This window comes from Piliocolobus tephrosceles, chromosome 4 (assembly GCF_002776525.5).
Source record: "Piliocolobus tephrosceles isolate RC106 chromosome 4, ASM277652v3, whole genome shotgun sequence".
NCBI lineage: Eukaryota > Metazoa > Chordata > Mammalia > Primates > Cercopithecidae > Piliocolobus > Piliocolobus tephrosceles.
In genome coordinates this window covers 15,520,354-15,768,539 of record NC_045437.1, presented here as the reverse complement: position 1 = coordinate 15,768,539, position 248,186 = coordinate 15,520,354, and the positions used below count along the sequence as shown (strand labels likewise).

General features: G+C 40.0%; 1 protein-coding gene across 1 annotated transcript; it reads left to right on the top strand.

The window, feature by feature from the left end:
• The first annotated feature begins 29,318 nt into the window (after nt 1-29,318).
• On the top strand, nt 29,319-142,982 carry MARCHF11 (membrane associated ring-CH-type finger 11). Its single transcript, XM_023218257.1, has 4 exons — nt 29,319-30,050; nt 31,252-31,407; nt 118,891-119,083; nt 142,327-142,982. Exons 1-4 carry the CDS (start codon nt 29,514-29,516, stop codon nt 142,647-142,649), a joined length of 1,209 nt encoding a protein of 402 aa, XP_023074025.1. The 5' UTR covers nt 29,319-29,513; the 3' UTR covers nt 142,650-142,982.
• Nucleotides 142,983-248,186: the final 105,204 nt, after the last annotated feature.

Sequence of the window (248,186 nt, the reverse complement as noted above, 5' to 3'; positions counted from 1 at the left end):
ACCCAGGCTGGAGTGCAGTGGCGCCATCTTGGCTCACTGCAACCTCTGCCTCCTGGGTTCAAGTGATTCTCCTGCCTCAGCCTCCTGAGTAGCTGAGATTACAGGTGCACACCTCCACGCCTGGCTAATTTTTGTATTTTTAGTAGAGATGGGGTTTCACCATGTTGTTCAGGCTGGTGCAGTCTAATTTCTTACCCAGTCAGCAGCAGAAAGGCTCTCTGGGCTCTAGGTAAACACATGAAATTTATGAATATGTTGAAGTGTGGTTTCTGTGCTTCTGGAGTTGGCACAGTAGTGGCACCATTTGCTGTATCGACAATGGGGGACATAGACCAAAAACAGATTGACACCTCTGAAAGTGGTGTCTCTCTCTTTCTCTCTCTCTCTCTCTCGCCCAGCCTGGAGTGCAGTGCATGATTTCAGCTCACTGAAACCTCTACCTCCCAGGTTCAAGTAATTCTCCTGCCTCAGTCTCCCGAGTAGCTGGGATTACAGGTGTGTACCACCACACCTGGCTACTTTTTGTATTTTTAGTAGAGACAGAGTTTCACCATGTTGGCCAGGCTGGTTTTGAACTCCTGACCTCAAGTGATCTGCCCATGTCGGCTTCACAAAGTACTAGGATTACATGTGTGAGCGGCCACGCCTGGCCTCTTTTCCCATTCTTTCTAATATGACTTGGCAATCACTTTACATTAGAACAGCTAGAGTTATCTCATCTTAAATGTTGTGTAATGTTCTGTTGTATGAGGTACTAATTTATTTTATCTTTTAGTTATTTATTTATTGAGATGGAGTCTCACTCTGTTGCCCAGGCTGGAGTACAGTGGTGCAATCTTGGCTCACTGCAAGATCTGCCTCCTGGGTTCACGCCATTCTCCTGCCTCAGCCTCCCAAGTAGCTGGGACTACAGGCGCCAGCCACCACGCCCGACTCATTTTTTGTATTTTTAGTAGAGTTGGGATTTCACCGTGTTAGCCAGGATGGTCTCTATCTCCTGACCTCGTGATCCACCCGCCTCAGCCTCCCAAAGTGCTGGGATTACAGGCGTGAGCCACAGTGCTGGGTAATTTATTTTATCTTTCTCCTACTGATAGATATTTAGGCTGTTTTTAATCTTTTGCTATTATAGAAAGTGCTAGAATTAATAGTCTGGTACATTGTCTTTAAGGGTACATGTAAGGATATCTATAGGATAAAAGTCCTCAAGTGGAATTGCTGAGGCAAATGGTATACGCATTTTAAATTTTAATAGATAGTGACAACCCTGATAGAGGTTGTGTAAAAACTGCACCACCAATAGCAATGTGTGATGTCCCATTTCTCCAAACTCTTGCCCTCCCAGTGTGTTACACAATTTTGCCAATAAGATAGGTAAGGATTAGTATTTTATTATAGTTTTGGTTTGCAGTTCTCTTATTTTGAGGTTAATACTTTTCATAATAGATATCTTTTATATCTATACATATATCTATGTATAGATATATTTTAAATATTCATGTTACTTCTTTATATATAATATCTATCTATCTATCTATCTATCTATCTATCTATCTATCTATCTATCTATCTGTATTTTTTTGAGGCAAGATCTTTCTCCGTTGCCCAGGCTGGAGTGCAGTGGTGAAATCATGGCTCACTTCAGACTTAACTGATTCCTCCCACCTCAGTCTGCATAGTAGCTGAGACTACAGGTGTGAACCAACATGTTTGACCTATAACAAATATTTATATTTACTTTTCTGTGAACTACCTATTCATGACCTTTGCCCTCCTCTGTAAGATTATTGATTTATTCCTTATTGATGATTTACAATAAATCAATAATGTTTATCATAAGTGTAGGGAATGAAAAAATGTTTTCCTTTATCTATCTTAGATGCATTGGTTGAGGTCCTGTGAATTACACTAACAAAAGACAGATTAGCAAGAGAAAAACATACCAATTTATTTAACGTAAGTTTTATGTGACACAGGAGCCTTCATAAGGAAATAAAGATCTGAAGAAATGGTTAAACCTGGGTGTTTTCATACTAGGTTTGATGAGGAGTGGAAAGTCATTGAAAGATATGACAAGACAAAATGTTCAGAGCTGAGGGTGGTAAACCTGGGGAGACTTAGCAAGGCCTGATCTTTCAGATTCCTCTCATCACGGCTCATCCTTATTCAGAGATAAGGATGCTCCTTTCCCATGGGCCTAGGGAGACCCCCTTCCACATGAGGGTCTTATAACCTGCTTCAGGGGATGGTCAGAGAGTCCTTCCTTGTATGTGCCATTTCTTAAATTTGTTCCTCTTAAAATATCCCCTAGGCCAAGATGCCATACTAGTGAGTCCAGATCCCTATCATAAGCACTGTATATTCATGTAATTGAGGACATTAAGCTTCACGTGAACACTACCAGTTTTTTGTTTGTTTGGTTGGTTTGGTTTTGGCAGTTTGCTCTTTGTCAGTTGACTTTATTCATGTCACTGTAGAGTTCTTAAAATATGGTTCACCTATTTTATAAACAACCTATTCTACCTTTAAGTTACCTGTCTGGGAGTCAAAACTATAAAGGATATATTATATTTGTCCAGATAAATTAGAATTAATACACATTTAAAAAAATGTTTTCTAGGGGCTACACATACCAACATGTTTTCTAGGTTACATCTCAGAAGATTCTAGCAGCAATCAGATAGACAGTAAGTATTCTCAAGTAGAATTGAGCCTCAAAACAGTTGATCTTTGAAACAATTCTGCATCTTCTATGAGAAAGAGCATAGCACTACAGATATAAAAAGTCTACATTTAAAAATGTTTATATTGGAAAACAGGAAAATTGGGGGAAAGGTTTGCTTTCATGCTCAATAAAATTCAAGAGTAAGTGAATTCTATGAAATTATAGATTAATGATGTGGTGAAGATTACACGAATAGGCATACATCTGAGGGGTAAGAAATAAAATGATAACTAGATGAAATAAAAAAGATTAAAAACCATATGAAGATAAAGTTACAGAAGTCAGGTAGCCATTGAAAGACCAGTCGATACTGCAAAAAACTAAAACGTTAGGTGAAAGACTATCACAAATGTCTTCAAATGCATAGGAAAAGAGAAGAAATATGATAAGGATGAGAAAAAGAAAATGAAAACAGAAAACAGGGTGCAGAGATGGAGAGCTGCTGATCTTTAAAAAGACACTAGGGGAAAAATGGAGTTAACACAATAATGAGAACATTACAACATTCAAATTTCTTAGCTGCAAGCTACAGAAAACAACTCTGGCTAATTTAACCAGAAAAGGAATTTACTTGAAACCATTGGTTAGCTCACAGTGTCTCCAAGAAGATCCCAGAATCATGGTGTGGAGTCTAGGTTAGCAAGAACCAGGCAGATAATCGGGCAGAGGTATTCAATTAGGACCACAGGAACAACGAATGCAGAATCTGGAACATCTCCACTACGTTCTGGGGCTTGGATGTGGCTGCACCATGCTTCCTTCATCAGTGGCTTTCATTTCGGTCTGGGGTGGTATCTTCAAGTGGGCAAGTGTAGATTACATGACTGCATCCCAGCTGCTAGGCAGGCAACGAAAGGGTGCACCTGTCATTTCCATTTTCTCTAGAGGAATAAGAACTCTTCCTGGTTCAAAGGGGAAGCCGTCTGTCACAGAAAAAGCCTTGAGTGTGGGCTAGACCCGAGGACTCACTCCTAACAAACTGAATGCAGTAAAAGGGATGGGGCACCACTTCCAAGGTGAGGTCACTGAAGACTGGCTCCTTCCTGCTGCACTGTCTCTCTGGCTTTTCTCGCTTGCTGGGTGTATGAAGTGAGTTGCTGTGCTGATGAAGCATGTGGCAAGGAACTGAAGGCAGCCTCAGGCCAATACCCAGGGAGGAGCTGAGGCCCTCAGCCCAGGATTCTGAGGAAAGACTGAATCTTGTCAGCAACCACATGAGTAAACTTGGAAGTAAATCCATTCCCATTCGAATCTTGAGTGACTACAATGCAGACTATCACCTTTAACTGCAGCCTGAGAGACCCTGAGCCAGAAGTTCCCTGCCGAGCTGTGTCTAAATTCCTAACTCACAAAAACAGTGTGATAAAAAATAACATTTTATTCCACTAAGTTTTAGGGAATTTTCTAAACAGCAATAGAAAACTATTTTTTTAAAAAAGCCAACATACTTCAATGATTCTTAGCTCAAGATTTAAGCTAAACTAAAAGTATTGATTATTTAGCAAAAAAAAAAAAGCAATGAAAAAAATCATATATTAAAACCTAGAGGTGAGCTTTCACTTTTGATCTCAATGGAGTACTTTATAGCTGATCAATGCCTCAACGTGAACAACCAGAAAAGTTGCATACACTGGAAAATCCAGAAACTTCTGAGGCAGCTTACACTTGAGGGGCTAAGTTCCTAGAGAGAAATGAGCTTACTGAGCTGGATTTCTGCAAGGCTGGGAATTGAGGGGATGACATCCCAAAGCAAAGGAAGACGATGGAAGCTGGTAGGTAAAATATTCCCGTTCCTTTCCCTCCCTTCTCTCCTTGCCATGTACACCCACTCTGTAACAAGACCACCCTTAAAAGTGCAGTTCATACAGCTCCTCAGAGTGGGTCTCATGCACTGAACAAACCTGATGGAGGCAGCTATCCCCGTAGCCCACGCCCACACGTGTTCAGTGAGGCTCTGCCTTCTCCGCTCTCCCATCTCCTCTGTCTCCCTCACTCCCCCTGTGCCTCATTCCTGCTCCCTGGGATGGTAATTCCTAATAAAGAAATAGCTCATAAGCCCTCTGCCTGAGGCTTTTCTCAGTATTAAATGAAATTCAAAATAAATGAACAGAAACTAAAACATTTTTAAGACCTCAGCAATAGCTAATTAGGAAACATAATGAAAAAAGTGCCTCATAAGTTTTATCATGTCGCGTTTTCATTATCAGTTCAAAATATTTTCTAATTTCCATTGTGATTTCTCCATCTGAAGGATGCGTTAATATAGGTGAGATGCTTAAAAGGTAAATAGTAAGCACTATGTAAGTGCTAGCTTTTGTTATTGAAAAGCACAAAAATAAATATGCGCACACACACACACACACACACACACTTCTGTATCTCCACACTCATACACATATGGTATCACAAGTAAAGGACAACTTTTAAAATATTAAGGTTTAACAATACACGACACAAAATAATAACAGCTGGCATTTATGGAGTATCCTATACATGTCCTCTGTATGACAATTCTCGGGACTATGTACTACTGTCTACATTTTACAAATGAAGAAACTCAGGCACATTAATTTGTCCAGATCACACATTTGGAAAGTGATGGAGCCTCATTTTGGACCTAGGCAATCTTACTACATTAAGAGCTTTTAAATTCTGGTCAGTTTAAATAATGAAAAGCATGGTCATCACTTTCTCTCTTCAAGTCCTATTTAAATAAAATAAGAACTATCTAAGTAAATCTACAAGACATTGGAAGTCAGTGGGGTGCCAGTGGTGTAATAAAACAGCGATTCTGGAACATAGAAAGCAGTTGGATTGATAGCAAATGCTAACAGAGCTGAGAACCTACAACCTCACCACATTGTAACTTCAGCTCCAAAAAAAATGGTTTCTTCCTGAGAAATTCTGGAACCAGTGGCACTGGGAGAAAGCATGGACTATGGGGCCTGCCAGGTACTGAAGAGGAAATGGCTGAGGAAGAACTGTTTTTTCTCCAACCTCACCCTTAGAGAAAGCTGGCTCTAGAGTTAATTTCCAGGCTGTTGGTGAAAAGTGCCAGTTCTGACCCAGGAGGCCCTGAGAATGGGTCCTGGGCTGGAGATGCAAGGCTCACAAGTTCCCAGATGCCAGGCTCTGCCCTCTTCCCTCTCCCACACCTATCCAATACAGCTACCAAAGCCTGGCCCTGTGTGATCTGTGTGCAGGTAGCTCTTCTTCCCTGGGCTGCAAAGCAGTGTTGCCAAAGCTGTCCATCCAAATCTGCATCTCAGAGGGTGAACAGACAGCTAAGAACACCAGATATTTGAGTAACAGTATGTATTATTCTGTTCTCACACTGCTGTAAAGAATTACCTGAGACTGGGTAATTTCTGAAGAAAGAGGTTTAATTGAGTCACATTTCCACATGACTGGGGAAGTCTCAGGAAACTTACAATCATGGCGGAAGGCGGAGGGGAAGCAAAACACATCCTTACTGGTGGCAGGAGAGAGAGAGAGGGAAGGAAGCCACACACTTTTCACTCATCAGATCTCATGAGAACTCACTCACTATCACAAGAACAGCATGGGGGAAACTGCGCCCAAGATCCATTCACCTCCCTCCAGGACCCTCCCTCAACATGTGGGGATTACATTTAGATTACAATTCGAGATGAGATTTGGGTGGGGACACATAGCCAAACTATATCAGAGTGACAACATGGAAAGAAAAAATTAACAAACAAAAGCCATCCCAACCCAAATTCCTTCACGCAACAGAATTAGCTTAATAATAATAATACAATTTATATTAAATGATATATTATACATAAATATATTTATATCACATTATTGTTATTTTCATCTAGTTACTATTAATAAAATGCACATATAAACATATATATTCCACATATAATTATATAACTGATAATATTATTTTAAATTAATAACATACGTTAACTAAAATCTAAAATATAGATATAATAGTACTGATAAAATGAGCTTAATAATAAGAATTAGTCTGTTCAGTGAGATTCAATCTATAGCTAAATGAATAGAAATCCAACAGACTTATGGGGAGATTTTTATAGCTAACTTAAATATCAGCACGTCAAAACAGTATTTTTTAATGATTCAAAAATTTCCAAGAATGAAATGTTTAAGAAAATACCAGGTTGTCTAAAAAATCTTTCATATTTTGAAATATAGAAACTATGCTGGTTACGTTCTCTATGTGTATTTACATTTTAAAAAACAAACAAGCAACAAAATATAGGGTATTTTCTTAAACATTTCATCCTTGGAAATTTTTGAATCATTAAAAAATACTGTTTGAGTGAAAGAAAAAACCATAAAATTACATTCTAGTTAGAATTCAATGAAAATACTCATTGAGGTGCATCCAAAGTAGTACTCCAGAAATGATTTACACTTTAAAAAAAAGAACTAAATATATGCAAATTAAAATAAGAGCAATTAAATCAAAACTTCAATCTTTGAAAAGTGGCAAGTAAGGTAACACAAATAAAAAACATTAGGCTTGAGAAGAATATTTTTATAAATATTTTACTTTATTTTTTAATTTCTGACTTTTAAGTTCAGGGCTACATGTGTAGTAAGTGCAGGTTTGTTACATAGGTAAACATGTGCTATGGTGGTTTGCTGCACAGCTCATTCCGTTACCCAGGTATTAAGCCCAACATCCATTAGCTATTCTTCCTTATCCTCTCCCTTCTCCAACCCCTCACCCTCAGACAGGACCCAGTGTGTGCTGTTTCCCCCAAGGTATCCATGTGTTCTCATCATTTGGCTTCCACATATAAGTGAGAACATGCAGTATTTGGCTTTCTGTTTCTGCATTAGTTTGCTAAGTTATCCATGGATGGCCTCCAGCTCCATCTATGTCCCTGCAAAGGACACAATCTCATCCCCTTTTAGGGCTATGCATAGTATTCCATGTTGTATATATACCACATTTTCTTTATCCCAGTCTACAATTGATGGGCATTTAAGTTGATTGCATGTCTTTGCTATTGTAAATAGTGCTGCACTGAACATATGCATGCATATGTCTTTGTACTTGAATGATTTATATTCCTTTGGATATATGCCAAGTAATGGGATTGGTGGGTTGAATGGTATTTCTGCCTCTAGATGTTTGAGGAATTGCCATACTGTCATCCACAACGGTTGAACAAATTTACACTTCCACCAACAGAGTAGAAGCGTTCCTTTTTCTCCACAACCTTGCCAGCATCTGTTGCTTTTTGACTTTTTAGTAACAGTCATGCTGCCTGGTGTGAGATGGTATCTCATTGTGGTTTTGATTTCCATTTCTCTAATGTTCAGTGTTGTAGAGCTTTTTTTCATATGTTTATTGGCCATATGTATGTCTTCTTTTGAGAAGTGTTTGTTCATGTCCTTTGCCCACTTTTTATTGGGGTTATTTTTTTTTCTTGTAAATTTATTTAAGTTCCTTATAGATGCTGGATACTAGACCTTTGTCAGATGCATAGATTTCAAAAATTTTCTCCCATTCTGTAGATTGTCTGTTTACTCTGTTGATAGTTTCTTTTGCTGTGCAGAAGCTCTTTAGTTTAATTAAATCCCATTTGTCAATTTTCACTTTTGTTGCTATTACTTTTTGCATCTTCATCATAAAATCTTTGTCCATGCCTATGTCCTGAGTGATATTGCCTAGGTTTCCTTCCAGGGTTTTTACAGTTTTGGGTTTCACATTTAAGACTTTAATCCATCTTGAATTGATTTCTGTATATGGTGTAAGGAGGGATCCAGTTTCAATTTTCTGCATATGGCTTGCCTGTTCTCCTAACTCCATTTAGTACATAGGGAATATTTTCCCCATTGCTTGTTTTTGTAAAGTTTGTCTAAGATCAGATGGTTGTAGGTGTGCAGTCTTATTTTTGAGTCCTATATTCTATTCCATTGGTCTATGTGTCTGTTCTTCTACCAGTACCATGCTGTTTTGGTTATTGTAGGCCTGTTTTATAGTTTGAAGTCAGATAGTGTGATGCCTCTAGCTTTTTTCTTTTTGCTTAGGATTGCCTTGGCTATTCAGGCTCTTTTTTGGTTCATATGAATTTTAAATTAGTATTTTCTAATTCTGTGAAGAATGTCAATGGTAGTTTAATGGGAATAGCATTGAATCTATAAATTGCTTTGGGCAGGGTGGCCATTTTCACCGTATTGATTTTTCCTATTCATGAGCATGGAATGTTTTTCTATTTGTTTGTGTCATCTCTGACTTCTTTGAGCAGTGATTTGTAGTTCTCCCTGAAGAGCTCCTTCACTTCCCTTGTTAGCTGTATTCCTACGTATTTTATGCCTTTTCTGGCAATTATGACTGGGAGTTTGTGATTTAGCTCTCCACTGGCCTGTTGTTGATGTATAGGAATACTAGCGACTTTTGCACATTGATTTTGTATCCTGAGACTTTGCCAAAGTCGCTTATCAGCTTAAGAAGCTTTTGGGCTAAGATGATGGAGTTTTCTAGATATAAGATCATCTCATCTGCAAACAGATAGTTTGACTTCCTCTCTTCATATTGGAATACATTTTATTTTTTTCTCTTGCCTGATTGTCTTGGCCAGAACTTCCAATACTATGTTGAATAGGAGTGGTAAGAAAGGGCAACCTTGTCTTGTGCTGGTTTTCAAAGGGAATGCTTCCAGCTTTTGCCTATTCAGTATGATATTGGCTGTGGGTTTGTCATATATAGCTCTTATTATTTTGAGGTATGTTCCTTCAAACCTCGCTTATTGAGAGTTTTTAGTATGAAGGGATGTTCAATATTATTGAAGGCCTTTTTGCATCTATTGAGATAGTCATGTGGTTTTTGTCTTTAGCTCTGTTTATATGATGAATCATGCTTATTGATTTGCATGTGTTGAACCAAACTTACATGTCAAGGATAAAGCCTATTTGATCGTGGTGGATAAGCTTTTTGTTGTGCTGGTGGATTCAGTTTGCCAGTATTTTGTTAAGAACTTTTGCATAGATTTTCACCAAAAATATTGGTCTGAAGTTTTCTTTTCTTGTTGTTGTATCTCTGTCAGGTTTTAGTATCATGATGATGCTAGCCTCATAGAATGAGTTAGGGAGGAGTCCCTCCTCTTCAATTTTTTGGAATAGTTTCAGTAGGAATGATACCAGCTCCTCTTTGTACCTTTGGAAGAATTCAGCTGTGAATGCATCTGGTCCTGGGCTTTTTTTGGTTAGTAGGCTATTTATTATTGCCTCAATTTAAGAATTCATTATTGGTCATTCAGGGATTCAGTTTCTTCCTGGTTCAGCCTTGGGAGAGTGTAAGTATCCAGGAATTTATCCATTTCTTTTAGATCTTCTAGTTTTTGTGCATAGAGGTGTTTATAATATTCTCTGACGGTTGTTTGTATTTCTGTGGGGTCAATGGTAATATCCCCCTTATCATTTCTGAATATGTTTATTTAAATCTTCTCTCTTTTCCTCTTTATTAGTCTAGCTAGTGTTCTATTTTATTAGTTTTTTCAAAAATCCAACTTCTGGATTTGTTGATTTTTGGAAGGGTTTTTCATGTCTCTATCTCCTTCAATTCAGCTCTGACATAAGTTATTTCTTGTCTTCTGCTAGCTTTGGGGTTTGTTTGATCTTGGTTCTCTAGTTCTTATATTTGTGATTTTAGGTTGCTAACTTTACATCTTTCTAGCTTTTTGATATGGGCATTTAGTGCCATAAATTTTCCTTTTATCAGTTGTGTCCCAGAGACTCTGGTACCTTGTATGTTTCTTCTCATTGGTTTCAAAGAACTTAATGATTTCTGCCTTAATTTCTTTATGTACCCAAAAGTCTATCAGGAGCAGGTTGTTCAATTTTCATGTAGTTGTACGGTTTTGGGTGAATTTCTTAATCTCGAGTTCTAATTTGAGTGTGCTCTGGTCCAAGAGACTGTTTTTTTTTTTTGGTGATTTCAGTTCTTATAAATTTGCTGAGGAGTGTTTTACTTTTGACTATGTGATCAGTTTTTGAGCAAGTGCCATGTGGCAATGAGAATACTGTATATTCTGTTGTTTTTGGGTGAAGAGTTCTGTAGATATCTATCAGGTCCACTTGATCCAGAGCTGAGTTCAAGTCCTAAATGTTTTTTTTTAATTTTCTGTTTCAATGATCTGTCTAATATTTTCAATGGAGTGTTAAAATTTCCCACTATTACTGTGTGGGAGTCTAGGCCTCTTTGAAGGTCACTAAGAACTTGCTTTATGAATCTGGGTGCTCCTGTGTTAAGTGTATATATATTCAGGATAGTTGGCTCTCCTTGTTGAATTGAACCCTTTACCATTAAGTAATGCCCTCGTTTGTCTTTTTTCATTTTTGTTAAACTCTGTTTTCTCAGAAACTAGAATTATGACCCTTGCTTTTTCCTGTTTTTCATTTGCTTGGTAAATTTTCCTCCATCCCTTTATTTGAGTTCATGTGTGTCTTTGCATGAGAGATGGGTGTCTTGAAGATAACATACTGAAGGGTCTTGGTTCTTCATCCAGCTTGCCACTCTGTGTCTTTTAATTGGGGCATTTAGCCTATTTATATTTAAAGTTAGCATTGTTGTGTGTGGATTTGATCCTATCATCATGATGTAAGCTGGTTATTTCACAGAGTTATGTGGTTGCTTCATAGTATCCCTGGTCTGTGTACCTCAGTGTGTTTTTGTAGTGGCTGGTATCAGTTTTTCCTTTCCATATTCACTTCCATTTCCTGAAGTGCTTCCCTCAGGAGTTCTTGTAAGGCAGGTCTGACGGTAACAAGTTCCCTCAGCACTTGCTTGTCTGAAAAGGATCTTATTTCTCTTTTGCTTTTGAAGCTTAGTTTGACTGGATGTGAAATTCTGGGTCAGAATTTCTTTTATTTAAGAATGTTTAATATTGACCCCCAATCTCTTCTTGTAGAGTTTCCACTGAGATGTCTGCTGTTAGTCTGATGGCCTTTCCTTTGCTGGTGACCTGACCTTTCTTGCTGCCTGTTCTTAACATTTTTTCTTTCATTTCAACCTTGGATAATTTGATTATTATGTGTCTTGGGGATAATCTTCTCATGCAGTATCTTCCTGGGGTTCTCTGTATTTCCTGAATTTGAATGTTGGCCTGTCTAGCTAGGTTGGGAAAAATCTCCTGAATGATATCCTGAAATATGTTTTCCAAATTGGTTCCATTTTTCCCATTTCTTTCAGGTACCCCAATCAGTTGTAGGTTTGATCTCTTTATAAAATACCATGTTTCTAGGAGGTTTTGTTATTCCTTTTCATTCTTCTTTCTCTATTCTTGTCTGCCTGTCTTATTTCAGAAAGACAGTCTCCAAGCTCTGTGATTCTTTCCTCTGCTTCATCTATTCTATCAGCACTTGTGATTGCATTGTGAAATTCTTGCAGTGTGTTTTTCAGGTCTATTACGGCAGCTATGTTCCTCTCTATACTGGCTATTTTGGCTGTCAGCTTGATATGGTTGGGCTGTGTCCCCACCAAAACCTCATGTTGAATTCCCACAAGTTGTGGGAGGGACCACATGGGAGGTAATTGAATTGTGGGACTGGATATTTCCTGTTCTGTTCTCGTGATAGTGAATACGCCTCAAGAGATCTGATGGTTTTCAAATGGGAGTTCCCCTGCACAAGCTCTCTCTTTGCCTGCCACCATCCATGTAAAATGTAACTTGCTCCTCCTTGCCTTCCACCAAGATTGTGAGGCCTCCCCAGCTATGTGGAACTGTAAGTCCATTAAACCTATCTTCTTCCCAGTCTCTGGTATGTCTTTATCAGCAGCATGAAAATGGACTAATACAGTAAATTGGTGCCAGTAGAGTGGGGTGTTGCTGAAAAGATACCTGCAAATGTGGAAGTGACTTTGGAACTGGGTAACAGGCAGAGTTTGGAACAGTTTGGAGGGCTCAAAAGAAGACAGGAAAATATAAAAAGTTTGGAACTCCCTACAGACTTGTTGAATGGCTTTGACCAAAATGCTGATAATGATATGGACAATGAAATTCAGGCTGAGGTGGTCTCAGATGGAAATGAGGAACTTGCTGGGAACAGGAGCAAAGGTGACTCTTGTTATGTTTTAGCAAAGAGACTGGCTGCATTTTGCCCCTGCCATAGAGATTCGTGGAACTTTGAATTTGAAAGAAATGGTTTAGGGTATCTTGCAGAAGAAATTTCTAAGCAGCAAAGCATTCAAGAGGTGACTTGGGTGCTGTTAAAGGCATTCCATTTCGTAAAAGAAGCAGAGCATAAAAATTCAGAAAATTTGCAGACTGACAACGTGATAGAAAAGAAAATTCAATTTTCTGAGGAGAAATTCAAGCTGGCAGCAGAAATTTGCATAAGTAACAGGGAGCCGAATGTTAATCCCCAAGACAATGGGGAAGATGTCTCCAAGGCATGTCAGTTACCTTCACGGAAGCCACTTCCATCACAGGTCTGGAAGCCTAGGAGTAAAAAATGGTTTCATAGGCCAGGCCCAGGGTCCTCATGCTGTGTGTAGCCTAGGGACTTGGTTCCCTGAGTCCCAGCCACTCCAGTTATGGCTAAAAGGAGCCAAGGTACAGCTCTGGCTGTTGCTTCAGAGGGTGGAAGCCCCAAGCCTTGGCAGCTTCCACATGGTGTTGAGCCTGTGGGTGCACAGAAGTTAAGAATTAAGGTTTGGAAATCTCCGCCTAGATTTCAGAAGATGTATGGAAATGCCTGGATACCCAGAAAGAAGTTTGTTGCAGGGCTGGGGCCCTCCAAGAGAACTTCTGCCAGGGCAGTGCAGAAGGGACATGTGGGGCTGGAGCCCCCACACAAAGTCTCTACTGGGTCACAGCCTAGTGAAGCTGTAAGAAGAGGGCCACTGTCCTCCCGACCCCAGAATGGTAGATCCACTGACATCTTGCAGCATGCACCTGGAAAAGCCACAGACACTCAACACCAGGCCATGAAAGCAGCCAGGAAGGGGACTATACCTTGCAAATCCATAGAGGTGGAGCCACCCAAGGCCATGGGATCCCACCTCTTGCATCAGCGTGACCTGGATGTGAGACATGGAGTCAAAGGAGATCATTTTGGAGCTTTAAGATTTGACTGCCCTGCTGGATTTTGGACTTGCATGGGGCCTGTAGCCTGTTTGTTTTGGCCAATTTCTCCCATTCAGAGTGGATGTATTTACCCAATGCCTGTACCCCCATTGTATCTAGGAAGTAACTAGCTTGCCTTTGATTTTACAGGCTCATAGGTAGAAGGAACTTGTCTTGGATGAGACTTTGAACTGTAGACTTTTGAGTTAATGCTGAAATGAGTTAAGACTTGGGGGACTGTTGGGGAGACACGGTTGGTTTTGAAATGTGAGGGCATGAGATTTGGAGGGGCCAGGAGTGGAATGATATGGTTTGATTATGTCCCCATCCAAATCTCATCTTGAATTCCCACTTGATGTGGGAGGGGACTTGTGGGAGGTAATTGAATTATGGGGGTGATCTTTCCTGTGCTGTTCTCAGGATAGTGAATGAGTCTCATGAGATCTGATGGTTTTAACATGGGAGTTTCCCTGAACTCTCTTTGCCTGCCACCATCCATGTAAGATGTGATTTGCTCCTCCTTGCCTTCCACCATGATTGTGAGGTCTCCCCAGCCATGTGGAACTGTAAGTCCATTAAGCTTCTTCTTCCCAGTCTCTGGTATGTCTATCAGTAGCATGAAAACAGACTAATACACAGTTCCTATGTTGTTTTATCACAATTCTTAGCTTCCTTGCATTGGGTTACACCATGCTCCTTTAGCTTAGCCAAGTTTGTTTTCTTCACATTCTGAAGCCTCCTTCTGTCATTTCAGCCATCTCTGTCTTATCTCAGTTTTGAACCCTTGCTGGAGAGGTGTTGTGGTCATTTGTAGGAAAGCAAGCACTCTGAGTTTTTGAGTTTTCAGCATTTTTGTGCTGATTCTTTCTCATCTTTGTGGGTTTATCTACCTTTGATCTGTGAGGTTGCTGACCTTTCGATGGGGTTCTTGTTTTTTGTTTGTTTTTCAGTCTGGCCAGTCTTCCCTAGGTCTACTATGGTTTGCTGTGGGTAAACTCCACTCCTTAGTTGCCTTGGTTTTCCAGTTACCTGGAAGCATCACCAGTGAAGGCTGTGAAACAGCAAAGATGGTAGCCTGGCCCTACCTCTTGGAGCTCTGTCCCAAGGGAGTACTCACCTGTTGCTGGCCTGAACACACCTGTAGGTGGCTAGAGACCCTAGTTGTGGAGGGGTCTCACCCAGTCAGGAGGAATGGAATCAGAGTCCATCTTTAAAAAGCAGTCTGGCTGCATTTTGGTGGAGCAGCTGTGCTCTGTTGGAAATCCTTTCAGCCCTGATCAGTTTGGGCTCTCCAAGGCCCACGGGCTGGACTACCTGAGATGCCCAAAGAGCAAGGTGGCAGCCTGCCCCAGCCCCCGGGCACTCCGTCCAGGGAGAAATTAGGATCTGCCAAGTGAGGAGGAATTGATCGGGATCCCATTTAAAGAAGCAATCTGGCCACACCTTGACTGTGCCATGCTGTGCCATACTTGGAAACTGTGCCAAAACAGCTGTGCCATGCTTGGAAATTGCTCCTGTTCCAGTCAGCTTGGACCCTCCAAGGCCTGCAGTCTGGAATGGCTGAGTCACCCAAATGCAAAGATGGTGGCCCATCCGTCCCCCTGGGCACTCTGTCCCAGGGAGATATCAGAACTCTGTCTGTATAATACGGGTAAGGGTGGCTGGAGGCCCTAGCTGGGATGACCCACCCAGTAAGTAGGAATGGAGGGTCCCATTTAAAGAAGCCATCTGGCCACACCTCGACAAAACAGCCATGCCATGCTGGGAAACCACATTTGCCCCAGTCTGCTTGGACTCTCCAAACCCCGTGAGCTGGAACAAGTGATTCGTCCAAACAACAAAGATGGTAGCCCGACCCTCCCCCACCTGTGCCCACACTCCATCCCAGGGAACAATCAGAGATCTCTCCAAAGTATGTGGGCAGGTGGGGGTGGCTAGAGGCCCCTGCTGGGAGGTCTCACCCAGTGAGGAAGAATGGATAGGGATCCCACTTAAAGAAAACAGTCTGGCCAGGTTCTGACAAAGTCACTGTGCTGTGCTGGCGGGACCCTTCCTCATCTGGACCATTTGCACTTTCTAAAGCCTACAGGCTGGAATGGCTAAGTTGTCCAAACAACAAAGATGGTGGCCCACCCCTCTGCCCAGGGGCTCTGTTCCATCTCAGGAAGGCTCCACCCTGTTGCTAGTGGCTAACTGGGATTCTAAGCCAATAGGCCTTATCTTATGAGGTGCCATGGAAGTGGAGCCCATAGACTGATGCTGCTTGGCCCCCTGGATTTAGCCCCCTTCCTAAGGGTATGTACGGACCTCCCACCTTGCCTGAGTTGCAGTCACCTTTGTTAGGGCTCCCAGGGTTGAAGTATGTAAAGCTCCTGCGTCTCTGTGCATGCCTAAGCAGCTGCTCTGCTGAGACTCCACACAGCTCTATGTGTTAGACTCCAGACCCTGGTGGCATGGGCTCACGGGGAATCTCCTGATCAGACCATTGCAAAGATCTGTGGGAGAGGCGTGGTTTCCCAGGGCCGCACGTTCACTCACCACTTCCCTTGGCTGTGGGTAGGGGTCCCCTTGGCTCCATGTTGCTTCTGAGTGGGCCGTTGCCCCACCCTGCTTTTCTTAATTCTTCATGGGTGGAGTTGTTTTCCTGATCAGTCCCAATGCGTGTACTTGGATATTTCAGTTGAAGATGCTGTATTTACTCACCTCTTTTATACTTCTCATGAGTGCCACACACCTCAACTGCTTCTAATCAGTCCTCTTGGCCCCCTAGTATAAATATTTTAAAAACAAAATGTACAACTTTTAAAAAAATAAATTTTATTGTGCATATTTGAGCTTTGCAATGTGACGTCATGTGATACATATAGATAGTAAAAGGGTTACTTTAGTAAAGCGAGTGACCATATCTATCACTTCACATAGTTACTTTGTGTGTGACAAAAGCACGAGCATGGTGGTGCTTGCCTGTAGTCCCAGCTACTTGAGAGGCTGAGGCAGGAGGATCGATTGAGCCTGGGAGATAAAGGCTTCAGTGAACCTTGATCATGCCACTGCAATCTAGCCTGAGCAACAGAGTGAGACCCTATCTCAAAAAAAGAAAAGCAAACAAAAAGCCAACTTTCTAATGAAATACAAATAATCAGCATTAAATCAAGATGAGATGGAAACTGAAATAACTGAAATTATTTCACAAAGAGAGAGAGCAAAGCAATACTTACTATATAAGTAGCATTAAAGATTAGAATCCAACCTAGACAAAGCGCCCTGAAAAAATGTAAATAGGCTATTCATAGAAAAGGGAAAAAAATAAGTAACAAACAGATGGAAATGATGGGGTGCAGGAAGTGCTGCTCCAAATATGGCACCTTGGAAATTAAGAAAACAGCAGAGGCAGGAAGATAACTGCTATGGTCTGAATGTGTCCTCCCAAATTCACATGTTGAGATTTAATAGCCACTGTGACAGTATTAAGAGATGGAGCCTTTAGGAAGTGATTAAGTTGTGGGTGGAATTAGGGTTCTTATAAAAGGGCTTGAAGAAATGAGGTCACTCTCTTCTTCTCTTCCATCATGCATTCCCTTTCCATTTCTTCTGCCATGTGAGGGCACCTGGACAGGGCCATCTATGAGTTATAGGCCTTCACCAGACACTGAACCTGCTGGAGTCTTAACCTGGGACTTACCAGCCTCCAGAACTGTAAGAAAATACATTTCTGTTCTTTATAAATTACCTATTTTGTTATAGCAGCACAAATAAACTAAGACAGTCACCCTCTGACTTTCTCCCACCTTTCTCCCCTGAAAGCTGGCCAAAAAAGAATTCTCTGACCTTCTTCCACTGAAAATAAGTCATAAGACCCTGATTCTTGAGGGGGTTTTCTGCCCTATACTATAGGGAAGTGGAGATGCCAAATAGAATCTGAACAAATAGGCCTTGTTAAGTTTCCCATTTATTTCCATTCGACTTCCAATCATACTTCTGCACAACCGTCCAGAAAAATACACTTCCCCTGGGTCTTTAGGCCTTCATTTCTGAAAGCTCTCGTCACATAAAACTTTTATCAAATAAATTTGCTATGCTTTCCTCTTGTTTTTCTGTCTTTCGTTACAGAGGTTTCAGCCATGAGCCTCAAAATGGTTAGGAGAATATACAACTTTATCTCCCCTACAGAAAGTAGAAAACCTTACTGGTCATCAGAATGGCGCAAATTAAAACAAGAAGACCCTATTCGAATGCTTTCCCTGCCCACATTAGATTTTCAAAAATTCAAAAGATTGACTATACCCTGTTCTATTGAAAGTGGAGGAAAAAAAATTCTAGGTGAAAGACAAATTAATAAAAATGTTTGCAATGTAATTGACCAGCATCTATCACAATTTAAACCATATCACCCATCTTTTGCTTTAGATTTCTACTTCTAGAAACCTTTTGTATGAAAACAGCCACACTCAGATATATAAGTAGAAACATCCTGTAAGAAACAATGGACACAACCTAAATTATTTTGGATGTACCTAAATTAAGATACACTCATAATACGGACAACTTTGCAGCTTTAAAAAAGATGATACTCAGCTCAAAGAAGTGGCTCATGTCTATAATCCCAGCACTTTGGGAAGTGAAGGCAGGAGAATGACTTGAGGCCAGAAGTTTGAGACTGCATGGAATTATGATCACATCACTGCATTCCAGCCTGCAGAATGAAACCCTTTCTCAAAAAACGAAAACCAAACCCAAAAAACAGGATGATACCCAAGGTATTTTGAAGACATCTTGATTCTACGTTCCCTCTCACAAAATGCCCTGTGAAGCCATAGAAACTGCCCCTGCCACAGAGCAGGAGCTGCTACAGCCCAGGCCAAGACAAGGTGGGAGACAGAATCTGATATCGATGAATCAGTAGCAGAGTGGAAGGCACAGGACTCCACACAGTGAGCCCCACTGGCAGCAGCAACGAAAGCAGATGAAGAATCAGCTGAGAAAGTGAAGCAAGATGGAGTGGTAGACCATGTCCAAATTAGGTCATTGAGCCGTTATAGAGGTTACTACAATCACCATTAGGAAACCTAAAAATACCCTCTTTGTCATCCCAAGGCCAGATGTCTATAAGATCCCAGCTGCAGATACCTCCATTTTTGGGGGAAGCCAAGAGCAAGGATCCATCTCAGCAAGTACAGCTACCAGATGCTGAGAAATTTGAAGGTCAGGGTGAAGCCAACTGTAGCACATTAAAAAGCACAGACTCCAACAGTGCAAGAGGAGATGAAGTGATGGAGTGTCATGAAACAAATACGGAAGTTAAGGCCATAGAATTCGTTATGTCACAAACAAAGGGGTGAAGAGCAAAGACAGTCCAAGTCCTGAGGAACAATAGTAATGACATTGTAAACGCTATAATAGAATTAAAAAGGGAACCATCTGAAAAGGAGGACTCTCTTTTATTTATTTATTCACTTTGGTGTTTCAAAAGAGTAATTGCAGCTTGTTTTGAAATTTGACTGTTTCTATTTGTTAATACAGCTATAACTTCTTGGCAGTTTACTACTGCTTGGCCTTGGGAGAGGGTGGAAGCTGAGGAACCTCATCAGACATGGAAGTGATCAGATATTCAAAGCAGGTTCTCACTAAACTGACTTAGCAGGAGTTTTTTGTTAAAAACAGATTTTACAAGGAAGTGCACAGACGGGCATAGGAGAAGGTTCAGAAGCCTGATTAAAGTTTGGTCAAGCAAAGAATCTTTGTCAAGAATTACTATCCATGATCTTTTTGACTATTGGGAATTTCTTCTGCATGTGTTTTGGTTTTAAACTTTCTTGATTAGGATCACATTTTCCTATATAATTCACATTTGTTCTTTTCACCATCACCTCTCCTAAAAATGCAGGCACCATTCCCATCGCTATCATGAAAAGTTTTGCTTTTTTAATACATGAATTTCAGCATAAATTATTTATGCCTGTCCCTATATCCTAGGAGTTACTAAGTCTAAATGACTAGGGGTTCATAATGTTTAAAGTCTAATTTTTAGCTTCCATAAAGCTAGTTTCAAAACCAAAATATCCTTTAAAATCAGTGGGAAGTCTGTTCACAGAGCATTAAAGAAAATGAAAAATAAGCTGAAAGAAAATGACTGTCACCAGTTTGTGATGGCTTACCTCTTGCATATGCATTACTTTTAGCCTATTGCATATTAGTTAGCTTTTGCTATTATGTTCTTGTATTTATGCATAGCCTGTCCAATTAGTTTTGGGTGCTGTCCTTCCTTCTTAATTGTTTCTACTTCCATCAAGTTAAAAAATATTCAAATTCTCATTGCTATATTTTTTTTTTCACTTCTTCTGAAACTTTTCTTTTTCAGAATAATCTTCTTTGTGTAGTTTACCCTTTTAGTGGTATTTTTAAAAAATTTAACTATTTCTCCTATACTCATATCTTGGTAAGAGTTTTGCTATCATTCGGGGTGGAGTTTCTCTAGCTTGGGCTGTTTTCTGTGCATTTCAGGATGTTTAACAGCATCCCTGGCCTCACCCATCTCAGTGTCAGAAGAACCGTCCCACTGGTTATGACAACCAAAAATGTCCCTAGACATGGTGAAATGTCCCTTGGGAGTGATGGGGTAAAAGTGAGCAAAGCCACTACCATATAGGAAGCACAGAGTTTGGATGAGTTTTAGGTTATATCATTTTCCATCATTACTTATAAAAAATTATTGCCTTAAACATGAAGGTGAACAGGCCTTTTACAGTAGGATATTGTTTTCAGACAGTACACAGGTAAAAGCCTAGGAAATGTTACACCTTCTCAAGTCAGTGGCTCGCCTCTTCTGTTATTTCTCTCTGCCAGTGCCATCCAAAAGCAATGTTGAAAGGGTATAGCTATGATCCTTCACGCTATCAATCTCAAACGGTCAGGTATGGAACCCCTTCTCCCCCCCCCCCCCCCCCCTTCCATCCTAGCTCTTCCTGTTATTCAGGGGTAGAAAGGGGAAAACGTAGATGAAAGCCAAGTCGACCTCTGAAGCCTCCTTGACTTTCCTTCCCCTTTGGTTCTGGTCCTTCTCCTACCGCTTAGCTCTCTTGGGTCTTAATTGTATCTCCTTTTGCAAGGTTGGCTCAGAAATGGAATATTTTCCTTTTTGTGGCATGTTAATCCTCCTGAGTCTCAGAGTCCTCCTTTGTAACCTAGGGACACTAATATACATCTTGCAGGGCTGTTTAAAACAGGGGCCAGCAAACCTTTTCTGTAAAAAGCCAGATAGTAAGTATTTTACGCTTTGGAGACCACATACCGTCTCTGCTGCATATTCTTTTTTTTGTTGTTTCATCCCCTTCCCCAGGTCTTTTAAAATTTAGCATATTCTGGTTTAGAGGTTTTAGTACACTATTGTCATTGCCCCTTAGGTACTGGCATCCAATTACAGGGTCCTGTGTCTCAGTGCTCGAACCCTGGCTTCCCTCCTGGGTGAGCATGTGCAGGTGATAATACAGACTGACTGGGTTCAGGATACCCCACCTTGGCAATTCAGAAAACAGCAGAAGCAGGAAGGTCTCTGCCCTTCTCCCAGGGACCTTCTCCACAGAAGCAGCCCATAATTCTTAAGTTTTCTCTAAAGAAGGTCATAAGACTCTCATGTGAGAGGTGCTCTCCCTATACCCAGATGAAAGGAGCATCCTTATCTCTGAAGACCCAGGAAGGCAGAGGAGAATCTGAATAAACAGGCCTTGCTAAATTCCCTGAGTCTATTACCATTAGATCTATGCACTTTGTCCAATCATAGTTCTCCACAACGATCTACCTCTTCATCCAACCTAGGCATAAAACACAGTTTCCCATGTTTCTTTAGGCCTTTATTCTAAGGTTCCCATGCCATGTAAAACTTATGTTAAATACATTTGTATGTTTTTCTCTTGTTAACCTGTCTTTTGTTATAGGGGTCTTGGCCATGAACTTAGTCATGAGTGAGAAAGGAATGCTATTTTCCCCTACAAGACCCCATATCAACTTGGCTGTCTTCCAGAAAATTATTTATTTATTTTTTGTAAATGTAGCTGGCATGCAAGGCAAAAAAATGCCTGCAGAGTTCTAGGTATGGATTGTGATTAACACATCCATGTTTCACTCCCCATGAACACTAGGGCAGGGCTGGCGAGTTGTTTCCACCCTGGATGAAGACGTGGACAGGCCTCACAGTTTCTCTGCTTGTTTTCAGGTAATCGCCCTACAGTCATTTTTATTTGCACAGTCTTGGTTCAGGAAAATTCAAATGAGTATATAGAATTTAAATGAGTATATAGTATATAGAATTCAAATTCAAATGAGCATATAGAAAATTCAAACCCATTTAACCCAAGCTGTCCTCTACCCTCTTGAGTGGGTACACTTCCAACAGGAATTTTGCATGCGGAAGGGGAGGTGGGGTCCGCTGCATTCAGCCCTCTCTCTGCTCCCCTCTTCATCCATGACCCAGCTCTCTCATGACCCAGACGTTGCCCTGGGTCAAAGTGGGAGAGAAGACAGAAGAGGTGAGGAGCAAGCTCTCACTTGCTGAATGGGTTTGTCCTTCTAGGCCTGATGTGTGCTTAAAGCTGGGGGTACCCAGTGTGACTCATCTAAGCTGACTCCTTCCTACTTTTTTGAGTTCTCTGGAGGTTCTCTGATTGGCTGATTGCTCCCTTGAATTTTAGGTTGGACAGTTCCTTCTTAGCCTGTGGCCACTGGGTATTCCATGTCCACATTCTTTTGTTTTTTTTTTGAGACAAATTCTCACTCTGTTGCCCAGGCTGGGGTGCTGTGGTATGATCTTAGCTCACTGCAACCTCCAACTCCTGGGTTCAAGCGATTCTTCTGCCTCAGCCTCCCGAGTAGCTGGGACTACAGGCATGCGCCACGACGCCAGCTAATTTTTGTATTTTTTTTTTTTTTTTAAAGTAGAGACAGGGTTTCACCATGTTGGCCAGGCTGGTCTCGAACGCCTGTCCTCAAGTGATCCACCCGCCTCAGCCTCCCAAAGTGCTGGGATTGCAGGTGTGAGCTACCACGCCCCGCCCATGTCTTCATTCTGTTGGAGTTTACTTGCTGCAACAAAGGACCCAGCTGGGCGGCAGCCAAGAGGACACCTTGCTGACTCACTCTCCTGTGTGGCTCATGTTTGAGTGATGATCAATAGTCAGGATCCTTTGATGTGCAAACCGAAAGGGCAGGCAGATACAAGACAGCAGCGGGTTCTTGCCTCTAACCAATGCCTGTGGCCCTCAGGATTTCCTGGGCAGGAGTAGACCCAGTTCACCGTCTACCTCACATCTGTCAAGTGTCACTCAGTCACCAACTAGCCCTTGGTGTGTACAAATTGCCAAGAGGCTCACTGAATGGAGGGGTCCCCACAAAGCTCCACTGGTAAGGTTTGGGGCGGGAAAAGCAGCTTTCCTCCAAAGCAGGGAGTAGAGCAGACGCACATCCATGATTCCCTCCACACACATTTATTCAGCATCTGCTGTGTCTAGACGCTCCTGGTTGCAGGTGCTGGGAATACAAACCCCTACCTCACGATGGCTTCGTTTCTAGTGCCAACATCTCTGTATAAAGAAATCTTTCCTCTAATCCTGCTGTTCTAATGATGGGGAAGTGAGTTCCAGGGTTGCAGCATCAAGTCTAGGGGTGCTTTTTGGTAAATTCTGCATATCACTGGGAGTGGTCATTGGCTTCACACACACTCCAGAATTCAGGCAATCATATTGGTACTCAGGTGGAAAAGGAGGGAGGGTGAGCCCCACTGTAACACTTTCAACTTAAAAACCGGCTCTAATGCTGGGAACTTAGTTCTCATCTAAGGCAAATACAAGGAAGCTTCAGGAGGTGCCTAGGAACCCAGGCTCTGTGTGCTCCTCATATGACAGTCACTCACGCAGGGAGGGCCTGGATATAGCATTACAGAAATACACCCCAGGATTTATAAAGAAACTTTTTTATTGTGGTAAAATATACATAACATTAAAATGACCGTTGTAACTATTTTAAGTGCACAACTTAGTGGCATTACATACATTCACAACGTTGTGCAACCACTAAGTTTTTTTGTAAACTGGCGAAGCTGCATTGACGTTCTCAACCCCTTTTAGCAGCAATGAGTTGCATAGTTTCTTTTTTGGTCTTCTATGAATAATACAACACTGGAGGTATATGACAGAGTGGATAGGGCATGGGCTTGGGAGCCAGCCTGCCGGAGTGTGAAGGCTGCCTCTGTCATTTGCCGGCTGCCTGACTGGGCACAGCACATTGTCTGGGCCTCACTGTCCTCTTTGGTATAGGGAACATAGTAGTGCCTGCTTCATAGCACTGTGGTGAGGATTAAATCCACGTGTGAAACGCTTGGAACACTGCCTGACCTAGTAAATGATCAATCAATTTTTGTTTTCATTGGTAAGTGCAAAAGAATTGTTTGTGTAGTGGGAAGCTCATTCATTTTTAATATAAATCTTCTTTAAAAGTGTTACAATCACTTCATTTTCCTTTGTCCATTATATAAATCCTTTTTGAATACCCATTATGTGCCAAGGCATTTGTACTAAGCACTGGGGACAAACTATAAATGTTACATGAATATAAATGACTTGCCCTCAAGTGACTTACAGTCGGCTGGAGGAGGGTGGTGAGGGTGCATACTCACAGGGGCACTGTAAAGTCTAACAGGAGCACCCACCAAAGCTTGGAGGTGGAAGGAGGGGAGGTACGAGAAAACTTTTTAATCTGGTTATTTTACATGGGAAAAATGTGTAATTAACCACACTGAAAGGGAATCTCCTGAACAAGCCTCTCATCAGCCTTTACTATTCAATCAATCAGCTCTAAACATTTCTTGGAGACTCAAATGCATGATGAACAGTGCATCAAATGCACTGATGAACATCAGTGATTGTACAGGATATAGGGCAAAATAATGCCTCCAGTGGCTACTCAGCTGTGTATAGAGCTGTTTGTTCTTAAATGAATGCTTCCTGCTGAGGTTTTAAAATTATTGGGTCTGCTTTCTTTGGGGCAAGGGCAGGAATGTTAGCTGTTATTTCATAATGCTGATACTCTGCTTACATTTGCAGATTTGTTATTTGTAATTCTCTGTGGACAGGAAAATTAGGTGAGTGTATTTATTAGGATTATATTTAAAGTCAGATACAGCATATCTAGCGATCTCACTGGAAATTGGAAGCATTAGTAAGTGGATTTTTATGTGATTGTGTGGGGTGGGCTGTGGTGGTCTTTTAGAGGCCAGTTTGCTTATTTCTTGGTACTTCGGTGGCTCTAGGTTGCATTTCATGGAACAGTGACTTCTCAGTAATTATACGGACGAAATTCTTCTTGCAGTGATGCTTTTCCAGCAAAAGGTGCTTGTCTTCTATTATTTCAATACGTGGTAGGTTTGTCCTACTTATTACTTATACTTTTATGTCATTATCTCCTTTTTTTTTTTTTTTTTTTTTTGAGACAGGGTCTCGCTCTGTCACTTAGGCTGGAGTGCAGTGGTGCAATCACAGCTCAGTGCACACTCAACCTCCTGGGCTCAAGTCATCCTCCCACCTCAGCACCCCTAAGTAGCTGGGACCACAGGGGTGTGTCACCACCCATGGTTAAATTTTGTAGTTTTTGTAGAGATAGGGTCACTTTAACAACGACAGCAGTTTCTCTGTTCCTTTGATTTTGTTATTGCTGATATGAAGCACACCTGACATACTCCTATGTAGCCTTCAAATCCCAGCTCAAATGACCCACTCTGAGGAACTTTCTTATAATAAATCGTACTTCTTCTGCAGAACTCTTGTATCTCTGTACTTGTAATCTTTTAATCCTCTGACTAGAACTCAAGCGAAGTGACATGTTTATGTCTACGTCTCTTCCCAGTAAGGGAAGAGAGGGGACTGGCCGGCTGACTTAGATTTGGAAGTCCATATGAGTGGAAGAACCAGCAGGGACAGAAAACAATGAGAGAAGCAGGAGGCAAACCTAGAAAGATTGGCAGAAAGAATGGTACCGAACTTAAGGGTAGAACTGACAAATGTTGGAATTTCTGATGTCTTTGGTGAACATGAAATCAAGGTGATCCGAGACATTGACCTCACTTAGACATGGCAACAAATGACTAATTAACACCATTAGGCAAGCAAAATACACACAATATATCCATATATAATGTCGAGTAGTAAGGTGAGATGAAAAAACTGGGAAAATGAGAGTGGAAAATATCAGATGGAAAGGTTATGGAAGGCTTTTTTTTTTTTTTTTTTGAGATAAAGTCTTGCTCTTATCACCCAGGCTGGAGTGCAAAGGTGAGATCTCTGCTTACTGCAACGTCCATCTCCCAAGTTCAAGTGATTCTCCCACCTCAGCCTCCCTAGAAGCTGGGATTACAGGTGCCCACCACCACGCCCAGCTAATTTTTTGCATTTTTAGTAGAGATGGGGTTTCACAATGTTGGCCCATGTTGGCCAGGATGGTCTCGAACTTCTGACCTCAGATGATCCACCTGCCTCGGCCTCCCAGTGTTCTGGGATTACAGACATGAGCCACTGCACCCGGCCAGAAGGTGTTTTTTATGAAATGCAGAGATCTGCATGAAGTGAGGGAGTGAGCCATAATAACTGAAGATGGGCAGAGGGGGTATACTTGGGATATAGCAAGGATACCAGTGTAGCAGAAATGAGTAGCAGGGAGGGTAGGGTAGGGTGGTGGGGAGGGTATGGAGAGGTCTTTAGAGAGGCAGCCAGAGGTTACACTGGGGACTTGCAGGGGATGCTAAAATTTTCGGTATTACACTAAGTGTGATGAGAAGCCATTGGCAGGCACTGAGTAGACAGAGGACATGACTAGACTTAACACCTGAATCGGATCATCCTGGCTCGTGCAGGGTGTAAGCTCAAGAATGAGAAGCAGGGAGACAGGAAGTTGTTTTGACAGTTTCATGCATTATAATGGTGCTTTTAATTGGGATGGTGGGGATGGAGGTGAAAAGGTGTAGTGAAATTTGGTGAATATTTTGAAAGTACATTTGAAAGAAATTTTGGTACACTGAACGTATGATGTAAAGTCAAGGATGACACCTAGGATTTTGGCTTAAACAACTAAATGAATGAACAGCTCGTTTACTGGCATCTTGAAGATTTGATCATCCTTTCAGTATCTGCTCAAATTTAATAAACCTGTGTTTCCCCTCATTCATTTTCAGTTGGCAGATGCACCTTGCTACTGATGGCTGTCAGTGGCTGCCGGTGCACTGCTCTATCTGTGTCTCCATCTCTCTTCCACTTGGGTGCCAGCAGCTGAGAGGAATTCATCCTTTCTGTGTTCCATTATTTTATATTTTTATGACAGAGGATGTAATCAAAGTTAGAAAGGAGGTGTTTTGCCTGGATCCATTGAAAATTCATTGGGTTAACTGAAGATCATGAACAAGTTTCCCTTCTTTAGGGACCGGTCAGCTTTGGAGGTCATTGAAACTAGGAAAGAATCTCATGTGGCTACCCAACTTAGCAAGGAAACTTAATTTTTTTTATTTTTCAGAAACAATTAACTGAGAGGACACATCTAGCCTTGTGGCTTTTCCCCCCTTTATCCATGCCGCTTTGCTGTCTGAATTATTCTACACCGTTTATACAAAACCCATAGCTTTTATGCTGTCCTTCGAGTAATGATGCACTTTGTCACACCTGGTAGAAATTTACTAGTCATAAATGGAATTTTTGGGGGCATTCTGTGCAAATCTAGACACCCTTTAACTCCAGAACTTATGAAGAAGGTTTATGATGATCATAAGGCTTATGATTATCTTGACTGTGGCAATACACAAACTTGTGTTGTCATTCTGACAGGTGAAGACCAAAAATGAAAGCATATCTACAACCACATTTCTTCAACGTGATAAGTTCCTGGAGATTATTGTTTTAAAAATGTGCTTGCTGCCTGTCATTCTGCTACCAAAAATAGCCAGTCTGAAGGGGCTGTTAGAGGACATTCCTGGAAACTAGTTCATCAGAGGCCATTTGTGACAAAACATTCTTGAATTATTTTTCACAACCTTCTCTCTCTAGCAAATGAAACTAATTTCTATCAAAACAGGTAGGTCTTCTTTAAGAATCAAATATACTTTTTACTGCCAAAACGTGAAATAGAAAAATGGACTTAAGCTAGTAGTTTATCTCAGCCATTACAGAGTATCTAACTATTAATGGGAGTCAATGGCGCCAAACACACAATGTACTACAATACTATTTTAGGAGGCAGAAGAAAGGATTGGAAGAAAACATTATTGGCATTTGAACCAGAAAATCTGGAGTCAGGGAACACAGAAGTTCTTTGTTAATAGTTCTATAACCTTGAACAAGTTATTTTGCCTTTCTGATCCTGGGTCTTCGGCTATGAAACACGGCCAAAAATGACTGCTCTGTGTCGTTTGTGTCAAAGACTGAAAGCGTCACATCAGTGAAAATTCGGATAGACACATTGCCGCATACAAATCCGATGCTTTATGATCTCACACTGCACGGATTTGGAAACTACTGCATGTGCACGATTCTCCGCCTAGTTCCCTGCAGGTGGGGATTTTTTTTTTTTTTTCCCGGAAAGAAAACTGTAGCTCTGCCCTGAAGATGAGTCCCACAGAGGTTTTGCAGGGTGGAGTGATCGAGAAATTGACTTCGGGGTAAGTAAAACTAAGATCCGGGGAAGGCTGCAGCCACTTTTCCAGGGTAAGGGGCGGTGTCATTTGCTTCCTCATACGGCGAGGACGAAAGTGATTATAAGCCAGAGAACGTGGCGCCAGGGTTCACTACACTATAAACCATTTCAGGAGACGAAGCTCTGACCTCCCAGGCACCAAGATTTTTACCAACAACCCGGGATGCTCACTGCAGGAGGGAGCGGGTGAGGAGGACACAGGGATTCGAGGGCGGGACAGACAGGGACACAGGTTCCAGAGACTTCTGTTTTAGGGCTCGCGGGGATCCCTGCGAGTGCCCTTGAGGGCTCCAAGCGCGGGAAGCGAGCGCCGGGAAGCGGCGGTTACAGTCCTGAGTCCCGCGCCCTTTCCGCGCCACTGCTCAGCCGGTTCCGGCGCGCCCCCAAGCCCACGCGGGTCTCGGCTCAGACTGTCGCGCCCCCGCCGGTCCGCGCCACATCCCACCGGCCCATGCAGTAACGGTTTCTGGACCCGCGGCCTCTCCCCGCCCCCTCCTTCGCCGCTCACGAGAGCCGCAGCGCTGCGCCGTTTGGAGAGGGGTCATCCGCCCCGGAACCGACGGGAGCGGCCGCGGGTCCAGCCCGTGGAGGCGGCGGAGGGATCCCCCCCTCCCAGCCCGCCCCCTCGGAGCTGAACGCGGAGCTCCGTCCCGCCGAGCCGCGCCCCCCACCCACCCCGCGCCCGCGCCCCGCCGCCCCCGCCGCGCCGCTGCTCCCTCCCGCCCCCTCGCTTCCCCGGCCCCCCCCGCTCCGCGGCGCGGCTCTCACGCGCAGCCGAATTCGGCGCCGCCTCCATCAGAGCCGAGCCGGTGGCTCCACCGAACAGCCGCGCCTGCCGCCGCCGCCGGGCCTCCGCACCCCTTTCCCGTCCCGCCCCCCAGCCCCAGGCGCCCGGGTCTCCTCCCTCCTTTTCCCTCCCACCCCTCCGCGCTCGCTCTCCCGGCAGCCAGAGCCCGGCCCGCCAGCCGGGCCGGCAGGAGGGCGGCGGCGGCACAACCATGAGCGTTGAGGGCGGCCACGGCGGCAGTCGGTGTCGCGGGGCGGAGAGCCGGGACGCAGAGCCGCCCCCGCAACCTCCCCAGCCGCCGCCGCCGCCAGGAGAGCCGGCCCCGGTCCCCGCGGCCCCGCGCTACCTGCCGCCGCCGCCCGTGCCCCCTGCGCCCCCCGCGACCCCCGAGCGCGCCGCGGGGCCGAGCGAGCCGCCAGGGGAGGTGGCCCAGCGGCGCAGGGGTGCGGACGAGCTGCCGCCCCCGCCCCTGCCCCTGCAGCCCGCCGGCCAGGAAGTGGCGGCGGCCGGCGACTCCGGGGAAGGTCCGAGGCGCCTCCCGGAGGTGGCGGCCGCGAAAGGCGGCCCCGGGGAGTCTGAGGCCAGCGCGGGCGGCGAGGGCGAGCGGCGGGGCGCCGGAGACCGGCCCGAGACGCGCTCGGTGTGCAGCAGCCGCAGCAGCAGCAGTGGCGGCGGCGACCAGCGCTCTGGGCACCAGCACCAGCACCACCAGCCCATCTGCAAGATCTGCTTCCAGGGCGCGGAGCAGGTAAGGCCCGGCGGGATCCCCAGGCAGCCGGCGGCGGCTCCAGCTCGCAGCGGTCAAGCTTTCAGCACCACGGACAGCGCACGCCTCCCTCCCAGTTTGCCTGCAGACAAGCTCCTCTGGTTCTGCCCTGTGGGCGCTGGCTCCGGTGTGCGTTCCCCTTTCCCTTCCTGTGAAGGCAAATAAAAATGTCCCAGTGGCCAATACTGGGTTTAATTTCATCTACACTTTTTTTTTTCCTTCATGGCTTAGCAGGTACATGCTCCTCAGGTGCTTTAGTGATAATGCCAAAAGTACCTTTTGTGAATTACTCGATGAATTTTGGTTTATGCTTAGAAGCAAACCTATCAGATGTAAGATGAAGTCCGTTTTCTACAAATGTATCTTGAGACGGATGTCATATCACAACCAGAAAGGGCAGAGTCTTTCCTTACTGCAAATTTGGGCGACTTAATCTCATGGATATGAAAAGCATGTGATACTTTTTACAAGAGAAATAGGAATGGACTTTGAAAGAAAGGCAATTATGCCAACAATGTACGTTATATTTTGTCAGCAACACAATTCTAAAATTATGAACACCATTGTAGGTGCATGCAAACTTATGTGAGAGTAATCATGCAGAGGAAAGGTAGCATATGTCCCTTACAAATGTGTGGTCTGAGAAAACATTAGGTGTAATGTTTTTAAAAGTAAGGAAATTGCATAAGAATATACAGGCTTTCAAAAAGAAAAAAAAAAAAGAATATACAGGCTTTCAGGAATATAGTGCTCTAAGTCAATATTTATGATGCTACATTTAGAAAAATAAAAGCATAATGCCGCTTTCTGGGATGCCGTGCGTTTCTTCTTTAGCAATGATTAAGAATAACTGCAGAGGAAATGCATCTGACCATCCACTTAAAAGTTATTAAAGAGATTTAATAGTACAGCCTTCCCCCACGGGTATTGGGAGCTATATCTTGCAGACATTTTTTGTATGTTGGTAGAACATTTATGTCATAACTGTAAGTAATATCTTTGAAATAGTTTTAAGACTTTAGTTTCATTCCCATCAGAGGTATAAAATTTTAATTTCATTTCCTAGGATAGAGCCTGATGCTGTATCCTGAGTAAATGGCTTTGAAAGAAAAGAAAGGAAGCATTAGGTTTTTAAAATAGAGCCACAGACACAAATATTGACACTGAGCTGTTTTCTTTTTAGGGTGAGCTGCTGAATCCCTGCCGATGTGATGGGTCAGTTCGGTATACACATCAGCTGTGCCTGCTAAAGTGGATCAGTGAGAGAGGTTCCTGGACCTGTGAACTCTGCTGCTACAGATACCATGTTATAGCCATTAAAATGAAACAACCTTGCCAGGTAAGCAGTTTCAACATTTATTTTTCCTGAAATAATTTTGTTAACATGAATGCACTTAAGCTTCGTTATTACTAAGGATATTTACTTATGCTACTTAAAAACATTTTGTGCAAATTACAGTAAAACCAAGATTTAGAATTTGTAAACATGTGTTTTGAGAAAGCCATGACGTTTTATCTGAGAAACTCAAAAGACATTTTAATTAAATGGTTTCCTTCATTAATTTTTTACTTATTGATAAAATGATACCCATCTTTTTTCTAAAAAGGCAAGTTGGTAAAATGACTTATACCCCCACTTACATCAATTTTATTCATTAGAAATGTTACACAATTGATTTTATTAATATTTTGTTAACTTAAGCGTTTAAACTCTAGTGGGCTCCATTTATGGAGAACAGATACAAGTAAAGCAAAACTTTACTGGTATGAAAATTTTGGTTGAACCTATTAGTTCTAATCTGAATGCTCTTTCCACTTAACCAGGCTTTCTTTTTCATATGATGTTCTTTCACAGTTAAATTTTTGCTGATTTTCTTCTTTGCTGTGTTCAGCTACATAGTGGATGCAGAAGTAATCGCAACAGTTACTCTCAATAATATTACTGAAATAGTATTCTTACATATTCTTAAACTTTTTGTGTTAATCACATAGTAACACAATACACATAAATCTACAAATGCCCTGGAAAATAGGCCTAAAATTTATTGTGAAACAGATTCAGGTTCTTTGAACAGACAGGTAGAATATACAATATTAGGAATGCCATCTTAAGGAAAAGCAGAATAATGTGTAATTAATGTTATCTGTCAGGCTGAAGTTAAGTAGAAATAAAAGAATAGGGTTCAAAACAGAGGCAAAGGAATAATGGAAGGAAAAAGAATAAGGAATTGCGAAGTTGGGAGGGGAAAATGTAATAAACTCTCGTGTTCCTTGTTGCTGTCTAAATCACCCAGTTTGGTTTTTATTCAGCAATGTAATATAGGTGGAACTATTAGTGTTTGCGGAAGGAACCTGGAAGCTGAATTACCAGTGCATTAATAATTTAAATTTCATAGTTTAAAATTTTTGCATCCTTTATATAGTTTGCAATTAATTTGCGTCTCTGATAGTCTCCATTTAATGCATGATTAGCAAGCACAAAATGAGAATATGTATTTCTCAAGCTGACCTAGGGCTTATGAATAATTTGGAAAGAGAAAGCATAAATAATATGGATGAGTGATATTATCATGCTGAAGACAGGCACAAACCTGACACCTTTTCCCAGAACCTCTGATTGAACTTCTTGGATATCAATTTATGAATCCATGATAGTTGTCTTGAAAAATAGATGAAACCATTTTCAAAGACAGTATATAGGTAGTATAACTGGATCTACAACAGTTTTATCTATAGAAGGATGTGGGAAAATAAGAAATGAGAGAGTTTTGGGCTCTAGAGAAAAGTTCCATGAGAAGAGCTATGGTCAGACACTCATTGGCTGAAACAGAAGACTATTTCAAAAGCTTGAACTTACGGCAACTATATGTTAATTCATTTGGGATGATTAATTTTGAAGTAAATAGAGATAAGTACTTGGTGGACATTTTAAAATAGAGAAGAGATAAAGAGCTGGGGAAAAATAGTATTTACTAATTTTAATCCTATAGCAAAAGGAATTGGTTACTACTGTCTCTTGCTTCATTTAAAAAAGATTCCATAGTTATTTTTAAGAAGTAACTCCCCAAACTGAGCATATGATTTTCCTTTTCCCCAAACAGAACTAAAACCCAAAAACTAATCCAGTACTACTAGCATATTTAGGATTAATTTTATTATGACATCTGTAAATACTACTATTGTCTGTAACCTAATCTGATTGTTGTAGTGACCTACAAAATCATATGTAGAAACAAAGTTGATATGAATGTGATGATGATAGCTCAGAACATGCTGGAGATGAAATAACTTTCCAGGACTACATCAGATACGCTTGTATCTGTGTGAGGCCAGTCCCTTGTGAGCAGGTGATTTCTTGGATGTAGACCAGAACAGAGAACAAATAATAATATTCACAAATACTTTGCCACGCACTGTTCTAAACGTTTTACGTATATGGATACAGATATTTAATCTTCATGACAAATCTAAGAGGTGAGGAATGTTTCTATTTTACTCAAAGGGAAACTGAGGCACAGTAAAGTTAAGTAACTTCTACTAGGTACCTATCTAGTAAAAGGCAAAGCCAGGATTCAGACTTAGTCAGTCTCGCTCAGGGCCGCCCTGTTGGAAAGTGTGCATCTCAGTCCCATCCTAGCCACTTTCATGTTTCTGAATCTGTCATGACTTGTTCTGGAAAAGGCTGTAGCAAGCAGGAACTAGTTTCAACCTGGATCTCTAAGATGCTTTGGGAAGGTTTTGACTGTCTACTGTTGCATAATAAGCCACCTCAATACTTAGTGCTTTAAACAACAACTGTCATTTATGATCTGTTCAGAGTCTATGGGTTGATGGAGGTCAGCTGAGATGTCTTTCTCTGCATGCAACATCACCTGAAGCTATCATCATCCAGAGGCTTAACCGGATTGGAACATCCAACAAGGCTTGCCCATTTGACCTGGTTTTGGTGCCGGCTGTTGGCTGGAAGCTCAGTTGGGGCTGTCACCTGGTGTCTCAGTTCTCCCTCCATGTGACTGCTGCTTTTCCCTGTGATAACTGGGTTCCAAGAGCATGAAAGTGAAAATTACAAATCTCTTAAGTCGTGGCCTTGGAAGTGACGTGGTTCCCCATCTGCTGCATTCTTTTGTGTAAAGCTAGACAGAGGCCCAACTCAGATTCAAGAGAAGGGAGAATAGACTCCACTTCTGGAGTCTGGCCCTTCTTTTAAAGGGAGTGGCTATCTTTATCCACCATAGGTGTTAGCTTCTAAAATGGCCCTGCCTTCCTGACCTGTTCTCTGCGTTTGGTCCTCATGAAGTCCAGCTAGATCAGCACATATCACCATAACTTCCCTTCCAGGGCTCTGAACCAAAGGAGGTTAAAACAGTGTATGCAAGAACTTACCAGTGGTGCTTGATGTATATCCTCAAACACTTTCATGAGCGAGTATTACCATGTTGTATTTCCTTGTGCTCAGAGGAAGATGAGGACAGAGAAAGGCAAAGAGCAGTTATCAGGAAACAGGTGTGTGTGAGGAAAACATGCTGCAGTGAACCTAACACCTTAGTTACACTTGTTTTTCTCATTGAGATTTGAATTCTTTGAGAATTGGAGTCGAACCTCCCAATTTTATTGGATTTCAGTGATGCTTGGCAGTATGACCCAATAGAAATCTAGCAGATGTATCCTTTGCAACATAGTTAAACCTTAATTGCCATATCATTAGCAGTAGGAGTTAATTAAGACATTTGAGGTAATAAAAATGCATTTACCTTCCTATCTACTGGCAGAATCTATTTTATTTATTAACATATCCAAGATGATGCGTTAAGGACAATTTGAGAGTAAAGGCTAGTTCTGTTTTGAATCTGGCCCAAAATTAGTGAAATGCGTGGACTTATAAGATCAACTTTATTTTGAGATGTTGGGAGCATTATACATTAATTAAGCCATATTCCAGTTTATGAATGGCTTCAGTATTTTTTCCAGAGGCATGATGGATCTTTGAAGAGATAACATTTATGGGATAAGGTATTGTATGTGAAATTTTAAACTTTCTATAAAAGACAGACTGTACTGTCTAAACAAAGAAAAAGCTATGTAAATGGAAGGTAATATCTATGTTATTTTAGAAAAGCTACTTAAACTCTTTGTATCTCCATTGACTCATCTTCAAAAAGGAGATGACAATGGTACCTGTCTTATACCTTATTTTGAGAATTAGACACATTAATATGTGTGAAATGCTTAGAATGACACCTGGCCCATAGCAGATGCCATTTAAATGCTGACTGGATATTATGATCCGTTCAGTCAGCTTAGAGATGGGGACTTTCACTTGCTTACTTCCACAGGTCCTTCTTGTTTACTTCTCATTGTGTCTCAAAGTGAAGTTAATGGCTCCTCTTTCCATATCCTTCTTTACCCTTGGATTTTTATTCCCTGCTTTTTCTGGGATCCCACCTCAGTTTCTGACCAAATCATTGACATCCGTGATGAATGAATCAGCATTTTTAAAAGCAAGTGTAATGAGATATAATGATCTCAATGCGGTGAGCATATTTACTCTCCAGATGTCCCTCACTGTGGGTCTTATTTATGTCCTTATTGGAGTCTACTCATAATTGGAGCAATGAGATGCTCTTAAATGTGGCCAAGCACAGGGCAGCACTATTCAAGGTCAGGCAGCCATACTTTGTTTATGCTTTAGAACGGCCCCTGTCAGGTGGGGTGCATGTAACCTGTGAGTAGGTAGAAGGTCAGAGAAGTCTGAGATTTCTGGGGAACAATCACAGAAGAGGTAATGGCTGAGCATCAGTCACAGGGAATCGTGGTGGTCACCAACTTTCCTTCTTCCTCCTCCTTCATTGCTTAGAGCACCAGAGGAAAGGACCAGTGTTATCTGCCTGTCTTGCCTACTTGGGAAGGGTTAGAGACTTGCATGTGGTCCATAGACCTTTTCAGGGATTAGGCTTTGGCCATTGTTATTGGCCTATACTATTTTTTATTAGCCTTTTCCTTACTCCTTTTCCTTTAAAACTCTTCTAATATACCGTCAGAAGCAGATCTTCTTGTAGCAGTAAGAATGACTGGGAAATCTCTTAACAAAGAGAAGGACTTGAGACTATTTTTCATTTTTATCCATGTTCATAAAACCCTGGGATTCCTCATAATAGATTTGAATCAGAGGGGAATTAGCTAGCAGGTGGGTTTATTTGGCTATCCTTTTCAGGTACAGCTTCCAGACCTTCCTTCTTGTAAAACATATACATAGAACTTTAACTTTCTGAGGAACCCGTGGTCATTATTTTTCTAAATGGGACTCCATCATGAAAGGGGCATTTCCACCTTCAGAACTGATTGCTAGTAGGGTGTAGCTGATGTGCTAGGAGGAGCTGACAAATTATCATTGAAAACTGACTTTGGTTTTGAAAATGTATCAAGAAAACATCAGAGCATGAACTGTATCTGCATTGCATGCTGTCATTTGAAATCATTCAAGACATTTGCATTTCATGGCTTAAAAATGTCTGCATATGTGCAGTCTGTGACACAGTGAGCCACCCCTTTGACTTTTTCTCTAAGTGCTGCTCTTACTTCCATTCTCTGCAGATTTAATAACAAACAACAAGCTGAGAGGAGATTTTTTTTTATTACCATGACTGAATAACTAAAAAGCAATGCTGAGATGTAAGATTTAAATGTCTATCCTGGCATATTTTGTAGGTAACTAAAAATGTCAAAATGAACAGCACATCACGAGGCAATTTTCTCACCTTAGGAGTTATTTTTGTTTCATTTGCTTACTAATTTTTAAAACATAAGAATCTGTATTTTACTCCCTAGAAGAGGTGAATGATTTTCTGCTGAATAAAATATGTAAATTTTACTTTGTGTATTACTATGGCCATCTTATCTACTGTACAGACTACATGTACAGTGATTTTACAATTTCCCTAAGCCAGATGGTTCTGAGACAGTGGTAAAAGGAGCCAAAGGTCATTTAGGGCATTGTGCCCTGGTATTTGCTTCTAAGCTATTTAGAATGAGGCTTGGGGACAATGTGGACCCTATAGATGATACCCTTCAGGACTTCATCTCTGCACACCTTCTAATTTTCTACATTTTCCAGTCCTTTGAAGTGCATTTCCCTTTGGACACCTTCTTCTTCTGTGCTTTGTTTGCCCCCTCACCCAGCTTCCTGTAGAAGAAAGAACATCCTAGGCAGAAGTGGGTCGACTCATGGGTTAAAGCAAGTCAGGATGGCAAGAAGATTTGGCAGTGGTTGGGTAGAGGAGCCCTGTCATTGGCTCCAAACTGTCTTCACTTGATAACATTTGTATTACTGTTTGAATTAGTGGTTAGAAGACTTTTCCTCTGCAGGGTCAGACAGGAAATATTTTAGGCTAGGAGGGCCATTATAAGCTACTGTCCTAGTATGACAACTGCCATAGACACTGTATAAATAAATGAGCATGGCTGTGTTCCAGTAAAACTTTACTTATAGAGACTGAAATTTGAATTTCATATCATCTTAATGTGTCAAGAAAGAGTATTCTTTTTAGAAAAAATGTTTCCCCTGCCATGTAAAAATATAAAAACTCATGGGCCACACAAAAACAGGTGGCGAGCTGGGTTCACCCAGCTGCGTTTGGTAGTAATTTAAGCATATGGAGTATTGATTTGGACTTCGGTTTTTATGGCCTCTTAGAAAATTCAGTGGGTGGGATGTTTCTAAATTTCTATGTTTCTTTGTAATTTTGAGTGAACTTATTCTAAACTTACATTATTTAGAAAACGGTGGCATTTTAGCTCCATAATGAAATGCTATTAACTTCTCAGTATTAAATATTAAAACCATTGCTTCTTTGAAACAGTTTCTTGGTCATATCAGACTCAAATCCTGAATTCTGAGGAGTCACTTTGGTTAAGTCAGGAGTGGAAAGCAGGGGCATCTCAGAATAAGTGTCCTTGGACAGGCCACTGTCCTCCTCCTCTCTGAGTCCTGGAAGACATTTTAGACAATGCTCTTACCCCGCCCCAGGCTGTCTTCAGTCCAGTAAATATCCTTGGAATATTCCCTTCTGAATGTCTTGAAATGAGATTATTTTAATTTGTTTAGGTTTCTCATCTTTCATTCTGAGGGACAAGCATAGCAATGAGTGGGACAGGTTTTAGAGCACATTATATAACACAGCTCAATATTGCTGACATTCATTTTCTTGGCCACTTTGTGGGCATTCAATGAATATTTATGGTATGAATGAATAAATGAATGAATAGATGCATACCTGAGTGTTTTTGTCAGGTGGCCAGAACCATGGAGGTTATATTATTTCTGCAGTGAGAATATGACTTAGGGAAATGAAATTGCTTTCGTTACTCATACATGAGCCATCTAATAATTGTTAATTTTCAACTGGTATCTCAAGTTGATCTTCTAATAATGCTATTCTCAAGTTGCCTGGGCAAGTATGTTCAGATCTTCAGACCATAGGAAAAAAGCCCTGAGAGTAACACAGGGATCTGTCTTTTTAAACCTAGATTTTTTTTTTTTTTTATACAAGCTTCCAGTAAGACATATCTGCTCTTTTCAAAAAATAAAATGTCATGGAAAAAGACTGTGAATGTGGAATTACCCGTGTGTGACACCCTCGCTTTCTTGAGATTGTCACTGGTTGAAGGGTTTCTTCTAGCATTTGTTCAGGGAATTTGAATAATTTGTTGGAAATTTTACCGTATGATCATGGATATAGATGAGCTGCTAAGAGCATCTACTGGATATAAATTTTTGGTGTGAAATCTGCCACCTGGCTGAAAACAAGGTGACTTGTTTTGATGAGCAGTTTGCACAGTTGTAGCATAACTTCAAAAATGATTTTCCACCGGTGAGTATAATACTCAAACCTGGGGAGATGTAGCCAGAGAACAGGCTATTTCCTCCTCACTAATTTCCTGCTTTGCCTTGGCATGTAGCTGTGCTGTGATGTGACTGATATTTTGCTAAAGGGATTGGTATAAAGGAAACTCGGCTTCTTTCTATTTTGGGACCTTCTGAGAGTAGAAAGGGATGCCTCTGAGGGCAGAATGAGAGTCCTTCCGACCCTCCAGAATAGCAGGGAATGGACTGATGAGTAGATAATTATCTACAATTACAAATAAATGGATGGCAGACAGAGGAGTTGGCCAAGAAAAACTGCACTGTGGTTTGTGCTTTCTGTATCCTTGGATATCTGACAACATCTTCCCTATGAGCGTAACTCATAATTCAAAAGCTGTTCCACATGATTTAGCCAAATGAAGTCGATGCAAGAAGAGGTGGACTGGAACCTGTTATTTGGGAAGACATGACAAAAACCCGGAAACGTTTCTATATCGGCAAAGTCAATAAGGGAACTTACTGAGGACGCATTTCTTATTCCATCCTTCCCTTAGGAGTGGAATGCTTTGAAAACTACCGTCTAAAAAGATGCTTTCTCTCTAGTTTTTACCTCTTTGAGTTGGTTCATTTTGACCGATGACACCTGGACAGTGGATGTCCCTTCATTACAACGATAGAGTTCCATTATTGCCTTCATGTGCCTTTTAGTTTTACTTCGCTTTTTGGTATACTGATTTGGTGCGGGTGGCCAAGTGCTTAATTTGGACCTGGGGTGTTGGGGGTGGGGGGGATGCCACCCATAAGTATCCAGCTCTTATTCCAGGAACCCCCCCCAGGCACTCCGTTGTTTAATATGGTCTTGTGGTTGTACAAGATTCCATCTCCCTACTCCATTTGTGTCAGGACTCTGAGCTACAGAATCGTTCAAATGAATAAGGGATTGTTTCAGAACACTTACATAGGCTTGCCTTGGTTTGTTCAATCTGTTAGAAGAGACTTTTAAGAAGGAAGCCTCTTTCACACAGTGTGAGGGGATTTTTCTTATATTCTTATTCACCACTTTTCCAGAGCCCGCAGGAAATACTTTTGCCCTGTTCTCTTTCCCCCCAACTCTCTCCCTAGTATTAACTTGTTTCCTATGTTGTATTTGTAGATTTAAACAAAATAAATATGTATACAAGGGCCCTCTCTATTTTTTTTAAATAAAGGAAATACAAATCTTAGAGTAGTAAAGAGCACGAGATTTGCCAGGCCTGTATTGAGCATTCAGTAAATGTCTGTCTTATCCTTCTTCCATCTCTTTCTTCCTTTTCCTAACATCATCTGACTCTCATCTTTTGTGTGGGAATGAGTAGGTGGGAGGTTTCCAGTGAGACCTCCCGCCCCACGGAGAGAAGGGCACAGTGAATAGGGGGAAGGCTTTGCCTGCGTGGCATTCTCTAGGGCCAACCACGCCACGCTTTCTTCCCCTGGAAGCAGAAAGAAATTTTGAATGCAAAACCACCTTTCCATCTCCTCCTAAACAGTCTTTGCTTTCACAGTGGTCTCTCTCAGTCATACTATCATAGCTTCTGTTAAATTCATTTTCAAATCTAGACAAGGTTTTCAGCAATTTGAGAAGTAGTTGAAAGACATTAAAACATGCTAAGCCAACAAGATTACAACTAACTGTGCCAGAATTTTTTGGGTAGCTGTGGGTGACATGGTTCCTAGGCTATGGAATGAAAGATGCTTTGATATTGGGAAGATGTTGAGTGATTTGGTGAAACATATAAGGATGGGTGATGAATCTCCCTGCCTCCTGTTTACTTACTCCCCTCAAGCTGAATACCACTAAGACCGAAAATAATATCTGTTACAGAAAATAAAACTTGAAAAAGAAATATGCTTCTTTATTGTGGACATGATTAAACTCTACTACAGTAAGCTTCAAGGAAAAACACCAGCCATACCTTGAATTGCCGGTGGGGAAAATTCCAGTATGAAGTGATGATGGATCCATGATTATTCATATAACGTGACACAGTGACGGATCGGTGTGTGTTTGTTTATATTTTGGTCTGGAAGATGATTTTACTCATGTTCTAGAGGTAGCCTCAAAGTATTTTTTGTTGTTTTCTACTATGTTACCGATGGTAGAAATTGGTACGTTTAAATTGATAATTGGTACTTTTTTATTCTGTTTTCATTTATTCAATCATTTATTCAACACATAAACCACTACTACATAACAGACACTGTTCTAGGTCGTAGAGTTACAGAGTTGGTTAAAACAAGCAGGGCCTCTGCTTCTAGAACTTAAATTATCGATGGTAAGGAGCAGAAGGAAAACAAGGGAGCAAATAAATACAAAAAATAGCTAATTATAGATTGTGTTAATGATGCTAATGGAAATAAACTGGGTGTGAGAATTAATTTTATGTGTCCTGGGGAGCCCAGGTATTTGCTCAGACAGTATTCTGGGTATGTCTGCGAAGGTGTTTCTGGGCAGATGAACACTGAAGTTGGTAGACAGACAAAGCACACTTGAAAGCAGATGGCCTCCCTCGTGTGGGAGAGCTGCAGCCAGTCAGTTCAAAGCCCAACTAGAACAAAAAGGCTTTGTTCCCTTTGTCCCTTGACTGAGTCTTTGTCCCTTGACTGAGAGAGAACTCAGCTTACCTGTTTTCAAGCTGGAACATCATTGTTTTCTTTGGATTTCAACTGAAACACTGGATCTTTCTGGGTCTCGAATGTATCAGCCTTTGGACTAGTAGGCTCTCAGAGCTGTGCTTTCAGCCCTCTTGATTCTCATGCCTTTGGACTTGCACTAGAACCACAATCTTGGCTCTTTTGAGGTCCAGCTTCTGATTGCAGATCTTGGGACTTGTCAGCTTCCATAGTTGTGTGAGCCAGTTCCTTATAGTTACTCTCTTTACACACATGCATGCATACACACATGCGCACACACACACGTGTATATACAGACAGTTCGCAACTTACAATGGTTTGACTTACAATTTTTCAGTTTCATGATGGTGTGAAACTGATATGCATTCAGTATGCTCCTCAGCTTACAATGGAGTCATGTTAGAACATAAACTCTTCATAAGTAAATGAACATCGTTGTATGTTCCTCACACTCATATGTATACATACACACATACACACACACACACACGCACACACACACACACACCCTATTGGTTTTGCTTCTCTGGTGAAACCTGACGAATATACTGGATGATTAAAAAGAGTATGCTAAAATGGATCATGTGATACTTGATTAGAGTGGGGTACATTCTTATAAACTCGTGCTCCACTTAAGCATGAGTTTATATAAACTATACATTTGTAGCTATTTCTATATTGACTATGCATTGTAATCATTTCTATATTTCATATATATGTAGCCATTTCTATATGATTACATATAGAAATATATGTAACCAGATAGAGATTTACATATCTGTGAAATATATATAAAGGTTACATATATAAATTTCTATATGTGTTTGTAAATGTTTCTATATGTAACAATTTCTATGTTGATAGAAATGATTTTTATAGTTTATATAAACTCAGGCTTAAGCAAATCATGAGTTTATATCGATGTATTCCACTCTAATCAAGTATCACATGATCCATTTTGTCTCTCTTGATAGACATGGTTAAATATAGAAATATTTACACATATGTGCTTATACTTTGATTAGTATACATATATATGTTTTCTAGCTCTTATCTGTTGAGGGGGTTCAGTATTAGTGGCACCTGAGTGAGAATAAGCTCACCTGACACCAGACGTCAGTTTCTAACATCATTCTCCAATTAAAAAAATAGTCACATGCAATATGAGACTGGAGCTCCTTGTAGTGCCAGGTTGTAAAGAAGTGCTTAAAAAACAAAAGAAATGGGGATAAGTCATCAAAGGGACACAAGAGCCAACCTGGAAGAACCCCTAGTGACTAAAACTGGAAATATCTGAGCAACAATTTAGCTTGGATTGTAATGTGAACTATAATATAAAAATCTGTAGGTGAACACCAATGCCAATAAATCATCAAACAAATAAATAAATGGGAGAGAAAAGACAAGTCTCCCTTACAGAATTCCAAATAATTGCACTGGTGCTTCAATGGTAAAATTCTCGCCTCCCAAATAATTTATGTATATAATCTCCCCTCCAGGAGGTACTGCTCAATTCCCCCTATCCTTTGTACTTAGTGACTTGTTTCCAAAGAGTAGGTTGATAATAGAGTGGAAAGGATGTGGAAATACCTTTACAATTGAGAAGGCTTGCAAATTCTACGTAGCCAAGGTGATCAAGTTTAATATTATCAGTGATAACTGATAGCATTATCACTGGTAAGTCATGTTGATCGCATGTGCCTCTGGTATGATGTGATGAGATTATTTCACCTGTGGTCTTCCTCTCTAAAACCCGTAACTATGGTCTAACCATGAGAAAAACATCAGACAAAACCAAATTGGGGGCAATCTACAAAATAACTTGAGGAGTACTTCTCAAAGCTGAAGAATAAACAGGGTAAGTCTCAGAAACTGTCACGAACCAGAGACTAAGGAGATATGATGACTAAATGTAATGTGGTCTTCTGGATATAGGATCTTGGAAAGAAAAAGGTCATGAGACAGAACTAAGTATGGAGCTTAGTCAATAGTAATGTACCAGCGTTGGTTTATTAGTTGTGACAAATAAGACTGTAGCAATGTAAGATATTAACAGTAGGGGAATTGGGTTCAGGGTGTGTGGCAATTGTTTGTACAACTTTTGTAACTTTTATGTAAATAAAAAATTACTCTAAAATGAAGTTTGTTAAAACAAACAAACAAAAATAATGCAGGGTGATTTATAATCCTTTGGGTATATACCCAGTAATGGGATGGCTGGGTCAAGTGGTATATCTAGTTCTAGATCCTTGAAGAATTGCCACACTGTCTTCCACAATGGTTGAACTAGTTTACAGTCCCACCAACAGTGTAAAAGTGTTCCTATTTCTCCACATCCTCTCCAGCACCTGTCGTTTCCTGACTTTTTAATGATTGCCATTCTAACGGGTGTGAGATGGTATCTCATTGTGGTTTTTTGATTTACATTTCTCTGATGGCTAGTGATGATGAGCATTATAAAGACACATGCATACGTATGTTTATTGCGGCACTATTCACAATAGCAAAGACTTGGAACCAACCCAAATGTCCATCAGTGACAGACTGGATTAAGAAAATGTGGCACATATACACCATAGAATACTATGCAGCCATAAAAAAGGATGAGTTCACGTCCTATGTAGGGACATGGATGCAGCTGGAAATCATCATTCCCAGCAAACTATCACAAGAACAGAAAACCAAACACCGCATGTTCTCACTCATAGGTGGGAACTGAACAATGAGATCACTTGGACACAGGAAGGGGAACATCACACACTGGGGCCTGTTGTGGGGCAGGGGGAGGGGGGAGGGATAGCATTTGGAGATATATCTAATGTAATTGATGAGTTAATGGGTGCAGCACACCAACATGGCACATGTATACATATGTAACAAACCTGCATGTTGTGCACATGTACCCTAGAACATAAAGTATAATAAAAATATTAAAAAATAAATAATAATAATAAAATGCAGGGAAGGCCAAGACTAGATAGAAGGGGTAGGGAAAGTCTGAGGAGGTGACGTCTGAGATTAGACCTAAATGTTGATGACGATCCTACCTTTGAAAAACTATTATTTGAAGAGCATTCTAGAAGGGGAAGAGTGACACCAAAGACTCTAAGCAGGGAAGGACTGGGTGTTTGAGGGAATAAAAGGACCATGTGGCTGGACAGCTCTGAGTGAGGAGGCGTAGGAGCTGTCATGAGGAATTGGAGTTTCACTCAAGAGCGGTGGGAAGTTGTTGCAGAGTCTCAGGCAGAGAAATAACATAATAATAATGTAATAGATGCCTTCAGTTGCTTTGTGGAGACTGGACTGGAGAGAGGCAGGGCTAGAAGCATGGATGCTGTTAAAATGTTCCTTTGGTGAACAAAATGGTGACCTATGCTAGGATGATGGCAGGGATGAAGAAAAAGGGATACGTTTGAAAGATGCCTTTAAAGTAGAAGCAATAGGTTTTTAATTTTGTTTTACAATTTATTTTTGGCAAAAACGTGGACTTTAACTTCAAGTTATTTATAGTCTTTATTTCATTTATGGTCAATAGTTATTGTATATTTTGCTGTAGAAATATTGTGATTGGCTACAGGGTGCTCACCTAAATCCTGATGGTGGTGTGGATGTTGTATAATATACTGAAAATGCACCATATTATATTTTAAAAATCCAGACAGTTTGGAATCCTGAAACACGTATGGCCCAAAATGTTTTGGGTAAGAGACTTTGGCCTAACATACGACCTGTCCTAGAAAGTGAAGTGTTCTACAGATGCCTGTATGGTGCAGTTGATTTATAGTGTTAGGTGTGGTGGCTGATAGTGTTGTTCAAGACTTCTATTTCCTTGTTAATCTTCTGTCTATTGAAAGTGGGGTATCGAAGTTTACAACTATTACTGTTGAATTGTCTATTTCTCCATTCAATTATGTCCATTTTTTCTTCACATATTTTGAGACTCGGTTGTTAGCTGCAAATATATTTAAGTGTTACATCTTCCTGATGGATTGACCATTAGATTATTGCAGAATGTCCTTTGTTTCTATGTCATAGTTTGTTTGTGCTGTTACAACAAACTACACCAGGCTGGGTAATTTAATAAATAGCAGACATTCATTTTCACAGTTTTGGAGGCTGGCAGGCCAGGATCAAGCCACTAGCAGGTTTGGTGTCTGGTAAGGGCCCAGCTTTCACTTCCAAGTGGCATTTTGTTGCTGCATCCTCTGGAGGGGACAGACACTGGGTCCTCACTTAATGGAAGGGACCCAATGTCAAAAGGGGGATAAATGACATGTTATCACATGGCAAAGAACAGAAGAAAGCAAACCTACTCGCTCTAGCCCTCTTACAAAGGCCCTAATCCCGTCTATGAGAGCTTTACCCTCATCACTTAATTACCTCTTAAAGCTCCACCTCTTAATATTAGTACATTGATGACTAAGTTTTAACCTACAAATTTTAGAGGAACATGATCATTCAAACCATAACACTCTAATAACAAGCTTTGTCTTCGTGTCTGTTTTTCCTGATGTTAATATAGTTACTCAAGTTCTCTTTTATTTACTATTTGTATGATTTATTGTTTCATCCTTTTACTGTAAACCTGTTTGGTTTTCGCATATAAAGTGTGCCTCTTACAAAAAGCATATAGTTGGATTATAGGGTAATGGATTTTGGATCTGTATGATGTTATTCCTGGAATACAGCCTTATGAAAATCAAATATTGTAGGGATTGCTTTCTGATTGTGATGTTATCAATTTAGCACAGTCTAAGATTGCCTAATCATGGTGAGTATGTGCTGTCTGAGATTATGTTTTTTTAATCCCTAGATGGAATTGCTGTGAATATTCTGTTCACCTGTGGATTTATGCAATTGTCCTCTTCCATAACTTGTGAAGGAACAATTTTGTTTTTCCCTGTTTTCCCCTTCCGCCACCACCTGAGACCTGTTGTGAGCAACCGAGTTGTGGAAACCTGTTCTTTTCTAGTAAACAGGAAATTCTTATTGCCATTCATAGTTGGTTGCTTCTTCTGCACCTCCAGAGTGTCTTGATTACGAAGTTATGTTGACACAATTAGCTTTTGTAACTTAAGCACCCTACTGTTAAAAATTTGTTATACATCTTTTAGAAGAGTTGAGACAGTATGAGGATCAGTGTAATATAATGAAAAAAGCATGGACTTTGGCCATATGCAGACCAAATCCAGATTTCAGCTCAGCCACTTACTCAGCTGTATAAGCAACAATGCTACTCTATGTTGAATTTTTTTTTTTTTTTTTTTTGAGATGGAGTCTTGCTCTGTGGTCCAAGTTGGAGTGCAGTGGTGCCATCTCGGCTCACAGCAAGCTCTGCCTCCTGGGTTCGCGCCATTCTTCTGCCTCAGCCTCCCAAGTAGCTGGGACTACAGGCGCCTGCCACCATGGCCAGCTAATTTTTTTTTTTTTTTGTATTTTTAGTAGAGACGGGGTTTCACCGTGTTAGCCAGCATGGTCTCGATCTCCTGATCTCGTGATCTGCCCGTCTTGGCCTCCCAAAGTGCTGGGATTACAGGCTTGAGCCACCACGCCCGGCCTCTATGTTTAATTTCTTAATGTTAGAAGAATGAAATCAAATAACATTTTCAAAATGCCTGGCATTTGATGGTCTCTTATTGATTCTTGACTCCTAGTCTTATTAGAACAAGACTTGCAATACATAAAATTGTGTTATATTTTGGGTTTGCTGTGTATTCATTTATTCATCCATTTAATATTTCAACAAATATTTATTAATTACCTACTAGATGCCAGTATTCTAGGAACTGGGGATGAATAAAAGTAAACAAGCCGGGTGTGGTGGCTCAGGCCTATAATCCCAGCACTTTGGGAGGCCGAGGTGGGCGGATCACAAGGTCATGAGATCGAGACCATCCTGGCTAACATGGTGAAACCCCGTCTCTACTAAAAATACAAAAAACTAGCCGGGCATGGTGGCAGGTGCCTGTAGTCCCAGCTACTCGGGAGGCTGAGGCAGGAGAATGGCGTGGACCCGGGAGGCGGAGACTGCAGTGAGCCGAGATTGCGCCACTGCACTCCAGCCTGGACAACAGAGCAAGACTCTGTCTCAAAAAAAAAAAAAAAAGTAAACAAAAAAGACAAAATGTCAGTTAGACTCATACCTTGCAAACAGACTGATAATATATAAGTAGAAATTCCTTGTGAAAGAACTAATCATAAGGAAAAAGATTGGGCAATGAAGGGGGATATGAATTGTTGAGAGATAATTGTTAAAATTTTACATAGAATGGGCAGTGAAGGCTACCAATCCATGATCTTTGAATTCATTGACAGATTTTAAAAAATATATTGCCTTCTAGAAATAGGGTATGCTAGTGAATATTTACCATGGTTTGTTTTCCTTCTGAAGTATATTTTCCTCTGTGTTTTAGTTTTCCATGAGTTAACTGGAGAGGTTAATATTTGTAGGTTATAGTTTTATAGTTTATATCAGTATGTAAAAAACCTTGATAAAGCCTCAGTTTTCTCAATCTATTTTATATCTAGTATGTTATAGTGAGACGTTGGTGTTAGGGGCATGGAAAAAATGAGTACAATCAGACAGACATTAAGAGAAAAAGAATAGTGAAAATGGATTCTGGATTCTGAGAAACAGGTGGTCAATTTGCTCCTCCTGAGTTATTTAAAATATGTATGTTGCCATTTTAAGCATTTAATTTATAGAATTATCAAAGCGTTAGGATTTCAAAAACCTCTGTATATGATAAATTGGGTCTACCTGGGATTGCAATTATTTTTAATATTCATTTTATAAATACAGTGATAATACAACAATGAAAAATAATTTTAGACCTGTTTTCTCCTTGGACAAGCACAGTTTTTCTGTTAAAAGCCCACAGTTTCTGAGATGGATTATTTTAAAGAGAAGCTTCATCACATCATTGAATGCCCTCTAGGAACTTGGCTATTTGGAGAATGAATATTTGAGGCTGTAATTTTCAAGATAATATAATTGGGAGATATTGAAGTAGCTTGTACACGACTTGGCCACTGAAAAAGACACACAATGGCTTAAAGAGGGGAAATAACTTTTTATGTTGCTCCTGGAGCTACACAAATTGATATCTGGGCTTCCAGACTCCATTTGAAATAAATGGCTTCCATTTATCAGTGTGGTAAGATGCTGGGAAGCCCGTATTTTTTGAATCTTTGCCATTGACAGTGAATATGAATATAAAGGAGTTTTAAAGGGTGAAGATTCCTTCCTCTGCAAAACTTTTAACAATATGAAGACATTTTGTTTGAGCTTATGGTACTTAGTCAACCAAAATGGAATAATCCATTTCCCAAATAAGATGGGAAATGTCATCCATAACTTAAAACCTTTAACTCTCAGAATCCATAAGCATAAGTGGATTATTAGGAATCTTTTATTCAGGAGAAAAGCAATGGTCATTTCATGAGGAATAAGAGGTGCTATTTATGAACACATGCAGGAAGGAAGACAGATCATTTTTAGGATAAGTACTCTCCATGCAGCCCTTGTCTGGGTTTCCTGAATTTGGCTGATTGCTTTCATAGTGGACTGGTTTAGATCATCTGTTAAAGTTTAAACCCTTTCAAAATAAGCCAGTGTGTTCTGAGGGTTTACAGGAGCAAGCATCCTAGGTGTTGGTATCCATCTCCTCAGTCAGACGTCAGAAGGGCTTCACTGTGCAACTCTGCCCTCTAGTGTTTCACATAAACTACAGTCGTGTTCTTGGAATTTGACTCAGAGTGCACAGAGCTCCATTAGGTTAGAGACATTTCCATGTATTTTTTTCACCTTTTTGGAAAATAAATTTGGCCAAGCTTCCATTTACTTAAAAAGCTTTGCCATTTGTTATTGCTCACCTAATTTGTTTAAAACCAAGGTGTCTATTTCTCTATTTGATGAGATTTTGATTTAATCAATCATTTTCCATTTTCTTTATTCCACTTTGTAATCTGGGCATTTAAATGTTTACTTCTTAACTATCTTAAGAATATAAAGCGCGTGATCTCAGGCATAATATTAAACCCATTTAAAGTTGACACAGTGAGTACATTCAAATTTTGATTGTTCATTGTGTAGCTGGGTGCAACAAGTTTAAGTAAAAGATAATTATAACATCTAGTGGTCTCTGGCAAAATATTTGTAATATATTGATGATCAAATATTTTAGATATTTTTCTCAACTAAGAACAAATTCTTTAGAGGGTATCACTTATTTGGATTAATGTATCTAAAAGCAACCATTGACCAGTTATAGGGGAAGTTTTGTTATTTGAAAGAGAAACAGTGGTTGTGTTTTGGCTTCTTTTGTTTGGCTTTAGATTTTCAAAGATGGCGTTTTATTTTGCTTAGGGCAACATTTTTAAAGAGAATTAGATGAGAAATCATTTTCATGATGTAAAACTTATGAACTATATTTGAAAATGAGACTTTTAATTACTAAAGATTATTTTACTAATGGCAAGCCATCTTGCTGGAGGGAGACATTTTTTTTTCCAAGCAGTTTAAGTTCTTAGTTAACAACCAGAGAAACATTAATTAAGCAGTAACTATTGAGGCACCGACCATCTCCTGAGGATCAGTCGTTGATGGGAGGATGTAGGGAGAATGAGCCTCTCTGGCAGGTTGTGAATCCCTGAAAATGGCTCTGTACCCTGGAAATAACTGAAAATAAAAAAAGAAATAAAAGAAGAAAAAAGAAGAGCCAAATAATTTTCTTTTTCTAAATGGGAACTATAACTTTATTTCAGAGTTATAAAGCAATTCAAGAACATTAATAATGGGTATTAGACAAACATTATTTGTTTCGAAGCACATACGTATTCTTTCAGATCAATGAGGACAAAATTGCTCTTGGTTTGATGCACAGAGAATATGACCTATTAGTTACTGAAAATGAATGGTGTGGAAGTGGCTCTAAAGAACTTGGTTTGTTGTACTGTCTCTGCCTTATTGTCTAACTCATATACCAAGAACTATTTGAAAGTGTGGCAAAAGATAGAAGGAATGCTATTCTGTTTCAGGGAAAGCCGTTTTAACTGAAGGTTTCAAGGGTCTTTCAGGTGGAGCTGGGGCTTCTGGAACTGACTCTAGGAGCAGGAAGCTTCCGTTGTATGATGGTGTGTCCATAAAACTTATTAAACTTATTTTATTCATTTATATAATTTTTCAAGATAGATCATCAAATTTTAATGTTACTGAGTATGAGAAGATTGTCAATATGGTTTTATTTTCTTAATTACTTTAAATTGATGAATAGAAGTTGTATTTATTTGTTATGTACAACGTGATATTTTGAAATATGCATACATTGTAGAATGGCTAAATTGAGCTAGTTGGCATATCCATTACCTCGCATACTTATCATTTGTTGGGAGTGAGAACACTTAAAATCTACTCTCAGCAGTTTTCAAGAATGCAATACATTGTTGAGAACACATTGACACAGGGAAAAACACACACTGGGGCCTGTCGAGGGGTGCGAGGAGGAAGAGCATCAGGAAAAATAACTAATGCATGCTGGGCTTAATGCCTAGGTGATGGGTTCATAGGTGCAGCAAACCACCGTGGCACACTGTTACCAATGTAACAAACCTGTACATGTACCCCGAAACTTAAAATACAATTTAAGAATGCAATACATTGTTATTAACTATAGTCAACATGTTGCACAATAGATCTCCTGAGCTTATTTCTTCTATCTAACTCTTATTTTACATTCTGTGACAAACATCTTGTCACTTTCGGCCCTTGGTAACCACCATTCTACCCTCTGCTTCATTGTTTGACTTATAGATTCCATACACAGGTGAGATCATGTGGTATTTGTCTTTTTTTGTGCCTGGCTTGTTTCACTTAACATAGTGTCCCTCAGGTTCATACATGTTGTTGCAAATGAATAGTATTCCATTATGCATAGATGCCACATTTTCTTTATGTGTTCATCTGTTGATGAACACAGGTTGATTCTGTATTTGGCTATTGTGAATATTGCTGCAATGACTATGGGAGTGCAGGTATCTATGGATCATACAGTAGTTCTATTTTTAATTTTTGGGGTAACCATCATACTGTTTTACATAATGTCTGTGCTAATTTACATTCCCACTAACAGTGTGTGAGTGCTCCCTTTTTTCTACATCTTTGCCAACACTTGTCTTTCGTCTCTTTGCTAATAGCCATTCTAACAGGTGTGAGGTGATATGTCATTCTGGTTTTAATTTGCATTTTCCTAATGATTGAAAATGCTGGGCATTTTTTATATGCCTATGCCTGTTTCATATGTCTTCTTTTGAGAAATGTCTCTTTAAGCCCTGTGCCCACTTTTTGATTGGATTAGTTGTTTTCTTAGTATTGAGTTGTTTGAATGCCTTATATGTTTTGGATATTAACTCCTTATCAGATAGATGGTTTGGAAATATTTTCTCTCATTCTATAGGTTATCTCCTCACTCTGTTGTTTGTTTACTTTACTTTGCAGAGCTTTTTAGTTTGATGTAATTCCTGTCTATTTTTACTTTGTTGCTTGTGCTTTTGGTATCATATCCAAGAAATCATTGCCCAGATCAGTCTCATGGAGCTTTTCCTCTGTGTTTTTTTCTAGCAGGTTTATAGATTGAGTTCTTATGTTTAACTTGTAAACCATTTTGAGTTGATTTTTGTATACAGTGTGATCTAAGAATCTGACATCACTTTTTTGCATGCAGATACTCACTTTCCCCAAAACCATTTATTGAAGAGGCCATCCTTTCCCCATTGTGTGTTCTTGCACCTTTGTCAAAAACCAATTGATCATGAATATATTATTTCTGGTCTCTCTGTTCTGTCCCATTGATCTATGTGTCTGTTTTTATGCTAACACCATGCTGTTTTGATTACTGTAGCTTTGTATTATGTTTTGACATAAGGTAGTGTGCTGCCTCCAGCTTTGTCCTTGTTTCTCAGGATTGCTTTAGCTATTCAGGGTCTTTCATGGTTCCATACAAATTTTAGGATTTTTTTTTCTATTTAAATGAAGAATGACATTGGACTTTTGATAGGGTTTGCATTGAATTTGTAGATTACTTTGTCTAGTATGGACATTATGGACATTTCAACAGGATTCATTTTTCCAATCCACAAACACAGGATATCTTTTCGTTTACTTGTGTCTTCTTCAATGTCTTTTATCAATGTTTTATAGTTTTCAGTACACATTACCTCCCTGGTCAAATTTATTTCTAAGTTTTTTTTTGTAGCTATTGTAAATAGGATTGTTTTACTGATTTCTTTTCAAATAGTTCACTGCGTTTTGCATGGTCAATAACATGTTTTTAGCAGTTAAACGTTTAACAAAATGTAGAGCAAATTAATTTCTATGGCAATAAAATAATTATAGTATGCACTACCCAGCAAGCTTTCTATAAACAATGGACCACATAGACTATGGTGGTTCCATAAAATCATAATACTGTATTTTTACTGCAGCTTTTCTATTTTAGATACACAAATACCATTTTGTTCCCATTGCCTACAGTATTCAGTACAGTAATATATTGTATAGGCTTGTAGTTTAGGAACAATAGGCTATACCATATAACCTAGGTGTGTAGTAGACTATAGCATTTAGGTTTGTGTAAGTACACTCTGATGTTCATACAAGGGCGAAATCACTTAATGACACATTTTTCAGAAGATATCCTCATCATTAAGCAATTAATGACCATTTTATTATTAAATATTGCAGCAAAGGATTAGCACAAAACTGGGACAATATTCAATGAAACGGCATAAAGTGTCATTGAGAGTGAGGAAAGAAATGCTGTCATTAACATATCTGAATTGCCTGTTTGTATTAAAATACATTCATTGAATCGTTTCCTAGTAGTTCCTCACTGACAAAGGATTGGGATAGTTATAAAGAATTACGTGAATATTGGCACTATTAAAGGCAGTTTCAGTTTATATTTTGAAGACACAGTCCTAACTTAAAATAAGGTGCTAACTGTGTATGGGCGACAGTTCTATGATATGAAAAGTAGCACAGAATTTCTTATCAATTGTGAGTTAGAATTTGGCCAGTATGTTAGAAGTAAGAGAGCTCATTTCTCATATCACATCAGAGTCTAATAGTGGAATTTCTCTCAGATGTCTGATCAAAACCAAGCAATGTCAACAAAGTGATCTCACAGTGATTAAATTATACAGTTATTAAGTTTACAGTAAATGTATTCAGAACTCAGTACAAAGAATTTATTTCTTTACAGACTTACAGATATTCATGGATTAAAACTAACTTGATAGGATAGCAAACTGCAGTGGAAGATGATGTGGATTAGACAAGCATTTACTTTAAGCTAATCTCAACATGCTATTTGCAGGACTGAAACATTTATTAGGTATGTTTGAGAGCCGTCTGGAGTAGGAAGTTAGGAGTATGCTCGGGCATTTCTCCCTCAAAGTGCAGTTTCACAGGCTGACTACGGTTGAACTTTTGGTGAGCTCAGAAAAGAAGCACATTTATTATCGTTTGTGTTACAATTCAGTGACTACGTCTAGAAATACTTACTGAGAATAATAGCTGCCATTTATTGAGCTCTTACACATCAGGCTCCTTGCAAAGTGCTTAGTAGGAATGCCTGACTTAATTCGCAAAAATCGGGCAAGAGCAATCAGTTTAGGAAAATTGTATTTTACTTTTAGGTGCTTCGGTTTTACCAAGATTTACAAGATCAGTCAGACCTCTGAAATTCAGAAAAGTTTAAATCAGTTTAGGAAAATGGAAAGAATTCTGTCCAATCAGTTAGGGAGCCTGAATCCTATTTCATGCACCACCGCGTAATGCTGTGGGAGTTGGGGGTAAATATAATCATTTACTCAATTGTTTTAACTACATAAATAACTTAGGAAAGCATAATATTGTTAATATGTATTTAAAATTTAAATAATTCAGGTAATATAGATACCAATAGGGTAAAAATGGAAAATCCCTTCATTTATTTACCCCTCAGGCCCCACCCCAATTCACTTTGCCTCCTAGTGGTAATCGCCATGAAAAACAAAACAGTCTATGGCCTGCTAAGAGGTTTGAAAAATACATTTACATGTATATAAATATGTTTCTGTGTTTATAGTATTTCTTTTCCACCAAATGAGAAAATTCTACCTGCATTGTTCTATAGCGTCTTTCACTTAATAGTCTAGTAGTAAGTACGTATGACTCTCTACTTTTTTTAACCAATGCATTATATTCTTTAGAGTGAGTTTAACAGTTTATCTAACAGTTTTGCTAGTTAGGAACATTAGTTTCTCATTCTCCTCTGTAATAAAAATGACATGCCAAAGTCTACACACACATCAGTATATCACTGTAGGGTTGGGTCAGATGTGGTGGGAATGTTAGGTTTTGAATATGAGCCATTAAACTTCCAAATTGTCCGCCATCAGCAGTGTGCTGGTATGAAACTCCATCAGTACTGTAGGACAGCACTAATTCCTCATCCTCAGGAATACAGAAATTATGAATCCTTATTAATAAATTATGAATGTGGCATAAAATTATATGTTATTATTTTAAACTTGCATTTCCCTGATTACTGGTGAGGTTGAGCATTGTTTTCTGTTGGCTGACCATTTGCAGATCTGTGTATGTGTGAATTGTATGTTTATGTTATTTGCCTGGTTTTGATTGAAGTCAAACATTAATTTTTAAATGTATATTCACATCATTGCAAAGTTTCCCCCCATCTTTTTGGGAGGTGGCAGCTTGGTCTGTCAGTTGCTGCTACATAACTTACAATGTGATTGGGAGATAGACATGAACAGATCATCACACAGTTACTTTTTGAACATCTGAGGATTACCTTTGTATTATTAATTTCTAGCTTAATTCCCTTGTGATTAGAAAATAGAAAATATATTTGGCATGAATTTAGTCTTTCAGTATTTTCTGAGACTTGGATATTGGCCAAATATATGGATAATTTATGCAAATGTGTCCTGTGTGCTTGAAAAGAATGTGTTCCCTTCAGTGGTTGGATGCAGTTTTTTGAGTTTAATTGCATTGTCCAGTATGGCTCACATTACTCCTTGCAGAAATCTGTGAGTTCCCAAGGGGAACCTACAGATTTGCCAGACATGTAGCTACAGAAAACCCCTGGCGTCATTTCCCCAAAAATAGCAGATGGGATTTGGTTTAGATGCTAGTGGTGGAAATCCAAAATATCTGAAGCTCAGAAAAGGTCAGAATTTCTTTCATAACAGTATCAGGTAAGGTGCCCCATGGCTGTGAAGTGCTCTGTGCCGTCAAGTCCAGGCTCTCATTGTCCTGATACATGTGGCCTCCCTTCCTAAGTGTATCTGTCTGTCCAAGATGGCTGCTTTAGCTCCAGACATCACATCCACATTCCCCATGGTGTGAGGAAAAAGAGGGGAAGACACATCTTTTTAGAGATGTCTAGAAAAGTCTACAGGTCATTTCTTGGAAGTTGCACACAGCACTTTAGATTACATTGCATGGACCACAATCTAGTCATATGATCACATCAAACTATAAGGCAAGCTAGAAAATGTCATATTTATTCTAGTTAGCCTGTGAACTGTTTACTTTTAGGATTTTGTCGTTTGTTTTTACTAAGAAAAGGACAAATAGACATCGAGTCACAATTAGCATAGTCTGCTGTAACCAACTCTATCAAAATGTACATCCATCAATAAATAGTTGATTGAATACAAATGTCTCGCCATGTAAAGAATACGGCACTTAACTGCATGTGATCTTTGTTAAAATAATTAGAATTCCACCTTGTCTACATTCTAAAACAAAGCACTGAGCATGCTCTTTCTTTCTGAAGAGCTTCTTTGGCAGCTCCCAGTTACCCACGGTGACAGTCATGCTTCCTAGCATGGTAGTCAGGGTCTTCAGTTAGCCACATCTGAAGTTACTAGACATAAGCCCACTTGCTGTGCTTCCTGTAACTGTGATCCTGCCAAACCAGTTGTCCTTGTTTTCACAGCACAAACCAGACTCCCATTTTAATTCCTGTGCTGGAAGCACTTTTTTCTCATCTAGGAAAGCCTTTTCTCTATTTTCTACGTGGATAAATCTCCTCTTGCTTTTCATGACTAATCCAAAACCACTTGTCCTCCAAGCCATTTCTGATCACATCACATTACCTGTCTGTAATCTTCTCCCTCTTGGAACGTCCATGGCCCTTATCTTTTCTGTGCTTCTGCCATTGTGGACGCCTTTTATCTCTCTGCCACGTTGTGAAGCAGAGGGCAGGATCAGTGCCTGACGTCTGTTTCCATCCTCTGCGGTGCCTTGCAATGCGTGGAACATTGGACAAGGCATCAATAAGGGAAGTTGAAATAAATGATTTCTCGCTCTTAAAAAGAGCAATAATGTGTTTAGTGCCATAATATTTACTTTATACAATTTAAATTATCATATTCCATTAATGTAATTTATACTGTATGTGGTCCGGATGACATTATTGATGCTTAATCACAGTAATAAGTAGAGAGATACATTTAGTTCAAAGACAGCATAACTAGCTGCAGTTGGTGAGAGAACACGTGATACCACTTACTGGCATATCTTAATATTTTAATAGATTTATTCTTAGCCAAATAGAGGAAGCAGAATTTAGAAACAATGCCAATTCCTGCAGTTGGATTCATCAGGGGGCATTTTATTTTGTAAACTTTGGGGAGGGAGTGGTGAAACGTCTTGGGCTCCATTTGTGTCTCTAAATCAGGGTAAGAAATGGATGTCTGATTTTGCTGTGAAAACCATTTGGAGATAATCTTATCCTGTGCTCTACACATATTCTTCTTGTCTTGGGCTTTCTTTGCATCAGACTGGATCCTGACAAAATTTGGCTTAGATTCTTTAAGATGAATTAATTAACAGGATTTGATAGGGTTTGTAACATCGATATTGATAAGAGTTATTACTTTTATATTATAGATATACTTAGAACATGTGTTGTAACTATATTTTTGAGCCTTGTCCCAGAAACATGGAACAAATCTCAGCTTTAGAAATGGGAACAGTTCTTTAATAGGCAGATGGGTGAGCAGGTAGAAACTGTCTGGTTTATATGATACCCATCAGGAGTATACCAGTTACTGCGTATTTGTCTTGAGAGATACAAAAAAAATGCATTTGGGAAAAGTCATTTATTCATAACTGTGAGTAAAATAGAAATAAAATGTAAAGCTCAACTGAAAAATCTTTTCATTTTTTGCTATCCTCACTGTGATCTGAAATTGTTCTCAAAGTGCTAGCTCACGGAATTAGGAAAGAGAACAAAAAAAAATGGGTAGTTCTTTTTCCACACACTTGCATTGACAAAGAATATTACCTTTTGTCTTCATCCCCAAATGACAACAGCAACAAAACAACAACAAAACAAAACTAAAAAACTCATTATTTTATTTGCATTCCTTTGCTTATTGGGAGCTTGGATTTCTTTTCGAAGATTTTTTGACAATGTTAAGAGTAAGATATGAAATGTTTACTTGCAGCAATAACTGGAAATAGGGAAGGAAGAATTCTGATTGACATCAGCTTTCAATAGTTGCAGACACACTCATGCACACACACACACACGCACACATATGCACACACGCACTCACGCATGCACGCACACACAGACATGCTCCTGATGCCAAGATACAAGACTATAAGCTGTCAGGTTTTTGTCCTGCTAGGAGACAAAAAGAAAAAAGGATCAGCCTGAAAGTGTGGGATGTGGCAAAGGAATGGTTTCTGGAAAAAGGATTTGGGGCCTATGAGCTGATACTGTGTGTTTTTGGAGATGGTCTAGGAATGTTTGTGTGAGTATAAAATGTGCAACTTTTTGACTTGACAATGACACCTCAGGGGACTTATGCTAAGGATGTAATTATGCAAGTTTGAGGTAATGTATGCATGAAGATACTGATTTTAGTTTTGTTTGTGATAGAGAAATATTGGAAAAGACCTGAATGTTCATCCATAAAGGCTGGTGAATGACTATGTTAATTATGGCAGCCAAATACAATGGGTTACTGTGAAGCCAATCAAACTTACTGACTTGGATTTTTCACATCCTATTGTTCAGGGACAAAAGTCAGGTTATGGAACACTTATATGCTCTAACTTCTCTTAGTAGCTGAATAGATAGATAGCTGTTTATCTCTATATAGCTAAGCATTTCTGTGAATATAGAGCAATAGCTAGAAAAAGACATTTACTAGAATGTTGACATTAGCAATTAAAATTTAACTGGGAAGATCAAAGGAGGGTCTCATGCAGTGGGAAGCACTTGAGTTGATTCATTTATCATAGTTAGGATCTGAATGAGTGTAGAGGCAGGAACAGCATTTTAGGTACGGGAAATAGTATTTTTTTCCACAATGTTCTTTTGAAGCTGGTCCTCAGAATTAATATTAGTTATGGACTCAAGAAGTTTATAGAATAAAAGTTCATAAATTATAATCCAGTGTGGAAAATGCATCATGAAAGATGTGCCCAGGGTACTGTGGGAGTCCTGAAAATGGGAACTTGGCCGGGCGTGGTGGCTCAAGCCTGTAATCCTAGCACTTTGGGAGGCCGAGATGGGCGGATCACGAGGTCAGGAGATCGAGACCATCCTGGCTAACACGGTGAAACCCCATCTCTACTAAAAAATACAAAAAACTAGCCGGGCGAGGTGACGGGCGCCTGTAGTCCCAGCTACTCGGGAGGCTGAGGCAGGAGAATGGCGTAAACCCGGGAGGCGGAGCTTGCAGTGAGCTGAGATCCGGCCACTGCACTCCAGCCTGGGCGACAGAGCAAGACTCCGTCTCAAAAAACAAAAAAAAAAAAAAAAAAAGAAAATGGGAACTTATCTAAGCCTTGGGTATAGGGAATAGAGGTGGAGGGCATAGGGCTGTATGGAAAGAGGTGAGCATGAGAGGAAATTCAGAGGATGAGCTAGCTAGGGGAGAGTAAATAATACTGGAAAAAAACCATGAATGTACCGCAGACCTGACCATTACACTGATACAAAAGGCCACCTCCGACTCACTACTGGGTAATGAGTTAAACCTGTTTGTAGATCCCAATACTTTTCCCACTCACAGAGGCAATGCAGGGCTCTCAGGCTTGCCCATGGAGGCCGTTTAGCCTGCCTGTTCTGTAGAACCACATACTACGTTTCTAAGGTGGATTGATTTTTGGATTTACGTAGGCAGGAGCACGTTTATCCTCAACTCTGCTCTGCAGCTTTGTGACTGGCTACGAGGGCCTGGAAAGGCAAGACTCTCCCACTACATACTAGTTTTGAGCAGCACAGACTGCAGCAGGAATTGGCTCTCATAGCTCCCTGCTGTCCCTTCTAAACTCTAAGAATGATATAATCTATTTGTAGTGATGTACTTTTTCATTGAGGAATGACCCACAGAGGATAAAGTGCATAAATCTCAAGTATATAACTTGATAAATCTTTTACACATGTACACCTGTGTCACCACCACCCAGATCAAGACAGACGAAGTTTCAGTTCCCAGCAGGCTTCCTTGTATTCCCTCCCAATAGACAGCCCCACAGAGGTAAAGCCCATCAAAATGGGTTAGTTTTATCTGTTTATGGACTTTGTCTAAATGGAATCTCATGGTGTTTATCATCTTGTCTTGGACTCCTTTGGCTTAACATTATGTTTGGGAGCTTCATCTGCATGATTGAGTGCAGCAGTAGTTTGCTCTTTTTTATTGCTGTGTAGTATTCCATTGTATGGATGTACCACAGGGGCAGGTCACACTGATCAGCTATGCAGCTCTTACTTCTGGGACCAGTGGACTTCTTAGGACATGCTGTTCATAAGGAGATGGTTGAAGCACAAGAGAACATAACAAAGCAAGCAAGTACACATCTGCTAACATTTCACTGGTCAAAGCAATTTCCGTGGCTGGGTCCAAAGTCAATGGGCAGGGAAAAGCATTTCTTCAGTGGAGGTGGGAGAAACTGCAGGGTTTCATGGCCAAGGGCATGAATACAGGGTGAAGTGAAGAATTTGGGCCATTAAGCAATGAATGACAATGGGTCTTAGGGTATATGTATATATGGCTTTAGCAGATATTACCAAAGAGCTTCCCAAATGACTCTACCAGTTCATATTCCCACCAGCAATGTAAGTGAGCTTTAGTAGCTCTACATTCTCACCAACACTGAGTATTGAATTCTTACGATTTTTCATTCTAACCATAGCAGCCAGGAAACATCCATAATGTAAAAGGATTCCCTCTTCATCTCAACTTTCCATTACCCTTCCTCTTCATTTAATTCAGGCCCTAGGTCTTTAAAACAAAATGCAGTGGTGATTTTCTGAGAAGACCTCACATATCAAAGGAAGGCCTTGGAAGTTGAAGTTAGGGCTTCAGTGGGGAGTAGTGCCACACCAGGTAAGGAGGACACTGGACAAGGAAAAGAAAGGGGATTTAGCAGTGATTTTTAAATAAAGGGCTTTATAGTTTGAGCATAAAGTACTACGTACTGATTCTCAAGGTGTTCTTGGATCTCTGTACAGATTGACCAGTCAAAACCTGTTCTAATGTGGCTGTGTCCACCTCTAAACGCAGTCACCTCAAAGAAGGTATCTACTACAATATCAAATGAAAGATAGTTTTTCAAAATGTTCCTTTCTTTTGAGGAAATTTATCTGAGAACTATTGAGATACTTTCAGTATTTCCATCCTGGTAAACTTAAATGCAGTTAGCTGAGCATGCCTGTCTGTCCCTCTCTCTGTCTGTCTTTCTCTTTCTGTTAGTCTCTATCTCAGTCTCTTTAAGATTTTTAGTGCAAAATAGCTAAGCTGGGACTTCTGGTTATGCCTCTTGCTAGCTAGTCTCCTACAAAGCATTATCATGGAGGGCAAGAGTTGTTCTTGCTTAAGAAGTGTGGCTGCTACAACCTGTATGTCTGCTTCTGCACTAACTGGCTTGCCTGCAAACTGCTAACAGGTGGCTAACAGTTGGCTGGAGAAAGATCCATAGGTGGGGTGGGGACAGGCAATGAAAGGGTCGGATGCTTTTTCTTTCTTCCTCTGTCTTCATCACCAAACCTGTCATTCTGCACTTGCGTTTGGACAAGGATCAATACTGATTAGGTTTGGAAGTCGGTACCAGGGAAAGATTGCCAAATGTTAGTGGGTCTCTGTAGGCCGGTGAGGAAAGAAGGAAAGAGAAGAGGAAAATCCCATGTAGCCACTGAATTTGGTTAATTTCTAAGTAGCCATTCTTTTGTAAGGGGTATCTAAAAGTAGGATTATGAAAGATGTTCCATTTATGATGTCTATATGGTTTTGCCCATTATAGGTACTTTCATTCATAAATTTAATCCTACCAGCTAGTTTTCTTTTAACAAAAAGTAAATTCAGGCCCTCTGTTTCCTAGCAGTTTGCATACTTAACTCCTCCTCTGATCATTTATTAAATGGATATACTGTTGAAAGTTATAGATTGCACTCTACTTATTTTTTTTTTAATTTCCTGAAGTGCGTAATATAAACATGTGGCAGAAGATGAAGAAAAACATGCATTATGGAAATTCCCCCATGATGTGTTGGTGTCACGTAGCCTACTTGGTGGCATAGATATTTTCTGGAATATACAATTGTATGAACCATGAACCAGCAGTCTCTCCTTCATTCATTTCATTGGAAGTACACTCGTTGAATGCATATAATAGGTAAGGCAGTGGCTAGGCAGTGTGGAGGAGTACAATGATGAATTATGTTTTCTTTCTTGAGGAATATCTAGTAGTACATAGGCAATGGACCCAAATAACTGCAAACCAGTGTGCAGTGTATTAGGATTGCTATGTATGCTATATAGTATTTAGTTGCATAAACAGGTCCAGTAGATCCCACTGTCCAGGAATGACTCCTGTGGAATAACTGAGGACAGATTCATGGTCATTCAATATATCTGAGAAATCCCAATTTAAGATTTCTGTCGCAACATTCAAGATCATCTAGAACAAGTCTCTTTATTCAAAGAGAAGATAAGGTAGCCAAGCTCCTAGAGATAGCTAGTGCCCAGGCCGTGTCTAGAACTAGGACCTACTATTTCTTACAAGTGATTTCATAGTAGAGGGCATGATTTAATAAGCCCACAGATCAGGTTTCGAGTCTCTTTGCATTTGCTTGATTGGTAACCTTGGGCCAGTATTTTAACCTCTCAGTGTCCCAGTTTTTTCAGCTATTAAATGGAGATAATAATAGTAGTAACTGCGCCATAGGGTTTGGGGGAGATTAAATGAAATGCACATAATGCATTTAGCAGAGTGACACATGGAAGAAGCACTGAGTAAATGTCAGCTGGCTTTAGCAGTGATTTTTACATAAAGGGCTGTATGGTTTGAGCACAGAGACTGAGCACTCATTCTCAAGGTGTTCTTGGACTCTCTACAGACGCACCAGTCAAAACCTGTTCTATTGTGGCTGTGCCCACCTCTAAATGCAGTCACCTCAAATACGGCATCTACTGTAGTATCAAATACATGATAGTCTTTTGAAATATTCCTTTATTTTGATAAATTTATCTGAGAACTATCAAAATACTTCCAGTATTTTTATCCTGGTAAACTTAAATGCAGTTAGTTGAGCATGTTTCTCTATCTCTCTCTGTCTCTATCTCAGTCTCTTTAAGATTTTTAGCACAGGATAGCTAATCTAAGACCTCTGGTTATGCCTCTTGCTATCTCATCTCCCACAAAGTACCATTATAGAAGACAAGAGTTGTTCTTTCTTAAGAAATGTGGCTGCTACATCCTGTATGTCTGCTTCTGCACTAGCTGGCCTGCCTTCAAAGTGTGTCATTGTTGAAAGCTAAATTGAGATTGTTGATTGTCCTCCCAGTTTAACTACTGTGCCACAGACTTAAAAATTTGGAAACAACCTACTCCAAACAGATTATGTGGCTTCTCATAGCCTTTCAAATCAAAACTTTGAATTACTTTCAGGTCTTCAGTCCTTGGAGCTGCAAGTACCTTAGACCTCATGTACTCCAAACTCCCAAGGTCATAGAATTGGAGGAGTCAATGAGCCCTAGAGTCCTGGTCGCTGAGTCCCAGGGTCCTTCTACTGTTCTCCAAGTGGTGATGAATCAGAGAGAACTCTACACTTTTGAGTTGAGATCATCCTCAACATGAATACTCTTTCCAAAACCATCCGTGGAAAGGGAAGAAATAGAATGCTTTCAGCAAAGGAGAAAGGCTTTGCTTGACTGCACCTTGCTTTGCTAATTTTTGGTTTTAGTGGGCGCTAACTGATGAATAACAGGTGTTGACATCCATGTGTTTGAATGATTTGGTATAATATAAAGAAGGCCACTGCAAGACATTGTAGGGACACTACCTACTCCTTTATTTTAATAGAGCAGAAACAAAAAGCTTCCTGACATTTGGACAGGGAGATTCACAAGATAATCACCCACTCGTGATTGAAGAGGTTGACATTATGTCTCAATTATTTAGATTATTTACAAAGTCAAGAAATTTTCTTCTGTTCTTGAAAATTATTATGAGCTTTGGTTTAAGGTGTTCCCTAAATCAACGACACTGAATGGTACACTCCATTTATGGAATTTGTGAGTGTTGGGAGCAGTGTTTACATTGGCCGTAAGGGATTTGAAATGCTTTCACATAAAACCCTCTCAGAGGTTCAGTTCATTAAAAAGGTGAAGTTGTATCTAATTCTTTACTTTGTACAAATGTAGATAAATCTTACCTAGAAACATAAGGAAGTTTACTACCAGGACACCCATTTGAGGGCTGTGTGTCATGTCTATGTTGAGATATGGAGATGGTGATTCTGTGAAAAGTAGCACATCTTTTTGTATTTTTTTTTCATAAAATCTTGCACTGGAATGAGAAAAAAGGAACATTGTTTATATTTTCCAGAATCCACTTCTATCATTATTGAGACTGGTCTTTTCAACACATGTGTCATATTATATAGCATACATATGTTTGTCCCTTATTCTAAAAGGACTTTTTCTTCCATAAAGAACTGTTATTAGTCTGCTTGGATTGCTATAATAAAATACTGTAAACTTTTTTAAAGGAGGTTTAAACAATAGAAATGTATTTCTCACAGTTCTAGAGGCTGGGAAGTCCAAGATCAAGGCACTGTCAGGTTGGAGCCCAGTTTCTCTGATTCTAAAATGGTGACTTGGATGTTGTGTCCTCCAGAGGGGAGAAAGGTCCCCATATGGTAGAAGGATAAATGAGAGAGCAACTCCCCTCCTGAATGCCCGTTCTGTAGCAGTATTAACCAGTTCATGAGCACTCTCCCTTTCACCAGGCCGCGCCTACTGACCCTGCTGTGTTGGGAATTCAGTTTCTAACACGTGAATTTTGGGGGACACATTCAAACCATAGCATCTTGGCCGAGGTAGTGCTTGGCAGATTTCTCCACTGTAAAATTATTCCTTCCCTCCCACCTCTTTCCATAATCTGCTTTTTGAAATTATACAGTAAGTGCAGCCCACACCCAAAGGATGGAGGATCTTTGACTTTCAAAATGAATGTATTCAGCTCTGTGCTACTAACCTGTAATATCTAAGTGAGCCCCAATTCTATCCGTTATCCTAATCCTAATGAGAAGATTTTGTCTAATGATTTTCCCACAAGCTCCACCTACAACCTCTTTTTCTCATTTCTATCATCTGTCACTTTTCATTTTGCTGGTGTTCTATGGCATGCACATGGCATTTAAAACCCAGATTAAGACTGAGAAATCGAGTTAGCTATCCCCGTGTTTCTACTTAATTTAAATGTTTGCTTAACAGCCTAAAAATTCAGATAATGAACTGAAAGTTATGTTTTAATCACAGTGTTTGCATCGTGAAGTGATATACTTACCTTGGCACTATGACTTCCTCATTTGGCTAATACATTTTGGCATAATTTCACTGGGTGCGGAGCCATGTGACTCATATCTATACATTCCTCTGTGTGTTTTATACACAGATTTCATTCCTTGATTAAAAATCAGAATGCACACCTTAATGAAAAGTTAAAACCCGCAGATCCATCAAACCAGCTGATGAAGAGGGAAGATGATGGGATAGGAGACAGCGTCAGTGAGCACAGGTTGAATGGTTATTCCTAGAGATTAAAGAAAAGGAAGAATAGAAGTTCTGCAGAGCGAAGCTGTTAGAAAGAGAGGAGGGCGGCGAGGACCTGCTGATGGCTGAACACTGCGATGAGTAACACTCCGGGAGACTGTGCGTGGTCTGGGTATCAAGGAGCAATTTGTTAGAAAGTCTGTTTTCAAGGGTACTAACAGTTATCTTAATTAATATTTATAGGCTATTCAAGGACGTATTCTTGACTTTTATGTTTTCTAATGCTTCACAGCATTCATTCTGAGTTTCTCTGATAAATAATCATAAAGATTTTCTTACTGTTTTTCTGTTTATAAAGTGTCTTCATATGTGTTAACTCAATAACTCCTTATTTCAAAAAGCTGTGCTGTTAGTTTTATTATTAGTCCTATTTCAAAGATGGGTCCATTAAGGCTTAGGAAGGGTAAGCAGTTTATTCTGGATTACTTGATCAGAGATAAAAAACTAAGAAATTCAGCTGGCTTCAATGAAATTCAGTTGATTTTAACACAGATGGAGTGAGCATCGTCACTGCTAGGGACTGCTGGGCCTGTGGGATCTACTGACTACAGGCCTTAGGCTCTTAAGCATAATCCACTTAAATGAAACTACTTCTGAAGTCCCGCCAGTATTTGAAAGAGGTTTTGCTACAGGGCTGTCCAAGCAGAGTCTCTCTCTGGGGGTGTCACCCAAGCCCAGGCCAGGATTCTGGCTGTACCACTGCTCCATGCCACACTCCCCAGGACCCAGACAAAAATTTTTCAAATATCTGCCTTTTGCTCTTTGACCTTGCATAATTTTTCAGTTAGTCTCTCTAGTTTAGGCAGAAAGATGGAATCAGAGTTGAGGAAAAAATGCCTTTGTTCGTTGGAATGCAGGCCAGGGTCTAGCCCTTGCTTAGGACAGGTCTCCTCCAAAGGCACATTCCGGCTGAACAGTGTATTAGATTAGCTGTTACACTAATGGAACTCGAAAGAAATAGATTGAAAGGAGTTCCTGTTGGATGGGGAGAATATCGACATCCAGTGGCCTGGTGAACCAGCTCCTGGGACACAGTGAGGAGGAACGGGCCAGCCAGAGTAGGCCAGGGCAGCTGAATTGCCTTGGCCCAACGGGCCAGACCTAGCACTGTTAGAGGAACCAAGAATGACTGGCAAATAGGAAATGAGGCCAGGTCAAGACTTGTCTTTCTGTCAACTGTCCTTTCCCACAAGACTCTGCCTCCCTGACTCCAACATATCTGTGTGGGTCTCTGACTCTATACAAGGTTATTTTAGGAGTCAGAACTAGAGTCAGAGCAAAGGGGTCATGTACAAGGGCTTCAAACAGAATGAAGAGCCAAGGGCCAGTAAGGAAATGAAGGAACAGAAAAAGGAGAGGGAAGGAGAAATGGACCTAGGGTATTCTGCCCCGTTTAAGGTCTGATACTATTTGCTTTTATCCACTAAAAAGTAGAATATGGCCGGGCACAGTGGCTCACGCCTGTAATCCCAACACTTTGGGAGACTGAGGCAGGCGGATCACCTGAGGTCGGGAGTTTGAGACCAGCGTGACCAACATGGAGAAACCCTGTCTCTACTAAAAATACAAAAAAAAAAAAAAAAAAAAATAGCCAGGCATGGTGGCACGCATGTCTGTAATCTCAGCTACTCGGGAGGCTGACGCAGGAGAATCACTTGAACCTGGGAGGCAGAGGTTGCGGTGAGCTGAGATCATGTGATTGTACTCTAGCCTGGGCAACAAGAGTGAAATTCCATCTCAAAAAAAGAGAAGAAAAAGAAAAAAAAAAAAGTAAAATATTAAAAGTGTACACAGGGCTTTCCCTTTAGGTGGAGCTAACAAAAAAGAGGGAGGCCGGAGTACTGGAAGCCAGAACTGTGGGCATCCCCTGGTTCACCAGACTGCACAGCTCACCATACTCCTTCAAAACCTGCATCCAGAACACGCAGGCAGTTTGATTCCTTAGGGCAGAACCAGCCTGCATGGTAGTGCTCTAGAATATACTTTGTTATGTGTTTACCCTATGAGCTGTATACTTGGCTTAAGACACTATTGGTCTGAGAAGAAGGATTTTTGAAATCTGCCTCGATGGTCCTAGGGTGCCATTACTTCCAGTGTTGCTATTTTTACAATAAAGATGAACATGAGTGGAGGAGGTGAGGACATAGGTCCTAGGTGGAAGAGAAAACCATATCATGATTATGAGTTCTTGGATGCTTGTGCCTCTTAAAATCTTAACTTGGAAATGACTTGCCTCTAAAACATGATACGGTGCAATCTTCCCCCAATTTTAACCACTTGTTGATAACTATTTCGGTTTGGGAAATAGTGAAGCCAACACTTCAAGTGTTTTGTCATTTTGGCCTGAGTTGATACTCCATGTGACTAAGATAGAATCTGCTGGTTTTCCTCTTAAAAATGATCACAAGGCTGTCTTCTACATTTTTGGCAGGGACTCATGTGGAAACCATGGGTTGGCTCTGTTCTGCCCTTTAAAATCTTTGTTTGAAAAGTGATTTTCCAGAAAAATGGGAAGGAAATCCCATCACCAATCCAGCAATGTCCTGATGATTAAAGGCCTTGAGGGGGTCCTCATGCCATGAGGCAATGAATGTGAGGTACTTGGTTGGATACTGGAAAGTGCTTTGCACAAAATAGATGTTTTGGAGACTCAGGGTGAGCATACAGTGTTCTCATGGTTTTGTTTTGTTTTGTTTTGTTTTTTTCTCTTGAGTTTCAATTCACATTTTCAAGGTGAATGGAAGGTAGATTTTATTGAATTTGAAAAGCATCAATTTTCTTCAAAATATTACAGTGATCGTGCTGTGTAGACAAGGGTGTCCCAAGCTGTTTAGCTTCTAATGGCTTTGTTTCTCTCACATTTTTATTTGATGAGTTTCCAAGGACATCCTTCTTTTATTTTGCCAACAGACGATGGCTGAGCTTTTTGCAGTTTATCAGTTTCCAGGTGGCTTTCACATCCTTGTGGACACTGTGCACTCCTTGGGAAAGGGCCACAGTTTTGTTTTTATTCAGTGCCTGAAACTTTGGGAGTGTTGACTGCTGAAGAGGATTTGTGATGCTAAATGCCTCTTGCCTTTAGATTTAAGACCAGAAAGTAAAACAGATGAGGTCAGCTTCTCTCTACTGGTGTATATCCAGCACCTAGAGTAGTGTATGGCCCCCGGGAGACACTCAGTCAATATTCGCACCCTAAGTGAGTGTGCCTGCACCTTATGCATCAGACGTCAGTCATTAGATAAACCCTCTCCAATGCCTCCTGTCAAGAGGGTGGAAAGAAACAGGGATATGCTGTTAGAGGTTTGCTCCTCTGTTGGTCTGATGACTAGACAATTCTCCAACTCACAGAATAAATCCGGAGTCCCACAGCTCTGGCCCAGCCCCCACACCCTCTGCAGTTCCACTGCCATTGCTTGACCTCAGCATTACTTTAGGAAAAAAGAAATAACAATTTTTGAATAGGCACACATCCGCTTAGGATGCCAGGAACATAATAAGCACTATATAAATGTTAGTATTATGATATTAGTGATGTCTCCATGTTTTTCTATTTTATTAAGAAGTCTGAAAAATCAAGAATGTATAAACTTTACATTTTAATAAATTTTGTCAAATTCCTCCCCAGCATTAATGGAGAAAATATTTCCTCTCTTTGTACTTACTAGTATGAAGAATTATATGAACATATTTTAAAATGTTGAACAGTGTTACACAATTTGGTTTGCAGATTTAGTTTAAGATTTTTTGTGTTGAGAACCTAAGGGAAGTTTGTGGTTTCCTTGTGTGCATGTGCTGTCTTTGTAGGGGGCTGGTGTAGAGGTTATATTGATTTTGTAGAAAGGATCAAAACCATTCCTTCCTTTTCTATATGTATTGTAAATAGCACTGGAATGAGCTGTTTCTTTAAGAATTCATAGAATTCACTTGTGTGGAGTTGATTTTGTCTGGTGCATTTTGGGAGGGGTATTCTTTGACAACTGATTATGTTTCATTTGTGGTAATTGGCTATATATACAATTATCCATCATTCAGGTTTTTACACTTATTATAATATTTTTAAGCCAAGGAACTTTTATGATTTATATAGTCTGTGAATAATCTGTGGTTATTTCTATATTCTGACTTTTATATTTTTTTCTTTATTTGGGTCATTTAAGGATTTATCTCATTTATTGGCCTTACGTTTCTTGAATTGAATGTTTAGTTTCTAAAAAAAATATGCATTTTTTTCTTATTTAATAGTATAAGTAGTTTAGGCTGTGAATTTTCTACTCAGCCCATTATGACTGTATACAGAGACTCCAATGGAGGACATTCTATTTTCACTATTTTCTGCAAATACTGCATTCTTGGTTTTGATTTCATTTTTGACACAGTGTTTATTTTGGGGAACTAAAATTTTACAGATGGCAGGGTCTTTTGGTTTTCTGATTTGTTATCGATTTTTGTTACATTGTGAATAGAAATTATTGTCTATTTAATTTCTACTTTTGTAATTTATTGAGGTTTTGTTTTTCGATTGATAGTGAAAACATTCCATAAAAATTTGTAGAGAAGTTACGTTCCCTATTTTAAGACATGGAATTCCATTTATATGTCAGTTAGAATGGCTTGGTAATTTTATTCTTATTTCTTACTCACTTGATCATTCTTTGTCAGGAAAGAGATTAATTTCAACATTACTGTTTTTTTTATACTTTTGTAGTTCGGATAGGTTTTGCTATATAAATGTCAGTACCAAGTTTATAGTTGTTAGATGTTCATTGTGAATTATACTCTCTACAATTTTAAAGTAACTTTTTTTAATTAGATGATATTTGCTTTGAATTTAAAGTGCCTGATAATAATACTAAGATTCTTGATTTTTTTGTTGGTACTGGTCTGGTATGTTTTTGCCCAGGCTGTTATTTTCAATTTTTCTGAGTCACACTATTTTAGATGTTTCTTACATATAGCATATGTATTAGTCCATTTTAATAGTGCTACAAAGAAATACCCGAGACTGGGTAATTTATAAAGAAAAAGAGGTTTAATGGACTCGCAGTTTCACATGACTGAGGAGGTCTCACAATCATGGCTGAAGGCAAATGAAGAGCAAAGTCACATCTTACATGGTGGCCAGCAAGAAAGAGCTTGAGCAGGGGAACTCCCATTTATAAAATCATCAGATCTCATGAGACTTATTCACTATCATGAGAACAGCATGGGAAAAATCCACCCCCATGATTCAGTTACCTTCCACCAGGTCCCTGCCACAACATGGGGGGATTATGGAAGCTACAATTCAAGACAAGATTTGGGTGGGGACATAGACAGATCATATCATTCTACCTCTGGCCCTTCCCAAATCTCATGTCCTCCTGTTTCAAAACCAATCATTCCTTCCCAACAGCCCCCCACCAAAGTCTTAACTCATTTCAGCATTAACTCAAAAGTCTACAGTTCAAAGTCTCGTCTCTGACAAGGCAAGTCCATTCTGCCTATGAGCCTGTAAAATCAAAAGCAAGTTAGTTACTTCCTAGATACAATGGGGGTACAGGCATTGGGCAGATACACCTGTTCCAAATGGGAGAAACTGGCCAAAACAAAGAGGTTACAGGCCCCATGGAAGCCCCAAATCCAGCAGGGCAGTCAAATCTTAAAGCTCCAAAATGATCTCATTTGACTCCATGTCTCACATCCAGGTTACCCTGATGTAAGAGGTTGGCTCCCACGGCCTTGGGCAGCTCCACCCCTGTGGCTTTACAGGGTACAGCCCCTATCCTGGCTGTTTTCACAAGTTGGCATTTTCTGCAGCTTTTCTAGGCACGTGGTGCAAGCTGTCAATGGATCTACCATCCAGGGTTCTGGAGGACGGTGACCCACTTCTCACATCTCCACCAGGTGGCGCCACAGTGAGGAGTCTGTGTGGGGGCTCTGACCCCACATTTCCCTTCTGCATTGCCCTGGCAGAGGTTCTCCATGAGGGCTCCACCCCTGCAACAAAGTTTTGCTTGAACATCCAGGTATTTCCATACCTACTCTGAAATCTAGGGAGAAGTTCCCAAACCTCAATTCTTTACTTCTGTTCACTTGTGGGCACAACACCACTTGTAAGCCACCAAAGCTTGGGGCTTGCACCCTCTGAAGCAATGGACTGAGCTGTTTCTTGGCCCCTTTTAGCCACAGGTGGGATGCAGGGCACCAAGTCCCAAAACTGCACATAACAGGGATCCCTGAGCTTGGCTGATTAACAGTTTTTCCATCCTAGGCCTCCTGACTTGTGATGGGAGGGGCTGCTGTGGAGACCTCTGACATGCCCTGGAGACATTTTCCCCATTGTCTTGGTAATTAACATTTGGCTGCTTGTTGCTTATGTAAATATCTGCAGCTGGCTTGAATTGCTCCTCAGAAATGAGTTTTTCTTTTCTACTGCATCATCAGGCTGCAAATTTCCTGAATTTTTATGCTCTGCTTCCCCCTTAAACATAAGTTCCAATTCCAAGCCATATCTCCATGAATGAAGAAAACTGACAGCTTTTAAGAGCACCCAAGTCACATCATGAATGCTTTGCTGTTTAGAAATTTCTTCTGCCAGATACCCTAAATTATCTCTCTCAAGTTCAAAGTTCCACAGATCTCTAGGGCAGAGGCAAAATGCCACCAGTCTCTTTGCTAAAGCATAGCAAGAATCACATTTGCTCCAGTTCCCAATAAGTTCCTCATGTCCCTCTGAGACCACCTCAGCCTGGACTTTTTGGTCAAAACAATTCAGTAAGTCTCTAGAAAGTGCCAAACTTTCCCACATCTTCCTGTCTTCTTCTGAGCCCTCCAACCCATTTCAACCTCTGCCTGTTATCCAGTTCCAAAGTCGCTTCCACATTTTTGGGTATCTTAATAGCAATATCCCACTTTACCTGTACCAATTTCTGTATTAGTCAGTTTTAATACTGCTATGAAGAACAACCTGACTGAGTAATCTATAAAGAAAAAAGAGGTTTAATGGACTCACAGTTCCACATGGCAGGAGAGGCTGCATAATCATGGCAGAAGGCAAAGGAGGAGCAAAGGCATATTATACTTGGCAGCAGGCAAGAGAGCATGTGCAGGAGAACTGCCCTTTATAAAACCATCAGATGTCATGAGGGAACTACCATGGGAACAACATGGGAAAAACCTGTCCTTAAGATTCAGTTACCTCCCACTGGGTCCCTGCCATGACACATGGGGACGATGGGAGCTACAATTCAAGGTGAAATTTGGTTGGGGACACAGCCAAACCATATCAGTATACCAACTTTTCGCCCTTGGGGAGCCAATCTAGGGACCTTTTCTTCTGAGTTTTGAACATAATGGGGGCTTATTTACATAATAGATGTGTTTAGTTTTAATACCATAACCATATTTTATGTTATTCTTTGTTTTATTACTTAATTTTTATTACATGGTCTAGATTTGATTTTACATTTTTTCTTATTATTTAGAAAGGTCATGTAATGTTGTAACTCTTTTAGACTCGATAACTTTTGTAATTAGAGCTTCACAGATCTATTTAGTTCATTATGTTTCTTTAGATGCTACTTATACCTCTTAAGACCCATAAAGAAATAAGCATTTTTGCACATATTTCCACCTTCCATCCTTTCTTTCTAATTTTAGTTGATTATAGTATATATTTTTAGCTAGCTTATTTACTTTTATGTTTTTAATAAACTTAAATTTCTTTTCCTTTACCAGATTTAAATTTTATGTTTTACATTGGCTATAAAAGATGAGTCAATTAATGCACTTCATTCTCCACTTATCTTCCTGTGTAGCCCAGGTTTTGTTAGTTACCCCATTTCTACATTTGTCATAGCATAGCCCATTTCTATTCTATAACCATAGTTCTCACAGTTGCTTTGCTTTTCATTTTTTGTTTGAATGCATTCTGTAATCACTGCTAGTCATTTTGCTGTAGTTTCTCATTTGTGTCCTGACTTTCTTTGCCTGTGGACCTGGTACACCTCCTGTTATATCCTGATACTGGCTGTTGCTGCTGAGAAGCCCACAGTTGCTTATGTGTTTCCCTTCAAGATAGATTTATCTTTCTATCCTGTCTGGATGCCAGAAAGGTCTTTCTTTATCACTGAAGTCACTTACTTCATGTTTATTGTTACATATCAGTTTTTTTTTTTTTTCCTGATACCCAGTGTGCCCTTGAATCTTTTATTACTCAAACATTTTCTTGACTTACACTTTATGTGTTTATTTATTTAGTCCTATTTGCTCTGTTTTCTTTTTCTGGGACACCATTTACGCATATATAGAATCTCCTTATCTAACTACTGTCATTTTCTTCCTGAATTTTTAAGAGCATATTTAATTTATTATCTTCCTTGATTTGTAGATGAGAAACTGAGGCGTAGTAATAGACAGGGATGGCTAGGATTAAAGCCATCGTCTGCCTTCCCTCTTTTCAGAATGCCTTTGTTCCTGTTGAAGATCTTCCCACGTCGTTTTGCTCTTTCTTGCCCTCTGTGCTTCCTTCTTCTTTTTATTTCTTTCTCTTTCCCTCCCTTCCTTTGTTTTTAATCTCTTTGACTTACTCACTTCCCTCCTTCCTTTCTTTCCTGTGGTCTTTGATGTATTTTTCCACATCTTTGCATTGAGGAGAGTGTCCCAAACAAAAGGGTGGCTGTTCCAAATAAGTGTTCCAAATAAAACTATGTATATCTTACGTAGTATGATTTACTCATACTTTTTGGTATTTGCTCAGTAGACCTGGCGACCATCTGGCATTGCCATCTATGTAATGATTGCTTTTCATCTATATCAACACTTGAAAATTTTTGCAACATTGTTTTCTTCTTGAAAGACATGATCTCATTTCTTAATAGATACTATTGTTTATAATGTTTTTCTTTGAGCCTGTCTTTTTCAATTGTAGACCCCAAAACTGTAGGCAATATTCAGAAGAGACTGTAGATAGCCAGTAGGGTGGAGGGAATTAATCTCATGTTTAATTATTCAATTTTGGTTTTTTGGTTTTTTAAATTCTTTAATTCTTCAATTTTGGTTTCAATAATGTACTTAATTTTGTGCACCAGCTTTCCGATTCATGTCCAGTTTTGGCCCACTGACTCCTAGATCTGTGTCAGACACACCTGCAACTCATTCTCTACATTGTCTTGTGTAATTGGTTTATCCTCTGTAAATTACCCAGCAGGGGCCCCTTTTGAATCTCATCCTGTTTATTTCTGTTCACCTCAGCACTTAACAATGCCAATCTGAATTCATAAAGCCTCCTGGTTTGGTAACAGGCCCAAAGCTGTTGAGCTTGTATGTTCTGCCATTATGCAGTCACTGATGAAAAAGATTCTGAAATGAATCCTGGTCAGGAGCTGACCTCTAAGTTCACTCAAAACTGTGTGTGTGTGTGTGTGTGTGTGCACGTGTGTGTGTGTGTGTGAGAGAGAGAGAGAGAGACAGAAGTCACTCATAATCCTGCAGATATAGAGACTAGTTGGCATGATTTTGTGTTTCCTTCTAGATTTAAATATACATGCACACATATAATTTTATTGAATTGTACTCATGTTTTATACACCTAAAATTTTTTATCAAGTTTTTCTCTTTGTATTATGCTTTCTCATGTTGGTAAATATTCTTTATATATGGACTTTGTAACGGCCGCATAACTTTTAAATATAAGGATATGCCAGAATTCATTTAGTCATTTTCTTATCGTTGAAATTCTCATAGTGTCAAATTCTGTCCTTTTTAATAATGATTTCATTAAGATAGGATTTGACAAGTACAGTTAATAGGTGAAAGAGCATGAGAATTTTTTGGTGATAATTTCTTTTGTTTTATTTCAAAATACTGTATGTATAGCTATATAATATAAGCGTTATATAGATATATATAATACACATTTTGTGTATATAATATATATATTATAATACACTATATAATACACATTTTTTGCCTCTATAACAGAATACTACAGACTGGGTAATTTATAAAGATCAGAAAGTTATTGGCTCATGGTTCTGGAGGCTGGGAATTTCAAGATTGAAGAGCTGATCTGGCAGGGCCTTTCTTGCTGTGTCATCGCATGACAGCATGCAAAGAGCAGGCAACAAGAGTTCAGACTTGCAACCCATTGGGCCCCACGCCCCATTTCCAGCATATGCTTTTGAGGGTCACAATTATAATGGGAGATGGCTTGTGAGAGCGCCTGTGCCGTTTTACATTCCCACCAGTAGTATGGGTGACTGCCTTTCCATGTCAGTCTCAACACTGAGCCTCATGAGTTTTTAAATTTGTTTCTATTTCGTATAGGAACAATGGCACTCCATTGCTTTAACGATTGTTTCTTTTTATCAGTAGAGTTGACTAGTTTATGATGTTTATGAGTCACTTGTATTTATTCTGAAAATTTTCTGAACAGGTCCTTTGGCTAATTTTCTTTGTGGGTATTAGAGTTTTGATTATTTCCCTTAAGGACATTTTAAATTAACCTTGTACAACCCATGGCCCACAGGCCACATGTGGCCCAGCACAGCTTTGAATACAGCCCAAAACAAATATATAAACTTTCTTAAAACATTCTATGAGATTTTTTTAAGCTCATCAGCTGTCATTAGTGTTAGTGTATTTAATGTGTGGTCCAAGGCAATTCTTCTTCCATTGTCGCTCAGGGAAGCCAAAAGATTGGACACTTGGTTTTAAATATTTAAAGTTTTTTCATATTTTTGCAAATGTGTTGGTATGTGTGCATCTGTACGTGTGTTTATGCATGAGCATGTGCATGTAACATTTTTTGTTTCTATTTAGGTAAATTAGTTAGCTAGTGCTATGTAAGAAAAGATCCAAAACTCAGTGGCTTACAACAATAATTCTTTGTTACTGTTTGTCAGTTCTTATGTATCTATGTGGTCTTTTGGTCTTGTTGGATTCTCTCATGCCTCTGGTCAGATGTGGGGTGAAGAGATGTTTCTGCTGATCTTAGCTGAGATCTCTTGCATTTTGGGTATTCGCAGGCTGACTGATCTCTGATGGCCTAGACTAGGGCAGCTGGGCTCTCTCTCCTTCAGCAAGTAAGCTTAGCTTGTTCAAATGATGGGGTTTCAAGAAAGGTTTAGAACTTGTGCATAACTACTTCTGACACATTCTTTGGGGAAAAACAAATCAGAGATGAAGACCAAATTCCAGGGATGGGGAAATAGACTCTACTTCTCAGTGGGAGGAACTGCAAATTTTATATGTTACAAAGGGCATGGATGCAAGGAAGAATGAATAATTGGGGCCACTCTTTTTTCAATCTTCCGTAGTAGGCAACTTAAAAAAATCATCTTAGGATATCTCTTCATCCTTTTGGTTATTTTTTCTAGGATATGTCAAATAAACTTTTTAAAAATTAATTTTACTCTTTGATTAAGTACATGAAGATTTCCTTCACTACGTCTTTATTTTTTGCATCTATTCCTATTGTTCATGTTATGTCAGTTGCTTACTGCAGTGTGAATTTTGATTTGCCTATTATGTTTTCATATTTTCTTGCAATTATTTATCTTTATTTCTATTGCAGCCAATTGTGTTTTCCTCTGTTCCTACTAACTTTTCATCTGAAGAGTTGTCTCTCCTTGTTATTTTCTGTTCTTGTTTCTTGTAAAGCATAGCTTCCTTCATACTTTCTTATATTTCTAAGAAGTTTTCCAAAATGTCCTTGCGTTTTCTTTAATAAAACATTAGCTCTCTTATTCTTGGTGTCCAGGCCAACACTTCACCCTATTTTCTTCTCCCAGCACTTTGTATGTAAATCATCCATAGCCAAATACAACCCCTTATTTGCTTGTCAGTCAAATGTTTTTGCACTATCCTAGTAGTTTGCTTTTTAAAAAACATTTCTTCAACAAGTAGAGTTCCGTGTACAAACTCTGCATCATTTGTGCCAAGTCAGACACTGTAGAAAGGTCATGAGGTCCATGTTAAGGAGGAAGAAGCTAAAGACAAAAGTAAAGTGAAAACTTCTAGACCAAAAAGGATGGAACCCTGACACAGGTACTAAGTTGGACTATCGGGACTCACCTGGCTCTCCTGAAGGTTGATGAGATCAGATGAAAAGGAACGTAGCCAGCTGTCCCCTCATCATACCATGTCCCTTCTCCTTCTCAGCTGTATACTTATTTCCTCTTATTGTTGTTCTTAGGCCATTTAAACACCTGGAGAATAACTAATTTGGTACTTGGCTCTGAATATGGCAGTAAACCTGTTTGTAGGCTTGTACACATCCTGCATCTGCCTGCACCATCTGGACAGTCTCCACAGTCACAATTAGTAGATGCTCTGAGCCCGTGCCACGGGACTCTGGATCAGGGATGAAATGAATCCCCCATAGCCAGTCTCTGACACTCATGGATTGCAGTCAGTGGCTTGTTCACTGCTTTCCTTTTTCGTTCTTTCTATGTTGGTGAACTTTACCTTACCACAGAGCACCTGCTACTTAATTACTGTGTTTCCCTTTAAATGATGCCACATCACCACTACTTAATATCTGACATCAGACACCAGCAAAAGTTAGAACTGGGTAGGTGTTTAGAAAAACAGAAGGACACATATAGTCCAGTTCTTAAGCACAAAGTAGTGATCTTTCCATTTAAGCTGTCCATCATGAAATGGGAATATTCCCAGAATGTTTGAGCTGAAATGGATCTGGGAGACTACCAAGTTCAACTTTGTCATTATATCAGAGGAAACAGAGTCCCAGAGGGGTTGAGCGACTCATTCGTGATTCCAGAGTGGGTCACTGAAAGACAGATCTCATACCCAGGTCTCCTAAAACCTCTGCCTTTTTCTTCACCACCCCCACCCCCAACCAGTTCTTCTCAATGCTTTGCCGATAATATTACATTTTGTTTTAGGTTGTATTTTTTCTTTCCTTTCTAGTACCAGGGTCCACATGTTTTTTACTCTTCTTTTAGTATAATTACACATTTGTATATTTATTCTAGTTCAAATGGATTGAATAGATTTCCATAACTGATTTCTTGTTGTTGAGAACATTACAAGCTAGTTTATTAGGTAATTGTTTTCTACTCCCATTTCTCCATATAAGGTAATTCAAAGGGGATTATGTGACTGCTTACTGAACCAAACTGCATTGCTGCATGTTACTTCTTCATGATGGTTATTTGCTTTCTTCCTTAAACATTAATTAGGAGTCATTGCCATCAGAATCAGAATTTTGAACTTGTTTAAGGAATCACTTTGAACTGTTATAGCACTTTCCTTAATATTACATGTTGATTTGTGTTAATTTACCTTTCCCTTCTATCTATTATTCAGGCTATCCTCTACTGATTGAAATATTCAAGGTACTGCTGGCTTTCACGTGTATATTTAAAGGCATGTGTAAATATTCAACATTATCTTATCAAATTAAAGTGAAGAAGATATCAGATCATATTTGCCTGGTAAATTAACAGGAGCCTTCAGGCATATGCATTAAAATAATTTGTGTCAGATGGAAAAAGAGTTAGAAGGTGAACTAATTTCAATGAGATTGGAAAATGTGATGCCTAGTAAAAATGACATAAACATATTTGGGCTTAGACCGTCAGTTCATGGTTTGATCTCTGGCAGTAGTGCTAAGATTAACCTGTGATGGCATTTGTCTTCTACCTCCAAAACGACAATACAAACTAGAAGTGTATCGTGAGCATTTTTGACTCCATTCAGTGACACTTCTGGGTTGTTTACACTGATAAAATTGCTATTTTCATTTGTCCTTTTATGTCTGCTCCTTTCATGTAAGCCATCATCAAGAGAATTTTTACCACAACTAAGAAGTTTTCTTTTCCAAGAACAGTTTATCCTCTCTATTCAGTGGCACCCTGCAGTAATTATATTCTGTAACTGCCCAGCCAGAATCTTTACAGAAGTGTACAAAACAACAAAACTATATTCATAATGCCCACATATCACCAGCACATTTTAAATCACAATTTCCTAACTATTTAGCATAGCAATTGTGTTCAAGTTCAGGATCTGAATCTTTATTGAAGTGCTCATAATCTTTATTAGCTAGTAAGACAGAGTAAAGGTTAACAAAAAAGATGAACACATCTGTGTGTGTGTGTGTGTGTGTGTGTGTGTGTGTGTGTGTGTGTGTGTATGTACCTGGAATTTATGGTCTTTTAATCAGCACAAGAGTTACTATGAATTGTTAGCTGAGAAGTGGACCAGATTTCCAAAATGAATCTGGATATAATTATTAAATTTGTTAAAGTGAGATTTTACCTGTATTTACCCAATGAAGTTAGACAGAAGGTTAGTGGGCAATAAATAATTATCTCTCATTTCTCTGTAATTGTTAAAATAATTTGCCTCTATTGTTTTTCTTGAAAATGTTATCTTGAAATGTTAAAAATGGAAGAGATGGTAACTTTATCCATTTCAGATTTCATAGCATAAATTTGACTCCTTCCTCTTTTTAAAATTTTTTATTTATGTTTTTTGACCCTGATCTCATCAATAGGCTTTCCCCGCTCTGGTAACATATCTCTAGTGCCACTGAAGATAAAAGTAATTGGTCCAGATGTCATAAAATGGTTTCAAACAAAAGAATTTTGTAACTTACTGGAATAAATGTCAATTGGAAATCACTGTGTCTTATTGAAATACCTGAAAACAGACTCGAGAAGGGCATTGCAAATATCGTATTCCATTCTACAGTTAATTTTTACAAAGCCTTTTTAGAGTTGCTAAAACTCAATGTAGAAATAAAATATTGCTGAACCAACAAGTTGTTTGGAATATAATTTACTTAAGGCATAATGAGAATATAAAATAACTCTAAAATAAGTATTTTTATGTGAACATCTTTAAGTTAAATTAAATTTGGCATAGCTAGTTCAATATAAAACAATTGACTTAACAATGAAGAATTTGTTCCCACTGTAATGATGATTTTAAAAATGGTTTATTTTAATATACTGCTTGATAGAAAGAAATGAAAGACACACTTTATTCTGGAAAAAGCTTTCCTGAGCAATGTCAGTATAACCAAACACACACTGATAATCATGAGAAGATGACAGAAAACATTTCCAGCCATCCTACAATCTTACATACCTGTAAATATCTTTGGACAGTCCCAACTTACACTGTTAAATTTGTAAGACACCCGACTCCAGAGATGAAAGCAATATTGTGCTAAGGTATACAGCAGGGTGCCAGCTTATGTCAGTTTCATGCCAATGGCATGAACTATGGTGAACGATGCATAAGTTCTGATTGCCATGTAGAAGAACTGAACGATGCTGTTACAATTAGAGCCCCTCAAGCAGTAAGCTTGTCTTCTGATCAACCCTCACTAATGAAGGGTTAGTGGTACTTCTTTGCATAAAAATGTAAATGTTGAAAAGGGTGTGGCCATATGTACAAAATAAAAGACAGTTTTGAACATGGAAATAAGTACAACAGGGCAGAATAAGTAAATGTCTAAGGCTTAATCCATCTGCAATTGATGGTTTATGAATTACTGGCATGAACAGATGGCCAAGCTTGCTCACATTTTTCTTCTAAATTTTTGAATATTGAATACATTTTATTATGGACTTTGAATGACACATTTGAAATGATGTTTTCACACACACATGCATACACACACACAAACACGCAAGTTTGGCATATGAACAGTGAGCTAAAATCCACTCCAAAGAGGTTATTTCTTTTGTTAAGACACCTTCTATGTTCAATGATTTTTCCCATACCAGCTTCTTCTAAAGAGGATTATTTTTCAGGTCACACCAGCTTAGAATCACATAAGTGGTAATGAAGAACGTTAAATTCTATTGCCCTGGTTCTTGCCCTTCCTTCTTTTATTGGGACCCTGATCAACTTTAAACCCTTTCCCATCTATTTCTGGGGTTATCTCAGTGGCTTTGGGCATGCATTGGCAGTTGATAGCTCCTCAGCAATTTGCAAAGCTGTGCAGAAGTACTCAGCCACACTTGTGTGCCTGCATTCGAACAGCTTGCAGACAAACGTGATCCGTGCTGGGTCCTTTTACCTCCAGAGATATGAGTGTTATTCAGTCACTCACAAGTGCTTGTGTGTCTAGGAGCCTTCAAATAGCCAAGCTGCACTGAGTCTTGAGTCAGGGTAGGGAGGACATTTGCCTTTTCTTGTCTGGTCGTGCTTCACCTGATAAATAGTGCTACCTTGTGTTGTGAAATTTCAATAAAAATACAGGTAGCCTGCATCAGTCCTGTTAGGAAGCAGATGGAGCCTGCAGCAGGTTTTCTGGGTGATATGAGTAGGGTTAGAAGCAGCCACAAGACATGACAGGCTCCAGGGACTGCACCAGCACCTGGCAGGGGCAGGCACAGAGTTCCTGGAGGCTGCAGCTGTGAAAGAGGGGATGAGCGGTGTGTAGGGGAATGTAGCCACTGCCAAGTTCTTGTCCAGAAAAGGAAGAAGCAAGTGGAGCAGCTACCCCGACTTCACTCCACTTCCTCCCTGTGACCGTCTAAAATCTTCTCCATTGACCCCGTTCAACCAGAAGCCAGAGGGGAGGGCAGCTCCTGTGATTGAGAACAAAGCGGAGAAAGACAGACGTGAGGTCTGCAGGGCCAAATCAAAAGTGTTTGGCACATCTCTTCTCCCCGCTTCTCTCCTACAGCACACTAGGCTTGTGCCTTAAGAGCTGGATTGGAGTAGAAATCTGCAAAGCAGATGCCTCACTACAGTCGGGACGGTCCCTCCCTGCTGGGGAACAATAGCAGATTGTCATTGTGGTCCTTGATTCCTTATCCAGAGGTTATTTGAAGCTACAAATAAACTTCTGCTGTGTTGATCCAGGCGTTTCACCAGATCTGTTGAGATATGCCTTGTTAGGTGTGATCTGGGGCAAATCTCAAAGTCTCATTGGCTTACTCCAGTAAAAAGTTCCGTTTGCTCACATTGAAGCTCCATATGAGTCAAAGTCTTCCTCCATCTTGTAGATATCCCCCCTGGGACTTGGGGCCTCCAAGGTCACCATGTGGGAGACGATCACATAAGATGTTTTTTTATGGCCTGCCCTTGTGTGACCGACATCTGGTCACTTACATCTGACTGACCACTTAGTCACATTGCACCATCCTGACTGCAGGAAGAGGCAGGATGTTTGATGAGCATTGGCAGTCTCTGTTCTGTGCCTGAAACTCGGCAATGACTATAACATCTAGTGAGCCTGGCCTCCTTAACTCATGCTAATTGAGTATTCAAGCTCTGTGACTGCACATAGCCCTTAAGTCCTGTCATCCTAGGAATCTCCACCTTACCTTGTGAAACTTGAATATTTTATATTACTCTAAATATGCTACTTTAATTATCACCAGAACTCATTATTTGGACGAGCCATTGGGGAGATGCCTTTTTTTTCCAACTGAGCTAAGGTGATGTAAGCAGGTAGATTTATGTTGTTATTACAAATTTATGACCCCTTAAAAATATTCCCCCAAATTTTAATGCTTGAATCAAGTTGTTAATTTGACTTCTCCTAAAATGTTAATACCTAGTAAAGGTAGATGCTAACAAAAGCAGAGCTTTTGAAAATACCATTCCTTAAGGTTGGAACAAACAATGAACTTTATTACGGTGAGTAGTTCATAGGGTGAGCTGATTTCATGTCAGTACTCATTAGAATCTTAACCCTGTGTGTCCTATTGCATGAGAAACTTTGAAATATTTGAAATGCTGTACACAGGACCAAAGACTGGAGAAAGAATATACTATCTTTTAGCTTTTTTGCCCTAGGGAATTTAGAACCACCATATATACTCATAATTTTTCCCTACTATTATAAGCAGTCACTTCTTCTTCTATAAAATGTCTATTCAGTGCATAAAGAAGTAGCTGTTATAACAATGAGAAGTATTAAATAGGGGCTTTGCAGTTAAGACCTTAAGCTTAATTCCAGATGCAAAGTATTATAACTTGGAATAAAGTACAAAATAATTCATGTGTTAAAAATTAAAAATTAGTTTATCTGCCAACATTTTCTAGTAAATTATTTTGTTTTTAATTAGTGGCATTTATATGATACATTCTTGGCATGTTGCCTCTGGAATTGGAGAGCACCATGCTAATCAGAAAGTGATTTATCTTAATCCTCAATTCTCTTTCCTTTCTTTCTACATCAGATGATCCCTGCCCCTTTCACTCACTACCCCAACTTAAAACCATTTGTAGTTTATGTTGCAATGATGGATTCTTTATCCCTTCATTAACAGTGACTGCTTGACTGTGCTAAGTTACAATACTTAATTGTGGGCAGTAACTGTTGGCCAGAGTGATGTTATTTAAGAAACCAACACTAACAGCTCTAACAGTTAAGGGATTCGTCAGAATCCCTTACAGTGAACACTTATTCGAATTAGTCTCTTAAAGCTTGCAAGCAAGAAGTTATATTCACAAATCAGATTGAGGAAATTCTCATTCCATTGACTTAGTATCTACAGATTTCAGGCGAAACACTTCTTTGCTGTGCCTTTCTTATAGATAGAAGTAAACGTGCAGCTTACTTTGCACACCTACTGGTGTTTGTCAAGTTAACCCATAAGGGATTTGTATTACATTTCCTCTGCCTTTCTTATGTAGCTTCTCTTTCCTTCATAGAACAAAAGGAGTTGGACTTCCTCATAACTGGGCCACTTTTTCTTGGCTTGTTGACATGGGCCCCTTTGATATTGTAATAAAGCAGTGGTCAATATGAAGACACATACACACACACACACACATATATATACACGCATATATATACACACACATATATTTGTGTATATGTGTGTGTATATATATCTGTATCTATATACACACAGAGAGAGAGAGAGAGCAAGCGAGAGAGAGCACCAGGTTGCACCAGCTGAGACGTGACGATGAAGGAACCAGTCCTAAGGTCTTGACTGCCTTTAAAAGCTTCAAGTCCATTCCTGGGGACTAGGCTTGAGACTGAATTCCTCATGGCAGCCCCAAGCATTACTGGGAAGTTAATTCTATGCTTTAAAACCCACATGGCAGGGGGTCATTTTGGGGACTCTTTATAGCACAGAGAGCTCCAGGATAATGATGATAATAGGGATGTATTGAATATGAACTGTGAGATATCCCGGTTCCGGATAGTGACATGTATTATCCTCAATTCATACCACAGCAGCTTTACCAATGTTTAATGTACAGATTGGCTTTGGGTCCCAGTATTCAGTTCAAACATCAGATGGCCATCAATAAGCTATCAGCAGTGTCACCCTCATGTGTTACATTTCAGCCTAGCATGACATGTCACAGTTATCAGGGAGTTATTGAGTTGGAATTGCAAATTGCAATATACGGCTTAAACACCACTTTGCTGTCACACAACTGCCAAGAGTCCGAAAAATATTCTTGCAAAGAAACCTCAGATTGAAGGCAATTATAATAATACAAGCCTAATCAAACAATAAGAACTTGGTCAAGCCAACATTCCTGACACCAGTGCAGCCATGTTTCTAAAGAAAATAATGACAGTCTAATCAGATTGACAGAATGTCAGCCAAAAACTTAGAAGCGTTATTAAAATTATGGATTTACATATTCTGTTGCTAATTATGAATCTTGCCCCTAAGTGTGTTGTGTTCAAGATATAAACTAATGATACAAACTCAGATTTTATCTTGAGATTTTAATTGTCGTGAATTGGTGATTGAATGTCGAAGAATTCTTTCCGAAGGTATCACTGACATGAATGGAAGTAAAGTTGCTTGAGATAGCATCTTTTACCCTTCTCTGTGGGAAATAGAACATGCCTGTAGTTCTGACTCCATTTCTAGAAAACACTATTGTATTCTCTGCAAGTCTATTGAGCAGTCCCTTTCCCAGACCCATGTAGAACTTCATTGGCAGCTGTCTGCATCCTGACTGGTGGTTCTGTCTTCTCCTGGGGTAATGAAGAAAGGCCAATTTTTTTGTGGATTCCTGTGTCTTACTTTTGAGTTCAGGATGAACTAAACTCCCTGAAATCCTGTCCCCACTACATTCTAACAAGTGATACCCTTGAACCATTGTCTGGAACTGTGTGAACTTTTCTTCCTTTTCCGTAACAGAAATCAATTCCAAAAATTTATCCAACAACCCCGGTCATCCAGTCCTGCCTCATCCTTCATTCTAATGGTCGCGCCTGTGAGTCACTTTACATAGATGCTTCCTGGTGTTCAGAACCCTCAGGTTCTAGGTAGCAGTTCCTTATTTTCTTCTTCCGTCTTTTTTGCCTTACAACTTCTCATAAATTCTCTCCATTGTTCCCAGGCCATGCTGCTTCCTATCCTGGTCATTCCATGCTCAGAAGCTCTTAAAATGAACTTCCCAGGCCCGCAACGTCACTCTCATCTCCAGAATTCAAACATTAGCCCGTTTTAAAAATTTCAGCCTGATAACTTTGTAAACATATAAAACCTGATATGTTGCAATTCCTGTTTTGTTGTTTTTTTGTTTTTTTTTTTTGGAGGAAGGTACTATGCTGAACTTTCCCCACACAGTCCCGATTTAAATGTTCTATTCCATTGACCCATATGTATCTGTGCATTTTTCATGCCACATAGTGACTTGTAAAAGGTGGGTCTCTATACCTATTAATTAAAGAAGGCTGTGACTTATATTTAATATAGCAAGGCAGCACATGTTAAAAATAGTCTCTTGCAAATCCATCTTTCATTCTTCAAATTCTGCTGAACACTGACATTATGATGATGATGGGAGATGCTGCAGCAGGTAGGTCTATGAGGGAATATGTGAATACGTGGCTTTTGGCCTTATAGCTTGTCACAGAAATTAGCCCACACAGTTTAAATGATAACACAATTCACTGCAACACCGCTATGCAACCAAATCAAGCTAAAAAATAAAACTCTTAAGAGTTCAGTGACAAAGCCACACGGGACTATCTGAAAACCATGTATGGTGTATTAGTTTGTGTGGGCTACTGTAACAAAGTAGACCGAGCAGCTTAAACAACAGAAGTTTAGTGTTTCACACTTGTAGAGGCTAGAAATCAGAGATCAAGCTATCAGCAAGATTGTTTCCTTCTGAGGGCTGTGAAGGTCTGTTCAGGGCGTCTCTCCTTGGCTTGCACATGGCTGTCCTCCTGGGTTTTCATGAGGTCTTCCCTCTGTACCCACATCCTAATCTCCTCTTCTTATAATGAGGCCCATCATTTGAGATTAGGACCCACCAGAATGACCTCATTTCACATTAATCGATTTTGCAAACACCCTATCTCCAAATGCAGTCACATTCTAAAGTACTGGGGCTTAGGATTTCAACGTATAAGTATCTGAGAGGTCACATTTCAGCCCATATCATATTGTATGCAAGAAATAAATTGAAAAGACAAGAAGCAAAGGGTTCGGAAGAGGGAATGGGCTTGCACTGGAGGAATTGACTTCGAAGAGTAAGTAGTTTTTCAGTGGGAGGGACAAGGGCCAGCTCATGAGGAAATCCCACTGCATTTACAGCCTCACAGCATCAACACTGAAAGAAAGACTTGTCTGGGCAATACATGTGAAACTAACATGGTATGATCTAGCCTTTCTGGCTTAGCAAAGTGTGGCTCCTGGGGAGGTATCTTTTAAGGGAACATGGGCACAAGTGTAGGGTCTGATGGTTTTTAAACATCTCTGTGGCCCTCTCCTTTGATGATGTGCCTTTCACTCTGAAATGAAGCCAGCAAGCCTTCATCTCACCTGACTGCTCCTCACCTTCCTGCCAGGGAGGTTTAATCTGTAACAAGGAAGGAGTGGGTAGTGAGGCTGAGGGCCACTGCGGCATGTGTGGTGTTGGGACAGGAGGCTAGAGAAGAGGAAGGGAAAACCACAGGATTGCACAAGGGATCCGGATGGTGTGGAGCAGAACTGTTATGGGCATTATTTTGAGATAGAAAGGCAAGGTGGTCATTGGGCACGGAGACAAAAGCCATATTGTGAACTGTTAACATTTGTTGAATTCTTCTTGTCCTAAAAATATAAATATTACTTATTTCTGCTCGGCTTTAAGCGAGGAAACACAGAGACCACACATGTGATGAGCACTGGTGTTCCAGATTGCTGACCAAAGGAGGATCCTGGAACTTGCACAGTAGGTGGCATGGCAAGCCTGGCTCTCATAATGAAGACTGTGGAGAAGCATTTCATTTCTCTCCTTGAAGGAACTCCTTTTTCTGTCCAGACTCAGGCCCGGTGCATGCTTATATGTGTGCATGCTTTCCCAGGGAAAGTGTGATGCTTAGGGACCAAGGCCCAGAAGTTTCCTTCTGTCAAAGTTCTGAATAAGGCATTGGGTGATTGGTGTGGGTGATTGATGTGTGGGTGATTGATGTGAAGTCATGTACAGTGGGTGAGAAAGGGTAAGGGTGTCAGAGACAAATTGCCATGTATAAACCCAACCCTACTGCTTTTTAGCCATGCGCCTTTGGACAGAGTACCTAAATTCTCTGTCTTTTAGTTTCTAGGAGAATTAAAAAGAGTACCGGTGAGTACTCAAAAGAGCATCGTAATAGCACCAATGAGCTGAAGTCTGTTTTGTGCATAGACTAGTACCTGGCAGACTGCAGTTGCTCAAGAGTGTTAGCATTGTTATTATGGACAGCTGTGATAGTATTGCTGCAATAATGTTGACGGTAGGATTGATGGAGTGGTGAAGATAAAGTCTGCCCGCTTCAGGAGAGGTAAGCGTATTTTATTGAGCATAAACACATTAGCTTTGCTTTTTGGATCTATAAATGGAGACTGTTCACTGGGCCATTGCAGCACAGATACTGGCCATTGAGAACAGCAACACTGCTAGTGTGAGACTTAGTTGTACCTTGGACCTTCTGTAATTAGAAGAACTTGAGTTTATTCAGGTATTCACTCAAATGTCACCTCTTCAGTGATGCCTTCTGTCACTAACGAATCTCGACTAGGCTCTGGCTTCCTACTACCCATTCACTTTATTTTAAATCTCTCTATAATAGTTACTGCTATTTTATATTTTCTGATTTGCTTCATTATTTACTTGTTCATGTAACCAATATAGACTGTGTTCCTACCGTGTACCAATCACTGTGTTAGTTACTGGAGACATAGGGATGAATGAAACGAGAGAAAGTCCTGGCTCTCATGAGACTTACATTCTAACAGGCGAGGCATATTAAAAATGAATAAATAAGTTAATAGTAAATATAGTATGTCACATGGTGATAAACCTCAGGCAAAAAAAAACAAAGAAAGGCTTGGCTGGAGTGGGGTTTATACTTCTATATAATGAATGTATTGAGGGAAGGCCTCACTGATGGATTACAGTTGGGCAGAAATCTGAAGGGAGAGATACATGTTGGCTGTCTGTATGAGGGATGCTATTAAGTATCAGGAATAGCAAGCACAAAGTGCAAAATATACTTGTTGTATTTATTTAACAGTAAGGAAGTCAGTGTGGGGGGAACAAAATGAATAAAGAGGGATATATCAGTTAGCTTTTCCACATAACAAACCATCCCAAAGTTAATGGTTTAGAAAAACCACCATTTATTTAGCTCACTAACCTGTTAGCAAGTTGACTGGGCTCAGCTGGGGAGTTCTTCTTTTGGTCTTGACTGGGCTCATGCATATCTCTAGCAGCTGCCAGGACACTGAGTGCTGATTGGTCTTTGAGATCTCAAGTTGGGTGGCTTATCTCTGGTCCACACTGGTCTCTCATCCTCCGAGAGGTTATTTCATGCTTGTTGACATGGCAGGTAGCCTCTGCCACATTATATTGGTCAAAGCCAGTCTCAGAGCCAACCCTAGATTCAAGGGGTGGGGAAATAGACCCCAACTCTTGACAGGAGGAGCTGCCTCTCGTGTGGCCAGTTTTGTGGTCTACCCCAGGGAAAGTGACAGGATGTGAAGTCAGAGAGTAGTGGAGCCTTGTAAGGTGTGAATGTAAGTTTGCATTTTGTTCATAATGTCCATTGTAAATGTAAGTTGGAAAGCCATCTGAGCATTTGAAGCAGAGCTTTAGCAGGATATGACTTAATAATTGAAGAGCAACTCTGGCTGCCCTGTGGAGAAGAGACCCTGGAGGAGCCAAGTGGAAGTTGAATGAACAGGTAGAGGGGCCTATGGTAGCAATCTGAGTGAGACTTGTACAGGGGAGGTAGCCATGAAGGTGGTGAGAAGTTAACACTTGGCAGGCATGCATTGACTGCCCTTTTCTGTTGATTCACTCTTTCAGTCATCTTGAGTAGAAGCTCATTCTGGGCAAGGATTGTTGTATTATGCAGTGTTCTCAGCACTTAGAGCCACGGCTGGCACATGGTAGATATCCAATACATATTTGTTAAAGAAGGAGCAAATGATTTGTGAAGCTTTGCATTTCCAAGATTAACTTCCAGAAACCAGATAGAGCCCCATTCTCAGAAACTCTTTAGGAGACCCCTCTGGCTCCGGGTTGTTCCTGGCCTGCTGCACAGATGCAGGCCTCTGCTCATGTCCTTGGACCGTCTGCTGGGTGGGAGTGTCCTTGAGTTAAGCACTTAGCGGCATATGTACAGACATAAAGCCTACGGGAATTCATTTGTGAAGGGTTATTTAGTAATGCACTTTAAGCGTATTCATTTGACTTCATTGCATTCTGCCTTGTTTATTTAAATCTGTGGATTGAGTTTTTACTACTATAAATAGAAATAATAAAACACAGAGCCTTGGGGGTTTTTGCCTTAGAGGAATAATTGGTAGAATAAACTCAGAATTTGAGGGCTCTTAAATGGTATTGTCAGCAAATCAGTAAACATAATTGTTTTGTTAGCTGATAGGACCTCACATCCCAAAACATATAGTGTTCATGAATAGGCATTTTTTGGTTTAACATTTTAAAACCCATAAGGCTTCCAATTATCATGGCTCTGGAGATTTGGAAAAATTAAAATAATGCTTTTTCTTCCTGAAAGACCCCTTGTGGAGCATGTCAGGGCTGTGGTCCCTGGTTGATGTGTCTCCCAGAGAGGCATGTGGAGGTGCCAGATGAGGTACCAGAGAGGAAATGCCAGCCTCCTCAGGGTCCATCCTTCTGTTCCTGCTCCAGAGCTCAGCCCTATTGGAAGCTCAGAGCTTTTGTTCCTCAGTTGTTTCTTCCCTTCCTTGACTGTTTTTTTTTTTTTTTTTTAAATTGAGATGGAGTCTCACTCTGTTGCCCAGGCTGGAGTGCAGTGGTGCGATCTCGGCTCACTGTAACCTTGGCCTCCTGGGTTCAAGTGACTCTCTTGCCTCAGCTCCCGAGTAGCTGCAATTACAGGTGTGAGCCACCACACCTGGCTAATTTTTGTATTTTTAGTGGAGATGGGTTTTCACCATGTTGGCCAGGCTGGTCTCAAACTCCTGACCTCAAGTGATCCACCCACCTCGGCTTCCCAAAGTGCTGGGATTATAGGCGTGAGTGCCCTGTCACTGGTCCTTGACTCTTAAGTGTCTCTCGCTATTGGATTATTTCCAAGACTCATTATATAGAGTTATGTAGCCTCTCACCCCCTCACTCTAAGAAATAGAGCAGAAAAAGCAAGAACCTAACAGACAAACCTTCCCTTGACCCAGCCACTGCTGTAGTCTCCTTTCCCAGCCACTCTCCTTGAAAGTGTTATACACACTTCACTCCTTCCACCTCTTCACTGCCCTGTCCTTCAGTCTACTGCAAGCCGATGTATTACTCCAGTGCTTTCTCAAAACTTCCCTTGCCAAAGCCAATCATGACCTGGGAGAGAGAGATCCTAAGACGCCTCTGAACATGGTTTGTGGCATCCTCCTTTGTCCACTTACTTTCCTGATTCTTCTCTCTTGAGTTCCCTTTATCTCGCTGATGGCTTAGTGTAGTTTGGATTTCTTAAATCCTGATCCCTCCTCTATCATACGTGGCAATTACTTCATGCTCATATATCCCACTCCCTAGTTGACATTGTCTCATGCTTTTTAAATGAGAATTTCAAACTGAATATGTCCATGACAGAATTCTTGGTCTTTTTCTCGAAACCCCCTTCTCATTCTCTGATCTCCTCGTCTCAACGCATAGCACCCCTGTTCACTTGCCTTTGCAAGCCACCATGTGGTTCAAGTCATCCCCCTCCCCCCCGCCTCTTATTGGGACCAGTTGAATGGCCTTCTAAATGGATCCTCTACTTCCCCCTTGCTCACATGCAGTCTGCATTCAGCAGTGAAGGAGACATCACTTCTCGCCTTAAAACCCATTCATGGTTGGTTCCCCGATTAGCTTGGAAGAAAACTTCAAATCCCTTTGGAAGGACTCACAGGCTCTGCCTGACTCAGCCATGCTTACTGCTTCGAGCTCTTTTCATATAGCTCATCCTTTCCCCCCGCACATCCCATCTATGGTTCTGCATGTGCCCCAGGATTGCCACAGGTGCTTGGCACTCTTCCGTCTGCCAGGCACACCTGTCCCCGTTCTTCAGGTGAATTCTTACGCATCTTTTAGCTGTCAGAATAAAATGCCTTTTGATCAAAGAAGCCTCTCTCAATTCCCAAACCTAGTCGAGTTCTTCTATTTTCCCCCTTTTAGAGCAGCCTGTGCTTTCTCATAAAACTTGTCACTTTGTAGAGTAGCATGCGTACTCCCTGTTTGCCATTTGTGGTTTAACATCTGCATCTTCCAAGTACCACATGAGCAGGAACTTGCCTGTCTTTTCAGCAGCGTCTGAGCAGCATCAAGAACAAATTGAACCCTAAGTTACTATAGGATGAGGGAATAAACTTTATGTCGTAGGTTATTTTGGAAGACAGTTGAAGTGTTTTTGCCTTTTTTTGAGACTGGGTCTTGCTGTGTTGCCCAGGCTGGTCTCAATCTCCTGGGCTCAAGGCATCCTCCCACCTTGGCCTCCTGGGTAGCTGAGATTACAGGTGTGTGCCACCACACCCAGACGACAGGTGAGTTTAAAAGCAGTCACCACCTTCTCCTGGACCTGTTGCCTTCCTGTGAGGCCTTCCTGTAGCCTCAAGACCAAATGTTGCTTTGCAAATCGTTACCTACATGTATGCTGCTTTTCTCCAGAGATGTAAATGAAAGTCAGTTCAGGAGTGCAAAGAAGGAAGCTGGTCCTTAAACATGTCTACCCAAATGAATCAATTTAAGAAGTTTGCACCATTTTATCAGACGGCTGTAAAAGGTTAGTGAAAACATGCCGAATGGATAGATAAGAATGAATAATTCATAGCATCCTAAATGAACCCTATTCTAGCACAGCCAGTTCAGTCATATTTTATTTATCTCTGTATCAAAGAAAATCAATTTGAAAAATTTCCAGAGCCGTCCTGGTACTTAGCTAGACCCCCTCGTCTGTCTGTGGAGTTAGGTTGTTTTTCTCAGATAGAGCTACTGCAAAACTCATCTATTCTCTTGCTCTTCTTACTAATCGGTAAAATTTCTGCTGCAGTTACTACTGCAGTATTGGTGTATTTGTCTTTCCCAGTGTGTTTCTAACTTCTCACTTAAATAATTAATCTAAAATTATAATCTCCAGCGTGATTTATGTTAGTGTTAAATTCCCTCACATTATCTCTGTCCTTCTGAAATGTCTTATCTGGCCAGCGTTCACTCTTCTCTTTGAGTTTTTATTCCCTCTACCTGAAATAAGTCTTAGCACCTCCCACTCCTGACCATACAAGGGATGGAGGGACTGTTTCAGAGAAAGCAACTTCTATTATAAAGAAGCTGTTCATGCATTTTCCCCAAATCCCATTTCTTAAACATTCATTTGTAGGTTTAGATATTTTTGTGCAGCTGTTCATCATTGCATGATATATCTTTGCATTCTTTCCAAATATTCCAAAATGTAGTTCCATCATGCTTGGTAGGCAGATAGCAGCTTTTGCTTTTTTTTTTTTAATCCCAGTAGCCTAAGATTAATTTTTCTAAAGTCACTATGGCATCTTTTTACTCTGTCAAAGTAGACCGAGTGAAACCAGTAGCACAGCATTTCTTTTTTTAGAAGTTCGTATAATAGCAGAAACTATTTTCTAAATCACTTGTAATAACAATTCTCTGCAATTAAGGGGTGGGGGTAACACTGAACTAAGCTATTTGAGATATTCAGAGTTGTTTGATGAAATTGTAGGCATGGAAAACTGTGCCATCTCAACTCCTTGTTAGGTAGAGCATGGGATTGGAGGTAGTATAGTGGATGCTGTCTATTTCCTGGGGAGGGAGAATCCCTTGGGCCCTGGCACTGAAGTGTGGTCAGTTTGATTTCACAGAAATTGATTCAACTTTGTGGCTGTACAGAGTTAGACAGACAGACAGAAAGCTTTGTGTGATTGAAACGCTTCATTTGAGGACGGTATTAATAAGTTCAAGAATACTATTCATTGACTTGGTGATTTGGTAAACAAAAAGAGCATGATTTTCTTTGTTGCCGGCAGCGTATCTTCTGGTGGTCATAAATAAGTACATTCATGTTCCAAAAGCTAGAATCATGCCACTGAACGTTTGCCATCTCACTCCTAATGATTCTCTGCCTCACAAAATGCATACCAACCCAAAAGTCGCTTTCACTGAAACGTTCCCAGAGAAAGATATGAATGGGAAAAATCAAACAAGCAACCAGGCGCGGTGGCTCACTCCTGTAATCCTAGCACTTTGGGAAGCCAAGACAGGGGCATCACCTGAGGTCAGGAGTTTGAGACGAGCCTGGCCAACATGGTGGAACCCCATCGCTACTAAAAATACAAAATTAGCCAGGCATGGTGGCGTGTGCCTGTAATCCCAGCTACTTGGGAGGCTGAAGCAGGAGAATCTCTTGAACCTGGGAGGTGGAGGTTGCAGTGAGCCAAGATCGCACCACTGCACTCCAGCCTTGGCAACAAGAGTGAAATTCTATCCCCCCCCCCCCCAAAAAAAAAAAAAAAGGTAAACAAGCTCCAAGTTTCTATTTTTGTACATCTTTTTATTCCTTCCCTTTTACTCAATGTATTAAAAAGACTAGATGCTTGCTACCATGGAGGCTTTCTGAATATGCTACTCTAAAATAAAAATCCTCCTTGCGCACTGTTGCTTCTATCCTTTCTTCCACCTTCCAGGGCTCTTGAATGAGATTTATTGATGAGCTCATTCTTTTCTCATAAACTGATGAGGCTGTGATATCAAGCTCACTTGACAGTCATCCTCAGCCAAGAAGGAAGCCAGCATCCAAAATATGAGATTCACTGATGTACAGAAGTGGTGCTTAGTGCATATCTAGGGCAAGGGTTATAAAGGAAATTGATGGATTAAGGACCAAGAGGGCACTTATTACAAAATAATGGTTTAAATTAGACTCACAAATTTTGTCTTACGTAAATTGGCTCGATACTTCATCTTAAGTTATTCTTCTTGCAAAATACCCTTTACAAAGTCCCTCAGCTTCCGTTACAAATTATACTGCAGTCAAGATTCATGATTTAATTCCTGAACCTCACTGAAGGCAAGACATTTTTTTCACTGCAGAAAGATGAAATAATCATAGCAGCGTGACACACGATGTGCAGTTAAATGCTATAAGTAAATACCGTCAAGTAGAAGAACTTAGGTAAATGGTTTTTGATTCCACATCACAAGTTTGTAATTCTTAAACAACCATCCAAATAATCAAAGTAAATTTAATCCGTGGAAAAATACAAGAAACTAGATTATATTTCATTCTATATTAATAATTATGGTAGACATTTCTTCTTGATTATAAAAGTAAAACTTCTGACCAGGCATGATGGTTCCTGCCTGTAATTGCAGTGCTTTGGGAGGCCAAAGTGGGAGGATCATTTGAGCTCAGGAGTGTGAGACCAGCCTGGGCAACATAGTGAGACCTCATCTCTTAAAAAAAAGTAAAGCATCTAAGAATATCAACCCTTGTTAAACACAGGCAGTGGATCCTTTGATCCTGCTGGTTGGGCTATAGAGTGATTCTAGACAAAAAGGGAAGATTACCACTGTACCAAGGGTAGTGCTGCTTTCTGGGAGATAAACAAGCTGGAAGTAAGAAAAAAATAAAACAAAAACATTTAGGACATGTTGGCAATTTACCTGCAAACAAAATCTGTGCAAAAATGAAACTCAAAATTTCCGATTTTAGACTTCTGTATTTTTCTTTAGTTTTGTAATCTCCGTTTTCATCTTAAAGCCCAGATTTCTGTTACTTTAAATTGTTACATTATAAACTAGCTCTGTGAAAAGTAAGACCATTGCCTTCTTTTGAAAATAAAATACTCTGAATATAAAATATTAGAATTAAGAAGGAGGATTGTATTGACCGTTTCCCAAAGATATCCTGGTGTTGACAGTAGCCAAGATATGTAATCACCCTAAGTGTCTGTAAACAGATGAATAAAGACAGTGCAGAATGTTGTTCAGCCATAAAAAACAATGAAATCTTGTCATTTGCAGCAACATGGAAGGAACTGAAGGTTATTATGTTAAGTGATATAAGCCAGGCACAGAAAGACAAATATCACATTTTCACACTCATATGTGAGAGCTAAAAAAAAGTTGATCTCACAGAGGTAGAGAGTGGAATGGTAGATGCCAGAGGCTCAGAAAGGTGGGGAGGGGGTTGAAAAGAGGTGAGTTTCCTCCCAGAGAGATAGGTTTGGGTACAAACATACAGTTAGATAGAAGAAATAAGACGTAGTGTTCAATAGTGCAGTAGGGGGACTGTAGTTAACAGCAGTATATTGTATATTTCAAAATAGAAGATTAGAGAAGTTCCCAGAACAAAGAAGTGATAAATATTGGAGGTAATGGATATCCTAAATATGCTGATTTCTTCATTACACATTGTATGCATGTATCAAAAGTATATGCCCCATATATATCTGTAAATAGTATCTTTCAATAAAAATACTGTATTACATTTTTTTTAAAAGGCACTATAGTGTTGAGATTCTAAGAAGTGTCGTTTTTCAATTATGCTCCTTTAATAGCCTTATTCAAATATTAGCTTGGTGCAAAAGTCATTGTGGTTTTTGCTATGTATGCATGTTTCATTTAGAGAAGGTCACCTTTGATCGAATAAGACTATGTAAAATCCTAGTTTTTAAAGTCAAGAAATAATAACATTGAGTCTCTTCAGTATGTTCAGGAGTATTCTGCCAAATTTTGGTCATACTTTTCATGTGATCACTAGTCAATATTAATTACGGTTGTTATTGAACACTATTGAAATAGTAAACAAATCTGAGATATAGATTGCATCCTTTAGAATGGAAATATCCTCTACTCTCCCATGCTGAAAAAAAATCATAAGATATGTGGGGTATTGTCAATCCAATGTATACAGAGCTTTCTATAGGTCATGGCATCTAATGATTTTGAGGAAAAATAGTAGGTCTGCTGGAGCCAAGTTTATTTTGAATGTATCATGCATTTCTTAGTCTTCAGTCTACTAGTGGTGTTGGCCATGTATTAGCAATTTCCTATCATAAGTATCATAAAATTCATGCTTTCTGGTTATGTATTAGTCTGTTTTCACACTCCTGATAAAGACATACCTGAGATTGGGTAATTTATAAAGAAAAAGAGGTTTAATGGACTCACAGTTCCATGTGGCTGGGGAGGCAAGAGACAGAATGAGAAGCAAGCAAAAGGGGTTTCCCCTTATGAAACCATCAGATCCCATGAGACTTAGGGACTACCACAAGAACAGTATGGGGGAAACCACCTCCATGATTCAATTGTCTCCCACCAAGTCCCTCCCACAACATGTGAGGATTATGGGAGCTATAATTCAAGATGAGATTTAGGTGGAGACACAGCTAAATCAGATGATTCCACCACTGGCCCCTCCCAAATCTCATGCCCTCACATTTCAAAACCAATCGGGCCTTCCCAACAGTCCCCCAAAGTCTTAACTGATTTCAGCATTAAATCAAAAGTCCACAGTTCACAGTCTCATCTGAGACAAGGCAAGTCCATTCCACCTATGAGCCTTAAAATAAAAAACTAGTTATTTACTTCCTAGATACAATGAGGGTACAGGCATTGGGTAAATACAGCCATTCCAAATGGGAGAAATTGGCCAAAACAAAGGGACGACAAGCCCCATGCAAGTCCAAAATCCAATGGGGCAGTCAAATCTTGAAGCTCCAAAATGATGTCCTTTGACTCCATGTCTCACATCCAGGTCACACTGAGGCAAGAGGTGGGTTCTGATGGCCTTGGTTGGCTCTGCCCCTGCGGCTTTACAGGGTATAGCCTCACTCTTGGCTGCTTTCATGGACTGGTGTTGAGTTTCTGTGGCTTTTTCAGGTACACAGTGCAAGCTGTCAGTGGATTTACCATTCTGGGGTCTGGAGGATGTTGGCCCTCTTCTTCTCACAGCTCCACTAGGCAGTGCCCCAGTGGGGATTCCATGTGGGAGCTCACACCCCACATTTCCCTTCTGCACAGCCCTAGCAGAGTTTTCCATGAGGGCCCTGCTCCTGCAGCAAATTTCTGCCTGAACATCCAGGCATTTCCATACATCTTCTGAAGTCTATGTGGAGGTTCCCAAACCTCAATTCTTGATTTCTGTGCACCTGCAGGCCCAATGCCATGTGGAAGCTTCCAAAGCTTGGGGCTTGCACCCTCTGAAGCCACGGCCTAAGCTGTACCTTGGCTTCTTTTAGCCATAGCTAGGGTGGCTGGGACACAGGGCACCAAATCCCTAGACTGCACACATCATGGGGGCCTTGGACCGGGCCCAGGAAACCGTTTTTTCCTCCTAGGCTTCTAGGCCTATGATGGAAGGGTCTGCTCTGGAGTTTCTGACATGCCCTGGAGACGTTTTCCCTATTGTCTTGCTGATTGACATTTGGCTTCTCATTACTTATGCAACTTTCTGCAGCTGGCTTGAATTTCTCCTCAGAAAATGGGTTTTTCTTTTCTATTGCATTGTCAGGAGGCAAATTTTCTGAACTTTTATGCTCTGTTTCCCTTTTAAAACTGAATGCTTTTAACAGCACCCAGGTCACCTCTTGCATGCTTTGCTGCTTAGAAATTTCTTCCTCCAGGTATCCTAAATCATCTTCCTCAAGTTCAAAGTTCCATAAATTTCTAGGGCAGCAACAAAATGCCACCAGTCTCTTTGCTAAAACATAGCAAGAGTCACCTTTATCCCAGTTGCCAACAAGTTCCTCATCTCCATCTGAGACCGCCTCAGCCTGGATTTCATTGTCTATATCATTATTGGCATTTTAGTCAAAGCCATTCAACAAGTCTCTAGGAAGTTCCAAACTTTCCTGCCTTTTCCTGTTTTCTTCTGAGCCCTCCAAACTGTTCCAACCTCTGCCTGTTACCCAGTTCCAAAGTCACTTCCACATTTTGGGGTACCTTTACAGCAGCAACCCACTCTACTGGTACCAATGTACTGTATTAGTGTGTTTTCATGCTGCTGATAAAGACAAACCCAAGACTGGGTAATTTATAAAGAAAAAGAGGTTTAATGGACTCAAGGTTCCAATCATGGCAGAAGGTGAAAGGCAAGTCTTACACTGGCAGCAGGCAGGAGACAGAATGAGAACCAAGTGAAAGTAATTTCCTCTTATAAAACCATTAAATCTCATGAGACTTATTTACTACCACAAGAACAGTATGGGGAAACGACACCCATGATTCAGTTCTCTCTCACCAGGTCCCTCCCATAACACGTGGGGATTATGGGAGCTGCAATTCAAAGTGAGATTTGGGTGGGGACACAGCCAGACCATGTCAGGTAGTGTCATTTTTTAATTTGGTAGTTTTCGATATGATACAAATTATCTTGTTAGACTTGGAGGCTGGATATTAGAAATACTTCATAGGCTGGATATTATAAATATAAATCCACAATATTATCTGAATCTGCTATTGATAATGATAATGTAAAGGCCGATAATTTTTATTATGTTGGCCATTAGGTTTGTGACCTTGGGTAAATCATCTTACCTTTGTCCTCAGTTTCTCTAAAATAGGAGTTTAGACCAGATTATTTCTAAAAAACATATTTAAAAGAAACCTGTAATGGCCTGTAGTTCAAATAAATATCCATTTTTTCATGTTTTTGTTGTGTTGCATTGTGATCGTGCCCTTCATATATGAAGATGCTGCTCTTTGCTCGTGACTAGCAGCGTATAAGTCAGCAGTGCAAAAATGCAAAATACATGGACTGGTCAGTCTCCAGCATTGTATCCGGTCTCCTTTAATGATTTATTTGTGCAAAACAATTTTATGAATATAGACACTGCATGATGTCTCAGTGCCCTAACCCAAAACTCTTTGCATTATGATTTTTGTGATTTAAAGGGGACCTTTAAAATTGTATATATTATAAAATTTTCTAAATTAATTTTTAAAAATCTGAATATAATTTGCCCAGTTTTTCTAGAGAACCAAGAGAAAACATATTCCTTAAATGAGACTTCACTTACATGTTACGCTGATGGGCCTGGAGAAAAATGTGGCAGTTACAGTAGTTGCCTATTTGATAAAACATCACTGGGATTGTTTTCTATCAGAGCACAGTGGATGAATTTCTGGGAACTTGGCCCTCTTAACAATTAATAACTAGAAGCCATTCTTTGAGCACATATGTTCCAGAGATGGTGCTGCCTGTGTTATGAAAATTACCTCCTGTGGTGCTGAATTAGAAAAGTTAGTGCTGTTTCTTCTCTATACTCAACTGGCACTAGGCATGTGGGGGATTTTCCACAAGCAATTCTTCAATTCTGTGTGCACAACTCAATTCTGACACAGTTGACCTGGAGTCAGCATCAGATTCTACAGGTTGAGAGCTCAGTCCACCAAGACTGTCCCCACTTCAGACACTAGTCCCAAGTCCAGGTTGTCACCTCAGCTTCCAATGACTGGCTGTAAGTTGTTGGTTTCCATGTCTCGCCCCACCTGCCTTGGGTCCAGTCATTTGCTAGAATGGTTCCCAGAACTCAGAGAAACACTTTACTTATGTTTTCCCATTTGTTATAGAGGACAGGACTCAGGAACAGCCAAATGGAAAAGCTGTAAGGCAAGGAATGGGAGGAGCACATAGAGCTTGCATGCCCTGTCCGGGCACCATCCTGTGGTGTTCCATGTGTTCACCCACCTAGAAATTCTATGAACTCTGTCCTTTGGGGACTTTATGGAAGTTTCATTACATAGGCATGATTGATTACATCATTGGTCATTGGTGATGGACTCAACCTTTAGCTCCTCTTTTCTCCCTGGAGTTCAGGAAGTGGGGCTAAAAACATTAGCCCTCTAATCATGAGGTTGGTTCCCAGGCAACCAGCCGCCATCCTGAGGCCATCCAGGAGCCGTCAGTCATCTTATTAGTGTACAAAAGACATTTAGCACTTTGAAGATTCCAAGGGTTCTATGAGTTGTGTTCCAGGACATAGGGCAAAGACCAAACCTGTGTGTGTGTCTGTGTGTGTATTTCTTATGTCACAGGTGCTCCAAGCAATTCATAATTCCTGAAGTAGGTATTATTCTCCCTATGTTGCAGATAAGGAAACTGAGGATCTGAAAGTCAAGTGAATTTCCAAGACTATATAGGAAATGGCAGTTGAACCCTCGTCGAGGTTTTTCCATCTCAGGGTTATGACCCTGGCCATCATCACCAGCAGGGGAGAACATAGGCAGAGTCATGCTTGCATGCACTTTACAAATATTGTCTCCATAAAGCACTCCAAGCAGAGTTCTGCTTCTGTAGCTGCAGGAGAAAAACACCCTAGAGCACAACATCCTCAGGTAACTCAGCTACTTAGAGATAAACTGGCCTTGTTCTGTGTTGTCCACTCTCCCACCCTCCTGGCCTTATAATCTAAGGCCAGAGCAGCTTCCAAAGATCCTGGTGTGTGGCTTTGCAGCTTCCTCTTTCCTCTCTCTCCCCTACCCCAGGCCAGCTGGGGCGTCTGGAAGCAAACATGTCTGGTCCTCTGGGCCTCATCTTTTCTCTATGTGAGCCTAGGAGCAGTTCTGCCTCCCACAATCCCTTCCTCTCCCTGGCAGATGTCAAGACATGACCTTCCAAGTTCTGTACCCACCCCTGTGACCCATGCCTGCCCTCCCTTTCCTCTTTCTTAGCTTAAAAATGTCCAGATATAGGCTTATTTATTTTAATAAAGGGCATCTTTGAAATGAGAGAGTTCCCTGGCCCCCCCATCGCAGGACATGCGACAGGCGTGTGGCTCTCTATTTGGCTGTCTTGAGCTCAAATCCTTTATGGGAGGGGGAGCATGCAGACAGTCAGGTGTTAGAGCCTGGGTGAGTGCTTTGGGCTCCAGCCCTGCCCAGATCTGGTGGGCGAGCACTTTGGGCCCCAGCCCCATTCCAGCTCTGATTGTGTCTAGGGGTGGGTGCCTGTGACTCTCAAAGCCCAAGGAGGCATGTTACAGTGTGCTCTTTCAGCTTTGCCATCCGCGGATGGCTTGAGTGTTTAACCAGCTCAGTGAACCCTCTGCCTTTTCACAAGGGCAGAAGACCAGTATGACAGCTTTCTGTATCCTGAGCTCTTGTCCAGCGTCCTGGAAGATTCAGGTCACACATGAACTTGAAGGATGAATGTGGGGGTTTTACTGAGTGATGGAGATGGTTCTCCACAGGATAGATGGGGAGCCGGAAGGGGGATGGAGTGGGAAGACGATCTTCCCCTGGAGTGTGGCCATCCAGCAGCGGAGCTCCTCTCTAACCACCCCCAGCCAAACTCCTCTAGGCACTCAGGCACTGTTTCCCTTCTCTCTTTCTCTGCCATGCCATTCTGCCGTTTGTCTGCTTGTCTCCTCATCTCCTCATTTGCTCCTGGAGCCTGGGGTTCAGTATTTATATAGGTACAGGATAGTGGGGCGTGATGGGCCAAAAGGCAACTTTTTGGGCACAAAAACAGGAATGCCTGTTGTCATTTAGGGCTGAGGGTATCCAGGCTTGAGGCCGGGGCCTTTGCCGGGGAACCTTCCTCTTCTACCCAGTATTTCCCAGTCTCCTGTCTGTATCACATTTAATATTGTTGTAGCTCTTTAATAATTTATTAATTACTTGGGAGACATAAGCCACTTTAATTTACTATTTGCAAAACATGCTTAACTCCAGTACTCCCAATCACAAAACTTCTGTCAAAGAAATTTTTTGAAGAATAAATTATTCTTTAGTAGGGACATAACTGCCTAAAAAGCAATAATATAGTAATCTGATTTTCAAAAAAAAAAAATCAGTAGTGCTTCCATCAAGCCCCTCCTCTCTTTTCCAAACTACTTAGTTTATTTTTCACTCTAAGTAACTCTTGGGAGGGAGAAACTAGAAAATTTGCCTGCATATCTTGTATCAGATAAGCCCTGGTTCTAAGTAAAATTGCTTATAAGGTGGTTTAGCTGTTATGTGGATAGTGTCATCTTCATTTCTTCTACAATGTTTATTATTTTGGAATGTTTGTAGGGACAATTGGAAATGTTGTAAGAAGTACAGGTAGTACGGGTGCAGCTTTGTAACACACCTCACCTGCAGCCAGGGCCCAGTCACATCTGACGTTCATGAGGCTGGTGGTTTCTTCCATTTCCATGAGTAGTAGACCACCTCCCTCAAATGGGCAAGAAAGATTAAGAATGAGTAGGATTGAGAATCTATGACCCCAGAGAGAACCAGAACACCCACAATCCAAACACAGCACCTGTTTTCGTCTTTATGTCTGATAGACTGGAACAGGGTCTCTCAACCTCGGCACTATTGACAGTTTGGGTCAGAAGGGTTTTTAAAGTTGTAAGGTCTGTCCTGTCCATCATAGGATGTTTAGCACCATCCCTAGCCTCTACCCCCAGATGTCAATGGCACCATCTCCAGTAATGTCAACAAAAAATATCCTCAGATATTGTCAAATGTGTCCTGGTGATAGGGTAGGGTAGGGTAGGGCAAAATCACCCTTGATTGAGAATGACTGGACTAGAATTAGAAGCTACAGTGGCTTTTGGGATCTTTTCATGCTGTCACAACAAGTCAGTCATGTAAAGAAAGAAAACAAAACCACACTTCATGCGTGGGCCCAATGTGTCTTGTGTTCTGATGCTACCATGGCATTGGGCCAAATCACAGAACTCAGACATTCTGCCTGTAGAGAGCTCACAGTGTGGTCAGGGAAGCAGACGTGTCAAGGGACAATCATATTATAACAGGATTTACAGGGAGAAAATTGGTCATATTGGTGGATGTTATGTAGATAGAGCTATCAGATTGCCAACCACACTTTCTACTTTTCAAATGACCCCTCTGGGGGCACCCCTTGCTTATTCCCTCTTCGTGGAGCCTTGTTCAGGTTGCTCCTGCCTGAAAGGTCTCATCTCAGACTTTTTTGAGATCTATCTACCCAGCTCCCATTTTGAAACTCATAGTCTCTTCTACACAGTTTATGGCTCAATGGCATGCAGTGTTGTTTGGTTCCCTCATTTCCCATGCCTTGATCTTATCAAGTAGATTGTGAGCTCTTTGAAGATAAAAAATAGATGTTATACTGGATTATTCGCATAAAAGGGCAAAGCAAGTCACTCTTTGACTATTTGTCGTTGACTTGCAAAACCAGACATGGGATGGGAACTCAAAAGTATGGGGAAGGCAAGTGAAAGATAAAATGAAATTTAAAAAAACAGGAAGCCAGAGATCAAGAGGTGCTTGGCCTTCTGATGGGCACGTTCCTTTCTGCCTAATGAACTTCTACAGATGCTTCAAAACCCCAGAGTCCATGTTACCTTCTCTGTGCTTTCCGTGGCTTGGGGTGACTGGGGGATGCCCTGCAGCCATTGGTCAAGTGTCTCCTCCCTTCCTGGACTGTCAGGTGTTCTGGCCAGAGGCTGGGGTATCTTGATACATTTCTACCTGGCTTGGCAAATAGTGAGTTCTCAATCAAAATATGAATGACTGCCCTAAAGTTTAAGCAAGGGGAAGATCTCTTGAGTGAGGAAAAGCTTGTTCTTTATTAATACTGTAGTAAAACCCTTATTGAACGGAAAACTGAAGGACTGCGAGGAATTCTAGGAACTCACAGAAAGGCATTTGTTTATTTGTTACGTTAAAACATTGTTCAAAGTAAAGGATAAAATATGAGAAGGTATCATAGCTATCCCTCCCTTTCCCCATTCCTTACCGAGGATTAATGAGCTGCCAAATCTCACATAAGAGATTTACAGTTCTTTATGTCAGTGGAAAGAATTTCTTTGCACTTTAAGCAATGTGATATGCAAGCCACAGCAGGGTGTCAGGAAAGGAGACATGATTTGGAGTTTAACTGGGAGATGGGCCGGGCAGCAGTGCCCAGACACATTGGTGATTGTTCTTCCATCAGACTTCATCCAGAAGCCTCCAGAAGTGAAGGGCTAGGGGATTTGCTTTACTCAGAGAAGTTATCAGTCAGCGCTCTGTTACCTTTGAAGAAAAATTACAGCCATGTGAACACCCACTGTGTGCCTAGGCACTGTGGGATGTGGTGTGTGTGTGTGTGTGTTTCCTTTAGTCCTTACCATACCCTTATATAATAATTACTATTATACAATTTTAAAGGTGAGGAAAATAGGTTATTTTTGCTCAAAGCCATACAGCAAAGAGATGGAGTAACAGACTCTCCATTCAAACCTGACCTCAGAGTCCAAACTCATTAGTCAGCCTACAACCTTCCAGGAAGGAAAACAAAAACAAAAACAAAAAATGAGCCTTTTTTTTTTTTTTTAGGTAAATGTCCTTCTTTGGGGTTTCCTCTCTGTTGGATTGTGCCAGGAGCTAGATTTACTTTTAAAAATTAACTGTATTTCAAGTATTTCACAATTGAAGATAACACACACCAACCGGACAAATAATTGCCAAAAAGATTTTATTCATTTTGCTATTTTAAGGATTTTTTTCCCCAGGGCCTTAAAAATAGTTTTATTGAGATGTAATTTATATGCTATAAAATTCCCCCATTTTAAGTATACAATTCAATAATTTTTAGTAAATTTATAGACTTGTTCAACTTTTATAACCATATAGTTTTAGGATATTTTACCACCCCCAAAACATTTCTCATCCTTTAAAGGGCTTTTTTTTATAGAATTCCTACGGTAGTTGTGGGGAAAAGGAGATGGAGGAGGAGGGGTAAGGGGAAAAGGTGGGAAGGAAATAAAAGGTTGAATACTAAAGCGAAGTGAGTACTCTAGGGAATATAGAGCAGAAAGGGGCCTTAAAGATGACTTAATCAGTATCTTCATTTTAAAGACGAGGAAGAGAAAGGGTCAAGAAGTTGGGCAGCTCAGCTGAGTTGGTGATACACGAAGAGTCAGGTTTTCTGAATTTTAGCCTGTTTCTCCTGTGGTTACCATGATGCAAAGATATTTAGTGGTTTCAAACAACTATTTTCCTTTTGCTCACAATTTTATGGTCCAAAAGGGTTCTGCTGGGTGATTTGTCTGTAATCAATGTGGCATCTGCCTAGGATTCTTGGACAGGAGGATGCACTTCCATGAGAACTTTGCTTACATGCCTAGTGCCCCTGTGCCCCTTGGTCTCCCTCTCCACATGTCATCTCATCTGCCAGGGCCTCTCCCATGTGTCTTGAACTTCTCATGGCATGGTGGTTTCAGTATTTCTTATGTGGCATGACTTTTAAAAGAGGGGAAACAGAAGCTGCCAGGTCAGTGAAAATCTGTGTTTGGAATTGACATATGCTATTGGTCAGAGCATCCCCTATATTCTAGGGGGTGGAGAAATGGGCACAGATTCTTGATGGGGAATGACAAGAGCCACATAGCAAAAAAGCTCATGGACAGGATGTATTATTTTAACCGTCTTTGGAAAATACAGGAAGCAAGAACATGACTAGGCAGGTGAACATCTCTGCCACATCCTTCCATATTCAAACCTGGTTCTTTCTTGTGATTTTATAATCGTCATTGCCTTGTAGGATAAAATAGAAACGCCATAGTTAATCCTAGAAACCCCCTTCAAGCTTGCCCACATGGATTCTACTCTCTGGCAGTAATAAAACCTCACCATTTCCCAAGCACACCAGCTCTTGTGCACGTACTTCTCTTTGTCTGTCCGTCTCCCCAGGTCCTCGGCTGTCTCTCCACCTAGCCAACTCTTCTGACTCATCCTGTCAAACTCAGCTCAAGTGCTTCCTTGTTCTGGAAACCTCGCCTGATGACCAGAGCAGATGCAGTTTCTCCATTCATCAAGCACCATATTCACTTTTCTGTATGAGTGCATACCAAGCTGTATTGTGATTTTTAGACTTTCGTGGAGGTTTTCTTTTTTTATTCCCCACCCTGCTTGGGCAGTGATCTCATGGTGACTTTTGTAGGTTCTGGCATGTACCAGACATCTGATAAGTGCATTTTGAATGAATACATTTATACATATTAGATGCTTAAAGGGGTCAGAATTCCATATGTATTTTTATATCGGTGGTGTTGAGACAAGATAGTTCCCTTGACCCCTTCGCGGGACTTGGAAAAGGGTGGCTCACTTACTCAGCCAGCAATGCTCAAATCCCTTGCAAGACGGGGAGCATGCAGGTGAGTGGGTACAGGAGCCAGGGAAAGTGCCTTTGGGTCGTGGCAGGAGCAAACCCTGTACTGGCCCACAGCACCCGTTAAACAGCTCAGTGGAAAGTCAGTGTGACAGCCTCTTGACCCGCACCCAGGTCCTTGTCCAGTGCCCAAGAGGAATGAGGTCACACAGACTTGAAACATAGTGAATGTGGAGATTTTATTGAGCAGTGGAAGTGGTTCTCAGCAGGACAGGGAGCTGGAAATGGGTTGGAGTGGGAAGACAGTCTTGTAGCTTGGCTGTCTGTGGCTGAACTCTTCCTGGCCATAGTCTCTGATGTCCAGTTGCTGCTTCTCTAGACATTCAGACACTTCTCTCTTCTCTGTGTGTGTGTTGAGTCTGGAATCTGGGGTTCTTATGGGCAGAGGACAGAGGGCGTGGTAGACCAGAAGGCAACATTCAGGCAGGAAAACAGGGATGTGAAGTTCTCATTTAGGACGGCAGATCCAGGCGTGAGGGTAAAGCCCTCTCCAGGGACCCCACCCTCTTCTACCCAGTATTTCCCTGCCTCCTGTACTTATCAGTATCATCTTACAGCGTGACTTTAACCAAGAACTGAGGCAAAGCCCAGTTCCGTGTAGTAGCGGACACGGCACGTTCAGCTCAGCTTAATGGGCTGTGTTTTTTCTGTTACTGACTCAGCCACCTTATGATCTTATAGCCATTGTTTCATTCCTCAGAACCACAATTAAGGAAGAAGACCAATGCATGGAGGCATCAACACACAATTATTCTAAGATATACCAAATGTTATTTTATAAAGAAGAACATTGAGGTCCTTATGAGAAGAATTACCTGCTCGGTAGCAGTGCCAATTCACAGCTCTCTGTTTGTCCCAACATAGTATGCTGCCTCCCTGTAGCCAAGAGAAGCCACTTTGTAAAGGATTCTGCATAAATTTCATGCAAGGGCTAATCTGCCTCACACTATGGTCCCTAATTACTAACAGTGTTGTTCTGACTACCAGGACAAATTGCACTGGCCTACATGAACTGAAATATTTCAAGTGGGAAGGTCATTGCTTTCAATGAAAGTTCTGCTCCAAAAGCAAGGTTGAAAACAGCAATAGCCTGTTGAGAGTTTAAATAAGCTCCTTTAGCAAAGGTAGCTTTCAACTCCTCACGGAGAGAACAAGTAAATCTAGTTATGACCACCTACTAATTAGTTAGATAGGGCTCCCCTGGGGAGTGTGTGTTTAAACATAATTAATACTGAATATTGAGAGGAGTAATGAAATAAAAATGCATCATATGCAGACACACACTGTTAATTCATATGGGGCAAAATCTAGTTACTAAGCCTAATCGTATTAGACAGTTGACACTTGGGGAAGATTTCCCTGATTTGAAATAATAGCTAGCACCTGCTTTTGTTATGAGACACAATTAAAACTCAGAAGGAGAAGGCAGCATCAATTGAAAACCGAAGAGCTGAAATGCATTTTTTTTCTGAGATGGAGTCTCGCTCTGTCGCCTGGAGTGCAGTGGTGCGATCTCAGCTCACTGCAAGCCCTGCCTCCTGGATTCATGCCATTCTCCTGCCTCAGCCTCCCGAGTAGCTGGGACTACAGGCGCCTAAAATGCATTTTTATTTCAACTTTTAGACTGTTAAAGCTGGACTAATAAGCCTGTGACAAATATGCAGATCTACAGCAATCAAATAAGAGATAACATGGAGAGATGAGATATGGATGGTTCTGGAAGAATTAGAGAATGCAAATAAAGGAATAAATGTGCTTTTTTTTTTTTTTTTTGGTGAGATCCAGAATCTTTGATATTTCTTCTGTGGACTCTGTAGTTGCCCTGTAGTTGGCAAATTAATGCTTGTAAGTCAGTCCAAATAATTGTTGCTCCTGTTAACTTCTCAGTTAGACACAACCTTCCCTCTAAGCATCTTTATTCCTTCTAAGAAAACTTTTTACACCTTCTGCTGCTCTGATATACCCTCCTCCTGTGAATGGAGACAGACGGACAGGAGATTCTGGAAACAGGATTCAACTCCTGTTTCCAAAGACTTGGCACCTGGGTAAAGGGCAGCCTTTGATGGAAGGGTTTTCTTGGGTAGACGCTGCTTTGTAAGGCCTATCTCACTCGTGTTGTTGGTTTCCTGTCCACTGGCCACCTACAGCTCCCTCTGCCATTTAGAGTTTCTCTCCACTCCACATCACTGGGCTCTACTGGCCCTGATTCTCACTTGATAACCAAACCTTCACATCGTATTAATTTTCCTCCTCCTGGAATTGAATTTTGGAACTTTCCGGGCTTATCTGGTCACTCTGGCCCTGGCCTAATATTCCTTTTGCTGCCTCCATGGCCTTGAGCCAGTTTTACCTTTGTTCTGATTCATCCAGGACTTTATTCTCCTGGTCCTGGAGTTAAAGGGCAGCCTCGGCTACTCCTGTGTCCACTCCCCTTGAATCCAGTACCCCAAGGAAGGTGGGGAAGAATCTCCTTATCAGAGTGAAGTCTTGCTAGGCGCTGTCTCCTCCCAGGGCTGCTTCTGTGGGGAAAGAAAATTTCTCTCCTCCTTTGCAATTCTGGGACCCAGACACATGGTCCTGGACACTTATCCCGGGAACCCCCGGGGTAACACGTCCCTCAGGGTGCTTAATTTCTTCCTCCTGAGCAGCAAATCATACTGAGCACATTGCCATAGCCCTGGGTTGTGGCCCTTCAAACCTGCTGGGATTTCCAGGTTTCTGGAAGAAAATATTTATTGACATTCTAAATTCTGTACAATAACGTGAAATCCTGACAGCATTCCCAAGTACCCATGGGGAGCTCCCCACCCATCTCTCTGCTTTTTTGTTGGTTGCATGATTGAGTTCAAGGTATTTTAATGAACAAAATGATGATCTATGGTCAAGACACCATCCCTCAAAGGACGTGTGTTACCAATAGCTGAAGAAGTGGAGGAAAGATCTTTTCACACGAGAAAGTGAGTCTGGAGCATTTTGTCGTGCCAAATTCGTTTGGAAATAGCAACCAACAATTTTCTTTTTTGATTTCTATGAATTAAAATTACACTGATTAACTTCAAATGAGTGATCTCTTTTAAAAAACTTTTTAAAAAACCAAACAAAACAGGAAGCTTTTGTTTTTCTGACACAATTTTGTTTCTATTTTAACTTTCGAAGTTAAAATGCAGGAGAATGACAATTTGAACAATGGTGAGTCTTTTTAGCCACAACTGTAATTTATATGAGTCTTATTTATTTTTGGCATTTAAAAATGTTTTTAATGAAATTACACCAGTGAAAAATCAATAAAGTGATAGTTTGCATTATAATATGTAAGCAGTTGAGGAACCCTTTTTTTCCCTCTCTTTTTTGCGTTATATTAATTCTATAAATATTTGAAACACTAAATGTACCTCCACACAGTATCAAATTTCTACCATGTGGCTGATATGACAGGAGCTGATTCATAGTTGTCATAGCCCAAGTTCATATCTCTTAGAAATTAGAAATAAATGGGTCATATTTCTTGAAAATTCAATCATCCTTCTTGAAAAATCTTCGTTCGTAAACCCATTTCTAATAGGTGTGCATTCCTTGTTTAATGCTCACATCTATATTTTTCTTTTCTTTTCCTCTTTTTGCAAAGAAAGTGGCTTTTATTAAGCTAAAAAGCGTGTACATCAAAAGTGTAGAAACAAGGAAGAAGAGGTTTGGAGGATCATTTAACAAGAACACTCCAACTTTTTAAAAAATAAATCTTATATAGTTCTTTTTGAATTGTATCTAATAACAATTTGTAGATTATCTTTTAAAAAATTAGTCCTAAGTCATTTATTTTTGTTGTTTATGTAGTATTGTTTTTGTAATTTCACTTTTCAACTTTTTGCTCTTTATATTTAAATATAATTGATAATTGTTATCTCTTTTCTTTTTTCTTTTTTTTGAGATGGAGTCTCACCCTGCCTCTCAGGCTGGAGTGTTGTGGTGTGATCTCAACTCACTGCAACCTCTGCATCCTGGGTTCAAGCGATTCTCCTGCCTCAGCCTCCTGAGTAGCTGGGTTTACAGGGTACTGCCACCACAGCCGGCTAATTTTTGTATTTTTAGTAGAAACAGGGTTTCACCATGTTGGCCAGGTTGGTCTTGAACTCCTGACCTCAGGTGATCCACCTGCCTCTGCCTCCCCAAAGTGCTGGGATTACAGGTGTGAGTCACCACACCCTGCCTGTTATCTTGTATTTTGAGGCTTTGCTAAATTAATTTACTACTTCTATTAGGTTTTCTTATAAATTCCCTAGGATTTCTATGCAGATAATCATGCTATCTAGAAAGAGAGACAGTTTCATAGTTTTTCCTTCATAATTTTTATACTTTTCTCTTTTTGTTATTTAGTTCATTGCATTGAGTAGGACACCCAGTGCAAGGTTGAATAGAAGTAAAACGGGTGAAAATCTTTGCCTAGTTCCTGATCAGAGAAAAGATAGCCTTTCCCCTCCACACAATTAGATATGATCTTATCTGTAAGTGTTTTTTAGATGCCCTTTTCTTTCTCTTCCTAGTTTTCATCATGAATGGGGGTATACCAAATGACTTTCCCACATCTATTGAGAGGATATTTTTATTTCTAATATGGTCTGTTGCATTGATTGCTATTTGGATGTTATATTGACCTTGCATTTCTAGGATGAACCTCATTCACTCTTGCTGCACTGTTGTTTTTATATATTGCTGGATTCAATTTGCTAATATCTAGTAGAGGATTTCTTCTCATCCATGCTCTTAAAGAATACTGGCCTGAAATTTGTCTTTTCTTATAATGTTTTTGTCAGGTTTTAGTATCAGCGTTGTGTTGGCCTTGTAAAATGAGTTGGAAAATGTTCTGTCCTCCTCTGTTTTCTGAGAGAGAATATGTCAGATTGATAACATGTCGTCTTTAAGTGCTTTATCATATCTGGTGAAACTGGTCCTGGAGGTGTTTGTTGTCTTGTTTGTGGAAAGCTTTTGATGACAACTTCAGTTTCTATGTAGAATTATTCATACATTCCATTTCTTCTTGAGTCAGTTTTGGTAATTAAGTTTTCCAAGGAAATTACCTATTTCCTTCATGCTCTGGGATTAATGGGCATACAGTTATTTATAATATCTCCTTACTGCTCTCCATCTTTAGCATCAGTTATTATATCCCTCTTACATTTAAGTAATTGTTAACAGTTTTTCCAGAGAAATGATTCTATGTTTTCTAACGATTTTCTCTAGGTTGTTTAGATTTCCTCTTTCTTAGGCAAGGCAAATTCCTTTTGTCTAATCTTTATCTCAGCCCTGATAAATTTGTGAAAATGCTTTTCTGGCAGAAAAGACTCATACCAAATCATGAAAATCACTTTTAATATGCAGCCTATAAATACAGCTCTACAAAGAATGGGCATATAATTAACTGAATTTTGTATCTACATGTCAACTTGATTACACATTGAGATGTTTTCTGCCAGCATTTCAAATCCCAACTTTAGTGTTGCAGTTTGCACACCATCTAAAGATGATTGAATGTAAGTTTTAGCTAAATTCGTTTTCTGAAGAGGACACCTCTTAAGAGCAGGTGTTCTCTCCTGTGACACTGTTGAGTAATCCCACCTGTCATAGAGCACACAGTATAAATCATCATACTACAAATCTATTAACTTATGATTCATTCTGGCCTGCCTTGTAAAAACAGAGATGAAACAGTACCCGAGACCGAATGATTTAAGGCACCCCGAACAGATCTTCTCTCACTAGGAGTTCAGCCTCATTCCCTCTGAGCATGTGCTACTTTCTGAGAGGAAATTGGTTCCTAGATTGAGAAGGTTTATTAACTCTTTCAGACAACAGAAAGGCAGGTCCACCTTCTTCTAAATAGCTTCTCAGAGACCTGATGGAGTGTCTGTCTTTCTCAAGTGCTTAGCTTACTGGCTAGAAGGGCTTTGTACGGGAAGAGACTTGGAGTATCCTGTCATTTCCTTAAAGAAAATTCACAGCTTTTTCTTCCCTCCTTTATTCTCTGAAGGCAGTAATAAACCTCTATTAATTAGTCATACTTCATTGACAAGAACACAGTATTTGCCTGGTTTCATGGCAATCTGTGGAAATTATTGGAGTGCTTTTCTAATTTCTCATGGAGAATACTCCACTAACACAGAACCTCCCGCACAAAGATACCCAACTCTGGGCCATGTACGCTTTCAGAATCTTTGTAGGACTGGTGGACCCTATTGGTACATCTCTGGACAGTTACATGTAAGGAGAATATTACATGACATCCAATGTGAGTTATTTAATTTCTCCCAAAATTTCACTAAAATTAAAGAGATATAACTCCTTGAGCTTGTCTTCTTCGTGTTAAAATTAACAAACTGCAGCTTTCAGATTCAAGAAGTATTTGGAGATGCCATTTAGAAAGGTATGAGTCAGATTTTGGAACTTTGTTGGATTGTTTTCGCAGGTGTTGAACTTTTTCTATTCCCACAGCCACCTTTTAAACAGGTATGACTGTGTCCATGTTGTTTTTCCTTTCAGATATAGGATGTGTCAGTTTAAGTAGGGAATTAGGGGTGAGAGCAGAGAGAGTAGGCAGAGAGAAGGGCATTTTAGAAAGAACTGAAGCTTTGGAGACAGATCTGAGTTCTCCTTTCCTGACTAACTGGTGGCTTGGCCGGAGTGGGTCTTTATCCCGTAGGCACTGATGGGATGGATGTAGAGAGAATGCAAATCTGGCAGTCGGATAAGTGGTGGAAACTAAAGTCCGAATTCCGTGTATTTCCAGCATTTGCTGGGTGTGCTCAGCTCTGTGGTGCACAGGACGGGGCATGAGACTCAGCTTCTGCCACCGGGAAACCTGCAATCTGGGGACAATGGGGACGGATATGGCTATCTGGGATTCGAGTGTGAAGGAAGGAAGCCAGCTTTCCCCAGAAGTATAAATAGTGGACTGTGAGGCCCCAGATAGAATGATCCTGTTTAGGAGAGGAAGTGCATGAGAGGATGGGTTTTTAGAAGAAGTGGCATTAGTGCCAGGTATGGACGGATGGATCAGTTGAAAAAAGAGGAGACAGACGTTGCATGCTGAGGAAAGAGCGTGCTCAGAGGCACAGAGGGACCAAAGTAAAGAGTGCCTTTGATAGAATAAAAAGAAGTCATATGAAGTTGAATTGAGGGGTCTCCCTCCCTGTCTCCCTGTCTCCCTCCCTCCCTTCCCTCCTTCCTTCCCTTCCCTCCTTCCTTCCCTCCTTCCCTGCTCCTTTCCTCTCTTCCTCTTAATTGCCCTCCATCCCTTTTTGATCCTTCTGCCAGACGCTGAGGATATGTGCTGAACCAAACATTTAGCCCTCCTCGCTGAAGCTTAGAGGGGCAGCTCCCCTTGCGTTAGGAATGAACCCCGGGGAATTATGAGGAGGAGGAGCAGGGAATGACTCACAGCTTCAAGTTCAGCTAGAAAGTTCTTTCAGTAGCCTAGAGAAGACAGATTGGGAAGCTTCGTCAGGAGAATTGTCATGGCACTGCAGAGGTGGGGTGTATGCCATTAATTGTTATCAAAGCTCTCGGTGGAATTATTACGTAGTCTAGTATAAGTGGTAAAAGCATGAACCTGGAAGCCAGACTACCTGGGTTTGTACCTCAGCTCCAGTCCTCACTAGATGTGTAACCTTGGGCACATTGTTTAACTTCTTTCTGCCTCAGTTTACTTATCTGTAAAATGGAGATAACAATAGTAATTCCCTCACAGAGAAGTTGTGGGAATTAAATGACTTAATATAAATAAATAACCTCTTAGAAAAGTGCCTGGCATGTATCAGTCCTGTACACATATAAGCTATAATTATTAAATTATTAAATTTAGTAAATTTTTAAATTACTTCTTCTAGTGCACTAAATGAGGGTGAACTTTCAAAAGAGGTGCCACTTGTTCCCACTTTTGCTGGAAACAGTAGATGAAATTGTTTGCTTGTACAAGTAAACAGCTTTTCAGGAATGTGAAAGAATCACATATTCAACTATTACGAAAAGAAAGAAAGAAAGAAAGAAAGCAGTAGCAACTATTTAGAGCCATTCTGGCTGTTGTTATATTACTTTTCTTTCCAAATGTGGGAAGAAAGTTAAATGCAACACACATGCGCGCGCACTTGTACCACATGCACACGTACACACAGACACACACACTTCCATGTATCTCCTTAGAGGAGACGGTGTGTTTATCCATTGAAATATTTCACCGACAAGTTTTGGAAATAATCTCACAAACTTAAATCCTGGCCTTTGAATTATTTCCAAAACTTTTGGATATAACGTTGGGGTAGAGAGAGAAGTCCCATGAGACTTATTTTCTACTTTTATCATCGAAGCAAATGGCCCATTAACACAGCTCCTTCAGGCCGAGCCCATTAGATGATGCACGCCTTCCAAGGGCAAGGACACTGGGAGAGTGTTTTCTAGGAGTCAAGGGCAAAATTATTGCTTCTAGTGGAAGAATGAGAACAACCCTCCTTTTTGCACATAACGGTAGACATAAGAAAGCACCAAATATACTGGACAGAGAAATTAACAAGATGATAGCTGTCTTCAAAGGCAAATTCCTGTGTTTATAATCGAGGTTAGTAATTTTGGTTTCAGTAACGGTGTGTCCTCATTAACTATTCAGAAATGATGTTAAGGTTCATCAGTATATGAGGAATGTCTGTTTACTTTTAAACACATTTGCATATTTGCATTATTAGCAGGGTGTTATAAAACCAAAAAAAAATTTCAGGGAGCTCACTATAGATTTTGTATAATGTACCCTTCTTTAAAAAATAATCTTCAAAAATCCCAAATTACTTCTTATGTTTACAACAAAAATAATTTCTATGATGATAGTGAATAGTTAAGCTTCCCAGTGTACTGTAATCAAGGGTTGTTCTTTTTTTTCCTTGCCTCTGGACATAATCTTAAACACATTCATTCCAAACTACTAGGCATTTGAATTGTACACAAATTTAAATTTGCTGTCACCAAAACAAATGTGAAGCGTTCCTGTTTCTTGTTTCTGGTGAGCCTCTCCCTTCATTCATTCGCCCTCCTCACCTAGGAGCAGCCACACCCCGTGTGTCAGAAGTGTGCCACACAGAAAATGGAAGAGGCTGGCACCTCAGGGTCAGTGCTTGGCCATTCGATTTCCAGGGTCCCAGGAAATACTACAGCCAATGCATCCAATTGTCACCTCCGTCCTCCCAAATCCAAGCATTCAGTAGGGCCTGGCCACACTACATCTACAGACACCATGGTGAATTATCATGCAGGGAGGCTTGGATCAATTAATTAGTAGGTCTTATTGAAGCCAGATATAATTCATTACGCAGTTTCGAGCTATTCAAATTTAACTCCCCTAAGATTACATCATAGAATTATTGGCAAACAGAAAATAGATATCAGTAAAGTCTCTTCTTGGTGAATCCTTGTTACTCACCTTTGGTTACCTAGGACTCCTCCAATTCAGGCATACACATTTTGAACATGCAGCCCATTATATGAAAGTCAAACACACACACACACACACACACACACACACACACGCCTCATGGACTTAAAGGATGCTTTGTTTTCATCTATCTGATGTGATTAGTAAATTGCTAAAGGGTAAGGTAACGTGTATAGACATGGTAGCACCCATTTAGGATGGATGATAACTGTTTTCTTCGTTGCTCACCATGTTACAGTCAAAACAAATTTTAATGAGCATCAAAACTGAACAAGAGCAAGAGATACTGACATGTCACCTCTGTTTGGTGACACCAGATTTAAAATGGTTAAAGATATGAAGGCCTGGCAGTTTGGTATAAATGTACTTAAAATTATGACAGGAAACTGGAATAAAACAACTTCAGACACATCTTGGAATACAGCCTTGATTCCTTTGTAATGACAAAATAACACCAACTGGTTTAATTATTTTTTATTTTAATGTAAGTTCTGCAATACAGATGCACAACATGCAGGATTATTCCATAGGTATACATGTACCATGGTGGTTTGCTGCACCCATCAACCTGTCATCCAGGTTTTCAGCCCCACAGGCATTAGGCATTAGGTATTTGTCCTAATGCTCTCCCTCCCCTTTTTCCCCATCCCCTGACAGGCCCCGGTGTGATGTCCCCCTCCCTGTGTCCATGTGTTCTCATTGTTCAACTCCCACTTATGAAATAGTTTAATTATTATTCATTGAGAATTGTAAAAGCACAAACCATTTCTCGCTAAATTAATCTTTACATTAAAATGAATGGAGATCTCTTTCTTACGGTATTTCACCAAACTTTGTTGTTTGGTTCTGTTTTTTAAAAGAAAAATAAGGAAAATGACTTTAGAGAATGAAATATTTCAAACGTACATTGGTATTTCATCTTTAACAAATGTAGAATTTAATAGCGTCATGAATATGCAAGGTCACATACATACTTAACAATGTTACATGTAAATTATTTATTTATGGTATGTGTACGAGAGAGTGTGTGACAGAGAGACAGACAATGAGAGAGAGAGGATCAGTGTCATCAACTTACCGTTTGGAGATACATAAGTTCAGATTGAAGGTAAGTAAAGCATTTGACGAAATTTCAGATTCATCCAATGGACACTGATTGCTTAAGCTCATTTTTAAAAAGATTTAAAAAATTGTTTAAGAATTCTTCTGAGAAGCCATATATTGCCATAGCCAGAGATCTTCCATACAGGATGAGATTATACAGGTTGTTTGGAGTTTCATGGTTTACTGACAAACCTTAATAACAATTCTGGTTTCATTTCTGCTTCAATTATGCAAAAGTGAGGACATGACTAATTAATCCTCTCCAGTCAATAGCAGCCTTGAAGGATTTTTGGTCATTTGTACTGTAAATTTCTTTTGAATATTGATACTTAAGGCACCAAATTATTTGGCCCACTGAAGAGTACATGCTGAAAATGTTTGTGAGTTTCAAAGATACTTCATGTAGGTACAAATTCTAAATCTTGACAAAAATGCTTCGTGGCTTACCCATTAGATAATAAAAAGTCAGTAATATCTGAGTATATGGAATGTACCAATAATAGATAATGTACAATTTTATACTTCCCTTATGATTATCCCAGTGTGTTATCCTAAATGACTTTTTCACTGATGTTCTTATATAACTTATTTGCTTTTTACATTTTTTTTCTACAAAATCAAGAGACAGTTCCCTCTTTTTGCAGTAGCCAAATGTATTAAGAGCAAACTAAATTACCAGATAGAGAAGTTCTCACCATATATGGTCAGAGTGTATTTAATTTCATGCATGCGTGAAAGATAATTATGTGATTTCCAGGTACTAAATATTCCTTAGCCATTCACACTCAGTACTATTATCTGGAATCAAACTAGATTAAGCTTACAGAATGGTGAATTACTGAAAATAATGAAGTTAAGGCAATTCATTAATCTTTATCTGCTTGTCTTTTTTATAGCCTGGATGAAATGAAAAAATTCATTTGGGGGACTGATCAGATTTCAAAGGGTCTAACATTATGAAAAGAAACACTGAACTGAAAATGTTTTTTTTTTTTTCTTTTTTAATTACACACAGCACCTTTCTTACATGCCTCTGTTTTTCTTTTAGTGGCAGAGCATTTCTATAACACTGGTTGAGAAAGTTCAGATGATTGCTGTAATCCTAGGATCCCTGTTCTTAATAGCCAGTGTGACTTGGCTCCTCTGGTCAGCCTTCAGCCCCTATGCAGTGTGGCAGAGGAAGGACATCCTTTTTCAGATCTGCTATGGAATGTATGGTTTTATGGATCTAGTGTGCATAGGTAAGACCATGACCTTCAACGTTAACACACTGTCAGTAATCCATTTCTTTCAGCGATTACGTTTTCACCATTCGGATCTAATAGAGAATGTTGTGGATTGAGTTATCTCAGTTCTTCAGTTAATGAATTAGCTGCGGGTCACAATGGGGCTGCTTTTCTAAGAAAGCACAGATTCTATATTCCTGTGTAGTTTGAAAAAAAAAGTTAACAGGATAATGCCCACTTAAAGTGAGATATTGTGCAACTGAAAGAAAGGAGGAAGAGTTGAAGAAATTATTTGGAGTGAATGATCTAAGGATAGTCGTTTATTTCTAAGGAATAAGAGCGAACCAGTTGTCCTTTCCAAAGCTGGGGGTCCTGGCCGATGCAGACGGCGTTACTGTATTGTGCATTTGGGGAGAGGACAGATGTCTCCATGTGTTACGTCATGATGACTGTGCAGATTCTCTGAGGGCAGAAAGGGGCCCCTTGGAAGGTTAGGGACTTGCGGACAGTTTTCCTTACTGGCCTATGTCTCTTTGTTTTACTTAATAAGCTCAGTGACTTAGAAGATAAAAAGAATCAAACATTTTAGCTAAAATAAACCCTGGGAAAAGGTTACTTCTGTGTTTCATTTGACCCATCTGTTGTTCCCTAGTACTGTGAGAAAACGGAAGCCTATCATGCAGCGTTTACGTGGCATGTGTGAGGTACACCGGCATCGCGACGGTGACCAGTTGGTGAGGGGTAGAGCGGTGTGGGTGGCTGTAGGGAGGTACCACGGCATCCGGAGCATTTTCCTGCTCTGATGAGGCAGAAATGCACAGGCTCCACCCAGATCTACTGAATTAGGAACTTTAGGGGTGGGGCCCAGCCATCGGAGTGTTACAGCCCCTCCAGGGTTCTAATGCACGCTGAAGCTTGAGGACTACCAGCTTCAGGGCATGGATGCTAAGCTTGGGATCAAGAGACTTGGTTTCTAATCCTGGCCTCTGCTTGGGCAGGTCACCTTCATCCCTCCATACTTCTGTTTTCTCACCTATAAAAATGCAAAAGGATAATTCCAACCATGCAAGTCTAAATAAAGGAAATAATGATTATAAAATAATTATGTTATTAATTAGAAGTTATAGATTAAGTATATTTGATTAAATTGGAAATGTTGAATAACTTTGAGATCACTTAAATTTAATGCCTCTACTTACTAGAGCTTTAATTTGACTAGCAATTTTAGTATCTTCAGTCATTTTTTTCTAAAAGAACTCTATAAATGTTTAAAATATAATCGGCATGATTTTTTGTTTTTACTTTTTTCTTTCCTCCTTTCTCACTAGTACAAGTCTAATAAGAAAGAAAATGATCAAATTTCAGGCCAGAAAGAAAAAAAATAAAAGAGCGAATGTTTTGAATAATATATAAACTGACTAGATGTTGCCTGAATAAGTGAGCTAATCATGTATATGAACAATTTGCATGAAATGTGATAATGCATATGAAAGCATTTGGAAGTTCTAAATCTTTATTCAAATATAATCTCTAAGGCATTGCTCTAATAAAGAAGAATCACACAATTGATCCACAAATTGAATCCCTTAACACATTCAAACACAGGGTTTATTCTGTCTTTCAGCATGAATGATATAAAATGAAGTGTTCCATTGATATTAAAAGGGGAGATGCAAAATAAAAGAGCCAGTTAGTTCCCAAGCCAACCTGGAAAGGAAAAAAGTCCAGTTGACTTTCTTGCCCTCAGTATAAACACTCAAAGAGACCATGCATTTCCTGGTTAGGAAATGATTTTTTTTTTTTAATTTCACAACTTGCATTTAGTGCTGAGTTATTATATCTTAAATTCTGATGACTAATGTTAGTATTTTAGTCAAGATTATTGCAATTCTGCTTTCAAGAGCAAAGACATAGGAACAAATAATCTTTCAGTAATATATGACAATTTCAAGCTTCTCTTTTAAAATTTGAGCATTTGCCCATGTTATAAAATCAAATTTCTTAGAAATAAAAACAGTTGCCATTTCTCTGGAGATATTTTGGAGAATAAGTTTTTTTAAATATTTTAAAAATTATACTAGGGTACATGTGCACAACATGCAGGTTTGTTACATATGTATACATGTGCCATGTTGGCGTGCTGCACCCATTAACTTGTCATTTACATTAAGTATATCTCCTAATGCTATCCCTCCCCACTCCCCCCACCCCACAGTAGGCCCTGGGGAACATCACACACCGAAAATGGGTATTTTATCTGAGTCTTAAATATTGACAGTACGTTTCATTGTGTTTTGACTCATCAAATCCTAATTTTATCATTCCATGATCTATTTGTATATTTTGAAAAAAATTAAAGAATTCTGATTGAACATTGTTTATTTTACTTGGCAGTTTCACTAATTAGTCTGTTCTGGCCTGGAGAATATCTTAATTTTTTTCCCCAAGAAATTAAGAAACTATTATAGTAAGACAGCAAAATACTCGTAGTCTACCAATAGCCAATTGGATTGCAGCCAGGAAGAGCTCCTGCTAATATTTCAAATGAATTCAAATGTCTGCAGCTTAAATGCAGACAGTAACAAAGATTATATTGATTGTACCTTAAATACTCCTGACTGGAAGACTTAGAGTTAGTGTGAAAAGCAGGTTTACAACTTTGCATCCCATTTCCTCAGCTCAGTTTAATAAGTATTTCCTAGGAACTTTCTATGTGTTGAATAGTGCTAGGTTCTGCGAATAAAAATAAGAGTTGCCCACTTTCCTTCCCCCAAGGAGCTCATAAGGGGGACAGGCAGGTGAGTAAGTGATTAGAATACAGTGGGATGTGCACAGTTGCGGAAGTATGCACAGGAAGGGGTAGTTGGACAATACCAGGAGGAATGAACCTTGCGGTGCTGTGTGTAGGGAGGGGAAGGTTTCAGGCTGATTTCATGGGGAAGTGATAGCCAAGAGATGAACAGATACTTGGCAGATAGAGAGCTGGCCTCCTTCTTGCCATGGGAAGATGTGAGATTGGCTCCCCATTCAAAGAGTTTTAACGTAATTGGAGACATCCCTCTTTCCTGTCTGTCCAGGCTTTCCAAACTTGATTCTACCTAAGTAGAAGAAACAGGTTGGCTTATTCTGAAAATCCATAGAAGATTGTTCCAGGATCCAAAAATGTTATCATCCAGCCAGTCTATGTAATGCTTAGGAGAGTTGGATTGTTAAACAGAAGTTAAGATTTGGAGAACATTTGTTTACTTGGGGAAATTTATGTACTTATTCCTAGGCACAGTGAATTTGTTTGTTGCTTTCATTCGTAATTAATACATTTTCCTCTTTCCAAATATTTAGTTTTGTTTTTCTTGCTATTAACGTTTTGAGTTTGCTCAAGGGTCTAGCCACTATTATAGTTGAAGCATCTAGATCGGGGTTGTTCAAAATAACTTTCTGCAAGGATGAAAATATTCTGTATCTGTGGCATCCAATTCTATTGACACTAGCTAAATTTGGCTAGTGAGCACTTGAAGTGTGGCTAGTGAGACTGAGAAGTTAATTTTCAATTTAATTTAAATAGCCACATGTGGCTAGTGGCTATTACTTTAGACACAGATTCTACACGGTGGAATGGCAAGTGTGTAAGAACTTGAATAACAGGTTTCCCTTTGTCTGTATAAATGGGTTGCACTTGCTAAGTGATAAAGGAATTCTGTTCCAAGAGAGGTGAATAAAGTGGAAATGAGCTTGAGAATTAAGAGAAGGGTGTTAAAGTATGTGTGATTGCCAAGAGTTCGACAGTGATAAAGGAGAGACATGTTTGACAAATGACTCTTTTTGTTACTGGACTTTTTAAGAATACTTCTATGGATCAAGTGTGAATTTAAGTTTCAATCTGTACTTTTTATAAAATTCACATCTCTTTTAAGGAGATTAGAATGTAAAGAGATTATATTTGGGGAGCGTTTCTGCATGTTTAAATAGATGGCATGATTGTACACCAGGAAAACTAATAGAAAGGATTTAAGTCACTTTAGGATTTAAGCTAGTGGCAGTAATTTAGGGAGAAGTAACAGCCAGGGAAGCTCGTGTTGGCTCCCCGCTAAAAAAGATTTGCACAGTGGACAAAGGAAGATGAGCGAACCCAGAAATGAAGCCTACCTGCCCGGCAGAAGGCCTTGGGCAGAGAATTTGCTTCTTCACTCCACCCTGGACACTTTGAGAAAAAATAGAAGACCATCATTTCCACTGACCCTTTGATTGAAGGGAAGCTAGTGCCACAAGAAGAATATGTTTATTCATCACTAAAAGTTTGAGGGACCAGAAGAGGGCCATGTGATTACAGGAGTTACTAGATTAACTTGCATCTAAAAAGTGAGGGCAGTCACCAAGTCATTTTAGCGTCTGATAGAACCAGATGAGGTGAGTTCAAGTTCTTGTGAATAGAAGCAGCAAACCAAAACTCTGTTATCGTCAGTGATATTTGCAAAATAGAGACAGTAGTGCTTGTACCTCTAATCAACACTGTAAGTTAATGGCAAATCCAAGTCTGGAAATGTTTTGATCTTCCCTCAAACACTATGGGAAGAAACTGATTACGTTTATAACACTTAAAAACATGGATTGCTTTGGCCTCTTAAAATTTTTCCTAATTGTCCATGTAATATACACACACATAAAATTTGTGTTCATAATTGTGAAATCCATAAAGTTAAAAAAGACCACTTAACTCACATCCTCAATTCTGCTGTGCTACTCCCTTTGCAGAAATGTCCCCTCTCTGCATTTTGCAGTTTATCTTGCAGATTTTTTCATTAGGTTTACATGAGTTTAGGTACGTGGATACTTCTGCATTTTATTTATAAGTGAGATCATACCGTGCAAGGTGCTGAGAAAATAATCTTTTTCACTCAACGATATAATCTAGAGATCTTTCCCTGTTATAACAGATGCACAACAATGTATTTAAACTTTTTTCCACTGATGAATTTTTAGGTTGCTACCAATTTTTGCCATTAGGGACCATGCTATAAAGGACATCATTTTACATGAATATTTCTGTTAGCACAATTCTGAGAAGTGGAAAGTCTGGGTTGAGTAATAAGCTTATGTAAATTTTGGTAAGTCCTTTTATATTGCCACCTAAAAAGGCTTTATCAATTTATTTGCCCCCCCAATACATATGAGGTCCTGTTTCCTCATACCATGCCAACTATGGATATCATCACTTGTTTGACATTTTCATCAGTGGTTTTAACGTTTAACATCATTCGAGTAGTTTTCTTAAAATTAATTCCATAGCTATTTAGTTTGTGGGACAATTTTATCTAAAAAAAAAAAAAAAATGGCTCTACTAGGTCATGCCAATGTGCAGCACTTCCTGCCTGATGTTTTTTGGGATCTAAGGATGTGATATGCAGGGCCATCGACGAGCTCTAATCTGTAAACACTAAGAACTGATCAAGATCAGAGACCTTTGCCTCTCAAAAACCCTGCGTTCTCCAGCACACTTTAGGAGTCTTTGGGTCACATTTTTAAAAAAATCTATTATACTTTTAACACTGAGGGGATTTTAGTTCTCAGTCTGTCTCTTTTTAGTATAGAAAGTGCTCCCTGAAGTTGCTACAAGAAAAATAGCCCTCTCTGTGGCTAAAGTATTGATCCTGTTATTATTGCCTGTTCTTTTTTGTTTGTTTTTTGAGACGGAGCCTCCATTTATCGCCCAGGCTGGAGTGCAGTGGCGCGACTTGCAAGCTCCGCCTCCCGGGTTCACGCCATTCTCCTGCCTGAGTAGCTGGGACTACAGGCATCTGCCACCACGCCCAGCTCATTTTTTGTATTTTTAGTAGAGATGGGGTTTCACCATGTTAATCAGGATGGTCTTGATCTCCTGACCTTGTGATCCACCCACCTCGGCCTCCCAAAGTGCTGGGATTACAGGTGTGAGTCACCACGCCTGGCGCCTGTTCTTCATATTATTTTATTTTTCAAATTAAAGCACAAGCATGCACAATGGAGGACACACACACACACACACACACACTGTCACTGTGATCCCAGATTGATCCCTGATACACACCCACGAGGAGCCAAAAATATCTCTTTTGTGGCTCTTTTGAAGTAATGAATTAAAGTATAATGTAATTGTTTATGTTGTCTTTCTTTTGAAAGATATAGAGATTAGGGAATTTTAAAAAATAACCTGAGATATACCAGAATGAGGATCAGATCAAAATATCTTCTTATTGTACCAGTTATATTTACTACTAAAAAAAAATGCTACTTCTACAGAAAGTTCATGCTCTCCAACAAACTTTTATTTTCCTGTACTTTGAAATGAAATAATTTTTCTTTAAATCCATGTAAATTCTTTTTTTTTTTTTTGACACAGTCTTGCTCCATCACCCAGGCTGGAGTGCAGTGGTATGATCTTGGCCCACTGCAACCTCCATCTCCCAGGTTCAAGAGATTCTCCTTCCTCAGCCTCCTGAGTAGCTGGGATTACAGGCACACATCACCACACCTGGCTAATTTTTGTATTTTTAGTAGAGACGGGGTTTCACCATGTTGGCCAGGCTGGCCTTGAACTCCTGACCTCAAGTGATCCGCCTGCCTTGGCCTCCCAAAGTGCTGGGATTACAAGCATGAGCCATCTTGCCTGGCCTATGTAAATTCTCACAGTTATTATTATACCCTTTTTTAAAAATCTGTCTGTCCTGTTCGATAATACATCTAGCCAGAGCTACTTTGGCACACACAAGAAAACTACTTAGAGTTACCAGTTGGTAATACGTTCACATCTCATTATAGAATTTAAGAATGATAAATACCATGTATTACGATGGTCTTAGATTGATTATATTGGACATATATTTACATGTTTTAAAGTGAAGGTAATATTTTTCTCTTGCTTCACTTTGCTCCTTTTTTTTTTTTCCAGATAGAGCAGCTAAAAGTATCACATAATCTAACATTTTATTGACATGAAGCTTAAAATATACGTTTACTAACTCTGTGCTGTATGAATAAAGGTGAAGAATTTTGAAAACGAAATTCAGGATAATCAAACTCTGTGATCACAGATAAGTTTGCCACGTGGCAGATGGACTAGTCACTTGTCTGTTTAAAACCAGTATTGTTTCCCCCTAAAATGATGCCTTCAGGTCATCATCATCCAGCTTGTAGCTTGCTTTCTATGAATATAAACCAACTAGAATAAGGAAAGCATAACTAAGAAAATAAATCTACTGCTAAAGAAAAATATTATAATCCATTGCAAACAAAATATACATGACTTTTGGACTATCTCCTTTAAAAAGTTTTTCATGCCCTCTCATATCTCTCAGCATGATTCAGGAGTTGACAATGATTTCTTAAATTATTTTAGGTTAAAAACTTACTTACTGAAAGGAAAGAGAAAGAAATTAGCATTGGAAGTTGAAATATGCCATGATTTACAGCAGAAAAAAATGAGTTTGCCAAAGACGGCAGGAGAGCCTTAAGTTCGTTGCCACAGAGGTTCATCAACCATAGACGAGTGTGCTTGAAAGTGTAACTGTGGGTAAGACCTGCAAAATGTGCAGCCTCTGGATCATTGTTGATAGGTAGCAATTTCTTAAACTGTGAAATATTTGTGAATAAATGTGAAATTCATCAGGTAGTTTCAAGTGAAGAATGTAAAACTACCAAGAGAACAATCAAAATGTCCACTGAAGACTTTAGGGTCTGTGTGGTTTGGGGATGTCTGAGTAGACTAAGTTCTTTCCTCATCTCCCTGTGGAGAGCCAAGACCACCAGAATCCAGTGTGGTCTGATTCGGGGCCACTTGCACAGTGAAGATACTTTCTCTATGGGAAGTGGAGACCACAGCTGCCAACCACCAACACCCCCGTGCATCTCAGAGCTGTTCAAGCAGAGCAGCTGCACACCATTCAAAAGTGTCATCAATTTTGATCAACAGACTTTCATCACAAGACTGTTGGAGCGCAAATCCACCCATTCCATTACCACCCAACCACCGCCACCACTACCAAGCCTGGAATCTGAGATCCTGTGGTCACTGAGGATAGCCGAGCTTTGGAAGTCGACAGGTCAGCATTCACCCATGGAGTAGGGGTGCAGAGGCTGCTTACTACTGAGGCTGACAGTTTGGGTTACATGGCAGGCGAATTATAGGAGGTGGTGTTGCTGTGTCTATCTCATTTCAAGTTTCATGGGAAGTATTAACGTGGATGTGTCTGCATAAATCATAGGACATGTGAAGAATGAGGCTCACCTTAAACACTATTTAGCTTAATAACCAGGAGAGGTGATTAGCCTAGTATTTCCTTTTGGAGTCGTCATATAACTGCAGTTTTCCCTCCAGACAGAAGAAGTGTATCACCCACCTCTGCTGCAGGAAATGCTTCCATTTCCTGATTTATAATTTGATCTGGGAACTACATCTTCCCAAGCACCACAGTTTGACTACTAAGGAGACCTTTGCACAACTGCTTCTGCAGAAAAGACAGGAACATTCTTCTCCTCTTGCCCAAACCCCTGTGGGTTTTCCTTCAACTTTCATCCCAAGTGGAGGAGCCCTGGACTGTGAGGTTGGCCGTGCCGGGTGTCTGTTACTCACGCAGACTTGACTGTTGCGGGTTGGCATGTTCTGGTAGGTCATTAGGAATCATTTCTTAAATTGAGTAGAATTCCTTTACAAGCACAGATCATTATTTCCTGGCTTCAGACTATCTTAGCGTGCTTCGCGCCCCAGGAAATGCCTCAGCTTCATTTAGAGAGAGTCTGATTCAACGTGATGAGCCTGAAACACAAGCAGCAGTTCATCCTCCAACAGGAGTCTCTGCCTCGGATTCTTCATGCTTTGAGCACATACTGGGAAAGGCCCTGGAAAGCGGAGGCAGAGCAGCCCTTTGTAATGAGAAATTGTCAGAGGAGAAACAACGCTTTATCCTTCATATGCTTTGAGAAGTAGGCCATTATTTTTTCTCTTCTCTGGAGGTACAAATTATGGGCTTTTCTATGCCTTAATCATACTGATGTTTACCGATGTCTCTAAAGATTATTATCATAGTTGGTTATGAGTGATACTATTGCCTTTAAAATCCTGAGAAATAACACAGAAGGGAACTTGTTTTTGCTACTTGCTCCTTAGTGCTGTGCATGGAATAGTCTCTCAAGGCTAGTTAACCCTTTAAGGTCCCCTCAAGGAGGGAAAACACCCCAACCTAACACTTTGCTCTTATGTGACTCTGTAAAATTAAAGTTCTTATGGAGAAACATTAATATAATCAGCAGGACAGCAGACCAAATGTGTTATTGTGGAGTTTCGTCTCCTCCATAGAAGACAGTGTGACACTGTCAGCTGTCTCTTTCATTGGGGGCAGTCTAGCCAAAGCAGCATTAGTAATCTGTCGAGCCAACATTCATTGCGTATTTACTGTGTGCTGAGCCTGGCGTGTGGGATAGAGATATAAATAGAACAAGGCTTGGCAAATTGCAGCCCGAGGGCCAAATCCAGCCCACTCCCTGTGTTTGTACAGCCCGGGATCTAAGAATAGCTTTTACATTTTTAAATGGTTGAATACATTTTTAAAAATATTATTTCATGACATGTAGAAATTGTAGCGAATTTAAACTTTGGTGCCCTTGGATAAAGTTGTACCTGGATGCAGCCATGTCCGTGTATTTACATGCTGTTGATGAGAAGTTGTGACAGTGAATGAAAGGTTAGCACGGCCTGAAAGATTTACTATCTGGCCCTTTTCCGAAAAGGTTTGTGGAACCCTGGAATATAACAATTCCCTACTTTCCACCTGAGGAGGAGGAGACAGCCAGGGAAATAAGCAATTATAGCCTGGAAGTGCCTGGAGAGAAATGTGTTTGAGAGCTAATGGGGGGAGGTTAATCACACTTAGGACCAGCAAAGTCTATGGGGGAGAAAAATTTTAAGGAAGAGCAGGAATTAGGATGGGGCCCCGAGAGAGGCAAATGCCTAGACCTAGTAACATATGAAGTCCTGTCATTTTTAAAGAAATCTTGTGAAATCTGGAATGGCAAGAACAAAAGACGGTTGTTGAGGCGTAGCAGTAAGGAAAAGGAGCCTGTGGGTGGAGCTCGGGAGGGAGGCCAAACTGAATGCTCAGGGAGCCCCAGAAGGATCCCTGAATGTGGCTGATCAAGCTTAGTATTAAAAAGAGGTGTTTGGTAGCATGGAAGCACAAAGGAGAGTGGGGATGAAAAAGTGAGAAATACTATAATAACCCAGGCAAGTGATTAGGCCTGCATTAAGACTGCTGGGAAGCTGCTAGAATTAAAAGGGATTCATCACAAGATACGGTGATCAGCTGGATGGCGGTAGGATGGAAGGGGTTGGAGGGCTAAGAGCAAGAGGCCCTCAAGTGTTATTCACAGAGGCTGATTGGGAGATGGGCCATCAGTTGCTAAAACACTGGCTATCAGAAGAGGGCTAAGGGAGAGAAAGGTCATAGGCTCCTTCTGAATGTTTTCTTTTTTGCAGAGTGTCTGGGGAATCCAAGTGGATATGGCCAGTATGCAGCCAGATTTAAGGGTCTGGAACTCAGGCTAGAGGTTGGAGCTGGAGATTTGTATCTGGTAGCTGAAACCAGTGTCTGCAGGGAAATTTCTTGGTGAGAGGAGCAGCAGTTTGGGGAATGCGGTGGAGAAACATGAAGGGGAGGGAGAGGGATAGTGGCGGGAAAAGAAGAGAGTGGGGTCAGGCACACGAGGAGGAGGTAACTTCTAGGAGGAGCAGCAAGTGGCCAGCGGTGCCAGATGTCCTGTGAAGGGTTAGGGGAAATCAAGCCAACAGTGACTCACTAGACTTGGCAGTGGGTTGAGAAGGGCTGGCATGGGCAGAAGGGGGTCCAGAGGTGAGTTCACAAATCTTAGTTGACGAAGGACACAGTTAAATGAGGGTAGAAGCCAGAGCGAGGTGTGGAATCAAGAAAGGTTTTTGTCTGTTTGCTTTAATAGTAGTGTTAGGCATGGGTAGATGCTGAAAAGAAACACCCAGAAGAAATCAGAAGAAAGAGTGAAAATCCAGAGATGGGAAGGGGCAGCTTGATGTCCCTGGGACTGAAGAGATGAGAGCCCAGCACCCAGGAAGGGCTTTGCCTTGCACAGGAGGGACCCTGTGTCCTGAGGGGAGGTGGGCACAGCTGGAGGCAGCTGTATATTCTGCCTGAGAGAATGAGACATCGAGAGGCCTCCTTTCAAAAGACTCCTTGTTTCTCAGTAAGTAGGTAGTGTGGCCATCCGCTTAGACAACAGAGGCACAGTGTGCGAAAAGACTCGGAGGAGAGCAGTGAATGTGATGCTCAGCTGCTGAGAGCCCTGGGGAGGGGAGGCTAAGCCCCCTGCAGAATCACGGCATGACTGAGCACCTCCCTGAGGCCGGAGCAAGGCCACCAGATCCACAAGGCCATGTGGCTATGGTGTGTTGCCCAATAGGCATGAAGAGTAAGTACAGAGATGTGAAGTGAAGTGATGAGACTGGGTTAAGATGTGGTCGTCTTCTCCAGAATTTCTGGAAGGCAGAGCAACAAGATTAACCTTGCCTTTCCCCTCAAGTGAGGAGAGAATGGCTACAGGATGGGCTGAGCTTTCTAGGCTGCTAGGGAAGGAGCCAAAGCCAGAAAGAAGCTGGTGCATTGGGAAAAGATCATGCAGTCTAGGGCTTCAAAGTCTTTAGGAGGTGGAAGGGGGTGCATTGAGATTAAGAAGGTGGGTGAGTGGGAGGCCTTGGAGGTTGTTGTCAGCAATGGGATGGGAGAGCTTCAGAGCTTGGAATTGGAATGGTTTCTGGAAGAGCAAGGCCCAGGCTGGGGCAAGAGAGGAATAGTAGAGGGCAATGGGTTGTGTGTGTTAGGCCAAGCCATTCACATGGACCCTGAATCACGTGGGTCTAGGGGGATGGAGGGTGTCCAGGAGCCAGGGGTCAAACCATCCATGACCATGGAGGGTAGCTGAGAGGCCACCAGGGCACGTCTCCCATGGCTTTATTCCATATATGAGTGTGCACATGTGTGTGTTTTGTGAGGCTTTACCCTGTCACTCCATGGCTTTCCAGAAGACAGGCTGTGGGAATTCCAAACACATGAGGCTCAGGAGCAACTGCATAGCCTCAGAGAGCTCTGAGTGTACCTGCAGGAAGTCTAAAGTGAGCTTATGTAAGAGGCCAAATCAACATGGGAATGGGAAGCCTTCCTTGGAAGAGAAAGCAGAAAGTAGACTGTGCAGCAGTGAGGTCACACCATTACAAGAAGAGCCACCTGTCCCCATCCCTCACTGGGGAAGGTCCAGAGGAGGCTGCTCCATTAACCTGAAAACCTGAGGATTGTTCTTCAGAATGAACCCTGCCCCTCTGGGGAGCTGTTGGATTTGTACTCTTTTGCACCAACGAACTTTCTCTCAAAGGAATGTGAACACGATCATTCTTCTAAATGATGCTTAAGGATGTGGAACTGTGGGCGCCAGCAGGGCAGGGGAGACAAACTCTGGGCCATCGGGAACCACACAGTTGAGCATAGAAATGAAGCCCATAGATGTTTTCAGCCGCTTCCAAGGAAAGAATTTGACTTAGGGTTTTTAAAAATGCATCTCCAGTGATGTCTAAGATTGTATTTACTGTGATCCGGGCAACATTCTAAGCACTTTACCTCGATTTTCCCACTTAATTTTCACAACCATCTCAGGAGGCATAGATACTGTTATCATTCTCATCTGAGAGATGAGAAATCGATGAAGCAATTTCCCCAAGATCAAACAGATGGCGAGCAGGACCCAAAATAAGCACCCAGAACCTGTCGCTCCAGAACCCGTGTAATGAGTAAGGCGACCCACGTAATTCTGTTTATTGTTTGGTAAAAACCCCTCTTTACATGCTGAGCTTGAATAACTTGAAGAGCTTACAAAATGTTTTCTATATAAACAATGAAGTGAAGCTATTTAAATTACTGTCTCAAACACCTAAGACATGGTGTAGGGAGTAAATACCTTTTTAAATAATAGATGAACTGTTTTTAGATCAGAAATGGAGAAAAAAATTTTCCTTGAAAGCCCAAAGTATTCATTTATTTTAAATTAACAGAGTCCAAAACAAATGGAAACATTAGTAAGGGCAATGGAAAACATGGAATACACTATACCAAAAGCCTTTTTCTCTCTTCCCACCATTCTGAGTGAAACAATTTCTTAATAAGAATTATCTATGTAAAGAGTCACATCCCAATCTTGAATTTTCTTACTAGGACATAGAATAGAATATTGAGGAAACTACTGTCTGAGCATTTGTATATTCAGGTTAAAAATTTCATTAATGTTTTTAATTATAAGCACCTTACTGATATCATGCGATGAAATAGAAGAGTTAGAAATTTTAATTATACTTAGATTTACTTTATACTTATTATTTATTATTATAATTATACTTAGGTAGTTTCTGTTTGGAATTTTTGCCTTCTTCCTGTAGGATTTAAGAGAAGTGAAAAATGAAGCCAACAAAAATGAAATAGCCTATTACTAGTCATAAAGATAAACAGGTTTTAATTCGACATTTCAATTTAGATCTTTAAAAATATTATTTTCACTCCCCAAAATAGAACAACAAATATGTGTATGGTTTACTGTGAAAATTATTAAAATCATTTTTTGTGAGTTTGCAGTAGACAGTTTATCCATTGGAGAAAAAATAGAAAATTAGTTGTATTTATTTTCACTTGCCACTAGGAAAAGCCCACCAAGTCTCTTAGAAAGTTCTTAGAAAGTCTCTTTCTAAGAACTGGCTTTAGTCCGTATACTAGAGTGTGGGAAACAAATGGAAATCTACCAAAGCAATTCCCCATGCTAAAACCTTAAATTAACACAGAAGATAGACACTGATAGGCTTTTTAAGTCAAATACAGTTTTCATTGAATTAGGTTGCAGAGTTATTTATATTCATAAATTGTGAAGGTTGCCATAATCCTTCTATGCCCTATCCAAATGCTGCAATGTACCCTTTAGGATAAAGGCCAGAGAAAACTTTACCCATCTCAGCCTTTGCTGTTACAGAAAAGAGATTTTAATTCTATCATCTCCTTCATAGTCAGTGTAATGTCACTCTGGCCACTGGCCATTTCACAGGCTGAGGAGACACCGGTGATGACTGGCTTTGGCCGAGGATGGCTCCTAAGGTCTGAGTTGTTGCAGAGCAAGCACACGGGTGTCCTGTGTCTGGCTGTGATTCTGGGCTCAGACACTTCCTAGGTACAGACCCCTGAGCAAGCCACACTGCATCACTTACCTGGATCTCAGAGTTCTCATTCCCCAAAGTGAGAGGGTTGGATTAAATTACATCCACTACTTTTTAATTTTGAAATTCGGTGACTGTGCTTGTCCGCCAGGCTCTTGACGTTCTTACTCCTGTGATACATGATGCTCCCCCTTTGCTGCAAAGTATTTCATCTGTCCAAGAACTGAGAGACAGAATTGAAACTTCATTCAACCAAAATTTAACTGATTCCAGTCCATTCCACCAATTATAGGAGAATTCTGGGATATCTTTATGATATTTATTATCTATAGAAGTATTGGACTGTTCCTTTATTTCTTTTATTGAAAACAAATACATCCATTATTTTTTTCTTGAGCACCGTAGGGAAGAAACTTAGATAATATAACAATTTTTCTCTCCTATGAGTTCTGTTAATCAATTTTTTAAAAAATTGATAAAAAGATATACCATATTTTTTATAATATATAGCCTTCACAGCTTTTGAGAAATATTCTTTAAATGTGCCAATAGTGGGTTTGTGCTCCAGGGTTACTAATGAAAAGATCAAGAGATACTCCCATCTACAAGGAATTTTAAAAATCAGTTCAATGAGTGATTGATTCATTGGCTTCTTAGGAAAGCAAGAGGTCAGAGGAATGGACAGTTTCCTTTTACTCTCTCTATTTTGCCTGAAATAGCAGGGAGGAATCCATACCTGTCTCCTAGGCTTTAGGCCTGGGCACAGCCCAGTATCTCAGTTTGTGATTGATATAGGCCAATATTTGATGACCTGGCCAGCAAGACAGTGGGGGAGGCAGCTACAGTTTGCTGGGACTGAACACAGATCCTTTTAAAGAATTTTAGTTCTTTTGCCCTGGCCATGTCCTCTGCCCATATTTTCCCGTCACCACCTTTACCCCCAAGACCAAAACCCACTCATGAACTATGGGCCCCAATCCCTAAACTCTTTTCCAATCTCATCTTGAACTGCCTGTCTCTGTTTCTTTGGCATCTGCAAATATTACTTTAACCTTTCAAAGAACAATCCTTTTCTATTTTCCTTTCTATTTTCACAGATCTTTTTCTGTTTTCATAGAGCACTCACAACTAGATGAGTCATTCCTCGTGACCCCTTAGATCCCAGTGATGGCTATTCTCCTCTCTCTCTCCCTCTCTTTCAGCAAAGACCGAGTTTTGACCTGGATATTAAGATAGGAACAGGTTCCCCAAGGCAAAGAAGACATGGTTCTGTTGTCAGGGAGCACACAGATGATTAGGAATTTCAGGCATAGAAGCAAATTGTTATAGTACAGGTAGTAAGGAAATCAGTGCGGATATTTCCTGTGTAGAGTGGTGGGCAGTAGAAGGAGGGAAAGATTTATTTTATTTGAGTACATCAGAGAAGAAATTATGAGAGAATCTGGATCTTGAAGCGTAATTAATACTTCATTGTGCAAATGTAAGAGCCAACATTCCAGGAAATTATCCGTCTTATGCTTTCAGCTCAGGTTTGCCAAGAAGACAGAATCAACAGAAGTTTGTGCAAGAGGAGAGAGGAGTCATGGTGTCTCCTAGGCTTCTGGTTTAATTGACGTGGGAGATGGTCATTAACTAAAACAGGGATGGCAAGACAAGGACAAATTTAACCTGTGTCAGAATCTTTCAGAAAAGGGTGTGCTTCATTCACTGCCAATTAGTAAAAGATGAGACTCCATCTGACAATTGGACTTTGCCATCTTGTTCTTCCAAGCATTGGTGTTATCAGCTTTGGAGATCCAGCACAGATGTGCTTTTTGCGTCCAGGCCGATAGCTGCAGACTTCGTGAAGCATACAGGAGGCCATAGACAGTGGCAGTGTCATAGAATGAACACTGATTTTCTTGTGTGTGGTGTGTGTTCTTGGAGAAACTCTGACAGCATTAGGATCTTCATTATTGCATTGATCATTTCTTCATGTGTGCTTTTATCTACTTGGGGGTGGAGTGAGTTGGATCATCAATATTTAGAAATTAGCCAACCCCTTCGTGTCAAGGGTTTTTTGTCATGGTAAGTTTCATAATAATTCATTGTCCGTATCATGTTTCTTGTGCAGAGGATTTTATTTTATCAATGGTAATGATGCATCTGTATTTGAGCCCTTGAGCTGTGATGATCAACATGCTGTTCTCAACCTGATTCTATGAATTTTACATGGTTCTAGGTCATTCTGAGAAGAGCAAAGCTCTATACCATTTAGAGTCAACAATAGAAAAACCAACATATCTTGGTTAATCTCGCTAATGGTCTATCGATGTTATTTATCTTTTCAAAGAACCAGCTTTTTGTTTCATTTATCTTTTGTATTTTTGTTTCAGTTTCATTTACTTCTGCTCTCATCTTGGTTATTTCTTTTCTTCTGCTGGGTTTCGGATTTTGTTTGTTCTTTTTTCTCTAGTTCGTTGAGGTGTAACCTTAGATTGCCTATTTATTCTCTTTCAGACTTTTTGATGTAGGCATTTAATGCTATGAACTTTCCTCTTAGGACCACTTTGGCTGTGTCCCAGAGGTTTTGATAGGTTGTGTCAAAATTATTCTTCAGTTCAAAGAATTTTTAAATTTCTGTCTGTATTTCATTGTGACTCAACAATCATTCAGGAGCAGGTTATTTAATCTCTATGTATTTGCATGGTTTTGAGTATTCCTTTTGGAATTGACTTCCAATTTTATTCCACTGTGGTCTGAGACAGTACTTGATATGATTTCATTTTCTTTCTTAAATTTGTTGAGACTTGTTCTGTGGCCTATCATATGGTCTATCTTGGAGAATGTTCCATGTGCTGATGAACAAAATGTATGTTCTGCAGTTGTTGGGTAGAATGTTTTAGAAATATCTATTAAGTCCATCTGTTCTAGGGTACAGTTTATAAGTACATTTTATGTGGGCTACTCTTTTACATTATTTGTTTTTATATGGACAACAGTGGAGATGCATATTCACAAAATGCTCATATACAATTAAGACATTGTAGTTCCCAGGTATCTGGGTTTTAGGATACCAATTTATGACAGCTTTGTTTTGTGAGCTTAGTGACTTTTGTGATGACATGTGTATATCTTTCAGTCTTTACATCTTTACATTTTATCTTTTGCATGTTTTGAAAATATATTCAGATATATTTCTATATATATTATATGTATATTACTTCATATTATATTTATTTATAGTTCATATACAGTTATCTATCTATAGCTTCATATATAGTTCAGTCCAACAAAAAAACATTCTGTACATACGGAAGTAACCATGACTTGTGGTTATTGTTTGATGCATATTAACAAGACCCAGCAATAGATTAGTGACTTTTAAAGTGATTACCTCTACACTCACATCTAAGTTTCCACAACTCCTGGACATTTAAGTTTGGGGCAGATTAAGAAACAGTGTCAGGAGGATTCATGCATTGTATTATGTTCTAGCAAAGATGATCACAACAAAGGGTGTCTTGGGCCACAGCCTTGTTTGATTAATCCTCTTTGAAGCAACCATGCTCTGGCTTTCACCAAGTAGCAGCAGAAATTAAGGAGTCAAAAGTGGCACCAGTTTATTAGATGGGTTCTAAAATGCTCTTCTAGCACATGGGATTAAACAGAGCCCGAAGTCCCAATTTGCTTCCTGTGCACACTGACTTCTCAGAATGACATGGGGTTGTATCTATGTGTTATAGAGTTTGGGTGTATACATATATGAGATGTATTGAGACTGTAGGTAAACTGCATCACTCTCATTTAAAACTTGAGTAAATTAAGTTCTGGAGTTTGTGAGGTAAGCAAAGTTTATACAGTTAGTTTCCATCTTTACCATCCTTGTGTGTCACTGACATTATTATACCTCTAGGAGTGCAGGTGAAGCAGCCGCTCCCTCCCCTCCGCTCCCTTCCCACTCACAGAGAGAAAAGAGTTGGCAAGGCTTGTTTGAAAACAACACTGTAGATGATGAGAGCTTTGCCTGGGAAGCCACACTCACCCCCAGTCCTCCCAGGAAATGCAAGCCCCTAATGAAACCACAAAGGAGTGCAAGGCAAAACTCTGTGTGCTGTTCAATCAAAATGACCCTTGGGAAAGCTAAATAATACAACTCGTGGCAGATATTTGGCCAGCAGCGTATCTGGTGTCTGCTGAAGGCTCTCTTTCTGATTTGCAGACCACCGTCTCCCTGTTATGCTCTCACATGGCCTTTCCTTGGTGTATGTATACACACACACACACACACACACACACACACAGAGAGAGAGAGAGAAAGAGAGAAAGCGAGAGAGCACTGATGTCTCTTCTGTTTGTTGTAAGGACGTTAATCCCATCATGCAGGCCCCACGCTCACAATCTCATCTAACCCTGATTACCTCCCAGAGGCCTCACTTCCAAATACCATCACACTGGGAGTTAGTGCTTCAACATATGAATTCATCTGGAGACACAAATGTTTAGTCCATAGTAACCTCTTTTATTTGGTTATTCTGTGATTAGAAGAGACTTCTATACTTTGGAAATTTAGGATGGATGGGACTGTAGCACTTGAGGTTTACATTTTAAACAAATTTGGGTTCCAATCTCAGCTCTGATTCTTCTGTCTTCATGATGTTGGACAGCTCTCTGGGTCTGAATTTTCTCAACTGGAACATTGTTTAAAACTAGTACCTGTTTGTATTTGTTAGTCCTAGCTACTCAGGAGGCTGAGACAGGAGAATGGCGTGAACCTGGGAGGCGGAGCTTGTAGTGAGCTGAGATCACACCACTGCACTCCAGCCTGGGCGACAGAGCGAGACTCCGTCTCAACAAACAAACAAACAAACAAGTACCTATTTGTATAGGTGCAGTCAAGATTAGATGAAAATTTTGCATGTAAAGCTCTTAGCACAGTATTTGGCACAGAATAGGTTCTTGATACAAATTTATGTTATGAATTATGAAAAACAACCAAACTTATCCAAACAAAAACTGAGACTGGTAACAATATGAAATTTTTTGACCAGTGGTTTGGTAATATATAAGGTAAAATTTGTATTTGATCATAAATTTTGTAAGTCTCTATTAATTATAACATTTCATATGTTAAAGTAAACATAGACAAATGGGGTGTGTGTGTGTGTGTGTGTGTGTACGAGCATGGAGCATGTGAGCATATGTACCTTGGTAGCCTTCCCTATCACTTATTTGGGTAAATAGCCTAATACCAGAAGGAATTTCAAGTAACACACCACTTCAAAATTTAGATTTTATTTTGCTTATATTAAAAACTGTTTATTCAATGAAACCAGAAATTATTTAAGCCTGCTTTTTCAAGATTAATCTCTAACAAAAATGTTTCTTTGCACTTCAGTAAGGCGATGCTCCAGTTAAACATTACCAGTAAGAAAATGACAAAAACCAACCAACCAACCAACCACACACACACGCACATACTCCTCAACTCTACAAACCTTAAAGTCCCATGAATCATATTTTTTTATGTCCACGCTGTTAATAATGTAGCGAGTATCCTCAAGTATTTAGTATTTACATTTTATAGAAGTGATCACCACTTTTCGCTTCATGTAGGCTTAGTGACTCAGATGAAAAAGTACGGCAGTCTGTTCGCAAATACCTGAAATGTCAAAGTGACAATTCATTTGATCATCAGTAAGAAAGCATGCTAATAGAGTTTTTAAAAGCTGGATTTTCAATAGAATGAGCCAGAGTTGAATGAATCCTTACCCTGGCTTTGCCAATCACAGTAGTCACACCTAGTAACCACTAGCACAAAAGGCATTTGCTGTAACTCCACAGCATTTGAAGAAAAAGGGGAAAAAATGCACATTACAGAGTACAGCCTTGGGGATGGGAATGGAATTCATTGCATTTCAGTCAAATCTGAGCTTGCAGAGGCCAAGGAGTAATTCTGAATGCTCATGGGGAATAAAACAAAATCTAAACATCATTCATAACCTGCGGCAATTAAAAAGCAGCCCAGGGAACTGGAAATTCAAAAGGACTGCGTCTTCATGAAAACTTCAAGTAGTTCTCTCTCTTTAAATTTGGTTCAAAATGTACTATAAAGACCTGTGGGATTTATTTCTGCATATTGGTTAGATTTATGTATTTAGAAAAGAGCTACCAGGAATATATTCCCGGAAAGTGACTTTAAGCTCTAATAAGTGATCTGATTTCTGGCCTTGCAAAGGAAATCAATAAAATAAAGAATAGGCTCTTGCAAAGTCAGTGGTTTCCTCTGGTGAAGCTGTGCTCCTGCACCCTCCATCGCTGCACTTACCCAGAATGAACCTGTCTCAGGCTGTAATTGTTTTGTGATTAGTGCGAATATGTGTTCCCCACCACATAGATTCACTATTGATTTTTAATTAATAATACTGTCTTGTATTTATAGAGTTACCATCCCAGAAGAAATGCGAGGGCTTTATAGTTGATGAATTCCAATTTATCTTTATGTTGCCTGGCTGAATGTAAAGATTAGGTATTCTGATTTTATTTTAAGAAGGAAAAATTGAACCCGAAATGTTAAATTATTGACCATGGAGAATTCAGAAAGCTAACAATAGAACCACCAATTAAAATCTGATAGTATTGACTTTTCATTCTGGCTGTTTCCTGAAAATATCTGGTCAGTTGGGTCAACTTTGATTATTCCTTTGGAAAAAAGAAGTTGATAAAAACAATTATTTGAAATTGTTATGACAAATAGAAGTTTACATTTCTCCTTATTATTTTGGTCATATATAATAACTGGACTTAAGATGTGTTTGCTTGTTAGACCACATGTATTTTTTTTGTAACCTATATTAATATCTTCAGAATGCTTGTAAGTCACATGTATCAGAGATTTATCTCCTGGTGAGAGACTAATGCAAAACTTAAGTTCTGACATTAGGTAGGTGTCATTTTTCGAGGACTGGGTATCTCTGTCACCCACCTGGCATTGTTTTATCTGTCAAAAAAATGTAGTACTCTCTCCAAGAAAAACATGCTCAAAACACTTACCTCATTGTACCTATGGGAAGGTGACTACCAATCTTTCAATTACCCATTCCTCCAGCCTTAAAAACATGGGACTGAGTTTTCCCCCTTTCTTCATTACAGTTCCTGTTACAGTTCCTGTCCATTTTCCCTGGGAATTTATTACTATATTTCTCTGTCGTATCCTTAGTGCTATCACTCTGCTCTTCATGTAAATGCAGTGACCTCCTTACTGTCTCCCCAACTCCCCAAATCCACTTTAGATGAACTTTTCTAATAAATTCTCTGTTATTTTTGAAATTGTGAATTATTCAGTCACCATAAATACACAGAATAATATGTTGAGCATTAATATCTCCACCACCCAGTTTTAAAAATGCAACCTTTGGGACACCCACATGTTGAAACCCTCTTTGAAGCAACTTCCCGATTTTGTTTCTTTCCTTCCTTCCTCTCTACCATGAATTTAGTGGTTATTATTCTCATCCATGCTTTTATATGTCTACCATCTATATATGTATCTTCTTTAAAATGGATAGTATTTATTCACTGCTGTTGTTTCTTTCTGAAACTTTAATTTTTTCATTGTGACTTTGGAATTGTCATTATGGTCTCAGAGGTATCCACATTAATGCATATGACTATATTTCCTTTTGTCTCATTACTCTTATCCATTGGTTCTACATACAATTTGTCCATTCTTCTGAGGATAGACCGTTGGGATGCCTTGCAGTTTTTTCCTTCAAATACAGGCAATTAGGTAGTAAACATTTTTTAACTTGCTTCCTTGTTCACATTTGTGAGAGTTTCTCTAGGGCATATACCCAAAGGTCTAACTGCTAAAAGGTGGGATCTGCTCATTTTTAAATTTGTCATTAAAACGTGGTTGTGCCAGCTGACATGCTCTGCTCACATGCCGTACTTCATCTAGCAAAGACTATTCATTGATCTCTCCACCAGCTGCAGTGGACTTTCAGTCTCCTCAAAGAGAAGAGCTCTTCCTCACTTCTCTATCTGAGAGACCTTCCCCAGGGACTACTTTTTTGTGAGGGATCACAAATTCAAAAGCCTTTGGACTAGACGCCGAAATGTAGATGTGTGAAATGCAGCATGCGTGACAGATCTGGAGTGGATAGTGGAGACGGCACATGTGCTAGTGCATCCTGTCTGACTTAACGGTTTCCAAGTTTGCTGTATTACTTTATTTTCCTAAGAGTCTGTCTCAGAAACATGGAAAAAGCTGATTCGCTTTATAGCAACAAAGAACAAGGACCCTGGAGCCAACCTGCCTGTTTTTTGAATCCCTGCTCTCCACTGCTACTAGTTGTATGTTTTTGAGCAAGTTTCTGAGCATCCCCAAGGCTTGGATTCCTTGTTTATCAAACGGAGGAAGTGCTAGTACTTACTTTGTATGGCTATGATGAGTACTACATGGGATAATATTCATAAAGCTCTAAAGTAACTGTTCAATACATTTTGTTGAATTGTTGAGGAGAATACAAATAACAACATTTATATGGTTTTTAAAAAACTGTGGGTCAGGCATTGTTTTAGGAACTGGGGAAACAGTAACCTTAGTATCTGTAATGACCTTAACATCTGTCTCTTTCTCAAATTAAATTGCCAGCTGGGTTCAAGCCCCTAACACATTGCTTGGCCACACAATAGGCACTCAGGACTATGTGTTAAATCCATAAATAAACCTAATGAATCTCCTAAGGCAATATAAGTGCCCAAGGCAAAATCTGAACCATGATGGAGCAAAGAAATTATATCTGCGATAGCTTGATTCTCTACATATTAGTGGACTCTTATTCTTCAAAAATGGATTATTTCTGTGTCATATGGGTAGTAACTTGCCATTAGCCATAATATTTGAGTAGACAGAATACCATATTTTCCTGATGATGAATAACATAACTATTTTGGGATCCCTTACTAGTACACGAAATAACGCTCCCAACCTTGGATTATCACCAGTCTTTTTGGTTTTTTGTATTTCCTCAAATTTTAGGTCTCATCGTTCATGAAGGAGCTGCAGTTTATAGAGTGTTTAAGCGCTGGCGAGCTGTGAATTTGCACTGGGATGTGTTAAATTATGACAAAGCCACAGATATCGAGGAAAGCAGCCGGGGAGAGTCTTCCACAAGCAGGACTTTGTGGTTGCCATTGACAGCTCTGCGGAACAGAAACTTGGTCCACCCAACTCAGTTAACCTCGCCGAGGTTTCAGTGTGGCTACGTGTTATTGCACCTGTTCAATCGGATGAGGCCTCATGAAGACTTATCAGAAGATAACAGCTCGGGGGAGGTCGTGATGAGAGTGACTTCAGTGTGACAAAAGCATAAGTTGATGCAGTGTGGACCGCCCTGCACATTTTGGAATGTAATTGCAATGAATGGCAAAACCATAGCACTTCTAAAAATACATCTATGAACTTTTTAAGATTTATGCTTTTTATATGAACATTTGAATTGCAAATACATTTTTTCTGAGAAAAAGAGTCCTCTTGTTCTTCGTTGTCTGATTTGTCACATCTTTTATAAGTTGGTACTTGAAATCATTATACATATAATTTAACTATACTTGGTTAAAAGAATAATGAAAGTTATCCTTAAGGCCAAAACTATTTTTTCTTGCTTGTTTTAAATATATTTTTATGAAAGCTTTCGCTCTGTGTGTGATTTTTCAGACCTGTTACAAATGGGTAAGAGTTCAGGACGCTGTGGGCAGATTCCAAAGTGCCTGTCAGTTCTGCAACACAGAGAGCTCCGAGGTGACGCTCTTGTGCCTCGTGCTGGTTGGCAAATTGAAGCATGACTTTTTGCTGTGTTGAAGTAACCAGTCATCAGGAATGCATGGTCTAGGACTTATGTCTTGTTATCTAATTTCTGAAACAGAGAGCTTGTAGAAAGATAAAAATGAGTGAAATAAAAATAGTTTTACTCCAGTACATGTTACATAAACAGAGCATCTTGCATACTTATAACCCCAAAAGCTCACCTAAATGTCGTGTCATGGTACCTGCAATAATGATGATGACTAACATTTGCATAGCCCTCTGATAGACCTATCACAATTAATTCGGTTGATTATTAGTGTCTTGAATTCTTTGAGCACCATCTTAATTAGATTTTCTTTTGGTAAAACCTTACATACCTTCTTAAATCATTTAAACACTAATCCTTTAACTTGGTTTAATGAAGTTCTATGAAATATGCTTGCCAGCAGTGAGAAGTCTTTTTCGTTCACTAGATGAGTTTTTTTTTAATGAAAACAGGAAACGAAAAATGAGGCTATTGACTCCCCAGGAACAGGTTGCTAACTAGGGGTACCTGGGGATTTTCTACCTTCTTATCTACCTAATGGAGGTAATTGGCACATTTTAATGAACAGCCACAGAGCAGATGAGAAGGCAGGAAGGATGTTTTTCCTAGAAACATGAATTGAACATGCTGGTTGTTTGAAGTAATTAATGACTAGGTTTTAAATCATATAAAATAAAATGCTTTACATTCTATTTTCTAAAAATAATTTTGGGTGATTAATAATAGAATAGTTCATGTTTACATAATGGAATACCTCACAAAATAGAATTGTGATTCCTCGATAGCAAATTCTCCCAAAACTTGAAATAATATTTTTCCAGTCAAAAGCTGTGTCACAAATGATAAGGACGTGACAATTTGCAGAAATGTGAAGAATGAATCATAAAAGAAGGAAAATTCAGCCACTATTTAAGGGCAGGTTTAGGTGGTGAGAATGTTAACCAGTGTTTCAAACTTTGATCGATTGCTTGTTTTAATCCGATGTTCCGTGAGCACAGTCCTGGGTGAGATTCCTGAACAGTTTCATCACTGAGGCAGATCATCAACAGCATAACGTTTAATAGTGGATAATTGTGGTTACTGTTGACATTACCATTGAGAGCATTGTGTTAAAAATACTGGACTAAGAGACGTTAGACACAGATTGGACTATCACTGCTCCACTGCCCTTTGAATTAATGCACACCTTTGTATGCATATCAACTCACTCGAAAACAAAAAGGGACAGAGGATGAGAACCCCGCTTTCTCTAATGACTGGGGTGCATGAGGTGGAGATGGCTGGAGACAAGACTGTGTGATGGAAAGTGAATGATGGAAATATCCATCAGAAAAAAAAAAAAAAAAAAAAAAAAAAAACGCACAGTCTCCCTGTTTCCCAAGACCTTGCCCTTTGTGTGTACCTTTTGTCTACATCCTGTCTTCACAGCTCCCACCAAACACACACACACACACACACACACACACACACACACACGCACACTGAATCAATGTTGGAATAAAAAATTGGCAGAATTTCCACTCAAGAAAATGTACCATCCATGAAAACGATTGCATAGAAACACAAAAGAGGTGGAGCATGGTGGCTCATGTTTGTAATCCCAGCACTTTGCTAGGCTGAGGCAGGTGGATAATTTGAGGTCATGAGTTCAAGACCAGCCTGGCCAACATGGGGAAATCCATCTCTACTAAAAATGCAAAAATTAGGTGGGCATGGTGGTGCGTGCCTGTAATCCTAGCTACTCAGGAGGCTGAGGTACAAGAATGGCTTGAGCCTGGGAGGCAGAGTTTGCAGTGAGCTAAGATTGCACCACTACACTCCAGTCTAGGCAACAGGGTGAGACCCTCTCTCAAAAAAAAGAAACTCAGAAGAAACACTCCAAGGGTGGGGAGTGCATTTAGATAATTGAAATAATAGAGCTTTAAAATAATTAAAATGCTTAATATCATGCTATATGAGTTAACGCCATAATTCAAACTCAGGCTGCCATACATGTCAAAAACATTTATGGTAAGGAAATGAGTTGGAAATATTTTAAATTATTATTTTCAAAATCATTTTCAATATGATACAGATTTAGAAGCTGTATGCAGCCTGTCTCTTTTCAATAATCTGTAGTAGAAACACGGAGCACTTTCTGTGCTGGGCATTGTTAGTGGCAGGGCATGGATAAGCCAGGTTGTCAGGAAGACTCCGGGTGTGGGGATAGGCTGCACTGCATCATACGTGTCAACATACAGGTGAGCTAAGAGAGGTCCCAGTCTAGAAGAGTTGTCAGTTGCCCTAAGGCAGCTGGGGAAGGTGTCTCTGACGAGCTGACAGGACATGGGTCTGGAAGCATGAATAAATACTTGCCAATCAGACAAGGAGAGAACACTGTGGAACAGCTGGGGAGCAAAAGACAGGCGTGTTCCAGTAATGGTGAGGCTTCCTGTAGGGGACCGTGGGCCACAGGTGAAGACATGACCCCACCTTAAGTATCTGGGACTGAATCTCATATAGAAGCTGGTGTTCAAGCAGTGGGTGGTAAGATTTAGCACGGTGATTTGTGGGAGATGGATGTCCTGTCTCCACCAGTTGCTGCAAATTCAATGAGGCAATAGAAATACTAGGGCATCAAAAGGGCTATGCTGCTTTCTTCCATTCTCCCAGGGGATGGCAACGTGCATCATTCTGAAGAGGAAAGCACATCATAGGTCTTGTGGAGTAGAGGACGGTTTCTCCATTATTAGCCCCAAACACTTAATACATGTGAGCATCTGATTTTTCATATATATATTTTTTTGAGGCTGGGTCTTGCTCTGTCACCCAGGCTGGAGTGGAGTGGTGTGATCTCAGCTCACTGTACTCTCTGCCTCCCAGGTTCAAGCGATTCTCATGCCTCAGCTTCCTGAGTAGCTGGGATTACAGGTGGCCACCACCACATCTGGCTAATTTTTGTATTTTTTAGTAGAGATGGGGTTTCACCATGTTGGCCAGACTGGTCTTGAACTCCTGACCTCAGGTCGTCCGCCTGCCTCGGCCTCCCAAAGTATTGAGATTACACACATGAGCCACGTCACTGACCCAATTTTTTGTTTTTGTTTTATATTCTGTACATCCCAATAACTAAAACCAAAATAAGGCAAGCTCTGTCTGTTGTTTTTGTTTCAGCCTGGGACTGCTTCTCTTTTCTGCTTTTTCCCCATAAGTTAACAATGTTAGCCTGGCCTATTATTTTTGATGATGGACAAATGCTCCCTCCTCCCTTGTCTATGTATGGGAGGAGGATTTGTCATCTAGCAACTGATGTCCCCAAAATATTTATTTATTTATTTATTTATTTATTCATTCATTCATTCATTCATCATTTATTATTTTCTGAGACAGAGCCTCATTCTGTCGCCCAGGCTGGAGTGTAGTGTAGCGATCTCAACTCACTGCAACCTCCGCCTCCCGGGTTCGAGCAATTCTTGTGCCTCAGCCTCCTGAGTAGCTGGAATTACAGGCTTGTGCTACCTTGCCCAGCTAGTGTGTGTGTGTGTGTGTGTGTGTGTGTGTGTGTGTGTGTGTGTGTGTGTGTGTGTTTTGTATTTTAGGTAAAGACAGAGTTTCACCCTGTTGGCCAGACTGGTCTTGAACTCCTGGCCTCAAGTGATGTGCCCACTGGGCCTCCCAAAATGCTGGGATTATAGGCGTGAGCACCACGCCTGGCCTGATATGTCACTTTTAAACAGGGGTATTGCTTTGCCTATATGTCTCTGTATAGCTTAGGTTTTAACTTACATCTTTTAATAGCAGTAAGTTACAAATATCTGATATTTTAAACCTCTTTCCAAGTTCAACCTTTTATAAACTAAGGTATGGCAAAGTTTGTTTTAAATTATGTATGAAATAAATATTATATAACACATAATAAAATGTTATATATAATAATGTAATATATAATTATTTCATTATGTACATATATATTATTTATATAAATCACATAATTTATACAGAAATCATTTGGTGTTCTACATATTAAAATATAATAGGGTAAAGACCTTAAAAAGGTACTTTAGGCAATTAGCTTAATGCCAGTTTGTCAGTTCAGAAAAAATGTTTCCATCATGTGTGGGTGATACAGAATTTCAGCAGATGCTATAATTTGTAGCAAAGCTCAAAAGTTCTGGTCCCCAGTGGTACCTAGAGATTAATTCATTTCTGTCATAATGGTGCCATTTTATAGACCATGGATTTATGTGGTTAATTCATTAAGGAGTTTAAAGTTGTTTTGGTCAGGCACAGTGGCTCAGGACTGTAATTCCAGCACTTTGGGAGGCAAAGGTGGGCGGATCACAAGGTCAGGAGTTCAAGACCAACCTGGCCAACATGGTGAAACTCCAACTCTACTAAAAATACAAAAATTAGTCAGACGTGGTGGTGGGTGCCTGTAATCCCAGCTACTTGGGAGGCTGAGGCGGAGAATCGCTTAAACCCGGGAGGTGGAGGTTGCAGTGAGCCAAGATGACGCTACGGCACTCCAACCTGGGCGATAGAGCCAGACTCCATCTAGAAAAAAATTTTAAAAAATAATAAAGTTGTTTTAAGACATTTTCTCCCTAGGAAATATGGGACACTAGGAGCCAATGGGAGAATGAAAATAATGCACAGTTTCCTATAAAGTTTCAGTGATGCGTTTTTTAATCATGGTTTTTGTTTGTTTGTTTTTGTTTTTTGATATAGAGTTTCACTCTTGTTGCCCAGGCTGGAATGCAATGGCACAATCTCGGCTCATTGCAACCTCCACCTTCCGGGTTCACGCCATTCTCCAGTCTCAGCCTCCCTAGTAACTGGGATTACAGGCGCCCACCACCATGCCCTGTTAATTTTTGTAAAGACAGAGTTTCACCATGTTTGCCAGGCTGTCTTGAACTCCTGACCTCAAGTGATCCACCCGCCTCAGCCTCCCAAAGTGGTGTGATTAAGTATTTTCTATTTCTTTTCCAAAATAAGTGAGCAGTCACTAAATTTTCTTGCAACTTTTCATATTGTTGAGTTTTCTACATGCCACATGGCTTTTAGGGGAGAAATTATCTTTTTCTGATATTACAAATAGGGGAAAAATGTTTGCTCTAATACGTACAGAGAAGGGAGCTTAATGCATCTGTCATGGTGAGCTGGGCATTTAAAAATCTTGCCTCTGGATCCATCAAGCAGGGATATTCGTGGCAAGTGCTGGACCTCAGAAGGGGCATCAGCTGTGGGCAAGAGGATCCATGGAGAGAAACATCCTATTACAGCGGTGTAGTTAGCTCTTCATCACTGCTGCACAGGGGCTTTGGGACTGTGGAGCTCTGCACAGAAGCTGCTGTGGCAATGAGAACAATGGGTGGAGGCTGTAGAAACTCACTAGGACACTCTTCCCATGATAATCTTGAGAATGTCGGGATTTACTAAAAACGAAGAACCAAAGCATGGATTCAGAGACCAGCAGAAGGAAAAAAAAAAGCACTCCTCAACTAAGTTCTTTATAATGAGGCCGCTTCTGTGAGCTGCAGCTCTCAGGATGCTTCCTTCTCTATAGCCCCATCCTCATTCATTAATCTTGGCTTGGGCAAACACGGTAGCGGTAGCGTTCTCCCCACAGTGCCATTGTTGAGGCTCCTAGTGGGGCCCAGCTTGCTCCTGCTGGGTGTGTTAATGAGGATCAGTGCCCTAGGTGAGCTGGAGAGGCTTCCCCTCACAAGGTGAGGAACAAGCCAGGAGCAGCGGCAGCCGTGGAGGGGATGAGGAAAGGGTGGGGGCACAGTGACCGAGAGCCCAAAAGTCACCCTGTGAGGTGAAAAGGAGGGGAAGCTGCTAGGAACATAGGATAAGAGACAGGCTGGTTTCAAGTTTGTGGTCATGTGGGGAATGGAGTCAAGTAAACTGGCGTTGAGAACAGAGTGGTGTAAGTGCTGTTGTGCAGAAATAACTCAAGGAAGAGCACATGGGAAGGACAAGTGACTGAGACTGAGGGTTCAGGGAAGGTCTCCTGAAGGAGGTCACCTTTTAAACTGAGACCCTGAAGAAGCAGGGGCTGACTGAAGAGGCAGACAGAGTGTGCACGGGAAGCAGGCACATTTAGAGACGAGCAGAACACTTGGCAATTGACATGTAAGGGGCTGATATGGTTTGGCTGTGTCCCCACCGAAATCTCGTCTTGAATTCCCACGTGTGTGTGAGGGACCCGGTGGGAGGTAACTGAATCATGGGGGCTGGTCTCTCCTGTGCTGTTGTCATGATAGTTAATAGGTCACACGAGATCTGATGGTATTAAAAAGGGGTGTTTCCCTGCATAAGCTCTCGTCTCTTGTCTGCCAACACGTGAGATGTGCCTTTCACCTTCTGCAAGATTGTGAGGCCTCCCCAGCCACATGGAACTGTAAGTTCAATAAACCTCTTTCTTTTGTAAATTACCAGTCTCAGGTATGTCTTCAACAGCAGTGTGAAAACAGACTAATACAGAGGTGCAGAGAGAGAGAGAAAACAAGGAGAGCTGCCCAGATATCTCCTGGGGTCTGCAGGATGGGGGAACCCTGTGCTGACCCAGGTACAGGGAGCTCAGGGCAGCAGGAGTTGGCAGAATGATCCTATGTCCTTTGGTGGCTTCGCTGAGTTTGTGCGCACATAAGATAGCAACGTGGAGATGACCAAGAGGCAATCAGATGTGTGAGTCCAAAGCTTAGGAGAAAGATCGCTGCTAGAATCTTATATGTTAGGGACATAGATGGGACCTGCATCTGTGGGAGGAGTGGGGATGGAGTAGGGGAGAGAGAGTGTGCAGAGTGGGGAGAAAGACCAAGGGAGTTAAATGTTTAGAAGCCACAAGGAGAAAGACTGCTTCAAAAACAAGTCAAGAGTATCAAATGTTCCTGAAAAGTCAGATCAGGACTGTGAAGCCTGTGGCATTTATCAGCAAGGAGGGCCTTGGTGCTCTTGACAGAAGCAGTTTCAATGAAATCGCAGGTGGGAGAGAAGCTGCAATCTAATTGTGAATGACAGGGACAAGTAGGCGGTGGCTGTGTTTCTCAAAGTGGGATTTCCTTTTCTTCCTCCTTTTTGATTTTTTATTCGTTTTTTTCTCCTTCCTTCATTTCAAGATGTGAACTCCCTGAGCACGTTTACATGGGAGTTGAAATTGTAAGTAAGTGAGGACGATAAACCTCCCTGAGGAGGGCGGAGAGGGTGGGATCTGGAGCCCTGCACAGTGTTGGAGCAGCAACTTCAACCAGAAGTGAAGGAGGAGAATGAGGGTAGGGTCACAGGTAAGTGCATAGCTTTGGTTAGAAGGAAATTAGCGAACCCCTGCTTGGTAGCTTCCATTTTCTCTTTGAAATAGGAGACCTGGTACTTCATACTCAACCTCTCTTAACCAGAACTCTTTGTTTCTCCTTGAAAACCTGTTCCCCTGTCATCTCTGAAAATAGAAATTGCATTCTTATAGTCGCTTAAGCCAAAAAACCTTGACATCATCCCTAAATCCTTCATTCCTTTGTATCCCATCTTCAGTCCACTAGTGAATTCTATCAGTTCAGTCTTTACCATTTTTTCCAAATCTAATCACCAGTCATTACCTCCCTTGCTGGTATAAGCCACCATCATCTCTTGTGGGACTATCTCAATAGCTCCCTGAGGTCAATTGTACTGAGTTGAATGGTGTTTCCTCCAAAATTCATGTCTTCCTGAAATCTCAGGATTTAACCTTGTTTGGAAATAGAGTTTTGCATATGTAATTAGTTAAGATGAAGTCAAACTGGATGAGGATAAGCTCCAAATCCAATGATTGGTGTTCTTATGAGAAAACCAGGTTAAGACACAGAGAGACAGAGACACACAAGAGAAGGCAACATGTGATGATGGTGGCAGAGATTGGAGGGAGGGAGCTGCAAGCCATGAGGGCCAAGACTGTTGGCGGTCACCAAAGCTAACATGAAAGGATGTTCCCCTAGAGCCTTCAGAGAGACCATGGCCCTCCTGACACATAGATTTTGGACTTCTGGTCTCCATAACTATGAAACAATGTGTCTATTTTTTGAGCCACCCAACTATTGGTACTTTGCTATGACAGCCACAGAAAACTAATACACTCCTCTTGCTCCCCATAGTCCTAGCTCAGAGCAGCAGAGTCATCATTTTGGAATGTAAATCAAGTCATGTCATTCCTCTATTTAAACACACTCGTATGGGGTCCCACCTCACTGAGAATGAAGTCAATGTCTTTGCAATGTCCCACAAGGTCCTATGTGATCTACCTCTCTGACCTAGGCTCCTACTACTCTTTTACTTGCTCAGTCTGGCTTGTGCGAGCTTTGAAACATATAAAGCATCTTCTGTGCTCACTGTTCCCTCTGCCTAGAACACACTTGCCCGCATGTCCTCATGGACCACTTTGCTTCCTTCCTGTCATGAAGTCCTCTTGGACCACTCTGAAATGGTGCTTTCCTCCTGCTCTCTGCTCCCTCCCTCTGCTTTATGTTCCCTGGAAAACTTTCCAGCACCCAACATGGTATATGTTTATTTCCTACTCTTTACCTCCACTAGAACATAAACTTGATGAAAATTGGGGCTATATTTTGTTCATTGCTGCTCCCCTGATGCTTAGCATGACTGGCACACAGCATGTTTGGCACACAGTAAACTCTCAACAAATATTTTTTTAAATCAATAAATGAATATGCTAGAAATACGAATCAGAGGAGACTGTTGAAAGTTTGGATCAGAGGAGATTGTTGAAAGTTTAAATATGGTGGAAGATGGGAAAGGAAGGGAACTGAGAAAGAGAAGGCCTGTCTGGAACAGCAAGGTGACAGTTGATACCAGAAACCGTGACTTTACAGGGTCATCCATGTGAGCACCCCACACTTGGGTTTAAGTACAGAGTCTTGCACAAAGTGGGTTAACTTGTGCAGAAGGATGCTCTGATCAACACTGTGTAGTGTTAGTTGGACAAAGTTTGCATTAAAAAGAATCATGTGACAATGTTGAAAGCCAAATAAATCACCATTATTCACCTGCTAGGAGATTGCAGTGCATGTGCTGGTCAGATTATAAAACCACTAAGATTTCTTATAGCTCTCACACTTGCCAGTTCCCTTCCTCCCCCAACCTTCTTCTCCTCCTCCTTCATAATCTTATTCTTTCCCTTCTTCCCTTTCTTTTTCTACTTCATCACTAACACACCATTATCAGAATCCACATTAGCTTCAACTTCTTCTTTATCACAGCGGACTTCTGACCTCTCTCTGGCTGCCATCATTTCAGAAACAATGAGGAAATACAATTTATATGAAGGCTGGAAAACGTTTTATCTTTCCTGAATAGGTTATCTCTTCAATAGTTATTCTGCCAGCTGAGATCCTTGGAAAGGCTCTACAAATAACTTACGGGCATTTGTGACTTGAATAAAGTTTTCTGAAAGGATGAAAGAATTTGTCTATTGGAAATACTTTAAGATAGGCTGTTTACAAGTTCCTGGTTGAATGTGTTAGGCTATGATTAATTTCATCACTGCATATCTAGAATTGCTCTAACATCTATTGAATGATAATTACTCATTGTAACAGTTTCCTGAAGGCTTCTCTATGGGCTGCAAAAATGTAGAGCATCCTTACCACCCCAGAAAGGTTTTTCTGCTCCTTTTCAGTCAGTTTTTGTGCCTCCCAGAGGTAAAAGTTGTTGTGATGTCTATTGAGATAGCTTAGTTCTGGCTGCTCTTGAATTGCATGTAAATGAAATATGTACATACCATATACTACTGTACATACTTTTTGTATCTGACAATATTTGCTTTTCAAAATGTTTTTGGGATCCATCTGCGTTGTTGTATTTATCAGTTATTTGTTCATTTTTATTGCTGAGTAGTATTCTATTGTATGAATATATCACAATATCAATTTCCCGTTAATGGACATTTGGACTGTTTCCAGTGTGAGACTATTAAAAAAAAATGCCTATGAACTTTCTTGCACACCTCTCCCACCACTGTGATATCATATAACCCTTCCTCGCTTTTTCCTTCTGCCTTCTAAGTAAAAGGGAAGAAAAAGGAAGAGGGTTAAACATTCTTTTTTGTTTTTTTCAAAAAGCTATTTATCTAAAAGGTTCAGTGTTCATTTAGAAGATTGTGTTTGTACACATTTGTAGTTTCAAGTGTAGAGGTCTTTTATATCTTTTGTTAAAATTATTTTTAAGTGTTTTATATTTTCACGTTTTTGTATACGGTGTTGTATTTTTATTTATTTTTAAGTTGTTTATTGTTAGTACATAGAAACAAAATTGCCTTTTTTATGTTGAACTTGCTAATTCCACTAATGATTCTCGTAGGCTTTTATTGTTGCTGCTGTTGACTCCTTGATGTTCTCTACCCACACAGTCAGGTCTATATCTGTACGTAATGACTACTATTTCCTTCTTTCTATGAAATTTGGATTTAATTTTTACCTTCTTTGTCTAGCTTCTTTTTTTTTTTTTTTTTTTTTTTTTGAGATGGAGTTTCCCTCTTGCCGCCCAGGCTGGAGTGCAATGTCACAATCTCGGCTCACTGCAACCTCCACCTCCCAGGTTCAAGCAATTCTCCTGCCTCAGCCTCCTGAGTGGCTGGGATTATAGGCGCCCACCACCACGCCTGCATTTAGTAGAGATGGAGTTTCACCAGGTTGGCCAGGCTGGTCACGACCTCCTAACCTCAGGTGATCCACCCGCCTCAGCCTCCCAAAGTGCTGGTATTACAAGGCATGAGCCACCATACCCAGCCCTTGGTCTAGCTTCTTAAGGTAGGATCTTAGATTATGGTTTTTTAGCCTTTCTTTATTTTTTATTTTTATTTTATTTATTTATTTATTTATTTATTTATTTATTTATTTATTTATTTGAGACAGGGTCTCACTGTCACCCAGGCTAGAGTACAGTAGTGCAACCTCGGCTCACTGCGCCCACCACCACGCCTGGCTAATTTTTTGTAAATTTAGTAGAGATGGGGTTCACCAGGTTGGTCAGGCTGGTCGCAACCTCCTAACCTCTGGTGATCCACCCGCCTCAGCCTCCCAAAGTGCTGGAATTACAGGTGTAAGCCATCACACCCGGCCCTTGGTCTAGCTTCTTTATGGATTTTTAGTCTTTTTTAATTTTAATTTTGTTTTCATTTTTTGAGACAGGGTCTCGCTGTCACCCAAGCTAGAGTACAGTGGTGCAACCTCGGCTCACTGCAGCCTCTACTTCCCCGGCTCCGGCGATCCTCTTGCCTCAGACTCTCAAGTGTCTGGGACTAAAGGTGCACGCCGCCACACCCAGCTAATTTTTGTACTTTTTTGTAGAGACGAGGGTTTTGCCTTGTTACCCAGGTTGATCTCGAACTCCTGAGCTCAAGCAATCTATCCGCCTCGGCCTCCCAAACTGCTGGGATTACAGGCATGAGCCACCACTGCAAGCTTTATTTTCTCCTAACTTAAACACTTTAAACTATACATTTCCTTCTAAATGCCGTTTTTACCGCATCCTGCAAGTTTTGATATGTTATTTTCCTCATTCTGTGCAAAATACTTCGTAAATTCCCCTGCAGTCTCTTCTTTGACCTATAAATTATTCAAAACTACGTTGTTTGATTTCCAAACATTTGTGGACTTTCTAGATCTTTTTGTTATTGATTTGTGGTATTTAGAATTTAACTCATTGTAGTCAGAAAGATACTTCATATGATTTAGATCCATGGAAATGTATTAAGATCTTTTCATGGCCAAGTATATGGTATTTCTTAGGTATCAGCAATCTATTGCTTCATAGCAAGCTACTCCAAAACTTAGTGGTCCAAATATGACAGTTTATATTTTTTTAATAATTCTGTTGGCTGTCTGGATGAATGTTCTGCTAGTTTCCCTTGAGTGTGATCAAGGGAAACTAGCAGAACATTTGGCTGGAGGGTTGGCTGGGTCTGACTCAGTCGGAGCACTGGCATGACTGGGCCTCTTTCCATGTGCTCTTTTCATCTTGGTCTGAGCTGCTTTGCATAGTGGCAGCAGCATTCCAAGAGGGTGCAAACAAAGTGTCAGGGCCTCTTGTGGCCTTGACTCATAAGTGACATAACACCAATTCTGCCATACAAGTCACAAGACCAGCTCACATCAAAGAGGTGGGAAAATAAATTGTACCTCTTGAAGGGAGGAGGGACTAATTAATTTGTGGCCCTGTTTAATGGAGGGTCCATGAAGGTTCCTATTTGGAGTCTTGAAAAAACGCTCTTGCAATTTTTGAGTATGGTGTTCCATAATTTTTTATCACCACAAATTGGTCAACAGTGTTAAAATCTATATCCTTACAGATTTTTAATCTATTTTTTTACTCCACCTTGATTAGTCTATTTCTTTTTTGCTTATAAGTTTTTGTTTCATGTGTTTTAAAGCTCTGATTTTAGATATATATGTGTACCTATGGAAATGTTATGTCTTCTTTATACATTGAGTTTCTTCATTATTAAATGTTCTTCTCTGTCTCTGGTATGGAAACTTACTTTGTCAGTATTAATTTTTCCATAGGAGTTTTCTCTGGGACTTCCCACTGAGCCATCCCCCAGTCCAACATCAGAGTGGACATGAGGGGAAAACTTGTATAAGGTGTTCATGAAAGCAATCCAAAGAAAATATTTGACTGTTTAAAGTGGAAAGTCCTTAGAGGTTACTTTTTGCCTGATACTGTTAAAATAACTAGTTGGGAGACCATTGGGCTGAAATGCCTCTTGTGCCTTGAGTTTCTGTGTAAACAAACCAAATCTCACTCAAGGTAAGCAGTAAAACAAAACATAAACTTAACCAATCAAAAACTACCAATCAACTTCTGACTAGGGACTTTCTCTGAGGAGTCATGAAGCACTTGTGGTCTAGCGCTGCCCAATTCATGAATTGCTGAATGCTCAAATAAACTTTTTACAACTCAAATGTGCCTAAGTCTTTTAACAGTATACATCATCTCATCCTTTTACTTTGAAATTATTTATATTTTATATTTAAAGTTTATCTCTTGTTTTTTGTTTGTTTGTTTTTTCTTGAGACTGAGTCTCGCTCTGTTGCCTGGGCTGGAGTGCAGTGGCCCAATCTCAGCTCACTGCAACCTCCGCCTCCCGGGTTCAAGTGATTCTCCTGCCTCAGCCTCCCAAGTAGCTGTGATTACAGGCAACCATCACCATGCCCGGCTAATTTTTGTATTTTTAGTAGAGACGGGGTTTCACCATATTTGCCAGGCAGGTCTCGAACTCCTGACCTCAAGTGATCTGCCTGCTTCAGCCTCCCAAAGTGCTGGGATTATAGGCATGAGTTACCGTACCTGGCCAAGTTTATCTCTTGTAAATAGCGTATAGATGAGTCCCACTTTTTTTTTCACTCTGAACATTTTTCTTTTATAACTTCCTTTTGCCATGTAAAGTGACACATTTCCTGGTTCCAGGAAATGAAATTTGGATGTAACTGGGGCGCCATTCTTCTGCTTCACACATATCTTCCCTGCATTCCTCAGTTCTCATCCCCTTCCAGGTGCCAGTGTAATTCCCTTCAGGGAAAGTAAAATAATAACAATAATGTACCAAACAAAACAAAACCTCAGTTTTTAAATATGCAAACACAGCCTTAGGGATGAGAAGGAAATAGAATTTTTTTCTAGCTTTTAAGTCTCCCATGGAAATACAGGGGGGAAAACCCATTAATCGCATTTCAATAAATTACCTCTCCACATTTTTCTTGTTTAACCCCAAATTTATCAAATTTTCTCAAAATCTCTAAAGATAAAAATGCCACTTAAAACAGGGGTATCAAATCTTTTGGCTTCTCAGGGCCACATTGGAAGAAGAATCTTCTTGGGCCACACATCAAATACACTAACACTAACAATAGCTGATAGGCTAAAAAGAAAATCACAAAAAAAATCTCATAATGTTGTGTTTTGCCACTTTCAAAGCAATCCTGAGCCACATGCAGCCTGTGGGCTGTGGGTTGGACAAGCTTAATTTAAAATATCAATTTATGTAATTCTTTGTCAACATCTATTCCCAGAGAACCAATGATGAGTTTAGGCAGAGATGGATTTCTTCTGAAGCCAAGGGAATTTTGAACGGTCAGAAGGAGGTCTAGAGAAAGTGCACCACTCATTTCTCATGGATTTAATCTTTGTTGCTTGCCTAGATCCAATAACCTTCCAGAAAACACAATTCTGATTGCATTTTTGAGTTACACCCCAAGATAGTTATGCCTCAATAGCCTCAGTTCCATTAGAGATCTTCAGAGCCATGTTTATGAATGATTTGCACTAACTCCCTTCCAAATAAAAGTAAATTAAATCTACTGAAAGAAATGCAGAATGACCCTGTTCTTTTACTTTTCTTTTCACCTTTACTTAAAACACTCTGGAGTACAACTTAGAGTCTTTTTCTGTTGCTGCTGGAAGAAATAAGTTCAATCAAAATGGCAGGTAAAATTTTTAATAGGACTTTATGACTCAAGTCCTTTATGTTTGGGCTAAAATAATATTAAAACACTTAGCTTCAATTAACTAAAACAGCTGCTTTTATGAGTAATAATTTTCTGGACATAACAGAGAGTGTACTTGAAAATATAGCACTAAAACTAAGTCAGAAAGTTTGTGTCTGCAACATACACAAGCTTGAAAGACCTGTGACTTACAGGTCTGGTAAATAATAGTGCATTGCTATCATTACTGGTGTTGGACATAGAAGGTTCTGTGATTCAGCAGAGGCTGATCTGGAGATATAATCAAGATGGGTAGTTCTTTTAAAATAAATCTCCTAAATCTGTAGTTGCAGCATTCTACAGAACAGCAGAGCAAACATTAGCTCCAATCGTTTCCACTTTACTTGGTAGTCATTACCAGAACAATATGTGTACTTGGGTAGGGACAAGAGAAGTCTCAGCTGGGCATGAGTGTGGAGAGAGATTATAGCAGTTTGTCAGTGTCAGTGGAAATTTCATCATCAGGGGAAAAGGTTGGAAGAGTGCTCAAGGTTTCATTCTCAAATGTCTGGTGCTTGCTTTATGCCACTAGCCATTGAGTCAAATCTAATTCTCATCCATTGTGTGTGCTCTTTAGAGACACTTAGAATAAATTCTAGCTGTGCTCAGAGGTGTGCTGAATGTCTGGCTCCCATCCCAGCTTCACAACCTCACTCAGGGCTGACAGCCTTAAACCTCAGCAGCACCCAAGACTGAAAATGGAAAACTTGCCTTTGGAAACCAGGGTACTTTATTGGAAAAATATTCATCAATCCTCAATTTTGTGCCAGACACCCTGGAAGACGGTGAGGGAGGGAGTTTGGAGATAAGTGCATCTGGGAGGTAGGGCCGGTGTGTCCTTAGACCTGAGAAGAGGAGCCCCTGTCATGGGTGCCCTATAGTAAAGGGTGCTGCTCCAGTCCCTGTTAGCTGCATTCTCTCCATGGCACAAGGAGACTGGGGGCCAAGGGCATGTTTCCACCCACAGTCCTGCCAGAGCCCATTTCTTCTTTTAGACCATGCTTCAGGCAGCAGGATCTCAGAAATTTGTACCCATGTGTCACGGGAGGGACCTGGTGGGAGGTAATTGAATCATGGGGTTGGATTTTTCCTGTACTGTTCTTGTGATAATCAATAAGTCTCATGAGATCTGGTGGTTTTATAAAGAGGAATTCCCCTGCACATGCCCTCTTGCCTGCCGCCATGTACGATGTGCCTTTGCTCTTCCTTCACTTCCTGCCATGATTGTGAGGCCTCCACAGCCATGTGAAATTGTGAGTCCATTAAACCTCTTTCCTTTACAAAATTACCCAGTCTCAGGTATGCCCTTATTAACATCATGAGAAGAGACAAATACACTGTTTTGCCATCAACTGCCTCTTGGCCACCCCCAGGTATTAGGCATGTACATGCTGCAGGATGGTCAGCCCCAGGAGAACAAATGCAGAGAAGAGGCCCAGGTAGGCTCAGGAGGCTGACTTATGCCATTTGGGTAGGATGTGTGAATGAAGCTTTGAAGTATAGGCTGGAGGTTACACACATGTGACCAAAGCCCTTGCAGTGAGGAAAGGATCCCAGGTTGAACAGAGAAAGGGAACAGACATAGAATCCAAGAATTCTAAGTTCAAACCTGATCATTCAAATTTTGTAAGATACGTTTAAAGGTAACAGGATAAAATTTATTTTAACAGGTTTTAACGTGATTTTTTAACTCTTAAATATTAGATACATAAATATTAGATAACTTTTATTAATGTGTACTCTTGCCTTGAACCCCTTAAATATTAGGAACATGTCTGTGAGCATGGAATTCTTATATAATTATGCACAAATAATTATGTATCATCAACTTCTATGCATGTCTCTGTAGGGGCCTTTTAAAATTTTTTCACGGGTGTCATAACATAATTCTGCAGACCAGGCTTTATCTCTTAATATTTGTGTAATCTTGGGAAAGTTACAGTAGAAGTTTAACTTGTCAGACCCACTGATTGATACCTGCTTTCTATTCTCTTGGTAAAACATATCCAGTGTACCCCAAGTACTCATTCCAGCTACCTACTGCTTCATAACAAACCATCTAAACTTAGTGGCCTAAAATAACTACCTTTTATCTTGCTCACTGATCTTTAATTAGGAAGTGCTCAGCAGAGATGGCTCACCTCTGCTTCACATGGTACATGGTAGAGTGGCTTGACTGGGGACTAGAGGAGCTACTTTCAAGTTAGTTCATTCACATGACTGGCAAGATGGTTCTCGTGTCAGCTGAAAGCTCAAGTCAAGGTCTCTAGGTCTTGGTTCCTCTCTATGTAGGCACCTCTACAGTTTGTTTGGGCTTTCTGGCAGCACATAGCAAGGTTTCATAGAAGCAGCATTGTACAAGAACAGGGCACACATGTATGGCATGTTTATAATTGAAACTTGAAGGTAATATGGCATTATTTTCACCATACTTTGTCAACTTAGTCACCAAGCCCCCTCTAAATTCAAGGGGAGGGGACATAGATTCTACCTCTAATGGAGGAGTGGCAAAGTTCTAGATGAGCACATGAGATCATACATGTAGTTACAACTACGTTAGGAATACATCCTCTGTAGTATGCATCCTCGATAGTAAAAAGTTCCAGATGAGCATGTGAGATCTTACAGGTAATTACAACTATGTTAGGAAAACATCCTCTATAGTAGACTCACACATTTCTGCTCTTACCAGGTGAATTGTCTAATAGTTAGTTCTGAGATCTCTTAATACTAGTTGTCATCACATAATTTAGTTATATGTGATAACTAATGATGAAATCTGAATGTGAAAAGAATGCTTTTTTCCCCAGTGAAAACTAGGCTGAATGTATTGGAAGGACAGGACGTGAGCAAGCCATGCAAATTGGGCACTGGAAAAATGACTATAAAAGATTAGAGAACAGTGAAAAAGAAATCTAGAAGGATTCTGCATCAGATTTCTTTACACATATCTTCAGGTTTATTTCACATTAAAGGAACTAAAACCAGATAATGGTGAGCATATGTTATCTGTGTGATTTCTTCCAGAAAAGCAGCACTGAATTGCAATTAGCAGACCCTCTACTGAAAGAAAACGCCTTGCCAAATTGATGTACATTCATATATTTTAAAGAAAATAAAATGTTTAAGATTTGCATAAATCAGCTTTTAACAATTCCCAATTTTAATTGGCATTTTCAATTAATTTATTGTGGATACTTCTTGCTTTCAATAAGAAGGCTACCATCGTACTTGACTCCCTTTTTCTTCCATTTTCTCATCTGTAAAATAGATATCAGAATCATGATACCGACTTCATAGAGTTTTTGAAATAATTAGCTAAAACAATCTACTTAAACATGTGGCGTATAGAAAGCATTTGATTATCGTAGTTATTATTACTTTGCATTACATGGAGGAGAGACAGGCTTGTGATACTGTAGGTGATAGGAAGTTAACAATGAAGACTTGGGGAAGTGAGGAGGCTCAGAAGACCACCCTCGCATAGTCATTGTCTTGGAGAACTGAAGCAGCATTGCAGATCCTTAGGAATTCTATGTCCTCTTGTCCTCTTCATCAATAGCACATATTGGGACCCACTCTAGTGAATTTGTCATTTTCAACCTCTTTTCTAGCTGCTTCTTTTTCTACTCTTGGAGTCTCACTACAACTTCCCTGACTCTGTTTCTTCTCTCTACTTCTTGTGTCACTCATTCAACTAGTGCAGAGAGAGGCTGTCATTGGTTTGGCTGCTCTTTGTCCAAAGAAAGGATCGTGTGTATTTGGCACTTGACCACCTTGTCAATCACCAGACTACCATATACATCATGTGGCCTTTACTTGAGAAGCAAGTATCTGGTACAATCTGTTGTGGCCAAGATATCTGTGTCTAATGACACAGGGAGCAAGACAACACATGAACTTCCCCTCTGACCATAGGTGTAGTAAGGGTATAGAGTCTCTGGAACATCAATTGATGGCTGATGGTCAGCCTGATGCCTAGCTACAGTCATGGTGGACATTTATACTGGTGTTCACTCTGTTTGATCAGTGCTGGGGCTCTACCAGTTGTCTTGACATTCACCTCTGCATAGTGATTATTGGAAGATAACCACTTGGAAGAAGGAGCGTTATACAGTAAAACATGGGTGGAAATCAGGCTCTAGTTTTTAATCTTGGCTTCATCATCAGTAACTCTCTCTCTCTCTCTGTCTCTCTCACACACACACACACACACACACACACACACACACACACACACACCCTACATTTCTCATTCCAGTTCTCCAAAAACTAACTTGAAATAAAAGTCATGTATTACTATCACAAAATGTTCTCAAAGTATGCACTTGAGCAAAGGCATAGAAAACTTTTCCTCATTATTCCTCCTGTGGGCTACACTTTGCCAGAGTTACAGTCTTAGATGCCTCATAGAAACACCAAGAAAAACACAAGCATTGAAGCCATTTGCCCAAGTGAAACCAGAATGTGACAACATTTGCCATTCTAACTGCTTAATATTTCAGCATCCTTCAATCGTTAGTGAATATGTACATTCTATCTTTAGAACACGTTTAGAGAAAACAATTCCAAAAATGATGCAGAGGGAATCCATCTGGAATCAATTGTTTAAAATGCTCAGCAAAAAATCTTCTTCTGTTTGGAACACTCCAATCCCATAAATAAATTTAAGATTAAAATAACTCTCCTAGCTTACCTCTGGCCAGAAAGTTTGGGAAAAGGGGTGTTCCAACATTATGGAGTAAGAATTTCCATAGAAGATTCTGCTATGTTATGCCCAACATCTAGCTGATTTCTTCTGTCCTTACACCTCCCTAGTCTCCCCTACCTTGCATGAGCCTGGCAGTTCATTTCTTGTCTAAATAGAGCAAAGGAATAGTGAGTTCACCCTAAGAGAGAGAAGTTAGCACCAGGAGGTACAAATAAAATGAATAATCAAATGGGCTATCTGGGCCTCACACCAACCTCAGCTAACAGTATCCAGAGCATTGCTCAGTGATGTGCATTTTATCACTTGGGGCAGAAGGAAAAATGTCTTTCCATACAGCCCAGGCCAAAAAAGTCATTTTTTAATAGGGAGCTAAACTCACTCACTCTTCCCAGCGTGGACCCTTAAGGCTCTTCTGGATTGGGTTTCATGGAATGTGGTTTTATCAGAAATATCCTTGGTTCTTACTTCGTGCATATTTCAGGGTATAAGTAATGAACCAGACATTTCACGGAGTGATTTTCCAAAACATCAGGAAAAATACATTTCCTCCATCAAATGGCTTCCCTACCCATAATCCTAAGCTTCACGTCTCCCAGTGTCTCCTTTTATTCATCCTAATTAGCAGTAAGTGAATCCAGTCCCATTCTGTAGTCAGCCAATTTACAATTGGATTTTATGTGCATTTTAGACTCAGCAACCTGCTGTTATCCAGCCCCAGATACCGCCTCATCTATGATCAAGGGAAGTGTCTGTTTTTGATTTATTTCTACTCAGCAAGAAAAGTTGATTCTACGCCTATATCCGATACACTATTACCTTGCACTTTTTGTATATTTCTCATTTTTGAGAATTTTACAGTGTTAACATGTGATGGCTAATTCATTGTTTGTTTTACTGCTGAGTTGACTGCACAGGGTGGGCATCAGGATCCATTCTGTAAAGAAAAGCTATCCAAGGTCAAGGTCACAAAGGACGGTGCGGAAGCAGGAGGGGTGTCAAATAACCAGACAGAGACAAGCAAGTTGTCCATTCTCCAAGTTATCGCCTCAGGATGACCTTTCTGAGCTAGGAGTCCTCTCTCCTAGAAGTTTACCTTATTGGCAAACTACTGGAGAACGTTCTCTGTATCCTCCTCTCTGCGCTCCCCACCCCCCACCTTAATGCTTGAGGGTCACAAGGACTTTTATGAAAAGGAAGAAATGATCTTCACACACGTAATCCAATTCAGGATCAAAGAACCTCTCGAAACTAATGATTTGCTATCTGATACTCATGGGTCATTTTCCAAAGACATAAGTCAGAACCTGCTCCCTTTGGGGAGCTCTTATTTATCCCATACTGGGCTCAGAATGAGCCCTCTGGGATTTCTTAACTACTCCTTACAATGAGACGGGCCTGCCTAAAAGTCCACAACACCCCTGATTGGTAGACCCAAGATGTGTGAACAAAAAGCAACCCCAGACTCTCAAAAGGCCATTGCCCTGGGTTCCTTTTGTGCCCAAATGTCCAATTTCATATGCACAATGACATACTTAAAATGTCTCAGTGTGTCTTTTTATTCAGTTTAAATAGCAATGAGTAAATTTCTTCCAGAAGAAGCTCGAGAGGGAGAGTCTCCCTGTGGCTTGGCCAGAATTTGAGCTAAAGGAGCCAATCCTTGTTATACAGCCATTTGGGATCAGCAACCCAAGCAGGCTGCCCACACCCTAGGTGCGTCTGGTTCATCCTTGGATAGCCGATGTGGCCTTTACAGCATTGGGAATAGTGCCTTTTACTCTGTCCCAGGTACCACATGAAAGCCATGTCCTGCAGCAGCCTCAGGCCAGGACTACCCAAAGCCCTGCTATCTTCACCGAAGGTTTCTGTCTACACTGACCCCTCACCCCTCCGCACTGAACGTAATGTCCGTGACTGTCCATGAAAACTTGCTCAGTCAAAGCCCATGGAAAGGACTCCTGGAACCCACCTTGTATGTTTTTATGCTGGCACCTCTAGGGGAGCTCACTTAGAGCCCTACTTCTCCTCTGTACCCCTCTCTCTGAAGACCTTGCATTACTATCAATTTCACAGTCTAGGCTAGTCATTTCCAAATCATCTGTACTTGAAAACATCTTTGGTAGGAGAAGGGAGGAACTAGATACAGAATTATGCATTTATCCATTCTGGCCGGGCCTGGTGGCTCAAGCCTGTCATTCCAGCACTTTGAGAGGCTTAGGTGGGAGGATCTTTTAAGGTCAGGAGTTCGAGACCAGCCTGACCAACATGGGGGAAGCCCCATCTCTACTAAAAATACCAAAAAATTAGCCTAGCGTGGTGGTGCATGCCTGTAGTCCCAGCGACTTGGGAGGCTGAGGCAGGAGAATCACTTGAACTTGGGAGGTAAAGTTTGCAGTGAGCCAAGATCATGCCACTGCACTCCAGCCTGGGTGAAAGAGCAAGACTCCATCAAAAAAAAAAAAAAAACAAAATAAAAACAAACAAACAAAAAAAACTATGCATTTATCCATTCCAAAAAAAAATATGTATTGAGCACCTATTATAGGCAAGACATGATGGGTACATGAATTACAGTAATGAAGAAGTTACAGTCCCTGACAGCAAGGACACACCCAGCACGCAGCCTATGTCTAAGACAGTATGAGAAGTCTGGGGAACAATAGGCCCTAGGGCTGTGGAGGCAGAGGGGAGGGGGTCTAACCATATGTTACCAGGATAAGGGAGGCTGTCATAAGACATCCAGACACCCACGTGCTGCTTCACATGTGTTTATTAATTGAATAGCTAAATCCACAGGCGTATTATTTTTTGTCTGTATGAGATGAATTTAAAAGTGTACTAGATGTGTAGAAACCTTCTGTTCTGTGTGACTCATTCTTCGATGAAAGCACTCCTATCATGAGGAGGAACAGCAGGGATTGCGGAGCCGGCCTGCCTGGTGCACACCTCAATTTCCCCTTACCAGCTATGTGATGTTGGGGAAGTTACTTTAACTGCCCTGTGCCTTGGTATCTCATCTGTAAGACAGCATGATATTACTTACCTCATAGGGATGGGATAAACAGTAATAGAATTAGTACGTAGAAAGGACTTAAGTGGGGCTTGGCACGTGATAGGTCTTCTGAAAACATTAGCTGTGGTTATAATCATGTGGGGGGGAGACAAAATATTTTGTGGATTCAAATGGGCTGTGGTCAGAAAAATACAAATCAAAACCACAATGAGATATCATTTCACCTCAGTTAGAATGGCCATCTTGAAAAAGACAACAAATAACATATGTTGCCCGGAGAAAAGGGAACTCTTACATACTGTTGGTGGGCATGTAAATGAGTACAGCCATTACAAAAAAACAGTCAGAGGATTTCTCACAAAAACTAAAAATAGAACTACCATTCAATCCAGCAATCCCGCTACTGGGTATTTATCCAAAGGGAAATATATCAGTACATCAAAGGGATACCTGCCCTCTGATGTTTATTATAGCATTTCACAATAGCCAAGATACGGAATCAACCAAAGTATCTATCAACGGATGAACAGATAAAGAAAATGTAGTGTGTGTGTGTATATATATATATATATACACACACACAACGGAATACTATTCAGTCAAAAAAGAATGAAATCTTGTCATTTGCAGCAACATGGGTAGAACTGGAGGTTATTAGATTAGGTGAAATAAGCCAGGTGCAGAAAGGCAAATATCCAGACTTGACCACCTTGTCAATCTCAGAGCTACCATATACATCATGTGGCATTCACTTGAGAAGCAGATCTCTGGTACAATCTATTGTGGCCAAGCTATCTGTATCTAATGACACAGGGAGCAAAACAACACATATTCTCCCACTCTGACCATAGGTGTAGTAAGGGTATAGAGTCTCTGGAACATCAGTTGATGGCTGATGGTCAGCCTGATGCCTAGCTACAGTCATGGTGGACATTTATACTGGTGTTCACTCTGTTTGATCAGTGCTGGGCTCTACCAGTTGTCTTGACATTCACCTCTGCATAGTGATTCTTGGAAGATAACCACTTGGAAGAAGGAGCGTTATACAGTAAAACATGGGTGGAAATCAGGCTCTAGTTTTTAATCTTGGTTTCATCACCAGCAACTCTCTCTCTCTCACACACACGTACACACACACATTCTCATTCATATGTGGGTGCTAATGGTGTTGGTCTCATGAAGGTAGAGAATGGAATGACCATTACCAGAATGGGAAAGGGGGAAGGGAGGAAGAGAGGTTGGTTAAAGGGTGCAAATGTACAGTTGGTTAGAAGGAATATGTTCTAGTGTTCAATAGAACAGTGGAGTGCCTATAGTTAAAAATACCTTATTGTATATTCAAAAATAGCTAGAAGAAAAGATTTGAAATATTTCCAACCCAAAGAATTGATAAATGTTGGAAGTGATGGATATCCTAAATATTCTAATTTGATCTTTACACATTGTATGCATGTATCAAAATATCACATCTATCCCAAACATACGTACAATTATGATATATCAATTAAAAAATAAATAACAAAAAACAGGCTCAAACACTGAGAAAATTTGGAAATGAAACTTTATTTCTAGGGGTCTGGCTGGAAAGAACTGAGTCAATTACATCAATGGGCATAAATCCTATAAGTTGTTCTCCCCTGTCCTGAGGCAGCAATGCCTGGGTCAACTCTTCAATCTTGTCATGTTCACTCCTTACCTAGTGCTCTCTATACATTGGTAATAATCAGCGAGGATGCATTGCCTGAGACTCTTCCCTGATAAAGGTGTATGAGGCACAGGCAGATTATTCCAGGACATCCAGTCCTGAGGGACTCTTCTCTCCTATGATCTTTCTTCCAATAACCCTGCCTGCTGCAGCCCCTATCTCCATTCACTAAGTTTAAACCTTCACATTCCTAGATTCCTAGATTCCACATCCACAGTAATTATAGTTTCCTCCCAGCTACACAGTAAAAACTGAGGTCGTGGGCACTTTTGGCAGGGGAGAGGAGGCGTGGAAGTGAGGGGAGGAGGCCTTCCTTGAAGTCATGTCAGAGTTAGGGGGATGAAAATGCACAATTAGAGTGGTGAAAATCTGTGTTCTTTGCTCTCCAATTTTTATTTGAGCTTATTTTTAGTATCTGAGTAGGGGTTTACAATTTTTCTCTCTTATCCATGACTTCCATTTTCCTGTGATGTTTCATTACCCAGGAACAAGAAATATAAATAACCAGGACCTGCAGTGAAACCTCCTAAGTCCAAATGTCATTTGCAATTACTCAGGTTTTGGCTTCAGCAAGATGAAATGCTACTGTCTCACAGAGGTCTGGGTGGGTCAAGAATAATACTTCAATTCTCTCTTTCTATATATCTGTCTATTTGACCATCTACCTATCTTTCCGTCTGTCTGTCTAACCTCCAGCCACATATGAATGTATGCATGTATCTAACATCTATCTGTCTGTTCATCTATATCTATTTATCTATCTCTCTTTCCCTATCTATTTGTGTAATTAATGTATTGTGCCTCCAGACTGAAAAAAATGACAGTAAGAGTGTTTCTAAGACACCTGGGCTTTGAGGAGCAAGACAGTTTTTGGATATGTGTATGTTTACTACAGGCATAAGGGACCTTCATAAGAGTGCATGAAGAACCACTCAGGAAATTACTAGACAACTACTCGATGCCAAGCACTGTTCTAGACACCTCACGTAGGTTATCTCATCTACCCTCACCACAATCCTGTGAGGCAGGTTGAAGTCTTTCTGCTTCACAAAAGCAGAAATACGAGGCTCAGGTAAATGTTTTATTTCACATAGCCAAGAAGTAGTACATTTGTCCTCATTTAATTAACCTCATTTCCACAAGGAAGTGGATTCAGGAGAAAATAGTTTTCAAACAATTAAATAAATTTTAAAAACCTAGGCATGAATGCAAGTGTTTGTGATCTACATGGTACCCACAGACGCACACAGCAATTTAGTGCCCAGGGCCCAGGACTTTGACATCACTCAACCCGTGTCTCTGTGGCATCCCCTTCTCTTTCTCCCATTAAGAATCCTTTTACCCACCACTTCTTCCTGGACAAATTTCCTCCTCTTTCAAAACAGAACACCATTAGCTGCTTACCCAGTCTGGAGGCCCCACCCACAGTGACTGTGGGATTGTTTTCAGGCGCCCTCATTGGGACAGAAGAAGCCAGAAGCTCCCATCATACTTGCTTCTTATACCACCTTTATCCCCTCAAATCCTCACAAATGAATGAATGGGGAATATCCATTTGGATGAGATTTCAGTGAGGTAGTATTATTTAAATATTAAATATTTCAGGTAAATTTTTTGTTCCTGACAAAACTGTTTCCACAAGTTCCTTAAGCCGTGTGAACTAAAATATGATCCAAGTGCAGTTTTAAGAGCTACAGTCAAGTTCAGCAGCATCCATTGCCCTAAACTGGAACTGAGTCATTCAGGTTAAGTCTTTGCCTTTAGGATGGAAACCAGGTCAACCAGCAATTAAAGGGACTGACACCCTGTGAAAAGAGCCCTGAACATGCATCTGCCATTAACTATCTCAACCAGCTACATGACCTTGGGGAGGACACCTTTCTGCCTTTTTTTCCTCTCTGTAGGATGAGACCCAGAAGGTGGATCCTGCTGGTCTCAGAAGGTGCTGTGTCTGTCAAGTGAAATAGTGGTTGTAGGAGAGCTTCTGAAAAAATATTTTATGTAAGAAATATTAAGTACACAATCAACACCACTTCCATTAAGCCATGAGCTGAGTCACTCAGACTGGCAAGGAGGTAAATGATGAAGGACAAAAGGTCATGGCTGACTAGATGTCCTCCTGAGCTGAGTCACTCTCCTTGGGCCCTCTTTTCATTGGGGTGAGTCAACAGAGGGTGACAACGAAGGGCCTGTCAGGTGAGCAGCGGCGGGGGGAGGGGTTGGACTTTATCTAGGAAGTGATTCATGCAGTAGAAGGTGAGTGAAAAGGTAGGAACAAATAGGCAGCTAAGGACACTCCAGCAGTGAGAATTACGGTTTCATTCCAACAGTCACTGTCCGAATATGCACTGGGCACCTACTATGCACAAGGCACCAGGCAGGAGGCTGTGGGAGATTCTGGCTGCATGGCATAGTTCTTGCCCTTGGTCATGTAAGTAACGAAGTCTAGCGAAATGCAGGATGAAATGAGTGCCCTTTATGAAGTAGAGTAACCTTTCCCTGGTCATGTATTCATCTGGGTGTACATTTTAGGCATGCTCAAAACACCACCCTTCGAAAGGAAGTAGGGCCGGCCCTTACCGTGCATGGGAGAGTCAGATAGTCCCATCTGGGAGTTGGGCATGCAATGGAGAGGCAAACCAGGCAGCAATGCCAGAGCAGAGGTTTGTTTGTTTTGAAAGAAGACCTTAAGTGGAATTAGGAAGCGATGGATACTACTTGGTCACCAAATATGGCACAGAACAGCCTTCAGGTTGGTTTAGTGGGAGTCAGTGGGACAGTTCAGTTCCTATTTCTGCTTCCAGAGTGCTGACCTATGAATACATGATCACTAATTCACTGACTAATCCATTCAAGCCCTCAGCGTCTCTACATCCCCAAATGTAAATTACAGAGCATGATATCTACCTTTTGGGAGAGTTACGACAATAAATACAGTAATACATGTAGATCACCAATCAGGCACTCAGTAGAATTCATGAACGAGCCCCTATGCCAGCTTTTTCCAAAGAGCTGATACTCCCTCAGTTATTGTCCTCTGGAAGTTAATGTGACTGGAAGGAAATGGATCTTATTAATACTTCCCTACTGAATAGGTTTCATTTTAAAAACCATATCAATATCAAACCCCCCTCCCCTGGCTTTTTTGGATTTTCTCAGTACATAGCAAAGACCCCTTCTTATGGAGACTGAAGTTATTCTTTATCTGGTAGAATGCATGATAGATTGATTTAGTGAACAGGGGGCTGATATCTTGCTGCCTCTGCATTTATCCAAAGAGGGACAAATTATGTGGAAATATAATTTTCAAGTGTGTTATTTGACTGTTCTCTGAGTCTGCAGTATGCTGCAGTGGATGGAAATAATTTCGCCTGCAATATTAAGAGCTGGAGCTAATGAATCTTCATACTTTTCGAACTCATCTATTTTTATTTAAAGGGATGTATAGTGGCAGTTTGGAAAGGTGCAATGTTCATTGGCGCAATAAAAAATAGATGGCATTGCAGCACAAAAGTTCTTAATGTCCTTCCCCAAGGGGGAAAAATAATTGCTACAAGGAATTAGAATTTAACTCCTTGCTCTTACTCCTTCAACAAGTTCACTGTCGCTTTTACTTTTTTCCCTTACAGTTTGCCCAATTTACGTGCAGAACATATTACATTTACCTATATACGTTCATATTTTTATCTATATTTGGCATATTGATAACTAAAGAAACTTTCATTTTTAAAAATTTTTTTCTAAAGAACTCCGAGGGCTTTAGAGACTTAAATTCAACGTGCGGAATTCCGCCTTTGGGTTTTACTCTCATAATCGTACTGGTAAGTAAATAGTGGCAAGAAGCCACACATCTCAGAATTTCTAACATGAAAAGGGCCTCATGAAAAGAGGCTTTTCTAACATGAGAAGAGCCTCAGCAGAAAACATCTCCAAGTAACCGTAAAGTAGACATGCCCTTGAGGGAAGAAGGGGAACACTTGTGTTACGGAAGGAAGAATTTTAGTGCTATTTTCTGGATTACAGTTTCATTAGAGTATAAAGACCAGAATTACCACCTGGAAGGCAGAATTACATTCTATTTATGTTGCTAGGATTTTTTTTTTTTCAATAGTGTGGCGGAAAAGAGAGTTCGGATGTATTGACTCTGACTTTGGCTTTTTTGTTAACTAATTATGTGATCCTGTGAATATCTTTTAGGTTTTTTTGAGCTCGGTTTTCTCACCTGTAAGAAGAAAGGGTTGGAACTTTCTCCGGACTTTCTTCCGAGGGATGGAACATCCTCGGCACAGTTTACTACCTACCATTCCGTAATCTTGTGCCCACCTCAGACATCAACATCGGTCCCAGCATTGTTTCTTGTTGAGCCCACCCTTGACCTTGTCACATTTGTCAGTGTCATGCCCTAGGTAACCACCATCAATCAGTAAGAATTAACAGTTGAAATGAAATCTATTTGCCACCCCTGGTCTGGAAGACTTCAAAAGGTACCGTCAAAATCCTAAGACTATCTTGCTTACACAGCCTGCCGATGTTTAGTGGCAATGATTTAAAACAACTGAACATTTGGAAAGCACTCATAATACCTTTTGTTAGATGAGAGCTCTGGGGAACAGGGCACCAGACTAATGAAGTACTTAAAACGTCTCACACATAGCCCTTGGCATTCCAGAACTAACTGATGGGCTGTTGGGGTCTGACCTCCGGATATAGAGATATCATCTGGTTTCTCCTAAATATAAGCTACACTACGTGATTTTAAAACTATGCCACAAGCAAGGGAGAAAGAGAACATTTAGCAATAAAAAGATCCAGCTATGGGCAGCAATGCACTATTAGATCCCTGTGGAATTTTTGAAGTTATGGTTGTTGAGATGGCACTGCAAAGACATACAGCTCTGAGCATGATCTCCTTTAGCCTCCTGGACCTCACTGGGGAAGGGCACATTAGCAGTCTGGGTCCGTAGCAAGGAATTGCATATTTGCATACATTACTCAGTGTGAGTGATTTACGGGAAGCATATTGTTCATGATTGCACTGATTAGGACTCTATGAATAGATGCTGATACATATTGTCCTGGGTTGCTCTATTTAACTCTGGACTCTAAATTTCTTTGCCTGGAGAAATCAAGACATTCAAAAGAAACAACACATTTTGAAAACACGTTATTGATTTATACCCGCAAAAAAAGGACAATAGCTTTAAGGGGAATCAGGGCCCCTTTTGGCTGGTGTGTTCCTTTTGGTATCGTTTGAAACTCAGTGTCCTTCCACACAAAATTCATAAATTAATCCAGATGGAGATGCTCTGCTTTTGTTCTGTCTGCAAGTAGCTGTGATTTTTTCCAGAATTTCCTCCCTGGCTTAAGAAGACAATCTGGTGACACTGCTTTGGTGCAGCAAAGATAGAGCTATCTAAGGTAGACCAGGGAGGTCCGCCCAAGAAGAAAGCAGCAGCCGTGTGCAATTCATCTGTGGTGTCCTGTGCACATTTTCATTTTTCCCTCCCTGCACTTCTCATCTCTGTGTAGCAAATACATATGAGCACTTGTATTAGTCTGCTAGTGCAGCCATAGCAAAATACCACACACCGGTGGCTTAAAATAACCGAATTTATTTTCTTACAGTTCTTGATGCTCCAAGTCCAACAGCAAGGCACCCGTAAAGTTGGTTCCTCTGAGGACCCTGAAAGAAGGATCTGATCCAGACTTTTCTCCTTAGCTTGCAGATGGCCACTCTCTTGCTGCCCCTTCACGTGGCAATCCTGTGTCTCACACTGTGTCCTAATTTCCTTTTCTTATAAGGACACCATTCGAATTGGATTAGGGCCCACCCTAATGGCCTCATTTTAATTTTATTACCTCTTTAAGGGCCCTATCTGCAAATATATCCACATTCTGAGAGACTGAGGCTTTAATATATGAGTTTTGGGGTAATAGAATTCAGCTTGTAATAGCACTCATTATGATTTAGGTTCTCTTTCTAAATTCTTCATGCGTATTATTTCATCTAATTCTCACAGCAACTCTAGTTCACAATAAGCTAGGTGCTATTATTGGCAAGAAAACAGAGATACAGAGAGAAGATCTTGCCCACCCAAGATCTGAAACATACATGTATGCAGTTATTTTATTTGACAAAGAGTCATGTCTCATTTACGGCCATAACACCCTGAACATGCTCGACCTCATCTGATCTCAGACGCTAAGCAGGGTTAGGCCTGGTAAGCACTTGGATGGGAGTCATGCCTTAATTCTTTGAAGAATGTTTCATTATATTTGCTAACATCATAATAAATCTTGAACCTATGTGTCAACTTTCAAAATTGTCTTTTTTAAAACACAGGTGTCTACATCAGGTTTCCTTTTGGCATTCAGTATCGTGCATGGAGTAGATGCTCAATATTGAATAATTTGATGTGAAGCTTTTATTTTTATTTATTTGTTTATTTATTTATTTATTTGAGATGGAGTTTCGCTCTTGTTGCCCAGGCTGGAATACAATGGCGCAATCTCGGCTCACTGCAACCTCCGCCTCCTGGGTTCAAGTGATTCTCCTGCCTCAGCCTCCTGAGTATCTGGGATTATAGGTACCCCCTCACCACGCCCAGCTAAGTTTTTGTATTTTTAGTAGAGACGGAGTTTCACTATGTTGACCAGACTGGTCTCAAACTCCGGACCTCAGACGATCCGCCCACCTCGGCCTCCCCAAGTGTTGGGATTACAGGCATGAGCCACTGCACCTGGCTTGGGAAGCTTTCTCAAAGGCAGAAATAGAATACAGAAACTTGGAAGAGATGAGGTGAGGGGACTAACTAGATGGTGGTTTAGTGTGCTGTAATAAAGATACTACATGAATATCAGGATATTGAAACTGTGATCAACATCTATTTTTGAAAGTTTGGTGGATATATGGAGAAGCCATATTTTCCTTATTATGATTTAAAATGTTGATTGGTAGTGTTGGCGATACTCCAAGACCCTGAAGAAATAGGCATACTTTTATCCTTTTCTCTGGTAATTATCCCTATGCAATTAACACAAGAGGTGACGTGCAGGAGGAAGGTTATTACTTCCCCAAGGTCATAAAGCAGAAATGAGGTGGGGTTAGAGCTGACATCCAGCATAACATGATAGGTCGATAAATGTTAAATATTTTTCACCATGGGGGATTTAGGGCCTAATATCTCAATTTCTTATGCAGTCACTTTCCTGAAATCAAAAGATCAATCAGGGCAGACATTGTTTCCTGTTACCTGCACCTACATAATTTAGGTGGAAAAGGATGTGATAAATCTAGATATGGAATACTTATATAATCAGTATGTAATTGTTGTTTTGCTTGTTCAGACAAGGTATAAGGTGCTCAAAGCTGAAGCCTCCATCAGCAGCTCTGTCTATTCACACACAACCCCACAGCAAAATGTTTTTCTCTCTTCCTTACCATAGTCACAGGAAAACCTCTACATCCATTTCAAAGACAGACTTTATTTAGATATAACGCAAAGGTATCCCTTTGTTCCATATCCACAGTCCTTAGACAGAGACCCCATAATGTCATTCTGTGGACACTCCTTGCTCGGATCTGGCCTCCTCTTAATTCCAACTGAGGCACAGTGATGAATACCGCCCTTCTTTTTCATTCACAATTTTCATCTCCTGGTCCTGACTCATTAGAAGTGCAAGTCCCCCACAGATGAAGGATTAGAAATTAATGCTGGCTCACTCCTAGACTTAGAACTGACTGCAAGGGATGAGAAAATGAAACCAAAGTTGAGTCTTGAACTCTAGCCTCTGCCTTCCAGATTTCCTGCTCTGGTACTCAAAATGATCAGTGACCAAACAACCCAGTGTAAAGAGCCAGATGGATGGCAGAACGTGGAGCGTTCCAGGGCTGGGAGACTTGGCATAACCTTGATATTACTCAAACTTTGATGGATGCAAACCAGGCTCTTAATTCTATTTTAATGTGGTTTTTGAGCTGGTGACACAAATTTACATATTATTTACAGCTGTGGCTGCTTGCAAAAGCAAACCCTTGTGATAATGACATTTTGTTTTGGAAAGAAATATTGTACTTGTAGTCTTCAATAAACCTCTAGACTTTTTCTCTATGAAACCAGCAGTTTTATCTGGCCTTTGATTCCCAATTTATGTTCCTAATTTGGCTTTGATGTGAAAGGATGGTTTCTTCAAATGTTATTTCCCTAGAAGTCATCATTTGTCTAATCCCACTGTGAAGAAACACATAGCTCTATCTGTGCCTACATTATGCTCCAAAATCTATTTGTAGTTCCAAAACCCAAGTCTATTTGTCTTAAGAACACATATGCCTTTATGACTTGATATGCTTAGAATTAAATATGAGATTATTTCTCAGGGTAGTGGGTAGAACAGTCCACTCTGAAAGCTGGCTTCTGTATACATCTATGTCATTTTAAGAAATCTAACTGCTAGGCAGGGCTGAGTCAGTTTCCCAGTCTTTGGTTGTGACTGTGTTTCTCTTGTGTTTCAAAAATCTAGAGAAGCCAACAAATCAACAGAACGATTATACTGAAAACCATAGGTTAGCAGGGTAATGCTTTGTAAAACGATTGTATTTCCCTTTTGGATAATCCAAGCTTTTCCCCATTTTCTCAGTCTGTTTTGTGCTTCTGTAATAGAATATCCAAGACTGAGTAATTTGTAAAGAACAGAAATTGATTCCTCATAGTTCTGGAGGCTGGGAAGTACAATATCAAAGTGCTGGCGCCACACAAGGGCCTTCATTGCTGCATCATCTCATGGCAGAAGGTGAGAAAGAATGAGAGAATGCGAGAGATTAAACTTGCAGCCTCCAGACCTTTTCCAATTGATGTTAATCCATTGAAACGGTTTGGCTGTGTCACCACTTGAATCTCCTCTTGAATTGTAGCTCCCATAATTCCCATGTGGGGTGGGAGGGACCCAGTGGGAGGTAACTGAATCATGGCGGTGGGTCTTTCTCATGTTGTTCTCATGACAGTGAGTGAGTCCTCATGAGATCTGATGGTTTCATACGGAGGTTTTCCTCATTTTGCTTAGCACTTCTCTCTTGTCTGCCACCATGTAAGATGTGCCTTTTGCCTTCTGCCATAATTGTGAGGCCTCCCCAGCCACGTGGAACTGTGAGTCCATTAAAGTTCTTTTTCTTTATAAATTACCCAGGCTTGCATATGTCTTTATCAGTAGCGTGAGAACAGACTAATACATCCATTCATGAGGGTGGAGCCCTCCAGATCTAAACACCTCCCATCAGGCCACACATCCCAACAATGCTGCATTGGGAATTAAGTTTCAAGCACATGCTTTTTGGGGGTCATGTTCAAAGCATAGCACCCGTTAAGTCTAGGCCAGGATACTGATATTGATTTCTTAAGAGATGAAGGTGGCTATCACTTAAAATAATAGTGATGATAAAAAGAGCAACTAATACATATAGGGTATATCATTATGTTCCTGGCACTGTTTTGTGCAGTTTTATGCATATTGACTCTATGAATCTAGTCTTTTTTAACACTTTGTGGGCAAACATCTACCTCTAGGCTCACACCTGAACAATCTTAGGCTACTAAAATAGAAAACAAGATGGAAGTTTGGGGTCAAAGTCTTCTTTACCTGTAAAATGCTATACTTCACTAATGTTTTCTCTGTGCACACAGAGAATCTAGTTTGCCAGGAATCTAGTTTGAAAGTGAGAATCTGGTGATATATGTTTCAACAGACTACCTGAATATTTCGTGGGGCATGAATATCCTCAGTTGCATCCTCTTCTGCCCCATCTTTCAGGGCAATCTCCAGGGGTCTGATAGGTTGTATAGGCATTGGATTTAGGTAAAAAGTCCCTAATTTAAAACACTCTACCTTTCGACCAACTCTGGACCACCAGGTATTCCTACTGACCTCTGTCTATGAACACAGGTTACCCAAGGTGGCTTTAGTGTTGATAGGAAATTCTGTCATTTTTATATTCTATAATGGAAAGAATGTTCATTTTCTTCACAGAGTGCCTTAACATCTTACATTTATTCCAGTCTAAGATTTGTTCATCTTTCATTCAGCCTGAGCAAATACTGCTGCTAGGTAGAGTACATTTACTAAAATTTAGAAGTAAACTCCTGAGAGTCATCTAACAAGAGGCTGGGATATACAACAAGAATATGTGTCTTTATCCAAGAAAGGAGTGTTATCTCAGAGGATTTCATGGTGCCAAAACACCTCATTAAGAAAATAAACATTCTCAACCTATTCATCCTCAACCCCTCCTTTGACGCATTTTCCCAAAGCTCCTGTAGATAGCCCTCTGAGAGGGGAGGAAGCAACCCCTTTGGTGAAAGTGACCCATGCACTCTGGAGGAGGGGATGAGAGTGGGCGCAGGTGTGAGGTGGGGCAAGTCTTGGGGATGTCTCTGACGGACTCTGTCCTTTCTTGCCTGCCCCTGGGTTGGAAGTGAGTGAGTGCTGGACCTGCTGCACCATCCTAGGGAGATGTGGGGAGAGAATGGCCATGCTAAGACAGCAGTCAGAGACTGGAGGCTGGGTCTCTTCGGTATCTTTGCTCTGGGTGATTGGGAGAAGGGTCAGAGGACCTGTGTTTTCCACCGGGGGCCAGCTATCACTAGAAGCATTGCAATCCAAGAGGGTGTTCTAGAAACTTCACAGCTGGGCACAGTTGTACAGGCTCCCTCCTGTTCTATGGGTCCCAAAACAACCCACCAGCTGCTTGCTTTAGTTGCATTATAGTTTATCCTGCACTGCCAAAGAACTCAGAGACCTTTCCTCAAAACATACATGTCACTTCTTTAAGAATAAAAATTCATTTTGTTACAACTGCTTCAAATAAAAAATATTGAAAACATGCTGTATCTTTACCTGACTTGGAAAAAACCTACAGTGAAAAATAATCTTATTTCGATTACTTGCAATCATAATTATGAATGGTGACCATATACAATATGTGTCACACAGCCCTGTCAAAGCAAATTCAAGAGGAGAAAAGAGCATACTCTCCAGAGTCAGACAGTCCTGGGTTCAAATCCAGGCTCTCCCACACATATTGTCTTCATCTAAAAGATGCAGTAGTAATCCCTTGCCATGTTAAGAGATGTACACATCAAGTGTGTGTTTTGGTGTCTGGCATATACAAAGCACTCAGTGTATGTTGGCTTCTTTCCTTCAACTACCATTCTCCTTGACCTGTCTTCCCTGCACTTTTCTCAGAATTTATAGATGTGTGGGGCTATTCCTGAAGTTATTTTATGATACTTCTAGTGAGTAACTGATGTCCAACATTCCAATATGTTCCAGGTGAAGAGGTCCATATAGAGTGAAGTCCTTTTCTGCTCTGTACCCTAATGAAAATAAAAACAAAGCAATGATCTAGGCTTTTGTGAATGGGGTTTACCTGCCACCAGATTCACTCATGTTTTAACCTAAAAATTGGCTAAACTCTCCTGCACAGTCTATAGATGTAAGAGTTCACTTTTTTGTTAATAACTTTGTATTAAGGAAAAGAAAACATTTTTTTTTTCTTTTGAGACAGAGCCTCACTCTGTCGCCCAGGCTGGAGTGCAGTGGAGCAATCTCAGTTCACTGCAACCTCTGCCTTCCAGGTTCAAGAGATTCCCCTGACTCAGCCTCCCAAGTAGTTGGGACTACAGGCAAGCACCACCATGCCCAGCTTTTTTTTTTTTTTTTTTTTTCTTTGGTATTTTTAGTAGAGACGGGGTTTCATCATGTTGGCCAGCATGGTCTCTATCTCCTGGTCTCGTGATCCACCTGCCTTGGCCTCCCAAAGTGCTGGGATTACAGGTGTGAGCCACCGCGCCCGGCCAGGAAAACATTTTTAAAGCCATACATAGTTCATCTATACATATGCAAAAAAGAGAAGAACAAAAACTGACACATATGAAGTTCCTGTTGTAAGTACTTTACAAATATTTGCTCACTTAACTCCCACAGTAGTTACATGAAATAGATACCACAGATGAGAAAAACTGAGGTACTGAGAGATGAAGTCCAAAGTCACAGTGCAGACTAGCAAGGGCTAGGGCCAGGATTTGAACCTGGGTTGTCTGGATCCAGAGGCCATGCTTTTAATCCGATGTTACATGTCATAACTTAATAGATATCCATCATAACATCATGAGTAGGGGTTATCATCAAGTAAAATTTGGAAAATACTTTAACTAGTAATGACTTTTCTGTTGTATGAAATTCACGTCTTAAGGTAAGAGGTGGTTGGGGAAAAACAAGGCAATATTGGGGATGAGAGACTATATTCTGGTACTATAAACATGCCAAGTGCCATACTCAAGGACAAAAAACCCCACATTATTTCATATTAAAAAACATTATTTCAAATTAAAATTTGGGGGATTCTGTAAGAAAAATACAACCCTCTTTGTCTTCCCTTGAAGGTGCCATCTATTTGTGGATGACTCCTGTAGAGCAAGGACCCCTCCTTGCCCACACCTTCAGCAACGATCAAGCAAGTCAGCTCTGGAGACCAATGAGCAACATGTGTCAAAAGTAGGCAACCTTCATGTATGTCCATGTAAATCATGACTCTGCCCATATTTGCCCTCCATGAAAAGATTTTCTGGATGGAGGAAAAGGAAGGGTAACTCAATCTCAGAATAGTGATATTCAACTAATAATTTTGCCTCAACTGTATAGAACCTTTAATGCCATAGTCGGGTGAACTGGTCCAGCCTGGCCCAGAAGCAGGTACCAGGGAGCTTGGAGTTCTGCTTCTGTGTGTCTGAATTGGATTCAATATCTGTATGTTAAAGACTTCCCCACTAGTTTTTCTACCAATGATGTCTTGATCCATCCAAAAGCTTTGAGTTGACTATTGGATTTCTGCACCCAGTCACAGACTCCCATACAGAGAACTCCGGGAGGCTCAGTACTTGTGCTCAGTACATTAAAAATCCTAACATGCTAATAAGGGTGTTATCATTAATTTTACCTGTCAACATGACTGAACCATGGGATGCCCAGATAGCTGGTTAAACTGTATTTCTGGAGTGTGTCTATGAGGAGTTTCTGGAAGGGATTAGCATTTGAATGGATAGACTGAATAAAGCAGATGGTCCTCCCCAATGTGGGTGAGCACCATCCTACAACTGAGGCCTGGAATAGAACACGCAGGCTAGGAAGGTTGAATTTGCTCTCTCCCTCACCACTCATGCTGGGACATCAATCTTCTGCCCTTGACCCCCCTCGTTCCTGGGCCTTCAGACTTTGACTAGAATATATGCCATCAGCTTTCTTGTTCTCAGGCTTTCAAACTACATTGCTGCTTTCCTGGATCTCCAGTTTGCAGACAGCAGATCGTGGCACTTCTCAGCTTCCATAATCATGTGAGGCAATTACTTACAATAAATCTCATTTATATATACCTCCTATTGGTTCTGTTTCTCTGGAGAACTCTGACTAATGCAAAGGGCAATGCTTCCACTAAGTGAACATTTTGCTTAATCTGTTCATTTAAAATAAAGACACACTATGCATCTGACAAGCTCCATAAACACACTAGAAAATCTTGAAGTTTCTCCTCTTTTCACATCTGGCCTTGAGCTCTGCTCACTTCCCCTGATTTCTGGCTCTCCCTGCTGCATAAAGAACCTCTCAGGGTCTTGCCCAAGGCAAAGGGTCTATGGAGACAAGAGCCAGAGCACCAGAAGAGCATTAGTGTCTCATTGGTCAACTGTGACATCATGTTTTAAATATTTGACTCTGGGGATAAGGATAAATTGAAAACATGTTTCCATTCTCAAACGCCCTGTATAACACTAATTGACTCTTACTCTGTAAAATTTTTCTCCAAGTGATAGCGTCAGTGTATCCATGTTTTTCCAAATGTAAGGTTTTACTTTACCCTGTTCATATGCAAGGACGGTGTTCAGTAACTAACTGATCAACCGACTTCTCCCATTTTATGCTTGCCAAACGTCTTTGTATTCACTAGCTATTTCAGGAAAAACACGCACGAGCATGAGTATGGGCATGTGAGTGTGTGTGTGTGTGTGTGTCCAAGGGAATCTACTGATCCTGGTTTTATTAGCTTAAATGTCTCAATTTAAATCCAGAACGAAGAGTGAAATGTTGCTGAAACTTTTTTATTGCTGTTTAAAATAATATATCACAACATGGCTAGTTTGAAATTCACAGAGGATCTTAGACTTGGAAGAAATAGGAGAGAGCGTCTAGTTCAAAACCTTACACTGACTTTCACGTTACCAGATGAAAAGCAATTTTTAAAACTCTCAGATCTGAACCTGACGGTACCTTAGTTTGAAAAAAGCCTGCCCTGTTTGCTAGTGCTCTGTCTGTAGCTCTTGCTTCGTGTTATTAAGCTTTTAAAATCTCACCTGCATATATTATACTTTGCATGTCCTTATTTCCTCTGCTTGACTGTTGCTATATCTGACAACTGTTCCTATTTTAAAGGCATCTTTTTTTCTTGTAGACTTTTATTTTGTTCCACACTATCCATGTTCTCTTTCCTTTTTAAAGAATACTATACACCCTAATTAATTTGAATCAGAAGAAAAAAGAGAACCACAGATTCTGGCCACTCTCATGCCAACCTCACCCCCGGTAGAATGTCAAATACTTTTGTATTAGGCCACTCTTGCATTGCTGTAAAGAAATACCTGGCTGGGTGCAGTGGCTCACGCCTGTCATCCCAGCACTTTGGGAGGCCGAGGTGGGCAGATCATGAGGTCAGGAGTTCAAAATCAGCCTGTCCAACATGGTGAAACCCCGTCTCTACTAGAAATACAAAACTTAGACGCGTGTGGCGGTGCTCACCTGTAATCCCAGCTACTCAGGAGGCTGAGGTAGGAGAATCACTTGAACCTGGGAGGCAGAGGTTGCAGTGAGCTGAGATTGTGCCACTGCACTCCAGAGTGGGCAACAGAGTAAGACTCGATCTCAAAAGAAAAGAAAAGAAAAGAAAAAAGAAATACCTGAGACTAGGTAATTTATAAGAGAAGAGATTATTTAATTGGTTTATGGTTCCACTAGTTGTTCAGGGAGCATCCTAGCATCATCTGCTTCTGGGGAGGCCTCAGGGAGCTTTTACTCATGGCAGAAGGTAAAGCAGGAGCAGGCGTATCACATGGCCATGGCCAGAGCAAGAGCAAGGCAGCGTGGGTGGCAGGGAAGAGAAAGAGAGAGGGAGAGATGGAGAGAGAGAGAGAGTGGGAGGTGCTGCACACTTTCAAATGACCAGATGTCGCAAGAACTCAGAGCTAGAGCTCACTTATTACCAAAGAGATGGTTCAAACTATTCATGAGGGATCCACCCCCATGATCCAAACACCTCCCACCAGGACCCACCTCCAACACTGGGAATTACATTTCCACATGCGATTTGGGTGGGGACAAATCTCCTAACTATATCAGCTTTTCATGACTATTGGACGCTATCATGAGATAATTAAGTTTATCATTTACCAGGGTATCCAATGATGACCACATTTAGCCTTAGACTCATTATTTTCCCTAAGGAGCATCAAGGGAAAAAAATCCCAGTGCAGCAGCTTGAAAATGGAAGGCGAAATAACCCTGTAGTTAGCTGGGACTTTGTCACCAAACCCCAATGAGAAGTGCTGATAATATAGTTAAGCCACATGGAGAACTCCTAAGAAGCCGCTTTACCTTCAAAGCCCAACCCAAATCTGCAATTCCATGTTTATAGGAAAAGGAGCATCCAATGTGCATTAAGTAGGCCCAAGAGGCATAGAACGTGAAGCAGATATTGAGATCCAGGCCTACCTTACCTGTCTAGGTGGGAGTGGGGATGTGCACACATTTGAATTTAGCTCCTGAAAAGGGCCACTTCTAGAAACAGAAAGAGAATTCACGAATGTCCTGGAAACTGATAATACTGGTTAATGTTCTCTTTGGGGATAGAAAAAAATGTCTAATTCTGGGAGTCAGAGTAATGTAGTGGGGGCTAGGGAAGTATTGGAGAAAGCGAGGCCTGTATCAACATTTTAAGCTACTTTTAGGTCCCTTTAATGCTAAAATACAAAAACTAGCACAGTTTTAGCAGTAGTGAGCCTTAGACAGTGTCCTATCCAGCCTGTCACTGAGTGGATAGTATCAGTTCTGAATATAAAGTATACCTTTTTTTTTTTAACTTAATTTGTTTCTTAATTTTTTATTTTTTATTTTATTTTTTTTGTTGTTGTTGTTGAGACAGAGTCTCGCTCTGTTGCCCAGGCTGGAGTGCAGTGGCCAGATCTCAGCTCACTGCAAGCTCCGCCTCCTGGGTTGATGCCATTCTCCTGCCTCAGCCTCCCTAGTAGCTGGGACTACAGGCGCCCGCCACCTCGCCCGGCTAGTTTTTTGTATTTTCTTTTAGTAGAGACGGGGTTTCACCATGTTCTCCAGGATGGTCTTGATCTCCTGACCTCGTGATCCGCCCGTCTCGGCCTCCCAAAGTGCTGGGATTACAGGCTTGAGCCACCACGCCCGGCCTGTTTCTTAATTTTTTAAAACGATTTTTTCAAAATTACAAAAACCACACAAGCCTGTATAATCAAATAGAAAGATATCGAAAAGCAAAGCAAATTATTCCCCAGTAACCCACCCATACAAATAGCATTCCTTCCCATTCTGCTTCTGCAAATACTTCACATATGCCCAGATTTTACTGATTGATTTCTACTAAAGTGGGGTCATGCTACATACAAACTTGGCAATTTGCCAGTTAATAATAGTCTGTTATTTAGCGATATTTCATGGTTACCTCTCCAAATGGGTAGCTTTAGTTCTAACTTTATCTTTTTTTCCCCTAATATCTTACATACACAAATGTAAGTAAATACCTAAATGTGATTGCATGTATGTGCTATTTTCTTCTTTTTTGTTCACCTCAAGTCTGCCTTCTTCCTTTCCCACTCTACCTGCAACACCCCCACAGCCTGCCAAACCACTGCAGTATCCACCTGATGTACATCTTTTGGTACAGTTTCCATATTTATAAAACTATATCATAAGGTGTGCTTGATAAATAGACATGTATGTGCATGATTTTATTTAAACAATTTTGGTGTCATTAAGGAACAAGTTCTTTTTTAAGGCAACATTATGGTGATTGAATAACTTGGTGAATTAGAAAGAGGAATTCTGTATGTTCATAAAATCCATGTTTCTCTTAGGTTAAAAATTTGAATACAAGATTGCTAAGAACTTGGCTTATTTAAGGTGAAACAGGAAGGACTCTATTCTGATGTAAGAATACGTAACATGTTTCATGAGTTGCCAGGAAAGAGAAGCTGCCATGACATCCGTCCTCAAATCAGGTCATTTGCAAACCTCTGCTTTGTGGGAGAAAATCCTTCCTCATCAGCCAATTAGCTCCAATTAGGAACTTTGGACGGTAGTGAGGGGAGTGTGAAAAAAAGTTAATGTGAATTGAGTGTCCACAACATAAAAGGCATTTTGACATATTTTGTTTCATTTAACTTTCAAAAACCCTGTGATGTAGACATTTGCATCCTCGTTTTATAGACAAAGAAACTGAAGATTAAAAAACTTAAGCAATCTTGTCCAAGATGATATAGCTCGTAAGTGATGGAAATGACATTTCAGTGGGGTCTGTCTGGCTCCAAATACCATAATATGTCTGGTACATCATTGCTGTTATCTTCACTGAATAAAATGCCTCTTCTGGTACTACTCTCATCAATATTGGAATGGGGATGAGCAAGCTTTGGCATGAATGCCAGTGAAGGTCATCTGAGGTCATGGTCTTACTGTCTGAGCTCTTTTCCTTTATCTCTCTTCCTTTTCTACATTTCTTTCTTTTTTCTGCATTGAAGACTACCAGGGGCATCTAAGAGGATTCACAGAGTAAAATAGGAATGCAGGGAAAACTTGTTTTCCTCCATCAATCGTCCTTGTTCCCCACCCCATCATTACTTGACATGTCTCATCCACAGTGATGGAAATTACATTTCAGTGGGGTCTGTCTGGCTCCAAATACCAGGTTATGTCTGGTACATCATTGCTGTTATAAAAATGCCTCTTCTGGTACTACTCTCATCAATATTGGAATGGGGATAAGCAAGCCTTGGCATGAATGCCAGTGAAGGTCATCTGAGGTCATGGTCTTACTGTCCAAGCTCTTTTCCTTTATCTTTCTTCCTTTTCTACATTTCTTTGTTTTTTTTTGTTTGTTTGTTTTGTTTTCTTTTCTGCATTGAAGACTACGAGGGGGCATCTAAGAGGATTCACAGAATAAAAGAATAACACAAGGAAAACTTGTCTTCCTCCAGCAATCGTCCTTGTTCCCCATCCCACCATTACTTGACAGGTCTCATCCACAGATGGCTGGCTGGACACATAATCCACATTATCACATTAAATGAGAAGGTTAGAAAAGTGTCCTCTCTCTCTGGGACTCATTTGATGACTGTAGAATATGACGGAGCAACGCTAGTGGTGGTGACTTCTAACTAGACTAGATAAAAGGGCTAGAAGAGGGGAAGTATTTTGGGAGGACAGTTCCAGGGAAACTCACTCCTGGGCTCCACCATACTGCCAACTTGTAATTGTGAGTAAGGACCACTTTAGGCTTAGCCTCAATCCTGACAGCCAGGTCAAAAACAAGATCTTTGGAGCTACTCTTCAGACATTGATGGTGCAACAGAGACGGCCAGCTGGTCACCAGAGCAGACAGCACTTTTCTCCAGTCCTCTTGCAGTTCAGTATGCCCACATGTGGTAAATTTAGGGAATGTTTTGGGGGGCTTTGAGTTGATGCAGTAATGGGTTAAGACTTTGCAAGGTGTTTGGGTAGAGTGAATGTTTTTTGTATGTGGGATATATGTGAATTTTGGGGGACCAGAGAGCAGACTATGGTAGACTGAATAATAGCCCCCAAAGATATCCAGGCCCTAATTTATGAAATCTGTAACTGTTATGTAGCAACAGAAACTCTGCAGATACAACAAAGTTAAAAATCTTTAGGTGGAAGGTTTATCCTGTGTTGTCATAGTAGACACTAAATGCAATCACAAGTGTCTTATAAGAGAGAGGTTAAAAAAGATTTGCCAAAGAAGAAGAAAGCATGGTGACCACCAAAGAAAGAGGCTTACATCACTGGCTTTGAAGACAGAGGTGAGGGCAGGAACAAGGAGGGGTCAGCAATGCAGCTCTAGCAGCTGGCGAAGGCTGAGCACAAGTTTTCCTCCGTCCCTCTAGGGTGAACGTGGTTCTGCCAGCATCTTGATTTCAGCCCAGAGAAAGTGATTTCGGATTTCTGACCTCCAAAATTGTAAAAGAATAGATGCATATTGTTTTAATCCATGGTATTTGTGGCAATTTCCAACAGCAGCAACATGAAATTGATACACCATGTGACTGAGTGTTAGCAAAGGAATTGTGTCCAGATTGGGCAGACTTTCAGGTCAGATCTGTAAAAACTACCCCAATGGTCTTCTAAAACCCTTTCTGACTGGATGCAGGAAACCCCAGTGACTGTAGAAAACACACATTGAAGATGGCAGAGCTTCCTGAGCCCTGAAATTCCTGTGTGGAGAAGAACAGGCCTTTTTGACTAGAACTACTCAGCAAGAAATAAACTGCCACTACGTGTGAACTATTACTCCTTTTGTGGTTGATTTGGTACAGTGGTTTGTGTGACCCTAACTAGTACAGCTGATGCATGCTTTCTTCAACCCACAGTATCGCTGTTTTACTGATTGATAGATTTATTTGCGTCCTTCCTGGGCAAAGCCAGGCATGGCCCTCGCTGAGCAAAATTCTTGAGATAGCTGATCTTACCAGGGATGCACACAAAATTGTGTTTTGTGTTATTTTTACCTATGCTGGCACTGCTCCTGAGAATATACACGCAGAGGAGGCTGATGGTCTGAAGAAGCATTATGGCATTTTATAATTGTCAGTTGGATGTTTACTATGGGGCATTTCATATTCCACAGGGAAATGGCAAAAAGTGCAAGACTATTATCTATCTATCTATCTATCTATCTATCTATCTATCTATCCATCCATCCACCTACCTCCCTACCTATCTACCTACCTACCTACATACCTATTTATCTGTTTATCTATTCCATTGCTGCTATGTATTCATTTGATCCTCAACTGAACCTAGATAGTTAGATACATATATAGACATGTAGGTATATGAATATGTGTGTTGTGTATGAGTGTGTGCAGATTCTTAGAGCAGTGTCTAGCACCCTGTGTTGTATGAGTGTTCACCATTATTATGATGAAGACAAAGGACATTCAAGGTGCTATAAAATTGCATAGCAAGAGAATATAATTTTATCTAGGGTTGAAAAATGCCTCCCACAGAAAATTTTCTTCCAAGCTGATACCTGAAGATCAGAGGGAGGGAAGGCTACAGCTAGATAAAACAGAATATGCAAAATCTCTGAGACAGGAAGGAGCGCAGTGCTGTAGAAAGAAAAAGCAGTTCATTGTGTCTGGTGCAGCATGAAGGGAAGGGGAAAAGGCAAGAAGAAGCCAGAGGGTAAGTGAAGACCAAAGGTAGAGTAAAAGCCACATGGTATTTATATATACTATTCGCAGTCACCAAGACAGGCTACAACAAACCACAAAACTGATTTAAAAATAAATAAATAAAATGACAATAATTGATAAACCAGTATCTTCAGAACTGTTATGTCGAATGATATACACAGAAAATTTGGTGGACTCAATTTGTCTTTCCGGTTTGTTTTTGGCATTTCTAAATTAAACATAACAAACTAAAAGTTACTGAAAAAAGAAAGGAAGAGCAAGACCAGCCTCCCCCAGCATTTCCCTTCCCCGCCACCTCCTGATGTGAGTGCGAGGGAGCAGCCCTGTCCATCTAGCAGCACCTCTGTGGCTGGGAGAGACTGTTCTGGGCCAGGAGAGAACTGTCCATCATGTCGACCATGCAAAGAAGGAAACTTCAGCTCGTGCCGATTTACTTGTCCTCCAACCCCATCTCTCTTCAGTGAGTTCCTGGGTTGCACCGTGCACAGTGCACTCCAGGAGATGGCTCATTGACCTGAGCTAACCCCAGCTTAGGAACTCAAAGATGTAAAGGGCACTTCGCTGGTCTAAAAGCCAGCAGAAAGGCTTTGCAATGTCATGCAGAGCAGTATCTGAGAGGAGCTGGCCTTGTTTTTCCTATGGGAACTGAATCGCCCCCCATGGTCTTGCAAACACCTGCTTAGACACACAGCTGCAACCCACATGCACTCCTGACCGTGGCCATGGTTGCTTTACGTTTCCCAGCTGGAGCATCACGTGTTATTTCAGTATTGGGAGCCTGTGTTCTGCCTCAAAAAAAAAAAAAAAAAAAAAAAATCAATGCTTTTGATTTTCATAGCATCCCCATTGTGTAATTTTGTCTGCTCAGTCTATAATTTGGGGTAGTTTGATTTCTGTCAAGAAGACCTGGAGCTATTTTCCCTTTTTTCTTTAAGAACAATTGCTGAACTTCTACTGAGACTGCTGTAGAATTGATTTTTCTATTAAAGAAAAATATTGTAATAATAATTGTAATAATCGTTATTTGCTCCAGGTTGACATTTGGGCTGGATGAAGCAACTCAAAAGTGGGCTGGAAGATTTAGGTTTTTTTTAAGTTCATAAAAAACACTTTGAAATTGTCCAAGTGTTTTTGCGAATAGTAATTGTTATTGTTGTTGTTCACATGATGGCCATTTATCAGACCTTCCACAGACTGGGGAAGTTGCAATTACTGAAATGTGCCATGATTTTAACACTTACGTGTCAACCTTGACCGGCCAATGTCAAAGGAAAAAATCAAACAAAACATTCTTTATGTGTTCAAAGAGGTGGGAGTCCTGCTTTTTAAGATGATAGACATCAGTGTAGATTTCATAGCTTAAAGGAATTGCTTTCAGAATCTGAAGGAGGAAAGATAATTAAAAGTTAGAGTGCCTGTCCTGGATACAGGATAGCATCAGTAATAAACCTATTCAAAAGAATGCTTTTTATAATTACCATGTGTATGCACTGGAGTGAGAGAGAGAATGTAGCTTATTACAAAATACTGGTCACTACCATGGGTCTCCCTGCTTGTTTGAACTGGTGATCACTGAGCAAATGAAGAAAGAGTTGAAGATGATTAGTAGGTGAAATCTTGGCTTTGCGAGACATTAAATAATGTTCCTCCTTTTTATAGATGAGATCCTTTATTTCTCTGGGGACTTTTGTGACATTGATTACGGAATAAATTTTGATGATTCTCATGAGGAATAAAGGCCAGGCTAGTCAGAATTCATCCTCTACTTAAGAAAAATGATGCAATCATTTTATCTGATCAGATATTAAATTCAGCTGGAAAAGTTAAAGCTGAAAGCTTCCATCTCCTGGCACTGTGGCATCTGTGACCAGCATTTGCCACAGAAGAGGCATATCTATGCTGCCCATGTCGACATCACTCTGAGGGAGGACTTTGTTTTCACCTCAGCTGGATAACTTTAACTGAGAGCTGGCCTTACCTCTCCAAAGGACATCACCCACTGTTGTTGCCAGGCAGGGTCAGAGTTGCACAGCAGGTGCTGCTGGAGCCCAGCCCCCACCAGACCCTCTGTAAAAACCTAGAATAACGTCCACTCAAATTTTTGACATTGGAGTTCGGAAGAATTTTAGCAAGTGTCTGCATGCTTCTTTTTAAAAAAAAAAAAAAAAAAAAAAAAAAAAAGCTGGATGGTAAACACATTCTGCTTTGCAGGCCTTGTGTCTGAAACCATATGTTGATCACAACACTTAGCGCTGAGGGTGAAGGAGAAATAAGAGGAAAAGAGCCTGGATCTCCAACAGCCTGGAGCCCCCCGCACTCTGCACCACTCTAGTTTATGGGAAAGAGAAACGCTCTTCTACATTTCTTAGGTCATGGATATTTTGAGTTTAAGGTCCCTCTTCGTCTAATCTATTCTCACTAATACAGGCCCCTAAATTTTTACTTACTGTACAGTGAATGCCTATATTAGTGAGAAATGTAAACTGATCCTATATTCTATCTTACTTTGTTTATTCCTTCACTTTGAATGTAGCGAAAAGGCAAAGATATTATAGCATTTCCCAGCAAAAAGTAGAGAATAAGATGAGAAAAGATATTAACATAAAAAGAGCAAGGTTGGTGCCCTGAGTAAATCACACAGGGCTAGGGTTTAAGTAGCCCCAACCCCAGCTCTGCTACAAGAGCCTATTGATTATTTGTACCCAGTGGGCCACATATGAGTTAGAGGTCTGGGATGCAAGAAACTAAAAACCAAAACAAAAGCATAAGAACAAAAAAACTAAAACTTTGACTGACTTAAGCAGATAAATATTTTATTAAGAAGACATGAGGTAGCTCTCGGGACAACCAGGAAGGGCATAGAACAAGGCTTGGAAAATGCTCAGGAACATTAGGTCCTGGCAACCACTAGGACCGAAACCAAACCATGCAACAAAACCAGTCAGGGAGGACACCATTGCTGCTGCCAGAACTGAGCAGGAATACTGCATTGCAGCATCAAGCCTGGAGCTTCTGAAATCACAACTGCCACCGCCCACCATCAGAAGGGAATCTCCCTGCCTCTTTACATCTCAAGCTCCCAATTCAGAGTTTGGGACAGGTACCTCTGATTAGTGCTGCCTTGGTCATGTGCCCATACTTAGCTGCAAGGGAGGCTGAGAAGGTGAAAGTTTGAGGTTTTCAGCATCTAGAGTGAAAATCAAGCTTTGCTTCCTGCTGAGACTCATGAGCTGAGGAATCTCCCATTTGTAAGGGGGCTTCAGATGCCCAATAGCTACAGAGAGAGAGAGAGAAACGTTACCATAAGAGTCAATTTCCTCTTCTGCAAAATGAACAGGTCTCCAAAGTTGTTCTAACTTTTCAGACGTTCTGATTCTATAGCAGTAACACCTAGATGCTTATGCATATTGTGAATATGTTTCTTGTCATATTTTTAAAAATGTGGGAGAAAAAAATATGGGAGGAAGCAGCTCATAGAGCTTATGCTTTCTGAACTCCTTGGATCTGGCCAAGAATCTTGATAGCAAGTAGGTTTCATTTTGCATGCTAACACCTATTGATTGATTGCAGTTTCCAAAACTATTATGCAAAAATAATTTAGAGGATGACTCTATGTTCACCAGGAAAGACAGTCTGGATCAATTAGCAGGGACTTCCATGCAGGGGTAAGAGTGAGGGAGGGCATCACCTGTGTGACCCATCTACAAATTGTAGCCAAACTCAGAAATATTAAGGGCCAGAGCCTCTCCTCACATTGTTCTTTCTCACCAAAGAGGGAGCTACAAGTGCGAACCAGTCCCTGAGGAGAGCTTCAGATCGAGGTTGAAAGTAGCCAGGACTCTGCCCAACAGGGACAGAGGGCCAGTACTCAGCCAGACCAATCGCCCCACAGTTCTGCAGCCAGCACAGTCACACAGAGCCTCCAGGCCATCAGTCATAGTGTAGACACTTGTCCAGACAAGTGACCTTAAGTGACCTCAGCAGAGACATTTTAGAAGACCTTGGGATCATGATCAAGGCCAGCTTTGCTTGCACTGGGGAGTTCTTTACCAAGAACACAAGTCCTGAGGTGATACCGCTCCATGGTGGATTTCAGAGAAAATGTGAATCTGCTGGGGTGGAGGGAGGCTGGAGAAGCAGATCCCAAAAAAAAAAAAAAGGATAAAATTCTTGGCTTAGAAAACTTTGGGGACTCTCCACACAATTTTTTTTGCTCTTGGTGAATTCTGTATTCCCTTCCAATTCGTCTGCCTAATCCACTCTTGGGTTTGGTCCCTCTGGGATGAACTAATTTGGTTCATCAGAACGGCAGGCACACCAATGATGCAGAGGACAGCTAGCATCCTGTGATTTGGCACATGGATCAGTCATCAGTATTCATCTAAATACCCAGCAGAAATGTGAGTGTGTCCTGTGGCAGTTGGTTGGAAATGTGAGATTCTGGTAGCAAAGGCAGTGGAAGCTTTAATCATTGGCAATCCTCACTAGATAAGGCTCCCTGCTAATCAGGTGTGAGTCTTAAATAGAATCCATCTGTTAAGGGAGACTAGAAATATTTCCCAATAAATAGGCTCTGGATGTGACCAAATCATGAGGGAGTTAGGGAAGCAAATTACGAGATTCTGGAAGCAGTTAAGAAGGAGTGGCTTTTGGGGAATCCAGATTCCCAATGGTTTTTGGCTTCAAAAATTAGTCGCTTAAAAAGACTTTTTATTGTATTTCAGGCTCGCCACAAAGGATAGAGAACATTATAAACAATTGTGTGTCAACTATCCAAGAAATAAACCACACAGGTTCCAGGGCATTTGCAGGTAAAGCATCATATATAAGATGTAAAGTTCTTCTCATTTCTAATCTCTTCATATAAAGAATGCATGAATACAGATCTCAGTGCAAGTATTTGAGCTACACAAGATTCTTTCTCATTGTATAGTCCCCCCTCTTTACTGGTTTTGAATGACTTTTGTTTGTTTCTAAAAGTCACATCAGCTCCGAGAAGATGATGGTTTTACTCTATAAAGGGATGTTGAAGGGAAAACATTACATGCTCTGAAGGCCATTTTAGTGATGAGATACCAAAGAAAGTTTGCTCAAAAGCAGTATCATTGGAATCAGGGTATAAATCTCCAAGGTGGTGACTTTGAGGGGATGACAGCCACTTACTCGACTGTGTAAATTCTTGAGTGGCCAGAAACAACCATCGCATAATTTTATAGTCAGTATTATTGTCAAAGCCTCCATGGAAGGAGTTTCTATAAATTTTCACAGTAATATTTGTAACTCTTCCTGCAGGACAATCCTTTTTATGTCAACTCTAAACCTATTCTCCTGCAAGTCAGCTGATTACATTCTGCTTTACCCTGAATCATAACAATAGCTATCATTCGAATCTCAAAATGGCTCTCCACCTATGAGGTGGGTACTATTATAGGCCTTGTTTACAGATTAGCAGCATCAGGTTTAGTGAGATTAAGCACTTTTCCCAAAGTCAAACAATTAGGAATGAAGAAAGCTGAAGATTCACACCCCTGACTGAGCCCCTTAACCATTGTTCTTCAGAGTCCCATGGCAAGAAATGACTTCTCAGACACAAAAGCTCATTTTTCATGAAGGTGAAATGGACACACATTTCTCCAACACATAAATTGAGCCCATTTTTGATTGGGTTGCTATGGTCTCAGATTCCACCAGGTCTTCCAAATCTTATAAAAGTGAGTGGTCTAGGGCAGAGCCGTACATAGAATATGTGTCACATATTCAGAGTGAGCTGTCATCTCTAACCATGGCTTCCCTAGAGAAGCTTAACTCCATCTCCTTGGAAATAGGTGGATTTGGTTCCTTGGCATCAGTTGCTAGGTGACTCACTGCATCAGTCAGCCAGAATTATAGGTGCAAGGCAGAATACAGGCATACCTCATTTGATTGCACTTTGCTTTATTTTTTTTAATAATTGAAGGTTTAGGACAACCCTGTGTCAAGCAAGTCTACTGATGCCATTTTTCCAACAGCATGGGCTCACTTCATGTCTCTGTGTCACATTTTAGTCATTCTCACAAAATTTCAAACTTTTTCATTATTACTATATTTGTCATGATGATCTGTGACCAGCAATCTTTAGTGCTCCTATTGTAGTTGCTTTGGGGCATTAGGAATCATACCCATATGAAACAGAAACTTTAACCCATAAATGTGTGTTCTGACTGCTCCACTGACCAACTGTTTCCCCATCTCTCTCCCTCTTCTCAGTCATCCCTATCCCCTGAGACACAAAATATTGAAATTATGCCAATCAATAAGGCTACAATAGCTTCTAAATGTTTAGGTGAAAGGATGAGTGGCATGTCTCTCACTTTAAATCAAAAGCTAGAAATGACTAAGCTTAGTGAGAAAAGTATGTTGAAAGCCAAGATAGGCTGAAAGCTAGGCCTCTTGAGTCAAATAGTTAGGTGAGTTGTGAATGCAAAGAAAATGTTCCTGAAGGAAATTAAAAGACCCATTCCAGTGAGCACACAAATGATATGAAGGAAAACAGCTTTCCTGCTAATACAGGGGAAGTTTTAGTGGTCTAGAAAGAAGATCAAACTGGCAACACTCCCTTAAGTCAGAGCCCAATCCAGAGCATGGCCCTAACTGTCTTCAATTCTTTGAAGGCTGAGGAGAGATGAAGGAGTTGCAGTAGAAAAGTTTGAAGCTAGCAGAGGATGGATCATGAGGTTTAAGGAAATAAGTGACTTCCAGAACATGAAAGTACAAGGTGAAGCTGTGGGAGCTGATGTAGAAGGTGTAGCACGTTACTGAGAACATCTAGCTAAGATCACTGGTGAAGGTGGCTGCATTAAACAACAGATTTTCCATGTAGATGAAACAGTCAATGCCTGGCTTCAAAGCTTGAGAAGACAGGCTAACTCTCTTGTTAGCGGCTAATGCAGCTGAGGACTTTAAGTTGAAGCTAATGCACATTTATAATTCCCAAAATCCTAAGGTTCTTAAGAGTTATATTAAATGTATTCTGCCTTTGCTCTGTAAATGGAACAACAAAACCTGGATGACAGCTTATCTGTTTACGATATGGTTTTTTTGAATATTTTAAGTCCACTGGTAAGACCCACTGTTTAGAAAAGAAGATTATTTTCCAAATTCTATTCCTTATTAACAATGCACCTGGTCACTCAAGAGCTCTGATGGAGATATAAAAGGAGACTAATTGCTGTTTTCATGCCTATTAACACAACATCCATCCTAAAGCCCATGGATCAAGGAATAATTTCAAATATCTAGTCTTATTATTTAAGAAATATTTTTTGTAAAGCTACAGCTGCCATAAATAATGATTTCTCTGATGGATCTGGGTAAATTGAAAACCTTCTGGAAAAGATTTACTATTCTAGATGCCATTTTAAGAACAGGCATGATTCATGAGATTAGGTTAAAATAACAACATGAATAAGAGTTTGGAAGAAGTTGATTCCAACTCTCATGATGGCTTTGAGGGATTCAAGACTTCAGTGTGGAGGAAGTCACTGCAGCTGTGGTGGAAAAAAGCAAGATAACTAGAGTTAAAAGTGGACTGTGAAGCTGGGACTGAATTGCTGCAATCTCATGGTAAAATTTGAGTAGGTAAGTAGTTACTTCTAGGTAAGCAAAGAAAGTGGTTTCTTGAGACGGAAACTACTCCCGATGAAGATGCTATGAACACTGTTGAAATGAAAACAAAGGACTTGGAATATTCAATAACCATATTTAATAAAGCAGTGGCAGGGTTGAAGAAGACTGACTTCAATTTTGAAGGAAGTTCTACTGTGGGTAAAATGCTATCAAATATCATCACCTGTTACAGAGAAATCTTTTGTGAAAGAAGAAGTCAATCAATGTGGCTAAACCTTATTTTAAGAAATTGCCACAGCCACCTCAGCTTCCAGCAACCACCACACTAATTAGTCAGCAGCCATCAACATCAAGGTAAGACCCTTTACTAGCAAAAAGATGATCATTTGCTGAAGGCTCAGGTGATCACTGACATTTTTCATTTAAAAATATTTTAAATTAATATTTGTACATTTTATGCATAATGCTATTGCACACTTAATAAACTATAGTATAGCGTAAATGTAACTTTTATAGGCACTGGGAAACCAAAGAATTTGTGTAATCACTTTATTGCTATATTTGCTTTATTGTGGTATTCTTGATCCAAACTCACAGTATCTCTGAGGTATGCCTGTAGGGTCTAGATTTTCTGTCATGCATATTTAGAATCTGCCCCTGGAATACAACAAGCTTGAATTAATAATTTGCTAAGAAAATCTCAAAGGACAAACTACAAAGGTCAATAAATGACAGAGCCTTAATTGGTTGGGATTTCACCCAACATATCAGTTTTACAATGTTAACAGCTACTCCCTATCAGCACCATAAACACTCTCTCATTTTTTGGGAAATATACAAACCTGACTGTCCAACCCTACCTTTCCATCCCCGCCCCAGTTTCAGATGAAAACCAAAAAGCACTTGGAAACTTCTCTGGTTTGATAGCTTATTTAAATATCTCTTGTTTCTAGGCTTTTGTATTTTGAGAAAGGTTTTTGTAACAGCCTCCCCACATCCCAGTCATTTTAACTAAACTTCCTCTGGACATGAGTGTTCTCCTTTCACTTCAGTTTAATTGGAGAAGTTTGAAGTGTTGGTCCGAATTTTTCACTATCCTGCTGTATGACAATCAACATTGGCCATAGCCAAACATTAGGCGGAAAGGCCTTCCTTGACCCTGATCTTTGGAATTGGTTATGTGACTTTCATTGTCTGTATTTTTTTATTGCTGTCATAACAAATTATCACAAAGATATTAGCTTAAAACAACTTCCATTTATTATCTCATAGTTTCTGTAGGTCAGAAGTTCAGTGGTCTCTACTGCATCCTCTGCTTAGGATCTCATAAGGCCTAAATCAGCAGGGCTGGATCTTTTATGTAGGTTCAAGGATATGAATCCACTTCCAACCTCACTCTAATTGCTGGTTGAGTTCAGTTCTTTTAATGTTAAGACTGATCTCCCTTTCTTGCTAGCTGTCACCAGGAAGCCAGTATTTGGTCCTATAGGCTATGTGCATTTCTTCCCATGCTTTCCATGTGGCCTCTTCCAACAATGGTGGGTTGTGTTCCTTTCACACTTCAAGTCTCTTTGACTTCTCTATGGCTGCATCTTTCTCATTCAAGCTGGAAAAAGTTCTCTGCTTTTAAGGACACATGATTAAATTGAGTCCACTCAGACAATCCTAGATAATTCCCCTATTTTAAAGTTTACAATATTAAATACATAATATTAATTACATCTGTAAAGTCCCATTTGCCATAAAATATGACATACTCACAGGTTTTGGGAATTAAGGTATAGACATCTTTGGAGGTCATTCTGACTACCACATTGACCAATGGGGTATTAGCACAGGACATGCAGGCAGAGGCTTGAAATATGTGTGCAAGGATGGTTTGATCTCTGGTTCCTCACTCATCACCATAAGAATAACTTCCCTAGGTAGCTGATGACCCTTCACTATGGGTCCCAGAATAAATACATTTGGAAGAATTCTGAGCCCAACATGTAAGCAGGAAGCAAGGGCAACTCAATCAGCAGCTAGAACCAGAGCCACCCAGCTGAGCCCAGTTTGTATTAATCCATCTGCTCTGAGTCAACCTACAGACCTGTTATCCTAAAAAGAAACACTTACTATTGTCTGCCACTGAATCTGAGGGACTCAGACTTATTGCGGCAATTGCTCACTGATACAACAACTGACCTTAAAAAGTAAAGCAAAGTATCTCTTTTTTGTTTTATTTTCTACACCCAATATAAGTTTCATTTCAAGATCAGTTCCAATTCTAAGTTATCCAAGAATCTGAGCTTTGTTACTGTAAAAAGGCCCTGGGTAAGGACAGAAAACTTGGACTGAAATTCTGGCTCTACTTTTGGCTCATGTGATTTTGCATAAGTTATTTACTCTGTATATGTCTTGAAATCTTCATATATTAAGCCAAGATAATAAATCCAAGCTCATAGAATTATAGTAAAAATTAAATAAAATAGTAAATTTAGTCACTCAACTCTTCTTTAGTATAGTCATGAAACTAATACTTATTGAGTTACTACCATTAGTCAGGCATTATGTTAAGAATTGAGGAACCAAAGATAATTAAGACAAATTTGCATATATTCTAGTGATAAGAGCATTTTATAAATGTTAAAGCAGCCTACAAACCCAGGACATCATTGTGGTGGTGGTTCTTTCTTCCCACCCCATACCTCTTCCTCCTCTGCCACCTTCTTCTTCTTCTCCTTCTCCTTCTCCTTCTCCTCCTCCTCCTCCTCTTCCTCCTCCTCCTCCTCCTCCTCCTCCTCCTCCTCCTTCTTCTTCTTCTTCTTCTTCTTCTTCTTCTTCTTCTTCTTCTTCTTCTTCTTCTTCTTCATCTTCTTCTTCTCCTTCTTCTTCTTCTTCTCTTCCTCTTCTTCCTTCTCATCAGTCATAAACTGCTTTTTCATATCTCCTGTCCCATTGTCTTCTAACTTTTCAATCAACCATTGGCTTATTAAAAAGATTAACATCTCTCAAATCCTACCTTCACATTATTTACATGAAATAAAAGATAATTATCTTTATGCATTGGAGAAACAGCATTTGATTTCAGGAAGACTCAAATTCACTAATCCCTTTAGTTAAGCACAGTAGCTTTTCAGTTGAAAAGTGTTAATCATTCTTAAATCTATTCAAAATCCTCTTTTTTTATTTTCTTCACTCAAAAAATGTACCTCAGGGTATATATGCCTCTGTACCAAAACGCAACAATAACACAAATGAGTTACATGAACTCCATAGAAAATATAATAATGGAAATGGTCCAACTGCCTTTGTTCCTTTAATCTTCGAAAATCCATTCCAACTAGTCATCTTTTCCTCTGGATGGGAGCATTTCCATAAATACATGTGGCCCTTGATAGTTACCTTTCCCAGACACAGTTATTATTTAAAGTATATAACCCAAGAGAGTGTTTTTGGAGCTTTGTGTTCTTGTCATTCGCCATGGTACTGGAGCTGTTGGTTTGCTTCTCTACCCCTTTCTGTCTTCTTTTCCCCTTGTATTATGTCCCTGGATGAGAGAAAATTTTCTTTTTGTTGGGTTACTCCTAATAGTAAAAAATAATGCTAAGTGTGCATAGCTTGACCTGCTCTGGAACAATTCACCAACAGCCCAACTGACAGAATATTGGCATTGAAATTCACCTCAGGGACACATCAACACCCTCCTAAGAGCTGCCAGGAGGGCTGCTACACTGTGATAAAATTCTTCTTCTCTCAAATATGAAAATTAGACAGTGTTTCCATGGAGCCCTCTTAACTCTGTCTCCAGGGGGGCCTCTGGTCTAGGCTCAAAGTTCACTCAAAAGCCACTGGGATGGTCAATCATTCATGTCCCTCACTGCTCTCAAAGACTTTCTTACTATGAAGATATTTCTATACAGAATGATTGATTAGATGGTAACAGGCACTCAGCACCATCATGCTTTCAGAGGAGACAGTCAAGAGAGTATAATTTGCAGCCATGCTCAGTGAAGGGAGAGGTCACTCGTTGTTCAGGTAGGGTCCTCTGAGAAGTGCAATGTATTTTTGTCATTCTGGTCATCACTTGTACCAGAATGTAACATCCAACCTTTGGGCATAAGATCCAGAAAAGATAAGATGCATTTGGGAATGGGAAATGCTGTTTACTGGTGATGGTCCTGGGGGACATTGTGAGGCATGTCAAAGAGGCACAGCACCCAAATGAGTCTCAAACACCTTGAGTCAAGAAAAGAAAACACTTTTTGTGCAAGGCAACAAGAACATGAAAGGTCAGAATCTGAAGGGATAAGTAAGCAAAGAAAACCAGGATGCAAAGGAAAGCTTGCAGAGATAAAGAGAAAGCAAAGATGAAATAAAATGTGAGTTTATAATAAGGCAGTTTGGCTGCACTGTACTCTGGCTGTCCCATTTCCCCTGAAGCTTGGTGTACAGTGTCTTCATCAGTCAAGGATAGGAGGTCCTGAATTGGCAGACTTGGAACAAATCCCACATCCTAGTTCTTCTGTAGCTCAAACAAGTGGGTTCAATAAAAGTAAGATTCCTTCAGCTTCCTTCTCACCCAAGTGCATGATGAAACTTCAGAGGATTGACTTGTCTGTCAATGCCTCACAACATTACGTTTAAAAGAGACCTAAAAGGCCATGTGGATTAATCTTGTGCCTTCAGGCAGGTTTCTCTTGGCCATCCAAGAATATTCTTCATATTAATATGAAGCTATTAGTACACAAATCAAACCAGAGAAGTTACGGCCCTCACAGATATGTGGTCAAGGCCTTACATCTTCTTGAAGAAAGTCTAACCACTCAGCTTTAATCTAATGGCATAAACCCCAGTTGGTAGCATTTCCAAGATGGATTATCATCACCTATTCTTACCTCTGTCTTCTATTGGGCTTTCCAGTGCTTCGCACATAGTAGGTACTTCAGAAATATTTGTGGCATGAATAAAAGCCTAAGGTCCAGAACCTTGGTTCCCACATAGCTGACAAGGTCAATTAAGAAGGGTTATAAAGCAGGGCACAGTGGCTCATGCCTGTATTCCCAGAACTTTGGGAGGCTAAGGTGGGTGGATTGCTTGAGTCCAGGAGTTTGAGGTCAGCCTGGGCAACACGGAGAAGCCCATCTCTCCTAAAAATACAAAAATTAGCTGGGTGTGGTGGCATATGCCTGTAAACCCAGCTACCAGGGAGGCTAAGGCACAAGAATCACTTGAATCTGGGAGGCGGAGGTTGCACTGAGCTGGGATCATGCCACTGCACTCCACCCTGGGTGACAGAGGTAGATTCCCTCTTTAAAAATAAAACAAAAAAGAGAATCAGACTAGGCCAACCAGGCATGAAAATCCTCACTGTGAAGTTTCCACTACTGGAAAACGAAAACCCGTCTGGCTCTTATTAGAAGGGAATATGGTTTACATTTCAAAAACATTGCATAGATAAGCTGTGGTGGATAAGCAGGTGTGCAAGCAAAGAGGAAATACTTATTGTTTAAATCTCACGCGCATTGTGATGAATAACAATTGGCAAATTGTGTCTATGAAATTGGATTCCCAACAAAAAAACCGTATGACCATCTCGATGCTGCTCACAAGCAGAATGGAGACTGGACACAAGGAAGCTGGCTTTCTGGACTGAGTTGAGATTCCAGTGCCATGCCTTGAACCTGCAGGGAGCCATTTGGGAGTAAGCTGAGCTGGGGTTTTTTGCTTTGGGGAATGGGGGACTTTTATCCATAGGTCATTTCTTTTTTTTTTTTTTTTTTTTTTGAGACGGAGTCTTGCTCTGTCCCCCGGGCTGGAGTGCAGTGGTCGGATCTCAGCTCACTGCAAGCTCCGCCTCCCGGGTTTACACCATTCTCCTGCCTCAGCCTCCGGAGTAGCTGGGATTACAGGTGCCTGCCACCTCGCCCGGCTAGTTTTTTGCATTTTTAGTAGAGACGGGGTTTCACCGTATTAGCCAGGATGGTCTCGATCTCCTGACCTCATGATCTGCCTGTCTCGGCCTCCCAAAGTGCTGGGATTACAGGCTTGAGCCACCGCACCCAGCCTCCATAGGTCATTTTCTGCCTGTAACATGGTCCAGGGGTAGATATCATGGAGGACACTGGTCTATACACAAACTCCTTTCTGCAAATTAGAAAACACACTCACTCTTGATGAATGTAGCCCAACTTAGCAGTGGGCTGGCAAGCAGGACATGAACTGGACTCCAGTTCCCTCTCATCTCCCTGGTGAGCCACATTTGCGCAGAGCTCCAATTGCATGCCTGAGTGTGGTGGCTTTGGTGATGTGGCTGGGGCTTCCCGGTATTTATCCTGAGAAGTCAAGGAGATGGAGCCAGGAGAAGATGTTTCTTTGGTTTCTGAGTCTTTCATTTCTGGTGTTTGCTGAATACAAGGGAGGAATCTGAATTTATTTGACCAAAGTAGAAGTATTTAATATGGGTTCCTCAGATTCTTAAACTTCACAGACTGGCTTCTTCTGTAAATCTTCCAACATTCATATATTAATAGCTTTTCTGATCATGTGGAAATAAAGATTTTTCTAGAAAAAGAGTTCAAAGGTTTCACTAGTCTCCAAGGGATGAGTAACCCCAAAAAGGTTAAAATGACTGGTCTAAGTATCCATAGTAGTTCAAGCATAAAATCAATCAACATGAAAGAGAAGGAAACAGAATCTGACAAGGACCTACTCTCTATTTCGGTTTAACTGTCATGGTCCAATGAGCATAACATAAACATGAACCACGTTGTGAACCTATTCAAGGAAACTTGCCCTCCTTACCTGCATCACACAGCCTGGACTGTAACTCTCAGCCCTCTAATGAGTATGTTATTAAATTAATGGAGCTGAAAGCCTTCCAAACACAGAAAAAAAAAGCCCTTTTAATATGCAATCCCTTAGAAAAGCTGGCAAACAAACTGTGTGCCCTGGGAAGGCAAAAGAAAGCCCAACTTGTGAGGAGTAGGGGCTCCTGTTTGGAGTCAAGTTTAATTCCTGTTCCTGCTATTAACTAACTGAGGTTGGGAGGCAGGGGCTTAGGCACTTAGTTAATTTCTCATATGCAAAATGAGGCTGAGTAAAAGATCTACCCACCACAGAGGGCTGTTTTAAGGGAACAATGCAATAATACATGGGAAGTGCTTTATACAATCCTGGATACATAATAAGGACTCTGTAAATGTAAGGTGTTTAATATTTTTATTTTTATTGTTGAAAAAGTTAACTTATCGGAGGCAGTTGGGAAGTTCTATAATTTGTGGTGGCATTTTCTTTTTCTTTCTCCTGCTTTCCTCAGAGCTGGTCTCATTTTATGTAATTTTAGGAGGAAACAACCAAATTTCCTTTCCAATAAGGTAAGAGATATATCCCCTTTATTATGCTTTTGAGATCTGTTAAAGTAAATTTACTTTTAAAATAATTTAGCAGCAGTTAATAACATACACTGCATGGGATTCAGAAGTGCGGACTTTGACAAATGGGCAGAGAGAGTAAGGGTCAGTTGGCGGAAGGAATGTATCCATTGAGTGAAACGGCGCTCAGTACATTGAGGACTGAATGTCGAGAGAATGTGATGGCCGGCTTAGTCCTAAAACTCTCCTCAGTCCCAGTTGACATTCTTGTGTGGACAGTGCACTTTCAATATCAAAGAGTCTCGTAAGCCTATTTTCCTGGTCTTTTGTCTAGTGATAGTTAAGAGATTATGTGCCTAGGTCCTGGACATATTTATTGGGAAAGATTTTGGGACATAGTCTAGCTAAACTCTGAGGGGTAGTTGAAAATTTACAATAATAATTAGACACATGGGACCAGGAAGCAGTAAGACAGTCATTCCTAATTCAGGTTGCCTGTCACCACCAAGGGGCACATATTTACAAATAAACATTCATGGGCCTGTCCCAAGGTTGGTCTGTGTAGTAAGTCTATGGTGAGACCTCGGACATCTTCAAAAGGAAAGGAAAACTATATTATTTTACTAGTACCATATCATGAAAATGAAATTCCCATACCTTTTGAGGAATGACTAATAAATATGCACCTGCATGGGAGGGAATGTATGCCTATGGGTAACAAGCAGCATGAGCTTGAAAATAGAGAGCTATGGTCACCTACACTCTGGGTAGAATAGGACTCAAGATTTAAATGTGGTTATAGAAGGGGGCACCTATTAAACAGAAACTGGGGTATAGAAAGGGAGGCAGAACAGTGTTAGGTTCCCATGGGTCCTCCCAGGGCCATTTCTGTGCCATTTTTCTTACTTATTATAGAGAACCCTTTCTCCCAACTCCAACTCTAATACAAACGGGAGGTACAGTTTGCTCTTCCTGCCTAAACATACTGGGATAAAGACGGACACCTACCTCTGGGTTAGCCAATCATAATTTCTCAGACCCCAAGCCACAATGATTGGCCCACAGTTGTGCTTTCCAATATGGCCGCCCTGACACAGGGGTCCTCAGGCCACAAACTTGAACTGCGCTCGAGTCAAAGGAGAGTCTTTTTTCAGGATTTGTTGAAACAGAGCTGGCAAATAGATGCACCTTTCTTCACAGCTGTCAAAGATGGGAAGATGGAAGCTATTGAAGGTTGAAGACCCTGGGAAGTAAATTTTGAGACAGACACTAGCTGTAAGTTTGTTTGTTTGTTTTGTTTTGTTTTGGAATCCTTTTGCAATTAAAAGTTGTGGAAGAAAGGGATGAAAGCAGGACTGGAAAGTGAGCAATGTTGGACTGAAATGTCTTCTCAGCGATGACTTTGGCTGACCACACAGGGGGCTCAGAATGAGGAAGGCTAAGAGAATTAATCTTTATACCATTGCACTGGCCAGTGATTGACTGTGGGTTGTGCTGGAAGGTGGGCATAGACTTGGGCTAGGTGACTGTATTTAGTCAAAGAAATTCCTAAAGATGGCTGACAGTTGGGCATCTGGAGAAATAAGTATTTTTGACCTAGAGGTGGCATGTTCACAGAAGTCATTACAGAGTCCTAGAGCTACTGATAAAGGAAGAAATGAAACCCAAAAAGAGTTCTGATGGCATGATTCTATACACCCTTGTACTTCCTGTGGTTTGCCTACAAAAGCCAATTAGGCCTTTTTATCTCTAACCTAGTTCAAATTGGGTTTTTCTCATCTTCTACCAAAAGAATCACATCTAATATACTTGCTTGGAATCTATAAAATGGAAGCATATCAGAAAAAAACATGGGAGTAGATAAAGGGAGAGAATAATAAAACTATTAGTGTTTTAGCATACTAGACATAGCTTTACTAGGTGAAAGAAATAGAAGGCATTTTGCAGGCATGGGTAGCTGAGTAGGAATTAGAGGAGAATTCTTTGAGGGAATTCAACCTAAGACTGTGTGCTGGAATATTACTGGGCTTAAAGCAGAATGCCTGATTTCTCCAAAGAAGACACAAAATTTCCTAGCAAGTGTCTGAAGAAATGCTCAGTGTCACTAATCATCAAGTAAATGCAAATTAAAACCACAATGAGACATCACCTCACACCTGTGAGGATGGCTGTTATTAAAAAAATAGCAAGCATTGACAAGGGTATGGAGAAAAAAGAGCTCTTGAACATTGTTGGTGGGAATATAGATCGGTGCAACCACTATGGAAAACAGTATGGAGGTTCCTAAAGAAATTAAAAATAGAACCATCACATGAGCCAGCAATTCTTCTTTTGGATAAACCAAAGGAAGTGAAATCACTGTCAGAAAGATAGCTGCACTCTCATGTTTATTGCAGCACCATTCACAGTAGCCAAGATCTGGACTCAACCTAACTGTCCATCAATGAATAAATAGATAAAGGAAATGTGGTATATATACACAATGAAATACTATTCAGCCATAAAATAGAAGGAAATCCTGTCATTTGCAGCAACATAAATGGAACTGGGAGACATTATGTGAAGTAAAATAAGCCAGGCACAGAGAGAAAAATATTGCATGTTCTTATTTATATGTGGGAGCTAAAAAAGTTGATCTCATGGAAGTAAAGAGTAGAATGGTAGTTACCGGGGAATGATTGGGGGAGGGGAATGAAGAGGGATAGGTTAATGGGCACAAACACGTAGTTAGGTAGAAGTAGGTTTTTGTGTTCAACAACGCAGTAGCGTGGCTATAGTTAGCAACAATTTATTGTACATTTCAAAATCGTTGAAAGAGATTTGAAATGCTCCCAACCCAAAGAAATGATAAATGGGAGGTAACTACTCTGATTTTATCATTACACATTATACACATGTTTCAAAATTTCACATTTGCTCCCTAAATATGCACAATTATTGTATACCAATAAAACTTAAGAAAATGAAAACACAGAAATTGAGAATAAAACGGTTATTACCAGGAGTGGAAGGGCTGGAGAAGAAATGGGAAAATGTAGGTCAAAGCATACAAAGTTGCAGATATGTAGGGTGAACAAGTCTAGAGATTTAATCCACCACACGAAAACTCTAGTTAATAATATTGTGTTGTATTTGTTATTTTTGCCAAAAGAGTAGATTTAAGGTGCTCTTGCCACAAAATAACATAGGGTAACTGTGTGAAATGACAGACATGTTGATTTGCTTGACAATAGTGACCATTACACTATGTATATGTATATCAAAACATCATATTGTGTGCCTTAAATACATAAAATACTGTAAAAGATTTTTTTTTTCTTGAGATGGAGTCTTGCTCTGTCACCAGGCCAGAATACAATGGCATGATCTTAGCTCACTGCAACTTCCGCCTTCTGGGTTCAAGTGATTCTCCTGCCTCAGCCTCCCGAGTAGCTGGGACTACAGGCGTGCACCACTATGCCCAGATAACTTTTGTATTTTTAGTAGAGACGGGATTTCACCATGTTGACCAGGATGGTCTCGATCTCTTGACCTCATGATCTGCCCGCCTTGCCCTCCCAAAGTGCTGGGATTACAGGTATGAACCATCGCACCTGTGGCCAAAAGATTTTTTTTTAAGAGACACTGGAGAGCATGCTTTTTCTCTCCAGCATGTGAGAACATAACAAGAATGTCTGCAAGCCTGGAAGAGAAACTACCAGGAACCACACCCTGCTAGAACCTTGACCTTGGACTTTTCAGCTTCCAGAAATGTAAGAAATCTGTAGCTTAAGTCAAAAAAAAAAAGGGGGGGGGAGGGGCAAGAGGGCAAGATGTCTGATACACTCTGGATCAGCCTCTTTCTTCCATGTCGATTTTCCCCGAGAGAAGAAATAAATAGAATTGCTCCAATGGCCCCAATTCTGATGAACAAGGGGAGTTTAATTGCAGAGGAGGAAGTTAGAGGAATCTTTGAATAAAGTGTCTATATCACTTTGGAAAATTTTTGATTGCTTGGGAAGATAAGGCTTGGCAGATGTGGGATCTATATTTAAAGAAATGTATAATTGCATGCTATGAGAATTGAATGGGGAAAGGGCTCAAGGGAGTTGGAGAACTCTTAAAACTCAAATTCTGAGCATTTCGCCCCAACACAGAGGGAAATCGGGAGGAAGCAAAGCTGTATTCCCAAGACAGAAAAAAGCTTTAAGAATAGTGCCAATGAGACTAAAACTCTAAAGACAGTAACACTGGCTTTCTAAATTCTCTTTGGAAGAAAATGATCATTGATTCATTGTTTGAGCACACCTAGTATAATTGTGTTATATTACTAAGTGGCAGTTAAATCAAGACCATCAATGGCAATTTTTTGGTGTTTATTTGCATTTTAAACATAGGGAACCCCCATTGGTAGATGAGGATTGAAATATAGGATGTATGAAGAAATGAAAATGAGACTTTGGCTGTTCTACTTTCTTGGCTTGGACTGCTGCCTTCCAGGGACCAGAAGTAATAATAACTATGATTTGTTAGATTCCTACAAAGTTCCAGGAATTGTGTTAAGTGTTTTATGTGAACTATCTCATGTAATCTTTACAGAAATGCTTTGGGAATTGGTATTCTTTAATATCCTCATTTTACATATGATAAAAGTCAGGCTCAGAGAGGTCATATGACCTGTTCCAAGGGGCAAAGATGAAAGTTAAGACAAAACCAATGTTTCAAACTGTTATACAGAAAAAAACTGCAAAAGAAAATGGTAAATCATTTTCCATGATCTTTAAGGACTTGCAAAGAAAAGGAATTGCACTCCTTAGGAGGGTCACAGAGCACAAGGGTGGTAGAAAGAGGGTGTCTAGTGAGGGTTGACATGTGACCAACTCTGTCACTGCCCTGCAGTGACATTCCAGATGTAAGGAATCCTCTGGTCTATTTTGACGGTCTTCTACCTGAAAGTGGAAACATTCTAACTTTGCAGAAGTCTTTTGAGGTCCTGGACAAAAGGCAGAATAAATGAATCAATGAATGAATATGAGAAGATTAAAGAGGAGAGAAAATGTTAATGCAATTTGCAACAAGATGAATAAGGTAGATTTTGAAAACTAGCAGCCAGTGCAATTGACTTCCATCCTGGGCAAGATTCCTGGAAAGACTCATTAAGGAAATGATTTGTAATGCAGTCTTCCACTGCCCTACTTGTCCGAAGGTAATTTCTGAACTAATAAAGTCAGGAGCGGGGATTTTGTTATGTTATACATCTATCCCAGTAGAGGGAGTCTTACATGAAGCTTAGCATGTATATTTAAAACACTTATCTGTGTATGTTTGTATGTATTTATTTCAAGAATAATAAGAGAATGAGATCAAAGTGAATCCAAATATTGATATAGCTGTTCTCAAAATTTATTTAGTCTTAGGATATATTAATCAACATAGTTACAACAATAATCTCATTCATTTTTCTGGTCTTAGATTCAATGTTCCTTCCTTAGAGAAAACTTCTGTGACCTCAAAATCTAAATCATATCTCTGCTCATTGTTTTCATTTAAAGCATCTATGTTTTTGTCTTCACTTCCCTTATCATGAGTTGTCATTTATGTCTACCATTGTACGTTCATTCAAAGCTGTTCACCACAGCAGGGGCTGTGTCTTGTGGTTCATGTTGAACCTCCAACACCCTGCGTGGAGTTCAGCACACAGTAGCTGCCCAATAAAATTTTAGTGAATTAAAAATATGAATAAAAGAGGAGGTAACATCACTGCTTACTAGATCAGAAGACTACTGGGATATTGCTGTCATTCTGGATGTCACACTTTGCACAAAGAGTTTGTAGAGAAGAGAGGAAGCAACTCATTGCCAAAGTTAATCCTGAGCTACAGAGGAGATTTGATTCTCAGTTATATGAAGAAAAGGAGTCATTTAGCCCATTGAGAAAGTCTCAAATTGAGGAATGAAACCGTGGGCAATGACTGCTGGCTAGCTGCCTACAGGTGTTGCAAGGGTTGTCTGTGAGGAAGTCAGTATTCACACACACACACATTTTTTTTTGTTTTGTTTTTGAGATGGAGTCTCGCTCTGTCGCCCAGGCTGGAGTGCAATGGCACAATCTTGGCTCACTGCAAGCTCCGCCTCCCTGATTCACGCCATTCTCCTGCCTCAGCCTCCCAAGTAGCTGGGACTACAGGCGCCCGCCACCATGCCTGGCTAATTTTTTTTTTTGTATTTTTAGTAGAGACCGGGTTTCACCGTGTTAGCCAGGATGGTCTCCATCTTCTGACCTCGTGATCCGCCCGCCTAAGCCTCCCAAAGTGCTGGGATTACGATGTGAGCCACCGCGCCCGGCCACATTTTTTAATATAGTCATAAGGGATGGTCTAGGACCAAAGTTGATAATAATCATTGCTAGAAGATAAACAGCTGGGCCCAATGTAAAAAAATTGGTTTTAGTATTTAAATCTGTCCTCCAAATAGAATGAACGTCCTGAGGAAATCCCCAAATCTTCAATGAGATAAGCCATTAGTGGGCACATTAAAATACAGACAATTAAGAAATGGCCTGGGTGTTGGACAAGTAGGAAATGCACAGCATGGAGGACTCTCCCATCTGGTCATAGCTGCCTTGACCTTGTCTGTGCTGGTCACATTATCTTTGACTTCTTCTACCTCTAAAATTCTGCAAAACTATCATAAAACTCATGATTTCTTAGAAGTTAGAACTATGTCTTTCTTGAAAGAGACTAAGCAGAAATTCTGGCCTTTTATATTTGAAGTATATAGGTATGGCACTGAAACTATAGCACTTTATAAACTCATAACAAATGGGTTATGATTTAATAAATTTTGCTTTTTTAAATGGAACATGAGAAATCTAAGCAATTGCCCCAAACTGCATAACTGTTAACCTTGATTTATTGGTAACAAAAGCAATTACACATTCTTGGTAATATAAGCATGATCTAGACACAGTATTAATATTTATTAAAACATTTTTCTCTGCACAGAAAAAGCAAGTGAACTATTTTTTTTCTAGCAAACCAAAATTTCCAGCCATTTTGAGCAAATAATATTGTTACAAACATCTATGGGTTTATCATTCAGACTTTTTATCTTTTTCAAACTCCATCGTCTTTGATTAAATGGTTGTGAACTGATCTTCTAGGAATAGACACAGCCCTACCCGGTTGTCTTAGTTCTTCATCTTTGTTTACTATGTTTAGGTAGTAGAATTTGTGTTTCAATATGCTGGAAAGTTCCTGTCCTTGGAACTAATATGATAACGTGTTTCAATATTTCATTTCTTTATATATCTAGATCATTTACATTAATTTTCCTCTATCATCTCACCCTCCTTCAACCATTTCACTGAGTCCTACTTGGGAGGAGAGTCAATACCTTTCACAGTTTATGGTGTTAGTAGGCATTGCATTATTTTTTTCTGTCTTATATTTTTACACTTACAATTACTGAGACTATCATTTTAGAATTTGCTACTCATCAGATCCATGTGATTGAAAGCAATGCTAATGCATCTGGTAGTTTGAAGGGTACTAGTTTCATCAGTGCTTATGGTGCATAAATATGTCTTGGATTCAGCAAAGACGTTCCCTTCTCAATTACAATTAATACTGCACAAGCTCTGTTGCCAATTTTTCTCAACTCATTTTTCCCTTCAAATTTATTTTTAATCTTGTTTCTTTCCTACAAATTATGAGGCAAAGTGGCTTGCTGTGGCAATATTCAGTACCAATAAATCAAGGGTTCCCATAAAACTGTACAATTTCTTGCTGATGGCACTTGAAGAGGAAAGTTATTAAATCATTACTCATTTAATACAAATTTCCAGGATGCTGAAATACTTCTCACTATGCACTTTGCTTACTATGTAGTGTAGAAATTTAGATGTTGTGTAGAAAACTTGGACAAGATCTTAACAACTTTTAGGGTTGGATAATTGGTCTGCTGTTGCTAATGACAAAATAGATGAAGAGATAATGTTCAAGGATGTCTGCTTTCCTTCACTGCAACGTGCAAGGTCTTACGCCATACTACAAGGGAAAAAGGGCTGGAGTCAGGGAGTGCAGGTACAACACCCTTGCTTGGATATCCCACGTAGTGGGACTCTCATTCAGCTCTGCATTCTCATAGGTTGGTGCTACGCACATCACACTGAAGGTGCTCATTGTTTAATGAGATGAATTAATGCACAGTCATTAGAAATGACAGCTGCGACACAAACTCATATAAAGAAAGATGGTCATATTTCCAGGCACATGCACTGATCTTTTGCTTTTCTTGGTGTGGCTGCAGTGGGGTTGCAACGGACTATGCAGCTGAAACAAAGATTCCTCTTCAGGGGGCTGGACTTTGTCCCTGAGAAAGAGCACCTGAGGTTGTGATAATCTTGGATCTTGAGTCTTCCAAGTTTTACTCATAGTTCACAATTAGGGGACCACAGTTGACAAAAAATCCTGGCTCTGGGCTATATTTTTAATAAAAGTCTCCTCTATTATAAACTCCAGGGGGTATACCTGCCTCTGAGTGGACAGAAATAAAACCTCTTAGAAGCTGACTTTTTGTCTTTAGTCTTCTACAATGCTGTTTAGTAAACTGCTGCCCATTGCACTGAATGGAGACTTGCTGAACAGTATGTGTTAAGTGAAGTGTCTGAGGGAGCTGTATTTTTTCTCACTGTTGTGTACATATTATAAAGACCTTTACAACAATGACATCAACTACAATGGCTTGAACACCAGGTGATACAGTTTTATTTATACAACCACCCACAAGGGTAGGACCAACCTCTTGGAAGGCAAAGTATTGGTCCCATTTAGGGACTGGTACCTAAAACTCTACCAGTATAAATTCATCTCTTTGCCTTGAATATTCTCCTCTTTCTTTAATTCTCCTTCCCAAGTAGCAAAAATAAAGATAAATACGTGAAATCATTAACACCAAATCCATGGTCAATAGGTAAAGTTAGGGAGATGAGAAGCTTAAAGTAGTGGTGAGGGAATATGGAATGATTTAAATAAAAATTATTTTTTGCCTTGGATGGCAGAATCAGAGACATCTGTAAGCATAAATCTTACCAATTCTCTTGTTCACAAGCAGAGTTTCTCAATCTTGTCCTTACCATTGGAAAACTCTCTATTGTAGGGCCTCTCATGTGCATTGTAGGATGTTGAGCAGCATCACTGCCCTTTACCTACCAGATCGTACCTGCATCCCTAATCTAGTTATGACAACCAAAAATGTCCCCGGACATTGCCAAATGCCCCCTGGGCGGCAAAATCACCCTCAGTTGAGAACCACAATCTTTGCTGTGTTAAGGGCAGAAGTCCATATAATTGATTTCTCCCGTAGATGGAGCTCTTGTTCAACAAAGTGCTTTTTTAAAAGGGTAAAGGCAAGTTTAAACAAAGGGAATAACAGTTCATCAGCCACTTAATCAACTGTAAATTACCCCTAGGTTTTGCCCCCTTCTGAATCAGCAGGAAATTGACAGAACTGGGGAGCTCTGGTTTGTAATGGCTGCCTTATCCCCTCTATGAGCCGTCAGAAAACCTGATTTTGAAGATGGAAGGTGCTGCTATCTAAGCCTGCTCTCATCCAGAGGGGCTCCCAGGAGGGGCTGGGTGGACGCCAAAGTTTACAGAGCATTGCCCAAAGCAGCAAGTCACTCATATGCTTTCAATATTGCCAGACTATTTCTCTTACTCTGTAAGTTTTGTCTTTAAATTGTTTTTATTGTTTCATGTGGTCTGTGGTACACACCTCATTTATTTCCCTTTGCAGCCATAGTATTTCTAGCAGTTAGCTCATTTAACAAAACTTCCCTGTATTTTTAGGGCAAGGAGTCAACATTAAGTTAAGTGGTGAAGGTGAAAGTTTTGAATAGACCTGAGATAAGGGGTAACTAACTACTTCCAATAAAATGTGCCATTTCCCAAAGACATAAGGAATGTTCTTTGAGCACCCAAAGCAATGCTTAAAAATCTCTTTGAGATTTTGTTGAGATTACATGGGACTGGTTATGCATTAGACAAGTCGAAGTTCTCACGAACTGGCTCGGGGGCAGGTTATGATACTGAGAAGCAACAGTGATACTTCTTCCAAGCTGAAACACAGCGTAATCCTAATGCTTTCCCCCTTCTACCTGTTAAGTGAATGAGTTGACAGGTATCCAATAGAGTGAACACTCAGGCTGACATTCTCTTAATTTGTCACTAACAGCAGAGTACTCAGTGTTAAAACTGAGATTCATTGTAACCGGAAACTGCCGGCCTAGCCCATTTATGACCAGTAAACTCTTTTTAACAAATTCCATAAGGAGTTGTGTTGCTCAGACAACAGAAGCCAGAGGTTCAGGTCCGTAGGAAACTTTTTTTTAAGATTAATTAATTCAACAAGTCCTTTCTGAGGGTCTACCATGTGTAGATGCGAACTTTGTCCCATCTTAGGCAATTATGTCACTCCCAGACATGAGCACTACGCATAGGCCCACCTGGGGGCACATCAACCCATGTGCAGGACACCATCTGCTTTTCAACACTCCTGAGTCTCCTCAGAACCTTGCTGGGGATCTTTTTTTCCTCTCTTCACAGCAGCAGAAGCTCCATGTGACAGAATGCGCTACCTTTAATGGGGTGTGAAGATTTCAAGAAAGCAAACCTAGTAGACTGCTCCCATTAATGCTGTCCTCTAAGGCCAGTAGCAGATGGAAGTGGGAGTTTTGCAAAGTAAAGAACCTGATTTAAGTCCAGGGTGCTACCTGAATTTGTACTTTTACAAATCTCCTTGGGTGTTTCTTGGATGTGCAACTGGCCTGGAACCACTGCTGTGATACAGAGATTCTCAATCCAGGCTCTACATTGTAGTCACCAGGGGGAGCTTAAAAAATACTGCTGCCTGGGCCTCATCCCTAAAGATTCTCATTTCATTAGTCTGGGTGGAGTTTTCTCCATGGAAAAGTAGTAAATTTTACATCAGTAATTCTAATCCTAGCTACACATTAATGTCACCTAGGGACAATATAAGTATCCTGATGCCTGAATCTCCTCTCAAACCAATTAAAAATAAATCTCTGGGCTTGAGCAATAGCATCGTAGTATTTTTAAAGTTCCTCAATGTATGTACATAGGCTAATTTTGGCCTATTGATGAAAATTATAGGATTTTCACATCAAAATAGTCTATACCAGCAATAAAAAATGCAGAAAGGGTCAGTAAAAATATAAATACAAATTGGGGTGGTTCGTTGTGCACCATGAGTCAAGAACTGGGCATTCTGCTGGAACTCATGAGGAGTGTGTGTATGTGTGCGTGTGTTTATGAAAACTGGCAGGACAGGTTTTGTACAGCTGCAAGTAGGAGTAGGATGCTCATGATTAAGAAACAGTAAATCTTACACCACAAACAACTCTTAACACCTCCTGTATGCCATGTGCTGTCAGGAAACATAAGATGAGTAAGATTTAATCCTTTTGCATGATTCAGAAGCTTGCAATCTCAGAGGAAAATATCCTTTTGACAGACCTAGTAGAGAGGGAGGATAGAGAGAGCAAAGTCCTATATTTGAGCTTGTGTCCCCAAAATATGTCACTTGTGTGACCTTGGAGGAAGTTTAATATCTTTCTGAGCCCCGCTGGTCACCTGCTGATGATCTCATTTAGATTGGTGACGCTGATTTTCTGTATCCTCCTCTTTTTTTTCTATAATTCTTCTTCCTCGGAGCAGCTTCATACTGCTTCTACATCATACACCTGTGTTCATCCATGTCCCCTGCTACAGGCATATTCCTGAACCCACCTTCCACTGCTCCCAAATGACTCACTCTGACTTATATTTCCTCTTCCCAGAGGATGCTGTTGTCTGAAGTTCTCAGTGACATTGATGAGTCATGAAATTCTCTAGAGGTGAGGTGCTAGTTAATAATAACAGGATACTTTGTTTCCCTTTCAAGGATGTGCAGTTGGAAGCAAAATATCCAGAAAGCGTATTTCCTGGTGGGAATTGGTGAGATGTTTTGGAAAATGTGAGCTACTTGATCTGCTTGGAATCTGCCTCTGTAAGGGACCATTCAACGAGCATGTCCTCTAGTTCCCTAACTCCAAAACTGAGGTCCTGCAGTAAGAAAAGAATTAGTCTTCTTCACTCTGCTGGGATTTGTTAATGTAGGAAGTTTAGTAAGGTTAAAGGGCCAGAATTTTATAACTTTGTGAATAGTAACTAATTTCAAATAACTATATTTTTAATTGAACAGAATCCAAGGTGTCATGTGAAGGTAACATTTTTAGAAATAGATAGCAATATTATATCTTTCTAAGGAGAGGGAAAATATTACTTGACTCAGTTTGCACATAAAACCAAGGAGTTAGGGAATGAGGGAAATGTTAGTATCATAAAATTGACTATGGAGGAGAATTTATACTTTGAAAATAGCAAACACTACAGTTAGGACTTTTTAAACAGATAGTTGTCAAATATTTACCAACACAGCAATGCTGCAGGAACTACCCTTTGGGGTTCCAAAGGCAACTGCCTACATTAAATTTTTTGTGTTCATAAAATGCTAGTTCCATAGGACACAAATAGACAACTCAACAAAATCAGTAAAACAATATGTGAACAAAACTAGAAGAGATAGAAATTATGTAAAGGAAGCAAACAAATCTAGAGTTAAAAATACAGTAGATACAGTGAAAATGCAATAGAGAACTTCTAAGACAGGTGCGATTAAGCAGAATAAAGAACCTGTGACCTCAAAGACAGGTCATTTGAAAGTATCTAGTCAGTGGAGGAAAAATAAGAAAAGAGTGAAGAAAACCTATAGGATTTATAGGACATCATTAAGTGATGGAGCATGATTGAAGTCCCAGAGGAGAAACAGAGAGAGAAAGAGGCAGAAAGCTTATTTAAAGAAAAAGTGGCTGAAAACTTTTAAAATCTTAGGTGGAAAATGGACATCTAGATTCATGAAGTTGAAAGAACTCTGAAATGGATCGATCCAAAGAAGACTACACCAAGACATATTATAACCAAACTCTCAAAGTCAAAGAGAGAAGAGAATTTTGAAAGCATCAGGAAAAAAGCAACTCATCACATACAAGGGAAGCCTTCTGACACTATCAGTGGATTGCTCAGCAGAAACCTTGCAGGCCAGGAGACAGTGGCATGATATATTCAAATTACTGAAAGAGAAAAAACTGCCAACAAAGAATACTATACCAAGCAAAATTGACCTTTCATAATGAAGGTGAAATAAAGCTTTTGTCAGACAAACAAAAACTGAGGGAGTTCATCACCACTAGACCTGCCTTGCAAGAAATACTTAAGAGAGTTATTCAAATTGCAATGAAAACATGCTAAATAGCAATGTGAAAGCATATGGTAGCATAACTCTCACTGGTAATGGTAGATATGTAAACAAATACAGAATAATATAACACAGTAATGGAGGTATGTAAACTACTTTTAACTCTAATATAAAAGTTAGAAAATAAAGATTTATTAATAGATATACAATGTAAAAAGTAGCAAACTGGCTACAAGAACACAAAGTATGTGTTGGGGTGAGGGGTGCAAAAGTATAGAGTTTTTGTACATAAATGAAGTTAAGTTGTTATGAACTTAAAATAGGTGGTTATAACTACAAGATACTTTATGCAAGCCTTGGGCTAGCCACACACAAAACAAATCTGTAATAGATACACACTGGAAAAAGAAAAAGGAATCAAAGCAAAGCACTCCAAAATATCAAATTAAAAAGAAAGCAAAACAAAAGAGGAAAAGAAGGCCAAAGCAATGGCAAATCAGACAGAAAACAATTAACAAAATGGCAGTAGTAAGTCTCCACCTATCAATTATTACTTTAAATGTAAATGGCTTAAAATCTCTAACCAAAAGAAAGCATGGCTGAATGAAAAAAAAAAAAAAAAACACACACAAGATCTAGTGACATGCTGAATTAAAGTGATTCACTTTATGTTTAAAGTTATACATAGGCTGAAAGGAAAGGGATGAAAAAAGATATTTCATGCAAATGGTAACCAAAAGAAAGCAGAGGTGGTTATACATATATTAGACAAACTAGACTTTAAATCAAACAGCATCTGTTGAGACAAGGAAGGTCACTCTGCAATAATAAAATGGTCAATATAACAGAAAGATGTAAAAATTATAAATATATGCACACCCAGCACCAGAAGATCAAAATATATAAAGCAAATACGAATATATCTGAAGGGAGAAATTGACAGTGATACAATAATAGTAGGGGACATTAATATGCCATTTATAGTAATGGATAGAAGAACATCCAGACAGAAAACGAAAAAAGAAATAGCTGACTTCAACAACACTATCAAATGGACCTAATAAAGACATACAGAACTTTCCACAGACAGCATAAAATAACATATTCTTCTGAAGCACACACAGAACATTCTCTAGGATGGATCACATGTTAGGTCTTAACTGATTTGTGAAGTTTTGACCACGATGGACTGAAACTAAAAATGATAAAAAGAAACAGAATTCATAAATATGTGTAAGCAAAATAAAACATTCCTGAACAACCATTGGGTCTTCATGCTCATGTGTTTGGTGTAGTATTATTCACAATAACCAAGATCTAGAAACAATCAAAATGACCAGTGATGGATGAATGGATAAAGTAACACACACACATACACACACAAATGGAATATGATTCGGCTTTAAAAAAGGAAACCCTGCCATTTACAACAACATGGATAAACCTGAAGGACATTATGCTAAGTGAAATAGCCAGATGCAGAAAGAAAAATACTGCATTATCTCATCTATACGTGGAATGTAACCTAGTCAAACTCACAGAAGCAGAGAGTAGAATGGTGGTTAACAGGCTGAGGGTAGGGGGAAAATAGGGCAGTGTTCAGGGTGCACAAAGCTTCAACTATTCAAGAAGAATAAATTCTGGAGACCTCAAGTATAGCAATGTGAATATAGTTAACAATACTGTACTGTATACTTGAAATATACTGCGAGAATAGATCTTAAGCATGATACCCACTGAAAAGAAAACAAAAAGATAACTATGTGAGGTGATGAATTTGCTAATTAGTTTGTGGAGATTATTTCAGAATGTATATGTAAATCAAAACATTAAGTTGTACATCTTAAGTATATGCAATTCTAATTTTTCAATTAAAACTCAGTAAAGATGGGGGGAACGGGGATAAGGGCATCTGGCTAAATTTCAGTTAAAATAAGCATAACTTACCAAAAGGTACCTGAGGTCATCAGGACATTCAACTCTCATACCAATTATAAATACATCGCTAGGAAAGTGATCCTTTAAATGAGGCCTGAGGAGCAGCTTATCACTCTCCTTTTTCCACAAAACAAGTTTTTTTGCCTCAGAAATCCAAACATGAGGATTCACGATACTAGGAGTGTCTGAGATGCTGAGGCAAACATTGGTAAATAATAAAAAAGTTTCTTTCCTTCCTTCCTTCCTTTCTTCTTTTTTGCAGTATGTGCATTTGTAAGAGGGATGTGATGTCAGAACTTGTTCTAGAAAGTCAGGAAAAGGTAGAAGAAAAAAATTGAACTAGAAATGCAGTGGGATGAGCCACAAAGAGGAAGCAAAATAAGCAAAGAATATTCTTAAAAAACTGTTAGAAACATTAATGTAATATCCAAAGAAGAAATGCTTCCAATGAGGAAATTAATTAAAGCCCATAGATCCTTTGGTAATTTTTAAGTTGCCAATTGTCTTCCTAAAATCGATAAGGTATAATACACATTTTGATGCTTTGTTCAAGAAGTTGTGATCCTTCAGTGCTCAAATATTTAGGAGACAATATGCAGTTGGAGCTAATTTCAGAAACAGGCACTGACAAGATCTCTTGATGGGCAACAAGACACCCTTGCTTACCCTACCAAGTCTTCTGTCACTCCCATTCTCATCTGCTTCAAGCAGCTTTCTAAGGGGAGAATATTAACAATTAAGTCAAAGGAAGGCCAAAGCAGGCAAAACATGAACAAATCTTGACTTATGAACATTATTTTAGCCCAATGTTATTTGTAATAAAGGAAAATATTAGAAAATATGACAAATAAGATTTGGCATTATCATTGGCACTTGAACTATTCAAAAGATTTGGGGTCTTTTCTTTCCATCTGAAACAGTTACCCTTAATGATTATTTTAGTCTTGTTGGAGACATTAACATAAAAAATGACAATATAAAAATAAATTTTATCTTTTTATTGGTCTACCTCTTGCAATCAGGCTTAATGTCATCTTAGATCTAAGCCAGCCAGGAGAGTAAGGGGCTAAAGGAAATGGCTACATGGCAGGAGGGAAGCATATTGTTAATTTCTCCCTTTGCTAAAGTTATTGGCCTTGGCCTTCCTTGCTCAAAGGACTTTGGGACAGTAACTCAGAAGTACCATGAAAAATAAATTTGGATTCTGTCCAGTTCCTAAATTCAGTCTTGTTTGGTGGACTTTCTCCCCTCAGCTGATGCATAAAATGCTTCACCAATGTTCCCAAAAGTCACCATGTATCAAAACTCAACAAATGTGTCCAAGTATGATGCTCCAGTGGTTGTATAAATTAAAGTTCAGTCAGGATTCCAGATAAATTAAAAAATACTAAGATTTCCTTTTCTGTAAGTCTGTGGCTCTGTACAATTGGATCTCCATGTGCAACTTGTTATACTAGTCTCATGACATTTTGAAAAACTTCATGTATGCCCAAGGAGACAGACTACCAAATCACAGATTCCTCAATTTGCTTTTCCAAAAAAGCCTTAGTGGTTCTTTGAACAAAGAGATTATTTAATCTCCAACATTTTAAGTCATGGAAAAAGTTGAATTTTAAAATTAAGTTAGAGTAAGTGTTGAATAATATATAATTTCAGGGTTCCAAATTACTGGTGATTTTAAGATAATTCTGTATATAAATACAAGCTCAAAACATTAATGTAATAGCAACTATTTGCTTTAACTGAAGACATGTTAAAAATTGAAAAAGTAGTGAGTAATAGTTTTAAAATCATTCAATAACTGTAAAAAAGATAATAAAAATCATTCTTCATTCTACTACTTAGAGATTACCACTAGTCTTTATTTAGACATGTTGTATCAGTCAGTTGTTACTCTAATAATGTTGTGTAACAAAAGCCGTAAAATTTCAGTGCATTATGAAAACAAATATTTATTTTTATCACTCACGAGTGTACAGGTTGATGATTTGGCTGGAATTGGCTTGCTGGGCTCAGCAACTTCACCTGACCGGACTCTAGACAATAGGTAGGTTTGGATGTAAACCACATGCCTCATTCTGTGAATACCTGAAGCTTATTTCTAGCTTGGTGATGGCAGAAGCAAAGAAAGCAAGCCTAAACCATGCAAACTCATTGATAGTGTCTGCTCACATCACATCTACTAGTGGTTCATTAAACTAAAGCTACTTACATGATCTATCAGAGTCCATGGGGCAGGGAGTATACTTCTCTCACGAAGAGGGGACCTTAGCAAGGTGAGGGGTAAATTATATAGGGTAAAATATATAATTGTGAATAAATTATATAATTTTATTTGTACCTATATATGTATACATATGTAGTACATAGAATGTGTATGTATATACAGAGACATGTATATAAATACGTAAACACGTGTATATATGTGTATGTGTGTATATAAGTATGTATATATTCTGTATATACATGCTCACTAATCGCATCTATTTCCTTTGGCAGTTTGGAGATTTAGATAGATTAATACTTGTAAAATTTTTTAAAATTAACTTGCAGTAAACACTCAGTAAATGTTCAGAATTGTTATGAACTAAACGTTTGTGTCCCCCCAAAATTTATATGTTGAAACTATAACCCCCAATGTGATGGTATTTGGACCTGGGTTCTCGGGGAAGCAATTAGGTTTAGATAAAGTCATAAGGTAGGGCCCCATGATGAGATTATTGTCCTTATTAGGAAAGGAAGGCAGAGCTCACTCACTTGACATCTGCCATGTGAGCACACAGTGAGAAGGTGGCTGTCTACAAGCCAGGGAGAGAGCCCTCACCAGAAACCGAATCTGAAAGCACTTTCATTTTGGCCTTTCCACTCTCTAGGATTATAGGAAGTAAATGTCTGTTGTTTAAGCCACCCAGTCTATGGTATTTTATTATAACAGCACAGCTAAGACCATATTATCACATATTTAAGGAAATAGAGTCTCATTCAGCCCATTTATATGAGCAATTATTATATTTCACAAATCATTAAGATTTACCATTTTAATGTTATATATTATTGTACAGATATGTCAACTCATTTAACATTTTCTACTGTTTGCACATTGACATTGTTACCTTTTTTCTTGCTAATACAAATAATGCTGTGATGACCACCCTCAGGTTCCCATGTGTAAACCTTTGAACATCCAGTGATCCATTCCTAAAAGAGGATTCTTAACTCAAACACTACAGACATTTTAAAACTCTCATCAAAGTGATCTTCTGCCCAAGGAGACTAGCCCAGTACCTTTCAACTTCAAGTCTGTGAACAGCTTAACTGTCTGGGCCGCCTGCTCTCAGCTGTACTTTTACATGGTCAAGATTAATCAGATTTACATTTTGTTTTGTTTTCATTAGTAAGCATTTCATGATTGATTCACCATTGTTCCCAAAAATTGAAAATCAATATTTATATTACTTGACTACATTTAATATTATTTACAAAACCATCAAATAGTAGTAGTATAGTTGTTTTAGTTCTAGTTTTTAAGAGCCATAGTCTTGCTGTGTTGCCAAGGACGGATTAAAATCTCTGGCTTCAAGCAATTCTCTCACTTCAGTCTCCTGAGTAGCTGGGACTCAGTATCATGTCACCGCGCCTGACCTTAGTTTTGTAGTTTTAAAGCCACAATCTATTGGCCAATGAAAGAAGAATGCCAAAACAAATTCTGATTTTCATTCTTCACAATTGATCAAAATAATATAATGTTTTTATGTAACACTTTATATTTTGTTCATTCCTTTCTTGTACACATTTTGGTGGGTTTTTAAAAAATTATTTCTCTGGCATTCTGGTTGTCATTTTTTGTACGTGAGGTGCAAGATATATGCAATCTCCAGCATAATGCAAATAATGTTCTAACTTTCCATTACATTTTCTGTTACATAAAATATCACTTAGAATCCACTATATTTGTTTTGAAAATCCACTGACCTTCTATTCTAGTTTTTACTTGTTATCTCATAGCTGTGCTACAACGATTTTGTAACTCTCTTCCATCCAAGAGTTTCTAATTACCTTTCATTTCTGTGCTTCAATCGGGACTGATGGCTCTGCAGCAGAATGAGAGAACAATCAACATAAAACTGTTTTTCACTACTCTTCTGGATTTGTTGAATATTTTTTGAATTGCTTTTTTTTTGTTTGTTTGTTTATACCGTTTTGCTGAAGTATATTCTGATGCAACTTCTAAGGAAGGTTATATGAAATACAAACTTTCTAAATCCATGTATGTCTGCAAATGTTTTATTAGACATTCTAGCTAAAATTTCTAGTTTAAAATTTTTCTTCAATTTTATTTTTATATTTGTCTGTATTACTTGGTGTTTTTTTCCTCCCCCCACCCCCACCCCAGGACCTTTTAAGATGATCTCTTGTTTTCTTGTTGTACAAAATATGGAGATGTGATTAACTGTGCCAACACTTGGGACACTTTTCCGAATATAAGACACTTGCATCCCTTTATCTTTTGGAAATTGTTTTTATTGTTTTTTGAGGGTCCCTCCTTTCTATTTCCTCTCTCCATCCCTTTCCCCCTTTCTTCCCTCTTTATTCATTTCTTTTCTATTAGTTGGATCTTGAATGTTATATCAGATGGCATTATTTTAAGATAATATCTGATTATTCTAGATACCATTATTTCTGCTTCCAGACAAACAGAAATATGACTGAAGTGGCTCATTCAACAAAATACAGTCTTGAATTTTCATGTAATTAGAAATCTATAGGGGAGAAGTCTTGGTCTGGTGTGGCGATTACATGATGTTATAAAAATCCAGGGTCAGTTCCTCTTCTGGAGTCATCATCTTTAGCATGTAGCTTTCACCCTCAGATCCCAATTCTTTCTCCATCTATGCTTCCTGTGGACCAGTCAGAGAGTGGAGGGAAGGGTGAAGGGGATAAGGAGAAACCATCAGAGGTCCCTAAATATTAATAAGAAGGAAGCAGGAAGTTGATGTTGAGTAGGCAGCCACCCATTTTTGCTGGAGACCTTCTGATTTCATATCTATGTCTCTTATCACATCTTCCATAATCATGGTCTCAGGTTTTTGTTGTTGTTGTTCTTATAGATTCCCTTAAATGTATTTTCCAACTCTTCATTTGAACCTTTTAGAATCTGAGCAACCTTGATTTTGTGAAAGTTCACCAATTCTTGCGTTATGAATGCAAAAAATCTTTTTGTGTTTTTCGGAGGGACTAATCGGGGGGTTGAAGTGCTCTTAAGTTACTGGAATTATCTCTCTTTGCTATGGGATAGAAGTTTGTATCTTGAGCTTTCTGTTTCCCATTTCAGATTTCGTCCAGTGTCTAGTTATTTCGGTTGTTCCTTAGTACAAACTGTGGGTGAGAGCTCTGCACAAAGCTGAGGTATTTCAGTCAGCCTGCTATTCTAAATATATAATAATATTTCTGTAATCCAGGCTTCACTCCTCCAACCTATGCACGCAACACATCCATACTTACATACACACACCTGGAGTTTACTCTCTTTTCCTGTATTTGGTATTCACTTCTGTCCAGGGCTAGATATAAGAAGAATTGGGAAGTGAATGAAAAATAGATTAGGAAACCTAATACTAATAGATTTGAGAAATGCTGTACAGTATTTGATTTCACTTTCTAAGTATAGGCTCCTATCCTTCTTCATCTTTATGATCTTTGTTGATCAGACTCTCTCTGAGCTAAATTAGAGGTAATTCAACTAAGGAAATCAATAGCAAAATAAAACAAAAATAACAGTTTGCATCCCCCAGTGAAGGTATTTAGGATGACAGCCAGATTTTGAAAGTGCTCAAGTCCCACTTGAAATTAATTTTTTAAATAAATAATGGGGCAGCTAACTCAGGGAGCACCTCTTGTCTGTCTAATCTGTACCATATTAGCAATCAATATATTTTTTTTTTTCTGAAAACGTAGTGGAGATGGAGAAGGAAATGTAACATAATTTGATTAACTCTTTTTTTGCAAGTAAAAATTGTGCTCTTCTATGAAAAAGAATGATCAAATTTTGAAATTACTCGTATTTTAACTGGCCATCTATATATTGTATTACCTCGCACCATGATTATGAACAAGAAGGTAAAAACTGAGTTGATTTACAATGTTAAAGAATAAAATCTTTGTGTGCTGTGTGCTGTTAGTTAGTTTGTTTTTTTTTTGTCTATTTCAAAGCATCACACGAAAATACATTCTGACAGCATCATTCTGAATGGACTTCTAAGATTTTTGCCAGAGAAAAGAAAACATTTCCTACCAAGAGCCAGTAATCTCACACATGCTATATCAATTTAAGACTTACATGGAAGAACAATCACCATAATGCAGCTTTAGCTTTTTATTTTGGAAGACAGAAACTTTTTAAAAGCTTCAATAGAGAAGCTCTGGGACTTGATAGCAATATCAGTTACTTAAAAATATACTTCAGTTCTATACCATATATGATCATAATTCTGAAGTATGAGTAAAAGTAGAGGAGGAGAGAAAGAGAGAGACAGATGGAAAGAAAAAGAGAGAGAACAACAGATTTGGAGGCCAGAGAGAAACAGAGAGGAGTTCAATAGATTATGAAGTGTGAAAATATTTTCGTTACATGATGCTGTCTCCCTGGGTTGTTATGCATTACGAGCACCATCTGAGTTATTAACTTATTACCATCTATTCACACATCCTTAATTATTCTTTATTCTTAAACGCAGTGAATAGTCACAGTAGCCCACCATGGGGGCTTCATTTTTAGACATTACAGTAACTAGGGGAATTTTATTAAGGAACCAGCACCCAAACCATTATTGTTATTATTATTATTCTTTAAACCAAACTGCAGACTTACTCAGATTCATCAGTCTTCCCACCAGTGTTCTCTTTCTGGTCCATGACCCAATGTAGGATTCCACATCACAGTTAGTTTTTACATCTCCATGTCCTCTCCCACTCTGTGATGGTTCCTCAGTATCTCTTTGTGTTCCAGGACCTGACACTTTTGAAGAGCATTGGACAGCTATTTTGAAGAATGTGCTGCAATTTGGATCTGCCTAATGTTTTTTTTCATGAATAAATGTTAATTGTGCATTGTTAGCCAAGAGTACCACAGAAATGATAAGCCCTTCATAGTGTATCAAATCAGGAAGTGTGGGGTGTCAATATGTCTTATTACTGGTGATGTTAATCTTGATCACTTGGCTAAGATGGCATCTGCCAGGTGTTTCCATTTTTAAAATTACTGTTTTTCCTTTAGCAATTAATGGATATCTTGAGGGTGATAATTTTGCACTAGGCAAATACAATCTTTCTTCTCAAAGTTTTACCTTTCACTTTTGGCTTTCATTGGTACATCTTGCCTGCAACAATTATTACTGTGGTATTCTACTGGTGAATTCATATTTCCATCTTCTTTCTACATTTATTCATTGTGAGAGCTGTTATCTCCCATTCATTCATTCATTTCTTTACATCATAGACTCATGGATGCTTATTCTATTCTCTTGGTAATAAATACTCTATCACTAACTTGCTCAAGCTTGGGACATTGGGAGCTCTTTCATGTTGGCTCCTGTGAGCTTTTGACATGCCCCCATTCTGTTTTGACCACTTCCTTACTTTCTAGCACCACAAGATGCTCTAGGCTTATCTTAAGTTTTCCCTGTCCTATCCTGGGATTCAACTAATTCTACAAGGAGGTCTGGCTTTTTCTATTGGAAAATGGCATTTAGAAACAAATACCTGGGCTGTAGGTTTGTTCGTTATTATTGGGAAGTCACTGAGTCTAGACGCATCAGTTTGATTCGTGCGTTCACCAACACCATGCTGTCTTGATTAATGTGGCTTTATATTAAGTCTTGACATTAGGTAGTGTGAGGGTTCTATCTTTATTATTTTATCAAAATTGCTTTGGCTATTGAGGTTTCTTCGCATTTAAATATGAGTTTTAGAATCAGCTTGTCATTATCCACAAAAAAACTTACTGAGATTTTTATTAAGTTTGCATTGAATGTGTACATAAATTAATTTGGAGTGAATTGACATTTTAACAAGACTGAGTCTTCCAGATCTTTAATATTTTACAACTCTGATTTCTATAAAATTCAAGCCAATACATGGAAACATACTTATAGAGGCTAATTCAAGAACTGGGTCTCTATACAAAAAATAGGCCACAATGTTAGGCAACCAGGAGTTGGGTGACAAGCAGTTTACATGTCATTTTTAACTTGATTTTGTCTCTCCCAAGTCAACAATGAATTAAACTGAGGGGAAAAATACAAATATTTCCATATGGATGGTAGAATAGTAACAGAACTCATAACAGAATTTAGCTATTTACTTCTAATGCCCTTGATAGCATCTACACCAGATGTCCTGCAAAATCGGAAATATTGTCAAAACATTTTGCATTCACAGAACCAAAAAATTTTCCTTTTTGCTTTGTCAACATTGCAAACATCCCTCCTGCTTCTTTTTTTTTTTTATTGCCCCCTCGCCCCAACTATGTATTTTTTGGAGAGAAAACAAAACATAGGATAAGACAGCAAATGAGTGAAATTATTTTTCCACCATGAATTCATCATTTGTTGGAACTACCTCAGATTTCATTTATTGCAGGGACCTCAGAATAATCATGCCTAGTACATCTATTGTGGTTTGGAAACTAAAGAAGACTTACATATGGTCTTTTAAAGCCTGTTTTGTTTTTGATATTTAAAAAATAATATGTTCATTGACATCTTCTTTCATCTTCATCTCCTTATTATACACAAGTTGGAAGGATGCTCGGTGGGAAGAATGTAATGAGGCCTATGTGGTGGTTTAGAAATCAGCCATGTAAGTCAGGATGGCCCAGAGCAAGGGATGAATTGATTTCTTTCACTTCTAGAAGCCCATGTTTCCAATATCAGCTTTGTGGAAAACTTTCTAATGAAGTAAATTATGTTGTGGGGTGGTAGATAAGTTTTTGTGATTTCAGCTGCTGGTTACCCTGGGCTAGAACATAAAAGAGATAGAATTAGATTTAGAAGGAAATGGCTTTTTGACAGTGAACTTTACTATTAGTTTATAAAGTTTTTTTCTCAATTTTTAAAACATTGTGGTAAAATACAATTAACATAAAATTTACCATCTTAAGCATTTTAAGTGTACAGATCAGTGGTATGAAATACATCCATATTGCTTACCCTGTACCTTCATCCATCTCCAAAACTCTTTTCATCTTTCAAAACTGAAATTCTATATCCACAAAACACTAACTACTCATTCCTCTCTCCTCCCAGCCCAAGTAGCCATCATTCTATTTTCTGCCTCTGTAATTTTGAGTACTCTAAGCACATCATGTAAGTGGAATTATTTAGTATTTAGCTTTTTTCAACTGGCTGATTTCACTTTTCACTTATTTTTCCCTTCAAAGTTCATCCATGTTATAGCTTGAGCATGGGTAGAAGGATTTTATTCTTTCAAAAGGCTAAATAATATTTCATTGTAGGTATATATCACATTTTACTGATTCACTCCACCATTGATGGACACTTGAATTGCTCCTACATTTTAGCTATTAAGAACAATACTGCTGGCGGAGCATGTTGGCTCACACCTGTACTCCCAGCAGTTTGGGAGGCCGAGATGGGCAGATCACCAGAGGTCAGGAGTTCGAGACCAGCCTGGCCAGCATGGTGAAAACCAGTCTCTACTAAAAATACAAAACTTAGCCAGGTGTGGTGGTGAGTGCCTGTAATCCCAGCTACTCAGGAGGCTGAGGGAGGAGAATCACTGGAACCAGGGAGGCAGAGGTTGCAGTGAGCCAAGGTTGCACAACTGCCCTCCAGCCTGGGTGGCAGAGTGATGATACTCCATCTCAAAAAAAAAAAAAAAAAAAAAAAAAAATTATACTGCCACGAAAATGGGTATTCAAAGCAACAATATCTCCTTGAGACACTACTTGCAATTCTTTTGGGTACATACCTATAAGTGGAATTATTGGATCATGTGGTAATTCTCTTTTAAGCTTTTCGAGGACTCACCACACCATCTTCCACAGCAGCTATACCATTTAACATTCTCATCCACAGTGTACAAATATTCTTATTTCCTGGGAAATGCCCCATGTGCATTTAAACATGTGAATTCTGTGTCTGTTTCACAGAGTGTTCCTTATATGCCTGTTAGAGCTAGCTGGCTTATTGTGTTGTTCAAGTCCTCTATTTTTTTACCTATCTTCTTTCTGCCTAGTTATTCTATCTATTATTGAGAGTGAGGCACTAAAGTCTCCCAATATTATTGTAGAACTATCTATTTATTCATTTAAGTTTGTTAATTTTTGCTACATGTATGTCAAGGGTCTGTTATTAGGTCTGAAAAATGTTTTAAAAAGCAATATATTCTTGCTATAGTATGTTGTATTAGTATATAAATTAGTATAGAGGATCCTTCTTTGTCTCTTGTAGTCTTTTTAAATTTGAAATTTATTTTGTCTGAAATTAGTATATCCACCCTTACTCTCTTTTATAACTATTTGCTTAAAATACCTTCTTTCATGCTTTTGCTTTCAACCTATTTTTGTATTTGGATCCAAAGTGAGTTTCTTGTAGACAGCATGTAGTTAGATTGTGTGTGTGTGTGTTTTGAAATTCATAGTGTCAATACCTGTCTTTTGATTGCAGAGTTTAGTCCAGTTACATTTAAAGTAATTACTAATAAAAAGGGACTTCTGTCATTTTGCTCTGTTTTCTATAATCCGTATGGCTTTTTTTGTCCCTCCTTTCCTGTATTACTGTCTTCTTTTATATTTAGTTGATTTTTGGTAGTGAAATGATAACATTTCTTTCTCATTTCCTTTTGTGTATATTTTATAGCTATTTTCTTTGTGGTTACCATGGAATTACATTAAACATACTAACTATAAATAAGTTATAAAACTCTAATTTGAATTTAGAACAGTTTAATAACATACAAAAACTCTGCTCCTTAACAGCTTCACCCTCACCTGTCAGTGGTTGATATCGCGGAATTACATCATCATACATTGTGTGTCCAAAAGCGTAAGTTAATCATTTTTAATACATCAGTCACTTCAGTTATGTAGAAAACAAAGTGCGGAATCACAAACCAAAGTTAAAATAACACTAGATTTTAAACTGGTAATTTTATAAAATGTGTTACTCTCAAATCATGTAGAAAACAAAAAGTGAAGTTACAATAAAAAGTTTTTATCATTTTCGTGTATTTACCTGTACTGAGTTTTTTTTTATTTCTTCATATAGTTTCTAGTTACTGTCTAGTCTTTCATTTTTTCCTTTCAGGACTCCCTTGAGCATTCTTACAGAGCAGGTCTATTGGTAATAAACCTCTTCAGTTTTTGCTTACTGAAAATGTATGTCTTAATTTCTCCTTCACTGTGAAAGGACAGTTTTTGCTGGATATAAGATTCTTGCTTGACTATTTTTTTTTCTTTTGAAACATCTATGAGTTCTAAAGAGAAAGTCTGCTGCATTCTGGCCTCAAAAGTTTTTAATCAGAAATATGCTGATAATCTTATTGAAGATCTTTTGTATGTGATGAATCCTATCTTTTGTCACTTTCAAGATTCTCTTTATCTTTTGGCAGTTTATGATGTGTTTCAGTGTGGGTCTCTTTGAGTTCATCTTCTTTGGAGTTTATCAAGCTTCTTATACACTTATATGTATGTCTTTTATTACATTTCGGAAGTATGGAGGATCTGGAACTTTCATATACTTCTGGTAGGAATTCTAAATGCTCTAGCCACTTTGAAAAACTGTTAGGCAGTTTCTTAACAAGTTAATCATGCACTTACCTTATGATGCGGTCATTCACTCCTAGGTATTTATCCAAGAGAAAAGAAACTCTCTCTCTCTCTCTATATATATATACAAAGATTTATATATTCATGTTTATAGCAACTTTATTTGCATGTTGCTTTTTGAGTTTGGCATCTGCATTTGAGATTCATACAATGAGAGTTTTAAAATGAACTTTATATTCTCTACTCAGTTGTTTTGTCAATTCCTTAATGTGATCAATGTAACTTTGAAGCGAATGTGCTCTACGGTAGACAAACCTGTGGTTCCTGCCCTCAAGGAGCTTACAGTCTAGCAGAGACTGTGGGCTGTATGCAAATGTTATGGAGAACACCAAGAAATTCAGGTTTCAAGATAAACTCAAAATTGGAGAATCAACTCTAGTGTGGGAATATGAGACTTCTCTGAAAATGAGTCATGTAAAAGTAGGCATAAGAATATATGAGCATTTACTCGATAGTGATTTCTATATGCATGCTTGTCCATGAACTAGTGCTGTTCCATAATGAAGTGTTTTTCTAGTCCATGATAAAATAAGAAAATGTAAGAACAATATTGCGAAGTTATTAAAAATATGGGATTTGCTTAATTCTGAGATTTGTTCACCTTCTAATTTTGTGTTAAAATTTTTATTTCAATAATAAATATATCAATTTTGCATATATATATATATATATAAAGAGAGAGAGAAGGATAAAGAAATGTGGCAAAATGTTAAATATAGGTGAATCTGGATATATTGTATATGGGAGTTCTTTATTCTTATAAGTCTTCTGTAAATTTGATTATTTCAAAATAAAAAGTGAAAAGTTCTTTCTTTCATGAAAATCAGGATATAATGGTAATTATTTTTATTTTAAAAAGTAGAAAGTAGATAGCATCTTGCCAGTCTGGGAATTTTACTGCTGGCAGGAATTCCCAATTGTGGATATAATAGTTTCCTTTTGCTGTTCTAACAATTACTACAAACTTTGGTAGCTTAAAATGCTCAAATTTATTATCCTAAAATTTTAGAAGTCGAAAGTCTAAAATAGATCTCACTGGGCTAAAATAAAAATGTTTGCAGGATTGTTTTCCTTTTGAAGGCTGAGTAAAATAATCTAGTTTTTGGGCTTTTCCAGCATTTAGAGATCATATTTATTCTTTGGATCATGGCCCCTTCCTCAATCTCCAAAGCCAGCAGTGTAGTATCTTCAAATCTCTCTTGAACTCTGACTCTGACTCTCCTGCTTCCTCATTCACTAGTAAGTACCCTTGTAACAGCATTGGGACCACCCACATAGTCCAGGATCATCTCCTTGTGCAAAGATCAGTTGATTAGCATCAGCAACCTTGGTTCTACCTCGCCATATCACAGAACATACTCAGAGTTTCTAGAGATTAGGACATGGACATCTTCAGAAGACTATTTCTGCCTACCCTGTGGAGAATGTCGGAAGAACTTTTAGGGTACTGAGTGGAAAGGCAGAGTGAGGATGAAAGATGACTGGAGTGGTGGGAAAAGACCAGGCAGTGCAGAAGCTTTTAGGGCATGTTTGAGATCTGAGACTTCACCCAGTGGGAAACTACAGATTGGTTTTAAGTGGAGGCTCACATGTTCAGATTTGTATTTATGGAAGTTTACCCTCTAGCCAACAAGGAATGTAGGTTGGATATCAATGGCTTGCTGAGTACAGGAAAAAAGGCCCTTCTAATCATTCTGGTAAAAGCTGATGGCATCTGGTCTTTGCTATTGACAGTGGGAACAGGCAGAAATAAATTACTCTATATTAGCACCAGGAGAAGTAAAAATTGGAATTGGATTCCCCAGGTGGCAGTGTCATCTCTAGTGACAGTAAGATACTACTTTAGAAGGGAGAATTATCAGAACTTGGAGAATGACTGGACAATGGGCTTTGAGAGGGAGTATACCAGGGTTCAACAGAGAATCAGAACCAGTAGGAGATACGGTTTTTACATGCAGATTTATTACGAGGAATTGACTTCACAATTGTGCAATTGGTTAAGCAGCCATGAAGACCAGAGGACAGGCAGTTAGGAAGGCAAGATCATGGACAGGCAAGGAAACACAAGGTAAAAGGGGAACAACGGCAGACTCAGCTGCTGTTTGGAGTCTCTGGGCTCACGGAAGATCTAATGACTCTGTTAAAGCCTTATTTTGATAAAGTCAACTGATTAAGGACTTTAATTACATCTGAAAAATCCCTTCACTTCACAGGAACACAATAGTGTTTGATCAAATATTTGCGAGGTGTGTGAATGCTACAAATTGGCTGCTGCCTTTCTTCTCTCCTTTATCTCTTCTGAGAGATTATCCCTTGTAGCTCCTCCCAACCAGAAACATACTATTAAATAGAAATAAAATGGTGGGGACTGTAGTTCAGTTTAGCTAAGTTAACTGACACATCACAAAGCTGTCACGGTGAGGAAGGTGTGCAGGATGAAAGATTCCTGGTTGGAGTCACTAGGAGCAGGCTTTGTGGAGACATTCATACATGCAAGTCTCAGAGTTACACAGTGTGGTGGGGGAGACTTCTATTTTATGTCTTTTGTGGCTATCATGATCCTACACAGAAAGATGGGGATGGGAGAGTCCAAGCATGGAACGAACAGCACTTCCAGATCACTTCGCCTCACTCTGGACTCCCCTTTTCCAGGGTGTGCTGTGACTCCACCTCATGTCTGCAGAAACCCGGAGGCATTCACCCCAGTGAGCTGACAGATGACACCATGACTAACAGTTTCATCTGGGACTTTAGGGCCTGGTAGTATCTTCAAACCTCTTGAGTTCTTGGCCTCCTGGATATGCTATAAAAATGGCATCTACTCTACTTATTGTTTGGGTGAGGGAGAAGGGACAAGATGGAGGAAGGTGAATAAGATGGAGCAGTCCCTGTTGTTTCCGGGTTCTTCATCACAGATTTTCCGAGCCCGGGGAAAGAACCAAATCAACTGAGCATGCGCAGAGAGACATCAAGCCGGGGACACCGAAATTCAAGAAGCCACTCCTACACACACGCCCCAAACTCCTCCCCTTCCAGCTCCCAGGCATAAAAGTCCGCCGCCGCTAAGCGCCCGTGTGACTTCTTCGCCCCCGCATTCGTGGACCGGGGAACCCCACCCGAGAGCACCGGGGCCACTTCCCTGGCCCCCCACACCTGAGGACCAGAGAACCTGGCTGGAGAGTGTGTGCATATTTGCAATAAAGGGCTGCCGCTTTCTTATGTACTTTGGCCTCATGTTTAATTACTTAGCTCTCCTAAATTAAGTTACATTAAATTAAATTAAGACACTTACCTCTCTGCCCTGTGTTCACAGGAAGCTGGAGCAGGAATTTGAAAAGGGCGGTGATGGTGTGGATGTAAAGTTATTGTCTTGGCTCCCTATTGCATGGGAGTGCACATGTTGATGGCGCAAGACAGCCACTCACTCTCAGCCGCGGAGACCTCTTGGCATCCTGTGAAAGGGCAGGGTTTTCCCTTTGATGTCACATTAGAAAGTTAGACGTGTATCTACCCCAAGCATCCCTTGCTTCCTGAAACATACTTAACTTAATATCCTAGCGTTCCTGAAACATACTTAACTTAATATCCTAGTGTTTAAAAGTGTCCCCAAGGTGCTTTCTAATGTATTTACTCCAAGTTATAAAGTTTCATGATTTTTAAAATTAATGAATTTAGTGTGAAAATTAGGAAAAAAATGTTTCAAATAATCATGAATTGAGTGTGGACTGTGTGCTGTTTTTCACATGCCTTTTATTTTTTTTCTTCACGGCCAATCCAAGACATGAGTATTATTATCCACACTGGAAATGAGGATTTGCAAAGTCACACTCTTAGTAAATGGGAGAACACATGTCTGCCTAAAATAATGAAAATATTTTATCCACTATGACACACCGTGCATCTAACCCCTCACTGGCAGCTTAATAACTTTACCCTATAATAAGGTAACACATTTGACATCAATGATGTTCTTTTAAAAATTAATAGGAAAAACTTATTTAAGGGTTCCATTACTGAAAAGTGGGATTAAATATAAGGAAGTCATAAACTCCTAGGGAAAACATAACATAATGGCTAGAGCAGTAATGAAATTGAATTGTCAAGCAATGGAAAGATCCTCAAATGTATTGCTTGATATATTCAAGAATACTTAGCAGATATCGATGATAAATAAAAAGATAAGTCTGATACAAAATCTGAGCTAAAGGAAGTTTATATCTGAGTGGAGAGAGAAGATACGACATAGATTATCACGGCATATGATAGCAAAGGCTGGATATCAGAAGAGAAGAGCAGATGAGGTGCTTTGGTAAGAAAAGAATGAAGAAAGGAGATTTATAGAACATGGACCAAGTGTCATAACATCAGCAGTCTGTGTCGATGAGACAGAGAGTGTCATCTTACAGAGACAAACTGGGACAGATTACTTCCTCTCTAGGAAATTCTCCTAGAGAATTTTTATATTTGTATATTTGTAAATACAACTGTCCCAAACTTGGATCAACCAAGTGTGATCCTGGTAGTTTATGCAGTCAAACTGCCTGGCATACAGTGGGACAAGTAGATGCAATATGGTAAATCAAAGTGTCATCAATAGTCTTACAGAGGCAGGGCAGCCTCAAATGGCTTTTATTGGGTGGAAGCATGTATTTGGCTAAATATGGTATGGGTTGGTTTGTTGACTATCTTATTCTATTCTCAGATTCTGCATCAACATTTAAATAATGGTGTGTGTGTTGCTGGAGGGAAGGGAGAGATAAAGAGACAGAGATAAGCAAGAGAGAGATAAAGAGGCAGAGAGAAGAGAGAGAGATAAAGAGAAAGAGAGAGAGAGATAAATGAGAGAGAAAGAGAAGAGCATGATAGACACAGAGGAAGACAGAGACAGAGAGGGATCAAGATCACAACAGGCCCTACGGATAGAGGAAGACATTAGGAGACAATAAATCCAGATGCTGTGCCTGAATTGCAGCTCCTACACCGTGTTGCTATCACAGATTGTAGCCATATTTTTGAACTCTCACTTGTTCTCAGTTGGTCATTGTAATTTCCTGTCTATGTGATTTTGAATACAACTTCATGGCCACACACTCTTAATAATACATTTGCCGATCAAATCGTCACCTGTGCCGTGCTGTCTAGCTCTCTCCTGCATGTTTGTGTACCGGTTTTGGTTCTCCCCACCCAATGCTAACTGGGTATCTGACAGTATGGCCAAGGAAAGGTTGGGTGGACATTTCTTATGATCTGATGATCTGAAGTTTGGCAGCTTTAACCAGGACTGGGATCCCTAAAGACACAGTGCCTGCGCTTCTGGATTTCACTCCCTAGAAGTTGATTAAAAACTTAGGAATTATTTTCCCTCCCTATTGATAAAAGCAGTATTTACACGGTGATTAGGCACCCCAAAAAACTTGCAGAAACAATCAGGTACTACAGTGTAAGCATAATTTTGATCCCACCATCATAAGTGTAAGGGTTTGTTTTCTTTTCCAGGGGAAGTACAGTCCCCCTAAGCCTTAGTCCTTTTCCTCAGTTAAACCTTGCAAGGTAAACAGCAACAATAATGAGGGTTTGGGTACACAAAGAACATGAAGAAATATTGCTTCCTTTTTCAGAGACAAGCTCAGAATTTGAACCAGTCATTCGGGACATTTCATCTTAGGACCAGATGCAGGACCATTTGAAAAGCCTGTGAAATACTGAGGCAGACCAAGAGTGCCACAGATAAAAGGAGTAATGTACATGCAAGGACAGAGGGACAGAGGAAAGACAGTGCGTTTGTGCTATGTCAACTTGGTTATACAAAAACCCTGTGTTCCAGATTCCAATTCCCTGCATGGTCTTGAGGTGTCTTGAGCAGAGATGAACTGATGTGAACTTTGGAAGGCAACAGTGAACTCCCAGCCGTCATTCTCTGGAGGTTGTGGGGACTCCCACAGGCTTGCCATGAGCTTCCCTTTATGGTCTCACTTTAGCGATGACACGCTCGTGGCTTCACAGCTTGAACAAGTCCCTTAGTCACCCAATCTCTCCTGGACCTTCACTTCCCAGCTTCTTCCACAGTTGTGTGAGATTTATTTCCCCTATTAAATACCCAATGCCAGGCCAGATGTGGTGGCTCATGCCCATAATCCCAGCACTTGGGGAGACCAAGGGGGGTGGATCACCTGAAGTCAGGAGTTTGAGACCAGCTTGGCCAACATGGTGAAACCCCGTCTCTACTAAAAGTACAAAAATTAGCCAAGTGTGGTGGCAGGTGCCTGTGATCCCAGCTACTCAGTAGGCTGAGGCAGGAGAATGGTTTGAACCCAGGAGGGGGAGGTTGCAGTGAGCCGAAATTGGGCCACTGGACTCCAGCCTGGGTGACAGAGTAAGACTCCATCTCAAAAAATAAATAAACAAAATAATAAATAAATAAATACACGATCCCATAATTTTAAATCGTTGTGCTTTCCGGGTTGAGCCCTGGCAAGTACTGGATATGACAAGGGGCTAGATGTCTCTTTTCAATCCACCATCATGACAACTAACTCAACAAAACCTTCTTATGGAAAGCTCTCGCTTAGCACTGGAAACAATGACCAATTGGAACCTGAGTTCCCAGGTGGCAGTGGACAGGAGTGGGAATCTTCATTCATTAGTTCATCCATTCAACGTATGTGTAGATAGCTCCCCAAATGTGCCGGGTACCCTAGGCAGTGAAGATACTCTTAAGCCAAAAGAGACTTACCATCTAATTCATTATCCAAACCACATCTGTTTGAGAGTGAAAGGGGAGACTATTAATAAATATACCAGAAAACCAGGCATAAAAACTGGGGCTGTGCTAGACCCACCAGGATACAGAAGTAGGGTCAGCCAGGATTGCCAAGTGTGCAGGTCACTCATGTGGGGAGTCTGCAGGCAGGCAAAGACCATGTGAAAGTGTAAAAGTCAGACATTGATGAGTTGGGCTATGCCCACCCTGGAAGATGAGCCTTGCCCTTGGAAGCTAATCTGGTTTAGGGAAACACGTCTTGACCTTGGTGGGAGAAAGCCTTTTCCACATATTGAATTTTAATCTTTATCCTTTTGCTTTTAGATCAGAGATTTTGGTCTAAACATTGGGCTCACTCTTCACTAGCTGTGAGACAAGTTATTTACTGCCATTTGCTCCCTTTGAGCCTGAATTCTCATCTGTGAAATGTTTATCAAACTAGTAACACACCTCATAAGATTGTTTCAGTGATAAAATAAGGCTAAGAATGTAAATGCTTAGACAATGCTTGGCACAGAACACTGCATATATGGTACTTCTTCATATAAATGGTACTTCTTGTCATTGTGTTTATGAGTGTAATTATTATTATTATTAGGTCATAAAACTCCTCAGTGAAACACGTGGGATATTCTTTCATATAGTTGTTCCTTGAAGAACAAAGATAAATCACGGTTAAAATGCTTCCAGGTTTCCTTCATTTATTCCCTTATAAATCTAAAACATGATTATTATCAAAATGTCTAAAACATTGCAAAAATAAAAAAAAAGTATATGTTTCTACAACTTAGAGATATATGCTATTAACACTTTGATTTATTTTCTTTCCATGTTGTGCTGTGAATATGTGGTTGTGTTAAATTATATAACGTATTATATATGCTGAATTTTTTAAGTTTTCAGATTTAAAAATTATAAATGTTCATTATAGAAACAGTAGAAATGCTTACAAAATCCATACTCAAAGCCTTGAAAGTACACATCTGTTAATATTTGGAGTTTATTTTCTTATGACCTGCTTCTACGCTTCTTAAGAGACAGTTGAAATTATACAATGTGCACTAATTGTTAAGCATCACTAACAAGAAGACATTTATAGATCCCATATATAAAAAATTTTGTAACGAACGGTTTGGTCACAGCTAATATCAGCCTCTGAGTGGATTTATTAGGATTCCCTAACTTAAAATCTCCAATCACTGCTGTCTTCAACATGAATTTTAGAGAGGCCCAAAATGATTACTCAAGTAACTTGCAGTGCATTTGGGCGTCATATTATTCATACATTTTTGCTTTTAAAGGAAACAAACAAAACTTTTAGTACTCCTTCTAATTCAATGTATCAAATACCCAAAAGTTTTGCCATTTGGCAGTGGCCAGTACAAAATTAAAACAATTATTGCTTCAGGTATCATCAACCATGACTTTAAGATGATCATAAAAACACACTTCTGTTTCTAAATGAGTTAAAACTGAGAGGACGCTTTAGGGTCAAGCTTCACTCTGAGCTGCAGCATGGACTGATAACACACAAACCTTCTCAATTCTAAATTTAGGATGAATGCTGAGGAAGGGAAACCTTAACAAAATTTTTATACCCTTCACTTCCATGCCCAGTTGTCTGTAAGTGATGGGATAAAAAAGATGAGTCAGACAAACGTGTTTGAGGTTATTTTGTAAAGAACATTAGAGTTTGCTGACTACACGTTAGATTTAAATTTTGAGTCATCTCTCATCCAATTAAAACTATTCAAAATGCAAGGGTAATTTTCTGAGCAACTAGATGTATAAGTCTTTCTCTTTAACTTGACTACGTTAAAATTGTCAAGTAATAAAATGCTCACGCTGCATATTTTGCTCTATGTATGTGGCAAGTTGTCTTCTGGTACTTAGAGTTGCAGAGGAGATCAACTTCCAAACACAACTTTCATCAAATCTTTTCCAAAGGCTTATGAAATTTTTCTTCACTTTTAAGACTCAAAACTTCTGCTATGATGTAGGTACTTTTTGCCCTTGATTTTTTTTTTTTTTTCCTGGAAAGCAGTAAACCCTTTAAATTTGTATCCTCACAATTTAAAACTGAAACTCAGCAAAGTGTATAAGATAAAAAGTTGTTTTCTCAAATATGCCGTTGATTTTTGCTTCCAGAGTGTTTCGAGATTCTCTCCCATATCACTTTTATTTATTTATTTTATTTTTATTTATTTATTTGAGACAGAGTTTCTGCTCTGTCACCCAGGCTAGAGTGCAGTAGTGCAGTCTCGGCTCACTGCAACTTCCACCTCCTAGATTGAAGCGATTCTCATGCCTCAACCTCGGGATTACAAGCATGCACCACCACACTGGGTTAATTTTTGTATTTTTAGTAGAGGTGGAATTTCACCATGATGGTCAGGCTGGTCTCAAACTCTGGCCTCAAGTGATCCACCTGCCTCGGCCTCCCAAAGTGCTGGGATTACAGGCATGAGCCACTGCGCCCAGCCCAGTTTTATTTTTTACTACATTTTCAATTCTGTATTTTACTGCCTCCAGTAGAAAATTTAACTTTGCAATTATGTTGGTAACTTCCTTGTAATAATTCCCCATCCAATTCATCTGCTCTACATATTACTATGTTATCTTTTTTTCTCAGTCTTTTTACCCCGTCTAATTTTTTCATTTTTTTCTGTCAGGATCACATTTGCATACATCCATTAGGTGACACCAGATTTCTAAAGTTTTCTTGTGGCTCCCAGAGCAAATAAAAAAAGAATTTGTTTTGGTCTCTCTGAGTCTTCAGGATGATGTTCCCTTTATCTGAGTCTGCTTCATTTAATCACCGGTTTAATGTTAGCACATCCTCCAGCAACTTGAGGCATAATCAGATCCATTGTGAAATTACAGGAGGGGTGTAGATTGTTTTCCGGCTCTGCCAGTGTCATTTTCCATGTCACCTCCTGCTGCTCTGAAGTTCTTGGGGCATCGTTGGCTTCTGGTTTTCCGGCCTCAGCTAATAGGAATCTCCATCGAGAGATGAGAGGAGGGGAGGAGAGAATGGTTCGGGTATTCCTTCTCTGACTCCCTTCCTGAGGTTGCTGGGCCCTTTACTCAACACCACGACTCTCCTAAGGCACCTCTATCACACGATTCTCTCTGCCCAGATTCTAGTTACTTCAAACACCCCAAACCTTCCCCTTTCAGGCCTACAGGTAATGATAGCCCCGCTGTTTTTAACCCTTATTGTCATTTTCAGATTCCCCATGTCTTAGTTTGTTTCTACTCCTATAAAAAATACATGAGACTGGGTAATTTATAAGGAACAGAAATGTATTTCTCACAGTTTTAGAGGGTGGAAGTCGAAGACCAGGGCCCTGGTGGGTTTGGTGTCTCCTGAGAGCCTGCTCACTGCTTCCAAGATGGAACCTTTGCTTGCTGCTGGTCCCTCCGGAGGGAACAAGTGTTGTGTCCTGACATGGCAGAAGGATGGAAGCGAAAAGGGGGCTGAGCTAGTTCTCTCTAGTCCTTTTATAAGAGCACTGATGAGGGCAGAGCCTTCATGACCAAATCAACTCTCAAAGGCCACACTTCTTAATAGTGTTGCAGTGGGGATTAAGTTTCAACATGGATTTCAGAGGGACACAAGTATTCAAACCACAGTGCCTTACTCTGTCCACATATATGTAAATACAGGCACACCTTGGAGATACTGTAGTCTTAATTCCATACCACTACAATAAAGTGAATATATCCACAAAGGGAGTCACATAAATTTCTGGTTTCTCAGTGCATATAGAAGTTATGGTTACAATTTACTAGAGATTAAGCGTACAGTGGCATTATGTCTATGTAAACAATGTAAATACCTCAATTAGAAGAACATTATACCAAAATAAAAAAACCCACTAACAATCATCTGAGCCTTCAGCAAAGTCGTAATCTTTTTTTTTTTTTTTTTTTTTTGGTGAAAGATCGTGCCTTGATGTTGATGGCTGCTAACTGATGTGCATGGTGGTTGCTGAAAGTTGGGGTGGCTGTAGCAATTTCTTAAAATAAGACAATAATAAAGTTTGCTGTATTGATTGACTCTTTCAGGAAAGAGATTTCTCTGTGGGATGTGATGCTAGCTGATCACATTTTACCACAGGAGAACTTCTTTCTAAATTACATTTGATATTCTTCAAACATGCCATTGCTTTATCAAATAAACTTATGTCATATTTCAAATTATTTGCTGTCATTTCAACAATGTACACAACATCTTCTCCAGGAGTAGATTCCAACACAAGAAACTACTTTCTTGGCTAGTTCATAAGAAGGAACTCCTCAACTGTTAATGCTTTATCATGAGATCAGAGAAACTCAGCTCCACCTTCAGGGTCCACTTCTAATCCTAGTTTTCTTGCTATTTTCACCACATCTGCAGTGACTTCCTCCAAAGAGGTCTTGAATCCCTCAATATCATCCATGAGGGATGGAACCAGCTTCTTCCAAATTCTTATTCATGTTGCTATTTTGACCTTCTCCCATTAATCACAAATGTTCTTAATGGCATCTTGAATTATGAATTCTTTCCAGGATGTTTTCAATTTACTTTAACCAGATCTATCAGAGAAATCACTACTTATGGCAGCTATAGAGTTACAGAAAGGTGTTGCTTAAATATACAATTAGAGAGCTGAAATTACTCCTTGATCCAAGAGCTTTATGTTGGATGTTGTGTTAGCAGGCAGGAACACAACATTAATTGTCTGGGTGCAGTGGCTCAAGCCTGTAATCCCAGCACTTTGAGAGGTCGACGCAGGTGGATCACCTGAGGTCAGGAGTTCAAGACCAGCCTGGCCAACATAGTGAAACCCCATCTCTACTAAAAATACAAAAAAACTAGCTGAGTGTGGTGGTTGGCACCTGTAATTCCAGCTACTCAAGAGGCTGAGGCAGGAGAATTGCTTGAACCTGGGAGGCGGAGGTTGCAGTGAGCCAAAATTTCACCATTGCACTCTAGTCTAGTCAACAGAGTTAAACTCCATCTCAAACAAACAAACAAACAAACAAAAAAACCCCATTGATCTCTTTTTATATTGCAATTAGAGTTTTTTTCTAAGCGGTAGGTCCCACTAGTGGGTTTAAAATATTCAGCAAACCATGTTGCAAACAGATGTTCTGTCATCTAGGCTTTGTTGTTCCATTTACAGAGCACAGGCAGAGTAGATTTAGCATAATTCTCAAGGACTCTAGAATTTTTGAATGATGAATGATTATAAATGGACTGGTGACTTATACCCACTAGCTACATTACCCCCAATGAGACAGTCAGCTTGTCCTTTGATGTTTGAAGCCAGGCATTTGTCTCCCCCTCTCTAGCTATGAAAGTCCTAGATGACATCTTCTTTGAATAGAACAGTGTTTAGTCTATATTAAAAATCTGTTCTTTAGTGTGGCCACTTTTATCAATCATCTTAGTTAGCTGTTCTTGATAACTTTCTGCAGCTTCTATATCAGGACTTCTTTCTTTACCTTCAATTTTATGTTAGGGAGACGGCTTCTTTCTGTATACCTCATGAATCATCCTCCACCAGCTTCAAACTTTTCTTCTGCAGATTCCTCACCTCTCTCAGCCTTCACAGAATTGAAGAGTTAGGGCTTTGTTCTTGAGTTCTTGGCTTAAGGGAATGTTGTGGCTGGTTTGATCTTCTATCCAGACCACTAAAACTTTTTCCCTATCAGTAATAAGGTTGTTTTGCGTTCTTATCATTTGTGTGTTCACTGGAGTAGCACTTTTAATTTCCTTTAAGAACTTTTTCTTTGCATTCACAAATTAGCTATTTTGTGCAGGAAGCCTAGTGTTTGGTCTATCTTAGCTTTCAATGTACTTTCCTCACTAAACTTCATCATTTCTAGCTTTTGATTTAAAGTAAGAGACATACTACTCTTCACCTGAACACTTAAAAGCCATTATAAGGTTATTAATGAACCTAATTTCAATATTGTGTCTTAGGAAATAGGGAAGCTGGAGGAGAGGTGGACAGATGGGGGAATGACCAGTGTTGATGAAGGAGTCAGAACACACACAACACTTATTAGTTAAGTTCTTAGTCTTGTTATGGTGTGGTTTAAGGTGTCCCAAAACAATTACCACAGTAATAGTAAAGATCACTGGTCACAGATCATCAGTATGGGTATAATGATAGTAAAAAAGCTTGAAATATTGCAAGAATTACCAGAATGGGACACAGAGACACGAAGCGAGCATATGTATTTGAAAAAATAGGACCAAGAGACTTGTTAGACACAGGGTTGCTACAAACCTTCAATTTGCGAAAAACAATATTTGCAAAATGAAATAAAGTGAAGCGCAATGAAACGCGGTATGTCGGTAGTCCCTTTACTAACCCTCCTTTGATAGTTAATTTTATGTCAAGTTGGCAAGGCTGTGATGTTGCTGTGAAGACATTTTGTAGGCGTGATGAGCATCTACAATCAGTTGACTTTAAGTAAAGCAGATTTTCCTCCATAATGTGAGTGGGCCTCATCTAATCAGTTGAAGTCCTTAAGAGCTGAATTAGGTTTCTCAGAGAAGGAATTATCTCTTAAGACTGTAGTATAGAAATCATATCTGAGTTTTCACCTGCCAACCTTCCCTATAGCCTTGGCAGCCCCATAATTGTGTAAGCCAGTTCCTTAAATCTCTTAAATCTCTTAAATCACTCATTCTCTCTCCATCTTTCTTTCTCTCTTTCTCTCACTCTCTCTCTCTATATATATGTATAATATATATACATATAAAATGTGTGTGTGTATATATATATACACACACACACACAATCTCATATATATGTATGTGTGTGCTTGTGTGTGTGTGTGTGTGAGTATCTATATGTACTCATATACATACATATGAGTAGATTTCTTCTGGGAATTGGCTCATTTGATTAAGGACGCCCAGACATCTCACGATACGTCAAATGCAAGATGGAGAATCAGGAAAGCCAGTAGTGTGTTTTAGTCCCAGTTTGAAACTCTGAGAACCAGGGAAGCTGATGTTGTAACTCCTAGACCAAGAATGAACCCTGAGAACTAAGTGGTGAGGACTGCTGGTTTAAGTCCTGGACTTGCAAAATCTGACAACCAGGAGCTCCAGTGTTTGAGGGCGGGAGAACTTGACGTCCCAACTCAAGAAAAGAGAGAAATCACTCTTCCTCTGCCTTTTTGTTTTATTCAGGCAGGCCCTTGATGGATTGGAAAATGCCCCCCGCCCCATGTTAATAAAGGTGGATCTTCTTAGTCTATTGATTCGAATGTGAACCTCTTCCAAAAACACCTTCATAGGCACATCTAGAAATAATGCTCTATCAGCTATCTGGGTATTTCTTAATCCCTTCAAGTTGACACATAAAATTAACCATCACATCGTGTGAATATAAACATGTAGCATCTGCTACGTTTGTGCTTATTTTCCCAATCTTTTCTCCCTGGCTCTCTGAAACTTTACAAAAAGATAGACCACAGGAGAAACCATACCCTTGAGTAGGCCCTGCTTCCTTGGCAGTTTGGTTGTCTGCGCCCAGAGCACGTTACTCAGGTGACCTCCCCTCCCAGGTGCTCACCTTCAACCCTCCCTTTGTTGCTCAGAAGTCTGTGGGGAGTTTCAGGCACCAACTGATCTAAGCATAAAGTAACCACCAAATCTACACAATCATATCGAGTTCCTCAGCTGGCATTTTCATGTAGATGGGAAACTACGGGCCAGTTTTCTGACTGGTATCATCCCTGCCTTTCTGAGCCAGAAGGAGATACGACACCTCAGTTTCCCTCAGTTTTATAGTCATTGGAAATTCCCTCAAATTACGGAAAACCTTAACCATCAGTTTTTGTTTTCAGAAGTGTTTTGAGTCTTTATTAATTGATTAATGATTGCATTAATTAATTGTTGGCAACAACCTTACAAAAAGTGAAACAAAATTTTAGAGGATAGTGGGGGATGTTTTTTCGAAAGATGCTAGCCAGATGTCACTTTCAGACAAGAAGTCTAGGCCCCTCTTCTTTGATAAGGGGATGAGATGCAATCCCGTTTATATAAATTGTATCTGTCTGCTAAAGCAGACGCTTGATTGAATCAAAGAGGACTTTTCTTGGACATTCTGAATAATTACTCAATTCTCCATTTAGCACACGTATATTGTAGTAATGGTGTTCAGTGGTGGGGGGATGGTAGGTCTAGTTGGCGAGTCTGGTTTATAAGCAGATTGCTTTCATCTTGTTCTTCTTTGGAAATAATGAGGTTTGTAAAATTACTGTAAATATATGTCTGAACACGTAACCCCCCTCACCTCTCTCTCCTCATAATTTCATAAGCAGCTGGTGTTGCCGTGGCAGTTGAACAGAACAAACTTGCTCCTTTCGGGACATCTGTATCCAATATAGACTATCTGGCATGTCTGTGTCCCTTCTCTGTGTGGAACATGATGGAAAGCAGGCTTAGAGTTTTGGGTTCTTGCCCCATGTACTCCTCCGTATCATGAAGTGAACAGCCACTTCCTCTCCAAGTCTCATAAATGCTACAGGGATTTTCATTTTCCATAAAGGGAATGAGATTTTCTTTCTCCCTGTGATCTCAGAAGTCCTTGCAGCTGGTACTCCGCAGAAAGTGAAGAAAAGCCCGCTAGGCCCTTGATCAGCCCATCTGTTTCACAGTCTCATAATTCCAAAAACACAGTGAGTCCCAGCTTTTCATTTTGGCTTTGTAAATAAAAACAATAGACATAAAACAAGCCATAATTGATACCCAAAGTTCAGCAAGATTGGGTGATGGCTATGTATAAAGACCAAATTCGTATCCATATCCTAAATTTGTTACCCATTTTCTTTCTCGAATTTCCCATTCAAAAGAGTTGACTGCTAGAAGAGCCTTGGAAAGTATATTTTTGCTTATACATTCAAATGAGTTATTTGAATGAAGTCATAAATAGATTAATACACTTTAACCTGATCTTAACTTATTTAGAACAAAGGAGTTTATCTAAGAGAGATTATATTTAACAAAGCTAATCATCTATAACAGTGTATCTCAATGTGTGATCCCCAAACCAGCAACATCAGAGTTCCCTGGAAACTTCCTAGAAAGCAAATTCTCAGGCCCCATTAAAATCAGAAAATCCAGAGATGGGGATCATCAATCTGTGTTTTAAGAAACGCTCCAGGCCGGGCGTGGTGGCTCATGCCTGTAATCCCAGCACTTTGGGAGGCTGAGGCGGGAGGATCGCAAGGTCAGGAGATCGAGACTATCCTGGTTACCACAGTGAAACCCCGTCTTTACTAAAAATACAAAAAATTAGCCGGGCGTGGTGGTGGGCATCTGTAGTCCTAGTCACTCGGGAGGCTGAGGCAGGAGAATGGCCTGAACCCAGGAGGCGGAGCTTGCAGTGAACCGAGCTCACACAACTACACTCCAGCCTGGGCGATAGAGCAAGACTCTGTCTCAAAAAAAAAAAAAAAAAAAAAAAAAATGAAACGCTCCAGGTAATTCTGATGCATTCTAAAATTTGAGAAGCTCTGGTCTCTAAAAGGTGGCTGATGAAGCAGAATTAAAAATGAAACAAAGATCTTTACAATGTGTTTGTTTAGGTAGTGACTAAGTAACTTTGGCGTGGATCCACTTTCTCTGTGAGGACTCACTTGAATGATTTTCTGACTTACCTGTATCAATGTAATAAATCCTTACAACAATCCTATGTGGTAGGTCCTATTACTCTTATTTACAAGATGAGGAAAGAAGGTTAGGTGCTTTGCACAAGGTCACCGAGCTGACTCAGTAGTGGATGTGCAATTCAACACAGGAAATCGGAGGTTAAGCAATGGTCACTCTTCCCAGGATTTGTAGGGTTCTCAAAGCAGTTGGAGTCTTCTCGATAAGAAACTAGGGGCTCTCTAGGTGTGAGTATGAGCCCAGACCTGCTCCCAGAAGTGTGGAGATAGGGAAGCTTCTTAGGAAAAGTAGGATCCCACTTCACATTGAATGGCACAGAACTTGTGCTCTCTGATGTATAAGCATCTTTGTCCCTAGAATCACACTCAGGCAAGTCCATTTCTCTATGCCACAGCTCACACTGATGAAATTCCTTTTATATTTTACTCTTACTGGAATTCTTTTCAGTAGTTCCCATTGCTCAGATTTGGTGTCACAGATGGCTATAAAGTTCTGCACCACTGCGGATGGAGAATAAAGCCCCTGGTGGTTTGGTTTTCCTGTGGACTATTTTAAGGGTGTCAGCTCAATTTCAATCTACTTATGAGTATTCAGAGGGGCCTGCTTCTGTACTCTTTAAATGGTAGTTTACTTTCCTTCGGCCTTGACCATGTGCTATGGTCTAAATGTGTCCCCAAAATTCATATGTTAAAACTTAATCACCAATATGTATTAAGAGATGGGGCTTTCAGTAGGTAACTAAGTCATCAGGAGCCCTCATGAGTGGGATTAAGGTGCTTATAAAAGGGCTTGAGGGAGTCAATTCCTTGTCTTCTTCTCTTTCACCATGTTAGAACATAATGTTCACCCCCTCCAGATAACGCCCCAACAAGGCGCCATCTTGGAAGGAGAGAGCAGCCCTCATCAGACACTGAACCAGCTGCCTCCTTTATCTTGGACGCTGCCTCCTTTATCTTGGACTTTCCAGTCCCCAGAACAGCAAGAAACAAATTTCTATTGCTAATAAATTACCCAATCTATGGTTTTTCTGGTCACAGCAGCACAAATGGACTAAGACACAATAAACTTTTGTCTGTCTAGAATGAAAGCAAATGGAAAGTTCTAATCTTATAATCCCTCCTGGATTGTCACCATAAGGTAACATCACATTGTTTGAAGTATTATTGATAAGAGCATTTTATTGCATTATTTTGTGTACCTATAAAAATTCCCAGAAATGGTTCAGTATGCGGAAACTGTGGAGTAATGATTTAATGGAGATCTATTATTTTCTTCTGTCTGTTTATAGCCATCATTTGGATAGTTCTTTCTTGGCGCCATACTTGGACAGCTCAAGTCATGAATGCTCTTCTCAACCTTTCTAGGACAGGTGAGCAGCACCCAGGTTCCTGGAATCTCCTTTGTATCCAGCTCCCACCTCCTCCTCCACAAACCCTAGCCAGGTTTTGGATGCTTCTTCCATAGATGGGTGTGGTCTACCCTGCTCACAAACTCACCACAGCTGGGGCTGCTCAAGTGCCCAGTGCTGCTGGATAAACACAGTCCTGCAGGGTGGCTGCTGGGGTCACCTTCTGTCCTCACAGGCGAACGTGGCCAGTGCTATCTGCAGTGGTCAGGCCCTCTGTCAGTGCTGCCCAGGCCCTCTCAGTCGCTGCCACTTCTCTTTCCTCTGGGCTTCCTGTTGCCGCCATGACACTGCTCTCTCCTGTCTTTTATTTTTCTTTCCCATGGGTCAACACAGAACAGAACAGGACTTAGGATACAGTGAGTTATTTAGGGCTGAGAATACAAAGGTGCTTGATTCCCTGTCTTCCCATTCTCCACCATGAGCCTGTTGACCTCCTTCGTCCCCCGGTAACATTACAGTGCCTATTTCTAAGCCAGCTTCTTCAGGTAGGACAGTGATAGGTTACCAAGTGGGAAGGGAAGACCAAATTCAGAACAATTTGGCATTGTTACAAACTCAATCCCAAAAGACTAAGTTAACTCTGAATGTTTTTAAAACTGCACCAGCCTAGGTGTTTGCTTACTCAGTAGGTGAAGAATTACCATAACAGAATTAAGCAGCAAAGTTC

What these genes read in the sequence shown, in the direction of transcription:
- MARCHF11 (XM_023218257.1), top strand. Translation starts at nt 29,514, where the DNA reads ATGAGCGTTGAGGGCGGCCACGGCGGCAGTCGGTGTCGCGGGGCGGAG. An exon ending in GCTTCCAGGGCGCGGAGCAG is followed by an intron (nt 30,051 to 31,251) that starts GTAAGGCCCGGC and finishes TTTTCTTTTTAG; the next exon opens with GGTGAGCTGCTGAATCCCTG. An exon ending in AAATGAAACAACCTTGCCAG is followed by an intron (nt 31,408 to 118,890) that starts GTAAGCAGTTTC and finishes TTTTTCTTTTAG; the next exon opens with TGGCAGAGCATTTCTATAAC.